Genomic DNA, 285,516 nt, shown 5'->3' on the forward strand with positions numbered 1-285,516 from the left:
CATTGTTCTGAATGCCTTTTATTCAGTCCTGAGGTTTTAAACTTATCCTTTCCAGTTTCATCTTTCTGAGGGATAATGACCACCTGAGCTGATTCCAGGAGGGGCATATGTGTCACTAAAACCAGACAACCCTGAGACCCTCGGAAGGCAGGCTAGAGAATCAAGGCATCAGCCAGCTGAACTTGATGATCACTTCCTGTCAAATTTTCCTTGAGAAGGGCTTGTTCCCAGGATGTGTGACACCTTCAGGACAGAAAGCTCTGGATATTAACTCCGCTCTGTGAGACTGCTGGGCTGTATGATCTCGGGCTAGTCACCCTGACCACTGGTGAGCTCCTTCCCTAATGAGGAAAATGGACTTTGGAAGAAAAATCATGCTTGCAGCCTCTGGTAGGGGATGTAGTGAGTGACATTACGAGGGCATGCCTCCCGACTGGGCAGGCCTGGCAGAACTGGGGGTGGAGGAGAGGGGATATTCTGGAAGAAGTCCTGAGAGGCTGGGAGGCGGAGGCAGAAAGAATTAGATAAACTGGTTCTTTACTCCACATCTTCTTCTCCCACCTTTCTTCACTGTTCCAGATTCCGCTATGGTTATCTAGCCTTAGTTGCCATATTGCCCCTTAATGCACACGTGGTCTGTATAGATGTACTTAAACATTATTGTTGTTGTGTTAGTACTGTTTGGCCATTTCCATTCAGTTCCTGTAAACGGGAGTTCATACCACCTTCCCGCCCCCAATTCCCCCCACCCACCACCACACACACTAGTGAAAACCTCAGAGCCATTTGTCCCACCCTGGAGATTGCTTTGTCTTTGAGAGTCTGAAAAGAAAAACCCATTGAGCCATCAATGATTTTAAGTGATTTATTTTTAATTGCACAAGCAATGCATGGATATATTCAGGTTTGTTTTTTTTTAATTCACATAATATGTATAAATTAAAGTCTACACCAAGAAAAGAATTTTAAGTAGCTCTGGTCCTCAGCGGACAGACCACAGGTCTGCTGTGGACCATCCAGGGAATGTTAGTGAACCTGGCAGGGGCTGAAGTAAGCACAGAGCCCTTGTGACACTGGGAAGAATGAGGGAGCTGCAGCCACTTGTAAAATGGAATGGGGGGGGGTCTCAAGCTGAACTTCCTCATGTGACCCCTGTCCCATCTGACTACCCAAAGGATCTTCTCACACCCTCCTGAGCTCAAGGTGCCTGGGCACCTCTGGCCATAGTAAGTGGGTAGGTGTTTGTCAAATTCATTTCTTCCTCAACAACATTCTATTAGTGGGTATTTCTCTATGACTCAATAAACCCCCATATAAATTTTCTGCTGAACCCCAGGGAGATAAATAAAGGGTTTTGGAGAAGGAGTCAGGAATGCACTGAATGGAAGAAAGATTGAAGTGGAAAAGATCGTAGAGACCATCAATTTAGTCCTTCACTGTTCAGATGAAGACAATGAAGACCAGGGAAGTTTGGTCCAATGCCCCAGTCACATAGCAGAGCTAGATGCAGAGTGAGAACCAGCATCTCACCTGGGATGCAACTCCCCCCCGTGCAGCTCCCAGCTCAGAGCTCCCTCCCTTACACCAGAGTTGACATCCAAGTGTCCACTGTGATCTACCTCTGGGACCGGGGCAGGTCCCAGTAACTCTGGGCCCAAGTTGCCTCATCACTCTGTCTACCTTAGCGTGACAGTGCTAGCAGCATCAGATGAAATAATGACTGTTAAGTGCCATGCAAATTACCAAGCAATTACCAGATACAAAAAGTGAACTGTGTTTCAGTTCTTAGACAGACAAGCATTCTTAATTAATCAGTCATATACAGTAGCATTTCTCAAAGCAGGATCATTACCTAACTGAACAAACATTCTTGGGAATCTGGCCAGAAAGCCCTGCTCTTTTGTTTTCATTTGTCTTTTTAAGTCTCCTAGAAAATTGATTATGGTCTATGAGCTGAGGAAATTATTTTTAATTCAGGTAGGTGTGATAATGGTGTTGTGGTTATGTCCAGGAGGTCATTAGTTTTGAAGAATGTGTGCTGAAGTATTTCTGGGTTACTTAAGGTTATTATTTAGGCGTTATATAACACGATGTCTATAATTTACTTTTTAATGGTTCCATAATTACAGATGCATGCATGTGTGTGCACATATGCAAAATGTTAACAAGTTTTGGATTTAGGTGGTCGGTATATTATATGTGTGGCTGGCTGTTGAGCAGACTCTCATTCTATCTTTCTGAATGCTTGAAATTTTTTATAATACAGTGATTAGGAAAGTAAGTTATCCAGGTGATTCTGATTCTCTAACGGTTTGAGAACCGGTGATCTAGAGCTGTGAGCCACTGACCAGTGACAACGTGTGAGTGGAAAAATCTTTTTAATCCTCTCTTTGAGTCATATAAGAATTGGAGCCATGTTTCATTAGCAATATTTCTCCTTGCTCTGTTTTGCCTATCTCAATTGTGTATAAGACCAAAATATTGAAATAGCAAGCTACCTTTCTCAATTCCGGGCAGGCCTAGAAGTAACACTGACTCAACTTGATTAGACCTATGGTTTCTAAACTTGAGTGCCCAGAAACATCACCTGCAGAATTTCAGTAGGCTTACGGTGAGATACAAGCATCTAATTTAACAGCAGTCTGAGGAACTTCGAATGTACATCTAGGTTTGAGATCTATTGTTTTCAACCATCATGAACACAAAGCCAAGGCAATGGGTTTGATTCCCAACCTAAAAGCTATTTAACATTGCATACAGAAAAGTTTTGTTGTTTGTGTTTTGTTTTTGTTTTAAAATTTTTCATTAACTTAGTGGGGGAGGAGGAGAGAGGGTGAGAAAGGCATCAACTAGTTGTTTCACTGAATTGTATACTCATTGATTGCTTCTTGTATGTGTCCTGACTGGTGGTCGACCCCACGACCCCTGGCACGTGAGTCAATGCTTTATCCATGAAGCCACCTGGCCAGGCCAAAGGTTCTGTTTTTTAATGACATTCTGCACAGCTTACCCTGTTCTACCGTTTTGAAATAGGCATCTCAGTGGGGGAAAAAAAATGAAAAGAAAAATGAACTAGATAAGGAGAAAGAAGGTACATGGATCGGGGCAATTTACTCTCACAAATACATATACAATTTCCCCCCTTTTTGTGAGAACCTGCTACTTTCTATTGCAGAGGTGGCTGCATTTTATTGATGGGTGAAAAGAGGCCTTTATTCGTTGTTCTCTGATTATGAAATGCATCAACTACCTCAGGAATTTTGGATGAAAGGTAAAAATGTTTTGTCAGCATCAGTGATTTATGATCGAAATGAATGATGCTTTTAATGAAAATTGCTTGATGAAGACTTACCCGGCAAGCCTGAAAGGAGAGATTGAAGCTCAGGAAACAGAAAAATTAACCACTCCTGCCTCCCTCAACCGCTGTTATTATCAACACCATTTTGTAGCTTCTTACACAGCCATAAAGCAAGAGAGGGCCAGCCCTCCAATGTACCCCAGTTTCTGCAGCAGGGACCAGCAGGGCCCTTCACGGGCACACCATAAAGTGGCTTGCCTTGTTCTTATGTAATATGTCTTTGCAGCTTAAACCTTTAATTAACCAGAGATGTCATCAGGAAAAAGTTTGCCAAGGGACAGGATGCCTAGTTTAATTAAAAAGATCTTTAATAGTTATTAAGGAAATCAATTTCGAATTCAGGTCTGAGAGCAGTGATAGGGGAAGAAATCAGTGAGAAGAACTTCGCCATCTCTCCAGATAATGGGTGTCAACCCTTTGCTCTGCGTTGCCTCACAGCCTGTGGGGACGTGGCGCAGGGGGACGAGAGCAGGCTTATCACACGTCGCTTTCAAATCTACATCCCAGGTCCCAGAGGCAGGCCTGCCTTTCATCTGAGAAGCCTCACCTTCTGGAATGCAGTGATCCTGGCAATCGTAGGAAATGGTAAACCTTTATAAATTGAAAATCTCCTACCTCATAAGTATAAGCTATTTTTTTTTCAAAGAGATATATTATTTCTCCCCGAGGATTTGTGCTTGGACCGTACATCAGGCTCCTTCCATTACCACACCAACCCACCGTCTTCGGATCCAGCCAGGAGAAGGGATTTGGCTCTCTGGAGCACAAGAGAAGTATTATTTTCACTTGTCTCATGAAAATGATGACCCAAAAGGTGAAATAGCCAGAGGATGGGCAAAATAAACTGTCTGCATGGTGGGGGGGGGGGAGATTGCAAGAGGGAAGGAGCTTTTATTTTACAAAACAGCACGCTGCCAACAGGGGATGGTATTCATGTCACCTCTGCGGCAGCCCACTGAGTTCAAATGCTAAAAGCACCTTTCAAATAATTAATGTTTAATTAATATTACAGCACTTAGGAAAACTGAAGACAGGGGCAGAGTATGGCTGCAATGTAGCCGTTCCGCAGGTACACTGAAGCACCTCCACCTGAGAGTCAGGTCATTACTCAAGGGACACGCCAAAGAGAGGAGGGACCAGATCTTCCAACACTCAATTCTGCATCCTAATCACTGGCTCACACTTTCTTGACCAGCTGGAAACAGGCCTTCTATTTACTTGTAGTCTTCACAAGAAATTGCCCAGAATCTGCGCTCACAGTTTGTTGATTGCTTTGCTGATTACCTGGAAACTTCTGGGCATATCAAAATGTCTCAGCTTCTTGTTTCCTTTGGCCTGTTAAACCTCATAAGGAGCGTCACTTGGAGACTCGGGTAGATGAATTTTAACTCGAGCTTTACTAATGGACTTGTTCTGCTGTAGGTAGATCATGAAGCTTCTCTGGGCTCTCCTCCCCTCAATTACAAAATAAAGAGCATTGAACTGGATGGTCTCCAAGTCTCCTTCTGACCTAATACAGACCGATCCACTGTTTCTCCTCTGTCTTATCTGGGTATATTTGTTCTAAGTTAGTAGAGTGATGGAACACAGGAAATCTCAGTGCTTATTAAAACATTTGTAGTAGAAGTATGAGTTGTAAACTGGCAAGCAGCAGGCTGGATCCAGACTGCGGATGTGTTCGGTTTATTGTTGCATGATTTTGGGGGGTAGGTAGTGGAAATTGAATCAGTTAACAACAGTTAAAATCTCGGAGGTTCCATAGCTATCTGGACTTCTACTTCTGCTGAGAAGTGGGGAAACTCTGCCCCACTTTGTCTACACCGGCTATGATCAGTCGGCACTGTGAGTCCTCCATGGACCCCACTGTTCCCTATTGTGGCCTCAACACGAAGGTTGACTGTCAGTTCCACTACTATCATTGGACTTAACCTGCTGTTTCTCTGACCCCAACTCATTTCACTCATTCATGTGACTTTCATGGCCTGAGTGGGTATGTGAGTGAGAGGAAGAGATGGTTGGAGGGGTAATGTCTGGAGTCTGATGTCAGGAACTCCTTGCCCTCTGAGGAAATATCAGTGCCCGGATCATGGCTGCTCCCTGGGACACGTGAGCTGCTAGCTGGGTCAATGCCTTCAGTTAGGTGGATGGGATCAGATAGCCATTGATGTTGTGGGTAACACAATTGTTTCTTACTTCAAGCTAGCTCTAATGTCCACATGGGCTCTTCATGGAATAAATGTCTTGAACATCATTTACTCAGAATAGTGGCCCACACAAACATGTAGGCTCTCCTAAACTCAGCACACACTCATAAGAACTTTAACAGCAAAGACTTGCATTTTTTGTCACCTAAGAAAACTAGTCTTTCTTTTAGCAACATCATTGGAAGTTGACATCAAATTTATTGTCTAAAGCAGCGATTTTCAACCTTTTTTCATCTCATGGTGCACATAACCTAATGACTGAAATTCTGCAGCACACCAAAAAAAAAATACATTTTTTTTTTGCTGATCTGACAAAAAAAGATAGGTATGACTTTATTTGTTCACACTGGATGGCTATTGTGTTGGCTGTTGTCATTTTTCTTTATTTGACAATCTAAGGGAAAAGAGGTCAGTGTCTTGACTAAATAGTCAGGTATTGCATGTTTTAAAATTTCTTGCAGCACACTAGTGTGCTGTGGCTGTTTTAAAGTAGGAATTTTTTAAAAGTCAAAGAGAGGGCCCTGGCAGTGGCTCAGTGGACAGGGCATCAGCTCAGCATATGGATATCCTGGGTTCAATTAACGGTCAGGGAATACAAGAGAAGCGACCATCTGTTTCTCTCCCCCTCTCCTCCTTCTCTCCCTCTTCCTCTCCTGCAGTCAATAGCTCAATAGAGTCAAGCATGGCCCCAGGTGCTGAAGATAGCTCAGTTGGCCCGAGTGCATCAGCCTCAGGTGCTAAAAATAGCTTGATACTTGAGCATTGGCCCTAGACGAGGTTGCTGGTTGGACCCTGGTTGGGGCGTATGTAGGAGTCTGCCTCACTATCTCCTCTCCTCTCACCTAAAAAAAAAAGTCAAAGAGGTTATTATTAATAATTATGCCAGAAAAATAGGAATAAACCAGCCAGCAAACCGGGGCATGTGGTCACCCTGTTCAATATGCAACACCCACTAATGACTTGATTACAAAATCTGCAATTGGCTACTGGAAATTGTTCTGAGAACCAGATTTGTCCCATTTCCACCCATGGGGCATGCCTGGCTCCTCTCAGTGTTGAAGTTCTTACCAGATAAGAGAGGACCCAGAACAGTTCTGTTCCTTCCAGCATTTGAGCCCTCCTGCCCCCTTCTACCTTTCACCGATGCCTCTGAGCCTGAGCTTACTAAGGATTGCCTTTAATTCTCAGAGATGATGCAGGTGGCTATCAGAGTTGGCTGTCTAAAATTTGGGGATAAATGACATCTGTCTTTGGATCTCTCCATTTCTTCTGCTCTATCAGAGAGCCTTTTAAGTAATTCAGGTTCAAAAAGTTTCCTCTACTTTTCTTTTTTTAAATTCATTTTAGAGAGAGGAGACAGAGGGAGAGAAGGGGGGAGAAGCAGAAAGCATCAACTCCCATATGTGCCTTGACCAGGCAAGCCTGGGGTTTTGAACCAGCGACCTCAGCATTCCAGGTCGATGCTTTACCCATTGTGCCACCACAGGTCAGGCTCCTCTACTTTTCTTTAAGCTAATTGGGTCACCCCTTCATGCTACTAGAAATGTTCATTTTCTATGTGGGGAGGGGGCACGAGTTAGGTCATACTTCAGGACACCCCCATTGAAGATCAAATCACTTTTCATAACCAGCAAAGACCTAGCATTACAGCAATAGTAAAATTTACACTTGACATTTAGGGGAAGAACAAAGAAAGTTTGGAGGCATTTCAAATATTGAAAGAAAGAGGCAGGTTTTTGAGATGCAAAGATATGAGACACTTTCCAGGAGGCAAATGATACAGTAGTACCTAAGATAAAAAAAAAAAAAAAAAAAAAAGGAGGAATAGAGGTAGTGGGATAGTGAAAAAAGTTGTTTAATGGATAGAGAAAAATCCAGAAAGGTGACTCTCAGATCCTTTAGATAAAGCCACCCAGCTACTCACCAAAGATTAGAGGAAAGGCTGGCTGGCTTTATTCTTTTGACAAAGATACACCAATGTGGCAGAGAGAGGAGGTTAGAAGGTTGGTAACAGCTCATTCTCATTTACTATGCATCCTAAACTATCACTCTTTATAAGAAGACCTCGCAGGAGACTCAGACCTGAGGTTTTAACAGAAGCTACAATGGCAAGGTAAAGGGAGAGGAACACAGAGGGAAAGGGGGCTGATGTATTATTATGTATGGCTGGAGAACTTGAACAGGGCAGGCTGCAAGGGCCGGCCCAAAGACCTGCGTCTGCATGACTGTGGAATGGAGATAGACATATCTGAATTCTTGCTGCGGCTCCATTTGCTGCCCAAGACGCCAGGGCGGTGCTGGGCCAGCCTGCGTGTGTCTCATCTCACCACTGTGTTAGAGTCTGCCCTGCTACCAGTTACCTTTTCCTAGGGCCCAGAAGGGTAAAGATTTCAACAGAAGGCTGTTTGGGCCTCTATGGGTGAAATCTCATTAGGTTGGCACGGAGGGCATCTTGCTGGTGGTGACAGGTCTAATAAGCATGCAGATGGCAGGCACACACATGCATGCACTGTTTTACTGAAGTTACCACGCAGCGGGCAGAGAGGAGGGATGTAGGGAATGAGATCCAGAAGGAACAAAAGGCTGCAGCCTCTGCCGTGAGCTGAGCGAGAGTGACAGGAGAGCACAGGAAAACGAGAAGCAAAGTGTGAAAACCCATAGCCAAAGCCTCTGGGAGCATATGCATTGGACTTCACAGCTTCCTCCCATTTCCAGCTTACATTTGCTCCATATGCTGCTTTACACATTTTTCCGGGGCCATAATGGGTTTTATTCCATAGTTTTTATACTAACAGGAATGACTCACATCTGCTCCAATACCCAATTCGCTCTCTAATGTCTTCGGCTGTGAGGAGAGAACAGCTTACGCAGAACTTTGCCAACGACAGGAGTGGCAAAAGGAATCTTAATTCAGGGACAAGGAAGGAAGAACCCTGAGTGAGCTGGAAGGGTCTTTGAGAGGGCATGACATGATGGGTGGGGAAACTGAGGCCCAAAGAAATGTGGAACTTGCTCAAGGATATCAAGACCAGGGAAGTCAATTCATTTTGGGGCACCAAGAATATACCTACATAATTCAGAGGGTACGTTTTTTTCCTCATTTCCTGCCATGTTAAATCTTTTTCTGGGGGATTTTCCTCCCCATATAGGCTGTGATGAGAAAAAAACTAACTTGGGATTAATCGCTAATGATAGCTAATCCCTCACTGGGATCAACTGTGCTCTGCATTACTCAAGCTGATTATTAAAGTTTTAAATATCCACCAGAGCATGAGGTACCCTGGATTGGCTGTGTCCTAAGAGAGACCTACAGGGCGGGGCTTGATATGTAGACTCACCTGGCTTCCAGATGTGTGAAGTCCCATCTGAAATTGATTTCAATCCTAATGACAGTTAATGGTTTGACAACTCAGACTACTAGGCCTTTTGGCTGGGTCAGATGATGCCAGTTGGCAAAACTGGATTCTCTTGATAGCTTACAGAGGCCCAGGAAGTCTCCACTGGTCTGGAGGACAAAACAGTGACTCAAGAAGCCAGCACCTTTGAAGGCACTCCCTGCTCTCCCAGGCATTGTAGGCCTTGCATGGAGCTGCCATGGGAACCCCAGGGCCTCAGTTTCCCCAGATGCTAAACAGTTAGAAGGAGGCACCTAGCACCTCTGCAGCAGGCAGCGTGGTGCTGCACCACCTCGAAAGCTTGGTGGTGGTGTTGTATAACTCGCTGCCATCTGTTCCTCACAAGCAGTCTCACAAAGCGCTGAGCAATGGGCTGTGGTGCTGCAGCTCCTGCCTGGAGCAGACAGTGTCTCAGCGGCTTGCCTGGGGGTCCCCTGCAGAGTCTGCCGCACAACACTTTGTAGGCCGAGCTTGCAGGTCCAGGGTGAGGCTCCTGGAAGAGATCTGGGCAGCTCAAGATGCTATAGGAGTGCATTCTCTTGCTGCAGTTCCACCCCTTCCCCATGGTTTACTTGGATCTTTGCCAGGCCAGACTGATAGCTGGGGAGCCTAGCCCCAACCTTTCGGTGTATAGAGTTCTAATGAAGGTGAATCCTGGATCACCCCAGGGTTCTGTGTGGTGGTCTGATTGCTCAGCCAAATCTTGAGATGGGCTGGCAAGAGGGCTCAGCTTTTCTGGCTGTTTGATTTCCACCTCTGTTCCCAACCGGAAACTTCTTATCTACAGCCTGGCCAAGAACTCTTCAGGGCTGTGAGGCAGGGCTACCCTGTGACTGAAAGATAAGGTTCCAAACACAGTGGCTTTCAGCAGATTCCTCCATTTCTGACTCCACTTTTTTGGGGGGTTTCATCTGATTGAAGAATGAATTCTGGAGCCCCACTTTCCATAGTGTCTGGGGGCTTCCCTCATGCTGAGCTCAGTGGGGTGAGGTGGGGAAATTGGTGGCTGCAGTGGCTACGTCATTCTCACGTCCTTTTGAAAGATAACCCTCTTCATCTAGTGCCCCCCTGCCCAGGGTCACTTTCCAAGTACCCCATGTGGTTGGCCCAACTTCCAAACCCTCCCTTTGTTTCAAGCACAGAGCTCTAATGCTTACAGGGAGAGAAAACCCTTAAGGGAGATAACTGTGCCTTAATTTTTAAAAGGATTTCTTTCAAGTTAAATTTAGACCAACTCAGCATTCCATTAAGCAGAAAAAGTTGCCAGGCACCTGCATGCAGGCAGAGAAACACCCTGGGGGTGGCTGAAATTGGCCTTGCCTCTGAACCGCCAGGAGCACCTCTAGAGTCCCACGCCCCCATTTGCCAGCACCCCGGGGGGGCGGGCGCATTGAGGGCGGAACTCAGTTGGAGCGCCACGTTTAGCCCCGGCTGTGAGTGGAAAAGTCCTCTCAGGCACAGCCCTGCTAGGTGCAGGCTGCCCTTTAGGTCCCAACGTGGAGTTGGGGTTGTGGTCTTGCTGATGCATGGTTCTTGCCCCGCCCTGCCCCAACCTGGGATGAGCCGGGAGCTGCGCCATGCGTTCAGCACCGGTGCCCCAGAACAGCACCGTGCGCCTCGGTTGGCTGGCGGCGGTAGCGCCCCCTCTCAGAGCCCCCTCGCTCGCACTCGGGCTCCCTTCGAGTCGGTCTGTCTGTCGTACCTACCCTCCCCCTTCGCTACCTCCTCCCCTTTCTTCTTCATGTTCCTCTCGGGGTGCCGGGCACAGCCTCGGATTCCTCCCTCCCGCAGCTCGAGTCAGTTTCCCTCGCGGCGGCGGCGGGTGAGGCAGAGGCGGTGGCGCGGGAACCATCTCGGCTGCTACGGCGCTAGTCCGGCTTTATCCAGCGTCTAGCTTGACTACCCCTCCGCCCTTTCCTGCCGCGCCTGAGGGTACGCCGCCCCTCTAGCCCTGTTTGATTCTCTCCGAAGCGGGTGGGGGCGCTTTGCAGGATCCCGCCGCGGCAGCACCGCGATCCCGGGCTAGCGCCGCGCTCCATCGAGCCAGGCGCTTTCCGGCACTCGTGCCGGGCCGACTCTGACCACCACGGGGTTCCCCACGGGCGCAACTCCGCTGAGAGGAGCAGGCAAAGGGGACCATGCGGTGCCTGTCTCGCCGCCTGGTGCTGCCGATATTGGGGGTGCTCCTGATCACCGTGCTGCTATTCTTCTGGGTAACCATGAAGAAGTTGGAGGTGTCGTCGGGACCTGAAGTGCAGACTCCCAAGGTACAGGGTTTGGCGGCGCACCGGGCGCGGGGCAATGGTTTGCAGGAGGGCGCGCAGCTCGCACACGGGGTTTGCAGGCTCCCAGAAAGCCAGGGCGGGGGTCTGGGTGCTGTGAGCAGGTAAGCGGGCTCCGGATGCGGCTACAGTGTGTTATTTCAGTGTGTTATTAAAAAGCGTGGGGCATATACGGACCTGCAGTGTGTGAAAGTGGGAGCGAGTGTGGGTGGTAGGCGCGTGTTCGCGGACAGAGAGGAGCTCTCAACTTGGGTGGCGCTCCGGGGTCCCGGGGCGGGAGGGGCGCTGCAGAAAATGGCCCAGAGGGTGGTTATCTGTGGACTCCTCGAGAGAGTCGCCGGTGTTTGGATCAGGTGGCAGGGCCAGCTGGTGCTGGTGTCTGCGAGAAGTCTAGCGGCTGCGCTGACCTCCTTCATTCCCGTAGCTGCCAGGCCCAACCACAAGAAGCCAGAGGCCCGGGGTGCACCGCGCGCGCGTGCATCTCGGGCGAGCGCCCTACAGCCTCCCAGGGTGGCTGCTGCTGGTGCTCATCCAGCCTGTCGTCACCCCTGCTTTATAACTGTCCCTGAACCCATCAGCAGCATTGGCAATTGAACACTACTTAAGAGTCTGTAAAAACAAACTCCTTGGAATTGGTGGGGAGATGAGGAATGAGAGTCCAAGTGGCTTTTCAAACTCCTGCTCAGTTGGTTCATCTGAGCAGAGGCAGAAGGTTCTCCCCACAGGCTCACTTTTACCTCTAATTCAGAGCCCTCATTCCTCAGTCTCTTTCTCTTCCGCACCTGGCCACACGACACAGAGAGAGACTTCCAGGTTTCCTGACCTGTGAGGCAACATTTATGAACTGGATCCAGAGCAGACCTCCGAGGATTGTAAAAAGCCCTGGGAAGAGCTTAAGGTCCAAAACAGGAGACTGAAAATAGGGGTGGGGGTGAGGAGAGTCTCCCTAGTAAGTATAGTACAGAAGATTCACAGTGTGCCAGGTAACATAGTGGTGCTTCTTCATAAGTAATTGTATGAGTTGGGGGGTACTGTGCTTATTTCACTGGTGAGGAGACAGGTTCAGTCTTTAAGCACCTTACCTTAGGTCACTTGACTGATTTGAACTCAGATCTCAGATATCTAGGATATTTCTACTATATCCAGGTGCCTCTCAGATCGCCTTTTAATGAAATCTTCTGGCACTTGCGTTTTAGAACCTTGTCAGTTCTCAGTAGCGTTCCACACGCATTTTTTGTTGGTCAGCCGTGTGCCATCACTGTGCTGGAAGCTATGGGTACAGAGATGCAGAACACTCTGGGGTGGGATTTGCCTATCGCTGGACCAACCGTACAGTATGCTGAGAGCCAACAGGGTCTCAGTGTCCTTGGTGTCATGGGAGCCTGGGGACTTCCTGGAGGAGGAGGACTTACCCCTTTGAGTAGTGAGTATTTTCATGCTCCCTGACCCCCAGGAGTGAGTTTTGTTTTTTTTTTCTTCAGAAAATGAAATTAGTTCCAGTTACAGCTGTATTAACTTAAAATCATGTTTGTTTGATAACCAATTTATGGAAACAAGAAGAACATACATTTGCCTTTTTTTAATGTTACATTACACATGTACGATCATTCTCTGGATGGTCAGGAGACATGAGGACATACATGAACGTTCGTACTACTCAAAGGGTTAAACTGAGTTGAGAAGGATGAACTGTATGTCTATAAGTGGGTAGGCAGGGCATTGCAGGTAGAGGTTAACTGCACCAAACAGTCTTAGAGGAATGACACAGCATGCTGTGTGAGTTTGGCATAACTGGAGCAAAAGGCAGGTGGCAGACGTCAGGGATGATATGAGTCCTGTTGGGTTGGACGTTGTGGGTGCTAAGGGGAGTGGAGGGGTACTAAGCAAGGAAGTGACAAAGTCAGACTTGTGACTTCAAACAGCCTTTAAAGCACAGGATCAATTTCCTCACTCACCTCAGACCTGTCCATAGATCTAGAGAGCTTTTCTCCTTTTTCCCTGGGTGCTTCTGCTCCTTGAAATGCAGTTAATGATGCCTGTGGGGACATGAACCCTCTCTGTCTGGCGTTGAACCTCATTACCTGAAACTTACTTATTAGTTTTTACCAGGGATCTGGGACAAGAGATGTTTCCTTCTTTGTGCATTTTGTCCTTCTTCCTCACCCATCTCTTCTCATCCTCACATGTGCTGAACACAACTTATAGAACAAATATGGCTCTTGCTAGGTTCTGGGCCAGGTTTGGGGGCTGCAGTGATGAGTACATTGTGTCCCTGCCCTTTGAGGGGGGTTCTCACCAGTTCCTGGCTGAGGAAGAATTACAAACAAATGAGTAGTGTCAGAGGGGTCTACGAGCAGAGCCTGGACATAGTGCTTTGCAGTCATGGAAGAGGGGGCTTCCAGTTTTGACCATTTGTTCCTTGTCTTAACATCCTTTTTTTTTTTCTTTTTCCTTTTCTCTGTGTCTTTTATAACTACGAATCCCATAGGCTTTAAAAATCTTGTTACCTTTTATTAAGTGCCCTTCTTATTTGTTAGTATATTTCTTCTTCCTGTTTTCATCTTTATGTGTGACTACACATCTGCATAGACGTGTTGCGTGTATTTATGGCTGTCTAGAGGAGGAACACCCCTCTGTTTCTTAGTGTATGTGTGTCTGAGAACAGAGGTGGTTGAGACAGAGAGATTTCGTCTTAGCTCCAGAGCGGTTTTATTCCGAGGAGCCATCTACAGTATAGGACATTTGTTTGTCCTGTCCGAAGGAGTGCAGTTGGTCCCCAAATCTGAGTGCCTGTCAGAAGCACCTGGAGAATTGGTTTACCATACACATTTTTTTAAAAATTATTTATTTATTTATTTATTCATTTTTAAAGAGGAGAGAGAGACAGAGAGGGAGAGAGAGGAGAGAGAGACAGAGAGAGAGAGAAGGGGGGAGGAGCTGGAAGCATCAACTCCCATATGTGCCTTAACCAGGCAAGCCCAGGGTTTCGAACCGGCGACCTCAGTGTTCCAGGTCGACACTTTATCCACTGCGCCACCACAGGTCAGGCACCATACACATTTTGGGGTTTATGATTCTGTGGATTTGGGAGAAGGTCCTAGAATCAGTGTCTTTACAAGTGCTCTGTGTGAGTCAGAAGCAGCCTGTTGATTGATGGCATCCTGGAGCTCGATGAAGAATACCAAGTGTGTAGATATTTTTTATAGTTTCATTGGCCCTATATAAATATGCCCGTATGATTTTATTCTTCTTGAGTTCCTGGTGGACCAAGCTTGTGTGAGAGTGTGCACTTGTGTGAAACAACAATAGCTAGCCTTTGTACAATGCTTTCCAAATTCACAAACTCTGTTTTACATATATTAACTACTTTAATTTTCACAACCACCACATAAAGCAGGTAATACTTTTATGCAGATAAGATTGAGTAATGGTGTCATAACAATTGGCCCATGATAACAAGGCTATTATTAAGTGGCAGCACCAGGGACAAAAAAGGAATGGAATCACTCTGGGAACTGCCTACCTACGTGCTCCTTCCATGACACTGTTCTGCGTGGGCCACCTGGGTCTGCACTAGTGGGTGATGGGGTGAGGCTAAGGATGTTTACTGCATGTGCCCCCCAGCCCACTTCTAGCACTTTCATGGCTCATCCCCGGACGCTTGCCTTCGAAGAGCTGTAGAGGCTTACTGTGATTTGTGAGGGAGCCACCTCAGGGAAGTCCCACTCTGCCCTTGGAGGAGGCCATCTGGCGCAGAGGAGGTTTCTTTGGCTGGACAGAGTACCCCCTGGTGGGAAAGGTCACCTGAGAGGTGGCACCCAAAGGCTGCAGACATTTGCAAGGGCAGAGATTGTTTCCTCAACAGTAGGAATTTGGGCATTTCTGGGACATTTGTGTACTGTAGGAGAAAACTCAGTGTCTGAGTGAGTTCAGTAACCTAGGCTTTCCTAGGAAATGCTCACGCACAGTCATGCAGAGAGCTCTCGCCTGGGATGTGTCTAAGCCTCGGGGAACGTCTCATCCAGCCCAGGCTCCTTCCCACTGTGGAGGAGGGGTCAGCTGGTTTTCCAAAGCAAGACCAGTGAGCTCCTTTCCCTTAAAAATATTTAGAGAAGTTGGGAATGATGGTGGGATTGGAGAGGAGAGGGCTGTGGAGGACTCTAGGGCTGGGGACCATCCAGAGTTTAGATTCCAGGCAGCAAACTGCCTTCACTGGGGTCCGCTACAGGCTCTGGTTCTGGGCTTCCAGGCCCTATTCTCCTCTCTTCACAGTGTTTTGAGACATCGTCATTCACCTAGTGATGGGATCTCTAAAGTGGGCCTGACGAAATATAGCCTATGCCTGGTCGTGATCCAAGTGATGGAGAAGGCAAGCTGTACTATTGAAGAAAATTGAGTTTTTTTTCTTAGTTTTGAGAAAGGCTGGTTCTGTTAATAGCTCAAGTAAAGATTTCTTTAAGTTTGACTCTTTAATGTTGATTCTATTCTTTTACTCAGCTCCCTACCCCCAAATTCAGTAAGCTCTAATTCTTAATTGGAAATAATGTAACAAGTTTGACGTTGTAATTCAGACTGCAGTTTAGGGATAAATATGATAATGCTAAAATACAGTGTGTCCGTAAAGTCATGGTGCACTTTTGACTGGTCACAGGAAAGCAACAAAAGATGATAGAAATGTGAAATCTGCACCAAATAAAAGGAAAACTCTCCCAGTTTCATACCTATTCAGTGCAGTTCAATGTGGGCTCACGCACAGATTTTTTAGGGCTCCTTAGGTAGCTATCCCGTATAGCTTCTACAGACTCGTCACTGACTGATGGCCTACCAGAACGGGGTTTCTCCACCAAACTGCTGTTTTTCTTCAACTGCTTATCCAACTGAGTAATGTTATTCCTATGTGGTGGTGCTTCGTTATAAACACGCCGATATTCATGTTGCACTTTGGTCACAGATTCGAATTTAGCGAGCCACAGAACACACTGAACTTTCCTCTGTACCGTCCACATCTCGACTGGCATGGCTGTGGGCTGCTCCTCTGTATACACGGTTTTACGTCATCATCTGCTCATGCGCACATGCTGCCACATCATCCTACAGAAATTGGGAGGGTTTTCCTTTTATTTGGTGCAGATTTCACATTTCTATCGTCTTTTGTTGCTTTCCTGTGACCGGTCAAAAGTGCACCATGACTTTACGGACACACTGTATATATCTGAAAAATGTTTTTATTTCTTCTCTCCTATATGTTTTTTTCCTTTTCTTTTTTTTTTTTTTTTTTTTTTTTTTTTGCCATTTGGAGAATTCTATAATAAGTGACAGAATTTAAGAAGAAGAAGAAAAAAAAGAAACCCAGCAAATTTGTCTCTTATTTCCTAGAACTAAATTTAGTCAGGGGCTTAGGCTTTAGTAAAAGCAAAAAGAATTTGAGGCCTGAGGGTACTTTCTGAGGAAAGTATTGAAACTGTAAAGGCTTTGAACAAAGCGCCTCGGGCCTATATAAATGCATTTGTGCTACACTGAAATACAGCAAACAGGATGAGAAAGAACTTGTCTCTTTGTAGTGTGTGCAGACCACAAATGCCTTCGGTATATGACACTGTTATTTTATTCCCCATTTAGTAGATAATTTCTCCCATTGAAAAAATCATGAATGAATTGTAGAGAGAGAGAGACCCTATTAATCTGATGCTCACTGTGTGCATATTGGACTCTGTCCAGGGAATTTTGACTCTGGCAAGACTAGAAGTAGCCCATTATCAGAAGAATGTTTATCTTGTCATTGGCTCTTGTGATTGGCTGGCCCTGGGCTGTCTTCCCCTCTCGCTTGTTCCTGGAGCTGGTATGGGATGGTGTTGTCTGGAGGCCCAGCAGTTGCTGCTGAGAGAGGCTGGGAGATGGGAAAGCAGGAGGCTAGAACCTCAGGTATTCAAGAAAGAGCAGGTCTTTGCTTTCTGGCTATCAGCAAGCTTTATTTATTTATTTAAAATAAATAAGTAAGTAAGTCTGAGTTGGCCCTGCCCCCTTCTAATCCTATCAAGCTGGGAGATTTCTTTATCCTGGGTCATTTTTGGCAGCCCTGGGTAGTACCCATGTCCTAACTTCCTTTCCTAGCCAATATGTGCCCCCAGGTTCTGGTGGGAGGCCCTGTCCCAGGGATCCACAGATCTGCTTGAAGGAATCTCTTTGAGATAGTCTGGGGAGTTCTCTCCCTCCTTAGACCCTTGTTCCCCTAATTGGTCTGGTGCTTTTGCAAAGAAAGAAAGACCAGGATACCTGTCTCAAATGTTCCTGGGGACATAGAATGATACTGGCTTAAATCAGAGAAGACAAAGGGGCAAAACCAGGTTGGAAAGAGAAATTAATGTCCCTGTCACAAGGCTCCCCAGCCTGACTAGGGACTACCCTTTCTCAAGGTTGCTCATCTGTTTGTATCATTTAAAAGTCTTAATTTCCACTTATCAGAGGTCATTTATAAACTGAACAGGGACAGAATGAGGCGGCGCTGGCTGATGCCTACGGCCCGGGATTTCCACACAGCCTGTTCACACGCCATCTCATCTGCGATGTTTGCCTGCGTCCTCACCCACCCCCTCTCCCATCACAAATTCCCCAAACAGTCTTATCCATTACCAGGCCCCCAGGAGCACATTTGAAAGAAATGTGTTGCTGTGCCCTTGTTTAGTTTCTAACATTCATAGGTTTGTGATCGTTTCAGAGCATCTCAAAGTCCCCCATGCATTTTTTTTTTTTAAAGAATCTGAATGAGAAAAGCAGGGCTAAATTCCCAGCTCCTCTCTTATTGGGGGACTGTGAACCCCGCCACGGCTTTTGCACATCCCACCCCAGAGACCAGCATTCTAGACCTGCCATCTGTTTGGGGAAGTGAGTCTGGCTGTGCCACGTGCCCTGACAGCTGGCTGCTGACTCTCTCCACGGGCCTTCCACGCTCTGAGCTGGGTGGTCCGCCGGCCTCCTTGTAGGGACCTCAGAGACGCTCACTGTTCACTGGAGTTCAGAGCAGGAGAGCCCGACCCTCTCCTGGCAGCTCCATGGCCGTAGTCAAGTGCGCCTCCACCTTCTGGGTTTTCTTATACACGTGGCCACTTGATCTCCTTCTGGCGTGGGGAGTACCAGGGACAGCAGATCCTCTCCTCCGGCTCTGTCTCCTCAGCTGTGGAGTGGGGGCAGCGTGGGGGCAGCGTGAGACAGCAACGCTTGCCACCCACTTGCCCTGACAGCAATCGGAGTGGTTCTGGGTTACTTGTGAGTTAACTCTAAAATGAGACCTCATGGCTATCAATAATTATACCACAGATACTCTGTGTCTAGTACTTATCATTTCATTATTTTTACCAGAAACGCTAGATCAACCAAAAAAAAAAAAAAAAATCAGTCTCTGAGTCCTCAGATGTTGAGCTGATTAAGAAAGAACTCCTTTGGGATACAGGAGCATGTGTGCATGCATGTGCGTACATCGGTGCCCTGGGAATTCTGCAGAAGCTCCTGAAATTTGCTGGCTCTGGTATTCTGGTATTTCAGAATAAATGGCCTGATGTGACCTTCTGGGGCAGCAGTCTGCATTTGGCAGCAGCTACACCCATCTTAGGACCTAATGAACACTGGGAAGCTGATAGGGAGAAAGAGGAAGAGATCTCTACGGTGTGAGAAACTTATGTGCCATCCAAGGAGTCCTCTTTCCTTCTGCTTTTCTTTCCATGTGTCCCTCCTCCCTTTATCACATTCGTCCTCCTTCTCTTATTGACATCTCCTGCCACGCGAGTGGGGTCTAGAGCAGAGAACCCCAGAGCACTTGGTCAGGAGCTCTAGCAAGAAATCTGGAGCCCCGTCCTCCCCTGCAGGCTCCAGCCAAGGTCAGGAGCAGCCTGCCTTGCTGCTGCTCTGGACACAAAGGCAGTTCTTTCTGAAGGAGTAAGGTCGCCTCTGTGAGCCACCCTGAGCCATTCTGCTTCGATGCCCTGAGGAGCCCCGATTGTGAGAAGTAAGGAGCCATTTGACCCACTGCCTCCTGGATGATTCCAATTTCCAAGCACAAAGTCTCTCCTGCATACCATTTCCAGGAGACAAGATTAGGCACTTAAAAAAAAAAAAAACAATTAAATTCTTCTCATGTCACTTGTCTTCTTAACTGGAAGCACTGCAGAGATCTTTCAAGGAAATGCAGGGGAGAGTGGAGCACTCGCATGTTCCTGCCTTGGATTGAATGCCAAGAGGAAGAAAACACCCCCAGATGCCTCCTTTCTAATGATCCTGTTGTTTAAACCCAATCTGCATCTCATTCTAGACCAGAAGAGAATGAGAAACATCTAGGACTGGTATGACCACCCCATCTTGACCAGCTCTCTCCGAAGAGGTGACTCACAGTCCTTTTTCTCTGTCCTCACTAAGATTTAGAAATTAGGATTTCTTTCCCCTAGGGTCCGGTCTGAAGATTTATGTATTTTCGCTTGTTCCTCTGAGAACACTGTAATCATTCATCCTCCTCCCCCCAGCCACAGAGGCTGGTCTAATCAATATTTATGCGCCCATCACTCGCAGCTGCAACATGCAGGAATAATGGACGCCCAATTCCTTGATGGCCATTGTAAAATTAGCTGGCGACTATATTTCAGGCTCATTGTTTTCTAGGATCTCGGGGAGATCGGACCACGTGGCGCACAGATTAATTAAGCCACTCAGATAATTGGCTCTTAATAGATGGCAGTTTGATGGCTGCCAACTTGGGTGCTGGGTTGACGCCGGTCTTTATGGTGGGCTGTGGTCCTCATCCGAAGAGGGACAGGCTGAAAAGGCTAGACTGGTGAACAGGATCGGGACGAGAAGAGGTAGCGTCTTTCCTCCACTACTTCCTGTGATGTTTTTACAGTTTACAAAGCGTTTTTCTTCACAAATGCCTTATTTGATCCTTCTTGCCACCCTGTGAGGTGGGTGTTATTATTCTTCTCATTTTCTGAAGTATGATGAATCAGAGGTGGTCACGGGAGGAGACTAGCAAGCTCACCTATAACTTGTAAGTGGCCTTGAACTCACTGTTTTGACTGTAAAGCACGTGCTATTTGTATTATGGCCATGCACAACTTTTGTTTGGCTTCTTTTCCCAGGGGAAATGAAACTTACTTTATCTATGTATTTATTATATGTATATTTTTATGCGGACAGACAGCTAGTGCTCTTGCTGAGAAATGACTCCCGGCCTATGATTAAACACCAGAATTGCTCTTCTGCACACGGAAGGGGATTGAGGAATGAATGAAGGGAGATAGCCTGTCCCTGGAGGGCCACTGGGGGGCCAGGCGAATATTAGGTTTTCCTCCAGGATAGGCCAAGGTTAACCTACCTGCACTGCAGGCCTTAGAGAAATGTCCCACAGGACACTGCCTTCTGCTGTGGAAAGATGCTGGGCCAAGTGGCGGACTTAGGGTCTCAGAAGTGGAGAGAGACTCTCCCACCCTCCAGGCCTGTGGTTGGCATGGCTCTGTCCTCATGTGGTGAGCCCGAGCTGGGCAGCCACGTCCTGCCTAGCCCCTGGAGTTTGACAGCAGAAAATGAGGCTGTGCTGTCATTCAGGAAGCTGCTCAACTCATAAGTCAACAGGATTGTGCAATTAACACAGAAACTGTTGATTGGAATCCCTTTCTTGATGAATGTGGTCCTTAAAGAATCAGAAGCAATTCCCCTCTAAGAGGAAAAATGTTTGAAAGAACTGAATACAGCCTATTTGAAATGCAAGGCAGGTGTGGGGGGAACGACTCCAGGGAAGCGCCTTGAGAAGACTCACGGCGTCAACGGAGCTCCTCCTCCCTTCTCCGTGGCAGAGGGCAAGCTCTGCCTGGGTCTTGCTGTTTAGCCTTGAATGGTCATTGAGGACTGTTCAATTCTGTGCAGATGGACTGCTGGTCATGCCCGGTACAGTGGCTGCTTTGATGGCTGGGTGTGACGAATGTAGTTGCTGCTCATGGATACGTTTAATCTTATGAAAGCACAAAATCAGGAGGCTGCTAATGTCTTCTGGGACATTCTGTCTGCAATTCAGGTAAAGTACAGGAGGGCTGCTGTCAGATCCCCGGCAGAAACATGACTGTTTCACTCTTGTCCACTTCTATCGATAATGGCAACATTAAGGGGAAGACTATTTTTAAGGAGGGTGCATGGACTAAGAATGAAAGAATATAAACTCAGACCATGTTGATATTTTCCCTAGCTACTTGGAGGCCCTGATGGTATTCTAATCATTTGCTCAATTCTGGATCAGATCAACTCCCTGTAATCACCCTGTTTATTATTAAATGAGATTATTGTTTCTGCTCCAGGGTTTAGCTTTTCTCTCAAAACGGAGCATATTTTGGGGGGGGGAAACTTCTTGCAGGCAGTGTGTACTAACACTAAGCATATATATATATATGACCTTGCAATTCACTCCTAACTCTAAGCCCAACAAAAATGCAGATGTATTCCAGTGACTGTCATGCACTCAAATTGGAGTTGGCAAACTTATTCTATACAGGGTCAGAGAGTAAGTATTTTGGGGTTTTCAGGTTATACCATCTCTGTGGTTAGCAGTCAGCTCTGCTGCTGTGGAGTGGAATTTGACATGTAGCGGGACGAGAGTGGCTGTGCTCCAACAGAGCTTTCTTTATGGACACTGAAATTTGAATTTCATTTATTTTTTATGTCTCATGAAATACTGTTCTTCTTTTGGTATTATTTTCAAATATTTATAAATGTAAAATTTATTCTTAGTTTGCAGGGTGTACTAAAACAGGTGGCTGGCCAGATTTGGCCTGAGGGCTCTGGGATCCCATTTATATAATGTATGAGAAAAAGGCAAAACTAAGCTATGGTGTTGGAAGTCCGTTTCATGGGGGTCCCTGGTTGGGGTCAGTGACTAAGAAGGGGACAGCGAGGGCGGTGGGAAGAAGTGTTACTTGTTCACAGTTTCTTAATCTGGATGCTGGTTACTCGGATGTATTCACTTTGAAAATTCATTAAAGACATGTTCTTTTCTGCTTGTAATGTTTCACTCTAATTAAAAGTTCAAAAAGAAAATAATCTGAACTGCATGTGGTTTCTGACTCCAGGTTTTAGCACCTCATTTGGGGTGAGAGTGTAGTAGTTTTCATTCTTTCTATAGCCACTAGTTTCTGTTTTCTGGTAAGAGAATCTTTAGAGCAAGGTCTCAATATGTCTTTCCAATTTCTCAGATCTTATTCCCTTTTGTAGACAGGAAGACATTTAACAACTGGTGTGGTACAGGCCCACCAAAGTACAAGTGTGGTGGTGATTGTTAACCCTTTAGTTGCGGGATCATAGGAACTAATCGTGGGGGTGGATCCTGGGGTAGAGCAGGGGCAGAGGGAAGACCTTCAGGACAGTGGGAACCATGAGTAAGACTTCAGCTGGTACAGCTGCCCTATAATGAATCTGGGCTGAAAACTACCCATAGGTAAGAGGTGGAGGCTTAATTGCAGAGAGGGGAATTAATTATATGGTACAAGTGCCTGGCTTGTAGAAAACCAGATTCTTTTTTTTTTTTTTTTTTTTTTTGTATCTGGGGGAAGAAAGCAAAACTAGCAATCTGATCCCCTAGTGAGTGTCAGGTGCCTCCTGTGCCTGTCAGGCATCTGTTCTTCGTAACACCCTGGGCTGTAGGTCTTATTCACTCTGTTTTTCAGTTGAGGAACATCAAGGCTTATGGAAGTTAAGTGATTTTCCCAAGGCCAGGGAAGGAGGCTGCACTGTGTGCAGGAGCTGGATTCTAAACCAGACCTGTCTGGCCCCAGAGCCGCCCTCGTTCCGCTTCCCCACGCTCACCCCAGGCTTCCCTCTCTCTCTTCACAGTCACACTGGATCTGGCCCCTTGAAAGTGGTGGCTTGAAGATATTTTCCCCTGAGCCAGCAGCCTTTATAGCCCGCCTGTGTTCTGCTTCCCAAAATTGCTCACGCTTGTTGAGACCAGAGTTGTTGAATAGAAGAGTTTTATATCAGAAGCTATCTCTTCCAGGACAAGTCTTTTTAAAACTGTAGTCAAAGAGAGAACTTTACAGCATTTTCCAAGAGAAATATATTGGTCTTTCAGCACTATTTGACATCCCTTATGAATACTTCTCTCCTTCAGATGACCAGGAAGATTTCTGGCCCCTGGGTTAAATGATTAAAAAGGAAGTCTCCATGGTGTCACATTCTGGGGAGTGGGGAGGTGCCTTAGGCACACCTCAGGACTAATTCAAGAGGGGACAGTGAGAAACATCAACAGATGAAGAAAACGCAAAGGCTGTAGTGGATGGTAAACACTCCCTACATCACCCTTCTGAGAGGAATAGTCTCGTATCTAGCATGATAGCACCAATTACTTGGTTGTTTGTGCTGAGGAGTTGAAAGCTATCATGTGCCGGGGAAATACTCAGCATGGAGCAGTAATTATGGATCAGCTGATGATAAGGATGCATTAGATTGACTGCTAATTAGATTATTAGCAACCAAAACAAATACCTGCTGTTAACCATAAATAAACGGCATTTATGATATTTTTCTACTTTTTAAGGCATATTTCTTTTTATAATGTGCAATTTTCTTCTTTTTCTGTACCAACACTTCCCATTTTCCCCAGTCATGTTAAGTGTATTTGTTTACTGAGCTGTAATCAAGTCATTTTCTTGTTTCCTTCTGATCTCAATGGGGCTGAGACCGCTGAGGTGTATGAGTGCCACATGTCAGGCCCTCTGTCAAGGGTGTTAAGTCTTCTCAGGGAGAAGTGAGGGCTGATCCAGAGCAGGACCCAGGTCTTTCCCATGGGCACAGAGTCTTTGTTAAGTGTGAAGGATGGCAGGGTTTTCCCAGTGAAGTCGATGTTAGAGTTAATTGTCAAAGAAATGACCCGCTTGCTTTCTATTGTGGCACTTTGAGGTTAGATCCTTTTCATTCTAGACCAGGGGTAGTCAACCTTTTTATACCCACCACCCACTTTTGTAACTGTTAGTAGTAAAATTTTCTAACCACCCACCAGTTCCACAGAAATGGTGATTTATAAAGTAGGGAAGTAACTTTACTTTATAAAATTTATAAAGCAGAGTTACAGCAAGTTAAAGCATATAATCATAATTACTTACCAAGCACTTTATGTCAGATTTTCACTAAGTTTGGCAGAATAAATCTTTATAAAACAACTTACTATAGTTAAATCTATCTTCTTATTTATACTTTGGTTGCTTCGCTACCACCCACCAAGAAAGCTGGAATGCCCACTAGTGGGCGGTAGGGACCAGGTTGACTACCACTGGTCTAGATTCAAGGAGGACAGTTTAGGCATTTGGAAGCTTCAGGTGACTTGTACCTCCCTTCCTTTCCCACCAAATACATCGTATTCCTACACGTAGTGACTGTATGTTCCCAGCACTGTGAGATTCCAGCTGTCTTCCTGCCCACAGGGCTATGGTTCTGTGAGCAGGACCATCTGGAGAGCACTTGGAAGCTCCCTGGGTTATCTGGAGAGAGAAGCCAGCATGATGCAGAGACACCTCTGGCTACATCCTTGATAAGTGATGCAAGTGACTGTCAGGTGTCCTGCAGAAGTGCTTGAGAAGAGCTTGTGGTCACCATTATATGCCCTGGAGTATAGGTAGAGAGGAGAGGTTTCCATGGGGAGAGGGACGTTCAACCGACTTGTGGGAGAAATGCTAGGTGCTTTGTGTGTGTTAAGTCATTCACTCTTTTTTTTTTTTTAAGGTTTTTTTTTTTTTAAATATTTTATTATTTATTGACTTTTAGAGAGAGAGGATAAAGAGAGAGAGAGAGAAGGGGGAGGAGCAGGAAGCATCAACTCCCATATGTGCCTTGACCAAGCAAGCCCAAGGTTTCGAACCGGCGACCTCAGTGTTCCAGGTCGACGCTTTATCCCACTGCGCCACCACAGGAAAGGCACAAGTCATTCACTCTTTACAACAACCCCGTGAGGTGGGCTGGCTGAGATTTAGCTAGTGCTTGCCAGTTTAGTCATACTGCATGTTTGATGCTGGTACCTTTCTGATTAAACAGTGCCTGAGCCATACAGGTTATCACAATGTTGCCTGATGAATATTATCTCTAGATGGTGCATTGATTATCCTTATTTTACCAACATGGAACTTGAGGTTCATAGACATCCAATAATTTGCCCAAGTCTGTTGAGCTCACTAGTGGCAGAACTAAGACAAGTTTATGTGATGCTGAAGCCCATGCTGGGGTGCCATTTGAGGTCACTGGCAAGAGAGAAAGATGGTGAGCTCCTTGAAGGAGTTTTTCCCTTTGAGTGTCTATCCAGCGTGGAGAGACAGCGGGGGCACAGGGCCATTGGGTCAAGCTATCAGTTCATCCAGCAAACTGATCTGGGCATCACGGTGTGGTGAGCCCTGTGCAGGAGATGCCTGACCTGCTTCTGCTCTTTTTGCTCAGGGTGCATTGGGGAGTGGTGGAGTGTGGGGCAGCGACTGGCCCCTGGCCACTTCTGTCTCTAGAACTCTCTCCCTCTTGGACTTTAAAAGGTGTTGCTTTATCCCTAGAAAGATATAACTGTGTTGCTAGGATGCCTGCTTAATGGCAAAAGGGACTACAAGACGGATTGAAGTCTTTTCTCTCTTTTGAGTCAAAGTGGAATGTGAGGTCGTGGGGAAGGAGGGAATCTTTATGCAGGTTTGTGGGATAAAAGGTTTGAGACAATTGCTTTTGAATTTCATAGGCGTTGTTCTGCAAGGTTGAATTTCTTCCACTGATCGTGCGACTCTTCTCTTAGCTCAGAAAACTGTGGTTGAAGTTTAATCCCGTCGTGAAAGCTGTTTCACTAAAACAGGAACCTGTTATTCCACAGGGACTCTTATTAGGAGAAGGAGGATTTCAGGCGGTCTTTTAAAGTCATTTCAGTGGGTTTTGAAGAAGTACATTTGCTGGAATCCACTTGTCCCCAAAGTGCCTGCTGTTTGAAAAGCGTGGCGCTAGTGGAAGGGTAAGGGAGAAGGAAGACCGACTTCAGAATAGCAAATTGGCCGACTGAGCAGCCGACTTTAATTTAATGTATTAGTGGGGGAGGCCTGTTGTGGGTTCTGTACTGTTTGGGGCACCCTAGGCTAGGGTAGGCCCATGGGAAACCCAGACCTCCGTCCTCCTGCTGTTTATGTATGGCTTGTGAGCTAAGAATGTTTTTTACCCTTTTTAACGAAAATTATATGAAATTCAAATTTCAGTGTCCACAAATGAAGTTTTATGGGAACACAGTCACGGCCCCTCCTCTATGTATTGTCTGTGGCTGCTTTCACACCACAGTGGCAGAGTTGGATAGTTGCCATGGAGACTAGCTGGCCTACAAAGCCAACATTTTAGCTGGCCCTTCATAGAAAAAGTTTGCTAACTCCTGTCCTAGACCGTTGCTCCTCAAAGCGTGGTTCATGGGCGAGGGGTGCTGGCATCATTTGGAAGTTTGTTAGAAATGCTATAACACGGGCCATTTTATATTCACTGACTCAAAGTCCGCATCTTAACAAGACCCGCGGTGACTCCTGTGCAGTTCCAGACTGAGAAGTGCTGCGTTGGGTGAACGATAACTTGCTCACAAGAAACTCGTGTAAATCATACTTCGCAAACTGAGGTCTGCGGTGGGTGCCACATTTTCCCATTGAATTCAGTTCAATTCTCAGCTCCCATTCTCCTGGTTTGGGGTGGTGATTTCTCTTCTGCTTTCAGTTTCACAAGGATCCAAGAGGCTTCCTTAATGCCCAGGAGCATGGGAAGAGGCCAGAATTTTCCTGGCATTGTGGTCACGACTGTAACATCATCAGCCAAGTCTTTATCATTGTGCTGTTCTCAGGCTAGTAGATTTCATGTGATGCTGGGAGCCCCTGTGCCCTGGGCCCTACCTCCCTGGAGGCATCACACGGCCATTCCTCTCTGACCCTGCTACCCACTGGAGCACCCACCACTCTCAGGACTGGCTGCCTTAGTTGTCTTTCCAGCTGTAGGCATTGCCTCCTTCCTCCGCCTCTAGGCCATGCATTCTTTCTACCACCGCAGTTTGCAGTTTGCGTACCACTACCCTGGAAGAAAGAGAGCTTTGGTTCTGGGTAGGCACTGCGGTTGGCGCAGGGTCGGGATGAGAGGGACTAGGAGGAACACACGAGCACAAGTTCATACGGATATCCCAGCACATCCTTTCACCACGCCCATAGTATGTTACGATGCAGTTGAAAGGACACAACCAACACAGTCGTCTAGACAGTAGCAAATGTAGGATATCTTTCTGTAGAACAAGAGGCAAATTCTGTAGGAGTTTAGAGAAAGGGAGGTTGTGTGGGCAGCAGGGGCCAGGGAGGTTGCAGGACTCAGCAAGAGTGACCATAGGTCCATGGAAACCAGGAGCTGACCAGATGGTGGAAGAGTTTGAAAATAAAGCCACTTGCTTATTTTTGTTCTAAGATGTGAATGTGTTGGAAAGTCAACAGATCTTCCCAGATGGGAGAATATTACAATCTACTCACTGGGAACTTTGCTCAGTAAAGGTTTTGGGTTTAAGAGTTTTAACTGCTCAGAGTAATCTAATTGCTCTTAAAGGGGCAATTCAGTGAAATTTGAACTTGGCATCCCTTTTTCCTTACCTTGCCGGCCTAAATGAGAGTCGTGTATGTTCTGTATTTTCATCTTTAATTCACGTAGCTGCTCTTAGAGAGATGCCCTCTAAGAAGAGGAGAAGTCATCTTGCCTGTCTACATTCCCTTGAGTGAGTCCTTGCCAGGGTTGTGGCTAAAAGTCACCTAGTCACATCCTGTGGGTGCATGTGCTGGGCATCTGAGTTCAGAGGGCCCGAGTCCAGGGGCATTAGTTGGAAGAATTGAGAATGCGGACATCCCAGCTGGTGTTATCAGGAGGCTAGGTCAGGATCAGGACCTGGAAGATTTCCTTCTTATTTTAGATGCCGGGCAGGCCCAAGGCTGATGGGTGGCTCACTGTTGCAAACTGAAATGTGTGGCTGAACCTCTGTGCCTCTCTCCAGATTTCCCTCTGAGGAAACTAGACTAGGAAAGGACCTGACACAGTGGACATGGAAATATACTCCTGATAAAGTTTTTAAAAAGTTAAGTAAGAAAAGGAGGGGAATTCAAAATTGTGCTGTAGTAAGATCCTGTTTTGTTTAAACAAGGTATATATTAAAAAAAAAGGTTTTAGACCATCAAAATGGAGTGATTTACATTAGTGGGTATTGTTTGTGCTGTATTTCTCATTGTTACTTATTAATTGACTGACTTAGGGTTATCATCTCCCGAACTCTCTTCACTCACCCCTCCTTCACTTTTAGATAAATAACATGACAATCTGGATATGTAAATACTTGTATCTTTCTTTGTGCACCCTGTAATTGGTATTAAACATAAATAAATATTTACATTCTGTTTTGATCCATGTTAAAAAGCAGAGAGAAAAATTATCATATATATGTACTTTGCACCTTACTCTTCATTTAACCGTGCATTCTGGAAATCCTCGGGCCAGCTAGCTCTTTATTTATTTATTTATTTGTTTGTTTATTTATTTATTTATTTTTTTCCTGAAGCTGGAAACAGGGAGAGACAGTCAGACTCCCGCATGCACCCGACCGGGATCCACTCAGCCTGCCCACCAGAGGGCGACACTCTGCCCACCAGGGGGCAATGCTCTGCCCCTCCGGGGCATCGCTCTGTTGCGACCAGATCCACTCTAGCGCCTGGGGCAGAGGCCAAGGAGCCATCCCCAGCGCCCGGGCCATCTTTGCTCCAATGGAGCCTCACTGCGGGAGGGGAAGAGAGAGACAGAGAGGAAGGAGAGGGGGAGGGGTGGAGAAGAAGATGGGCGCTTCTCCTGTGTGCCCTGGCCGGGAATTGAACCCGGGACTTCTGCACGCCAGGCCGACGCTCTACCACTGAGCCAACCGGCCAGGGCCCCAACTTGTTTCTTATCACTTGTCACTACACCCAGTGCTGCAGAAAATATCTATGTACACGTATTCTTACACGTTGGTGCTTTTCCTTCTATAGGATAGATTTGAGGAGTAGAAATTCTGAGTCAAAGAGAGTCATACACACACACAAATACACACACATGCATACACTAAAACTGCTTTTAAAACAGTGTAGTAATCCACATTTCCACTAGCAAAGTATGAGAGTACTCTTTCCCAAACATCCCCTTTAGCAAAATCTGTCATTTCCATTTCGCAGATTACAGGGTGTAAAATGCGGCCCTATTGTCATTTTATGTTCCTCTGACTAGCAGAGAGGTTCTCATATGTTTATTGCCCTTAAAGGGTCTGTTCTTCTGTGAAGTGTCTATTCTCAGCCCCTGCCCATTTCCCTCCTGGTCTGTTTCTCTTTTGTTGTCAATTTTAAGAACTCTTTGCATGTTATAGATAGCTCTTTATTGGTCATATATATTGCATATTTTTTCCTAATCAGTTGTTATACTGTTGTTGACTTTGATTAATACATATATTGCCATGTAATATTTTGCTTGTTTTCATATAGTTAAATCTTTTTTAAAATAGTGAAATGAGTGTTCAGCCTTATTTAAAAGATCTTATGTAAAACATTCCAAATTTACTCTTCTTTCTGACTTTCAAAACACTTTCAAATCTTAAGTTCATCTGGATTTTATTTTTATGTCTAGTTTGAGGTAGGGATTTTATTCCAAATGGACAGTTATTTGTGTGAAAACCATTAATTAAATAAACCATCTTTTCCTCTACTAACTGAAATACCATTTTTGTCATATATTTATTTCCCATAAACATTAGGTTTTACTTCTGGAAGCTCCATTCTATTCTCTTGACCTGTGTAATATCTCACTATGCCGATACCATACTTTTTATTAGAATTTTCTTATTAAATCTAGTAGTTACTTCTTAATCAGTCCATCAGATTTATTAGGTACAAAATCATATCATTATCAAAATGAGTTAAATTTCTCTCTGAGTATTTATCTTTATTATTTTATTATCTTGTTCTGCCACATTCATGAGAGCATTCAACACGGAATATGATGACAATATAAGACTATTTCTTGATTTTGATGTGGTGGCTGTAGTGGTTCACTGTTTACTCTTCACTTCTATGAACTATTCTTTATATTTTGGTAGTTTTCTTTATTTTTTTTTCTTGATGCAGTGAATTATTTTGATTTCCACATTTTGAACCAACCTTGTGTTCCTAAAATAAGCCCTATTTAGTTATAGTTCACTTTTATTTATGCTGCCATATTTTATCTGTTGTAATTTATTTGGAATTTTAACATCTATATTCATGAATTAGATTGATTTATAGTTTTATTTTTGTATTCATTAGAGTTTAGATTTAAGCATATACGGCTACCATAATTAGGAAAAATGAATGAATTAGGGAGATACTTTTGTTTCAACATGTGAGAATAATTTAAATAATTTTGGCATATTCTTTAATGTTCACATAAAACTCCACCCTAACATTACTGGTACTATTGACTTCTCCAGTGGTAGCCCTTGACTATCTTCAATATCTATTTTTATTTTTCAATCCAATCTGATCATGTTTGTATTTTAACAAGAATATTGAGCATAGCCTGGCCAGGTAGTGGCGTAGTGGACAGAGTGTTGGACTGGGACGTGGAAGAACCAGGTTTGAAAACCTCAAGGTCACTGGCTTAAGCACGGGCTCATCCGGCTTGAGCATGAGTTCACCAGCTTGAGCGCAGGGTCACTGGCTGGAGTATAAGATCATAGACAAGACCCCATGGTTGCTGGCTTGAGTCCAAGGTCTCTGACTTGAGCAAGGGATCACTCATTCTGCTGTAGCCTCCCGGTCAAAGCATATATAAAGACACAATCACTGACCTGTGGTGGTGCAGTGGATAAAGCGTCGACCTGGAAATGCTGAGGTCGCCGGTTCAAAACCCTGGGCTTGCCTGGTCAAGGCACATATGGGAGTTGATGCTTCCAGCTCCTCTCCCCCTTCTCTCTCTGTCTCCCCCCCCCTCTCTGTCTCTCCCTCTCCTCTCTAAAATGAATAAATAAATAAATAAAAAATTTAAAAAAAAGACACAATCAATGAACAACTAAGGAGCTGCATAGAAGAATTGATGCTTCTCATCTCTCTGCCTTCCTGTCTGTTTCTCTCTCTGATTCTCTCTCTGTCAATGTCAAAAAAAAGAAAAAGAATATTAAGCATATCACAGTTAGTGAAATAATTGATATGTTGAATAGTCACTATTTTTCTTTCTCCTTTTTATTATCTCTACTAGTTTGACTGGCCAATACTATTTCAACTCCCTTTTAAAAAAAAAAATGGATATCTTACTATAACATCAACACAAGATATCAACACTTATTTCTGCCAACATATTTTACTCACGCATTTGTGATTGACCCAGTAAATTGAGCCTCTGGAAGTACTGTTACTTCTTCATTCTTTCTCACACTGGAAGCAGGCAGAACCTTAGAGTCTTCTACTCAATCCACCTTCTACTGCCCCGCATTTCCAGGTTTTACTAAGCTAATTTAACACTTCTAGAGCTAAATGTCAAGTTTTTCTTTGCTAAATGCTTCTTCTTTTTAAGTATTCTTACTTGTCACTTATATTAAATGTTTCCAGCACTATCTATTAAGCATCAACTGTGCAAATTATAAGGTTCATCATGCACCACTGTTTTCTCTTCGTCTCACCCGTCCTGAGATTTCTGTTTGAATTCATTTGAATTCAATTTATTTAAATAAATTTTCAGTTATAGTTGAGATCAGTGGTGGAATTCAAATAATTTCACAACCAGTTCTCTGCCCTAATGACCATTTTAAGTATTAAAAAAAGATACACTGAGCCCTGGCCGGTTGGCTCAGCGGTAGAGCGTCGGCCTAGCATGCGGAGGACCCGGGTTCGATTCCCGGCCAGGGCACACAAGAGAAGCGCCCATTTGCTTCTCCACCCCTCCGCCGTGCTTTCCCTCTCTGTCTCTCTCTTCCCCTCCCGCAGCCGAGGCTCCATTGGAGCAAAGATGGCCCGGGCGCTGGGGATGGCTCTGTGGCCTCTGCCCCAGGCGCTAGAGTGGCTCTGGTCGCAACATGGCGACGCCCAGGATGGGCAGAGCATCGGCCCCTGGTGGGCAGAGCGTCGCCCCTGGTGGGCGTGCCGGGTGGATCCCGGTCGGGCGCATGCGGGAGTCTGTCTGACTGTCTCTCCCTGTTTCCAGCTTCAGAAAAATGAAAAAAAAAAAAAAAAAGATACACTGAAAGGTAGTTTATTATTTCATGCATTTAATACTTAAATAAAAACAATAAAAAGGTACACAAAACTAGATTGTTATAAGAAAGAGTTTTAAAATATTAATGAAAAAATACTAAATAATAACCTGACAAAACCAATTAAACTGTTATTTAAGATATTTCCATAATCCTTCTTGATCGGGGTCCTCACTTGCAATTTTTTTCACCTATGGATAGAATAAACATGACTGTGGGCAGTGAGGAGTCCTGTGCGCCAGTGGGGGGTGGAGCCTGGTGGGGCATCCTGTGTGACTGTGGGGGTGGGGTGGGGCAGAGCCCGGCGAGGTATCCCATGCACCGGAGGGGCAGTCTGAGCTGTGGCTCACAAGCCCTGTGCCTGGTGGTGCCCATGTGCTCGAAGAGGAGGTGGTGGCTGGGGGCCGATGGAAAGACCACACCTCGAGATTATAGAGGCCACACACACTGGCCAAGACTAGATAAAATCCAGTCTAGGAGTGCATCTGATATTAACAATGGCATCAGGGCCCAGAAGAGGCAGCCACAAATTCTAGATCACCTGTAGCTACAAGAAGGTTGCTAAGGGCCAGTCATAAGCAGTGACCCCTACTGGTCTATGCCAGGTTCCAGCCAGGGAGGTCAAGGGCTGGTACACCCAGCAGCCAGATATGGAGAGCATCAGCTCAGGACCTAACAACCATAGTTAAAGTGGTATCCTAATGAAAGGCTCCTCACACCTGACCCAGCTAAGGCATAGAAAATGCTGACACAAATAGCAAAAAGAGCAGTAGCAGCAGACAAGTAGCCCACAGTGGAATACAAACAGCTGAAGCCAACCCAAGAAGATCTAGAAAAAACACAACTGAAAGCTGGAGGCAGACAACACCAACCCTATACTCAGCTAGCTACACAAACAACACATCCAAAGGAGCAGTCGATACAGAAACAAAATGGGAAGACAGAGAAATGCAATTCAAATGAATCAACAATAGAAATCCCCAGTAAAAGAACTGGATGAGATGGAAATAACCAACATACCAGATGCAGAGTTTAGAATAGTGATTGTGGCCTGACCTGTGGTGGCGCAGTGGATAAAGCATCGACCTGGAAATGCTGAGGTCGCCGGTTCGAAACCCTGGGCTTGCCTGGTCAAGGTACATATGGGAGTTGATACTTCCAGCTCCTCCCCCCTTCTCTCTCTCTCTGTCTCTCTCTCCTCTCTCTCCCTCTCTGTCTCTCTCCTCTCTAAAAAAATGAATAAATAATAAAAAAAAAGAATAGTGATTGTTAGGATGCTCAAGGATCTTAGAGCAACAATAGATGGACATAATGAGCACCTAAACAAAGAGATAGCAAACATCAAAAAGGACATTGAAATCATAAAAAAGAATCAGGCAGAAATGCAAACACAGTATCAGAAATGAAGACTACACTAGAAGGAATTAAAAGCAAGCTGGATGAAGCAGAGGATTGAATCGGCAATTTAGAGGACAAGGTAAGTGAAAGCACGGAAGCAGAACAGCAAAAAGAAAAGAGGATCAAAAAGTCTGAGGAAACTCTAAGAGAGCTCTGTGACAACATAAAGAGAAACAACACTTCATCATAGGGGTTCCTGAGTGAGAAAAGAAAGAACAAAGGATAGAGATCTGATTGAAGAAATCATAGCTGAAAATTTTCCTAAATTGATGAAGGAAAAAATCATACAAGTTCAAGAAGCACAGAGAATCCCATTAAAAGGAACCCAAAGAGACCTACACCAGGACATCATAATTAAAATACCAAAGCTAAGAGATAAAGAAAGAATACTAAAAGCTGCAAGAGAAAAAGCAGTCAATCACCTACAAAAGAAGCCCCTATAAAGATGACATTCGACTTTTCAGTGGAAACACTTGAGGCCAGAACGGAATGGCAAGAAATATTCAAAGTAATGCAAAACAAGAGCCTACAACCAAAACTTCTTTATCCAGCAAGGCTATCATTTAAAATTGAAGGTGAAATAAAAAGCTTCCCAGACAAAAAAACAAAAACAAACAAACAAAAAACAAACAAGGAATTCATTATAATCAAACCAGTGCTGCAAGAAATGTTAAGGGGCCTGTTGTAAACAGAACAAAGGGGGAAAAATCTAGAAAAAGAGGAATGTAGATTTAAATAATAAAATGGCAATAAACAACTACATATCAACAATAACCTTAAACGTAAATGGATTAAATGCTCCAATCAAAAGACATAAAGTAGCTGCGTGGATAAGAAAACAGGACCCATACATATGCTGTCTACAAGAGACCCACCTCAAAACAAAAGATACACATAGACTAAAACTAAAGGGTTGGAAAAAATATTTTACGCAAATGGAAATGAAAAAAAGCTGGAGTAGCAAAACTTATATCTGACAAAATAGACTTTAAAACAAAGGCTATAGTAAGGGATAAAGCAGGTCACTACATGATAAAGGGAGCAATCCAACAGGAAGAGATAACCATTATAAATATCTATGCACCTAATATAGGAGCACCTAAATATATAAAGCAGACTTTGATGGATATAAAGGATAAGATCAACAGCAATACTATAATAGTAGGGGATTTCAATACCCCACTAAAATCAATGGATAGATCCTCAAGAAAGAAAATTAACAAAGAAACAGCAGCCTTAAAGGACACACTAGATCAACTGGATTTAATACATATCTTCAGAACCTTTCACCCTAAAGCAGCAGAATATACATTTTTTTCAAGTGCCCTTGGTACATTCTCTAGGATAGACCACATGTTAAGGCACAAGGAGAGTCTCAATAAATTTAAGAAGATTGAAATCATATCAAGCATCTTCTCTGATCATAATGGCATGAAAATAGAAATCAACTACAATTGAAAACCTGAAAAATATTCAAACATTTGGAAACTAAATAGCATATTATTAAGTAACAAATGGGTTAACAATGAGATCAAGGAAGAAATAAAAAATTTCTCTGAAACAAATGAAAATGAACATACAACAACTCAAAATTTATGGGACACAGCAAAAGCAGTCCTGAGAGGGAAGTTTATAGCATTACAAGCATACCTTCAGAAGCAAGAAAAAGCTCAAGTAAACAACTTAACCCTGCATCTAAAAGAACTAGAAAAAGAACAGCAAGTAAAGCCCAGCGGAAGTAGAAGGAAGGAAATAATAAAGATCAGAGCAGAAATAAATGACATAGAGGCTGAAAAAAATAGTACAGATGATCAGTGAAATCAAGATTGGTTCTTTGAAAAGATAAACAAGATTGGTGAATTTTTAACCAGACTCACCAAGAAAAAAAGAGAGAGGACTCAAATAAATAAAATTAGAAATGAGAGTGGAGAAGTAACAACTGACACAGCAGAAATACAAAGGATTGTAAGAAAATACTATGAAGAACTGTATGCCAAAAAATTAGACAACCTAGGTGAAATGGACGAATTCCTTGAAACATATAATCTTTCAAAAATTAATCTGGAAGAATCAGAAAAACTAAACAGACTGATTACAACAAATGAGGTTGAAACAGTTATCAAAAAACTCCCAACAAACAAAAGCCCTGGGCCAGATGGCTTCACGGGCAAATTCTACCAAATATTCAAAGAAGAACTAACTCCTATCCTTCTCAAGCTATTTCAAAATATGCAACAGAAGACTTCCTAGCTCCTTTTATGAGACAAGCATAATCCTCATTCCAAAATCAGGCAAAGACAATACAAAGAAAGAAAACTATAGGCCAATATCCCTGATGAACTTAAATGCTAAAATTCTCAACAAAATATTAGCAAACAGGATCCCACAATACATGAAAAAAATCATACATCATGATCAAATGGGATTCATTCTGGGGAGGCAAGGATGGTACAATATTTGTAAATCAATCAATGTGATTCATCACATAAACAAAAGGAAGGAGGAAAACCACATGATAATTTCAATAGATGCAGAAAAAGCATTTGATAAAATCCAGCACCCATTTATGTCAAAATTCTCATAAAAGTAGGAATACAGGGCACATACCTCAACATGATAAAGGCCATCTATGACAAACACACAGCCAACATCATACTCAATGGGCAAAAACTAAAAGCAATCCCTTTAAGATCAGGAACAAGGTAGAGGTGCCCCCTTTCACCACTCTTATTCAACACAGTCCTGGAAGTCCTAGCCACAGCAATCTGACAAGAAGAAGAAATAAAAGGCATCCAAATTGGAAAAGAAGAAGTAAAACTTTCATTATTTGCTGATGACTTGATACTGTACATAGAAAACCCTAACATCTCAGTCAAAAAACTACTGGACCTGATAAATGAATTCAGCAAGGTGGCAGGATATAAAATTAATATTCAGAAGTCAGAGGCATTTTTATACATCAACAATGAAATGTCTGAAAGAGAAATTAAGAAAACAATCCCTTTCACTATTTCAACAACAAAAAAAATAAAGTACCTAGGAGTAAATTTAACCAAGGAGGTTAATGACTTGTACTCGAAAAATTATAAAACATTGGTAAAAGAAATCAAGGAAGATACAAACAAATGGAAGCATATACTGTGTTGATGGATAGGAAGAATAAACATCATTAAAATGTCTATATTACCCAAAGCAATTTATAAATTCAATGCAATTCCTATTAAAATGCCAATGACATACTTCAAAAATATAGAACAAATATTTCAAAAATTTATATGGAACCAAAAAAGAACACGAATAGTCTCAGCAATCTTGAAAAGGAAGAATAAAGTGGGTGGTATCATACTTCCTGATATCAAGTTATACTACAAGGCTATTGTACTCAAAACAGCTTGGTACTGGCATAAGAACAGGCATATAGATCAATGGAACAGAACAGAGACCCCAGAAATAAACCCACACCTTTATAGACAATTGATATTTGACAAAGGAGGTAAGAGCATACAATGGAGTAAAGACAGCCTCTAACAAATGGTGTTGGGAAAATTGGACTGCTACCTGCGAAAAAATGAAACTAGACCACCAACTTACATCATTCACAAAAATAAACTCAAAATGGATAAAAACTTAAATGTAAATCGAGAAACCATAATCACCTTAGAAGAAAAATAGGCAATAAGCTCTCTGACATCTCTTGCAGCAATATATTTGCTGATTTATCTCCATCAGCAAGTGAAATAAAAGACAGGATGAACAAATGGGACTATATCAAACTAAAAAGCTTTTGCACAGCTAAAGACAATATGAACAAAATAAAAAGACAAACCATACAGTGGGAGAACATATTTGACAATGTGTCTGATAAGGGGTTAATAATCAAAATTTATAAAGAACTTGTAAAACTCAACACCAGGAAGGTAAACAATCCAATAAAAAAAATGGGCAAAAAAAATGAATAGAAACTTCTCCAAAGCTGTCATACAGGTGGCCAATAGGCAGATGAAAAAATGTTCAACATCACTAATCATTAGAGAAATTCAAATTAATAAACCACAATGAGATATCACCTCACACCAGTCAGAATGTCGCTCATTAACAAAACAACACATAGTAAGTGCTGGCAAGGATGTGGAGAAAAGGGAACCCCTCCTGCACTGCTGGTGGAAATGTAGACTGGTACAGCCACTGTGGAAAACAGTATGGAGATTCCTCAAAAAATTAAAAGTGGAACTGCCTTTTGACCCAGCCATCCCACTTTTAGGAATATATCCTATGAACACCAAATCACTGATTCAAAAGAAGAAAAGCACCCCCAACCCATGTTTATTGCAGCATTGTTTACAATAGCCAAGATCTGAATATAGCCCAAGTGTCCGTCAGTGGACGAGTGAATTAAAAAGTTGTGGTACATGTACACAATGGAATACTGTGCAGCCATGAAAAAGAAGGAAATCTTATCTTTTGTGACAACATGGATAGACCTGGAAACTATTATGTTAAGTGAAATAAACCAGGCCAAGAAAGAAAAATTTCATATGACCTCACTCATTTGAGGAATCTAATGAACAGACTGAACTGAGGAGTAGAATAGAGGCAGAGGGGGGATCAAAGGGACCAGAGGGAAAGAGGATGAGAGGATGGGATCAGAGAAGGGAAAGAGATTGGTGAAATTATATATATATATAACACAGCATTATGGAGAACAGGAAAGCAAATCCTGGAGGGAAGGGGGGAGGGCATTGGGGGAAGGGGGGAAAGGGGGATGTTGAGGGGAACACGGAGGTGGGGGAGATGTATTCGGTGGGACTCTTGAATCTATGTAAACACAATAAATTAAAATCAATTTTAAAAAAGGTATTTCCATATTGCTTCTTGATTGGGGTCCTCACTTGCAATTTTTTTCACCTATGGACAGAATAAACATTACTACGGGTGCTTAGAATATGCTGTCGTGCAGATGAACGTTAAAAAAGAGTAAGGAATGTAAATTTGTGGTTTCCACATTGGGCAGCTGCTGAGGGGCCCACCGTAGAGAAAACCCTGATTCCAAGTGGCGTTTTAACAACCGGTTCACCGAACTCAACAAAAAATTAGGTACTAGTTCTATCGAACCGGTGCGAACCAGCTGAATCCCACCACTGGTTGACATATTATATTAGTTTCAGGTGCAAGGGTTATACTTTCTGTGAACCCTTGCATATCCACGAAATGGATAACATGTGGCTTGGATATCTGGTCGTCTGTGGATGGTTTTTTACTGCGTCCTCATCTCCAGTTTTGCAGATGGCAAGTCTACTTGAAGTTACAACTACTTTGTAAGTTACTTATTCTTTCTGTTTGGGGACTTAGGAGATTTTCTCTTTCTCCTTGGAACTTGGGAACACAGCTTGAGCTATGTCCTTTCCCACAACTCCTGCAAGGAGCTCAGGTTCATTTGCAGACAGTAAGTGCCCATGGAGCGTCTTCATGAGCTGAGCAGGAGGCCTGACTCAGATGGGATAGTGTTGTTGAAAAGCATAGGTGTAGGCCCTGGCCGGTTGGCTCAGTGGTAGAGCGTCGGCCTGGCGTGCAGGAGTCCTGGGTTCGATTCGTGGTCAGGGCACACAGGAGAAGCGCCCATCTGCTTCTTCGCCCCTCCCCCTCTCCTTCCTCTCTGTCTCTCTCTTCCCCTCCCGCAGCCAAGGCTTCATTGGAGCAAAGTTTGCCCGGGCGCTGAGGATGGCTCTGTGGCCTCTGCCTCAGGCGCTAGAATGGCTCTGATTGCAGCAGAGTGACCCCCAGATGGGCAGAGCATCGCCCCCTGGTAGGTGTGCCGGGTGGATCCCGGTTGGGCGCATGTGGGAGTCTGTCTGACTGCCTCCCCATTTCCAACTTCAGAAATATACAAAAAAAAGAAAAAAAGAAAAGCATAGGTGTTTGACTAGGATTTGCTCAGACAGTGCTCAGAGTAAGAAAGCAACAGTGGTGTGTTTGGCCCCTGCATCCTGGGGCTGGCTTATTATTGTCTTCTGGGTGGACACCTCTGCTGAATGGGCAGGAGTGTGACTGTTGGCCTTGAGCTCAGATCCTGTGTGGAACAAGGGGAGATACAAAGAAGGAAAAAGAAGTAGTAACTACATGGAGCTGTAGAGAGAAAAGACACCTGGCCCCTTCATTAGAGATCACAGCTATCTGTGGGACTGTCTTGTTGATGCTTCCGGGTGGCTTAATTAAATAATTAAAAACTGAAGAAGAGATGAGATAGTAGCAAAATACATGAATACATGTAGTGAAAGGAGGAGAGGATCAAATTGAAACTTATCTTGCATAGAAAAAGTGACTGAAATCAGAGGACGGCCTTTATCTGAAAACAGCTTATCGGCAAGTATCTATTAACCTGTATCACACTTCATTTTTAAAAGGCAGAAAACGCAATGGTGTGCCTCAGACTCACTGGATTCTGCAGAGGAGCAGGTTCAGGGGTGAGCCCTGTGCAGTTTGTGGTAGTTTGCTATAGTTTAGTTTCAGTTTGAAGTCTTGGTTGAAAGCCACAAAAGGGGGCTTATGGGACAGCTGTTCCAGCCAAATCAGCCTGGGGAACAAGCCAAAAGCAGCTTTCCTGCTGCCAATTTCACGAACAAGTTAAATCCTACAAATGTCTAGTGAGTATCTACTGTGTGTCCAGCCCTGAACCCAGCACTGTGGGAATAAAACTAATAAGCCCTGGCCCTTTGCCCTGGAGACCAGTGAAGTTTTTCAGGGTAGCGACCTGGGAGTCTCTGTCTTGGTGTCCTGGTGTCTTGCTCTTGCAGAACCCTGGGACAACAGGCTGGGCAGCTCAGGGAAGGCATTTCCCTACCCCCAGCTGGGGACTTTCCTGCTGTCCTGGGCTTGCTGTGGCTTGCTGTCTTTGAAGCTCGTATGTTTTAAACCCTCTGCCTCTGTAGGAAGACCACATGGGTTAGGGATGGTTTGTCTAACTCTCTCTTACAAATGGGGCACATCAGTGAGGGAAGACTAAAGTACTTGACCCCGAGTTCTTCAGGGATTTGGAGTTAAAGTCCAAGTTCCTCCCTTTCCTTCAGGTTTAGTCATACCTTTGAAAATCGGGCTTTAAGAAGTTGTTCACTGGAATTTGGTGCCTCTGGGAAAGTTCATATAAGTCTTACAGAGTCAGTTTTTCCCACTCAGAGAAAAAGACCAATCAGCTTGACATGAGTTCCCTGAAATTTTAGAACAGATGGTTTTCTGAGCACTTGGGGAAATAATGTGGTGATTGCCAGGCTCCCCTAAGAACAGAGCATGTCTTCTTTCCTGTGGTTGTTCCACTGGGAGGTCAGGGGGAGGACATAGCAAAGGTAGGCCAGCACCTAGCCCACGAGTTAGCACTCCCTTCCCTGGCACTCCGGGAGAGACGACACTCATTGTTCCCTGTGCCTGCTTACACCCACAGTTTTCATGGAAGCCAGCACCCTGCTTGGTATCTCCTAGTACGCTTTGATTTTGCTTGCCAGAGATTGCCTTCTGGGTAAGAAACTAGGCTTCTTTCTTTATGTGACTTTTAAAATCCTGGACCTGTTCAATTTCTAAGATGCCTAGTATTTGGAAGACGTGTCCCTTAGAGTCACTACAGGTAGGACAACCTTTGAATTGATGAGCCAGGGACTAGAGTGCTCAAAGTGAGGGTCACAAGGAATCTGTGTGCTTCTTGTGTTTATAAGGAATGCAGAGGTCTAGGGGATAAGAAAGAGAGAAAGAAGCATCCAGACCAGCCATTCAGAGACCTGGCATATTGTTTCAAAGAAAGGCAATGCAGAATTTAAACCATTTTCTTTGGAAAGATGGGACTCAAAGACAAGGAAAGAATGGATTTGTTTTTAACGATTTCAAGTAGAATTGAGCCTGTTCCTGTGATTGTTGGGAATAAAATTGGTTAGAAAATGATGTCAGCAGAGAGCGGGGATTGTGAACCAGGAAAATAAATGAGCTCTGAAATCGCCTTCTATTTTATAAATATTGTTTCTGGAGCCGAGAAAATTGAGATAGATTATTCCTTTTTTTCTCTCCCGTGCTATGGGTGGAAGAAGCTCTGAGTATCCCATTTGGACCTTGTGAGGAGCATCTCTTCTTGTCCTGGCGCGCTAAGTAGCTTTGTCTGCATTTAGCCACACTCCATTTCCCTTTCAAGGACCACTATCAGCAGCAGCCAATTACAAACACACCTCATAACACATTATTGAGACACACGGCTCGCAAATAAGCTGGAGAGGTGTTTAATGCTTGTACTGCACCACGTCCGTGGCAATCTGTCCGCACTGCCGTCGGACAAAGGGGCCAGTTCCTGGGTGTGAGTGTGTCTGGGTATGTGTGTTTATGTGGATTTCACTGTCACTGTGTCTTAATTAAACATAATTCGAGCCAAGTCAGTTTACACTTTCAAGGAAGGAAAAAGGGCATTGCTTCACATTCTGTCAGGCTCCTTTTTAAGCCTGAGATCTCGTCTTTGGATTTCTGAAAGGATTGTTGCTATTAGCAGCCTGAATTCATCTGAGAACAAGGGCTGATGCACTTTTCCGACTCAATGGGTGGCTTCCTTCTGTTATCTGTTTCTTGTGGAGTGGCAAAAGGTGGGCACTTTAGGGAAATGTGACTTAGGCTGTCATTTCCTGCACTCTTTCATCTGCACATTTAGTTTTGCAGTAAAAGTCGGCTGAATTTTATTTTTCCGGCCCCTTGCCCCTTGCCATTGGTTTTGAAGTCATGACTGCACTTTGCCACAGTAGTAGCTGCGGTCCAGGTCTGGGTGAAGTTGCAACTCGTTCACAAAGCACGAGGCCTTCCCTGATGAAGCTAGGGGTGCGAGATCCAGGAAGAAGCTAAATCAGAATCTTCGCTTGTTGAGGCAGGAAGCCTTTGAGTTTCTCAGACCCGGTGGCTCTCCCTACACCTGAGGGTGCTGGGGCAAGGGAGAGGAAATTAACCTTCTCAAGAGTACTCAGCTGGTTAGTGGCAGGACACATCTGGAACCTCTTGGCCCCTAGTCCAAGCTCTGCATTCTGCCTCTTCCAAGCTGGCTGTGTTTGCTTCTGTGAAATGCTGAGTTTGGTAGGGAGCTGGGAGCTGCCCGTGGACCCTCCACCATGAAAACCATCACCGAGCATGCAGGCGATTAACACTTATGTCGTGCTCATGCTCCAGGGAAACTCTTTCCATCCTGCGGAGCATCCTGAACGAGGGCATGTGATTGCAAAGGATTACTTTTTTTTTTCTTCTAAGGATTGGTTTTATCTGCATTCTTTTGGAAACACTGAATGCCCAATACACATACTTTCTTGAGTTTTGCTCTTGTACTTCTGGACCTTCCTGGAAGAGGTATCAAAGGAAAGAGGACAAACCTTTAAGTCGTACGGAAACATTTTCAGCCGGATGGAAAACTAGGTTGGGTGTTCTAGAGTCTGTTGGTGTAGTTGAGCAGGTAGCATGTCCAGCCTTCTAAACTTTGAAAAAATTTACTGTTCACATTTGTTTCATATGTTCTTTAGTTCTTGGCATAAGAATCGCTTTAGAAGAATTTATGTTCCATCTGTCACTTCTATTTGTAAGGGTGGTATTTGTGACTGATGTGGTCATGGCGGAGTCCTGGGGCTTTGATGTTGCCTGCCTGCAGCCTGAAACTTCGGGGTTCTCATGGGTCAGAGGCAGCACTGTGGGCTTGGTATTTCCTGAATCACACTGCCTGGCAGAGGGAGACTGTGTTTGCTCACAGCCAGGAGGTTGGTGCCAAGTAGTGGCACATTCCTACTGCTACTTTGCAGCCTACAAGAGAAGCGAGACAGGGTAGCCAGCAAGATGGTATTTTGAAGAATCTGCTCTGTCTCTGCGTGTGAGTGTGGGTGTTGTTGGGGAGGTGCTGAGGCATGGGGTATGATTCTGCCCTAAAGAACCATCTGCTTCCTGCCTGGCTGGTGGTCTCTAGAAGAGTGGGCGCTAAGGGAGAAATATGATGAGAGGTGAAACAGTCAGCTCCATGGAGAGCACCATGTTTCTTGCCATTTAGGAAAATTTTCCTACTAGCAGTGAGACCGGCCGTATGTCTGTGCTTGCCATACTCTCTTTTGATCATCTTCAGAAGGAGCTAAGAGAAGGATAGCAGTTCGTTCTGCCCATTCTGTGGATGGGGAGACTGAGGCTCAAAGGGTGACTGTTTTGAGATTGTGGTGAGCTAGCAGGCTCATAGGCAAACAGGACTTCCAGCATAATTATAGCTGTTTGTGCAAATCAACCTCTTCCACTTCCTGTTCTTCTATATCGTATAAAAGCAACAAGGAGAACAAGTTTACAAATTTAAATGTCATTTTCAGTGAAATCAAAGAATAGATATAATCTGCAGAGTTTGAATCATGTACAAAGGCTGCCTAATCGGCCAAGTTTGGGGGAGGGGATGCAAAGAGGTTTAGAAGAGTGGCGGGAGGGCCTCAGGGCAGCACGTGGCAGAGGGTGCCAGCGAAATGGGCGTCCCAGAGGTGCAGGGGCATCCTGCACAGCCCCCGGCTGTATCCTCTACTTGCAAACACTGGCAGGGACCAGCATGCGCAGAACCGGAGAGAGGTACCTCCTAAGCCTATTTTGCTTCAGAGAAACAGAAGAGAGGGGTTTATACAAAGGATCTTCAAAAGAGACCTATTTGCAGCAAGTAATGTCTGTGGCAGCAGAAAAAAAAGTCCTTTCTCCCTCTCTCTTCCCTTCCTTTGTTCCTTTCTTAACATTTTTCTTGACATATAGCATACATACAGTAAAATACACAAATATTTTTAGCTTGACAAACTTACATGTCTTTACACTTTTGTGTTACCACCCCCCAGATCAAGATGAGCATCTTCAGCACCCAGAAGCCTCCCTGTAACTGCTCCCAGTCATTACCTTTCCCATAAAGAAAGCTTTTTTTTTTTTTTTTTGCAAATGAAGAAAGGCTACCCTGCTTCCTCCTCCTATCTCATGGAAACTTCCTGCAAAGAGCTGGTCCAAGCCAGTCAACCTCATACGACGACAAGTCATAAAAGAGAAATTGACAGTCTTGGTAGAAAAGAAACAAAGATATTATAGTGAAAAATGTCAACAGTCACCACAAAAATTACCCCTTAGTAAGGAACATTCCCAGGAAACTGTTCTGAGGGAGCAGGTGAAGATTTTAATCAAGCATTTCACAGTGAATTTAAAGAGTTCAATGAAGCAATAATTTCTGTGACGATAGAGTGCAATGCAGAAAAAGAATTCTGGAAGGGATGACAAGATGGCAAGAGGTGGTGAAACATGAGCTTTCAGAACTCAAGGAGGAAATTGGAGAAAAAGGTAAATCTTTCTCAGAAATGAAGATAAAGTTTGAAGGATCTCAAGGGAAAATAGGCACTAGAAGGTACAGTGTGGGACACAGACAGTGGGAATGAGGAAGGCAAATAAATGCCATGGAAACAAGGGCAGCATTAATGAAGATTAGAGAGAAAATGATCGATACAGAAAACGTGCAATGGAAATCCAACATAAACATAATTTTAGTCCCTGAAGGAAAACAACAAAATAATTGAACAGAACAGATATTTAAAATTAAGTTAGGAAAGCTTTCATGGCATAATATAGACTTCAATGTAAATGTTGAAAGAACACAATTTGGGTATTGGGAGAAAATTACTCAGAGGAGGTAACACCAAGGTACGGTCTTATAAAGTTTTAGACAAAAGATAAGGTATGATTCTTATCCTCTCCTCTCTGTACCTCCTCTCCTTCCTGTACTCTCCTGCCCTCCCCTCTTCCACCTTCTCACTCCTCTCCTCCCCTCCACTCCCCTTCTCTCTCCAGCAAGGTGGGAGTATGTGTGCTGGTGACAGACACAGAAGGTGGCTAGAATGATTGGGAGATTAGTTACAGAGGGCAGATAAGTTTATTTGTTAAGCATGTAATTAAATATATAGAGGATAACGGGACCCATGTTTTTCACTATTTGAAAAGAGATTTATAAACATGGAAAGAGAGAAGGCTAGAAAGAACCTGGGTGTTAGAGTGGAATTAGAAGTAGTAGCATGTATCTATACATGTGTGTATTTCCTGACTCGTTCCACTTAGATGATCTGGGAGTAGTGGAACTACAGTAGCAATGAGGACACACTGACTATTTAGACCCTGGTTTCTGATTACTGTCTTCCATTAAAAGTTAGTTGGGCTTCTCAGAGAAATAGTTGACTTAAGGGACAGGACCAAGAAAGTGTAAAATGGACCTGAAATATTTTATTTTGCCAGAAAGTTAGGAAAAGGTTGGAATGTGTTAAATGGATACAGATGGCAGCTTGAAGGAGTTTTCATGGGCCAAATTGAGGACAATGTGAGCATCAAAGTAAATAATAAGTATCAAATTGCCACCTAGTGAATAAAATGGGAAGCCAGGAACTCATACTGTTATAAGTGAGTAAATATATGATAGATAGGTAAATGGATAAGTAAATAAATGAGTCAGGGGAGAAGGGAAAACTCTTCCTTACAGTAGAGTGCCAACTGACAAATGTAGAGAGGATGATGGAAATACATATTCACCACTTACCAACCATTATAGTTGATACAGGCAAGAGTTGTCAATGGATGCTCAGTGTTGTGAGTGGAAGTTTCATAAGGATCAGTATATTAGTACTATATTGGAATAGTTCCAAAAATAATTGTAATCAAATACAGTGGGGACATAGTGAATTGTCAGTAGTGAAACCTGGCAGACACCAACTTGTCCATATAATCAAAGTTGACCTCACTAATGGTGGATGGGTTATCCTAGGGTGTCCCTAAATGTGATGCACTGAGACCATAACATCATTTCCATCATAGTCCTCCCTATAATGCATTGCTTGTGTTTGGTCATGAGGAAACATCAGATTGTTTCAGGCCCTACAGAATGCAAAATCTGCAACTCTCTGAGACTTTGTGAAACTTGAAAAAGACTGGAGTACTTTTTCAGATTGAAGCAGACTCATGAGACTTGACAACTAACTGCAGTCCATGTAGGGGGATAGGCTCCTGGACCGAGAAGGGAATGGAGACATTGTTGGGACAATTGGAGAAATTTGAATGGGTCTATGAATCAGGTCTGTGCTGTGTCAGTGTTGATAATTTTTTTTTGTATTTTTCCGAAGTTATAAGTGGAGAGGCAGTCAGACAGACTCCCACGTGTGCCCTACCAGGATCCACTGGCATGCCCACCAGGGAGTGATGCTCTGTCTATCTGGGGCATTGCTCTGTTGCGGCTGGAGCCATTCTAGCGCTTGAGGCGGAGACTATGCAGCCTGTCCTCAGTGCCTGGGCCAACTTTGCTCCAATGGAGCCTTGGCTGCAGGAGGGGGAGAGAGAGACAGAGAGGAAGGAGAAGGGGAAGGGTGGAGAAGCAGATGGGTGCCTCTCCTGAGTGCTCTGACCGGGAATTGAACCTGGGACTTCCACATGCTGGGCCGACCAGCCAAGGCCCAGTGATTTTTTTTTAATAGGAGGGTTGTATGGTGGATATAGGAGAAGGGAGGCATTCACTGGAATAGAGTTGATAAATATGTGAAAAGAAAAATCTCTCTCTCTGAAAATCTCAATAATATATTATCATATGGGGAATTTGTGTGGAAGGAGTATTAAGAGATTGTACTATTCTTGCAATATTTTCTTAGGTTTGAAATTACTTCAAAATTAATAAAAGAATCATGAGAAAGAAAGAATGAAAGAAAGAAAAGGAAAAGAAGAAAGGAAAGAAAACAAGAGAAGAGAAAAGAAAAATATTCACTGGAAATTCAGGCAAAGAAATCAAGTTACTTAGGAGAGAAAAATACCAGGTCAGCTCTGGTTTCCTCTGCAGCAACATTCAGTGCCCAGAAGACAGTGAAATGTCTACAAGATAACCAAGGAATGTGTGAGCCAAAGATTTATATCCATCCTAGCTATCTTTTAAGGAATAACGATAGTTTTGAGCATGCAATAACTCAGGGAATATTGTTCCCAGGAGCCCTTCCTGAGCAAACTAGTAGGGGATGAACTTCAGCCAACAAAGAGAAGACTGAGGGTGAACACTAAATGCTTCCAACTGTCAAACTAAACTAAAACAAATACAAGGATTAGAGCAACAGAGGAGAATGTAAATGCTCTGCGCCCTAATGATGTAGAAAGGACACAACCAACACATATTGGAAAGTGAAGGAGGGAAAAAAAAGAGTTAAGTTCTCTGGATTCCTTATTGTAAATACCAGGAAATCAAAGGATATAATTTAGAGCAGACAAATGGAGTAATATAAGCATAATTATATTTAAGAATAAATGGTAAACATTGAGAAAAATAACATATTGACTACAATCAGGTGGTAGAAGAGAGATGCGGCAGAGCCAGAGTAAGTGGTGCCCAGGGGCTCAGTAATAGGTTTGTCATCTCCCTGCGTGCAGCTGCCGGCGTGTTAATGCCTCCATGCAGTTGTATCTCTTTCTCTCTGCACCCCAACCAAGCCTTTGCTATTCCTCTGCAGAAAGGGAAATAAGGAGTAGAGAAAGTATACTGATTTTACCTTTGCTTGTAGTATATGATTAATAATGATATCTAAAGACATGGATTAAGATTACTATATGTTTTAGGTGTGAATGCAAACACTAGAATAAAAACGTCAACCTTCCCAGAACCACCCATGAGAAACAATCACAGAAAGGCTAAAAAATAATACCAAGAAATCAGAGAGAACAAGACGTAAAATGAGAGCTGAGAACAAATTCATTTGTTATATTGCTGAATATAAATGACTTTAACTCACTTTTTAAAAAGATGTTCAGATGGGCTCACAGATCACAATCCAATCCTTTGTTGTTTATATAAATAAATGCCCCTAAAGGAAGTAATACAGAAATGTTGTGCCCTGGCTGGTTGGCTCAGTAGTAGATAGAGCATTGGCCTGGCATGTGGAAGTCCTAGGTTTGATTCCTGGTCAGGGCACACAGGAAAAGTGATCATCTGCTTCTCCCCACTCCCCCCATCCTGTCCCACAGCCATGGCTTGAATGGTTTGAGCAAAAATGGCCCTGGGTACTGAGAATGGCCCCATGGTCTCGCCTCTGGTGCTAAAATAGCTCATTGCAGAGTAACGAAGCAGTGGTCCAGACAGACAGAACATTGCCTGGTAGGAAGCTTGCCAGGTGGATCCTGGCGGGGGTGCATGCAGGAGTCTGTCTTTGCCTTACTGCCTCTCACTTAAGAAAGCAATAAAGAAAGAGAGAGAGAGAGAGAGAGAGAGAAAGAAAGAAAGAAAGAAAGAAAGAAAGAAAGAAAGAAAGAAAGAAAGAAAGAGGGAGGAAGGGAGGAAGGGAAGGAAAGAAAAGAAAGAAATGTTGAAAATACAGGAAATAATGAATAAAGTAACACCAGGAAAATAAAAGATTAATAAAAAGTAAATATAGAAATAAAAATTAGTAATTATGAGCTTGCATAACACAAAGTAGAATTCACGCCAAAATGCATTAACTAAGATAAAGAAGTTCTTAATGCTGAAGTGTACATTTCAGAATAAGAAAAACATAGCAGCAAGGCCCTGGCCGGTTGGCTTAATGGTAGAGCGTTGGCCTGGTGTGCAGGAGTCCCGGGTTCGATTTTCGGCCAGGGCACACAGGAGAGGCACCCATCTGCTTCTCCGCCCCTCCCCCTCTCTTTCCTCTCTGTCTCTCTCTTCCCCTCCCGCAGCCAGGGCTCCATTGGAGCAAAGCTGGCCTGGGCGCTGAGGGTGGCTCTATGGCCTCTGCCTCAGGCGCTAGAATGGCTCTGGTTGCAACAGAGCAACGCCCCAGATGGGCAGAGCAGCACCGCCTGGTGGGCATGCCAGGTGGATCCTGGTCGGGCTCATGCGGTAGTCTGTCTGACTGCCTTCGTTTCCAACTTCAGAAAAATACAAAAAAAAACCCCAAAAAACCTAGAAAAGAAAAACATAGCAGTAATATGGAAAAAAAAACAGAAATCTCAGGAGATTTAAGGAAAAATAGACCATAATACACTAGTAACAGATCACTTAAATTTACATGTTTCAGATAACTGGACAAGAATAAAAATCAATATTGAAGACCTAATTAAAATAAGTAATAAAGCAGATCCCATTGATAAATTGCAAACCTTGTATTCTAAATGAAAAGAATGCATCTTTCAAGGACCTGTGAAATATTCACAGATACATCTATTATTGGACAAAGATAACTTCAATAAATCCCCAAAGGTAGGAAAAAATATAAAAAGTGTCCTATGATTACTGTCCAATTAAATTAGAAATTAATGCTGAATCAGAAAATCAAGAGACCATTCCACTGAAAATCAAATCAAAATAACAACAACAAAACACTTAACACATGGCTCATAAAAACTAAAACTGCAGATTTTCTGGAAAATCACAAATAACAAAAACACCATCAGAACAGATGTGATATAGCTAAAGCAGTACCCAGAGGAAAAATGATGGACTTAAATATTTACACAAAAGAATAATACATGAATCAGTAATGTAAGTCAAGGAGTTATAGTAATAAAACAGATTATAGTGGAGGGAAAGCAGAAGGAAGAAGTAGATAAAAATAAAAATTAATGAGTAAGAAAACAGAACAGTTGAAATAAATTTCAAAACTGGTTTTGGGAAACAACAACAACAATGAAACCTAATCAAACCTAATCATAGTTAACCTAATCAAGAGAATGAGGAGCAAGCATAGTTACATAGAATAAAAGAATAGTGATATAAACAAGAAATTAAGGGAATTACAAGAGTCTACTTTGCTCAGTTCTATGCAAATACATTTGAAAGTTTGCATGAACTAGATTTTTCAAGAAAATAAAATGTACTCAACTGACACCAGAAAACAAATCCAGATTTTTCAAAGTGAAAATTAAACAACAACAACAATAAAAACTCAAAAAACTTTTCAGACATGTATACTGTGCCCCAAAGAAGAAGGTATCCATCCATATGGTTTTACAGGAAAAATGTTAGCAAACTTTTTGGAGCAATTTTAATATGTTCCAGTGCATAGACAAAGAAGAGAAATAGTTACCAAAATCTGACAAAGAAGGCACAAATAAAAACTCAAAGACCAGTCATAGTTATGACTATAAATTAAAAAATCCTTTAAAAATAAGCAAAAAAATTTTAGCAATACATTTGAAAACAAATACATTATAATCAAGAAGATTTATTCCTGGAATGCACATATGGTTCTACAATAGTGAACATTAGCAAAAAAACAAAACAAAAACAATTATATGGTTATCTTCATAAATGCTGAAAAGGCTTCTGAGAAAATTTGATGATCATATTTTAAAAATGCACACAAGACAACAGAAAACACTAGGTTTTCTTAACATACTAAATACTGCATTTATTTTAAACAGAAAGACAGCATAATGCTTAATGGAGAAACACTTAAAGGAATTCTTACTATTGAATCTGCACTATTGGTACTATATTCATCATTGTACTGGTGATACTTGCCAATGCAATTAGATGTGAGAGAACAATTGGGAGAGAGAAATGGAGAAGAGGTAATTGTTCAGATACTGTGGTTGTGTGGCTGGAGAACATAAGAGAAATCAGTGGGAAACCATTTCAAAAACTAAAATAATATAAACATAACTAAAATAATATAAACAAAATAATATATATAAAATATAAATATAAACATAAAATAACAACATACAAAAACTAGTAAACAAATTGATACCTTTCATGTATACAGAAATCAAATAGGAGGAAAAGCCCTTCATTACAAATAAGAACAAAAGTATAAAACAACTAATAATTAACATAGGAAGAAGATATATAGGATCTATAAGAAAATTTAAAAACACTACTGAAACATATTTCAGGCTGGGACCTACTCCTAATTTAGAGCTCTCTTTCCCCCTTTTGCCAACTTCTATTATGAATCTACCTTTGCCACCCAGCTTAGTGTATCCCAAGGTTCTCTTTACCAAGCCACAGTCGCAGAGCTCCAGGGAAAAGCAACCTGGTCTCATTTCTCCAGGCAGAGGACAACAGAAGCTCCATCTCCACACATGCTGCAGATGGCTTTTCCAGTCTTACCTGAATCATTACCAGCTAGAAGCAGCAGTCATTGGGACTTGGATGTGAGCTGCAAAGTATAGAATTGTGACAACAATTCCAGTGCCATGCGGACTTTTCCTGGATGTGGACTTTTCCTGGACTCCTGCTCCTTGGGACAGCTCCTAACAGACTGAACTGGGGTTGGGTTGCATTTATCAGGGACTTGGCATGGTGTTGGGGCCAACTCGGACTTGGTGAACTTGTTAAGGACACTACTCTTTTATGGATTCTTGCTGTATTGGCCAAGAATTTGCTTAAAGGCTTTAATCACTGTAAAAAAAAAAATAGAAGACTGGATAAAGAAGATGTGGCACATATACACCATGGTATGCTATTCAGCCATAAGAAATGATGACATCGGATCACTTACAACAAAAGGGTGGGATCTTGATAACATTATACAGAGTGAAATAAGTAAATCAGAAAAAAACAAGAACTGCAGGATTCCACACGTTGGTGGGACATAAAAACGAAACTAAGAGACATGGACAAGAGTGTGGTGGTTACGGGAGGTAGGGGGAGGGAAGGAGAGAGAGGGGGAGGGTGAAGAGGAAGGGCACAAAGAAAACTAGATAGAAGGTGATGGAGGACAATCTGACTTTGGGTGATGGGTATGCAACAGAATAGAATGACAAGATAACCTGGACATGTTTTCTTTGAATATATGTACCCTGATTTATTGATGTCACCCCATTAAAATTAATTAAAAAAATTTTTTTTTCAAAAAAAGAAAACACTACTGAAGGATACAAAAGGAGCTTGAGCATATGGATTGATACATCATGCTTATTAAAAAACATCATTCTAAATTATCTATCTAATACAATACAAATAAAAGTTCTACTAGATCCTTTTTAAATTAAGTTTATTTTAAAGTTCTTATAAAATAATACATATCAATAGGGAAATTTTGAGAAATAAAAACAATGTGGCCCTAGAAGAACTGGCCCTAGAAGAACTTATTATAGTGCCTCATTTACTGGAGCTGAGTGTTATAGGAACATGTATAAATAGTTAAAAGAAACAGAAATAGACCCAAATGCGTATGATCATATATGATTTGATAAAGGTAGCATTTCAAATCACTAAAGGTAAAGTTTAAATACGTACTATTGGCATAAGTGATACCCCTATGGGGGGGGATAAACTTGGATCTATACCTCATACCATATATACACCAGGATAAAATTCAAAGTGAAAATAAGATCCAAATGTAAAAACAAAACTATGAAAGTAGCAGAAGAAAACACAAAGAGGCCTTTCTGACCAAGAGTTAAATCCAGAAGCCATCAAGGAAAAACCTGATATATTTGATTAGATACAAATTAGAAAAACAAACAAAATCACCTGACTAGCAAAAAGAATCTACATAAAGTAAACTGAAAAGATAAATGATGAAGGCCTAGTGACCTTAACAGATAAAGAGCTCCAAAGAGTCAATAATATAAAAAAAAAAATAGGTGAAGGACATAATTGGACAAGTCACAGAAAAAGATATATGAACGGTCCTAACTGTGCTAAAAATATGCTCAACTTTGCCCTGGCCAGATGGCTTGGTTGCGTTGTTACACTATGCAGAGCTTTCAGATTCCATCCCCAGGCAGGGTACATACATATCTCTCCCTTCTTGTCTGTCCATCCCTCTCTGTCCCTCTTGTACGGTATTTTTCCCCGCCGAGAAGGAAGGAAGGGGCCAGAGCCACGAAGTGTGGAATAACAAAAGGCTTTATTGAGTACAGCGCATCTCCCGCCCAGCGAGGTTCCCTGGCCCCGAGGAAAGATGGAGGCCAGATGGAGGCCAGGGAAGTCGCAAGGATTAAACCACGTGGGAGATATTTAAAGGGTCCCTCTAGGGAAGTCGAGCTAATATGATGTGGTGAACTCTCACTGGCTGGCAGACGGTCGCTTTTTTCCAAAGGGTTCCTGCGAAACTTCTTGTGGTGCGCTTGGTTGTGGGTGGTCCTAGCCAAAGTTCGCGGGTCTGGGTTCCCCATGTGACCATCCCCCATTATTCACTGACCTTACACCTCTCTCTGTCTCTCTTGGTCTCTATCACAAAACAAAACAAAACAAAACAAAAAAACTACATATAAATACAAGCATATTTCATCAGATTGCTAAATTAAAAAATAAGAATGCAGGGTACATACAGGAACAGATCAATGTTTCTGTCTTTCTCTCTCCTTCCTTCCTCTATCTCTAAAATCAATAAATAAAAATTAAAAAAAATATATCCAATCTTACCTTATAAAAATCAAATTAAAACTATATATAAATAGCCTGACCAGGCAGTGGTGCAGTGGATAGAGCGTCGGACTGGGACACGGGGTCCAGGTTTAAAACCCCGAGGTCGCCACTTGAACGCAGGCTCATCTGGTTTGAGCAAGGCTCACTAGCTTGAGCCCAAGGTCACTGGTCTGCTGTAGCCCCCTATCAGGGCACTTATGAAAAAAAACAATCAATGAACAACTATGGTGCCGCAATGAAGAATTGATGCTTCTCATCTATCTCTCTCCCTTCCTGACTGTCTGTCCCTCTCTGTCGCTCTCTCTGTCTCGCTCAGTCTCTGTCACAAAAAACAAAACAAAAAAACTACATATAAATACAAGCATATTTTATCAGATTGCTAAGTTTAAAAAAAGAATGCAGAACAGTATGTGTACAATACTAATTTTGTATAAAAGGTGGTGGAATGGGGTGGGGATGCAGAATTAGAATGTGTATTTATATTGGCATCTCTATGCTTAAGAAATTCTGGAAGGATACACAACAAATCAACAATGGTTTGCCTTTGTGGGTTGGTGAAGTGAACTAGGGATGGACAGGGTAGAAGGGAAATGTTTCCTTGTATGCTTTTCTTTAACCATGTAAATCCACTTATTTTGTAAAGGCATTATTATAGTAACACTATTCTGACGTATTCACTGACATATTTGTATCACAAGATGATGCACATCCCTTTATCCTCCACCTACAGAAATGGGAACAAATGCTTCTTTAACCAAATATAATTTGCTCAAAGCTTTTCCCCCCTTAGTAAGCCGTGAAGGATAGAGGCAGAGGTTCTTAGTGGCCACGGTGAGTTTTTCAGGTAAAATCAGCATCTTCTTAAATCACTGACTTATTAGGCTCTGGAGTTTTGTTAGCAGAATGCAGTGTGTTTGCTGAATGTGCAGTTTGTATCTCCCCTGACAATTCGGCATGGATCTGGATCAACTGTTAGATGCTTGTTTTGCAGCTTTTTAATAGAGATGTACAATAGTGATTGATACCAGCTTGAAATTACTCAGTTTCCAGTTATAATGGTAGACTGAGCAGCTCCAACCATAGAGTATAGGATACAAATTGTGGAAGTGGAACAGATTCTATTGACTCGTGAAACTCCCCCATTTCATTGGAAAGGAGACCTTCCAACCCAGATGGAGGGTACTTGGCTTGTCAGTGCTGAGCTAGGAACTAGAGAGGGCCTGAACTTCTCAGCTGGAGCCTGCCAGTCATGGGTTCTTTCTCACGGCCCATTTCCCGCGATCACAAAGGTCTTGGCTGGGTCAGTACAATGTGATACTATGAACATTACAGTATTAGGGAGGAAAGTGCCATCTGTGTTAGGGTGCTTGGGTGTGAACAAGCAGAAACCAGACACAAATGAGTGTAAACAAAGAGGAATTAGCTAACAGAACTAGAAAGTAGTCCAGATAAGACCCTCATTCTGTCTCTGTAACAAAACCCCTATATTTTTATTGTAGCCCGTAACACTCTTGGAAAGTATCTTCTTGGATGTTTTTTGCTTTGTTTATTTGGTAGCTCCATGACACCAAGGGGCTCATCTACTCTCATCTTGTCTTCTCTTGTATCTCCCATGCCTCGAGAGTACATATTAGGTTCTCAGTAAATACTGGTGGAAGGCATTAATTTTCCAACCTTGGAGTGGAGGGCAGACGACCGATCAAGCACAGGGTCTGAGAGTAGGGAGAGAGGTTGTCCCAGAAGACACTGATGTGACAATGGATGGTCGGGGCCAAAGAATAGCAAATGTCGACCGCACCTTGGAGACTTTCAGATAATCTTCAGTTCCCTCCTTCTTCCTTGCTTCCTAGAAATTGTCTTCACTGTTTATGTTTTCCCTTGCACTGGATTTGACTGAAGAGGACAGCGACAAGCTTCTGTAATGGTGATTAGTTATCCTGTCTCACCTAAGCAGGAGGGTCCATGTCCCCAGAGAGGATGAGGCTCTCCCCCAACCCCAGCTAGAGGCTCATGACTTCTCCTTGGTTTAGTTAGACCCAGGACTGTGCTGATGGTTTCGCAGCAAGAAGGGAGGAATACAGTTTGAGGAGGACGCTTTCAATGGGACATGACCTGACAGAGAACAGGAATCCAAAGTACAGGTAATCCAGACCCTGGGTTACCTTCCAAGACCACTCCCAGGGATGCTTCTGTGACCTGGTTCTGCTGCTGATTCTCAGCGCCCCATTTGCACTCTTAGTGACAGAGTTGGTTAGGTTCATGGTTCCCACTCCAGACCTGCCATTTGCCTGGTTGTTCCTTTGTATCAGCTCCTGTCCTCTTTCTCGACTGGATCTTTATACTCGTACCTTGTAGCTCAATTTGCTCATTGGACAGATGAGCCACTAAGGCCAGAGAGGAGAAATGACCTGCACGAATTCCAATATCACTGGACAGCAGAGGGGCCAGAGCTCAGTTTCCTGTACTCTATCCCTCTCCTGCCCCCCACCCACCCCCAGTACACTCCCCACAGTGTGTGTACAGAGGCATCATTGCTGGACAAGACAAAGCCAGGGCCAGGTCAAAGCCTGCAGTCGGGATAGACTGCATTGCCCCAGAATGAATGTAAATGACTGGATTCAAAGTGTTTTCTAGGCGGTTAACATGCTAGAGAGGGGCTTCTCAAGGCCTTCCCTGGGCAGTTCAGTCTAGGATGTGGAAGCACCTGGCAGCCGTACTGCTCTGTGCTCAACAGGTGTTTTTCTGGAGATTGCAAGTCTGCAACAATGTTTTTCATTCAGCCCAATTTGCATTCACTACCTGCTGGATGCTACAGAAATAAAGTGATGTGTACATGATAGATAATAATAAGAAATGTAGTACTTGTCATTTGTTAACGGCGCTATTCATTATTCTTCATCGCGGTGTGGTGTGATCGATTCACATTATCCTCTTCCTAAAGAGGAAAGCCACGAGCACGGTGGATGGGCGTCAATCTCCCTGACTGTGTTCCCTGCTTGGGATGTTCGGCGACAGACTCCCTGAGGCACTGCTTCTAGAGGTGGCGTGGCCCCTCCTCAGGGTTGGGTAAAAGGATCTCAGAGCCCCAGAACTAGCAGAGGCTGGCCAGGCTACCAGGATTTGAGTCTCCCTTCCTCCAGAACTATGTTATTTAAAGTTTTTGATGTGTAAGTCAGCGAGAATGCATCTCAAGCCTGCTTCTGAAAAATGAGATTCTTGTAGTGACCTGGAAGTGCGGTCACAGAAACCGGGCCCCACAGAAAGTTTGGTGGCCAGGAGCCCCGGGAGAACTCTAATCTCATCCCTCTCCTCCTCTCTGTACCCCTGCTTTATTTTTATTTCCTAGTAGACCACCTTCTCTGCTCATCAACCCACAGGGTGGACAGAAAGGTTACCCGCCCCGCCACACAAAGCGCCCTTGTCCTCTCTCTCTTTCCTACCCTGACCTGCTCTCAAGTTCTTAGGTAAGGGACCCTGGTGGGCCGCCCAGCCCCAGGCAGGAGCCATTCCTGGGTCAGTAAGTCGTGGTTAAGTCTCACCATACAAACATGGCATCCAGGGACGTCCTGTCCTGTGGATGCTTGTGGTGAAGTTAAGGAGGTCTTTGCAAGTCGTCTTCTACAAGATGAGAAGATAGATGCTAGTCACTGAGCACCACATTTTATATTCATGACATTGTACATCCACTCCTTGGGATGTCTGCAGTGACAGGGAACTTGTCACTGGAGACAGTTCAGACAGCCAGGATGCCTCTTTATATCAAGCTGAAATGGTCCTTCAGTCCTAAGTCTACTTAGTGCAGCCACAGATAATTATTCTTGTCTTCCTTCTTCATGACAGCTCTTTGGATAATTGAAGGCACCCCCCTGAATTATCTCTCTTAACAGTTCTTCTCATGATATGTCTGAGTCCCAGCACATCCCTGATCGGCCCCCCGAACGTGATCATCTTGTCTCTCTCTCTCTTAAAGTGGGATTCTCGGAAGCACATCCTGACTCACTCTCGATCCTTCTCCCGGAGTAGCATTGAGGCAAGAAGAGAGATGGGCTATCTCTGGGCTGGCAAAATTTTTCATGAAAAAAGCCAGTCAGTGACTACTTTGACTTTACAGGGCATAGGGTCTCCACAGCAGCTGCCCAGCTCGCTGGCAGAGCATGAAGTAGCCACAGACGATATGTAAGCCGTGAGCATGGCTGTGTTTCAATAAGCCTTCATTTATGGGCACTAGAATTTGAATTTCATATAATTTTAATGTCACAAAATATTCTTCTTTTGACACCCCCTCTCCAACCACTTAAAAATGTAAAAAGTGTTCTCAGCTCACCAGTCGTATGAAAATAAGTGGTGGGTCAGATTTGGGCAATGGGATGTGGTTTGCTGACCTTTGGACTAGGTTCTGTAATTGAGGACCCTGTGCTTCTTCCTTGGTCAAAACAGATACAGCGCCTTTTGCCAGTGCCTGAAGCTCCGCCAGGAAGAAGACACTGGCCCCACAGAAGTAGGGAAGGGAGGTCTGTTTATAAAGTGAAAATACCTTGTAACTTTAGTATGACTTAGTTCTAATAACTTATCTTGGTAAGACACGTACCAGTTTATAAACCATGTATTATTTGATTCTGTCCTCGCAGCACCTGCGAGGTAGATATTTTAATGTGCCCTTCACGGAGGAGGAGAAAGGTCCTATAGAGATGAAGTCACTGCCCCAAGGTCCACAATGCAGGCAAGGCTGAGGCTTGTCACGGGCGGGCGGGTTCTCTGTCTGCCTGCGCTGTTAAAGTATAACGTACCGCCTACTGGGCGCTCCCTGTGCCCGGCACATGGCCAGAGAAGGAAGTACAGGTGGGCATGATACAGCGCTGGTCCTAGAGAGCTCAGTCTCGAGGGTGGGGGACACCTCCTGATTGTCAGCGCTTCTCTAGAAGGTGACAGTAGGCTGCTTCCAGGAGCCCGGAAGAGGGGGGGACCCTCAGGTCATCTGTGGACTGGGGGCTTTCTCAAGGGCTACTTTGCTCCAGCAGAGGAGAAGGGGGTGGGCTGGCTTGACAGTTGTGGTGGCTGAAAATGATGGGAACTTGGGAGGGTGGGCCGCAGCCTTTGGGGACGGAGGCAAGTGCCCTCGTGAGTTTGTCTGTGGCAAGGCTGTCGCCAAGCAAGTGTTCTCTGGACCAGTCCTGTCGTCACATGTAATTGGCGGGTGCTGGAGATGGCGGTGCAGGACCTCCTGAGACTGAGGTTCTTTGAACTGAGACTTGACGGTGCACTCAGCCATCCGGCTCAGGCTGGGGAGTCCCCCGAGAGCCCTCTGCGCTCTCTTTCAGGTGTACACAAAAGTCACATATTTGAGATGGAGAGAGCATGCCGGCTGCTTGTTATTTCTGGGACCTCTTGCATGAAATATAGGCTCCCTAGCATCACCTGTCAAGAAATGGTGCTTTTTGTTTCATTAAAAATAAAACAGAAAGCCCTCTAAGCAATGGCATTAAAGAACATCTGGAAAATAACTTTCTGCTTTCCCAGGGAAGGTGTCAGTTTGTCCAAGGCAGGATTGATGAAAGTAGTTTTTGAAGCACTCAAGAAAATGGATCAGGCTTCAGGGAAGTTGGCATAAGAAGTAAGAAAAAATAATAACCCCAAACTAGAAAAACATGTCTGTCTCCAAAAGCCATAGTTCTGGTGCCTAACTCTTCACTGCTGGTCTTGCCTGCTGTGTTTTGGTCCAAGTCAGCTCTTCCAGAAGAGGAAACAGTGACAAATACTTTTTCTTCTTCAACTAGTTAACAGGTCACTTTAAAGCCTCTTTAGCATGCCCATCACTGTCATTGGCATTGTGGGGGATTCAGAAGAAGTAGTCGGCATGGCCCCCACGTCTCCTCAAGTTCAAGTCCAGCGTCAGGAAGAGCGACGGAAGTCCTGCCTCTAACAATGAGAAGGCTAATCAAGTTTTGGATTGAGCCGGAGACTTCAGGGGTCACGGTAGGCTGGGCCAGTGAGCAAAGGCTTTCAAGGAGGAAGTGAGACTTACTAGGATTTAATTTAGTGGAGAAAATTAGAAAGACATTGAAGGCAGGGCAAAGAACAGGCATCAGGGCCCTTGTCATCAACACCAACTACACTCTCCTGATGGCCTCCCCTCACCATTTCTTGAGAAGTTCCAGTATGTCCAATCTGAGCTCATCTTTCCTCTAGCAGACTTTCAAATCCTCTGACATCTGGAACCATTTCTTCTATTCAGTTCTCTGGACATTGCCATTTGGATGTGATGGTAACCCCCAAACTTGATACGTGCAGATGCAGATGGAGTCATGTTTTCCTCTCTAGTTTGCCCCGTCCAAATCCCCCCTTAGCCATGTAGGTCCTGAACGGACTATGCTGGCACCTGTCTCAGAGCCTTTGGGAAGGCTGTTTCTTCTGTTTGCAATGCTTTCCGCCCTTCTCCCCACCCCACCTCTCCCGTGACTGGTGACTTGTCATCATCCAGGTCACATGGTCAATGTCACTAACCCAGAGAAGCCTTCCTTCATCATCTCTCGAAAGGAGGCCACATTCCCTCTGCTGTCTCATTTTTTAGACCAGTTCTATGTTTCCTACCATTTTCCATAATTGCTCATTCTTTTATTTGTTCTCTTGGGTGTTTTCTGTCTCCTTAACTAGAATGTACACTTCCTAGCAGGAACTTCGTAAATATTTGTTGAATAAATGACCTTGAAAGGCCCTTAGAAATTGTCTAGTCTACTATTTGCCAGTCTGTAGGCTGTGGACTCTGGGGGAATGTGGAATTATTACCCTGGGGCCAAGAGTCCACTGTGCACTAATCATGGCTTTGCGGCTGGAAAACTCAGTCATAAATCTCACGCATGTGCTTACCACTATTTTTCAAATGATGGTGTTATAATGACTAGAATACAAATTGATTTGAAGGTATTACTAAATTTATAAGGCCTTATTATCTTACCTACTAACGTAATTTGTATAACTTCTATCTTGATAGTGTAAATGCAGCTCCAGGGCTGAAGGTACTTGCTCAAGGTCAGGTTCTTCAATGGCTGGCTGCAAGGCCTGGAGGGGAATGGAAAGGCAAGGCCCCGGGGACAGGGGAGCCATCCGGCCTGGTGAAGAGCACAGCTGTGAGGCAGGCACTCCGAAGGCACCTGCTGCAGCCGGGCGGTCCCACCTGAGCTGACCTGGGGACTAGTAGCAGGTGTGAGGGTGGAAGAGCTAGCAACTCTGTATACCTGAAAACTGAGGTTGAGCCTGGAGACTGTGGCCCAGTACAGACATTTTGAGATGTAGTGAAGGCCTGATGGCCAGGGTTGGGGGTGACAGTGGCAGAGCAAGTGTCACATGTGGGCAGGAACTGAGCATTTCTTTTCTTTTCTTTTTTTTTTTTGGTATTTTTCTGAAGCTGGAAACGGGGAGAGACAGTCAGACAGACTCCCGCATGCGCCAGACCGGGATCCACCCGGCACGCCCACCAGGGGCGACGCTCTGCCCACCAGGGGGCGATGCTCTGCCCCTCCGGGGCGTTGCTTTGCCGTGACCAGAGCCACTCTAGCGCCTGGGGCAGAGGCCAAGGAGCCATCCCCAGCGCCCGGGCCATCCTTGCTCCAATGGAGCCTTGGCTGCGGGAGGGGAAGAGAGAGACAGAGAGGAAGGAGGGGGGGTGGAGAAGCAAATGGGCGCTTCTCCTATGTGCCCTGGCCGGGAATCAAACCCGGGTCCCCTGCACGCCAGGCCGACGCTCTACCGCTGAGCCAACCGGCCAGGGCGAGGAACTGAGCATTTCAATTAGAGCAGCGTGGAGAAAGCACAAGAGAGCTGAGGGGTCACAGCAGTGCACAGACAGGAAATGAATGACAGCTGAGGAGCCCCGTGAAGCGGGGGTTAGGGGAGGAGGATGACAGGGTGACAGAGGTGGCAGAAGTTGGTGTGGGGCTCGGTTTCCCTGTGAGTATAATGCTGCCCTGGCCAGGGAGCTACGGAAGCTGACTTCCCGCCCCACCCAGGGCCCCCTGACCCTCCGGGGGCATAAGGCTCCCTCCCCGTCTCCTGGCCGGGAGTAGTTGAACTCATCTGTGGCTGTTTGGGGGAGCATCTTTTTGAGGCCCTGAAGGTCATGCTTCAGCACTGGCTCCTCCCTCTCTCTGGAAGCCCTTCTCATTGTCCGGATCCTGGCCCTTCTTAATGGATGCCAGGAAGAGCGCAAGCAAGGAATGGATACTCGGAGTCAGGCTCCTACATAGACCAGTCCATTGGCCGGGTTAATTGCCATTAATGGGGAGAAAGGCAGCTTCCATTTGGGTGTGGGCCTGGCACCCTGGCAGTTAGCCAATGTTTGCTTACGATAATGTTCCTCGTGTATGGAGAGCTAAGCCCGTCACCCATGCTATCTCTGATCCACCAGCTATGGGTAAGCCAGGTTATAAATGAAGAGACTGAGGTTTGGGGAGGATAAGTGACTTGCTTAAGTTTGCTTAGCTACCGTGGAGTAGAGCCGTTATTGTCATCCTGATTGGTGGGGTGTCTAAATCCATGCTCCTCCTTCACTGTCCAACTCAGCAGTGTTTTTAAGGAGGAAACCCCCACTACGGTGACCCAGACATCTGAGCATCAGGTCAGGGCACCGAAGCCCTTAATAAATGTGGAGCTAGACACATCAACCTAGGGCTTCAAATGCCGCCCCAGACGGCTTGCCCGAGGAGGGCTCTTCTGGCCCTGAGGTTCCTGGTTTCTTGCATCAGCTGTCATCAGTTCGGTGAACATTTCCCATCTCAACCCACGTCTTCAGGGTTCTAGGATCAACTGTTTCAGTGTCAGCCAACACCACGCCACCAACGATGTAGCTCTGTTATCTTGAACAGCTCACCTCTCTTAACCTCAGAGTTCAGCGCCCTCAGTTTTCTCATAAAAAGGGGGGTATAATAGTGCTTATTTTGCAGTTTTGTGGTGAGGATTACATGAGGACAGACTTTGAGAAAGTGCCTTGCTCAGTGGCTGCTCCCAGTGTCTGCCAGTGGGTGTTAGCGGAAGATGAACTTGGAGGTGCTAAGCATGTGGGTTCTGACTGCGAGTCAGACACCCTTTCTCCCTTGGCTACGCTCCGTACCTGCAGCTTCTAGAAATCGTGTTCCTCAGCCCATCCTCAAATCCCTCCCCATCGAGAGCCTCTCACCAAATATTCTGCAGGCCCTTCTTGCTCCTAGTTTACGATTCACCATCAGCAGGAGAGGATGTAAGAACCCAAGTTAGTGTACTGCTTTTTCCTCGGGTCACATGTGCAGTGTGGTGACAAGGTTATGGGCAAGACCTTGGGCCTGGGCCACCTGGGCAGGGAACAGGGCCTTCCCACGGAACCATGGCTCCCTGATAGTAATTCCAGCCCCACCACCAGCTTCTCACAGGCTGTGCACGTGGGCTGAATGCCCACCACCTTCCAGGCCCGCTAGTGGAGGCACTGGGGGGAGGTTAAAACTCGGTAAAGAGTGGGGAGATCAGCTGAAATGCAGTGACCCCCAGCATGGCCAGGCCTGGCTTCCTCAGCCTCCCCTCCTACGTCCTTGTTCTGTTTTGTTTAACTGGAACTGACTGGGGGAAACGATTAGATTGGACAGCTCGTTAACGATCATCGATTCACTACGTTCCCTTCACCAGGTACCTTGAAGAGAAAAGCCAGACTGTGATCCTTGAATAAGAAACTCAGCTTTCCACCCAAGACATTGTGCCCGACTCCTGGCCTCTATTAACCTCTGATCCCCACAGCTAATGGCTCTTAAGCCCCCCTGCAGCCCGTCCCATGCCCAGGCTCTGTGATCAGTTTGGCCTCAATGCAGAGAGAGAAAGACCCACCATCCCACTTTGCCTGCTTTAGCAGTGAACGTCCTGAAGCCCGGGAAACCCGTCAATCCTGGACAGACGGGAGTGTTGGTTTCACTAGCAGGGAACATCATTTTTGCTTCTTCTTCATCATTGTTGTCCTCCTCATCATCGTCGTTGGTAATAACCAGTATTGAGCACTTCCCATGTGCCAAGTTGACGTGTGCCTTACGCTAGAAATCTTTAGGAAGCTGGTCATCCTCTTTGGGAAGCTGAGGCAGAACTATTGGTCAGCCTTTCTGTGACCCTGTTTCCCTGTACCCCCAACTCATGTTTTCTGCATTAGGTCAGCCTCCTGCAAGGGCTGCTCTAATCCTCTGGCTCTAAAAACTGGTTTCCTCCACACCTCTGCCTTGTCCTGGTCTCTGGCTCTCAGCCTCTCTTTTGGCTGGGACCCGCTGAGTATTGCAGTCCCCGGTGACTGAGGTCAGCCTTGTTCCTGACCTCCATTCCAGAATTCAACAGAAGCCTAGAGTATTGCACTTGAACTTCTGTCACTGAGGCTTGATCTTGACACCTGCGCTCTGGATCCCGCCTGGCTGCCTTGACCTGTGCCTGTTCGGTCACTTAGTAATTAGAGTTGGTGCTTGGTTTGGCCCCGCTGAGATGATCTGCAATTGGTGTAAATTTGCAGAAGCCTCTGCTCCTTGCTCTGGTGGTGTGGCAGTTCTTTTTATATTAGCCTGAACATCCTATAACTAGGAAGACAAATAAACCACTGAAAAGAACATCATGCACTCCAAAGGCACGTATCAGTGACTTCTGGATAGGGTGGGGTCGATTAAAATAAAATGGACTCAGATCATGATTTGAATCACTAGTCAGGAAGAGTCGATTAAGTCAATATTTTCCCTTCAGAAATGCATTTATTTTTGATATAATTTTAATGTACAGTCTCACAACTCTGACAGAGATAGATGTGGTTTTCATTTTTTAGGAGTTACATACTATGCATTTTTACGCTGTGATTTATTTTGACATTTCATTGAATCAATTTTGTAGCCACATCTGAGGCTTGAATGATGACTTGGTTATTTTATTTACCAAAGCTAATCAAACAAATGTGTATAATTTTCCCAACAAAATAAGCATGTGCACTTTTGAATGCTTAACTATTTTTTTGCTGTAAATGTAAAAATGTGTTTTCATTGAGATGAATTAGACCGTTTTGGGCAGATTCAACCGAAAATACTTATAATAATCTATTTTGGAGTTAACAAGACTCTTTACCTTTCATTTCTGCTTATTTATATATTATAAAAGAAAGGTAAGCTTTTCTACTTTTGTAGTTCCCAAATGATTATTTAAATTTAGACTGAATTAGTCTTCTTTGGAGGACACTCTCGTATGCATAGATAGGAAACGGCTGAGACCACACCAACTTAATCATTGCTGAGAATCCATGTGCTTGACTTCTGCCTGCCGTGAACTTTTCGAAGCCTTATCAGCATCTTTCACGATTAATTGAGCTTCACTATATCTGAGACAAATTGTCTTCATAGGGATCAGAGGATTTTATTTTAAGAAAGTATATTCACAACAAGAAAACCTTTTAAAACTCACATTTGGGATCAGTTGGTCTTAGCTATAGCTGTGTTATGGAAGGACAGCTTCTCTTCCCTTCTATCAGCCTCAGAGTGTCTGGGATGGACCCCACACAGTTAAGAGGACGAAGTGATTTACTTAGGATTATGGGTTCACCTTTGTTTTTTCTGAGCCTCTTTCTGGCTTCAACCCATGACATCATCTCCGCATACATTCTCCGCCTGCTGGGAAGTCAAGAATTTGTCTATAGATAAATGGATACAGAAGATGTGGTATAAACACACACACACACACACACACACACACACACACACACACACACACACACACACTGGAATATTATTCAGCTTTTAGGAAAAAGGGAACCCTGCCATTTGTGACAACCTGAATGAAACTGAAGGGCATTAGGCTAAGTGAGATAAGCCAGACTCATAAAGAGAAATACTACATGATCTCACTTGTAAGTGGAATCTTATTTTTTTATTTTTTATTTTTAAAATGTTATTAATTGATTTTAGGGAGAGAGGAAGGGAAAGAGAGAAACATGGATTTGCTGTTCCATGTGTTGATGCATTCATTGGTTGACCCCTCCTGTGTGTGCCCTGGCCAGGGATCAGACCTGCAACCTTGGTATATTGGGTTGACACTCTAACCAACTGAGCTGCTGGGCCAGGGCCTATCAGTGGAATCTAAAACTCATCGGAGCAGAGAGTAGAGTGGTGGTTGCCAGGGACTGGGGGGAGGTGAAAAAGGGGTGATATTGGCCAAGGTTTCAGTTGGAAGGATGAATAAGTTTTGGAAATCTAATGTACAACATGGTGACTGTAGTTGTAATATTATGTTGTTTACTTGATATTTGCTAAGAGAGTAGATCTTAATTGTTCTCGGCTCCACCCCCCAGAAAAAGGTAGCTATGGGAGGTGATGATGTGTTAAAAAAGAGGTGCCTACATCTTTCATGTGTCCTCTAGTTTTGTTTTTGTTTTTCTTCCTTTTTTTGTGACAGAGACAGAGAGAAGGACAAAGAGAGAGACAGATATGGGCAGACAGGAAGGGAGAGAGATGAGAAGCATCAATTCTTCGTTGGGACACCTTAGTTGTTCATTGATTGCTTTCTCATATGTGCCTTGACTGGGGGGCTGCAGCAGACCGAGTAACCCTTGTTCAAGCCAGCGACCTTGGGCTTCAAGCCAGTGACCTTTGGGCACACTCAAGCTAGTGACCCCACGCTCAAGCTGGTGAGTCTGTGCTCAAGCCAGATGAGCCCACATTCACACCGGTGACCTCGGGGTTTCAAACTTGGATCCTCCATGTCCCAGTCCAACACTCTATCCAATGTGCCACTGCCTGATCAGGCTCTAGTTTTGTTTTTCTTGTTTCCCCCTGTTTATATAGTTCAAATAGACAATCCTAACATCAAGATTGGAAAAACGTCGGCCTAGCATGCGGAGGACCCGGGTTCGATTCCCGGCCAGGGCACACAGGAGAAGCGCCCATTTGCTTCTCCACTCCTCCGCCGCACTTTCCTCTCTGTCTCTCTCTTCCCCTCCCGCAGCCAGGGCTCCATTGGAGCAAAGATGGCCCGGGCGCTGGGGATGGCTCTGTGGCCTCTGCCCCAGGCGCTAGAGTGGCTCTGGTCGCAATATGGCGACGCCCAGGATGGGCAGAGCATCGCCCCCTGGTGGGCAGAGCGTTGCCCCATGGTGGGCGTGCCGGGTGGATCCCGGTCGGGCGCATGCGGGAGTCTGTCTGACTGTCTCTCCCCGTTTCCAGCTTCAGAAAAATGAAAAAAAAAAAAAAAAGATTGGAAAAAACACAGTGATTTCTTCATCCTATTCTCAAAGTAACTCCTTTTTTATCATTAATTTTAATTTATTGTGTTAACATGGATTTAAAGTAACTCTTTAATGTAAAAGTAAGTGACTTGCACCGGTCATAAGCCTGGGACAAAAGACCATATACTCTGCATCTCCCAGGACAGGTTGTTTCCTGTAATAAATCATGCCTGGATTTGGGTATTTTCTCCTTAGTCTTTGTCTTCTGGAAAGTAATGTGTTTTTTTTTTTTTCAAACTAGTCTCTTTATACTGTTGTTCACTTACAGCTATCCTTTTCTGGACTTTCACAGAGCTGCACTTAGAGTCTAGGTGTGGAATGGGCATCACATGCTTCTCTAGCAGAGATGCCAGATTTAGCAAATAAAAATAGAGAACACCAGCCCTGACTGGTTAGCTCATTTGGTTAGACTGTAGTCCTGAAACACCAAGGTTGCAGGTTCAATCCCGAGTCTGGGCACATACTAGAAGTGACCAGTGAATGCATAACTAAGTAGAACAACAAATGAATGCTTCTCTCTTGCTTTCTCTGTCTCTCTCCTTTTTTCTCTCTCTCTCTAAAATCAATCAAATGAAAAAATAGAGAACACCTAGTTAAATTTGAATTTCAGATAAACAATTCATTTTTAGTATAAGTGTGTCCCAAATATTGCATGGGATTGACTTACACTACAAACTTACCTGGGTATCCTGTTTTATATCTGGCAGTCCTGTTCTTTCTGTTATTCAGGGTAATGAGTTGTGTTTGATTTCCCATGCTTTTTAAAAGGTGTCAGGCAATGTACATAATTCACCTTACAGGTGGCCAGACATCCCTGAGTTAATACTCTCACTGTATATTCTCTTCTGTGTTCTGTTTCATTTACATACATATCTATTGTTCTGGTCAGCTGTGATTTTGCCCCGTGCACCGTTTTCATTAACATGCACACGGCATCCCCTTCACAAAGGGATCCTGTGCTTACAGAACTCATTCCTGCTAAAGCCAACCTGTGCGGCCCCAGATTGCAAGGGACTGGCCAAACCCAGGACTGCTGGAGGCTGCAGCGGTGTCCTGAGTGCCCAGGTGACCACCAGGGGGAATAGTTGGGATGGAGGCTGAGAGACGTCAACCTCACTGTGCCCAGAATGGGAGATCTAGACCCCGTGTGACTAAGGAAGCCTGCGCAGAGCTCCGGCTGACACAGTCACTTTGCTGATTGGTGGGAGCCTCACCCAGAAGCCAACTAAGCCTAGATGCATGGCTTTCTACGTGGTACAGCAATCCTTCCTGTCCATTGGCGTCCCATCTAACGTGGAGCCAGGGTGTATGGCTCTTGGTTCAGATGAGCTGGTTTCCCAAAGGTGTGGTCACCTGAGCCAAATATTATGGCATTCATTTCCATTTCTTATTTCTTTGTTTTCTCAAAATGAAAATGGTCTGCAGCAGCCGTCAGGGCCCGCCCGTGTCATTGGGAACCCAACCCCAGCCCCGCCAGTGCAGCTCCCCTTCTCCCCCTCCTAGCCCCTGGGATGGGCTTGTGCAGCAGGTCCTGCCGGCCCTGCGCCCTGCTCCAGTGGACCCGAAGGTGCCTCGTTGGCAGCCCTACACCCCTCTGTCTTTGAACCAACTTTGCCCTGCTGTCTCCCTACACCCAGGTCCTCCCAGGCCTGTGCCTTGTCCTGTGTCTGGATCTCATGAGTCATGTCATTCGCTGCTGCTTATCTTGCTGGGCTCACCATGCTGTCCACTAACCTTTGCCATTAGTGAACACTGTGTTGGGTGGGTGACACGGTCCCCAGGAGCCAGGGCCTGCGATCTCCTCGGTCCTAGCTCTCCTGCACGCCCCGGCCCAGGAGGGCTACGGTGGCTAGGCACAGTGCACGGTGAGTGAAACGGATTTGAACAGAGTCCAAGGAGTGGGAAGAGACATCTTTAGTGGGCCAAATCCTCCCAGGATTGCTTTGATGGGAAATTCAGACCTAGCCCTTTTATTCTCAAGTCAGTTAGTTGGTTTTAATTCTGGACACAATTTTCTGGTAACCTTTAAAACAATAAGGTTTTCTTATCAATTTGTGTTCCTTTAATAAGGGACGGGCTGATTAAGATGGCAGTGGGGGGGGGGGGGCAGACCAGGGGAACTGACGATGGTCTAATGTTAGCAAACCTAATTACCATTTTCAGAGCCTTGCTGAAACTCTGAAAGTTGTTGAGTAGGATCATTACCATCGCAGTTCTCTCTTTCTAATGAGCCTGAACTTTGCCTGCCATCTCTTACTCCTGATACTTTTTGGCAGTTGTCCCTGTGGACTGATGGACATAATTGGTCCTGGCCTTTTCTCCAGCCTCCTCATTTCAGAACCAGCGTGGTCTCCCCTGGAGCTGGTCTTTTCTCAGGGTTCCCCTCTCCCTCACTTTTTCTTCACACTGTCACCTCTGGGAGGATGGAGCAATGTCCTCAACTGGCGACTGGAGCTGTTTCCTTCTATGTTGCCCCAGCCTCTTGGCCCACCCTGGTCTCTCCCGTCCCCGGGATTGAGACCCACAACTTTGTGGCCTAGTACACGTTTCCCCGTGGTGAGGTCCCTCGGCCAGTCCGCCACAGCCTATCCACCCAGACTGTACCTGAAATACGATGCGTGCTCAATGGGAATGAGGTGGTGACAAGGCTGCCCTGCTATCTGGGATGAAAACCAACGGTGATACAAATGGATGAGAAGTGTGTATTATGCTGGTACTGGGGGAAAGTTCGCTTAGTTTAAGACAGATAACGAGGTAAATAAATATTTCTGGGGATTGTGAAGGGGACTTCTGGGGCACTTTTCATATCATTATTGAATGATAAAACTGTGTATTTAAATTTCATTTTACAACTTAGGGTTTTATTTGCCTCTGTAAACAAACTCTTAGACTTAGCAAAAAGGATTCCCTAGCAGATCTCTGGAGATTTGAAACAGGAATGGAGACGGGGAAAGAAAAATTTGGAGAGGAGGAAAGGTATTTTCTGAGATAGTGGAAGGGAGAAAAAGACAGATGTTAAAGAGGGAGACGTTAAAATGGAGAGAGAGAAGGCAGGAGCTGAGCTGTGATGGGAAAAGACAGAAAAGACGGGGCTGCATATTGGCTTTCATGGCCTCCTTGGGGAATGTGGGTAAAAGTAAATAATGAGAGCGCCACCCACTTAAAATTAAGATGAGGACCTTTACATTCAGTCCTAGGTGTGAATACTCACTTTTGTGGCCACTGAGCATGTCACTTAACCTAAACTCTTTGTACCCTGTTTTTATTCATCTGTATAATGGGTCTAATAGTGTTCACCTCTTACTATCGTGAGAATGAAATGAGATGCTGCTTTTAATGGTATAGTGAAGTGTCTGGAATAACTAATCAACAGAAGCTGCAGTTATGATAAGAATTGTTACTTTAATAATGCAAATAACACCAGTTATCATTAGCGCTGATGTCACAAGGGATAGGGTGGCACTGGGCAGAAGTCAGCACTTGTATAGGACAAGTGAGAGCTGAGTCTGCATAGTTTGGCTGGGGCTTATGACCATCTGGCTACCTTAAGCGATCTTACGTCCTGGGTCACCTTGGCCAGTCCCATTTAAATCTGTTGTCCCAGGGGAGTGGTGAGCAGTATACCTCCTTTCCTTCTTAAGAGTGCCCCAGTTTGCATGACAAACCATATAGTTACCTGACATATGATTCTTATTGTCTAAATCAGTAAAGACAGTACTATTGCATTATTTATTATTTCCTATTTTCTCAAATAGATGTGAGTTTCTTGAGGCCACTATCTACGTGTGTATGTGTATATCTGTGTATATGTGATTGCAAGTAAACACACATGCACACACACAAACACACGCACCCCCCCCCCCCCAGTACTTTTGCATTTGTGTCAGTCCTTTAACAGCACTCACTACAGAGATGTGGTGACCTCATCCGGTCATCTCGACAGAACCCACTGAGTTCGGTGCTCAGTGGGCCTCTCGCAGAAAGGAGCTCATCAGAGGATGGTGGGCTAAGAGGAACAGTGAGGCAAGGGTATTTATCGGAGCAGAGTTGGTTCTAAAACGTGGAGCTGCGGACAGACCATGAGTCTGTGTCCTTGCCTAGGAGTTCCATGCTCCTGGGCCACTCATTGAACATCTTTGGCTCTCCCTTCACTCATACAGAAAAGTGAGTAAACAAAATAGACTTCGAAGGCCTGTGAGAAGGATTGCATTGCATAGGGCCTGACTGTAGGGGATGCTCAATAAGTGGGCGCCTTGACAGTCCTCTAAACCAGTGGTCCCTAACCTTTTTTGGCCACGGACAGGTTTAATGTCAGAAAATATTTTCACGGACCGTCCTTTAGGGTGGGACGGATAAATGTATCACGTGACCGAGACAAGCGTCAAGAGTGAGTCTTAGACGGATGTAACAGAGGGAATCTGGTCATTTTTTAAAAATAAAACATCGTTCAGACTTAAATATAAATAAAATGGAAATAATGTAAGTTATTTATTCTTTCTCTGTGGACCGGTACCAAATGGCCCATGGACCGATACCAGTCCGCGGCCTGGGGGTTGGGGACCACTGCTCTAAACAGATGTGGGTGGCGCCATGTCCCTGCCAGCCCCTACTCAACTCCTTTCTCTGGTTTTTCAAGCTGTTCTTTATACACTGTGGTTTTCAGGTCTGTTGGTGACCTGGGTATGCTTGAGTTGCATGGCCAGGTGGATGGAATAGGCTAATTCATTCATTTGGTAAGTATTTATTGAATTGCAGGCATTGTGCTAGACACAGGGAATTCCCTGGTGAATGCAAGATACAGCCCCAGGTCTCATGGAACTGGTGGCTGCCACAGCTTTTTGTAGAGTGCATTAGAAAGATTTCTCTCCCCATTGCATGAAAGCCTGTATAGAACCTGCCAGAGTCCAAGAGCCCAGCGTCCCCAGAGAGAGGGCTTTCTACCATGGGCTTTGAACTTCCTGCCTGCTTTGAAGTTAAATCGTGTTATTCAAATGGGGTATTTGTAATTCAATAATCAATTCAACAGTGAAAGGCAAAGGAGCAGCCTGCCAGTCCTGGCGGAGTAAATCATCCCGGAAGCATATGAGGAGCAGCAGCCCTAATAGCTCTTGTAAACATGCTGTCACTCTCGGGGTTGGGCACAGTCCAGCCCAGCCTCTCCCTGATGTTCATCTCTATCTCTCAGAAACCGCGTGAGAGCCAGCTGTGACACATATTCTGCACCAGTCCAGAAGCACTGTTCTGAGATTGTTTCTTAAGTTTGCATATCAATCAACAAGGCTTTTTGGAAAAGCTTCTAGGTGGGTGGTGGCTCCAAGATTCCCGGAGATACATTTGCAAGTGAAAGAGTTGTGGGGACAGTGGGACCCCTATTATGTGCCGAGCTCTGCATATGTGCTGTCATTCATGCTCATAGCAGCTGTCCCTTGTGGCTTCGTTTTACAGATGAGGAAGCTCAGAGCTGGGTGGTCAAGTGACTTCTCCAAGGCCACGGAGCTGAGGGTTGGATCCAGGACTGACTGCAGGCTGTGTTCTCTGCTCAGTGTCCTGGGAGCAGAAAATCTCGGTGAGACCGGTGTCCTCCCCTGCAGTGACCTGGCCCTCTCTTATCTGCTTCCTTCCTCACCCACATTTGCCTCTTCCAAGACCCCAACTCACAAGCAGCTGTTTGCAATATAAACTCCAGTTGATTATTATGTGCAGAAAACTCAAGTAATGCACAGGTGGATACGTTGCTAGGCTAGGGTAAGGCAGAGGGGCCTGTGGGGCAATGGAAAGGGGGTTCCACCCCAGACATTGTTCCTTCCTTGCACTCTAGCCCCTGAACTTGCTTTATTTTTCTTAATAGCAGATAATTTATCTACGGTGTGTCTGTTTCCTCCACGGGAATGCAAGCGCAAAGTGGGCAGAGTGTTGGTTGGTTTTCTTGACCACTATATGCCCTGGGCCTGGGTCGGCGCCTGCACGCAACCGGCACACAGCCCCGGGTTCATTTAAATCCCATCTGTATAAGTAACATGTTCTGAGGGCCTGTGATGTGCCAGGCAGGCCCGGGGCAAAGTTAGTTATGTTATCTAAACTTCGTAAAAACCCCGCGGAGTAAGTCCTAACAGTCCTTTTAACAAATAAGAAGTCTGGGGCATAGAGTGGTTAAATATTTTGTTCAAGATCCTACAGCTGGTTAGTGTTGGGGCTGGGGCTGTGTGACTCCTGGTCAGAAGCCCTTAAACACTATTCTTTAGTGCAAGAGGAAGGGAGAGATTGATTGATTTTTAGAGAGAGAAAAGGGAAAGAGAGAGAGAAACATCGATTTGTTGCTTCACTTAGTCATGCCATCATTGATTGATTCTTGTACGTGCCTGACTAGTGATCGGACCTGCAAATGCAGCATGTCGGGATGACACTCTAACCAGCTGAGTGACCGGCCAGGGCCTAGACACGATTGTGGGAGGGGCTTTCCCAGCGAAAATTGCCTGGCCCCTGCAGTTCCTGGTATTTTCTATGAACTTGACTGTTTTCCCTACCCACATCTTTTTCCATGTTCCCGACATATAGCTGTTTCAGAGCAAAAGACTATTTATTAAAGTTGAGAATTTAAGGCATACTATATAAGACAACTAGCATGCCCAGTGCAGGGCAGAGGCCACATGTGGTCCTGGAAGGAGCACTGGGCTCAAGTCTGGTGGCCTGTGTCACCCTGTCCAGTAGGCACATCTCTGCGTGGTGTCCTAGAGCATAGCCTCCTTCACCCTCTTGCCCCATCTAGAGGGCTGAGAGGGAAGTCCCTTCGTCCCTGTGTGCTGAGGTGAGGGATCCCATTGGGGGGATGTGTGCGTCGGTATGGAGGGGGGCCCTTGTCCCTCTAGGACTTCTTCAGCTCCGGGAGTCTAGTCTGAGAGTCTGGGAGTCCAGTAAGGGGGAAGCAAAGGAAGGCAGACTTTCCCCAGCAAACCGAAGCAGGAGTCGTGTAAGGAGAAGAGAGGAGGAAAGAAACAGGCAGAGAGAGGACAACCAGAGTCCAGCCAGGGGGCTGGAGGAAGGTGAGAATGAAAGAGAGAAGAAAGCAGCGAAGGAACAAAGACAGATAAGAATGGGAGCAGGAAGGAAAAATAGGAATTTGACTCGTGTGTGTGTGTGTGTGTGTGTGTGTGTGAAATAAACAAGGTGGAGGAAGGAGACTGGAAGTGTGGGAAGGGGAGTGAGCTCCTTCTCGCCTGAGCTTCCTTCCTGCTTCCCCTCCCCTCTGCCCCAGCTCTCTGCACGGCACAGGTTGAGGACCTGCCTTCAGTCCTTCCATCCTGACCTGCGCCTGCCTCTCTGCCCGGGGTTCCCCATGTTCTCCTGCATGTCTCTGTGATGCCTCCCCTTCTGACCCCTCCCCGATGCCTTCTCCCTTCTCCCACACATGGTTGTCACCCACTGCAGTCCCGGCTGTCCCCTGGGCACTGTCTCTGCCGGTGGTTGCTGGTCAGCACCCGTAGGCCAGGCCTGTGTGTCAGGGCAGCCCCCAGAGCACGCCGGCTTCCCGGGCAAGTGGCTCTGGCAGTTGCACTGTGCTTGGTCTCGTGCCTGCTGCTGCCGTATTGAAATTATTCAGGGTTTTTGAACAAGGAGCCTGTATTTTCATTTTGCACTGGACCCTCTGTAGCCAGTCCTGATACAGAGTCCAGAAACCCAAGGGGTCAGAAGGGAGAGAGAGATTCCAGAATTCAGAGGAGGGCAGGGGTAAGGGGGAGGGAGACCCAGACAGGTCAGGTCAGGTGAGGAGAAGGCAGGTTGGAGGCTGTGGGGAAGATTCCTGGGAGCAGGTGAACCGGGTTGGCCTGTAAGTCAGGAGGCTAGGGCCCCACAGAGCCGGCCTTCAGGGCCTGGATGGCTAAGGCAGGGCCCCTGTTTGGGTCTGGCTGGGGAAGCCCTCCTTGCCTGGGTGGGCAGGCAGAAGAGCGGCTGTAATGAGGGAGGCGATGTCATTTGACACCAGTTTCTGAAAGAAGCTTCTTTGTCCACCCTTGACATCAGATCCAAGTGGCTGTCTTCAGAGCCATCGACTCTCGTTATGCTCTAGTGTCCTCTGGATTTTTTTTAAAGAAATAGCTGTAGAAGGTCAAGCCCAGGGAGAACTCAGACTCGTGATGGGCCTCCTTGGTTGACCCTGGCTCTTCCTCTCTCCAAGTCCGAGAGGGCCCTGATATCTATCTCTCTGCTAATAAAGGCAGCACATACTGCTCCTGCGAGCACAGTGCCAGCTCCGAGTAGGGCCCGCCTCTCCTCGTCCCTCAAACAGCAAATTACCCACACTTCCAAATCTGCATTTTTTGCATTTGGACAAAGGATCTCAGATTGCCCCAGGAACTCAATGATTTGGGCAGTTGCTAGCTACATACTGGAATTTGGATGCACTTGAAAGAATTCCGACTTCAGGATATAGGATTTCAAATTAAAATTAGACGCGTGGTTCACAGCATCGCCTCCTGTGGCTGCACCGGCTCGTGCCTGGCAGCCGCCGCTCCTCAAGCAACCTGGTAAACGGCTGCTGAGCACTTTCCAGGCTGGTTGGAATGAATGACTCACAGGGCTTTTGGAGCCCAACGGGGAGCCTGTTCAAGTTCAGTGTAAACTGGGCAGGCGGAAGAAGATGGCCTTGGAGTCAGGGGTACATAGATAGCATCTGTTTCTGAGGACAAGACCGTCTGGGCAAGGCCTGCGTGGCATTGCCGCTTCCAGGTTCCTTCTGTCCTCAGAGGTCCGTTGGGACCTACATGGTCCCCTTTATAACACCCAAACTGATCTCCTGGGTTTAAGGGGCTTCTTTCAGGACGCTGGACAATGCTGGGTCCAATCCGAACTTAGGCCAGGTGTTTGGTGACTGAGTGGAAAGGCGGCGCAGGTCCTGGTTAACCTAGGGGGGACAACTTAGGGTTAGATGCTGTCCTGCCATGTGGTGGCAGGGCCTCCGTGGGTCTCACTCAGGTGGCGGCTTACAGTTCATCTCTTTTTTTTTTCCTCAAGGTTCTTGGAGGATGCTTTTTGCAGGATTCTGGGGAGGTGCAGGTGGGTGGAGGAAAAATTGTGGCTTTGCTGTTGTTTGGTTGATTAAGCCGTTTCCTTTTCTTCACTCGGGTTTGGGCCAGCGTTGATGGATTCCTCTCGTCCCTGTCACAGAGCCTGCTTCTCACTGAGCAAGGCAGTTCATCACCCCCTTCGGGGTGGGGAGACAAATGACAGCAGTAACGGGAACTGAGGAGGATTAGATAAAACCAAAGAGCTATCACACACAACAGTGGACAGTCATTTAAAAGGAAATCCATCTCGTCGTTGCCCGAGGCCTCTCGGGGAGAAAAAGACATCTTCCTATTATGAGTTCAGTTTTTATTGCCAGCATCGGCCTCCAGGAAGCTCGGGCCCGGTTCGGCAGGTTGGCACGGCTCTGGGTGGACTCAGAGGGAAGATGCTGGAGAGACTGCCCAAGTCCCCATCCCTGCACCCGCACTCAGGGTCTGCCTGTCCTCAGACGGGGTATCACGTCTAACCTCTCAGGGAGTCCATTTCCTCATTTGTAAAGTGGGGATAATAAAAGCATTTACTTTATCGAGCTCTTGTGCAGAATAAATGAGGAGGTGCAAGCAAAGTGCTTACACCATAACTAGGATGCAATAAACGATAAGTGTGGTGATTAGAGGGCAGAGCAGGCTGTCTAACCCATCCGTAGACAAACACGCGCTAATAAACACAGACCTTCTTGCTGTCCTCATGTGACCTTGCGGTAAAGAACAGAGAATGTTTAACTATTTTTGCGATCGTCACCTTCTCCTTGGCCCTCTCCAGAAAGGAAGATCAAGGTGGTAATCTTAGCATCTTCTTTTTTTTTTCTTCAAAATAGCTTTATTGAGATATTGTTTACATGCCATAAAATCCACCCATATGCAGTGTACAGCTCTGGTTTTGCGTGTTCATAGGGTTGTACTGCCGTCACCAGAACCTAATTTTAGAGCGTCTTTATCCTCCCAGAAGAAACCCTGTACCTATTAGCAGTCACTCCCATGCTGCGGCACCTTAGTTGTTCATTGATTGCTTTATCATATGTGCCTTGACCGGGGGGTCACAGCAGACCAGGTGACCCCATGCTCAAGCCAGTGATCTTAGGTACAAGCTGGTGAGCTTTGCTCAAACCAGATGTGCCTGTGCTCAAGCCGGTGACCTTGGGGTTTTGAACCTGGGTCCTCCGCGTCCCAGTCCGACAACACTATCCACTGTGCCACTGCCTGGTCAGGCTGCACCATTCCTTTTATTCTTTTTTTTTTTTTTTTTTTTGGCAGAGACAGAGAGACAGATAGGGACAGACAAACAGGAAGGGAGAGAGATGAGAAACATCAATTCTTTGTTGCGGTTCCTTAGTTGTTCATTGATTGATTTCACCATTCCTTTTAATTGACAAATAATACTCCCTGGCATGGATCTACTTCATCTTACTTACCAATTCATCAACTGGTTGAATAATCCAGCATCATCCTAAACACCTGCTGTCCTGGGCTCAGGGTCTGGTGGTACTGCTGTGTGCTGAATAGTGACCCCTGCCCGCCTCTAGCGTGGGTTCTCTGGGGTTGGGAGGGCAAAGGGGGTAGCTCTGCACCTTTTCTTACACTTTTAAAGTGAGTTTGCCATTGGTTACGGACCTTGTTTGGAGTACAGCCCTTTGCCTTCTTTCTTAAGTAGCCAGAATGCAGCAGACCAGAGGTTCCAGTTTGAGGAATGACTTGGAACCGTTTTCTGGGAAGAGCTGGAGGCAGGCTGGGAAGTGGAGGCTCCCGACCAGTGTTGCTGGTAGACGGGGAGAATCCACACCCGCAGGAGGGCAGAGCAGACTCAGGGTGGGGGGGCTGCGTCCACAGCCTTTCTGCCTGCCTCTCCCCAGATCGTGGCTCCTGGAACTAGTCCCCCTTATCCTCAGCTTCCTGTTCGCAGTTTCAGTTACCTATGGTCACCTGCCATCTGAGAATATTAAATGGGAAATCCCAGAAAGAGACAATTCTTAAACTTTTAAATCATGCGCCGTTCAGAGTAGTGTGATGAAATCTCACAGGGCGCAGGCCTCTGCCCCGTCTCCGTGGCCCCCGTGGGGAGGCGTGTTCCTGCCTCTGGACTCGCTGTGCGGCTGCAAGGCCTGAGCTGCCCGCTGCTCTTCCTCAGTCTCCCTCCGTGGCCCCCGTGGGGAGGCGTGTTCCTGCCTCTGGACTCGCTGTGCGGCTGCAAGGCCTGAGCTGCCCGCTGCTCTTCCTCAGTCTCCCTCTGTGGCCCCCGTGGGGAGGTGTGTTCCTGCCTCTGGACTCGCTGTGTGGCCGCAAGGCCTGAGCTGCCCGCTGCTCTTCCTCAGTCTCCCTCCTCAGGTCTGGGGTGAATTTCCCACCTTGTTTCTCCTATTCTCTTCCACGTGACAAACGAGGGATCAAGGCCAGGGAGGCCTGGTACCTGGGTGAGGGGACAGGGCACATCTGCCTGCCTGGGGCTGGAGGGAGGTGGTGTCGGAGCAGGTGATGGAGTCCCTGAGGGAGTGGTGATGCCACGCCTGAGGGGGGCAGACTGAGGAGATGGGTGGCTGACCGGGAAGCCAGCCTCATTCCATGGCATCACTGGTGTGGCTGGGGTGGGCGTCCCCTACCCCGAGCGGTCAGGGCTGGTGTCCAAGCTTCCTGGACAGGAATGCGGGCGAGGTGGGTGTGCAGCCAGGGCCCCTCACAGGCTCCCCAATCCTCAGCCAGGCTGGGCCTGGGACTTGGGTTTTCCTAGGTGTGGTGGCTTCCTGCTATGACTTGATTTCTCTTCTGCTGATAGAAAGTGGCCCAGCCTGGGGGTGCTGGCGGCGTGTGGCACCAGCGGCCAGGCCGGCCTGGGACGGGGCAGGCGGCCTCCAGCAGGTGTCTATGGCAACACACAGCCACTCCCTGCCCACCTGCACTGAGCCCTGCAGGCCGCTTCGTGCTCTTCTCATATTTGCAGCCGATTTTATCTTTCCACTGGGATTGCTGGGATGACGGTGTTTTGGCAGAGACGTAGCTCCTGTCCGACCCATATCAGCATTTCTGAGGGGAAGAGCTCTAGTGAAAGGCTTCCCTGCATGGCCCCCTCTCAGCTTGCAAAGTCCCAGTGACATAAATAAGCCCCTTGTTTCTCTTTCACAAGCAAACAGGGACCCGTACTGGTGGCTAGATGATGCCACCTCCCCACCCCCCAACCCCTAGCAGCCATTGGAAGTCCTGGGGCAGAGTGGGTGAATAACAAACAGCTGCTGTCAGCCTCAGTCCTCCAGCCCTGACAGGCTCCTGGCTGCTTTATAGCAGGGGAGGGTGTTATGAATTCTCCCTCCAGCTCCCTTTGACAGTGGTGCTCTGGCCCCTGGGGTCGGCCTAAAAACAGCTTGGCTGAGGAGCCAATGAGAAGCATGCAGCTGGGCTCTCACTGAGTGGAACCTCCAGAGTGATGAAGGAGGGGAACAGGTGACTGGGGAGGGGCACCTGCTATGTGTTATCCTGCTCTGGGCACAGCACCTGCAGCTGCTCCCTCCTCTCTCCTGCATTACAAGCCTGAGTGCAAGGTGAGGAAAGTGAGGCTCAGAGAGGTTGAGCTCTTTGCTCTAGGTCACACAGTGAGAGGGAAGATGGGGCAGGGTTTTAATCCTGAACTGAAGGCCTGTGCCTTGTGGGGATATTTAGGTGCATTACAAGGCATGGATGTGTCAAAGCTGCAACTCAAAACCCACATCAGCCTCCTGCCTCCTGCCTCCTGCCTCCTGCCTTCTGCCTGGCTGTTGTGCTGCCCTGGGCACCGGGGAAGATTGTTTGGACACCCGGGATGTGTTGAACACCCAGGGAAGACTTGTAGGAGGGTTTATTCTAGTCTTTCTCAAAGCAGGAAGCTCCCCAGTGCAATTGGAATGTGATTCTTTTCACACTGCTTTAATTCACACATCATTTTTTTTTAAGTCCCTTATGGTGAGCGGGACCTGTCAATCTGAGACCCTGGAGTGGCTGTTACCAGGTTGGTGGGGTGGAAGGGATGCTGTAGCATCCGCACATCCAGCACCTTCCTCCTGGCCCCATACTGGTCTGACCAACCCACCCAGCATTATGCCAGTTCTTTCCTTGTCTTGTCCCCTAAGGTTTGCCAGGCTCTGGGCTGTGAGGTTTTCAAGAGCACCAATGTTGCCCTAATTCTTACCATTCCCCTAAATAGCATTCTCCCCATTTTTTCCATGCAGGAAACGGAGCTCACAGGGAGTCAGTGACTTGCCAAAAGTCACACAGCTACGAAATAGAAAGGAGGGATTTGGGTTGACTCACAGTGATGCTTTTCCCACGCTCATCTCAGTCTCCTTTGGAGGGGGGGGGCTTGAACACAGACTGTAAAACATCAGATGTACATAGTCTCTGCCCTCAAGGTCCTAGGGACTTCACTGCATCTGTGTCACAGTTAAAATAACAAAAGAGTAGGCAAAGGACCAAGATGGATGCATAGACAGCAAATTCTGTGGGTGCAGAGCTGGGAGGTCTTCAGGGCCCATCTGAAAGGGCGAGGTCAGTGTGGGCCTCGCTTCCAGCCACCCCTCTATCATTCCCACTCTTTGTGTCCCCCCCTTCACCCCCTTCCAGAAGTGCAGCCAGCCAGAAAGTGTGAGCGTTTAAAGTGCCAGTGATGAAGGAGGAAGAGTCTCTTCCACTGTTGTAACAGTTTTTCACTGCTCTCTCCCTCCTCGTCCCTGTGTATCCTGGAGATCGATACAGAGGAAAAGTTATTTCCAGGAGAGGATCGGGCTTTGTTTTTTTAAAAAATATCCTCAGCCCTTCTGCCCTGGTCTTGCTTGCCTTCCCCCATCACATTTATTTAGAGCAGAGCCGTTTCTGAGAAGGGACCCTGAGCGGTGGTGCTGAACTGGAGAGCTCCCCGCTGCAGCCTCGAGCTTGGTAGGGCCGGCGGGGCGGTGGGCGGAGGACCAGCGCAGGACCCCGGAAAGGGCCAAGGCCTTCTCTGCGTGGAGTTTGAGGGGCCCCTGGACCGGGACATTCAAGTGGGATGCTCGGTAGGGGGTCTGGAGCTCAGGACCGAGGCCTGGTGGAGTTGGGGACCCTTGGCCTGTGGACGACGTTGACTGCCTGGGTGTGGACACGTGATGAGGGACCACTTTGAAGGGTGGGAAGAGACCCAACAACACTTACGAAGGACAGGGAATGGAAGATGAGAAGAAATGTCGGAGGGCCAGCCGAGGGAGGCCTGCCTTCTCATAAAAGCCTGGGGGGAAGAAGGTCTACAGTTCCAACAGCAGACACCTGTTTCTCAGAGACCTGCTCGGCTGTGATGGAAGTCCATGATCCTTCTGTGCCCTGGGGCTTCCCCGCAAAGGTCCTGGCTGGGTGGAGTGCAGTCCAGACACGGGAGCCAGGTGTTTCTACAGCACTGGCTGCCTCCCAGGCTTCTCTGACTTCCCTTGGAGAAGGGTGACCTGCTGGGCCCAAAGCACCGAAGCTGATCGAGGGAGCTGTTTAAATTAAACACATCACCCCAGCTGTGCTGCCTGGGCCCCCTGGGTGTCACACTGACAGCCGCTGGCCCATTAAAGGTGCAGCTAACCTGGTGAGGCGCAGTTCTGAGGAGCTGCTATTAACGGCATTTAATAGCAGGACTGTAGTTAATGGTTAGCGAATGTTTTATGAACAGGTTCCTCGTGCTCTGGGAAGGAGGATTCAATTTATGCAGAATGGGTTTGCTTTTTTCTGTTAAGTTCGGGAGTGTATAATCAGTTCCATTCCTCCACTGAGGGCTTTTCTCTTGAGCAGGAGCGGGACCTGCTCAACCCTGGCTGTATTTAGGGTCAGTAAGAGGCTCTGGGTGGTCGGCCCATGTGGACTGTTGGCCAAGTAGGAACCTGAAGGACTGATGTGTGGTGGGCAGAGAAAGGCCATCTGGAAAAGCTGCCTGGTCCTCATCGTGTCTTCTCAGGCTGGGAGGAGGAAGCTGTGACCTGGGAACGTCTTAGGAACTGTTGGCTGGAATGCGGCTTCCCTGTCACCCTTGGACAAGCCATTTAACCTCTCTGCTCCTGACCTCGTCATCTGTGAAGTGCAGCTAATACACCTCTTCCTCCGAGGCGTACTGTAGGAGTTAATGACCCTGAAGCATCTCCAGGTGGGGGATGGGCAAGGGCTCGGAGGGTGTCCACACTAAGCAATCAAGGAGACTCAGGAATCCCTGTTAAGGGGAAGGGAAATAGGAATTGGCATTACCCACATTAAATTGAATTTCTGATAGTGTTTATTCAGGACAAGTAACATTTTAGAATGAAGTGTTGGGCTGTTTCTGTTAAGAAGGGAAGTGGGCTGTGATTTTTGTTTTTAATTCAAAGAAAACGAATCAGTTGTTTTTTTGTTTTTTGTTTTTCCATTAATGCTGGACAGGCAAGGAGGAGGGCAAGGCCGCCAGGCCGGCTTTCCCTTTTAAAACAAAGGTTAAGAAAACCTTGTCCCTTGGGAGATAAAAAGTTCAGCTCCCTAACTTTTATTTAAATCAAGGATGTTTCTTTTATCTCTCTGCTTTTTCCAAATATACTGCTCACAAATATTATGAGATATTTTATAGCTTCATCTCATTTTGAAAACATCCCCTAATTTTTGTGAGCAGTATATTAACTCACTAGATTACACAACTAAACCACAAATGCTCAGTGACCAGTGGACAAATGACTATTTCTTCAATGTCTGTTTCCCATGGAAAGGCCTAAGACTGCTGAAGGGGGAGGGTTCCGTTGTGTCCTTTATATCAATATTTGCTTTCTTAGGTCTTTCTATTGGGTAAGAATTTGAGACATTGGTTAGAAGATTTGAGAACTAAGCCTGTATTTGGTAATTAATAGTTATATAACTCTGGATAAGTCTCTTAATATCACTGAGTTTTGTCTCATCAAAAGCTAAGTAACATAATGTTAGTGTAATAAGGCCCACTTTGTAATATCGTGAAGATCAAATGGAATGTCGTCTTGAAAGCTCTGTGCACCTGTGAGGTGTGCTGATTTACTGCCACAGCAGGAAAGAAAAGGGAAATGAAGAGGAAATCTAGAGGGTATTGTCCCCTAAGCCAGATGGCTCCCCAGGGCCAGCCTGGCCTCCTTCTCCAGCACTGAGTGCTTCTGTTAGGCAAGAGGCCTCTGAGCACTTTGTGCCACCAGAAGACGTCCCCTGAAGTGACTCTGGCCATTCTGGACATACTAGGGCTGTTGATCAAGAACGAGGTACAGACAACCTGTCCGTGGAGCTCATCACCAGCTCTAAAGTCAAAGGTGACTCAACGAGAGCTTCCAGAGGACAGGCACCCCGCTAAACCCTCTGCACACACTGTCCCAGTGAATCCTCACAGCCCCCCATGAGGAGAGGGTGCTGGGGCTCCTCCTCCTGGATTAGGAGGCTCCGATTGGTCACCTTGCTCAAGGGCAAATAGCTGGGGAGTGGCTATATTGGTAGGGCTCTGGCAGGGAAACAGCTGTCACACAGAGTGTAACTGAGGTGACCTTAATGGAGGGGGGTTTAAAGACTTTAATGGGCAGGGATGAAGGAGGCAGCAGGGGACAGAGAGCCCTCTGGGACCAGCGAAAGCAGGAAGCAGTTACCCCCAGGACTGGAGGGGGAGCAGAGGGATGGTGTTACTGGAGCAGAGAGCCACCTTGGAGCCCTGGCAGAGGAGGACTTGGTGTGGTCAGCTCCCAGGGCATGGAGTGGGATGGAAAACGTCAGAGACAATATTTGGGGGCAAATGGAAATAATCAGCATGCAAGCCTGAGTCTCTGACATGAAAATCAATCAGGGCTTGTTAGCATTTCCCTGAGCTGAGCTGGTGTTACAGGCGCCCACATGCAGGGATGTGCCATGTGATGATCTAAGGCTCAATGACAAAAAGTGAAGCAGCTGGTGACGGTTGTTCCCGGTGACTGTAAAGAGGGCTGTTGCCTTTCCTTTGATACCGGAGCCAGGTCCAGGGCCTCAGCGGCTAAGCTGGGCTCCTAGCTCGGCCCTACCTTTACCTTTACACTTGCAGTGGCTCTAGGTATTTTGAAATTTTTCTTTCACCTTGTTACTACCTCAATATTATGCCAGCTATTAGACCACTGCTAGACATTCAGCATCTGTGGACTGCATCTTGACCCTATGCATGCTACTGGATTGTGGCAGGTGATGCCCTGAAGGTCTAGGTCAGAGGGTCTGGCTAGTGCAGGGGTCCCCAAACTTTTTTCACAGGGGGCCAGTTCACTGTCCCTCAGACCGTTGGAGGGCCAGACTATAAAAAAAACTATGAACAAATCCCTATGCACACTGCACATATCTTATTTTAAAGTAAAAAAACAAAACGGGAACAAATAATACAATATTTAAAATAAAGAACAAATAAATTTAAATCAACAAACTGACCAGTATTTCAATGGGAACTATGCTCCTCTCGCTGACCACCAATGAAAGAGGTGCCCCTTCCGGAAGTGCGGTGGGGGCCGGATAAATGGCCTCAGGGGGCCGCATGCGGCCCGCGGGCCGTAGTTTGGGGACCCCTGGGCTAGTGGCTCCCCAGGGTGCAAGGTCGAGGCCCCTGGACCAAGCTCCAGGAGTGTCCCTTGTATAGTTCTGGCTCTCTTTGCCTCTGGACTCAGTGACCTAAACACCGACCCTTTCTGAGGATCACACTGTGAGACTCGTGTCCTGGAAGGCAGAATAGGAATGAGTAAACCCAAACCTACCAAGTGGACCAGGGTAAAGCAGAAAATCATCACCTTCAACTTGGAGCATCTCCAAAGTGTAATATTCATCCCCTGCCAACCTCAGAACCACTCGGGGAATATATTACAATGCAGACTCCCAAGACCCCACCTCAGAGCTACTGAATCAGAATTCTGGGAGCAGGTCCTGGGAATCTGTGCTTTATGAGCTTCTTGGGTGATTTGGGGGCCCACTGATATTTGAGACCCAGGACCACTGCTGTAATTGAATTTCAAGAATACCTCTGATTTCTAAAGCAGCTTACCTCTGGTTTGAGTGAAAGCACGCAGGATAGGGGACTCCTGGCTTTTCACAGTGTACATACAGGTCTCCTCCTCTCGCTCTGTCCAGCAGGACTAGAGGTTGTCAGGCCAGCCTCTCCTCTCTGGCGGGGCCACTTTTCATAAGAGAAATAAAGCAGCCACCAGTCACTGTGCTATCAGGGTCTCGTCCCCTGATGTGCTGGAAGGCAGGAGAAGTAACGGATCCACTGAGCAGTCTGCCAAGTGGCCGCTGTTAGCCATGGCCTGGCCCGTGGGGAGCCTGTCCCCGTGGTCGCAAGCCTGCTCAAAGCCCTCGTGACAGCAGGAGGCCCCTCCCAGGACCCGGTGCACTGCAGATGGGTGGCTCAGATGCTCGGGTGGCAGGCCAGGCCAGGGCTCAGACAGCAGATAATGGCATAATGGCCCCTTTGGCCTCCAGCAGCTGGAAGCCCAGCTGACCTGGGACTGTTCTGTTTCGACCCTGAAGCCGTGCCAGGCAGTTGATCAAGTGAAATGGCGAGTCTGTGGTTCATCCAGCACCTTTAGTCCCAGCATTTAAATTGCTATTCAAAGGTCGGCTTCCAAGGGGGTAAGTGCCCATATCATTTACGCTTTTAAAATATTAGAATAATGAAAAGCAGTGTGTTGGCGCCTTGCTAATGGGCACACACTTTCCAAATTTTCATTAGCCCTTCTGAAGATAGCTAGTGTTATGTGGATGAGCTGTTTGATAGCAGTGAGCCTGGAGATACTGGGTATCTGTGCTGTGAATAATAATTTTTTGCTTTTATTTAAATGACTCCTTTTCCAGAGCATGATTTCTTTTATGAGCAATATTTTCATGGCTGAGTCTCATCCTTTTTTTTTTTTCTTCTTTTTTTGCTCACATAGTTTGTGGGTTTCCTGCTACGGCTGTGTGTGGCCTCAAGCCTGTCTCGCCACCCAGAAAACAGACAGGTGTCCCCAGCCACTCCCCACCATGAGAACCCTCTAGTTCTTTTTCTTTGAAAGATCTTATCCACTAAATAAATGGCTCTGATCTTGTGATACTTTTGTTTTCCCACTTTTAATACCCAATATTTATTTACTAATGAGTGATTCTGGTTAGCACGGGAGGCAGTAATACTGAGTTAATACCATTCTAGTCAAAGGCAAAGAAATGTGACATTTTTATTTCTCCTGTGGGGCTTTATCAAGGGTAAGCAAACAGATGAAGTCTTTTAGGCTTTGGAATATATTAGAATTGCTCGCAGTGCCTGGTTATTACATTCAAGGGCCCCTGGAGGTTAGGAACCAGTGGGTTGTTGGTCTTTCTGTTCGTTCATTTGTGCAGTGAATATCACTGGAGTGGGCTCTGTTCTGGGTGCTGGAGGTGCAGCATCGCACGAGAAAGACAAGAATCTGCTTTAGGCGGAGGACAGATGAACAAATAAAGAGAGGCCAGGCCGAAATAAATGCCACAATTACAATAAAACAGGGTGATGGGAGGGAGCGTGACGGGCCAGTCAGATCAGGCAGATGGGGAAAGCCTCTCAGAGGAGGGGACATTTAAGGTGAGACCAGAATGACAAGAAGGAGCCAGCCATACCAAGATTATCTCAGATCATGTTGACAGAATTGCCAGAGTATGTCCACACTTACGTATAGGACTTCTGTCTTAAACTATGTTTAAAAAAAAAACAGAACAGCCATTAGGAAGACAGTTCACCCCAGGGGATTGGAGGATTTGTCACACTTCCTTGAAGTGTCCCGTATACTTGCCTCTCTCCCTAACTAATGTGTGATCTTCTTGAAGGCTGGGACATTGACTGACTCCCCTGTATCTGCAGAGCTTAAAGCTGTGCCTGACTCAGGGGAGGCCTGCAGTAAACTCAGTGGGTGGATGGATGAATGAAGGGATTATGATGTCGATTGTCACTCCCCTCGGGCTTTGCAGGATGACACTGTGGTGGGGTTCTTGCCAGGCAATGAATGACAAGGCCAGAACTGGTAAGAAGGGCCTTTCCAGCCTCGATCCAATCAGCTATTGCCTAAACACGATGGTCTGAAGACTGCAAGAGACAAAAAGGTTTAGTCCTTAGTAAAATATTAATGCCCTGCTATGTCTCTTGTTAAGAAAGCATGGATGCCAGGATAGACAAGAAGCCAGTCTAATCAGAAGCATAATTGTTTTTGGATTCAGGCCACCAATTGGAACAGGTGCCTCAGGGGAAGCAAAGGGGTTTCTGGTGTGGCCTGGTCCCAGGATGCATTTCTGCGGGTCTTACTTTGAAGGGTGAGGCTGCTCAGAGCTCCGCCTGGCTAAGATCTGATCCATGGCTCTCAGAGTCGGGGACTGGCAGAGCAGGAGGGCATGACAGGGCACACGGGCTGAGAAGATTCTCACTCACCTGGTGGAGAACTCACCTAACTGCAGGTGCTTACCGGCAACCAGTGCAGGGTTTGGGGCTGTAGCTGTGTTCACAGATCCACCAGGGAGGATGGTGGTACATACCCAGGGTGAAGTAGTTGACTATCCTGGAGGTCAGGTCCCTTTGCCCATTATGCTGGGGTTTGGGCTCTGGATCTGAGGATGGACATAGGGCCTGATATCATTAGACAGGTCCCCAGGTCTCCAAGTGGTGCCGGGCAGAACACAGCACAGGCAAGACTAGGACCTGGGGCTCAGAGAGGGCTGGGGCCAGAAGAGGTCTGGGGCCAGGTGAGGGCTGGCTGGGAGCACAGGGCTTGACTTTGATGTTTGTCTGGAGCTGGTTAAACCCCTCTTGCCTCAGGCTAGGGTTGGACCTGAGCTGAGTGCATGGGCTCCGCTGTGAGGAACAGGAACGAGAGGCCCAGAGGCTGGTGACCGAGCAGGCCCTGATGCTGTAGCTCTCACGGACCTCCTTTGTTGGAAGTAGGGATGCCAGTAAGATATAGGATGCCCAGTTATATTAGAGTTTCAGAGAAACAGAGCAATTTTAAATTTCAAGTATGTTCCAAATCTTACATGACAGGTGTTTGTGTTGATCTGGAATTCAAATATAATAGGGCATCCTGTATATTTATTTGCTAAGTCTGGCAAGCCTAATTTGAAGGCAAAAGGCAGAAGTTCCCCAAGAGGCTGCTGAGTTCTCCAGCGTCGGCTCGCCCTCTGCAGCTGAGGCTGACGGAGCGGCTATTTCTCTCCGGCCTCCCCGAGCATGTGTTCCCCTAGGTTGGGCTGAAGGAAGGAGCCTGAGAGGCGGGGCTGATGCTGAGGGCAGGGGTGTCCTGGCAGAATGGAGAGGAAGGATGCCCTGTTGTCTCCCAGGAGGCCAGGCTTCCGTGGAGAGCAGGCTGTTGCTTTTTGCTACTCCTCCCTGAAGAAGTATCCAAAGTAAAAATGCCCAAGTTTCCGCTTTGTTATTGGATACTGACCTAGGATGTGAGCTTAGGCTGTCATCCAGGCAACTCTATGGGTCACCAGTGTTTCGCTGGGTCACAGAGCGGGGACCCGAGGCTCACAGGAGTCCAGGGACATGGGGGTCTCCACGTTGTGTGGGGTGCTCGGGACACACCCAGATCTGTGGACTCCTGGTCAGCTCAGAGCCCACAGGCCCTGAGCTGCTTCACAGATGCTGTATTTGTCTGTGAAGCTGGGAGAACTGCTGGCGGAAGGGCAGCTTGGACTGGCACCCTGTCCTGGTGAGGTGGGTCGTCGTGTGCTGTTGGGTAACTCAGCACTGCGCTGAGCGCATGTCCTTGGCGGGTAGCACGTGTTCTCCTCACCGAGGAATTCTGTCAGCCTGGGACCCACGTGACTGGCGGGGCAGTGGGATGTTGAGTGATATGTTGTTATTTTTGAGTTGAAAATGAGAGGCAGTAGGGGAGGAGGGTGTCCACTAAGCTATTTCTGAAATGTTTGTCACTTACTGTCATTTTTGAGTACAGGGAAAGACATCCTCTTAAGACAATCAATATGAACTCTTTATATCAGTGACTGAACGGTGGAGCTATGGCCGCACCAGGTATGGTGTGTCAGTCTCGACCCACAGAGATGTCAGTGGGACAGTGGAAATCCAGGGAGAGCTTATGTTGCAGTCCTGGGTTTGGAACCCATAGGGTGGGCCAGGCAGGGGGGCAGTCCAGGTAGGCTTTCTATGTTCCAGTTGTGAGGAGAATTCCTTTTCTTCGGAAAACCTCCCTCTTTGCTCTTAAGACCTTCAACTGACTGGATGGGGCCCACTCCCATTATGGAGGGTCATCGGCTTGACTGGAAGTCTGTTGAGTTAAATGTTCATTTTTATTCAAAATCCCTGGTCAGGGCCCTGGCCGGTTGGCTCAGCAGTAGAGCGTCGGCCTGGCGTGCGAGGGACCCGGATTCAATTCCTGGCCAGGGCACACAGGAGAAGCGCCCATTTGCTTCTCCACCCCCGCCCCCTCCTTCCTCTCTGTCTTTCTCTTCCCCTCCCGCAGCCAAGGCTCCACTGGAGCAAAGATGGCCTGGGCGCTGGGGATGGCTCCTTGGGTTCTGCCCAGGCGCTAGAGTGGCTCTGGTCGCGGCAGAGCGACGCCTCGGAGGGGCAGAGCATTGCCCCCTGGTGGGCAGAGCGTCACCCCTGGTGGGTGTGCCGGGTGGATCCCGGTCGGGCGCATGCGGGAGTCTGTCTGACTGTCTCTCCCCGTTTCCAGCTTCAGAAAAATACAAAAAAAAAAAAGAGAGAAAAATCCCTGGTCAGGCAGGTTACGCACCCCTTCCTTGGGCCTGTGATGAGAATGGCAAACACCCCGGGCTGGTAGAGGGTCTCCCACGCCCCATTGGAGGCAGGTTCGAATGGATCCCAGCAACGGCCTGCCCGACGCCAGCCCAAGGTGTCCCCTGTGCTGTGAAGCATGGTGCCCGGTTCATTTCACTGCCTCTCTTCAGTAGAATTTCCTGGCGATGAAAGTGGTTTCTCTGCAGCATCCTCCTGCCTGATTCCTTTGCTTCCGACTCTCTGAAGGCTCTCCCCTCTCCTTACCCCTTTGCCTTTCTCCTTAGTTATAACCTTGCCTGTGACTGGCAGGTGCTCTCTGCGATAGGGCTGCCCCCAAGCCCCACCAGCCATAGTTCAGAACCCCTCACCTGCAAAAGGGCTGCATGTTTCACTTTTAAAATGTGGACTTTTTACTTTAGAATAATTTTAGATTTGCAGAAAAGTTGCAAAGAGTACAGAGAGTTCCTGCCTCCCCTTAACCCAGTTCCCTCAATGTGATCATCTTACATTACCAGGAACATTTGTCACAATTAAGAAACCAGCACGGGTACTATGTTACTGTTAACCCAACTCCAGACTCTGTCTGCCTTTCACAAGCTTTTCTGCCCCAGGATCCAGCCCGCAATGCATTTCACGCTCCTCCACTTTCCAGGCCGGCTAGCTCTGTCCCACCTCCTCCTCCTCCCCGGCTTCCTTCCAGTTCTCCCCTCCCCCTGCCCAGTCCTGTGTCACTAGTTGGTGGTCGCTGACTGGAAGCCCATGGCCATGTCTGTTCATCTTTGTTTGGAGCCCTAACTCAAAGCTTTCTTCCTCTTGCTTGGTGGGAGGAAGGAAGCCACCTGGCTGCTTGGTAAATATTTTACAACATCTAATGGAATCAAGTTGTTTACTCCACAGGAAATAGAAAGGCATTAGTTAAAGAAAGTAACAAGCTGGCTGGTTGCTGACGCTCAGGTTTAGGAGAAGCCCCGGAGCCCAGTTTCCACTCCAGGAGTTCTAGTGCCAGCAGCGGGAGCATCCCGCAGGGACTGGCCTCCACAGCCCCCAGGCTGGGGCCCTGGCCACCCGAGCCCCACAGGGACTGGCCTCCACAGCCCCCAGGCTGGGGCCCTGGCCACCCGAGCCCCGAAGGACCTGGGATGGGAGTCCGAGCCCCAAAGGACCTGGGAGGGGAGTCCGAGCCCCGAAGGACCTGGGATGGGAGTCCGAGCCCCGAAGGACCTGGGATGGGAGTCAGGCTCCCTGCAGCCTCAGGTTCTCCAGGGACCTTGCTGGGCTCCTGCTCGGCTCTGTCCCCATAATGTCCCTCCACCCCTACCCCCTCCTCCCCCGCCAAATCTCATTCCCAAGTAGTTCTCCACTTGGCCTGTTTCTCCTTAGCTCGACTCTCCCAGCCTGTGCCCTTTGGGGGTGGCCATATGGGTGCGTGGACTCCATCCTGAGCCTGTCACCATAGCCCCTCAGCTGAAGGACCTGGCTTTCTTGCCTGGAACGAGAAGGGTGGTGTCTTGGCAGGTCTGAGATGAATGGGACCTGTGCGGTGGAGGCTGAGATGGTGGGGCTGAGTTCGGGAGTTCCCCCAGCGCTGCACGTTGCATTCGTGTCCCACTCCTGCCCCATCTACCCCACCTGTAGGTCCCACCTCTACTTTTTCATACTTTGCCCCCCAAGAGTTTCATTTCACAGAACAGTGAAATAAAAATGTTTATTATTTAAACCAAGGCAGATAAAGGCTGTAGTAAATTGTTTTGATGCTATTTACAAGGTGTGTGTTATAGTAAAGTTTAATGTGGAGTCAGAAGGGATTCGGTGAAGGAGTCTGAGCAGCATCTTAAAGGAAGGGGAAAGCGTTTTACAGACCCACAGGCATGCAGGTTGGCCCCTCCGTGCTGGCACTGTGAGAAGAGTGTGCCCGCCTCGGTTCTCCCTGCCCGGCCCCGTGGCCTCCTCTTCCACCTCGGCCTGTGTGCCACACTGGCCCCTGCCCCCTCACCCCACTCTGTGCCCTCACTCACCCCCCTTCTCTGCCCCTGCACACACACACCACAGTTCTGAGACCCTCCAGGACCCGAGGCCCAGAGAGTGAGCTGCCAGTGAGGTTCCATGGTGCAGGCCGGAAGCTGCCCTGGCCTGGCTGTCCCCAGTAACCCCAGAGCCAGGCAGCGGAGCCAGCTCAGCTCCGGCTTGGATCACTCAGGTTTCTGAGGAACCTTGATATTCCTTTGTCCCCCAGCCAAAAGCCATAGAGCCAGCAGGGCCCCGTGTGAGTGGTCCCTAACAGAAAGCAAGAGAAACAGAACAGTACAGGTTTCCTGACCCCTTTCTGTCACCCCACCCCTACGTGGGCAGCACAGATACCCAGGGGTCCTCCTGGGGAGTGATGGAGTGATGAGGTTCTCCTTACCTCTTGGCATGCCCCTCTGGGCCCAGCACATGTGGTGTCATGACCCCTGAGTCTGGGCTGTTTCTCCCAGAGCCGGGAGCTGGCTCTTGGGTGTTTGGAAACGTCCACATGCTCAGCAGCTTTGGGTTAAAATGTTCTAAATCTGCTTATTATGGGCCTTAAGCTGGAGCCCCACAGGCCTGGTGCCTGGCATTGTGCCAAGATTCCCTAAAATAGGTTGGCTACTGGCATTTGTGACACCCCTGGAGATGGGACAGTGGGGCAGCCTTGGCCCCCGCAGTGTTCTGAGGCCGGCTGTGTCCTCTCAACTGGCTGTGGCTGGTAAGGGGGCTCCATTACAGCTTTGTTTCCTTATGCTACGAGACTGCGCCACAGAGCCGGCTGGCCTGCAGATTCCAGGGCCTGCTTGCCGAGTTTATGATTCAGTGGGTCCGAGGCACAGCCCTGGAACCTGCATTTTTCTCAAACTCTCCTGGGTGATCCTGTGTACAGGCATATTTGGGAACCCTTGCTCAAGCCCCCCCTCTTCCAGGAAGGATCCCTTTGAGGTCAGTAGCCCAAGCCCTTATGGATTTGTATATAGAAGAGAGACTGGAGAACACCTTGGGTCCCCGGCCCTTGTGTTTAGTTATACAAAGGTAAGAGATGCTACCTCTAGTGCCCAGCAGACCTCAGAGCAGAGTCCTCGGGAAGAGCCAATCCTGAAGCGATTCAGGGCCCAGCGAGTGGCCACAAATGGAGTCTGGGCCGCTGGGAATGACACCCTGTCTTACAGTGAAGTGGGAAGGTGAAGAGCAGCAGAGACAGCTGAGGGGCTGTAGGGGGGATGACTTTGGATTCCCCAGCATAACCCCCTTTCCCAGGGAATGATGCCACGGCAGAGAGGCCTGGAAAAAAAGCCCGCGCACTGACTCCGCGTCAGATGTTCCCACTGGCCGCCCCTGCTTGCCGGGTCGGACTGGCGGTGGCAGGTGAGGCGAGGCTGCAAGGGCGGCCCCCTCTCTGCTCCTCTCAGCAGCCCAAGGCCCGCAGCTCGGCCTCCTGGGCCGGCCAGTCAGGCCCTGCTGTTTTCTCCTGGAGAAGGGTTCACTGTTAGAAGTGCTGATGGCTGGCGCCACGTGCCTTGTGTTCTGTGGGTTCCGCTGGGGAGGGTGCTCTGTGCCATGAGGCAGCCCTCATACACACGAGGGAGCAGAGGACCGGGCGTAGTTTATTTCCAGCCACGCCACTTCCCAGCCCCCCAGCCCAGGCGCGGGACTCAACCTCCCTGAGGCTCAGTTTCTCCGTCTGCACAAGGGGATTTTGATTTCTGTCTTACCTCCCTTACGGAAACATTTCAAAGACCCAATGAGCTGAGAGACGGGAGAAATCTTGAAAATTCCACAGCAGGGTCTGTGGACTTGAAATGTGTGACATAAATGAGTGAGCTGGGCAGTGAGGAATGGCGGGAGCTGTGGAGACCTGGAGAGCAAAATTACATTCACCTAGAAAAAAATAAATACTGCAGCCTCCAAATAATTCATGTCGAAGGACCAAGCTAGGCTTGTGGGGCAACCTCGACTGTAAAGTGTTGTTCGGAAGCCAGGTAGCTCTCATCGGCTTCCATACCACATTCATCAACTATGCGATGGCAACTTTCCACACAATGTCCTACAAAGTTTTGTTGTGTTTTTTTTCTCTAGCTGTGTATACACGCAGGGTCTCTATGAATACAGGCTCCAGAGTCATTATGCTTAGACTCAAACCTGGTCTCTGATGCTTGGGCATGTTATTTAAACTTCCTCTGTTCTCATTTTATTTTAATGTTTAAAATGTGGATAATAAGAACAGCAGCCTCATTGGAATCCTGTGAGGATAAAATGAGATAATCCATGAAAAGTGTAGCCCAACGACGGCTTGTAGCTTAACTTTCTCAGTAAGAGTTTATGATTTATTTTTATTATTGTGTTATTATTCTCTTCTTGGTTGCACAGAGAGTTGGAGGATGTAAGCAGTAGTAGTAACATGACGTAATACAGAATATAAGATGGACGTAAAGAAGAGTCAGAATTTAAGAGCAAAGATGAGCACAAAGGTCTCACGTGGTTCCTGTTGGAAAGTCTTACATTTTACCTTGAGCTCCCTGGTAACTACAAGGGCCGGGGAGAAATGACCAGTTAGTGCTTCTTATCAAAAAGGTGGAGGGATCATGGAAGTTTCTCCTCGATTTGTGTTTGTAGTTTGTTCAAGAAAAAAGACTTTCATTCCTGGGTACTTACCTACGGATGAACCTGGATAACTCAGGAGTGTGGTATTTGGAAATGAGCATTTCTCATTGGCATGTCTGAGCTCGGCTTGGCACCTTGGTGGTGGTTAAACCTCAGCCAGTCCCCAGAGTCTGAGACATTGAATGGCCCCCTCATGGCTAGGGCTTCAAAGTTCAATGTTTGGGCCAATTTTTTCCGTCTTCCTGAATGCACCGAGATAGATCATGGATGCTGCTCGGGTATTTCAGAGGTCCCATCCTTGCCTGCACCTTGTGGCTAATCCTCTCCTTTAGCAACCTGGCCATTCTCTTCTTCCCAGCATGTGGAAGGCTGCTGACATCTGCCTCCCCCTCTGCCATCAGAAACCCTTTCTGGAGGTTTTTTAGATCGTGATTTTTGTGAGCATATTGGTTTGAACTTCCAATGCCTTTGATAGGTATCAGATGCCTCATACTTCTGACCAGCCAGAAGCACTAAGGATAGAGTGTAGCCAGTGAGTACTTTCTAGAACAGGCATTCCCAAACTTTTTACACAGGGGGCCAGTTCACTGTCCCTCAGACCATTGGAAGGCCACCACATACAGTGCTCCTCTCACTGACCACCAATGAAAGAGGTGCCCCTTCAGGAAGTGTGGCGGGGGGCCGGATAAATGGCCTCAGGGGGCCGCAGTTTGGGGACACCTGTTCTAGAAGAAGCCTTTCTCATTTGTGCACTGTTAATATGTGGTATCGAAGTTCAAGTTTCTAGAGGGAACTAGCTCTGAATTGCATCATAGGCACAGGACATTTAATAAGTCAAAGTCCTGATGAAGATGGTGGTATAGTCAGTAAATGATAATAATCGGGGATGCAGAAGAGGACAATGTTCCTTGATATGAACATCAACATTGAGCTTTGGGGGAAAACAATCTCTCTGCATTGTGTCTGAGGAGGGCAGTGTTTGAGTTAACAAGCAGAGCACCACTGCAGGAGGAAATGAGCAGAGCATTATTTTACTGCTCAGCCCTTCCAGATATTTCTGGGAACTCTGATGTCTCTTTTCCCAACATTGTGTGGTTTTACACGGTTTATTAATGGGAACATCGAGAAACAAATACAGGAAGAAAAATTGACCGTTGAGTGATGAAAAGGTCTTTAAAAATTGTGAAATGGTCTTATGATAGTTAGCGGTCTTTCTATATGTTGTCATAGATGACAGTGCATGAAGCTGGCAGTCAGGAAGCTTGACAGAATTCACGGAGGGTGGGTCCTTCTAGTTCTCCTTACTGGGATGCAGGCAGGCACCCTATAGCCTGGCAGGCCCATTCCCTGCTCACACCAATACTGACCTCATCCCTGTTGTATCTATGATCCCGTGGCACCTTGCATAGACATCTGATATTGTATTATAATATAATTCTTTGTTTACAGGTTGATCTCTCTGGACCATGGGGAGGGACCAGGACCAGTGTGGTGTGATGTTTTATTCATTTTTATATGCCCAGGACATAACATGTGGTAGGCCCTCAATATGTATTTGTTTAATGAATTAATTTTTCAAAAGCACTAAAAAAAAATCACCTAGTCCATCCCTTCCTGGTATAGTGGAGGATCCCAGAGTTTTAATACCTTTTCTAGAGCCCTGCAGCCAGACCTGTGGACCCCACAGGGACTGGACCCTTTGCCTTACATCTCCAATTGCAGCGGTTTGGGTTGGAGTTGTTGAGTTCTGGGTTTTTTCCCCTCTTACTTTAGTACATTTTTCCTTCCTTCCTTCCTTCCTTCCTTCCTTCCTTCCTTCCTTCCTTCCTTCCTTCCTTCCTTCCTTCCTTCCTTCCTTCTTTCCTTCCCTCCCTCCCTCCCTCCCTCCCTCCCTCCCTCATTCCTATGTTATAGATATAAACAAAACAGAGAGAGAATGCTAATGGAGCTTTTATTTAGCAGGGGAAGATAGCTAATAAATAATAAGCATAATTAATAGGGAAGGTATATAGTATATTCAAAGGAAATAAATGCTGTGTAAAAATCAAAACAGAACAGGAAAGCAAAGGGAGGGGCTGGAAATATTGTGGAGGAGCAGGCAGTAGGTTGCAGCATGTCCTGGACTGAGAGTGAGTTGGAGCAAAAGCTTGAAGGAATGAGGGATTTAGTCTTGCAGATATCTGGGGAAGGATGCTCCAGGCAGAGGAGAGGACTACGGCAAAGGGTCCAAAGTAACCATGTGCTTGGCTCGCTTGAAGGATAGCAAGGGGCCAGTGGAGTGGGCTGGGTGAGGGTAGGGTGGGACAGGTGACCAGAAACATGTCAAGCAGAGCCTTGTAAGCCATCAAAGGGACTTTTGGCCTAGATTTAGAAGGAAATGGAGAGTCATTGGGGGGTTTTGAGAAAAGGAGTGACATGATTTGAGTTGTCTTTTATAAAGACTCATTCTAGCTATTTTACTGAAAACAGACTTTGGGCAGAAGCAGTGAGACCTTGTCTCACTGTGGAGATGGTGAGGAAGGGCAGGCACTAGATGTATTTTAAATCCTCAAGGGCCACCAAGAATCCCTGATGGATTAGATGCAGGGTGTACAAAAGAGGATGGAAGTAAAGGATAACCCAAGGTTTCCACCTTGACAGTTGAATGAATGGAGTTGCCATCAACAGAGATGACAAAGGCTGTGGCGGCAGTGTCCTCTATGACACCCACCCAACCAGCCCCACTGGTTCCTGGGAAGGGAAAGAAATGAGGAGAGTATGTGAGGCTATTCATCCCACTGAGACTACAGGCCCCTCTTTGAGCCCTCAATCTTTTCTCTTCACTAAGTCAAGTGCCACTCTTTTAGTATTCTCTTTAAGACTGATCACCTCCTTCATGACACCTACCTTGATTAATTGTACCTGGCTGAAGTCTCTCAGTTCATTCCACATTCATACATAGATATGCTTTACTTAACACAATAGATGGGTTTTTAAAAAGGGAGGTGTAAGTCACCTTTAAAAAAAAATGTTGAAGCCTATTTTATATTCACCAGGGGAGCTAACTATTTAAAGTACCCTATTATTAATGCTTTTGTAAGGTGAAGAATCCTTTTGTGAGATGACTATGAGCTCCACTAATTTATCAGTTTTGAAAGATCAGGTTATAAACGTATAAAACCGAGTGCACGCTTCTATAATACGTCTCTGTATGTGAGATACCTGCTGAGCATCTCATCAGAGGGCCCACTGGGACCTCAGGCGGTGTGTTCTCACCCAAGCTCATCATTTCCCTCCTAAATCCTCATCTCCTATATTTTCTATACTACCCAGGCCTGAAATCTCAGACTCATCTCTTGATATCTGTCCTTCTCATTCTCCCCTAACCCCTGCTTGTCACTTCTTCACATCCGTGAACCCCTTTGCTTCTCCTGCCTTCTTTCTAAGACCCTCTGCCTCTGTTACAGTTCAAGTGTCCTAAGACTTCCTAACACTTCTCCCTGTAACTACTTAATCCGTGATCTCTAATGTATCATCTCCTACTCAGCTGTTTGAGCAAACTGCCAAAAACATGTTTCTCATCATGACCCTTCTCTGCTCAAAGATCTGTAACCTCCCCATCACCTTGTCTGGTGCTTACAATTGAAACGCCTGAGCACGTGTCCAGAACCCTGTCTGTGACTGAGCTGCGTGCATCTTCCTGGCCTCACCACCCCTTACCCATCCGTGCCCACGCATCGTGAGGGACGTCAGGATGAAGCGTCTACTACACCCCTGCAACCCTGAGCCCGAGCTGGTGTGCACACGCACCTTCCTCACCCCTGGCCTGCAGCGCTCCTCAGGCCACCCTGTTCTGCTCAAATCCCTTCTATTTTTAGAGACCGGCCCAAGCGCCCCTTCCTCTTTGAAGCCTTCTCTTTCTTCAGGCACAGAGGACCTCTCCTTCCATAGCCCTTTATGCAAATCATCTTTATCGCCCGGCTCCCTCTCCTAGTGTCTTGTTATCCTATCTCTCAGAGCTTCCCCGCCAGCCTGTACACTTCCTGTCTGCTGGGTGCCGTCTTCCTCCTCACCTTTCTCTCTTGTGCCTTATGTGTGGTGAGTGCATAAGAAACCTGTCGCATGACTCTATGGCTGTCCTTTTCCTTAGTAATGTTTTCTTGTTGTCATGTGCTGCCCACATGGAATGGTAAGTTTAGTGAAGGCTGGAACTGTCCTTGGATTTTCTACCTCCATCCCTCACCGTCCTGTCCCTGCAGATGGTGTTTATTGTGCTCAGCGCTGAGCTCTCCACTAGCCCTTGTGTTTCAAGGTTTCACGGCCCTAATGGTGGAAACACAGCAAATTGGGAATTGATCCCAGGCACTCTGCCCTCTAGTCTGTTTATTTACTCATTCATTTATTTATGTCCCTTGTGGCATAAATGAGTTTCAGGCCGCAATAGTAGGGTGTGAGATATGTTACATTTATTTGTCTATCTAAAATTTAATCAGTGCTGAGCTTCCACCTGCTGACCTGGCAGGAAATGCAATCTGTCTTTTGAGAATGCCCCACTGCTAACTGCTTCCTGGGGATTGTATGAAAGCCTCAGAGTTCTCACGAGTTCTGAAGGGTTGGGGAAGGGCCCTGTCACATCCGAGGCTGTGCGATCTGCAGGCCATTGGCTCCTGTGCTTCTGTGTTAGGAGAGCGTGAGGGTCCAGGCTGGAGGTCCTTTCTGAGATCCCCCCATAGTCCCAGGACACTGCAAGGAGAAGAACCCCAAGGTCTACCACTCACACTACCTCTAGAAGTCAGGCCCTATCCCAGCTTCAGGGGATGGTCTCAAAACTTCCTCCAGATGAGGAGATATCAGAATGATTTTCCCATCACACATCTTAATAAAGAGATTTATGCTAAGTACACATGTCATAAATTCACGACAGTATAGAAATATGAATTGAAATAGAGAATTTGAGTCAGAGAAAGTACCCAAAGTTGCAGTGACTATAATTGCTATAGTTAAACTTCTTATTTGATTCTAAGATTTCTGGTTGTCACAGTGAAAAGGGAGATGTGGTTTCATAATTCTGTTGTCAGAAAAGGAGAAACAGTCTGTTTTTCAAGAGAAGCAAGGGTATTTTTCTGTTATTTGATTCTAAAATAAATTTTTCATTTGAAGCTTTATAAAGGGGATATATCAAGTTAAGTCTCCCCCCCCCCCTTTTTAAGTGAGAGGAGGGGAAATAGTGAGAGACTCCCACATGCACTCTGGCCAGGATCCACCCAGCAGCCCCAGTATGGAACTGATGCTCAAATCAACCAAGCAATTTCTAGTGCCTGAGGCTGATGCACTCAGACCAACTGAGCCATCCTCAGTGCCTGGGGCAGATGCTTAAACTGATTGAGTCACTGCCTGTGGGAGGGAAAGAGGGAAAGAAGAGGGAGAAGGAGGGGAAGAGAAGCAGATGTTTGCTTCTCATGTGTTCCCTGACCAGGGATCGAACCCAGGATGTCCATATGCTGGACTGACGCTCTATCCAATGAGCCACCAGCCAGGGCCAAGTAACATCTTTTAAGGCAGTGGTCCCCAACCCTTTCTGGGCCACGGACCGATTTAATGTCAGAAAATATTTTCACAGACCAGCCTTTAGGGTGGGGCGGATAAATGCACAAAATAAAATTATGAGACTGGCATAAAAACTGTGGTATTTTAAAATATCATATAATTGTCGAACTTACGAGACAAGCGTCAAGAGTGAGTCTTAGACGGATGTAACAGAGGGAATCTGGTCCTTTTTAAAAAATAAAACATCCTCGGCCTGACCAGGCGGTGGCACAGTGGATAGAGCATTAGACTGGGATGCAGAAAGACCCAGGTTCGAGACCCCGAGGTTGCCAGCTTGAGCACGGGCTCATCTGGTTTGAGCAAGGCTCACCAGCTTGGACCCAAGGTCGCTGGCTCAAGCAAGGGGTTACTCGGTCTGCTAAAGGTCCATGGTCAAGGCACATATGAGAAAGCAATCAATGAACAACTAAGGTGTCTCAACGAAAAACTGATGATTGATGCTTCTCATCTCTCTCCGTTCCTGTCTTTCTATCCCTCTCTCTGACTCTCTCTGTCCCTGTAAAAAATAAAATAAAAAAAATAAAAAATAAATAAAACATTGTTCAGGCTTAAATATAAATAAAATGGAAATAATGTAAATTATTTATTCTTTCTGTGTACCGGTACCGGTCCATGGCCAGGGGGTTGGGGACCACTGTTTTAAGGTATTCCTACAGGTCTCTGTTTCTTGAAGCTTGTGCCACTTGATAACCACTGTGAGGATAGGTATGTCTGAGGGCCTGCACTTAAGAGCATTGACTATAGACACAGGTCTCATCTTTTGATACCTTTATCTCCTGTTAAACTCCTAAATATGACCAAATATGATTGATAGCACTACTATATGATTGCCTACACATAACAGAGCCTGAAATTAATATCTAATAAAGATCATATCCTAAGTGACATAAAAGTATGGCCAGTCTGAGCAAGTAGGTTCTGCTCCTGATGTTGCCTTTGCCTGTTTTTGGCCTTGGCCATTTCTTTCTCCTGTTGAAATGCCTTTGAACACAGGCACTGGGACTCTATTCATTATTGAACCACCAATGCCAAACGTGGTGCCTGGCATTTAACAAGCAAATAAATCATTGTTGAATTAATATGCTTGTTTTTCCTCTCTTTTACATCTGAAACATGATCTTTTAAGTTACCCTCTTGTATTCCAGAAGTAATATGGAGCTAAGTGAGGAAAGAGTCCCTACAAGGTGGACCCTTCTCCTCCTTGTACATGACAGGACTAAGGAAATAGGCCTGAGGATCCATTAGTAAGTTAAGGGACATATGAGAATTAAAGGAGAGTATGAGAAAATGTTTCATTAAATATAGGATATCAATAAAGAGTTAGAAATTATATATATATTTCAGTTGTATTTTTTTATATTTTATATTACATATGAAATAAAATATGTATTTCACATATATGACATAAAATATATGTTATATATATATATATATATATATATATATATATATATATATATATATGAAATAAAAATTCACCGAAGAAGCTCAATAGCATATTTGGTTTGGCAAAATAAGGAATCAGCAAACTTAAAAATAAGCTAATTAATATTACCTGATCTGAGAAATAGGATGAAAAAAGAGTTAAGAAGAATGGAGAAAGCATCTGAGACCTGTAGGACACCAGAAAGCATATCAACATATGCATAATAGGAATTCCAGAAGTAGAGAAGAAAAAATGACAGAGAGAATATTTGAAGAAATAATGTCCACAAACTACTCAAACTTATGAAAAACAATCCACACATCCAGGAAACTCAACAAATTCCAAGTAGAATAAACTCAAAGACATCCTCACCTAGACACATCATAGTAAAAACTATCCAAAGTCAAGGACAAAGAGAGAACCTTCAAGCAGCATGAGAAAAGAAACTTGTCACACACAGGGGTTGCAATAAGATTAACAGCCGACTTCTCACCAGAAAACTTAGAGGCCAGGAATCAGTGATATGAAACATTCAAATGCTGAAAGAAGGAGATTGTCAACCAAGCATTCTATATACAGTAAACCCTAGTTTTCAAAAGCAAAGGAGAAATTAAGACATTCTCAGATAAACAAAAACTATGAGAATTTGTTATTGCAGATTGGCCTTATAAGAAATACTAAAGAGTGTCTTTCAAGCTAAAATGAAAGAACACTAGACTTAACTCAGGTTCACAGGAAGAAGTAAAGAGCAGTAGTAAAAGTTGCTCCAGCATAAATGTATTTTTATTTGTTACTCTTTTCTTATTTAAAAAGCAACTCTACAAAGCAATAGTTATAAAATATAGGCATATAACAAATATATCATTTGTACGGCAACAACAATTGCATGAAATGGGGAGAAAGAATAGAGCTACATTTGATTAAAGTTTTTTTATATACTATTAAAAATAAATTAGAATTCATCTGAACTAGATTCTTATAAATTAAGATGTTAATTGTAATCTCCAGGGAACCCATGAAGAAAATAACTCAAAAAAACAAAAGGAAGGGAGGGAGGGAGGAAATAAGGAGTAGGGAATAAAAAGGGTACACTAGAAAACAAGATGTAAGACATACCGAAAAAAAATAGCGAAGTAGCCGACATAAATTCAACCTTATCATTAATTACACATTATATTTAAATATACTAAATACTCTAATCAAGAGACAGAGATTGGTGAACAGATTTAAAAGAAACATGATTCAACTATATGCTTGCTACAAGAGATACATTTTAGATTCAAAGATACAAATGATTGGAAGTAAAAAAAATGGTTAAAAATATAACATGCAAATAATAACCAAAAGGAGCTTTACTAATACCAGACATAATAGAATTTAAAACAAAATTTTTAGTAGAGGCCAAGAACATTTTATAATAATAAAAGAATCAACTTATTAGGGAGATATATATACATATAATCACATAACAGCAGAGCTCCATAAATATATAAAGCAATAACTAATAGAATTGAAGGAAAAATAGGCATTTTACTATAATAGTTGGAGACTTCAGTGCCCCACTTTCTTTTTTTTTTTTTTTTGAGAGGTGGGAGGCAGCCTGCATGCACCCAACTGGGACCCACCTGGAAAGCCCCCTATCAGGCTATGCTCTGCCCCTCTGGGCCACTGCTCTGTTGCTCAGCAACTGAGCCATTTTAGCGCCTGAAGTGAGGCCATGGAGCCATCCTTAGTGCCTGCGACCAACCATGGCTGTGGGAGAGGAAAAGAGAGATAGAGAGAAAGGAGAGAGGAGGGAAGGAGTGGAGTAGCAAATGGGTGCTTCTCCTGTGTGCCCTGACTGGGAATTGAACTTGGGACTTCCACACGTCGGGTTGAAACTCTACTTCTGAGCCAACTGGCCAGGGCCTCAATGCCTCACTTTCAATAATGGATTGAAAAACTCAGCAGATGACCAACAAGGAAATAGAAAGCTTGAACATTATAAATAAACTAGACTTAACAGACATCTGTAGAACACTGTACTCAACAACAGAAGAACATTCTTCTCAAGTGCACATGGGACATTCTCCAGGATAAACCATATGTCAGCCCATAAAACAACCTCAATAAATTCAAAAGGATTTAAATCATGCAAAGTAGTTTCTCCAGTCACAGTGGAGTAGAATTGGAAATTAATTTCAGAATAAAATTTGGGAAATTAACAAGTAAGTGGAAATTAAACAACAAACTCCTAAATAACCAGCAGATGAAAGAAGAAAATACTTTGAGAAACATGAAAGTGAAGACACAACCAAAACTTACGGCATGCTGATAAATCATTGCTTAGAGGGAAATTTATGGCTGAACATGCCTGGTTTTAAAAAGAAGAAAGACCTAAACAAATCAATAACCTAAACTTCTACCTTAAGAAATTTTAAAAAGCAGATCAAACAGAAGGAAGATAATTAATAAAGATTAGAGCAGAAATAAGTCAAATAGAGAATAGAAGACCATCAAAAGACCAGAAAAAGATCAAAAGTCAGGGAATGGAATAGTCACAGGAGCTCAGGGAACTCGCCAGGCAAGACTGCAGAGGACACTGGGGCCATTTTGTGAAAGGCACGGTGCTGGACTCAATCAACACTCCGTTTTGATGTGTGGGCTCGGAGGAGTCCTTGGAACTTTCTCCTAGAAGAGGAACAGAATGAAATATGTTCTCAAACAGTATTTTTCAACCACGACTCTGTAACCTTCATACAGTATCAGGGTGGTTAACTCTTGCGGACTGGCACAAAATTTCTGGCAGACCGGCACTGCTCTCAGACTGGTGGTGGAAAAACACTGATCTAAAACGATTATTTGGTGTTCGTGTTCAGTGCATTGTAGAGGCTAAAGAAGGAAATCAGGAAGGTGCAGGAGGAGGCCACTGCAATGATTTAGCCAGCCAGGGGCAGAAGTCAAGTCATGGCAATGGAAGGACAGGTTCAGTGTAAAAGGCATTAGGAAGGAAAGAAGACTTCATAGGATTTGATGGCTGTTTGGATCTTTGATCTGGGAAGTAAGAAAACATAGAAACTAACTTGAGTCGTGGCTTCATAATTTACTAGCTTATTTGATCTTAGACAGTTCTGAGCCCCCAGTTCCCTCATTTAAGAAATGAGAATAACGTTGCTTCCCTGGCTTTTATTTCAGGATTTGGGTATGGTTTAAATGGGAAAGATGGGTGTAAAATAGCTGTAAAAGCCACTTGTGAAAGCACAAACTCCTGAGGAGTATGTGGGTTTGTTTGCTATTGTCATAACGAGTTCAGTTTCTGATGCGTTTCAGTGGTGAGAACATCCAAGTGGAGATATTGAGGTCAGACAGTTTGGAAACATGAGAGGGAATTCTGGAGAGAAATTAGTGCCAGACCTAACATTTGAGCATCACCAACCTGTCTCAGGGAGAGGAGTGGAGTAGGGAATGGGATGGGGGTTTCGGTGGGCAAGGGCTCAACCTGGGGAGAAACTGGAATAGTGAGTGGTGAAAGAAGGCCAGGGTGGTTGTCCTGGCTGGATGGCTTGGTTGGTTAGAGCATCATCCTGAAACGTAGAGGTTGCTGGTTCAATCCCCAGTCAGGACACATAGGAACAGCTCAATGTTCCTATCTGTCTCTCTCTCTCTTTCAGTGAAATTAATAAATAAAAATAAAAAATAAAAAAAGGCCACCGTGGGAAGGAATCAGGGACTGAGGACAGTTTCCCAGAGTCATAGCCATTACCCCTGAGATGAGAGAGCAGATAGCAGGACTGTGGATGAGGATGCGTCTGTGAGCTACACACAGGCATTTCCTTAGAAAATGAAGGAAGCCAAGGCAGCATTTTCAGAATTTGAGATTCACAAGTAAGGAAAGAATGGTTGGCAATACTGTTCATTTTCAACAATGGGCTTGGGAAGTGGGAAACAGGACAATTTCAGTCTTGCATTGTGATTCCATGGTTTTTTATTTTGAAATGGAACCTGTTGTGGTTCTGCTGTTAGAAGTGTCAGGGCCGTGGGGGAGGCCACCAGGGAAGGTAAGGGGATGCCATCTTGTCCCTTTCTCTGATTCATTGGGTTTTGCAAGTAGGAGGCATCCACATGTGATGGATAGGTGGGGACCCCTACCCAGGAAGCAGGAGGGAAATGCTCTGCCAATCAGAGATACCCTAAAGCCTCTAGAGTTCATTCGCTTTTCAGTGGCTCAGGCTGAGCACCTGGAGAAGCAACCCTCCTGAGCCAGCAGAATTTATTTTGGAGACCTGATTCTTGGGCTGGCATCTGTCCCCTTCCCCATGTGGCACCAGCCACGATTACACCCAGTCTGTTCCCCAGCCCAAGGATGTTCACTGGTCACACAGTATGGCCCTAACCTTGGGGGAGGGTATGACTCCAGGTCCCTCCCCACTCAGGGCTGCTTGGGAGTTGACTGATGCAGTGGTCCCCTTGGCGTGGTGCAGCCTTTCCGTTTCTCCAGTGTTGAGCAAAGTGCCCCCTGCGGCAGGGCTTCCTGGCTCCCAAGTGCGGGGTGTGTCTTCTGCTCTTCACAGCGGCCCTGTGGGAGGTTGATATGACCTTAATGTCTCAGCAGTGCTGCAGAGGGGCTTCCTGGGCTGGAAAGAGAGAGAATCGGGGGCGCAGGTGGTGGGAATGTTCTTCACAGCTGCCCTGGCAGGCAGATTGCAGAATCAAGTTGTGCACTTGCTTGCACAGACCTCTGGGCTGCCCCAGTCATGTCACAGCTCCAGATGTTTCTTAATATGCTTGACTTTGGAAGGCACTGGAAAAGTAGAGGCAGCAAAAATCAGACCTGGCCACCTGAACTGCCGACTTCATCTGTTTCTTGCAACCTGGAACTGAAAGTTGCCCTTCCTTTGGTGGCTGTTCAGGACATTCTGGAGCCCCGCACTGTGGCCTGCCCACTGTGCGGCCGTCTGCCCCGACCCCCACGTCCACAGCTCTCTCTTTCCCAACCCTGGGCTCAGCTGGGGATGTAAGTTTTGGGATGTCAGTGTCTGGGAGGTATCTTGAGTAGCTGAGTCCTCTAGGGACCATCGGTACAGGGGACTTTCAGAGAAGAATCACTTTCATAGGTTAGGGCTTTGGGCTTGAGCTCGATTGATCACCTACCTTGGGGATCCTGCTTCATCACCATGGGCCACAAGGGCTCCATGGTATCCACAAGTCTGTTCCTGGGTATTCCCCTCAAAATTTCACCAGTGGTTCTAGTGTGGTTTTCCTGAAGGACAACAATGCCCCTTCCAAGTGGAGGAAGGCCCTTGGCAGATTCGTGTGGCAGCTACGAGGAGTACCTCAAGGAGCAGGCAGGGGAACAGGGGACACAGCTCAGTAATGTCAGACACAGATGCTCCAAACAGAAGGACACTTATTAGAGAGAATGCGTTACCCCGGTATTGTATGTGCAACTCATGTGTGACCCACACACGGGGATATGGAGGGTCAGGGGGAAGCCTCTGCCTCTCCTTACAAGTTGGAATGTGTAGCCAAGATTCTGCACCCAAAGCCACATTTATTGATGGGATCCTAAAGGGGGAAGCTATTTCCAAGGCTTAGACAAGACATTTGAAAGACTTTTTTCTCCATATGATCTGGTTTGGATGGATCCTCGTGTGAAGGTGTGACAACCGAGGACTTGGTTTTCTTACCTTGATGAGTTGAGGCTGGGGAGAGGAATGATAATCAAAGTAAAAGGCAGTGGAGGTGGCATTGGTAGATGAGGCTGATCAAAGAATTTGCCATGAAATGCAGAGATGGACTGGATCAAAAGTAGGATTTCAATCACTTCAGTGAGTCTAGATATGACTTCCTCATTACCACTTGTGAAGTTAGTATTGCATCTAATAGTGACTTGAAAATGATAGTCCAGTAACCTGAGAGTGAAAATGTATCCAAGTCTTATGCTTTTTTTTGTAAACATTTCTAGTCATCCACTTGAGGTCATATTAGGCAAGGAACAATAGGGCTTGCTCCCCAACACTGGTGCTATTTGTACCCTGGGGTCACCTGATGGGACTCCTGTGACCATCCAGACATTCACCTGTTAAATGATCTCATGGTGTCAGGACAGGACTTGAGATATCTATGATGTTTTTATTATTATTAAGTGAGAGGCGGGGAGGCAGAGACAGACTCCTGCATGTGCTCTGACCAAGATCCACCCAGTAAGCCCCCTATAGGGCAATGCTCTGCCCACTGGGCTGCTGCTCCATTGCTAGGCAACCAAACTATTTTAGCACCTGAGGTGAGGCCACAGAGCCATCTTCAGTGCCTGGGGCCAACTTGCTCAAACCGTTTGAGCCATGGCTGTGGAAGGGTGAGAGAGAGAGAGAGAGAGAGAGAGAGAAGGGGGAGGGGTAGAGAAGCAGGTGGTCACTGGTCACTTCTCCTATGTGCCCTGACTGGGAATCAAACAACTTCCACACACGAGGCCGACGCTCTACTGCTAAGCCAACCAGCCAGGGCCAAAATATCTACGATTTTGAGAAAGGACTTTTTGTCACTTAAAGATTATGACATAAAGTTCTCTAAACACAGAATAATCTCAATTACAGAAAATTCCATTTTTACATTAGAATTGTACAACTGGGGCTAGCTGGTTTGGTGTGTGTTTGTGTATGTGTGTACGTTGTCTCTCATGATGCTGGAATATTAATGGCTTTTTTTGGCCTGAAAGTCAGAATGTTAAGATCCTTCAGTCCCCAGGGAATCCAAAACACAAGGATAGGCATCTTGAGAGAAAGAGTTGCAGATGGATCCGTATCTGAATCCAGCTGTGATGGATACTGACTGTGGATGCTCAGCACTGTCTCTGTCCTTCTTGGCTCTCATCTGTAGTTGAGGGGCTAGAAGCCTGCAAACTACATTTCTCAGACTCATAGAGATTCCACCAACAAGAAGCATTTGCCTAAAATTTGCAAGGTATGAGAGAGGCAGAAGCTCAGGGGGAAGGCTCATGGACTTCAGCAGATGGTAGACATGAGGTTTTGCCAGCAGTTTGGGGTGTCCTCCTGTGAATGGTGACAGAAGTGTCACCCACCCTGTGCTGTAGGCAGCAGAGACCATTGGTAGCCATCTCCTATAATTCCTGCATTTTCTAATTTCCTGAACACTAATAGTGACTTCTCTAACTTTTACTCTCTCTGCCTTTTCAACAATTTTATAAGCTTCTCGGTTCCTGTTTAATTCCACTAGCTAAAAATACCTGAGTGGTTTCTGATACAGACACCTCCTCTTCTGTCTACACCTGGTGCCCATCTCTAGATTTCTGTGATTTTCTAGGAGGTGAGTGGACAGATGCTGCTGTGTCAGAGAACACATCTTACATTGGCATTAGGAATGGAAGCCACCTCCACAATCATGTTGGCATCATTCCCAGCACACTTTTTAAGCACTGGAGGCTCCATTGCTTCCTCTTGTGCAATTCCTCAAAAGGTCAGGCCATTCCATAAAAAATTGATTCCTGACATAGGACACTTAAAGATATCATGGGAGAGTCTAATAGGGAATTTATTCATTTATTTAATTTTATGAGCATCTACTACAGTAAGTCCTCACTTAACTTCATCAATAGGTTCTGTGACTTTACAAAAAATGGCATATAATGAAACCAGTTTTACCATAGGCTAGTTTATAAAAAGAAGAGTTAAGTTCCTATAGCATTTCATCAGTAGTATAACCAAATGATGTTATTTGAGGACCTGCTATGTCTGGTAAACACCTTTTTAGGCTTTAGTGATATCAGAATGAAGAAGACACAAACCCTGTTCTCCAGCTGTTCACTGTCTAGAAGACACATATGTAATAACCAACTAAGTCTGTATGGTTGACTCTCATAGAGGGTTACCTAGAGATGTTCCGTGGCTGCACCACCCAGAGAAAGTCTCGCTCTTCCAAAAATACAGTGGGAGGTATATTAGTTAGGATATAGACTATGCTGTTATAACAAAGATACCAAAAATTACAGTGGTTTGACCAACATAGAAGCTTCTCTTTTTTTCTCTCTAAACAGTTCAAATGTGGTCCAGGGAAAGGTAGTGTTTTGCAGCAATGAGGTCATGTGGAGAGCCCAGCTCTGTCCTCTTGTGTCTCCATGGCTTAGAGTGTTGTCCTCATCCACATGGCTGAGACTGGCCATCGGCATCACATCTGTGTCCCAGTCCAGAAAGGGGAAGGAGAAGAGTGGGGGACAATTTCCTGTATGCTATACATGTAACTTCTACTCTCCTTCCTTTCGTTGCGTGGTTCCCTCCGGCCGCAAGGCAGTCTGGGAAATGCAGTTGCTGGCCGGATGGTCATGCAGAAAGATTCAAGGAGACAGAGATCAGTCTTTGCCCAGATGGCCTCACGGTTGGGGGGGGGGGCAGGGCGCAAGACATACTGCCACCCATGTGAGGATGGCTGTGTGCAGGGCCAGATGGTCAGATATCAGTGGTGAAGACCAGGCCTTTGGACGTGTTGGTGGCGGAGGCAGCGGGGATGATGGTGGTGGAGGTGGTACAGGGGCCTCAGTGACAGTGAATGTGGAGGTGAAAGTGGCAGAATGAGTGTGAATAGGCAGGCTGGTTATTCCTGACTTTAGTTCTTTGTGTCAGAGTCACTGAGCTTGTCCCACCTTTTATTTTACAAGTGACAGATCTGGAGAACTGAAGTGACATTTGCTCAGGGTCACACTGCTAGAGAACTCTTGAATAGAAACCCAAACCCACGTCTTCATTCTTCTGGGCCAGTGCTCTTCCCTTGACACACATTAGAATCAGGGTGCCAGGCAGTTTGATAAAGGGGAACCCAGTGAGTCCCTGAGAGCTGAAGGTAGTAAGCATTTGAGAATGGCCAATAAGCGCGCTGATTCCTGGCCCTCGCCTTCATCCTGCAAAGCAGCGCTTTTCCTTTGACTTTTTGTTTTCTACCATGGCCAGTCCCTCAACCGTGAGCTCGTCTCAGCCATTGCTACTCAGCTCGAGCCAGCCTTCTCCTCTCCTCACCTTCCCTTCACCGCTGGATGTGGAGGCGATGAAATACCACCTTGGTTGAGTCGGAGAATTTGTCATTTTTACATCTCCACATTCTAGTGTCTTCTGCTCCCGGTGACAGATAAATCCTGGGGCTGATGGCTGGCCCCGGCCATTCATTAAGCAAATAAAGCCCCAGCATGCGAGTGGGAGACTCGTAAATAATTCCTGGTGTTTCATCCCCGTTGCCGGCTGCCTCCCAAGCTTTGCATATTTATAATGCAGGAGCGGTGTTTCTGACACGGACTGTTATGTGTGGGAGGCTCTGGGGAGAAGGACAGACGGAGGCGGCTGTGCCCTGGGTGGAGAGAGCCCATTAACTGGGCCTGGCTGCGGGCAGTTGCCCTGAAACTCTGAATGTGGGCGTCATCACCCACCCCTAATCCAGCAGTGAATTAAGGACTCTGGTTTTCAGCCTAGAGCTAGCTGACTCTGGACAGGCTCAGAGTTCTGATCTGGCTCCAAGTTGAGGTGGGGAGGAGGAGGGTGACCTGGGACAAGTGGCACCTTCCGCCTGGTCTGACCTGGGACAGAGGGCCATCCCTAAGACAGATCGGACTAGAAGGTGCCACTTCTGCAAGGTAAATGCTTGTCAGTAAAAGACACAGTGCCTCCTTAGAGAGGCCAGGTACCCTCACACCTGTCTGCCTCCCTGGACAACCTTGTGGGTGTAGGTGTCAATTTCTGGCACTGAGGAGCAGGAGGAAGGTGAGAAAGAGGCCATGCCATTAGCAATGAGATTGACAAGAATCACTAACAAGAACATTTACCACTAAAGAAGGAGTTCACGTTGACAGTTGTTTCATATGCAGTATGTGCCTCGCTACACAGGCTCGTGACCTATGGACTCAGCAAACCTCGGGCACCTGAGGAAGATGCCGCTGATGCAGCCTCCCACTCCCACTCCCACTCACGCGTCCACTCACACACACCAGGGACCTCTCAGCATGTCATATACCTCAGGCAACAATTGTTGCCTACAGCCTCCCAGAGGCAAGAACTTGTTCGTAGAGGTGTATAGTCTACAGGGGTACACGATGGTGAATGTGAATTTCATTTGATCCCTATTTGTCCACATAGGATGGGAACATGAAATTGTGGTGAAAAACAGAAACACAGATCCTGGGCAACTAATATGATATGTTGGTCCTGAAAGGAACACTTGAGACACTCCTGTTAACCCGCCTATCCGTGTGCCAGGTTTCTTCCAAAAGTTACCCAGTTGGCTGATCTCACACGCAGCCCACGTGGGGGTCTGTGCGCACTATGCTAGGACTCCTGAGGTGGAAGGTTTGATCTCTGATGGGGCCCCATGACCTCTCAGAGTAAGGAAACGCAGAGAGCAGAGCCCGCCTTTAAGCCCTGGTGAGAGCATGTGGATGTCCCAGTTCTTCCCCGTGCCCAGAGAGTGGCAGGTGGACCAGAGTGTCTTTTTAATACACATTATGATGCATCAGTGAATTGTATTCTTTTAAAGGGACAGGACAAGATGAGAAAGCATTACAAGCAGAAAGGGAGCTTCCCATTTATAAAATATTCGTCTCTGTTGTGTTTATAGGTGTCTGTGCCGTGGGTGTGCTGGTTACGGTGTGAAATGCATTTCTTACTTTGGGTTGCACTCAGACACACGGGCAGCATGGGGAAGACTAGGGAGGAAAGGTCTCCGGACCTGGAGTTGGGGGTTCCTGGATTCAGTTCCCAGCTGTGACCCTGAAATCATTAAGTACATGGTTACATATCCAGACTCGGGCCAGACCTCTACTTGGTCTATGAGCATGACAGAGTAACCTGCCATGATGGCCCGGTGGAAACGTTAGAGCTGGAAGGCACCATGGAGATTAGCGAGGTCTGCAGGGAAACTTAAGGACAGGGATTGGGGGAAGCTGGTTCACGGTCACTTGGCAAATTAGTGGCAGAGGCAGGACTGGAACCACTGACTCTTGGTCCCCTTCTGACGAGTGATATGCACAGAGCCTCAGAAATCTTCTGAGAAGCAAACACCTCCATGTAGCAGCCCAGATGAACTGGCTTCACCCCATTCTAGTCCTCATTCATCTCTGAGCCAGGGCAGGGCAGCCACTTACACTGTCCCAGGCCACACTCCAGCATCTGTCTGGGGAGAGAAAACAAGACAGTCTGCATCCAATTAAGAGCAACAGGAGTGTGTAAGAAAACAGAAAGTAATTCTCCTTCTTGGAAGCCAGCCAGGCACCCTCGTGCTGAGATTAAGAAGGATAATAACAGCAGTAATAGTGGGAAGGAAAAGGCTTCTACAAGGCCTCAGGGACCCGGCAGTGTAATAAGAGGAGAAGGGGAAATCAAGATAGACACTCTGACCTTTGCAAAGCTCCTGCAGAAAAGCCAATGGCTCAGCCCCTGACTGCAGAGAAATGGCCTCTTGAAAGTGCCTGACCTTCACATGGGTCTCCCACCAGCTCTACACACTCGGCACATCTGAGGACAAGCTCACCGTGAGGGTTCATGCTACGTCAGCTGCACGGGACTATGGGGCCCAGTTGCTTGGTCAACACCAGACTCGTGTTGCAGTGATGGTATTTTAAGCATGTAATAAGCATGTAAACATTTAATCAGGAGCCTTTAGTAAAGATGAACATTTAGATGAGTAAACTTTGAGTTAAGAAGATTACTCTTCATATTATGGGTGGGCCTCATCCAATCAGTTAAGGCCTTTAGAGCAGTGGTCCCCAACCTTTTTTGGGCCACAGACCGGTTTAATGTCAGAAAATATTTTCACGGACCGGCCTTTAGTGGTGGGATGGATAAATGTATCACGTGACCGAGACAAGCGTCAAGAGTGAGTCTTAGACGGATGTAACAGAGGGAATCTGGTCATTTTTTAAAAATAAAACATCATTCAGACTTAAATATAAATAAAATAGAAATAATGTAAGTTATTTATTCTTTCTCTGTGGACCAGTACCGGTCTGTGGCCCGGGGGTTGGGGACCACTGCTTTAGAGCAAAGAGTGAGGTTTCCTGAAGAAGAAGGAATTTTTCTCAAGACTGCAACGGTCACTGTCACTAGGGCCAATTCCTTAAAGTCAACAGCACGCTCTCTCCCTGGTTGGTTGTGTTTCTCTGGAGAACACTGTCTGCTGCTCTCTCTCAGCACCTCATCTACACTTACTGCCCCCGTTACAGGGGCCTTCAGCCTTGTCCCCAGCCAGCTTAGAGCGCTCCTAGCTGGCCTCAACTTCGGTTTCTTCTTCCTTCCTCTACCCATGGCCAGTTGGCTAATGAGCTTGCATGTTTTCTCAACACTGTATTACTTTACTCCAGGCAAGGTGAACATTTTTACCATTTTTTCAAATGCCTTTTTTCTCTTCCTCCATATATTTGTTCTTCCAGACCCTTGGATATCTTGAAAACTTCCTCCTAGGTTTTAATCTGTTGAAATTGTATATGTTCTTTCAGGCCTACCTCAGATGCACACCCTCCCACCCCCCAGTAGTATTCCCACAGGACCCTTCCTGGAAGTGGTCCCTCTTGGCCATCAGTGTCCTTTGCGTGGTCTCCCCAGAGCACTGCCTCTCAGAGCTGCCCTCCTCCCTGAGCCGACTGGATGCACGGCGAGGGCAGCAGCGTGGCAGGGCCACCCAGGGGTGGGGAGTGAGAGAGTTTCAGCTTCCATGAACTTACCTGGAACTGTGGTATTAGAAAAGCTACAAAGAACCTCCGTCCCTTTTAGTACACTTATAAATACTGTGCTTTAATGTGGCATACCGTTCTTATTTAGAATTATACAATATATGGCAGCAGGCACCATAATTTCTTCTGTGCTTAGATACAAAGATCCCTCAAGATCCTTATCCTTATCCTTACCAGCCCTTCTTCCCCTAGCAGGCATTGTGTCCCACAGTCTTGGGGTCCCTGCAGTACCCCTTTAGCTCCTAAATACACATTTGCTGAGTGTAAATACACTGCTTTGTAGTTAGTTGTGTTACCTGGTTATGTGAGGCCCTGGGTAAGATGGTATTCTAACTTTGAGGAAATTAAGGTGTTGATTAAAAGTGGCCTTAATTCCAAAACTGGGAGGAGAGGGGGACCACAGGGCTGAGTGTGGGGTGATATCCATAATTCTGAGCCCAAAGGGAGGCTGATCCCAAGCCAGGTATTATGTGGGCTCAGCACCCTGCCATTCCCCATTGAGGGATTACATGGCCATATTTTAGGTATGGTAGTGTTCATACTAAATAAAGGAGGCAGGCTTTGATTAGACCACTTATCAGTAGTTCCCCTGGAAAAATCAAGAATAGCTCTCCCTTCTTCCCTCCCCTCTCAGACCCACACCTCTCATCCATACACATATTTGCAAAATACATGCAGGGTCAATGAAAAATGGTCTAGCCCTGGCCGGTTGGCTCAGTGGTAGAGCGTCGGCCTGGCGTGCAGAAGTCCCGGGTTCAATTCCCGGCCAGGGCACACAGGAGAAGCGCCCATCTGCTTCTCCACCCCTCCCCCTCTCCTTCCTCTCTGTCTCTCTCTTCCCTTCCCGCAGCGAGGCTCCATTGGAGCAAAGATGTCCCAGGTGCTGGGGATGGCTCCTTGGCCTCTGCCCCGGGCGCTGGAGTGGATCTGGTCGCAACAGAGCAATGCCCCGGAGGGGCAGAGCATCGCCCCCTGGTGGGCAGAGCGTCGCCCCTGGTGGGCGTGCCGGGTGGATCCCAGTCGGGCGCATGCGGGAGTCTGTCTGACTGTCTCTCCCCGTTTCCAGCTTCAGAAAAATACAAAAAAAAAAGAAAAAAAGAAAAATGGTCTAGCCCATGAGGAGTGGGATGCAGAGATATATTTTAGAACCACCAAGGAAGAAAGAATCTCCTATGTAATCACTTGTTGATGCATCTTCCTTCAACGCCTTCACTGCACAACTCTTACCTCATTTGTACCAATTATGACAACAACCTTTAAAGTAGATCATCTCTCCCCATTGTATAGAGAGGACAACTGACCTCCGGAGAAGTCAAAGCTCCCCAAGGCTGCACAGCTAGAACAGGTCAGAGCACACGTTTCATCTCAAGTCTCCTGACTTCCAGGCTCGGTTCCGGGGCTCCTTCTGCTACATCAGGGTCAGCAAACCCCGCCAAGCAGTGAATACCTTAGGCTTCGTGGCTGTATGGTCTCAACTCTGCTATTGTAATGGGAGAGCAGCCACAGTGTGTAAACGGGTGGATGTGACCCTATTTCTGTAAAACATTTTATCAGGACAGGTGGCCAACTGGATGTGACCCACAGGTGAGAGAGAGGACCCCAGACCTCCTCCAAAGCTACCTGTTACCTCGATGTCCTTTTGTGATCACAGCTTCACATGGCCACCCGTGTCCCTCCCTTACCTGCAAACTGGCCTGTTCATGCAGTGCTTGCTGGTTTTCCCAGCTCTTGTGTGAATCTCTCAGCACCAGGATGGGCCTTTGTGCCCCTGCTTTCCCTCCAGGCCCATTGGCAGGTGATTAAGAGCCCAGCTCTACATTTCTGACAGCAGTGGCTGGCAGAAGGGACACATGGCTGAGATAAGCGAATGTGTGCTGGGGAAGGGGACTGGCCACGTGGGACGTAGGTTTCATTCCTGGAGAGGAGTAATAAGCATGTAATTGGCTTTTCAGAAATGTGCAGGCTGCTGGCAAGCCTATTTCTCCCGCACACCACGCTCCCTAGAGCGGCTGAGCCTGCCTTCCCCTGAGCGGGGATGTGCAGATGAATTCTGGATCAGCAGGTGGGAGCCGCCTGTCCCAAACGACCACTCTAAGCTCTATGATGTGTGGGAGCCAGGAGTCAGATAAGGACAAGACGGAGGTAGGTTGTTCCCACCAACAACACAATTCCCCACCCAAGGGAGCAGAAGAGGTGGGTCTGGGAGGGCCAATCCTAGACCCAGCGTGATTGTTGAGGGGTAGAGAATTGAGTAGGTTCCCAGGGTGCCAGGAGCCGTTGGCCTGGAGATGAATCTGGAGTTTCTTGAACTCCAGGCAGGTGGGAACTTCCTGTCCCCAGCTTTATGCTGCCCAGAGAAGGTGCTCTGACCATCCTTGAGGAGCTGCTGGAAGTCCTCTGTTTCTTTCTAAGCCTTGTCTGTTTCCATTTATAAAGGGGCACCACTGATGCAAATGAAGGTACTAAACCATCGCCATGTTTTTGGTAGAATACTTATAGAAAAATCAGCTTTCACTTTAGGTTCACTCTTGGTTCATTCCCCTTTTAATGAACACAATTAAAATGTACGGTTTTATAGATGGAGTCTATTTTCATGGCCCAGATAATGATCCAACACTGCCTTGCTGTGTCCTAGCAGCAAAACTCATCTATCTAACATTGTGTTCCCACATGCCTTATCAATGAGCACTTGTCTGTTCAGCGAAGATAACTGTTTGTAGGGTAGGCTCTTGGTCCTGCTCTAGTACAATCCTGTACTGAAATTCTGGCACAATAATTACCTCTTAAATTTGTAGAGTGTTTTTTAGGGTGTCAAGGAACTTTTACATGCATATTTTTACTTAATTCCCCGAACAACCCTGTGACCTAGGCAAGCTAGGTATCATGATTCCCATTTATAGAGGGGAAAGTGGAGGCTCCAAAGCAGGCATCCCCAAACTACGGCCCGCGGGCCGCATGCGGCCCCCTGAGGCCATTTATCCAGCCCCCTGCCGCACTTCCGGAAGGGGCACCTCTTTCATTGGTGGTCAGTGAGAAGAGCATTGTATGTGGTGGCCCTCCAACAGTCTGAGGGACAGTGAACTGGCCCCCTGTGTAAAAAGTTTGGGGACCCCTGCTCCAAAGCATGGTCTTTTGAGGTCATATATGGAGTAAGTATGGAGATGGAGCTAGACTCCAGTACTCTTTCCTCTGCTCCACACTGCCATTCTCACAAGGGTCCTGGTTCCAGTCTGTCGCTGGGCGCCAGTCTCTGCAAAGGAAGCAATAGATACATACCTCTGCGTGGGACCCTTGCATCCCCTGAGCCTGCCCCGCCTGAACCCTCATGTCCTTTCAATGTTAACTACAGGGTTCTGCTGCAGGATTGAGTTGCATGGCTGTGTGCTGTGTACCCCATGGCTTGCTGCCTCGACCAGGCCCTGCAGGGCTAGACTCTGTAAGTGAGTGGCCGTTAAACATGTGAATGAATGACTGACCAGGGACTCACACAAATGAGTGTGATGGCCAGTTAGGTGTCAGACACGAGGCTCTGTAATTCCAGAAGGAGGGGTTCCTTACAACTGGAAATTAATGCCAAACCCATGTCTATGCATTCTCAACCCAAGTCAGCTTCTAAATTACGACTACACCATTTAGTGTTGACACAGAGTTGCAGCCTGTCAGAATTGTCCACGTCAGGGTGTGAGAGCATCCACCTTCTCTGAGAGGATCGGGCCGTCGGGCTCTCACCCCGTCCAGTGTGGGTGGAGGCGCTCGGGGCAGTGATGAGGACACCTGTATCTGAGGCGTCTCTGCCTTCTACCAGCCTGTGGCCGTGGGGACACGACTTCATCTCCTCTCCTTCATGGAGTTGTGTCGGGGGTTATATGAGATGATGCCCAATAAAACATTAAGCATGGTATTGCAGCTGCCTGCTCGCTGTCACCAGCCCATGTCACACGGTCATTCACTCATTTAATGGCCACTCGCTGAGGATCTGTCTGCCTCGCAGGGCCTGGGCCAGGCAGTGGGCCTCAGAGCCTGCAGGCCACACTGAGAGCCCATGAGGTCACTAGGGCTCCCCGCTGAGTAAAACTACATGCATTGTCACCATCCCTAGCATCACGCTGGCACATCCCAAATTATCTACACAAGAGTTTCCTTCCTATTTACCCTGTTCATCTTTAGAAGCCCTCACTGTTCCAGATGTCATCTCCCTCAAATATATATATTTTTAAAAAGAGCCCACCCCCCTCTTTTTTTTTTTTATCAAGAATGAACACTATGTGGTTGGTATGTGTGGTAGTTAATTTCTCCCAAGTCCTTCAAAGCGGGCACTCCCTCACCCTGGAGACGGCGGCCTCCTTTCCGACGGCAGAGGCAGGCCTGCTGGAGGTAGAGCTGCGAGCTGCTGGTCCCCCGCCCCCCCCCCCCCCTCTCGCTGCTGGTTCCCCCCTCTCACCACCTGCTCTCCAAGGCTGCCTTCCTTTCAGACATCTCCAGGCCCCCTTTCTTCTCTGGAAAATTGCACCTCCTGCGACTCGGAAGCCGCTGAATGGCTGGCCCTGACCTTCTCGGGAAATGAGTGGAGTGCGGCCCCCAAGGCCAAGGGCCTGCAGGAGGGTAATTTACCCTTGTCATTGTCACTGCAGACGCCCTTATTACTCACACGGACGGCTCACCCTTGTTTAACAACATATTAAACCATTAGTCTCCATGCCAGTGGGTTCACTCAGTTCACAGTGGCAAAAGCTGATCATTAAATTCCCTTTTCCCTGCTTAATCTCTTTTAAATTGGTTGCCTTTTAATTTCATCAAGTGCCCTCTTTCTCAGCCACTCCGTCCTGCCCGTTGCAGCGGCACGGGCATATTCCTAGCCGAGAGGAGCTGGCTTGCGGGGTCCCCCCTGCGCGGTCTCTGTGGGTTGGCAAGGTCATGGGGTCAGAGGCTAAACGGGGTCCTCTCCCTGCAGAGGGGGCCCCTCTGAGCATCATGGAAGGGCCATTGGCTTTGCTCCCGCCTCAGTCACCTCGGACTCAGTACCCACGCTGGGAGATTCCAGTCTCTAAACACTTCGCTTCATCATTCTGCCCAAAAACCAGGGTTCCCTGCAGGTAAAAATTAAAATCCTGTGTTTTCTCAGCAGGAAACGGAAATGTTTATAAAAATGGATGCTGTGTTGTGTGTATTACTTACAGGAAATTCAAATGTCATTAAGTGTGTAGTAGGAGAATTCAGATTGCTAGGGCCGTCAGATTGAGAATTCAGATTGTAGGCCGACTCAGTGGGCAGGGAAGCGAGGTGGGAGGGGATGCTGAGGGCCCGGTGTCACTCCTGGCGGGTGGAGGAGAAGTCCCAGCTTCAAGGTACTAGGGGTCAGGTCTTCCTGGCTGAGCACCATGGGGATGGAGGAAAGATTAGACTCTGCAGGAACACGTGGAGAAGGAATTGATACTTGAAACAGAAACAGCACTAACAGGATGACCGTGGGGCCAGACAGACTGGGGTTCAGGTTAGAAGTCGGTCATAGCTAGCTCTGAGGGTTTGGCTCACCCGTGATATGGTCATCACTTAGTCACATTGCAGGGGTGCCAAGAGGAGTCAGTGAGTGATGAGAACCATGCACCTAGCACCGAGCCTGGCACACGGTAGTGATGACAGTGTCCTGTCCTTCCAGGCTGTGCCTCAGCAATGCTCTGATGGGCTGGTGGCTTTTAGACGTGTAGACTTTTTTAGGACCAGTGGACCAGTAGTCTTATACCCCCCACCTTACCCCCTTTGACATAAACAGTTCCCTTGGTACAAAACAGTGTTATGGGGAGACCTCACTGATAGATCGGATGTTGTGTAAGCCTTCAAATGGCACTAGCTGAGGCTCTGTGGCAGCAGACATGAGCACATACCCGGAATGTGTGTTCACTGGGAAGGATGAATCGCTGCCTTTTCCATTATGGAAAGTCCAGTGTAATCCACTTTCCTCCAGCGGACGGTGCTGTTTGTGGCTCAACTTGGTCTCTGTTGTTGGCAGGTTGGCACATGGCAAAGCGCAAGGGCTGGGCCAGATTTGGTGAAAGTGAGGCCGTGCCCCGGTCATAAATGACAAGGTGGAAGAGGGACCTGGGCCCCTGTTGTGCAGCCTTCTTGTGCTTTCTGGATGTACTCAGCCCAGTTCTGGATGCTCCAGTTCCATTTTGTGATGGCTTGCTCCCAGGCCTGCTCAACCCTAAGACTTGATAGGTCTAACACTTTTCAGTTCATTGTGAATAGTTCTGGCTATATCCTTGCCATGGATGTTAGATTTTTTTTAATGAGAAGTGGGGAGGCAGGGATACAGGCTCCCACATGTACCCCAACCGGGATCCACTCAGCAAGCCCCCTACAGGGAGATACTCTGCCCATCTGGAGTTGCTGCTCTATTGCTTGGCATCTGAGCTCTTTTAGCACCTGAGGTGAAGCCATGGAGCCATCCTCAGCACCCAGGGCTGCACTAACCATTCGAGCCATGGTGGGAGGGGAGGAAGGAGTGAAAGAAAGAGAAAGGAGTGGGGGAAGGGTAGAGAAGCAGATGGGCACCTCTCCTGTGTGCCCTGACTGGGAATCAAACCTGGGACTTCTACATGCTGGGCTGACACTCTACCACTGAGCCAACCAGCCAGGGCCCATTTCTTTTATTTAAATGCTCTTCTTTTACTTGAAATCTCAGGGTTAGGAAGTGTGTGTGTGTGTGTGTGTGTGTGTGTGTGTGTGTGTGTGTGTGTGAATGTGAATGTTCTGTCTCTCCCAGGCCCCAGGAGCATGCCCTGGTATAGAGTTCTCTGCCTCCGATGGCATATGTAACCTTGCTACACAACCCTATACTGCAGCCTACTGTTAGCTAAACTACAGTGTAAAACCCTGCCAGTGTTTCCATAAATGTCCCTTGTCTTTTTGGGGATCCAATTCAGTTGTTATGTCTCCTTCGTCTTTTCCAGTCTGACAGTTTGTCTTTCCTTGTCTTTCATGACCTTGACACTTTGAAGAGTATTAGTCAGTTATTTTGCAGAGTGGCTCTCAATTGGGTTTGTCTGATATTTTCTCCTGATCAGATTGAGGCCATTGGCTTTTGGCAGGAATGCTGTAGGAGTGATGCTGAGCCCTTCGGTACAGCAGTTCAAGGAATACCTGATATCGACATGCCTTATTACTGTGGCGCTTAACCCAATCACTTGGCTTAGGTGGTGCCTACCATGTTTCTCCATTGTAAAATTATCATATTTTTTCCCCCTTTGGGATTAATAAAAATCTTGGAGAAATGTACTTTGAAACTATGCAAATATCCTATTTCTTCTCAACCTCTGGTTTTCCAGTTTTAAGATAGATGAGTATATTTTTTAGGCCCTTTGTAGCCCCTTTTAATGAAGTAGAGTTGACTTCTGTCTGCACAAGAGTGGAATTTGGGGTGCAGGCCTCAGCTCCTAGGCAGCTAACTCTCAGCGCTCACTGAGGGAGGTGACACTCCTTCAAGGCTATTGAACTTGGTCCTGTCACAGGCTGCAGAGCCTTAGCTCTTTCCTGCTTCTTCTCCCGTCCCTTCCCCTGCTGATGCACTGGCAGTCTCGGGGTTCCTCTGCCTTTCTCCCCGTTGCCTTTGGTTTGCTTGTGAAACTGATTGGGGCCACAAAGACTTCCTGTGGGGGCTGAAACCGGCTCAGAACGCTGCACTCCACACGTAGGGTGGACCCACAGCACTCAGGGAGCTCCCACCCTCTGAGTGGGTGCCGGGTCTAGAACTCAGCTTCCTGGCCAATGTGTGCAGTGTTCCCTGTGGTGCTCAGTCCCTCCAGGCCGGTCCTGTAGAGATGCCTCCAGGCTGACAGGAGGAGGTGCCCTCTAGCAAGTAAGCTGGAGCCACACCACTTGTCACCCTGCTTCTCTCTGTGACAAAGTCTTGCTTCCCATTGAGTCTTCAGCTCTTCTACCCCAGGCCTGAGGGAAGGGGGCAGCTCTCTGCTTGGTTAGAAATGGGGGGCCCCATGCCTCTCTGGGGGAACGGCTTCTCCCCGCTCTGATTGAGCACTGGGACAAGGACCTGTGAGAGCCTGGAATCTTTCGTGAGCTATCCAGGCCCAGAGGGGTGGTTGCTCCTTTGCCTTTTTGGGGGGGAGAGGAAGAGGGACTTATTTGGGATGCCCACTTCCATTCTCATTTTCATCCTCATTTTTGGTCCCTGTCACCTGTTAACAAACAGTTACTATGAGCAAGTCACAACTTTTTACATATGTTTTCATTTAATCCTTAAACCCTGTGAGATAGGCAGGATTCTCCCCATTTTACAGGTAAGGGGACTGAGGCTCAAATAGGCTAAATAGCTTACTCCAGGTCACATAAATAGTAAGTTTTATGACTATTGCTATAGCTGTTTAGTTTTGATTTCATAATTAAATATATAAATCCAGTGCTCTACTGGTTCTTATGCTCTATTCCTGGGTTTTCAGGACAAACCATCTCTTCACTGGCTGAATGTTCTCTAGTAGGTGCTTCAGACTGGGCTCAGACATGCAGTAATCCCCAATTCTCCCACGATGAGAATGTCATTCCCTAGCTTTTCACACTTGAACAACAGCCCACAGGTTAGGTGCTCTCGGTTGCACTTGAGTTAGCCTCTGTGAGCTGCTTCCTCATTGTCATTTGACAATGAACATTGCTACGGGGAAGTTTGAGGTCAGCAAACCTTTTCTTCTTTGAGTTGGCTTGGTAGTTCTGCCTGGATGCTTGATGATTTCTGTCTTGATGTTCCAAATTCAGTACCTAAACCAGGAAATGTCTTTGTGTCAATTGTTCTATATCCATTTTTCATGGAGCTCAGCACACGCTTTTTTTTTTTTTTTCATTTTTCCGAAGCTGGAAACGGGGAAGCAGTCAGACAGACTCCAGCATGCGCCCGACCGGGATCCACCCGGCATGCCCACCAGGGGGCGATGCTCTGCCCATCTGGGGCATCGCTCTGTTGTGTCCAGAGCCATTCTAGCGCCTGAGGCAGAGGCCACAGAGCCATCCCCAGCACCCAGGCCATCTTTGCTCCAATGGAGCCTCGCTGCGGGAGGGGAAGAGAGAGACAGAGAGGAAGGAGAGGGGGAGGGGTGGAGAAGCAAATGGGCACCTCTCCTGTGTGCCCTGGCCGGGAATTGAACCCCGGGACTCCTGCACACCAGGCTGACGCTCGACTGCTGAGCCAACCGGCCAGGGCCAGCACACGCTTTTGATGTGCAGATTTAGTTCTTTATTCATTTCAGGAGCTTTTTTTTTTTTAAGGGGAGTAGCGTTTTATGTGTTCCACTTGTGTCTCTGCCTCAGCTTCACCAGTTCTCAGTGTTAGGTCACCTTTGCTGTTCCTACATGTTTTTTTCCTCTCCTCCAGTTGCTCTAATGACTTAAGCCTTTCTCCTCTGCAGTCACAGTAACTGGGCCAAGGACCCACTGCTGCGTGGCAGCCCAGACTGGAACCCTGGAGTCGGTGTCACTAAGTAGCTTTTCTCCCGTGTCTGCTCTGCGTCTTGGAGTGTCGGCATGTGCTCACTGGTTCTGTCAAGGTGTTTTGTGACTCTCAACTTTCTAAACCTTTGTTTCATTTCTTTGCTTTCTTTTCCAGCTGATTTTTTGGCTCTTGTTTTATTAAACTTACGTTCTTCACTTGTTCTATAACAGTCTATATTTTCTTCCAGACTGGGAAGTCTAAGTGTGTGCACGATGGTGCTTTTAATACTTTTTTCATCCTACGCTCCATTTCTTTGTTTTTGTTTTCTTGTTTCTTCCCCCCAGTGACATGTGTACATCACTGCTGTGCGGCTTGTTCTCATCTTGCCTGACCTACTGACCCTGACTAAGGGCAAGTCAGTTCCTGACACCTTTTCCTGCCTGTCTGGGCTTGTTTGTTTCTTCTGGAAGGTGTTGTGTGGGGGCTGTGTTCTGTCCACTGGCTGCAGCCTGAGAGCCTTGGCCAGGGTGCGGGTGGCAGGGAGAGCTGGCCAGGCTTCAGCGGGATAGCCAGCCTCTCTGTGAGAGGGCAGGATTCAGAGGATAATGCGCACACCCACCTCCAAGGTGTACACAGTGTAGGGAAGAAGGCCCAATAGACAGGTCATTACAGTAAGTGCTATGACACAAGAGGAAGGGACACTTTTAGTTTGCAGGGAGCAGGTTTCTTTCACCTCACTTCCAGTACTGATGGTGGCCGTGTGAGGTCCCAGTGTGTGGGGAGCAGAATGGACCCGGATGAGTATACAAGCCCAGTGAAGAAGTTGCAGGCCACAGTAAGGAACTTGGCCTTAATTTTGTCAGTGGGATCTGACTGGATCAACTCACTCACTCCAGCAGCAGAATGAAAAATTAAATACAGACCTAAAGTCTTAAGTCCCCAGAGCGTGTCTGTTGGTCAGCTCTGTCAAGGGGCCAAGGAAATCTCTTTCATGTTTAGAGCTGGGGTACTAGGGGTATAGCAGTTCCTGACAGAGGCTGGCACCCCGCTCTTCTGTATCCCTGCCCCATCTTTAACACCCTCGGCTTCTGGGGGCAGCAGCCGGAGAACACCCAGCCTTTTCTCCCAGCGGTATTTCTTCGTGGGCCTCTGGAGGTGTTTCTGAGGGTCATCCAGAGGGCAGCCATGGCCGGGGACTGTATGTCTGTATTATATATCTCAAGTTGTCTTTTTTCAGCACAGCTCAGAGCAGGAACCAATTATGGGGTCCCTCTCTACGGTATGCCTATTACTTTACTCAGCATGGGATGGCCAGAGGCTGGCAGAGCTGGGGAACCAGCTTTGTCCCCCTAAAGGGCAGCTGGGAGGGGAGGAAGAACAGCATTGATTTCTTCCCTGCCAGACAGGTCTGCCCATGTGAGCTCATCTTTTCTGGGAGGTACCTGCTCCTCTATACCCGAGCTAGCAGTCAGGTGCTTCCTGGGCTTCAGGGTGGCCGTAGGTTTTTGATAGTATAAGCAGAAATTTACATTTATTTCTGTAAAGACATGTCTCTGGGGGAAAGGGCCATGGCTTCCACCACACTGGAAAGGGGGCCCTGTTTCCTCAAAATAGTTGAGAATGCCTGCTCTATCTAACCCCTGCATTTCATAGGTGGGGAAAGTGACCAGAGACCTGGTGAGCAGAAGTGATTTACCCAAAGATACAAGGTGGTGGCAGAGGCAAATCTAAAAGCCAGGTCTCCTGGGTCCTCCAAGGACTCCTCGCTGCCTCACTGTGAGATCATCTCCTGCCTCAGGGATACATGATGTTGTCTTTATTTTACTTGCAGACTTGCAACTGCTCTTTATTGAGTGCTTGGTGTGTGCACAGTATTTAGAGCCTTACTTACATTAGCCCATTAGTTCATAAAACAGTATCATGAGTTTATTTTTTAAATTTTATTTATCGATTTATTTTAGAAAGAGAGGGAGGAAAGGAGAGAGAGAGGGATCAATTTGCTGTTCCATTTATTTATGCATTCACTGAATGATTCTTGCATGTGCCCTGACCGGGGATCAGACCTGCCACCTTGGCATATCGTGATGGTGCTCTCTAACCAACTGAGCTACGCTGCCAGGGCCAACAATATCATGATTTCACAGAATAGGCAGCTGTGAGGTGAAATCACTTGCCCAAGGTCACGGAGACAGTGACGGGAGGAGACAGAGAGCAAACTCGGCTCCTTTGGGCATGCATCCCACCCATCCCATCCTCCCTCTGTTTTGACTCTCGTCTCAGTCTGGTCCGCCTTGAAAGGCCCACATCAAGACTGCTTTGTTCCTGAGCTGTTTCCATCTTCTCTAGTTCGATGGAGCCACTGCAAGTTCTCTGTAGGCAGATGGTCCTGGTTAAACCCACAGCCCTGCTGCCTCCTTGATGGCTGCCTTTCTCCTCCAGCCTCAGCTTGGATGTGACGTGGGGATAGTCATGTCCAGATCCAGGGGCAATTCAGTGCATTAAATGAGATCATTAATGTCCATTGAACCATTTATTCAACAGATGTTGTATTTGAGAATCTACAGTGTGCCAGGTACCGTGCCAGTGATACTGCTGGTGAGTGAAACAGACACAGTCCCTGTTTTCAAGAACAAGGAAGAGGCAGACATGCACTGTTAAGTATTCAAAGTTCCCGGCTTAGGCTGTGACTACCACATTCTACGAAGGAGATGTTCAAAGTTCTAGGAGGGTATAAGGAGGGGCTTGGTTCAGCCTAAAGATTCATGGAAGGCTTCTCTGAAGACAAAACACCCCTTTGTCTGAGGACGGACGGATGCGTAGGAGTTGACCAGAGGAAGAATATTCCAGGAAGACAGCAAAGCAGGCATGGCGCCTGGAAATGGCGTGTTTGTGGGCTGGGCCACCATAACAAAACCCCGCAGACTGGGTGGCGTACATAACAGACATTTATTTTCTTGAAATTCTGGAGGCCTGAAGTCCAAGATCAAAGTGCTGGCAGCCTTGGTTTCTCTGGAGGCCTCTCTCTGTGGCTTGTAGAGGCCAGTCTCCTCGCTGTGCCCTCACGTGGCCTCTTCTCTGTGCAAGGGCACCCTGGGTGTCTCCACCTCTTTTTATAGGGACGCCAGTCATATAGGATTAGGGCTTCACCCTGGTGGCCTCATTTTAACAATCACCTCTTTGAAGGTTTTATCTCCAATACAGTTGCATGGATTAGGGCACACCTGTATGACCTTGTTTAACCTTAATTACCTATTCAAAGTACAGTTACATTCTGAGGTACTAGAAATTTCAACAGATGAATCTTGGGGGCGGGGCACAATGACACAATTCATCCTGTAACAGATGGAAAAGAGCTTTTTTTGTTTTGCAAGCTGAAGAGAGGCCAGGGTGGCTAGAGCATGGTGAACAGAGGGAGAGTGGGATGCGGCCAGAGAGTGGGCAGGGCCTGGAGGGCCGTGGCCCAGTGAGGACAGTGTTCTGAGTCCTCAGAACAGGAGAGCCGCAAGTGGGTTTTTGATCCAGAATGGGAGAGAAAGGACTGGGTGTCATTTTATAAAGATGATTCTGGAAGATGGAGTTTTTGGGCTTATGGCAGTCTGTGTTCCATAAAGGGGTCAGTGGTGGTGGCATGGTTGTAGAGACGGGTGTGGGTGAAAGGGAGGTGATACGTTTTGGAGGTAGAATGGCCAGGATATAGTGATGGTTAGATATGAGTGTGGAGGTTCAGGTGACCAGGGCAGAGATGCTGGTGACAGAGATAGAGTGTCAAGAACGACTCAGCTTCCTGGTTGAGCAGCTGCACGGATGGTGGTGCTACTCCTCACTTGACAAACTGGAGGAGGCACCGTTGTGATGGAGAAAGATCAAGAGTTCCGTCTGGAACCTGCTCGGGGTGAGAGGCTTGTGAGACACCCAAGTGGGATGTCAGGTAGGCATATGTTTAATATAGATGTGGAATACACGGAAAGAGGCCTGGGCTGGAAAGATCTGTCGGGCATCATCCACCTGTAGAGATTTTCAAGACACAGAATTGGAGGATGTCACCGCTGGTGAGCGTGTCATGAGAAGAGAGGAGGGCCGGGGTTAAATCCCACATTCAGAAGCCAAGGAGGAGCCCAGGAGCAAGGAGATGGGAAAAGGGCCAAAGAGTGAGGGAAGGCCCAAGAGAGAAGGCCGGGGGAAGCCAAGCCCAGGAGCACTTGAGGGGCTCCACCACCGGGGGCAGTGTTGCTCAGAAGTCAGGGAGGATGAATGCACCAAATCGAGTGCCCATCAATGTGGGATCCTTTTCGTTGCCACTCTCTCTTTCTGAAATTGTTCTCTTACTTCTGAGGATGGCCTTTTCCCTCCGATTATAGTAAGAAGTCAAGGAATAATGGATTAATGAATGAATGCTGGCAGCAAGTGAATGAAGAAGGCTATGACAAGGGCGGCTGTTAACTGTGGGTCTCCGAGGTGGGCTGTAACTTCCCTTATCTCCCCGCCTGCAGCCTAGGCATTGATTTTGTTCAAGGGCCAGAGTGGGTGCAAGTTTCCTGGGCTGCGTAGACTCCTGTCTGGCAGAGGGCCCTCTGGGGAGCCACTTCTCATGCTTGCCGGGCGTCCTGGCCTGAGAAGGTCCCCTTGGCTGCCCGTGCAGGTTGCAGCCTTTCCCAGCAGGCTGCCCAAGTCCCTGTTGCCTTTCCTCCTGAGCGGAGTTGCCTGCACTGTAATCACACAATTATGATGCCATTAAAATGTCACATTTGGAGAAATCCATATAAACAAAGCATTAACAACTGCTTGAAAATTGTAGTCTTTACCACTAATGACCTACTTTCTCTACACAGCGCCCTCCCGGTGCCCCCCCACTCGGCTGTCTCTTTCTCCAGTCTCGCTTCAGAGACAGACCAGAAGGCGCAGCCGTCTCTGCTGCCCAAATAGCCTCAATGTTTAATATGTTTGGAAAGGTTCCTTGATGGCGCCAAAGACATGAGGCCCCACACTGAGCACTTCGTGAATGAGGTGAGAGGATGCTATACTCAGGCCGATCTGAGACCCTGCTGATGGAAGGGCCCCCAGAGAGAATCTGGTTCTTGGGAAACTGAAGAAAGATGGTGGTGTTGAAAACTCTGAGGGGGTGGATTCACGCCCTTGGCTTTGACTGCCTTCTTTGGGAACGAGATCGAACCTGGTCACTCTTACAGCATAACGCATTGCGGAAGAAAGGGCCCTGCCCAGGGGCTGTGGGCTGGAGAGCTGGGGATCCCCCCTGCGGTGAGTGGAGGGTGAGATTGTAGGTGCACGTCAGTGGGCAGAGAGGCCAGGGGCAATAGTGTTTCCGATCGTTTTCACCTCATTTCCCAGCATAATGCTCTGGAAGAGTTCTTTGTCATCAGAATCTAATGTTAATGCCCTTAAGATAACTGAGTATTGAAAGGAATCTTGCAGTGAATGGTCCTATACAGTAAAACACAAATCAAAACAGCTCTGGCGAAGTGATGAATCTCTTTCCAATGGATCTCATTTGCACATCTGGATTCCTGTACAGTCCTGGCTGGATGATAGGGAGAGCATGTCTAATTGCGAGGTAGCCGAGAGAAGGCCACCATGGATAGAAAGAAATTGAATTGAATTTGAGTGTAGGCGACATGTGAAATATCATTTTGGCACCCTACATGCCTATAACAATTCAGGATTAAGCTAAAGAAGAGATCGTGTCACAGGGGCTTAATGAATGGACAAGAATGGCCAGTGACAAGCATGTCATTTGGGGAGCAACTATTGGTGGTTCCTAAGGTGGGGGAAATGCCCCATGGGTCTTATTCCCATAGTAAGTGCGCTATAAACCCCTTTTATAGAGTTGGGCAAGATGCCCTGGACATTTCCTGCTATGCTGTAAAGATGGTTAGGATTTAGGACAGGATCATAAGGATTTCTCCCAGTTTTTTGGTCCACTGCCATTGTCACTTGTGGTATTGCCCACAGCACTTAATTTGGCATTGGCTGAGGTGGGCATCCCACCCCCCGGCCAGATTCAGCAGGCAGGACATCAGGTATTGTGGGTCTGCTTTTAACATAACAAGAGCCCCTTTCATGAAAAGCCAGCCAGCAGCCCCCACGGAATCCTGTGAGATAAAGTCATTTCAAAGTGACTCGCTCCCACCCACACCTACATGCTCAGCAGCTGACCTAGTTTTGAGGGAACTAGAGGGCATCTGGATGTCACCTTATTTACTGAGCAGATAGAAAATGCACTAAGCTCTGGGCTCTCACTGCACACAGCGTCTGGGGAGATCTCATAGGAGAGTGGGGGATGAATTCTTCTCAGCCAAGAGCTTGAGGCTCCTTACTAATGTGACCTTAGGTGAGGGAACGACAGGGCTCAGGGAACACTTGACTCGGAAACTCTCTTTGTAGCCACATCCAGTTTAGCACCTCTCGCTGTGTGTGGATTTGGGAAGGTGTTTCCAGGCTACCCTTAGCAGAAGGTGTACAACCAGCTTCCGGCCGGCGCCTCCCCTCTCCTCCTCCCTTCGTCCTTCTCTGGGAGGGTGCTGGATTGGGAAATCTCATTTCACAAATGACCCTCTGCCATTGTAGGTCCTAGTCAGGGACATGACAGAGCCCCACTTCCTGGGTTCCATCCCAGCACCTCCACTCACTAGCTATGTGACCTTGTTGAGTCCCTTTAGCTCCTCAGACCTCAGTTTGCCTTTCAGTAAAATAGAGTTCATAAGTAGCACCTGCTACAGGTTTGTTCTCAGGATTGAATGAGTGACGTTTCTAGGACAGAGCCTGGCACAAAGTAAACTCTACAAAACTATTAGCTGTGGTTGTTCTGAGTTGTTGTCCAGTGTGAGAAATGGTCACCCCTTAGCCTCCCACAGCCATCTCCATCTGGACTTCTCCACGGTCATCATTGCCTGAGTAGCACCCAGAGGGAGATTTGGACAAGCCGCAAACCTTGCTAAACACATTCCTTATGAGTGTAGCTGCAAGACTGGCCATTGCAGCCCTTGGAAGCCAAGCCCCAGGAAGCCTCGTAAGGACCTTCCTGGCTGATGTCATTGGAGGAGAAGGGCTAGTGAGACTTGATGTCCAGGCTCCTTGGCTAGATGGGAGGTTTGGGGTCTCAGCAGGTTCAGGCTTCTTGCCCCACTTCTGAGATCTCCAGGTCTCTCCCCTGAATTGCCCAGCGCAGCTTCTGGCCCCACCTCCACATACAGAAAGAGGGGTTAGCACAGAGGCAAAGCTTAATTTCTAGCCTCCTAAGCTGGTGATCATCTTGTGTATTCTGCTTCATAAAGCAGTTTTCTTGTCATATCATTTGCATGGCATTGTGCTCATACCCATGTTGGATATGGAGCTTTTGGATCAAAAAGTCCTGCCAAGTCCCAGGAAACATCGGTGTTGATAATGACTCATTGCTTTCATCGCAGCTGGACACTGGGTGCTGCATCTAGTCGCCCGTGGGTGCTGTCAGAGACCCCATTTCTGTCACCAGGAAGGAAGATGCTAAACAAATTGGCTTGACTGTAAATTGCATTTTCTCTCCGTTAGCATTCAGTCCCCCGAAGACATAACGGTAACCACAGCAGTGTTAACGATAATAATACGTTACATGTGCGTTATGTTTTGCCAAGCAATTTTTCATGTCTTATCACATTTCTGAGATCTCGTGCTGTAAAACTGTGTGGGATGGAGAGGAATGCTGTCCTCAGGACGGAGGAAGAAACCGACCACGCGAAGCTGAAGGGACCTGCGGAGCAGAGCTGGGCTCGGGGCGGGACTGTTAGTCTCCAGTTCTCTTATGGCCTGGATGGGGCTGTGGAGAATGACAGGACCTCCTAGCGGTGTACTTCCCCTTCTCTGCTCATCTCCACCTTCCCCACAGAAGCACTGGTAGCTACATTTCTTCCAGGTGAAATTGGCTTGAAATGTACAAGGGGCTCCTCCACAAGAGGAAAGAAGTCACAAAAGCATAATAACACTCAGGGTGGGCACTTTTCCTTTTATGTCATTTCCCTCTCCTTTGTCTCTCTTTACCTTTGTCCTTTAAATTTATTACTGTACCTGGGGTCCCGATTTGGTGGCCCTGCAGACCAGATTCAGCCCATGGGCATATTTTGTTTCTCCCGAAGGGAGGTTTAAAGCAGTGTAACCAGGCAGCTGCTAGGCAGTACCTACAGGGTACTCGCTTACATTCTGCTTCTCAGTGACCCTGGAGGCATGTTCATTTGTGACCCCTGCTAGATATCTTGGCTCAGCAGGACCCCTGGAAAATTGCTTGCCTCCATAGCAATTCCTGAGGCTAAAGAGCTTTCTGATGATGCCTGAAGATATTTCCCGGCTTTAACCAGGCAAAGGAGGAGAGAGGGAGCCCGCTTCTGTCACTGAGAAATCAAAATCTTGTTTTTAGGGTTTTTTTTCCTGCTCCCTTTAGAAGTGGCTTCTGACTTTGAGGTCCCATCTTGGTCCTGCTGGAGGCCACCCCGGCCATGTTGTTGGGCCACCCCAGAAGGATTAGGCCTCCCTTTCTCTTGCACCCTTGCCCTGGCAGATGCCACAATATCACCCTTATAGGCCCACCGTCAGTCTGATGAGGTGACCCTGCACCCAAGGCAGCTCACCTGTCCACCCCAGGGACCACACGTCTCGGCGTTCAGCTTCGTCCAGCTGGAGGCCTCCCTTCCTGAGACCACTTCTGGTCCTCGTCCTAAGCCCAGGCCCTTTCTTTGGTCTCTCCCAGGCACTGTTGCCATCTCTCGATGCATGCCGTCCTCTAGTGTCAGCAAACCCACCCTCCTGTGCCACCATGCAGTCCGCCACATCCTCTTCCTCCTGAGCCTCATGTGGGTACCTGGCTCCCTCCCTCCTTGAACTCCCGTCCTCTAGGTCCCAGAGCTGGAAGGGCAGATGCTTCTCGTGGTCCAGTGGCCAGCTCCAGGCTTTGAACTCAGAGAAGAGGATGCAAAAATAAGTGGTGTGGGTGGGGCCAGCTCTAAGTCCTCACGCCCACCAGCAACTGGGAGGTGCTCCTCAGGCAAGCAACAAGCGACTTGAGATGCCTGTCTCCTTAGGGAAGCTCTGGGTTTAGCCTTTGGTGGTGGGATTTTTAGGGCTTTGGAGAGGAAGGGAGTGGGCACATTACCGCGAGTGCTCACACACCCTGGCACGTGCGGAGGAGCCAGCCTTCATCCCCCGGCACGCTGACCTACACTTCGCTGGCACCTCCTTCTTGTGCCAGTAAGGAAGCAAATTAATCTCCACATACAGTCCAAATGGTGTGAGTTTCTTTATTTCTATTCCAGAAACAAAGGCTGGGCTTCTGTCCATTTTGTTAATCACATTATATTTCTCAACTGAAATTTTCAGACAGTTATAATCATCAGAACTTTCCTTCTTCCAGAAAGCCTGGAGCACCTTCGAAAGCTGTGTTTGCATGTGGTGTTGGGATAGAGGGGGTGAGCGTGGCTATCAGGGCAGTGGCGGGGAGGCTAGAGCTGGGTGGTGGTGGCTCTTGTCAGAGACTAAACGAGACTGAAACCAGATGGAGAAAGAAGCCGGCAGCCTAGAGGGCTCTCACCGTGGTGTCCAGGGTCCAGGCCGTCAGACCCTCCAGGGACTCAGGAAAGCCACAGTGGGCGTCTCCCAGCAAATCCATTTTCTAGGCACGTGGCTTTTGAGGAGGAGGGGGTGGTGAGATGGGAAGTGGGGAAAAGAGATAGAAGGAGGTAGAACAGAAGTGGAAACTCAGCCCTCCTGATTACGTGCTACCTCATTTGATCTGAGAAATGGCCCCTCCCCCCCCATTATATGTCTATTTCATCTATCAAACTCCTTAAGGAGTGACTTCCATGTAATTAATACTAACCGTTAAACTACAGCATTGAAGAAGCAATTGCCTAATTCTGAGGAAAATTTAAATTTATTAGCAGCACCCGAGATAAAATGAATACTAAAGAGAAGGCGAGAAAACCCTGCAGAAGATAAATAGAAAGCCAAGTGGGATATTGACTTGATCCTTCTCCAGTGCAGGGTAATTTGGCTCCTAAAGTGAGTTAGATCATAATAAATTAAATTTAGATTTCTGCACATCAGTTAAATAACTCCCAAGACAGAATTCCAGTGAGAGGAAGAGGTGATAATACACGGTGAAAATATTAAAATGAAGATCTTATCTAATAATCCGTAATTGATGTGCTGTCCCCGGATGAGGGAAAAAGGATTTTTCCAGCTCTTTCCTTTGTCATGAGCTCAGGTGATGGAAGGGCTGGCTTGCCCCCTCCTTCTTTGTGTTTGTCTCGCATGCTGAGGGCGTCTGTTATCAGCAGTCATTTTCCCAGACCATTCACTCTAGGGGGGGGGGGGCATGGAACAGGGGTTATGCTGTCCTCTTCACTCTTTTGACTGGCCCTGGGAAAAATAAGGCCCAGCATGGGGAAAACCTGGCCCTGTGGATGAGGGAACTGTCTAGTGATTTGGAAGGAGCACAAAGTTTGAAGGCAAAAGTCCTGGGCTAGAGCCTCAGTCGCAGACTCACTACCTATGTGATTTCAAGCAAGCTCCTTGGCTTCCTAGAACCTGTTTTCACAACAGTGAAATGTAAGCTATATAACTGGCCTGCCTCCTTTGTATAATACAAATGAGATATTTCAGTGAGATCCTTTGCAGATTATAAACATTTACCCTTGACCAGTTTGGTATGGACTTTCCACCGCCAATAGACTTTTTTTGTTTCTAAAAGTTACGCTGGTTCTTTTTCACAGAACTTTCGTTCTTTGCTTATTTTCTGTTCTGTATTTTAACCATTTCATCTACAGGTCTGCTTTATTATGTGTCTGTATTTCCTGTATCTGAGGTCCATAAAAGACCAAAATATATTGTTTCTAGTTTCCGCTGACTCTCCCTTCCAGTGACTTGTTTCCTTGTGTGTCTGATCATTTTTATTGTGATTTCATCTTTTGGTGAGCTTTGTAGGAATCCTGGGGGCCTAAATTGGAGATGCTTTTCTCCACATAGGATTTACATACGCTTCTGCTGGGAGCCCTCGAATCAATGACCAGGGACCATTTTGTCCCCTTTTTTGTCCTTAATTATGGAAGACCTCAGGTTCAGTTTTCCCACCTTTTGAGGGCCAAGATTCACCTCCTCAATGACCTTTCCCCTCAGGGCAACCTCACATATCTTGTCTTACCATTCACTGTCACGGCCTTGATTTCATACCCTGTGTGCCTCCCTGGCTTCATCCCTCCTCTTACATTGAAGATTTTCCTTCTAGAAAACCCAGAAATGTATTTAAAACACACACACACATTTGTTGTCATTTATGCAGAATCTGGTTGTAGTTTAGCATGAGTTCCCCAGAGTGTCTGGTCGCCACAGTGCTAGAAGCAGAAGCAGAAGCGCAGCGGGTGAAGAGCAGGGCCGCTTGGAGAGGTTTCGGGGAAGCTGGGGGCTGTGGGCCCACGTGGGTCAGAACGCCAGTTCTGCACAGCTGGCTGAGAAACCGGGTCTGCGGGCTTTGGGACAGATAGTTTATCCTCCTGTGCCTCCGTTTCCTTGTTTGGAAACGGGGAATACAATTTTCTATTGCATGTTAGGTCTGTGAGAGTTAGAAACAGTTTGAAGCCCCCCTGACTCACTGCTTCCCTCCGAGTTCTGACGAGGGGAGGCGTGGTGGTGAATTCTGTGTGCCCCATAAGTGGCAGCCCTTGTCACGGGCACAGCATGTTCACACAACAGCTCCCGTCTAGGAAACCTGGGTATTCCAGTTGGACTCCAAGGCTTCCCAGGGTGGTTGACTTCAGTTGCTCTAGTTCTCCTTGACCCTTTGGTGTCTGTTTTGCACTTTTCTGTGTCGTTTTCCCCAAGTTGTAAGTCTCAGCTGGTGGTTCCAGAGGCCAGAAGGCCCAGGAGACACAATAGTGATCACTAAATATTTGAAAAGTCTGAGAAAGATTAGACTTGTATCAAATAGCCCCAGGGATGAAACCAGGCCCCAAAGGCAGAGATACCAGGAAACAGATTCTGGTTCAGTATTAGAAGGGGACTTCTGGAAGCTGCAGTCCTTTGATGCTTGGAGTGGGCTACTTGGGACCTCTGTGTCCCTGGCTGGACCCAGGAGGCATGTCCACTGGACAATGGACTGTTATGCTGGAGTTTCAAACACTGAATGGATAGGTGAATTATATCATCTTTAAATAATATCTTGTGTAATTTTTTTCCCAATTAAGACCTTCTCCTGAGTGTTAGCCTAGCACATCCCCACCTTCCTGCGGGAATGTGGCTGCAGACTCTTCTTGGCCTGGCTGCCCGGAGAAGCCTGCTGCTGGAGAAAAACTGCCCAGAGAAGGGAGTGAAGATACAGGTGTGGTGAGGGTGATACAGACATCCTTTGAGGGGGGATGATCCCTGAGCAAAGAGGGAACTTGACTAAGAAAAATGATGGGAAACAAATAGACAATCTTTGAAGATGACCCAAGAAAATGGTAGTGAGGCCATGATAAAGCAGTGCCGTGCACCTCATGGTTGAGAGCATGGGAGCTGGAGCCAGGCTCCCTGGGTTCGAATCCTGGCTCTAGTGCAGTGGACCCCAACCTTTTTTGGGCCACGGACCGGTTTAATGTCAGAAAATATTTTCACGGACCAGCCTTTAGGGTGGGATGGATAAATGTATCACGTGACCGAGACAAGCGTCAAGAGTGAGTCTTAGATGGATGTAACAGGGAATCTGGTCATTTTAAAAAAATAAAACATTGTTCATACTTAAATATAAATAAAACAAATAATGTAAGTTATTTATTCTTTCTCTGCAGACCGGTACCAAATGGCCCACGGACCGGTACCGGTCCGCAGCCCAGGGGTTGGGGATCACTGCTCTAGCACATACTTCCTCTGTGACACTGGGCAAGTTACTCCATCTCTCTATGCCTCGGTCAGTTTCCCCATGTATAAAATGGGGATGGTTATCGACATTTATTTTTGTGGGGGTCACATGTAAATATTTATGACACACGATAGGTACCCCCCACCCCCAAGGTGTGAGCTGTTTTGTTATTGGGCAAGTTTGAGAAGGTTTATTCACGATCCACACAGTTCAGAAGAGGTTAGAAGCCTTACGGAGAGATGGAGATGTTCTCATTTTAAAGGTGAAAAAGGAGAGAATTAGGACAATAAGACAGAACTAGTAGTACCAAGCTGGGGAAAGGAGGGAGTGGGAAATAGTGGAAAACAGAGGCAGCTTCAAAACTGAACAGACGGGAAGCCTTACACTCGTGTTTCCTGAGCCAAATATCAGCTTGAAGCCAGAGAGAGAGGAAACGGGCTGGGAAAGGATGGAGGGAAGGGAATTCAAGATTCCTCGTGGAAGCATGGTGGGAGGACAGAATCTAAGCCACTTAACAGATGTGCTTTTTAGCTTTCGTTTTAGCTGCCAAATTATTTAATCACCAGTCTTGGCCAGGGGTTTGGCTGACTTAAGCAGATATTTTCCATTTAAATGATTGTTTTTTTTTGTTTGTGGTGTCATTCTTATCGTTTGACACACTGACACTCCTGATAGAATAAATTCTGGTTGGAAAGTTAAGTGGAGGCTTGCTCGAGGGGTCGTGGGTGGTAGCAAGGGCCGCCCAGGAGAGGGCACCGTCCTGGGGTGGGGCCCTGCAGGGGTGCCCAAGCATGTGTGTTCTTGTTTCCAGAAGGAGTTTCATTCTCGGGCTGGGAAGGTCTGGGAAGGTGTAAGTGCCTGTGCAGTTGCTTTCCTGGAGCGTCACCAGAGCCCGGAAGTGAGTAGTAGGTACAACGTACTGCACTCCGGACCCCCAGATGCTGGTCGTGGGGACTTGAGTTGTGGAGCTTGGAAACCAACCCCCCATGAGTACTGGAAGTATCTGGGAAGTGGGAGTCTGTGACGGTTCAGAAATCCTGAGAGGCTCCCAGCCAGCTGACTTGGGGGACAAGCAAGAAACGAACAGCTAACCCTTCCCTGGGCATGTCCCCACTCCACCCCTCATGCGTGGGGGGTGGGGGAGTGTTCTCTTTCCACTCACCCTCAGCAGAGGGGACGCCCCTTGTTTCTGTCCATGGGAAGACAGAGCAGACCGTGGCCTTGGGAGGCTCTGGGGAGATTCGACCAGCCGTCCCTTCACTTTCTAGCTGTCAAGTTTGGGCAAGCCCCTGTAACCTGACCCCTCCCTGTACAAACGGGGTTGTGTGCGGACTCTGTGACAGTTGTGCAAGCTGCTTTGTAAAACAGAAACTACCATTCAAATGTAGTACTATTATTTAGTCACAGATTCACTATTATTTAATGCGTCCAGATACCGTGAGAGGAAAACCAAGCTCTCAGTGCAGTGTGTCTGTCCCCTTCCGTGGTTGATCTCAGAGCAGAAGAGTGTGGACCAGCTCCGTGCAGGTGACCATCTGCAGGAGCAGTCCCCTCTAAGGACAGTCTCGTCTTTGCTGTTAGGTTATTTCTCTCGCCATACGCCTGCTGCTTCGGCTCTGGGCTCTCTAGCAGCCAGAGTCCCACTGAGTTCTCATGGCACCATCTCCAAGGAGACAGATCCTGCCCAGGATGCTTAACTGCCCCTCGGGTGGTGATTGCCAAGCCGAGCAGATGACCTAGCCTCATGCCCCCTTGGCCCTGCGCCTGGTCTAGTGGGAACAGAGAGTAGGGGACGAGGCCAAGAGGCTGGCTGCCCGCCCTCCCCATGGGGGCCTGCCTCTCCACCTGCTTCTCCGGCTGAGTCTGGAGCCGTCCATCTGGCCCCAGCAGGGCCCCAGTTCCGGCTGCCCTTCCCACCAAGTGAGTTCACCGAGGTCACTAACCTCCTGTGGTAGCTCCCTTCCCCCCACTCCACCCTACAGATGTGGCCAGAGACATTTGCTCTCTGACCTGCTTCATACAGGCCCGGCTGCGTCCCAGAATTTCCTTTCACTCACGTTCTCTTTGCAGCCCCACTCTGGCCTGCCCATTCCTGAGCTGGCCTGGCCCTGTGCAGACTTCCTCTGCCGGGCCTTCCTTCCCTTTATCTGGATTTTCGCTACACATTTGTTCCCCTCCTCACCTCCCCTTAAGCTGATGCCCGCTCAGCCCTCAAGCTCTAACTCACTGGTCAGTTCTTCTGGAAGGCCTTCCCGTTTCCCTGCGCCTGTTAGGGGTGTTAGAGGTGTCTCTCTGCAGCCCTGCAGCCCCTTGAGGGCGGGGCCTCCCCTCTCTGCCTCTCCCCTCCGCAGCACAGGGCACTGTGGGGCTCACAGCGTATTGAGAGGCTCGCAATGACCTAACTTGGGAGCGGGTGTCCAGGGCCCCGAGGCCCACCCTGGAAAGTGGGAGGTCAGGTCGCCAAGCACAGGTGACAGCTGTCAGGCACAGGCTCAGGAGTTTCATAACTGCCCCCCCACCAGCTCCCCCTGTGTAGTAACACTACTGGCACTACTATCTCAGGACATTAATAAAGTCAATTATTGGATAAAAATCACTGGTTCCTAAAGCTTCATCTTGTGCTATTAGCTGGAGAACGCTGTTTTAAAGGAGATAACAAGAGAGAAAGAGGGATCAATTACCAGATAAGATCGAGCGGCGCCCGAGGTGCAGGTGCGCACGGCAAGCGGCCCCTCACCTGCCGCCCGTGGGCCTGCCCTGGCCCTCCCGCCAGGCTCCCCACATGGAGAAGGGCGTCCTGGGCCGCGATGGGCTGGGTGGTCCCCGGGCAGCTTTGGATATTTGCACGGCAAGGAGGATCAGTGGCACGTGTATGAACGTCTCCTCCTCTGGGAGGATGCCAGCCCTGGGGGCCCAGGCCCCTCAATTCCAGGTCAGACCCTGGTCACTAGGATCTTTTCAGAGATGCAGTGTTATTCCAGCTGTGATGAGCCTGAAAAGTGTGAGCGTGGTCGGATATAGACGAGCTCTCACCCCAGGAGACGAGCTCTCACCCCAGGTGACGGTGGTCATCAAGGAAGACATCCAGCTGCCGAGGCCCTGAAGCCCACATCTCCCGCTGGCTGTGCAGGAAGGCCCTGTTGGCTGTGGAGCTGGCGTGGATGGGGCGGGTGAGGCGGCCTGGGCTCTGGTAGGCTTCCCTCCAACCCCTTGTATGAATACCCTCTCCTCCTCCACTGTGCAAACTCACTGGAGGGCATAGGAGAATGAGCTGTGCTTTGGGCTGTGCCACCATCCTTCTGGGCGACCTCAGACAAGCCGGTCACCTTTGCGAAACCTTGATTCCTGACTCAGCGCAGAGGGTTTGGGGGAAGATGAGGTGAGATCACGAAGAAGAAAGCACCTTACAAAGTACTGTCTCCCCAAGTGGCGAGGGTTCTGACTTGCTCCCCCATTGATGCTTCTTAAAAGTAATCACAGGTTCCTGGGTCGGAAGAAGACAGGAACACACGGTGTCCGTCCTGTGGGTAGCACACCATTTTAGATGGACTACGTACTTGTCGTCATTGCCTTCCTAAGGGAATGATGGTCATTATGAACCTACTGTGTGCCAGCGATTTCAGTCACACATTCTCAAACTACCTGGGAGAGGTGGCCTCGAGTCAGGATACTAAAACCCACTTCCTAACTGTGGGATGTTGAGCAAGGTACTTAGCGAGCTGAGCCTGTTTCCTTGTCTGCATAATGAGAATATGGCTCTATGTGAAAAACACACAGAATCGTGTCCCGGGCCTAGCTCAGCGCCTGGCGTAGCATACTCAGTACACGGCCGCTGCTGTGATGGTGGTTCTGCTTATTTTTGTTGCTGATGGTTTTATTCATGTCCTGCCACTGGCCCCGTCCTGGAGCTAAGCCTTGCCAGAACAAGCCTGGTCTCAGTGGTTGGGCCCTGACAGACAGACGGACAGAGGGGCCGGTAGAGGGCCGGGAACCATTCTCACAGCCTTCCCGTTCATGTCGCACAGACTCTGGATGCTGACTGGGACGACCCGTGGGACCAGTTTGATGAGCGGCGGTATCTGAATGCCAAAAAGTGGCGCGTGGGTGACGACCCCTATAAGCTGTACGCTTTCAACCAGCGGGAGAGCGAGCGGATCTCCAGCAATCGGGCCGTCCCGGACACTCGCCACCTGAGGTACTTCCTCCTTCTTTGTTCTCTGTCCTTCTCCCTGCAGTCGTGACTCATCGACAGCAGGCTTGATCTGTGCAGTGCCCAGTGCCAAGGACTGGGGCCAGCCAACCATTTGTTGCCAGTTGGTTGCTAGAGGGTTTACGCTGCAGTAATTCACACTGTCTGTGCTGTTCATTGTTCTGAGCCACCCCGTGGAGAGGGTGGGAGGCCCCTGTCACCAGCAGCAGGGACTGGAAGTCCCCTACAGCCAGTGACCCAGGAGACTGACTATACTTAGAACCCCCTGCTGCTGGCCTGAAAGCTTCTTAAAGTCAATTCCCAGCACTGATCCTTGCCCTCAGCATATGATAGAATTTTATTTAAACATTAAGCTATTTTATTTCCCTGAGCAGAGATTACATAATAGGAGAACAGGGAAGAGAGGAGACAGAATGCCGAGAGGCCTCACCGGGTCTCAGTTTGGTGGTGACTCTCTTGTTCTGAGTCCTGATGCCGGGCCCTCCGGGGGGACAGAGAGATGCCTGCTGGCCAGGAAAGGAGCTGCTGCGTCTGGTGGGGGCTGTCAGGGAGGCGCCCCCCCCCCCGTACTCTCCCCTACAGCAGGGAGGCTTGAGTAATTCGCTGAGTAAGCAGGTACACAGGGCTACGCCAAGCAGGATGAAGTTTTCATCCTATTCTATGATCTGAGAGGCAGAAATGAATGAACTTTACAAAGGTCAGACGTCGGTGGTGGTTGTGGATGAAGAACTGAGCCTGACCCCAAAGATCCGAGTTTCCCTAGTCCAGTCGTGGGCTCTGCAACTAACCCAGTAAGTTCCATCTGTTCAGTAAGTGTGATGTGCTGGGCTCACAGCATGAGGGGAAGAGAGGATTTAGATGAAATCCAGACACCCCTTGGGAAGACAAAAAGAAAAAGTGTACCAGCCATATGTCTGCCTCAGGGAACTAACCTTGCTCTGTGGAAGCCAAGATGGTGTTACTCAGAGTATTTCAGATTGATAGATCGTAATCTGAAAGAGCAGGAAGGAAAGAAGACAGGTGATTGGGGATGAGGGCAAGCACATGGGACCAAGCAGTCATGGCAGGGGTATTGAGCACCTACTGTGTGCAGAGCCCCAAGCTAGCACCGTGAAAGGCCACCAACTGGATCAGCCATCTCCAGGCTGACCTGGTGCCCACATCATTCTTGTGGCGATGGTGGGAGTACCATCGACTGCCAGCAAAGCCTGGTGTTCTACCCTCAGATGGGGCCCATTGTGGAGTAACCTTCTGTCTGTAGGGCCCCCACTTCCAACCCTTGCCTCCCTGGGAACTCATGCAGTTGAAGTTACTAGGTAAGTCCCTTAATCCTTCTGTGAGGCCAGCCTCCTATATTAACTGCAAACTGACTTCATCCTGTGGCAATGCCTGATGCCCACCTGCCTGGTCTGACAGAGCCCTGGGACCTTCTTAGGCCCTGCATGCCCCAGGTCCGATCAGCTGTGACTGCTGGTGAACTACATTGGTAGACTAGGGATTCTCAACGGAGACTGACATTTTGGGCTGGATAGTACTTTTTTGTGGGGCTGTCCTGTGCACTGTAGAATTTTAGAAGCATCTCTGGCCTTTATCCACTAGCATACCCAAGTTGTCCAAACCAAAAATGTCTCTAGATATAGCCAGATGTCTCCTGGGGACAAAGTTGCAATGGAACCACTGCTCTCATGCCAGCCCCACTTGTTACACGAATTCTCAAGAGTGAAATGTAAACTCGCGTTCTCAGTCCCAGCAGCAGGGTGAGGCCTGCCTTCCCTGAAGGGCAGAGTCAAGCAGAGGCAGTACAGCCCAGGGGTTAAGAATACAGACTGGGATCAGATCACCTGTTACCAGGCCCGGCTGTGCTGCGGACTTAGCTCAGTGAACTCACCACTGCCTGGCTTCTCTGGACTGCAATTTCCTCTTTTGAAAAAATAAGGATAAAAATAACAGTAAGGATATGTACCTAATATGATTTTTTTTTTTTTTTGTATTTTTCTGAAGCTGAAAACAGGGAGAGATAGAGAGACTCCCGCATGCGCCCGACCGGGATCCACCCGGCACGCCCACCAGGGGCGACGCTCTGCCCACCAGGGGGCGATGCTCTGCACCTCCGGGGCATCGCTCTGTCAAGACCAGAGCCACTCTAGCGCCTGGGGCAGAGGCCAAGGAGCCATCCCCAGCGCCCGGGCCATCTCTGCTCCAATGGAGCCTCGCTATGGGAGGGGAAGAGAGAGACAGAGAGGAAGGAGAGGGGGAGGGGTGGAGAAGCAGATGGGCGCTTCTCCTGTGTGCCCTGGCCGGGAATTGAACCTGGGACTCCCGCACGCCAGGCTGACACTCTACCACTGAGCCAACCGGCCAGGGCCTAGTATGATTTTTGTAAGGATCACATAAAATATATCTAAAGTACTTACCTACTCCATAGTAAGTAGTTAAAAATTTCCATTGTAGTTACTATTACAGGGTAATGATATGCGCAAGCTGACACCGCAGCCTGGAAGGGAAGGGGAGGGCTCTCCTGAGAAAACTGAAGATGCTCAAGCAAGAGATGCAACCAAACCCCAGGAAGCCACAACATCACTTTTACCAAGAAGCTCCGACTGTAGCCCACTGTGTCTCCTACTGAGGAGCCACTCCTGGACCGGTAGCCATCAGCCTACACTGTACACCTGGTTCCTTTGTGGGACCCAAACCCTTTGATACAGGCTTTCTTCCCACTGGTCCACTCTTGTGTTCCCATCATGCCTTGCAGCTAAGGGTCTTCTAGTTATGACACCAGTTGCCCTCTAGGGGGAGTGATCTTTGATAATATCTACGGCAGTGCCTGTCTGTGATGGGGATTCAGTAAATGTTGAAAGGGGGAGTAAGACAGGAAAGACAGTTGACTACTCCCTCCCTTCTGCCTTATGTGCAAAGAGGAGAAGAGCTAGAAAAAGCCCCTTCCTGTTGCCCTTCCATCCTCAGGGCATGCAGATGAGGGATCTGGAGCACAGATTCAGTTAAAGGAAAAACGCTTTTTTCTTTAAAGAGTTCTCATTACTGAAAAGAGAAGAGGGAAGACACAGCCTGTGGGAGGGGTCTGAACTTATTAAATTTGCTTCCAATTTTCTCACCACAGTAATTGGATTCTGATTTATAGGACATGTTTGGACAGCGCCTGAAACAGAGAACTGTTAGCTGAGCATTAGGACCGAGGAGAAGGGTACCGGGGGGAGCTGCCTGGGGACCCAGCACTCCGCGGTACAGCAGTGGGGTGAGGCGGGCAGGAGGGGGGAGGCGGTGAAACTGGGTGAAAACTGTACTGACGGGAAAGCCTAGTGCGTTGGCAGCATGGAACGCCTGACAAGCAAGTCATGGCATGGTGTGATGGGATGGAAGAGGCCCCGGAGAGGTTGAGGGCTTCATTTCCTTGTATGGAACAGGACAGAGTCACTATTTTTCTCTTGGGCCTTTGTCCCATGGATCCCAGTACTTTGGAGGCAGCTGGTTTAACTGAGGAGGGGGGTAGGAGAGGATAAGACTGGGGCAGGCTTCAAACTCCACTTTCCCAGGGTTTATGGGGTCCATGGGGTAGGCAGTGAGTGGTGCCCATACCCAGGATGGTTTGGAAAGTGAGTGTCCACAGTTTCCAATGGGCCCCCTATTCCATTCATCCTTTGGGGTTAACAACATCCCCCCACCCACCCTACCCCTTCCATAATGTTGGACGTTTCCACAGTCTTGAGATCGAAACTGGGTGTCATCAGTCTTTTGACAGATGTTATCAAAGATCACTCCCCCTAGAGGGCAACTGGTGTCATAACTAGAAGACCCTTAGCTGCAAGGCATGATGGGAACACAAGAGTGGACCAGTGGGAAGAAAGCCTGTATCAAAGGGTTTGGGTCCCACAAAGGAACCAGGTGTACAACAGTGTAGGCTGATGGCTACCGGTCCAGGAGTGGCTCCTCAGTAGGAGACACAGTGGGCTACAGTCGGAGCTTCTTGGTAAAAGTGATGTTGTGGCTTCCTGGGATTTGGCTGCATCTCTTGCTTGAGCATCTTCAGTTTTCTCAGGAGAGCCCTCCCCTTCCCTTCCAGGCCCTGCGGTGTGGCTGGGTGCCCTTCCTCTTCCCTGTTCAAGTCATGGGACAGGAGAGGGGATGAGGTAGCCAGCAATGGCCTTCTGCACATCGCTGCTCCTCTCTTGGCTTTGTTTTCTCATCTGTAGTTGGACTCGAAGCTTTATCATTCTGTGAGTTGCCACACACTTGTAGATCCATTCACCCTCCTGTGGTCAGTCTTTTCCGCCCTGATATTTACCCAGGTATGCACTTTGCTGTTCTCCCTGCCTCAGTGTGAACGAAGCAATTGCATCTACATCACAGCATCCTGACCCTAAAATTTCCCCCTAACCCCACAATTCTGTTAGCACCGATGAAAGCTTCAAGTTCCAGGGCACTGCTTGGGTCCTGTGGGGTCACAAGGGTGAGTAAGTCATGGCCACTTATATCAGGGAGAGGGGGTGGTATGCTGTAAGTAACTGACAAGGTAGGGAAGAGGCAGAGTCTAGCTAGCAGGGGTCTGAGAAGATTTCCCAGAGGGGTTCTGCTGTCTGTAATCATTAACTGGCCCAATAAACAGTCTTTGTTTTCCAGTTGTCCTGCCCCCCACATCCTTGTGGCAACAGCTGCATCGGCCACCATCCAAGTAGCACATTAAACATCTGGCAGTCAAATGGGGTCAACACCTCTCTAGAAAGGGAAATATTTTGACAAAGCAAATGTATATTTTCATTGTCGCCCAGCAAGACTTATTACGGGGTTGCTTTGACGCAGGGGAGCGGGTAGCAGGGCGGACTGGGCCTAGGAGCCGCGGGCTTGAAAGGAATTAGAGCTGGGAAACCCCGTTAGGCGTTAGGTCACCTCCTCCTGGCCCAGCTGGTGTGATCGTCCCCCTCAGCACATTCTCCTGCCTTCGTCCAGTGCTGTGCTAAATGGTTCAGACAGTGGGATGCCTATCGCTGGCCTGGAGGGAAAATTCCACACTTCGCTTCATCTCACCAGGAAGACATTTTTCCTTTGCTCCTTTTCATCCTGGGAAATGAAGGGGCAGAGGCCCAGTCTCCGCTCGCATTTCTCCCTCCTTCTATTTACTTGGTTGGAATGGCTGCCAGAGATCATCATCGTTTCTCTCCTTGTACTCGTCACTTAGCAGAAATAGGATAAAAATCTTTACGGCTGGAGCGGCTAAGCACAAAAAATGTCCGTATTTCCTTGGGGTCAAGGCTATTCCACCAGCTCAGCACAGAGTTGGTGATTCCACATCAAGGCGGCAGGGGGTGGAGGGAAAGCCCATCGCAGACGCTTAGCTTTTACAAACAAGCTCCCCATCTGCTGCATCCCGGTCCCTCCTGTGCACCATTTCTCAGCACAGGAGCTTGTGAGCCTGCTGGCAGCGCCTGTGAGTGCACTTCCCTCCACGGCATCGCAGACTTCCAGGGACCTTTGGGAGAGAGCAGCCGGAGGAGTTTCTGAACATCCTGGAGAACTGTGTCTGCTGTCCCGGGCAGCAGTCTGTTTGGGTGCCACCAGGACCTTGAAGGGGTCCTTACCAGGGGGCGAAGAAAGACCACAAAGGCTGAGTAACAGGTGCCTTTGGGCCGGTGTTCTGTTTACTCCCAGTCCCCTGGGTCCTCACATACTGCCCCTCCCGCCACCACCTGCTCTGTGAGTTTCAGACAGATTTCCCAAAGAGACAGCACCTGACCCTTTAAAAGGGAAGGAGACAAGAAAACCTGCTGATGAGAATGCATCTGGACAGACTGCCTTAGCTAACGTTTTTTCACACCCTGTTTCCTAGTTAATTTCCACCAACTTTGATGTTGCATCGTGCACCTCATTCATTCACTCATTTTACTATTGACGTGCTCATTCACTCGCTCACCACATTTATTGAGCACCGACCACATGCCAAGCTGTATGCCAGGAATCGGTCCCCGTTCCCCAGTAGCTAATGGTCTGGTGAGAGAAATGCACCCAGGATGGATGCCTGATACCCGAATGTAAATTGCCATGAGCCATATCCCTGATTCTGGAGTTAATGCACAGACATCCTGCTCTCGATTTCCAAGCTCTCGTCTCCTACCCTGTTCCTGGTTTAGGTGTAGCTACTTCTGTCTTGGCCGTGGAGCAAACCATAAGAGTTAGGAGCTTTCCTGTTTAAAAAAAAAAAGAGAGAGAGAGAGAGAAAACAATATCAGGGGGCCTATGGAGAAGGAATTTGAACATGGAAGGGAGACAGAGGCCTTTGAAGATGGCATCTGGGCTGGACCTGGGAGAAATAGGATTTTAGTCAGGGGGAAGCGGTGAAACTGGGTGAAAACTGTATGGTGCTCCTTATTGAGAGAGCAGCATACAAAAGACAAGGAGGTGGAAGCCATAGTGTTTCGTAGGAGTCAGCTCAGTTTCCTTGGACTGTGAGGTGATGGATGGGAGGGACTGGTGGAAAATATTTCTGGAAGGCAAACTTGGGGTCATGTTGTGGCAAAGTCTTGAATTCAGGATAAGGAGCTTAGAGTTAATTCAGGAAACATTGGATCGCTTTGACTTTCATACTGTCATCGCCTCATAGAGATGCCCAAAGCAACACACTCCTGGCCAGCACCGCATTCTGGGACTCCTGCCAGGGGATGAGGACAAAGGCAGGACCGAGCAGAGCTGTGCCAGGCAGCAGTGATGGATCCCCTCCCCAGGAGGAGAGTGAGTATCAGGACAGTACTAGCTTGGCTGGAACTAGGGGCCCATCCTGGAGGATAGAGAGTGATATGAGATCTTGGCTTTAAGGCACTGGCATCCTCACAGTGGAGGTGTTGGGTGCTACACTGGATTGTTTGTTCTGAGGTAGAAGGGACGAGAAGCAAAAATTGGTCCTGAAGGAAAAGGAGCTGGTGGGGACCTAGAAAATGGGTCTGTCCCCCACCCCCAAATTAAGTGCTGGGTTTTAGGATTGAGTACCTAGTACTTGCCGTAAAGACCTGGGCAAAAGAGCAAGACTACTAGCAGATGAATCATGTACCTAGATAAGGAGAATCAGGCTCAGAGAGGTTAAGGGACTTGTCTAAGGTCACACAGCTAGTCAATGTTTGGCTGAACCTCAAAATCAAGTTTTCAGATTCTGTGTGTGTGTGTGTGTATTTTTATTCTGTCACAAACATAAAGCCCTTATTATGTCCCAGTTCACTGAGTGTGTGTGTGTGTGACTTGTGCTTGTGGGACAAGGAGAAGAGATGACACATAAGGATTCTGAGTTTCCTAATTTAGGTAGTTCCATATTTCTATTTCAGCTTTGCTTAGAGGGCACAGATATAACATATATCAGTTAGCTAACAGAGTCCATTGTCTTTTCTGGTGTTCTGTCACCAAGACCAGGTTCTGACGGGCAGTTAACCCAAGGAGAACCTAAGTGTCTTTGGAAGGTACTAACTGGCTTAAGTTCTGCGGGCAGATTTCCCTTCCTCCTCCCTGGGTTTGCCTCCTTTATTACACATTGCCTGAGGGAAGAGGCAGCAGAAAGATGTGGAAAGAGATAGAGAAGTATGTTCATTGCCCAGGATGGGAAACTGACTTGGAATTAAATAATTCCCATGAAAAATTCATCCTGAAAATTGGTGAGCATAAGACTATTAGCAATACATCAGCAAACACTCTGAATGCTTATTCTCATGGAGCTTATATTCCCAGTGAGCAAAGCCCCCCGCCTGTGACTGGGGACTGCCTGAGTGCCCTCCACAGGCCACCGGGACCTTCTCACCTGTGGCCCACACTGGGGGAGAATGTTTCTTTAAGCTAGCCTTGAAATTAAGCCCTGGCCTATGCACTCAGGGCCAGTAATGCCAATGGGGAGGTAGTATCATTTTTCCCTTCTCCAAATTTTCTTTAAAAAAAGAGTTGTTTGGGGAGGTGTGCACTTAAAAAGGTGGAAGGTGGCAGAGGAGACCCTCCACCTGCACTCGGAGTGTTCTCTAGTGCTGTGGGGAGGCCAGCGTGGCTGGATTCCCAGGGAAGGAGAAGGCAAAGGCATGGTGGAGGTTGGTTTTGGCCCTTGCCTATGCCATGGATTCTATTGAATTCTTCCAGTTGCATGGCTTTTGTAATATCGTTGCAAGACCAAACTATGCCCCAAGACTAGCATCTCTCTTCATCTTTTCTTAAGTAAGTAAACTTTGTATGAAAGTACCACATTCATATAGAAAAGTTCAAGCCTCATACATGGAGAGCTTGAAGATTTTGCCAAAGAGAGCACAGCCGTGTTCCTGCATTAAGCACCTTGATCAAGGACAAGAAGACTTAGTTTTCCAGAAGCTCCCCATGGGCCCCTGCCTCTATTCCCCACCGTAACTGGGCTACAGAAAGAGTAGCACCACATACCTCGAATGCCACCAGCTGGCGTTGCTTGTTGTTGAACTTCGTATATAAATGCAGTTACACAGGATGCACTCTTGTGTGCCTGGTTTCCCTCAAAATTATATGTATGAAATCCAGCCGGTGTTGCAAGACAGTGCCTTTTTTCTTGTATAATACTCCTCTGAGTGAATATATTGCAATTTCTATACCTCGTCTACTGTTACTGCTCATTTGGGATTTTTCCAGAGTGGGGCGCTTATGAATAGAGTTCCTATGACTAACCTCCTGCTTGTGCTTTGGTGAAGAGGTATACGTGTGTCTCTAGGGCGTATCTCTGGAAGCTTTTGGAGACCCTGTCAGACATCTAAGGAAGTGGTTTTACCCAGCCCCACTCACCTGCCGTGTAGGAGAGTCCCAGCTGCTCCCTTCTTTGTTATCTATCACTTGTGATTGTCTGTATTTTTCCATTTTAACCTTTTTAGAGGCTGAGTAGTGATATCTTATTGTGGCTTAACTTCGCCTTTCATAAGTTTATTGGCCACTTGAATACCCAGTAGAGGGAGTGTTCCGCCCCTTCTCTATACATCTTCCTGTGTCCTCTGCCCAAGTACCAAGCACAAAGCCTGACTGTTAGTCTATTTTCTCTTCTGTCCGTTCTCATTGTTTTGTCCCGTGCCTTGGCAGTGTGACAAAGTGGGGGGAGGGGGACAGCTATCCTGTCCCTGAGAAGACCTGCGTCCTGTCTAGGGCCTTGCCCGAACTCTCAGCAACCTGGTGTCCATTTCCTACCTGTAAGAAGAGGGAAGTCTCTGAGAGATGGTTATTAAGGTCACTTCCAGTTCTGTCTGTTGAAAATACTTCTGCAGAGAAAGAGGTGTGGGAACCGACTTAGTCACTGAATCGGATTGGAGGCTATTTCTAGATGCATGGCGTCTCCGGCTCAGCAGCGGCTCCCCTCCCCTCCCCCACGGCCTGGATTAATCCTTCCCCTCACACACTCCCTTCCCCACAGGAGGCGAGGGCCGGCAGGACCCTCCGCGCTGCCCTTTCCCACTGCTGCCTTGTCCACTTCCTCACAGCCTTCCCCACCGCCTCGTGCCTTCCACTTGGCAGAGGTCACCAGACACCCCTCCCAGCTTAAGTCACAAATGGAAGCTGGTGTGACACTGTCTCTGTGCTTATCTGAAGACCCCAAGATCTGTTCAACACAAAACAGCAGAGCTGTTTGCTCCCGGGGCTGGCATCTCACGTCGATGGCAGCCTGACTGCAGACGGGTGACCTGCCCACGTTTCGCAGCCTAGAGTAAGGAATTGGAACAGACAGGCTTTTCCCCTTTAAAACCCAGAACACTGTCATGTTTGGTTACCATATCCGCCCAGAGCCCTTGGCTTGGTGTGATATACCACCTGGGCCTGTAATGCCGGCAGACCTGGCCTGGGAAAGCCTGAGGCGGCTCCGAGCACCTGGGCTGATTCCTGAGCAAAAGGCTGACCCTTGCAGGAAGTCCTCGGAATAAAAATAGTCCCACCTTATAATTACATGAGACCTGACAAAATGATCTCACATGTCTTTCACACGATGTCCTCAGTAGCCCTGGGGGTGAGGGGGTCATGCTGTTTCACAGGGGAGGAAACTGAGGCCCAGGCAAGGTAACTAGTTAACGGGAGACTGGCTGTGTTTGCTGTGTGTGAGGCATCTCATTACTCAAACTCCCAGAGCCTGTTTCCTCACGGGAACAACGAAGGTGCCCAGGGTGGCTGTGAGGACGAGCAAATCCACAGTCCACGTCAAAGGCTGCGCCAGTCTTTGTCCTCTGGTGACACTCAGTGACTGTGTCAGCTGTGGTGATGAGGAGTAAAAGCAGTACTAGCATTAGCACGCGGGCCCTGTGATCTATTCACGGCTCCGCAGCAGTGGATAAAAGCAGGTCTGAGAGGCAGGGCAGAGAGGGTGACAGCTCCGGAGGAGAAAGGGGTGACGTGAATGAGTTTGGAGAGGTCCTGGTGCAGTGCCCTGCCCCCCACCTCTGAGTTGGGCTGTGCTCCAAGAACAAGGCGGGGCAGCGTTGGAGGGATCGCGGGCACGGAGCTTCCTGCCGCAGCCTCAGCAGTGGCGTAGCGAGGGGGCGGCAAGGGGGTCTGTCAGGCCCCGGGCGCCACACGCAGAGGGGTGCCGTATGGTCTCCACGACAAATAAGAAAAGTGTAGTATAAGCATAGCTAGGGGGGAGGGAGCACCTACAAAGTGTGGTGCCTGGACGCCAGTTATGTCCGCTAGGCCACTGAGCCTCAGCTCCTGACATGGAACGCTTAACTTGCCTGAACGTCACACTTACTTTAGAAACTAGAAGGCAGAGTGAGCAATGAAGCGATTGCGATGCCAGGCCTGTGAGATCCGTACTTTTACAGGGGCTGGGCGCAGAAGCCAAGGCTGGCAGAGGAGTGGTTTCAGGGCCGGGGGCCAGGACGTACAGATGTGTGTGACGGGTGACGGATGAAAAGAGCAGAGAGGAGCTGCCGCCGTGGGCGGGAGAGGCCGTGGGCGGGAGAGGCCGTGGGCGGGAGAGGCCGTGGGCGGGAGAGGCCGTGGGCGGGAGAGGCTGTGGCAGGGAGCGGCCGCCGTGCCAGACAGTGGGACGGAGCCTGCGATCGCAGGCCGAGCCCGAGGGCGGCTGCGGGCTGTGTGATGTGACAGGAGGAGGGCTCTGCTGAGCCAGCCTGGGTCCCAGCTGGGCCAGCAAGGGGCAAGATCAGCAATGCCTCTCGTGGTCATCCTTGGTGTTTCTGATACAACAAGAGGAGGCTCATATATTTGATTGGAGGTTATTGTATCCAGACAGCTCTCGCCTCCTGCCCTCACCTGACCCTCACAATGACCTTGAAGTAGCCAGAGCCACCATCGTTCCATCCTTGTCCTGCTTCCCCGCTCCTCCCTGTCTCTCCCTGATTCTTCATACAGACACATAAGCCTGTCTAGACCACCTGTCGAGACAGCAGGCACCCACCTTGCTCTCACCCCCCTCATCATCACCTCCTCACCTCCTCACCACCTGCCCAGCTGCTCACCTTTGACCTAAGCCCAAACCCTTGGGGTCCTGCTGTCTCTCATCCTCATTTTGTTGAGTCTGCCTTCGAGACAGCTCTTGACCCTTGACCTCGCCACCATGCTCATCTGCTGTCCCCTCTCGCCTGGGTGACTGCAGCAGCCGCCCGACTGCCCTCCTACTTGGCTCTGGCCCCGAACCCGTACTGACCCATCCTTCACACCAGTGGTGGGATTCAAATAATTTAACAACCAGTTCTCTACCCTAATGATCATTTTAAGTATAAAAAATTGATATACCGAGAGGTAGTTTATTATTTCATGCATTTAATACTTAAATAAGAACAATAAAAGAGGTACACAAAACTAGATTATGTTGTAAGAAAGAATTTTAAAATATTAATGAAGAAATGTTAAATAATACTTTAAAAAACAATAAAACTGTTATTTAAGATATGTCCATATTGCTTCTTTTTTTTTTGTGGCAGAGACAGAGAGAGGGACAGATAGGGACAGACAGGAAGGGAGAGAGATGAGAAACATCAGTTCTTTGTTGCAGCTCCTTAGTTGTTCATTGATTGATTTCTTATATGTGCCTTGACTGGGGGGCTACAGCAGACCTAGTGACTCCTTGCTCGAGCCAGTGACCTTGGGCTCAAGCTGGTGAGCCTTGCTCAAATCAGATGAGCCTGTGCTCAAGCTGGCGACCTTGGGGTCTTGAACCTGCGTCCTCCACATCCCAGTCTGATGCTCTATCCACTGCGCCACCACCTGGTCAGGCCATATTGCTTCTTTTTATTTTTTATTTTATTTATTCATTTTTAGAGGGGAGAGAGAGAGGGAGAGAGAGAGAGAGAGAAGAGAGAGATAGAGAGAGAGAAGGGGGGGAGGAGCTGGAAGCATCAACTCCCATATGTGCCTTGACCAGGCAAGCCCAGGGTTTCGAACCGGCGACCTCAGCATTTCCAGGTCAACGCTTTATCCACTGCGCCACCACAGGTCAGACGCCATATTGCTTCTTGATTGGCATCCTCACTTGTAATTTTTTCACCTGTGGACAGAATGAACATTACTACAGGTGCTTAGAATATGCTGTTGTACAGATGAACATTAAAAAAGAGTAAAGAATGAAAATTTGTGATTTCTACATTGGGTGGCTGCCCACGCACCCACCGTAGAGAGCACCCTGATCACCAGTGCCATTTTAACAACTGGTTCGCTGAACTCAACCAAAAATTAGGTATCGGTTCTGCCCAACCAGTGTGAACCGCCTGAACCCCACCACCACTTCACACTTCCTCCACGGAAGCTTCCAGGTGCAGACGCATTGCTCCCCATCTAACTCCAGTACCATCAGCTCACCCCTCCCCCGAGGCATGTCCACCCCCACCAAGCCCGGGGTTCATGCCTCCTCTTCTTGGCTGCTCTCTCAGTGCAGGCCCTTGGTTCTCTCAGGAATCCAGGCGGCAGGGTCCCCTCTCCAGGAAGGCACCTTGCCTGCTCAGGCTGAGTTCAGTCGCTGCTCCTCACTCCCACGCTCACCTCTCAGCAGCACCTGTACCGTGAGCTGCGAGCTTCTGTTTGCTTTCCCTCTCCCCTCTGAGGCCTTGAGCGGTTGGGACAGGGATGCTGGCTTATCCTTGGGTCTCCCTCCCAAGCCCCGCACAGTACCTGGTGCTCAGACTCCTCACCAGTACCAGCTGAGTGAATATGGACCAGCGAGCACCTCTCTGGATTTATTCTCAAACTACCTTCTGAAAACACCAGCGCTTGGGAGTGCAGGCATGGAAATGAATCCTCAGAACAGAGGGAGAAGATCAAATCAAGGGAAATTTAAAGTGCCTTCACTCAGCAGAGAATTCTCTGTGTTAGCACATAAATCCAAGACCATAATCAGCCAACATTTATTGATCAAACTATCCCCCTGATGTGTGGTAGGCACCTTATATATGTTCTGTCAGTTAAGCTCACAGCAGCTGTACTATGATCCTGGTTTTAGAGATGAGGAAATCGACTCCAGGCAGTTGAGGACCTTGCCCAGAGGAACGTCATGTTGAAGAGTGGCCCCCGCCCACAGAGAAGACAGCACAGATGCAGAGAGTGGTATAACCCCAGGCAGTCCCATGAGAAGTGCAATAGAAGAAGCCAACTTGGGCCAAACATTGCACAACAGTTACGATGTCGGCAGCCCGGGGAAGGGAGGTGGCAGGACGGGAGCCAGGTGGAGGCTGTGGCTTGGGGCAGGAACAGGGGGGTGAGGGCCTGCGTGAGCAGGGTCAGAAGACTCGGCCAGGGAGCTCTGCGGCAGGGCTGGAGGCTTAGCCTGATGGGGGGGGGGACCACTGAAGAAAGGGAGGGTTATATGTGTGAAGCGGTGTATTATGAAGTTAATGTCAAAGATGGGGAGGAAGGAAATGGAGGGGAGGGTCTGCAGCCAGGAAGAACAGTCAGAATGTTGTTAAAGTCCGGCAGGCCATGGGCGTTGGCCCGATGGAAGCGAAACTAAAAGGGGGTGATGATGGTGGCCGAGTTTGGTGCCAGACTGACTCGGGGACGGATTGACCAGAAAGGTGCAGGAAGATGTGGGAAGCCATTCCTCTTCACCTCCCCCCCCCCCAAGACCTTCCAGAGGGGCACACCATTGTGATGAAGAGACATGGGGTCTGGCCCTCCGCCAGACCATGTCTGCGCTCAGTGTGCTGGGGCTGGTGACGTCCCTGAAGTCACTAGGCCGCAAGGCTTATCTCAGCTGCTCTCAGGTTGGGGGACTTTCCCCCATTGTGTAAAAAGAGGGAATGACTCTTCTCTAATGCTTTAGTAAAAAGGCCTGAAAAATATCAGGAAACAGCTCAGGGACTATCAACGGGAGAAATCATTCTTTAGCAAGAGATGGATTGTACAGATTCAGGATTTTCCACCTTTCCAGAACCTTCCAGCAGGAAGCCCTTCAGACCAAAGTCAGAGAGAAAGGTCAGTATGAAATAAAGGTTTGCGAGCCAGTGAGTCGTATGATCATCAAAGGTCGTTCTAGTGGAACGCGTGAGGGCACCGAGCTGGGGGCCAGACCGTCTGGTTTTACTCTGAGGCCCTGCTGCTCACTGGCTGTGACGTCACAGTCTTCTCAACGGGAGAGGCGGAATCGCGGCATCGACCCCAGAGAATTTGCGGATTTAAAGCTCTTGAAGACTGCCTGAGGCATGGTGAGGGCTCAATAAATGTTATCTATTATTACTACTGCAGAATGTGACTCGAGCAGGCTAAAATAAGACTTGAAGGAGTGAGTGCTAGTCTCAGACACTGAAGAATCTTCTTCAGGAAACATTTCACAATGAGCCTTGGCCCATCTCCACACTTGGGGCCAGATAGACTCAGCTTTTGCCTTTTGAGAACACTCCCCCCTGCATGTGCACACACGCACTGTACTCGTGCACAGAGGTACACACAGCTGCTACCTGGGTGGTGCTTGGTGCCACCCAACACAGGTCCTGGTGGCATCCCCCAGAGAAGCCTCTTTGCAGCTTCCCGAGGGCAGATGATCTTCGTGGGGAGAAGGCACTACCACCTCCACAGTTTTCACCAAACCTCTCCCGCTTGCCTCGAAGGGGCTAGTCAACATAAAGTTTTGTTGTCAGGAGAAACGGCCCTGGGGTCAGGCTGGCAATGGTCAGTTCTAGGAGGGTCTCCGTGCAGCCAGAGACGTCTGCAGGTCAGAAGAAAGCTCAGGTTGCCGTGATAACGTGGACAGAAGGGCAGGAGAAAATATGGGGCCAGAGATTGGAAAACCATGCCTGCTCGTTAGCACCAGCAGCACCAAGGAGAGAGTTGGGGCTGCTGGTTCCAGAGCAGAGTGGAGGTGGCCTGTCTTTGGGTTCAGCATCCATGCTGTCTGCGGAGCATGGTCAGACCCAGGCTCGTCGTCATTCGTGGCACAAACCCTACAGGCCAGTTAGTGAGTTAGTGCTGAGCTGATCCATGGAGATGGGAAAGAGGACCACAAGAGAGGTTTTCTTAAAGCTAAATTTTATCATTTAATGGATTTTCAGTTACTCAGATTGCGGCCTTTTCTGGTGTTTAAATACCCTTTTTCGAAATAATAATAAAACTAGACAATGGGGTTTTTATAATATGTTCTTTCCTACAGAGTAAAATGCTACAAGCAATAGTCTATGATTTTGAAATTTTATTTTACATATACAGAAGAACCCAACATCTAGAGACCAATGTCTGACATTAATATTCAGATTTTAAGTTGGATTATATACAAGCCAAGGTTCAGGAATGACCTAGGACAACAGTGTCTAAGAGAAATTGATGTAAGCCTCATCTGTAATTTAAAAAATTTTAGTAGTCACATATTTAAAAGTAAAAGAAATAAGTGAAGTTAATTTTAATCATATATTTTATTTAACCCAATATACCCAAATCATTTCAACATGTAAGCACTGTAAAAACAATTGCTGAGCTAGTTTGCATTCTTTTTTGTATGAAGTCTTTGAAATCCTGTGTCTTTCACACTTACTGCATATGTCCATTCCGACTAGACACGTCTCACGTGCGTACATGTGGCTGGTGGCTAGTGGCTACCAGTTTGGACAGAGCAGGTCTGGGAGAAGAGAGTGTTGAACCGTAGTCTGCAGTCCTATCAGATAAGATTCAGTCTCTCCTGTCTTACTGCATCTTTTATCATCCCTAGGAGTTTGGTATATGAGAGGAACACCCTGGCCTTTTAAGCACAGCCAAATAGTTCCAATGCAACAGAGAATGGGTCAGAACTCTTCACAGGTACCCTGTGACTGTGCCAGATATCTTCTGGGACAGCCTTAGCCCCATGCTACCTGTCCTGGCCACCGTGGTTTCATACTCCCAACTTCCGTTTTGGTGACTTGTTTGGCTTCTCTTCTTTGTATGACTGACCTTGGTACCTCGCTCAGCTCACAGCTCTGTTGCTCCTGTGAGCTGGAATCACCCATAACTTAGCAAGGGACATTTTGCCCTGTGGCTTTGCCCCCATGGAAGCCTCCCCTGCTCCCTCCCTCACTCATTCTTCAGACATTTATTATAGGTCTGCTGTGTTTAGTCACTGTGCTGGGTACTCACTGAGGTTACAACAATACAAATGAATCCTTGTCTTCATTACAGCTGGCAGAGGAGAAAGAAAATGAAATTCACAAGACTTGGCAACGGCTTTCACGGATGAGGTGAATGCAGGGTCTTAGGGGAGCCCCTTGGAAAAGCCTTGGGAGATCAAAAAATGCCCCCAGGGGAAATAACGTCCCAGCCAGGTTTAGAAGAGGAGAAAATAGCCCAGCTTGGAAGAGAGGAGAGTGCGTTTCAGACACAGGAGAGGGAGGCAGAGCCCGCACAGGTCCAGTGGGAGAAAGTGGGTGAGGCAGAGCCGGGCTGGAACTTGGAGGATGTGAAGAGAGGAGTGAGAAGTGGTCCCGGGTCACTGGGATGATAAGCCGTGATTAGGAGATTCGACTTTATTTTGTGAGAGATTCGGACGGTGTTGAATGGTGTTAGAGATTTGCAGTTTGGAAATCTGCAATCATTCCAGCGCCAGCGTGCAAGATATAGATGGGAAGGGGATAAAGCCAGCTAGACGTGGCTGCAGTAGTCCATGAAGACATGATGATGGAGAAATAGCCAGGTCGGGAGATAAGGACGAATGATCGACAGGACCAGGTGTAATTAGATTGGGTGTGGACGAGGGAGAGGCAGGATTTGAGACTATCTCTTGGGTTTGGGCACAGGATAGAGGATGAGGTGGGGAACAAGGAAGAGTCAGCAGAATTGGCCTGTGTGTAAGAAGCCAAGTGTGTGGAGAGGTCACCTCAAGGGGACGTGCAAGGGAGGATGCCCATCAGGATTAGGGTTGGGTTATGGTCATTAGCAAACAGAAGGGAAATTGAAGGCTTGGGGACAAGTTAGATAATCCAAAGAGAAGGAAGATTGAGAAGAGGATGGCTTACGAGAGAATCCTTTTTTTGGGAAAAACCAGCATTTCAGATGAGGGAAAGAACAAGAAGACCGTAAGGAAACAGCTTAAGAGGAGAGCCATGCTAGGGAGATTTCACCGGAGCCAAGGGGAAAGCACTAAGCATTTAATAAACTGGATGACCCTCAGTGTCAAGTGCTACAGAGATGACAAGTCAGATAAAGACGGAAACGTTTCCATTGGGTTTAGCAACATAGAGGAGTAATAGGGAACTTGGTGGGTATATATGGGGGGAAGAGGGTACTAACAGGGCCCGGGAAGGCAGAGGTGGCCAGTACTCTGTGTGGAGAGGAGCCTGGGACCTCTCTGTACTGTCTGACAGGGGCCCCCCCAAGCCTGAGTGCTTTAAGGAAACAGCAAGTTCAATTCAAAGAATGAGATCTTAGCTCTGCCACTAACAGGGCGTCCTTGGGCAGACCAATTCACTGCTCTGGGCCTCAGTTTCCCCATACATAGAAAAAGAAGGAAACTAGAACCCCTGTATTCTAAACCTGTGTCCAATGTCATTCTCTTTATTTTATCAGGATGTTAAATGCTAGGTTTAACCTAATCTATATCTGGTAAATACTTGGGTTCCCATTATGTGCAAGGGTGGGAGAGGACAGGTTTTGAGGTCAAAGCTTGGTAAACAGAAGGCCAGCTGACATCTCAGAACCTTGAACAAGTTGATGTGATTGGTAGATCACCAAAAGGGTGACCTGGTATTTTTCCAGTATTTTTCACTTGTGAAGTTATCTGACTCTTATACACGTTATTCACAGAGAGAGCACGGACTTGTCCTGGCGACACTGTCAGCAGCTCACGCGGTAGGGACTGCCTGACCAGATGACCTCTGTGGTCCCTTCTGGGCCAGGGTTGCAGCAACCCAGGATTTGATGCTAAAGAGAAAAGGTCTTCCAGTTGCTGCGGGCTGCAAAATAGAGGCAGAGACCGAGCCTTTAGGGGTCTCCTATATCACAGGGCCCCCCTTCCCTAGTTAGCTTTTCAGTTTGTCACCAAAGACCCCGGGCCATTTTTACATTGCCAGGAACATGGGCTTGCAGAGCTGCCTTCTGGGATCCCCATTCTGATCTACAGCCTGCAGTTAATTCATCTGACGGGGAAGTGCCCTAGAACTGTCATACTGTAAAAATCACAAGCAACTGGAAGTAGGTGTCTAAGAAATCCAGGAGGGTCCTCTGAAGGGTCAGCAGTAAACTGTGAACCCTGACCCAGCCTGACACATTCAACCAAGACTCTGGTGGTGGTCAGTACGGGGAATGCATTTGTTTTTTGTTTGTTTGTGGGGTTTTTTTGTACTTTTCTGAAGCTAGAAACGGGGAGAGACAGTCGGACAGACTCCCGCATACGCCCGACCGGGATCCACCCGGCACGCCCACCAGGGGCGACGCTCTGCCCACCAGGGGGCAATGCTCTGCCCCTCCGGGGCGTCGCTCTGCCACGACCAGAGCCACTCTAGTGCCTGGGGCAGAGGCCAAGGAGCCATCCCCAGCGCCCGGGCCATCTTTGCTCCAATGGAGCCTCGGCTGCCGGAGGGGAAGAGAGAGACAGAGAGGAAGGAGGGGGGGGTGGAGAAGCAGATGGGCGCTTCTCCTGTGTGCCCTGGCTGGGAATCGAACCCGGGACTTCTGCACGCCAGGCCGACGCTCTACCACTGAGCCAACCGGCCAGGGCCGGGGAATGCATTTGTTGATCTAAACAGGCCTGCCCTGAAACCACATCCCCTGTCAGATGGCCTTGTGTTCATGGAAGGGAGGGGTGTCTGTGATACCATTTAGGTCTTTTTCTCTCTCTTTCTTTTTAACTTTTTAGACTGGGTATGTTTTTTTTTGTTTTTGGGGTTTTTTTTTTTGTCTGTTTTTAACATTTTAAAATTAACTTATTTTCCAATTACAGTTGACATACAATATTATATTAGCTTCAGGTGTACAACAGGGATTAGACATATATATTTTATGAAGTAATAGCTCTGATAAGTTTTGTACCCATCTGACACCATACATATTTATTACAACATTATTGTAGGTCAGCCTTTCTTAACTGGACTTCTGCAAGAGAATTAAGCCTTAAAGCCTTAGGATGTCCATTGTCCAAATGAATTAACTTCTCCTTCATGCATGTAGAAAGGTAATAGGTATCTACCATCCATGGGAGAGGTGAGAAGACAGTCACTCAAATAATTCTCTATATAGTGTGGTTCATATTAGGGACCCGTAAGGGAGCTGAATCAGTAAAGACTGGGACAGATCCCAAAGGCACTGCTGAGGAACTTCCCTTTGTATCTAGGGGCTGCAAGGCATCCCATACCTAGCGTCATCTTGTGACATGGGGGCCACCAGGAGTGAATGAAGGGGCCTTTGGGGACTCTGGGAGACCCTGTCGGGAGAGTCACATGTAGTTGCATAGCCCTTCCTCCAAGGGCCCGAGAGAATCTACTTTTGACCCCAGGGGAATGAGAAACCTGGTAGACTTAATTTGTTTGCTTTTTTTTTTTTTTTTTCCTTGTAGCTAAGAGTGCCTGTATGCATTGTCTATCTCTGCATAACAAATTACTCCAAAACTTACTGGCTTAAACCAATGATGATGTTTATCATCTCACAGTTTCTGTGGGTCAGGAATTCAGGAATGGCTCAGGTGGGTCCTTTACTTCAGGGTCTCTCCCAGGCAGCACTCAACGTGTCGGCCAAAGCTGCAGGCGTCTCAGGGCATGGCTGGCGTGGACCCTCTTCCGAGCTCCCTCGTGGCTGCTGGCAGGACTCAGCTCCCACAGGCTGGTGACCAGAGGCCCTGCTCAGGCCCTTGCCATGTGGGGTTCCCCTGCGTGGCAGCTTGCCTCACCCAACCATGCACGCCAACAGGACAGAAACACAGTCTTTGGTAACCTAATTATTAATACAACAGTGGCATCCCATCGTGTGAGCTGTGTCCTGCTCCTCGGAAGCAAGCCACCAGGTTCAGCTCACACTCAAGGGGAGGAGCTCACAGGAGCCGGCGGGGACTAGAGAGATCATCAGCTGCCTGTCACTGTGCCCAACTAACTTCCTGTGCAGTTCACTGCCCTGCCCTGTCCCACTTAAACCTTCCCACGATCCTGGACTTTAATAACATGTTCAGCAATTCAGAATGTGGCAGGGTCGTGGAATAGCTTAGCTCACTATTATTTTTAAGTGTCTTTTATGAGATGGAGGATTTCTGTAATACTAAGGGAGGGCAGCTGTTGAATAGAGAAACAGGGCCCGTATATGTTTCTGAGGATGAGCAAATTAATCTGCATGTGAAATCCCAGAAAAATTGACATAAAATAAAAATTTTATGTCTTACAGTGTGTCAGTGTTGCCCATGAAATGAGATTAAAAGGAATTTCTGATTTTACAGTTATTGTAGGTTTTAGACTGACTGCTTGTGTTGTTTTTCTCTTCTAAAGAGTGGAGTCTGAACCCAGAGGCCAGTCCCAGATGTGGCACTTTATGGTTTGTGGTTATCTTTCTTTTCGTCATAGCCGAGAGCAGGCTTCTTTACGCTGAGCTGAGCTGGGAATGCAGTCGGTGTTCTCAGCTCTACAAACTAAATCCATTCTAAAAGCTGGCAGCAAGCTCACTGTGCCTGACCTCAGGGAACTGACTTTTCCTTTCTCATCCTTTCTTCCCTACCTCAGTTTTGGTGGCAGGGGGGCTGAGGGGAGGAGACGGTTGTCTCCATGAAGCTTCTCCAGGGCTAGAGCAATGGCCTAGGGAGACAGGCGGAAGTGGAGGAAGGAGGGAAGAGGTACCCTGCCCTCCCTGCATCTGGGAAGCCACAGACTGTTGCTTCCCCAGGGACAGTGTTTTCAAGGAAACTACCCCACTTTATGTCTTGTGTCTGTGTTTCCCTTGGCTTTTGTGGCCACAGAGTTTGGGAAGCGGAGCACATGGTAAAGATAACCCATTCATTCCTTCTGCCTGGGTCTGAGCTCTGTGGCATACACCTGAACTCCAGGAACTGGAGGGACGAACCATAGCTTCCTGTTTGGGGACAGATGTTCATTAACAGACCCCAGAGAGAGGCCTCATGGAAATCACACCTCCACTCACCTGTCCCGCCTCCATCTGGGCAGCAAGTAGGGGCTCCTGTTAGCATGTCCCTGGGCCACTCAGCAAGCAGTTTCCCCATCTCCCCATTGCTAGTCAGGGGTGACAGCCTGTCCCTCCCTTCTGGGTAGGTCACTGCAACTGCTGAATTCCAGAGCTCAGTAGAAACCGCTCTTGGTGTGGTGATTCGAGTGTGGCCACATGGTGTGCTTGGAACAGTGCTGGCATGGGGATATTGTGGCATGGCGACAGGATGTCCAGCAGGCCTGGGGTCACTAGCTGCAGTGAGTGACTTAACTTCCTTCTGCCTCAGCCTTGTTATGAGTGAATCCATTAAACAGAAGCACCTCATAGGGCTATTGTGAGCATTAAAAGGTGCTCAGTACAGTTCCCGGGAGTAGGGATCACTAAGAAGTAGTTTAAAAACATTCTGTGCTGTGAGTGTTTTCACCTGTGTAAACCAGAGAGCTCAGGCGACGTTACTGCCAGGCCCCCAGGGATGAAGCTTTGACCCAGTGTGTCCCGCCCCCGCCATGTCGGATTTACGTTATTATATATACTATGCTGTGTGATCTTTGCGTGACCCTTCCTCTTTCTGTAACTGCCCTTGGTCTCCCCTCCGGGACGCCAGAAGCCCTTCCAGAGTCTGTCTTCTCAGACTCGGAGCCATCGTTCGTTCTGGAGGAGCCAGAGCGGCCTCGCTTCACACGCACGTTTCAGCAATAACAGCGACGCTCTCCTCTCTGCTCTGAGGTTGTGGAGGCTGCCTCGCCATCACTCCCTCCTGACTCCATGCTCGAGAATAAAATCCCAAATGTTTATCCTTTATGACCACTCCTTTTCTTCCCTAAGGGCAGCATTCTGTACAAGGAAGACTATGTCCAGGAGTCAGAGGACTTGCGTCCTCGCCCCAGCAGGGTCACTGGGGCCCCTGCTGCTCATTGAGAAAGTAGGCGTGATGATCATCATAACATTCTGTTCACGGGTTGCTGCCAGTTTAATGAGCTTGTGCAATGAAATGAAAGGCATGTGCACAGCATTCCATTTCTGTGATAACTGACGGAGATCCTCGCTTCGTGAGGCTCTGACATGGCCGTGTTTGCACAAGCTCAGGTGCAGGGGCAGGGTGGGGCTGGGCAGGGAGCCGCGATCCACTGGTGGAGAGATGGAAAGAGATGATGAAAGGAGAAGCTCCCACCCTGGGCCCGGGGTTAGCATCTCAGACCTCTCTCGGGAGCAGCCTCTGCCAATAAGTGGCACTGAACACTCAAGAAGTTGGTGGTTCAGGAAGCACTTTGAGACCCAGCTGAACTTAAGGAAATCAAGAGTCTTAGTAGAATCTTTCTTTAAAGGAACACAGGAAACCACACGTGGAAAACCAGCTCAGAGGAGCGTGCATTATTCAGGAGTTTCTGCGGCAACCAGGCGGCAGCGGGGCTGGCATCTGCCTCTCGGCACAGCGGTGCTTCCCGCCCTTCCTCCCAGTTCCACCCCCACGCCTCCCGGCCCTGCTCACTAGCTCTTCTCTCCCGAAAACCTCTGAGTCTTTAATAAATTATAAACATGCTTTCTGGTCCGTCTGCCGGCGCCGGGTCTCGGTGTTGGCAGACTTTTTTATTCCCCTCGAGTCCCTAATAGATCTCGCGGCTTGATTAATCTTTTAGATTGCTCTTGCAGAAAGCCGGCTCCCCTCACTGCGTCCGGTTGTAAGGATTTTTCCCAGCCCTTGGCTTTGTTGCTGCCAGTGGTCAGTGCTCATTCCTAAACGGGACTATCGCCCCTCCCCTCGGTCCTGGGAGGGGCAGGGGGCTCATGCACAGGACTTAAGCAGGTGGTCCCCTGACCCCCAGCACCAACCCCTCTAGCTCCTGTACCTTTCCAGGGTGAGTTCACAGAGGGACTCAATACCAGGTGAGAAGCCACGGGGCCTGGGTTCAGCTCATCTCAGTCACTGCAGGTGTGGGACCTTGAGCGAGCTTCTGAGCCTTGGTTGTCCTCGTCTGTGGTGTATAGGTTCTCAGAGGCTGTCATGATGGTCAGATGAGACAAAGAATAACTCTAGGTACTGTGAGCTGTGAGCAGGGCCAGAAGGCAGATAGTGCTGAGTCCCATGAGCCAGGATGCCTGCACCTTTGAGGTCTGAGGCCCTGGCCTGCTGCCTGACCTCCCAAAGCCTATGCATGCTTAATGTGCTTACAGGATTCCTGCCCAGACTGGAAGAAGAGCCTCCATCCTCTAGGTACAGAAGCCAGAGGGGGCTGAGGTCCAGGACCCAACCCATCCATGCCTGTTATGCCTCAAATTTCTACCCAGTTTAGGAGATTGAACTGGGCCATCTCCAAAACCCCTTCCTTTCCTGAATGATGAGTTTGTGGTTCTAATTCAGAAGTGCCGAACTGGAGGCTGGTTCAGCCCCAGTCATGATAATAATTCTAGCTGCTGTTTACTCAGCAGCTGCAAAACACCAGGTGTTTTGCCTGCAGAATTTGTGGTCTTCAGAACAAAGTTGGAAAGGAGGCATTTGTCCACATTTTATAGGTGACAACATTGAGAAGGTAAATGGAGTGCCCACGGGCACACAGCCAGTGTCCGACAGATCCAGGATTCAAATGGACATCACAGGTCAGGTTCCTTTCTGTGACGTTGATGCTGCCTCCTTTGCTCTCTCCTCCTGCGCTGTCCAACCCCTTCGCCCACTGTTGCATTGGATAGACCACCAAAGAGGCCTTTCCAGCCTGTGCAAGACCTGGCTCCACCAGTGGAGGAGGAGTCTGCAGATTTGAACTAAAAATAATGAGTTACTATTTGTCAAGACTCTATTAATAATTGGTGGGTAAGGGTGGAGATCTACAAGTTAAAAATTGTCTCCACTTTCCAGATGAAGAAACTGAGACTTAGAAAAGTAAATCCCAGCCACACAGTTAAACCTTACCTGCAGAATATCTGTGACATTCCATTCCAATCAGCCTTGCTTACTGAGTGTCAGCTCTAATCAAAGCTTTTGATTGCTGATGCTGTGATACCCTTTACCAGGAGAGCCCCGCCTTACAGCAGCCTGGAGAGGTGAGAGGTCTGCCCACAGTCCCACAGCTGGTCAGTGGTGTCTGGACCCTCAGACCAGTGTAGCATGAGCTGCTTCACTTGTCACTCAGCCTGCGGGTCCAGGGCTGTGCTGTGACTAAGGACACTGTACCCCATTCTCCATCTGTCCATCTCTATCTCAGCCTGTGAGAACCAGCCCCTCCTCAGCCAGGAAGCCTGCTTCACCACCTTGGGCGGAGTCACGCCCACCTCTCTGCTCTCCCAGCCCCATGTGTGTGGGTCTCCTATGTCACCCTGGGCTCATTTACCTGTCTCCCAGCTGCATGCCTCCAAGACAGGAAAAGTGGTCCCTGGTCCCAAAAGTTCTCTAAATGATAACAACCTCCTGCACCAACTTGCCTCTGAATAACTTATGTCACAAAAGCTGGGGTTTAGTGGGGATCCCACTGCCCCCAGGGTATGGAGGAGAAGCCATCTCCAGGGCAGTGCCCTGAGCCTGGCTGGCGTGGACTTCTGAGTCACTCTGTTTGGTCTCTTTTTTCTCCTTGTCTCTGATGTAGACAAGGAGGCTCTGCTCTCAGCTTTATTACATCCCTGTAAAGGCACTGACCATGCAAGCTGCCACCAACCCCCCCCCCCCTCCAGGCCTCTCTGTGTCCTCAGGGACCCTGCAACACACCAGCCACCTGCCCTCTCCCTCCCCACTGTGCCCAACTTAGACCCAGGTCTGCGTCCACAGATAGGTAAGTCCAAGGCCTCGTCTCACTGGGGATCATTTTAAGACATTTTCCCTTCTCTTTCTATAATGGTTATCTAATATACAACAAGTTATCCCCAAAACTTAGTGGCTTGAAATAATAGGAAGCACTGACTATCTTCATAGACTCTGTGGGTCAGGAATTTAGAGCATCCGGGCTGAGTGGCTCTGGCTTGGAGCCACCGGAGCTGCTGTCATCTGGGGCTTGACTAGAGCTGGCGCACTCACTCCAGGCTGGCTCACCCATGCGGTGGGCTACCTGGTGCCGGCTGGGGCCTCAGCTCCTCTGCACGTGGGCATCTCGCCACACGGCTGCTTGAGTGTCTTCATGGCATGGCAGCTGGCTTCCCTCCAAGTGGTCAAGGCAAAGCCTGTAGTGCTTTTATGACTTAGCCTTGGAAGTCACACTCTGTCACTTCCATCCCATTCTATTGGTGTATAAGCTAGCCCTGATTTAGTGAGGGACAGAGCTGCACAAGGCAGGTGAGAATCCCTGGAAGCCATCTAGGAGGCTGGCTACCACACCTTTTAAAACCATAGAAGGCTAGGTCATCAGCTGACCTAGGAATGTATTTCCTGAATTTCCTTCTTCCTTTCTCTGTGAATGGGCATCTGGTATACTTAATCCTTATTCTAGGGATATGGAGATGGACTAGGGTCCTTCCCTAGAGGAACTCATAGTCAGATTGGGGGGACAGTCCCCCTTCAAGAAGTATGAGGAAAGAGATAATGTGCAGAGTTCTGGGAGCACAAAGGATAAGTATTACCCATCTGGGAGAGTATGGAATACCTTCCCAGCAGAGGAGACATTTGCTCTGGGTCTTGAAGGATGAGTAGGAGCTCATCAGGCAGAGAAAGGAGGAAGGATGTGGCTTCATGCAGAAGTACTAGTGTGAGCAGTGGCAGAGAGTTACGGAAGTATATTGAGGGGCAATTATGAAAGGTCTTGAAGGCTATGGTAGGGGGCTTGGATGTTGTACATCAGGAGGTACTGGAGGGCGTCAAGCCAGAGGAAGGCCCAGCCAGAGCTGTGTGGTGGACAGGAGATGACAGGCAGGGGCCAAGGCTGGAGGCAAGAACACTGGTCAGGAGGCTGTGGCAGGGGAGCCGTGGGAAGAGAGGGCAGAGCCGGGGGTGTTTTATTGGGAGGTAGAGTTGGCAGGATGAGGTGAGCACAGAAAGGCCTGCAGGTCATGACTTACCTTTTCCCCTGTCTCTCCCCCTGAAGCCTTTCTTTCCTAATTCTTGGCTCCTCGTGGGTGACCCACGCCCAGCCTGTGCTCAGGTCCTGAGCAGAACAGCCCACCTTTTTCAGAATTAATAGGCCAAAGGGATGTCAGGCCCCCTGGCTTAACAATGAGGTTCTGAAGTATAATATTTTAGGCCATAGACTTCTTTGAGAATCTACATAAAACTGTGAACCATCTTCCCAGAGGCGGGGGAAATACACATTTGCATACACAGCTATGCAAACAATTTCAGAGGGCTCACAGTCCCCTTGAAGTCCATCCTCGGGTTTCTGGACCCCAAATAAAAGTCTAGGAAGAAATTTGAATATGAAGAGAGGAAATGTTTAACTCACCAAATGTCTGTTATTTACTTCCGTGTTCAGTACCCCTCCCTGTAATTGGACAGCCCCTGAGAGAGCAAGAAACAGGAGAAAGTATTTACTCAGGGACAGTCCCTGGTGGAACCAGCCTCCCTCGGCAGGTTTATCTTCATTATTATAGTAATTTTTAGGCTGCGGGCTATAATTTTCACTTGCAGCAAGGTATTAAATTGGAAGTACCCCAGATGTAATTGTCATATGAAATGATCCTGGACGTGTGGAAATGAATCCTTTTCCAAGATGGGGTTTTCTTGTTTATGCCAGGGTTTGGGGTTCTGTCTTTTACTACATCAGGTTTTTATGGGGTAGGGAGGGCAGGAGGTTGGGGGTCAGCATGGTGTGGGGGGGTGGAGCTGCTGGCCCAGAACAGGTGCAGCCTCTGCCAGTTCGTTGAGCACAGAGTGGGGAGCAGAGCCCAACATTTGTGCAGCTACCAGGAACCACTGAGCCCTAACTGGGGCATGCGAGAAATCCCACACGTATGTTCTGTATCTCAGCTTAATTTGGCTCCAAGCCCATGTTCTCCCAAGGTGGTGGGAAATTGAGCTTCAGGCATTTTTTTTTTTTAAGAGGAAGAGATGAGAAGTGTCAACTCGTAGTTGCATCACTTTAGTTGTTCATGGATTTCTTCTCATCTGTCCCGTGACTGGGGGCTCTAGCTGAGCCAGTGACCCCTTGCTCAAGCCAGCAACTACGGGATCATGTCAATGATCATGCACTCAAGCTGGGGAACCTGTGCTCAAGCTGGCGACCTCAAGGTTTTGGACCTTGGACCTCAGCATCCCAGGCCGTTGCTCTGTCCACTGAGCCACCACCAGTCAGGCAGCTTCAGTCATTTGTGGAGCTCCCCAGCCCCTAAGCAGGCCCTGGGGTCTTGCCCAGGACTGTGTGGCCTGGGCAGCCCCCTCACGCACTGAGCATCTGTTTGTGCTAGTTACCACCACCATGCCCTGGGTTCCAGCCCCTGACGCCTGCTTCACCCCGAAGGTCTCAGTTGTCTCCTGCCTTCCTCCCCCAGCTGCACTGTGCTGATGTACTGCAGGGACCTGCCTGCCACCAGCATCATCATCACCTTCCACAACGAGGCCCGCTCTACCCTGCTCAGGACCATCCGCAGGTAGGACAGCCTTCCTGGGCGTCAGTGCTTGTTTGCTTGCTGGGGGCACTGGTCTTGTGAGAAGAATATCAGGCGTTTCTAACCACCTGCCAGACACTGTTCACCACACTCCACGGGCATCTACTCAGTCACTCCTCAGACTCCTGTGAGAGTGGCTATTCTCCCATTTCACAAGGGAAAGACAGAGGCCTGAGGTATTGGGTTACTTGTACAAGGTCACTGAGAGTCATCGAGGACCTATCAGAACCCTTGCCCTTGACCACTATGTAGACTGATTCTAGAACATGAGTCCTAATTTCACAGCTAACGAAGGAGCTGAGGCCCAAAGAGGCTGAGTGTGGCCTCCACCCCCAGCATCAGGCTGGGATCAGAACTCGGGTCTGCCCAGTGCCGCCTAGCCCTGCCACCTGCCTCTCCACAGCCCCCCACACCCGCCGAGGCCTGCAGTGCGGATCAGAGCAGCCCGACAGTAATGGCTACCATTTACTTTCCTGGCCACCGCTGTTTCAGCCCCAGGCCCTCTTGGGCCTCCCCATCCACTCTCAGCGCCCAGTCTGGGACATGCTGCCGCTCTTGTAGATAGGTCCTTGCTTCTATGGCCTGCGGACTGCGTGCATTTTTGATACGCAAAATTTCCAGCATCAGTTCCCTGCAGAACACTCCTTAAAACAGAGACAGGCCCCAGAGACTTGGCTGGCAACATGTTGCCCAGGTTCTCAGAAGGTCCTGGGTATTCAGCTCCCCCTCTCTATGCTCCCCTCTGGAGCCCCTCTGCCCAAAACCCCCTCTTCCCCACAGCCATCTGGCCCACCCCCTTTTGTCATTCACACAGTGGCATCTTAGCTAGTGGTGACGGCAGCTACTGGTCCCTAGGTTCCCTCGTGTGTAGGCATGCCTCGGTTGATGCTCTCAGCTGGGGAGGCAGGTGGCTAGCATTATGTCCACTTGACAGCTGAGGAAACTGAGGCTTGGAGGTACTAAATTCTCCTGTTACTCAGCTAGCTATGGAGAAGGAAGGTTTGGACCCTTGCACTCTGACCTAAGTTCTTCTCAGCAGCCTCAATAGGACCAGGCTAGTTGGCATGGGGACGTGGAGCACCCCTGGGGGAGGTGTTGGGACCAGGGGTGCACCCAGCCATGCCTCCAGCAAGAGAGTGGCTGGCCCTTGTGGGATCTTCACTCCCCTGGGATAGGCCCGTAGAGCCCTCCTGGAACTGCTAGGAGCACATCAGGCGATCTCCTGATCCCACAGAGGAGGAGGTGAGGTTAGAAGTGGATCAAGGAGGGGATAACCAAGCATGGCAACATCTCCTGTCATTTCCATGAACAAGCCACACCTTTCCTCTCTCCTTGCCTCACCTGCACGGCTGTGGGCAGGTGGGGAAGCGCCAAGTCGCAGGCGGGAGTCAGCAGTAGGGTCCCCCAAATGGTAGGTACCAAGTCTTCTGTGACACCTGTCACTCATGATGAATGTGCGCTGGGCGGGGTCAGTGCATCCCTTAGAAATGTCGGGGAGGACCTGCCCAAGGACAGGCCTTGGTCCGGCATTTCCCTCTGTCCCAGGGCAGCTGTTTGCTGTCCAGATGTCCTTAGCAACTGGCTGGCTGGGGCCTTCCACCAGCCGCTTGCCCTGTCTCCCCCGGCTTCTGCGTTCACCCCACAAGCTGCCTGATTTGAATTTGATTTTTCAAAAAGGCTTCAGCTTTGGACAAGAAAATGTGCCAATTCACTTGTCAGGTGTCACTGTGAGTCTCACGGTGGGCTAATAATGGACCTTTCTGATTTGTAAGCAAGTGTGGGGGGACAGGGATAAGGGGGTGGTTCCATTTACATGGGTCTGTTCTGGTGAAGAACAGAGATTGGGGGCCTTGCAGGCAGAGCAGGCACGTGGCGGCAGGGTACGGGTTCCACAGTGTCAGCCACAGCTCCACCTACAAGGGCGTGTCTGGGTGGGTCCACCAGGTGTTTCCACGAGGACACAGTAGCATCCAAGAGAAGCTCCTTGCCTTCCAGGCTGGCCTCTCCTCCTCCAAGGAGTGTCCTGATGCCAGGTACCTCTGTCCCCTCCAATGCGCATGCGCGCGCGCGCACACACACACACACACACACACACACACACACACACACATTTTCTCTCTCTCTCTCTCTCTCTCTCTCTCTCTCTCCTTCTCTTCCTTCTTTCTCTCTCTCACTGTTAGGGGAGTAAGCACTTGACCAACATTAGCTATCCTTATATCTGCACAGCTAGTGAGCATTCAAAAGAAAAGAGGCTTAGGGTAATTAAAGAGTATTACACTTAGAGTCTGAGGACCTGAGGTCAAGTCTCTACCCTGCCACTTCCTAGCCTTATGACTTTCAGCATGTCCCTAACCATCTCTATAAAGATGGTAATAAGGTATATTAGATGTTTCAAGTTCTGTTGCCTTTCCCACAATAAACCTTCCTCTTGGGGACGTCTCAGAAACATTTGGGGGACATTGTAATATGGAAGCCCTGGGCCCCGAGCTTCCCTAACACTAGGTTTATGTTCTTGGGGGCACTTCAGCTGCTGCCCTCAGATACTTCTTTCAGCTCAAAAGAAACATTTCTCCTTCTCTTCCTGCTGCTCCTGCATCCTACATAATAATGATGATACTTTTAAATAATATTAACAAGTTAAATATATGCTGAGCTTTAAGTCTAGAGAACACCTCACTGCAGTTGGGGCCCCATTGGGAGTCTGTGAAGTTCAGGTGCATGTGACAGACAAATGGGGGACAAGAGCCACGATGGGCTAGGAAGTGCAGGAGCCAGGACTCGGGGTTCCAGCTTCCTGTGTGGAAGGGGAGTGCAGCCAGTGCTGCGGCCCCAGCGCCTCTGTCCACCGGCCCGGGGGTCTATCTCCAAAGCCCTGGAGCCCTGCGCTCTGGGAGGAGGCCTGGGGCCCAGCGACATTATACTTTTCAGGAGGTACCCATGAAGTGCCAGACCACACACCCAGTTGCTGGGCATTTTGCTTAGAAAGCCCACGGACCTGTGTCCCGCCTCCCAGGGACTAACGATGTAAGCCAAGCCCCCGGCTCAGACCCAAGTGTAATGCAGAAAAGCAGCAGGACAGGGCCTAGAAGCCATGTGTGAACAAATGTGTGGTTACGTCACCATCAGACCGGATGGAAAGGAATTTTAGGGGTGGGGGAAAGGAAGATTATTTCTAGAAACTTCCATGGCCAGGTGTCATTTGCCTTTGGATTCGGTACCTCCTTCCACTCCCTGTCCTGTCACACAAATACGTCACTAGCTACTGAATGAGAAGCACTTCCTATCACTTCGCCATTCATGAGTTTTCTCCAAGGTGCCTTTTATCTTTTTTTTTTTTTTTTTGTATTTTTCTGAAGCTGGAAATGGGGAGAGACAGTCAGACAGACTCCCGCATGTGCCCGACTGGGATCCACCTGGCACGCCCACCAGGGGCAACGTTCTGCCCACCAGGGGGCGATGCTCTGCCCCTCCGGGGCGTCGCTCTGTCGTGACCAGAGCCACTTTAGCACCTGGGGCAGAGGCCAAGGAGCCATCCCCAGCGCCCGGGCCATCTTTGCTCCAATGGAGCCTCGGCTGCGGGAGGGGAAGAGAGAGACAGAGAGGAAGGAGAGGGGGAGGGGTGGAGAAGCAGATGGGCGCTTCTCCTGTGTGCCCTGGCCGGGAATCGAACCCGGGACTTCTGCACGCCAGGCCAACACTCTACCACTGAGCCAACCGGCCAGGGCCAAGGTGCCTTTTATCTTTGATAGTCTAGAGTTCTGGCGGCCAGGTCCTCAAAAGGGAAATATTTACAAGGAACTTGGAGAGGGGGCTGCTCTTCCTCCCCCCAGCACTTGGCCAGGCCTTCGCCCCTCTGCTCATGCCTGCCCAAACACTGACCCCCTGAGCTCCTGAGTTAGCTGGAGGGCTGTCAGCGGGACAGGCACACATGGCAGAGGGCGAGGGAGGACACTCAGAACCAGGTAGAGGCATGATGGAGTGGGTGATGAGGGGAGGGAGAAAGAATCACGACGCAGGTGAATTAGGGGGCTTTTCTCCATTAAGGAGAGAGAGAAAAAGCCTCAGAAAAGGGTTTATGTTTGGGGTTGCAGCGGGTCCCTGTGTGTATGTGAAACCCAGGGTTGTCTACTTCCTTAGGGGGCATCCTTTGGCTCTACACCCCCCATGGGGAGAGGCAGGTCATAACTACTTTGTATGATTGTGGGGAAGAGCGAATGAACTCAGGTAGGTAAAGGCTTTGATACGATACCTGGTACCAGTTGAGCCTGTACAGGTGACGACAGGTGATGTGCCTCCAGTGGGTAGGCAGCCATGTTCTAATGCAGTCTCACACTTGAGCAGGTGTCGAAACTCCTGGAGGGCTTGTTGGAACATGGTTCTGTGGGCCCCGCCCCCAGATAGTCTAGCTCAGTAACTCTGGTGCGGGGCCTAAGAATACGCTCCCACGTGACACTGATGCTACTGGCTCCTGGATCTCACCTTGAAAACCAATATCGTCATTATCCATACTCCGATTCCAAGAGCGGCTGCCGTGCGCCAGGCCCAACGCTGAGCGCCTGTCGTGCAGCTGAGGGAGCTGTGGTGCTGAGGGTGCAGTACTTGCTGAAGCTCTCTGGCCAGTGAATGGAGGACGGGCAGGTACAGCGCTGCCACCCAGACAGCCTGAGTCCAGAGCGAGTCAACTTCTGAACCAGCCTCGGGTCTTCATTCCACTGTATTTTGGAGTGTTTGATAAACCCTGCCTGCAAATAGCACCGTGGTGTTCACAAAGCAATTTCAAATACATTTCCTCATTTCGTACGCACAAAGGCCTGTGAAGTAGGTCAAGTATTAATATCTCCTGCCTTTACAAGGGAAATGTAATTACAGATGGAAAGGAAGGCGGCCCGGCATCCTGTTCAGGATTGCATAGCTCGCAGGCGGTGGAGGCCGCCGGGCCTCCCACACTGCCCACACCGCCAAGCCCACCGTTTCTCAGGGTGCTCCGTGTGGGCCCCACGGGCAGGGCAACAGGCAGAAAGCAGAAGGTGTAGCTGCCACCTGCACAGCCATCCTCGGCTGCAGAGGTGAGCTGTGTGTCGGAGACTCCATTACAGAATAATTCCCAGGCAGAGTGTGACCTGGATATGCCAGTGAGGTGAGCACTCACCCCCAGGCTGAGGCTGGGTAAGGAATGGGCACGGAGCAGCCCCAGGGGCTGAGGCAGGGAAAACACATGCTCAGCTGCGCCCTCGGGAAGGGAGGGCTGCCCTGCTGCGCAGGGGCTGGTGTTCTGCTGGCCAAGAAGTGATCAGAGCAAGGGAGGAGGACCTGAGCAGCCAGGGTCAGGTGACGGGAGTGGCGGTGGGGATGGAAAAGGAGGGGCCCCTGGGTTGGCTGGGCCTTTCTCCTTCACCAGCCACCCCAGGGGTCCAGAGTGCCAGCCCAGCCCAGGTCCTCCCAACCCAGAGCCACTTCTACGGAGCCCCTGTCCTCACTCCAATTGCTCTGATTAGAGGAGCAAAAACAAGCCAGGTGTTACCAGGAAATGGCCTAATTAGCACTTACTGCTGAAGATTTTTTTTTCTCTCTTATAAACCCTGGACGTTTTTTTATTCACTAATCATCTCTCAGTTCAACCAGCACAGAGCCACACGCGATTTACCTTTTGATGTTCGCAGAAGAGAACTCTTGAATTTCAAAGAGCCGGCAGGGATTTGGGGAATGGCATGCAGAAGCTGCAGCCATAATCAAACCTCATTAGAGGGGTATTCTTCAGGCGGGTTTTTCCCTCTCTTTCCACCTCCCCCCCACACCCTCACCCCCCCCCCCCTTTATCGGGCTGGTTGTTGAGTTTGCTTGTGCTTTCTTTCTTTCTGATGGATCGTGGTGAAGGTCTCCTCCCACCACCTCCTGCCGCTGCCCTGGTTCCTACCGCCCAACAGTGGGCTCAAGGCTTGATGTTGGGGGTCCTCTTTCTGCCTGACACCCATTGCCATGGTGAGAATTAAGGCTTCATAAACAAAAGTAGCTCCAGGCAAGTTTCTGCTCCTGCTTAGAAAGGGGGCTCACCAGAAACAGGGCTAGAACGGTCCTCCTGAGAGGAGGAGTGCACATAGCACCTCTGCCAGCACCTGTCTGAACCCCCTCCCCAACCCACGGGCGGCTCTGGGCATCCCATGGTGGGCGATGTGGCCCAGGAGTGTTTCTGAGGAGCCATGTGGTTTGGAGGCATTCAGGAAGAGCGGGATCTAGCCATCTCAGTCAGGCCTGACACCCAGGGTGAACTCTGAAACCCCAGCCTTGCTCTGGGAAAAAAAGAGCCACAGCATAGGAGGGGAAATGAAGCCAATTCAAGAAATCATTATGATGCACAAAAATAGCAATAATTGCTACAACGTTTCCTCATTTAGTGCCAGACACCCTGCTAAATGCTTTAGCTATGTTTTTGTTCTTTAAATCTTCTAGCAGCCCTGTGAAGTGGCTGCTACTATATTCCCATTTTATAGATGGAGATATTTTACTGCACAGAATAGTTAAGTAACTTACCCCAGATCACACAGCTTATAGTAAATAGCTGCTCAGCCACAAGCTTCTGGAAGGCAGAGCTCACGTCTTCTTTGTTCCTCCTCCCACACACAGTGCTGAGTATGTAGTAGGTATGCACTAAATGTCCCTGGGGGGGATTATTATGGGCCAAGGAGCTGTGCTGGACTGGCAATACCTAGGTAACTTGGCAAGGATATGACCTGTCCCTGGAAATAGGACCATCTCCAGGGGCCAGCAAAACCAACCCGCAGGGTCAGGCAGCAGTGAAAGTGGCAGGAAGCTTCAGATACAAACCGCTGAGGAATCCCAGAGGAGGAAGCAATTAATTCTCACTAAGTGGATTGGATAGCCGTTGGAGAGGAAGTGCCATTTGAACTGGTCCTTGTGGCCGAGGACGGGCATTTCAAGCCCTGGCAGCAGTAGGGAAGCAGGCTGTCAGTTATGAATGAGCAGGGTGGCTCCAGGTAACGGTGTGAGCAGGCTGCAGACGGGGGCAGGCCTTGAAGAACACACCGAGGGGGTGGGGTGCAGCTAGCAGGGGGCCACTGAGGGGCGTTTGTCAAATGATTTATTTGCATCAGCAAGGAAAGTCACACAGTCAGAAACCAGGTCTGTGCTCCAGAAAGCTCACTTGGAAGGCCACAGGACAGCCTGCACGGGTCAAGGTTACTGTAGTAAACTGTACAGTAGAGGTTGGAGCAGATAGAACAGGTGAAAGTGATTTGAGTGCCGTTTCCAAGTCAAACCCAGCCAGTCTTGGTCACTGATTTGGTGTGCGGTTTCAGGGAGGGGGTGGTGCTGGGGATGACTTCTGCAGTTCTGTGTTGGTGCTGGGCGGGTGGTGGTGGCACTCACCAAGACAAAGCAGAGTGCTGTGCCAGGGAGCGGTGGGTCTGAGCACGCCCTTTGGCTGCTCTGAGTTTTCCTTCCGCAAATGCAATGGTGTCTATTTAAACCTCGATTTAATGCATATATTTGCCAGTAGAAGTCATAATGATCTTTCCTCCTTCCATTTCACAGCGTATTAAACCGCACCCCTATGAACCTGATCCAGGAAATCATATTAGTGGATGACTTCAGCAATGACCGTAAGTAACATCGCTCCCTCGCTCTGTGGACACAAATGTCTGTTTCAGCCCCTGACTGACAGGCAGAGGCAAGCCCTGGTTCTCTGGGGAAGGAGGAAAGCCTGGATTTATAGCAGGAGTGGAGACTGTGAGTGTCCATGCAGGGCTCAAGAAGGAGATAAACCCTACCTTTGGAAAACAAGCTCTTGGGTTCTCTGCTATGAGTCCTTGAGGACCTAAGCGGGTAAATTTAGTAGATTCTTGACTGGATTGGTGTCCATATACATTTGTGTCACTCACTGTTCCTTAATCTATATTCCTGGACATGGGAACTGAACCCTCAAAGGTACCCAGAGCCCAGAAGCAATTATACATATCACCGACGATTCCCGTCTGGGACGCTATGATAATCTGCTAGCCTGAGCTGAGGCCAGCATACCCTCCCCTTTCATTCCTGTGGGGGACTGGGTGGGCCCTGCCTTTCAAATCCCCACGGAGGCATCTTGTCACCTGGCCATGACACAATGAGCAGCTGCCTTCCAACCCTGCAAACCCCTGGTCATCACTGTTTTCTAGTTGTGATATTCAAGAACCTGGGTCCCACGCAAATTCACACTCAAAATTTGTTGCTGTGACAATGAACTACTCAGAGTAGCAAACCTGTCATTTGGTTCCCGCTCCTCATATGGGGTACCACTTGTTGCGGTGACAATGACTCCTTGGGACCAGATGAAATGCACTGAGGGGAGGCAACAGTCCTGGACAGAAGATCAAAGGACTGAAGCCCTGTTCCCAGCCTTACTCAGATATTTATTCACAAGTACAAATAACTCAAGGAAGCAGACAGGCAAAGTTTTCAGGGAGAGAAGTAAAGAACAAGAACATGCGGGCTTCTAATCTCTGTTCTGAGAGCCTAAATATTTCTTGTAGCTGAACCTTATCCTGCTGTTTTGCTGTTTCCAGCACACACTGTTTCCAGTATGGGCCAGAGAGGCCCCTCGACTCTTGTTGGCTCAGGGCTTTCATCCTAAGACAGAGCCTCTCTGTCTCTGATTGTTTATCCTAACCCTGCAAGTCTTCACAGCATATTCCTACACAAATCTACTTTCCTCAAGAAAAGTTTGCGTGTGTTTTCAAACAGTACTTATGGAGAAGCCTTGTTAGATTTTAATCAAGTATTAATAGTGCCGACACCTCTTCTGAGAGCCAGGGGTACAGTGCCAGGCAGTGAACCACACCCAGGCAGGATTACGCCTTCCTAGTGACACACCAGGGGAAGCAGACAAAGGCCACTGGGGACATCTCCAACTCTCTCTTGGGAGTTGGAGCTGTCCCCACTAGTGCTGATGCTGGAGGCTGGGTATAGGAGCCATGGCCACGCTGGGGTCTGCTGTAGGAAGGCTGGAAGCCCGCATCTGTGACGGAGTTTCAGAGCCTTGGGAATAATACATGAGTCAGCTCTGCACCAGCTCCACACTGGACCTGAGTGCCGAACTCAGCGATCTGATCTCCTTTCCCCAGTGAGGAAGGGGTTGGAGATAGGGAGGCACTGAGGCTGGAGAAGGCAGTACTGCTAGACTCACTTTAGAAGCAGAACAGCCTGGTGGTTAGAGCATGGACTCCGGAGCCAGACTGCCTGACATCAAATCCTAGACCTGTCACTTACTCTTACTAGGTAAGTGTCTTGGGCAAATTATTAACCTCGATGCATCTCCATTTCCTCGACTATAAAATGAAGATAATAATAATAATAATAGATATGGTTTGTGTAAGGATTTAAATATGTTAACACATTTAACGTGCTTAGAACAGTACCTGGCCCCACGGAATCCTCTGAGTCTTTGCTGTTGCTCAGTGGAGTCCTGAGCCACGCAGAGCGGCTAAGACTGATAAACCAACGAAGCAAAACCAGAATGGTGGGATCAGGATACAGATAGAGCTCAGCACCAAGGGATGGTGAGCCAGAGGGTTGCTGGGGCCGCAGGCAAGCTAGGGGACGACCCCGGCACGTGCCTAAGGTGGGGTCCCTCGCCCATCCCGGCACAGTTTCCTGTGGGAGGGAAAGTTGGACCAGTTCTGTGTGATTGAAGATACTCTGGACAGACCCCTTACCAGTTGGGGTCTCCAGTACGTATTAAGAGTCCATGGTTGGAAAGGAAACTCCCAAATCCATCTCATCCATTCTCTGGCCTCCCAGCAGTTTTTCCCAGACCCCACCAAAGTGAATAGGACTTTTATCTCATGCTTTGAATGAGCTGGAGAAGAAGAGAAATGTCCCCAGGTGACCATGCCAAGAATTCCCATCTGGAAGTGTTTTCCAGCAAGTATGCAGGTGCTACTGTGACCTGCTCCGTAGAGGCCCCCTTGAATTAACTTTGCATGGACCAGGCCACATCATATATTGATAGCCATGGTCAGTGTGCCCCTTCCGAAGGTCACAGGAACCCTGGAGTCAAGGCAGGGCTCTGTAGTCGGCAGTGGGGACAGCAGGCAGGGATGCCTTACCCACACTTCAGGTTCACCTATTTCCCCAGGTGCTCACTTCACATAACCCTCTGTCTTCTCAGCTGGTGACTGTGAAGAGCTCATCAAGCTGCCCAAGGTGAAATGCTTACGTAACAACCAGCGGCAAGGTAGGGCTGCGCAGTGGGCGGGACCCGGGGCTGCGAGGGGAGGGAGTCGTGTGCGCATGCTTGGGGGTGTGTCCTGTGTATGGGGAGAAAACTGAGTGGTTCCTCTGTGGGCCTGCTGGAAGATGGAGCGACAGGGGCGCCACTCGGCCACGTGTCCTCACTGCAGGTCTGGTCCGGTCCCGGATCCGGGGTGCTGACGTTGCCCAGGGCACCATTCTGGCTTTCCTCGACAGCCACTGTGAGGTGAACAGGGACTGGCTGCAGCCCCTGCTGCACAGGGTCAAAGAGGTGAGTGAGGCCACGGGGAGCAGAGGGGCCCACACCCCACGTCTGCAGGCTCCATCACGCTCCGGACTTCAGATATGTCCCCAGACCCCCTGGGAGGTGGATGGGACAGATTGCCGTCCCTGTTTTATAGGTGGGGAAACTGAGGTAGAGCAGCCTGCTCAGGCTCATACAGCAGACAGGTCTTTGTATCATCACATTGTCACCCATGGGCCCGCAGGCAGGGCTGCCAGCAGCCGGCACATGTCACACACAGCTTCCTGGCCTAGAGAACTAACCGCTTAAAACTATTTCTCCCAAATGATAGAAGGTTCCAGAAAGGGAGCCCTAGTGAGTGCCTTTGTGAAAAGGAGGCAGCAGAGTTCCCCAGGCCTCATTTATCCAACGTGTGGTTCTTGCCACCACCCACATGCCACCCTCACCCAATGGCCGAAGCAAGGTGGTCTAGATGCGGAGAATTACATTCCTTGCCTCTCTCTAGTGATGTATTACTCTAGAATTTTGTATTCTTTCTCTCTCTATGCCTCAGGTGTTTTCTTGAAAGTGAAAATATTTTTAGGGATTTTCCCATCATTATTTTATATTCTCAAAAGTCTATCCACCCTGGTCAGGATGTCATAGGTGCTGATGTGGATTAGCATTTGTGCTGTTCATTTCTTTCTGGGTTATGAGTCCTACAGCTGTTGTGTGAAATAGGAGGTTGGGTACTTTTTATATACTCACATCCCAGATGAAGACAGTCCTGGGGGGAATACATAACTTGGGCTGATATTCCCTAGCTGGTCCCGCCGTGTTGCCTGTGCTGTGGCTATTTCCTCCCGCTCTTCCCACTTTCTTATTATATCTTCAGCACTGACCTGCAAAATGACAGTGCTGAGAGGGTTAAAGAATTGGGGTGTCTAAACTGCTTTGAGGGCTGGGAGCTCCTTACCAACTTCCTTCACCCCCCTGAGAGAAGCTCAGTGGGGCCACAAAGTTCTCACACGTGGGCCCACATGTTAAAACCCACCCCGTGACCTCTTTCCCTGAGCTGCTTAGAAAAATCTCCTCACCCCTTTTTTAAACATTATCTTGGCAAAGAGGTCTGGACTGAGAAATAGTAGGATGAACGGACCGTCCAGGAGGGGCTGCGCCTGGCTCTGGAGACCCTTACGAATCCGCCCTCCCTCTGGGCTCAGTCTGCACCCACAGGGCTCCTCCCCGGTCTCACCACGCCTGCTCTCTGAGTGCACCCCAAATCCCTGCTGATCCATCTCTGACCCCACCCTTCTTGTCCCTGGATGCCCTTCCATCCTCTCCGCAGACCCCTTTGTCTTCAGGACATCGTCCATATCGCCCCTCCTCCAGGAGGCCTTTCCTGGCTGGCTGGCCAGTGGGGATCATTCCAGGAAGAATTGCCCACAGGACCCTGCAGTTTGCTTTTCTGGGTCTATTACTCTGTCGCTCCTAACAGACTACAGCCCGTTGGGGGCACCAGTCACCTCCTTATTGTTGCCCTGACTATTGTGGAATCAGTGCTCAGTGGTCAGAGACGATACTAAGGAAGCCAGAAGCAATGGGGAGGTGATGAGTTTGCAGCAGGAGGAAAGCAGGCTCGCTTCCTGCCTCTGAACAGACAGACATTTATTGAGCATCTATTTTGAGTAGAGTTGCAAAGGAGGGAAACTCATCTTAGGCACTTAACCTTTAGTTCATCAACCCGGAAGCACTTAGAACCCTTTGTTTAGGGGGTTTATAGAGGCTTCATTACAGAGGCATGGTTGATTAAATCATTGATCATTGGTGATTGAACTCAATGTCCAGTGTCTGAACCCTCCTTGAGGTGGGACTGGGGGAGCTTGAGGAAGAAATGAGGAGGGCAGCAGTGGGGGTGGAGGTGTAAGTCCTAGCCTTCTAATCACCTGGTTGGTCCTCCAACAACTGGCCCCCATCTGCCAAGAGTCCCTAATTAGCATAAACTCGGGTATTTTGAAAGGGGCTTTTGAAGACAAGATGCTCCTCTTACCCCATTTTCTCAGAAAGTTACAAGGGTTTTAGTAGATCTGTCTGATGATCCAGGAACAAAAGCCAAATATATAAGGTCTACCGAAAAGTTCTGTTCGTTTTTGGAATAAAACAAAATATAAATTTTTCTTACCGTTCAATAAACTTTACTAAATAATATATTTCCACACCAATCCTATCTTCCGAATATGGTCCGAAATGGTTTGCTGAGCTGAATTAAGCCTTTCTGCAATCTCCGATGTTGTCAGAAAAGGATCTTGCTCCAACATGGTCTTAACAACATCGTCATCGATCAAAGATGGTCGCCCAGAACGTGGCTTATCAGAAGGGTCGAAGTCACCTGTTTCGAATTTTTCCAACCATCTTCTGCATGTCCTATCAGAAACTGTACCTTCACCAAACACTTTCAATAAATTTCTACATGCTTCTATAGCATTTCTTCCTTGTTGATATTTGTAAAAATTACAGTGGCGTAAATGAACTTTATCAGTAGCCATGGGTACACTATGGCTTCACACATAAGACTAATGTGAATCAACTTTGTTTTAATTTGCTACGTCAGTATGTATACATTAAGTGATAAAAATAGAGAGGCACACGTGCGCCAAATAAACATGTGCTTACGTGTCGAAACTTGTTGTGATAGAAACGGACAGAACTTTCCGGTAGACCTTATATATTCCTACTATATCACATCATCACAGCATAGACATTTTGTTTATCCATTCATCCACTGATGGACATTTGTGTTGTTCCCCTTCTTACTATTGTGAATAGTGCTACTGCAAACATTGGTGTGCAAGTTTTTATTTGAGTTTCTGTTTTTAATTCTTTGCGGGTATATCCCAAGAATTGGAATTGCTGGGTCATATGGTAGCTCGGTGTTTGCAGGGGTCCCCAAACTTTTTACACAAGGGGCCAGTTCACTGTCCCTCAGACCGTTGGAGGGCCGCCACATACAGTGCTCCTCTCACTGACCACCAATGAAAGAGGTGCCCCTTCCGGAAGTGCGGCGGGGGGCAGATAAATGGCCTCAGGGTGGACGCATGCGGCCCTTGGGCCATAGTTTGGGGATGCCTGATCTATAGGGTCCCCCAGGATGACGCATCCCTGCAGGATGTGTTCAGGGAAGCTTTGCTTTCCTCAGACTGCCTTGATGAACCTGCCAGGCCCTTTTCATTCCTGGGGTCTGAGTCCATCTCAGAAGCCTTCTCTGAAAAATGCTCTCATTTCTGCATCAGTGGCCAGCCTTACCAGTAGGCTGGGGAAGCCTTCATCACCTCCATCTTCCCTGTGAGTGTTGCTTGCCACCCAGGGCTCCTCCTCTGGGAATCGTTTGGCCCCCCAAGACTGAGCTCAGCCTCCCAGCCCAAGATCCCGGTTTCCACCACTCTCTGACCTAAAGCTTTTGTAGCAGAGGGTTGGTCAGAAAATCCCCAGACAGTGGTCCTTGGCCAGACCGTGACAGCTGATGACCAAATGGTCCCACTGAGACATCTCTTTCAGGATAAAGAGTGTGGGTGAGTGTCAGCCCGTGTTTCCACGTGTCTTTGTGTCTTGTCTCAGAGTAAAACGTGATTTGATCTTTTGAGTGAAAGTGAAAATTTTAAGCTATAATTGGGGTTTGGGATTTTCAAAAATAGAAAAGAGATAAGAAAGAGGCTGGGTTTGAGCTGTCAGAAGCTGTCCTCGGCTGGTGTTTTCCACACAGAAAATCTCAACCTCCTTTCTCTCCCCTTCAATTATGCAATGACGCTTGAAACAAGCACCACGTTGAGTGGTTTTCTTTTTTCTTTTTTTTTTTTTAACATAGTCTTCTTTATTTCCTTCCTCATCTACATATTTTTTACTAGAAAAAAATATTTTTAAGAAATTTCAATCCTGTAGCAGTTGGTAAATTGATATAAATAATGGCTTACATATGCTTTTGCATGCTCTCCCCTGTTATTTCTTGCAAAAGCCCTGTTGGGAAGGCAAAACAGTTTTGCAAATACTAATTTGCCCTTGCTTCGTAAGTGAAGAATCAGAGCTCCTCATTATGCGCTGATTTGTTTAAGGTGATGTGTATTTCAGATGGCAGAACCCAAATAGGAACCCAGGTCTCCTGTCTCAGCAGCATCTCCTTGAAGGTCCTCTCCTGCCCCTTACCCCTCCGTCCAGGCTACCTGGGAGACCTCATTGTAAAACTCCTCATCTGGTCACCACCTTCCCTAGGCTGTGAGGTCTTACTCATTGTACCTGCCACAGTCCGAACCCATAGTAGGTGCTCAGTAATGCTTGTTGCAGAAATGAGTGAATGGTAGTCTCCCAAGAGTTTCTTGATTCACAGTGTGGTTTTAATTTTATGAATAGGTGGAGAAATGAGAGGTATGACGGCAGGGGTGATTGATGGCCATTGGCTTCCCAGCAGAGGGGCAGGGCTTAGGCTTGGATTTGAGAGGGGAGAAGATGGGAGCGTAGTTCTGGGTCTGGCAGGGATTCCTGTGGACCTAAGCCTCCTGGGGCATGCAGGCGGGGACCTGTGTGAATATCTTTACAGAAAACGCCTCCATCCCTGAGCTTACAGAGGGAGAGGCTATCTTGCTCAGCTGTAATTGATCCACTGCTTTGCTGCCAGCCATTGACATAGTGCCCTCAGCAGGAATTAATGGATGGCCTCTTTTAGCCAACATCAATTGAACACCTGCTGCCCACAAGGCTCTGGGCTGAGGCTGAGGGATACAGCAGCAGAGCAGCTACTGACCCCCCCTCCCAGGGTCACTCAGAGAGGTGTCCTGGCTTCGATGGGCATTTATAAAGTCTCCTGCAGACCCCTCTTCCCAGGGTCACTCAGAGAGGTGTCCTGGCTTCGATGAGCATTTATAGAGTCTCCTGCAGACCCCCCCTCCCAGGGTCACTCAGAGAGGTGTCGGGGCTTCGATGGGCATTTATAGAGTCTCCTACTGACCCCCCCCTCCCAGGGTCACTCAGAGAGGTGTCCGGGCTTCGATGGGCATTTATAGAGTCTCCTACTGACCCCCCCTCCCAGGGTCACTCAGAGAGATGTCCTGGCTTCGATGGGCATTTATAGAGTCTCCTGCAGACCCCTCTCAAGATCAAGGCTTCGATGGGCATTTATAGAGTCTCCTGCAGACCCCTCTCAAGGTCAAGGCTTCGATGGGCATTTATAGAGTCTCCTGCAGACCCCCCCTCCCAGGGTCACTCAGAGAGGTGTCCTGGCTTCGATGGGCATTTATAGAGTCTCCTGCAGACCCCCCCTCCCAGGGTCACTCAGAGAGGTGTCCTGGCTTCGATGGGCATTTATAGAGTCTCCTGCAGAACCCCCCTCCCAGGGTCACTCAGAGAAGTGTCCGGGTTTCGATGGGCATTTATAGAGTCTCCTGCAGACCCCCCCTCCCAGGGTCTCTCAGAGAGGTGTCTGGGCTTTGATGGGCATTTATAGAGTCTCCTGCAGACCCCCCCTCCCAGGGTCACTCAGAGAGGTGTCCGGGCTTCGATGGGCATTTATAGAGTCTCCTGCAGACCCCCCCTCCCAGGGTCACTCAGAGAGGTGTCCGGGCTTCGATGGGCATTTATAGAGTCTCCTGCAGACCCCCCCTCCCAGGGTCACTCAGAGAGGTGTCCTGGCTTCGATGGGCATTTATAGAGTCTCCTGCAGACCCCCCCTCCCAGGGTCTCTCAGAGAGGTGTCTGGGCTTTGATGGGCATTTATAGAGTCTCCTGCAGACCCCCCCTCCCAGGGTCACTCAGAGAGGTGTCCGGGCTTCGATGGGCATTTATAGAGTCTCCTGCAGACCCCCCCTCCCAGGGTCACTCAGAGAGGTGTCCGGGCTTCGATGGGCATTTATAGAGTCTCCTGCAGACCCCCCCTCCCAGGGTCACTCAGAGAGGTGTCCTGGCTTCGATGGGCATTTATAGAGTCTCCTGCAGACCCCCCCTCCCAGGGTCACTCAGAGAGGTGTCCGGGCTTCGATGGGCATTTATAGAGTCTCCTGCAGACCCCCCCTCCCAGGGTCACTCAGAGAGGTGTCCTGGCTTCGATGGGCATTTATAGAGTCTCCTGCAGACCCCTCTCAAGGTCAAGGTTTCGATGGGCATTTATAGAGTCTCCTGCAGACCCCCCCTCCCAGGGTCACTCAGAGAGGTGTCCTGGCTTCGATGGGCATTTATAGAGTCTCCTGCAGACCCCCCCTCCCAGGGTCACTCAGAGAGGTGTCCGGGCTTCGATGGGCATTTATAGAGTCTCCTGCAGACCCCCCCTCCCAGGGTCACTCAGAGAGGTGTCCTGGCTTCTATGGGCATTTATAGAGTCTCCTGCAGACCCCTCTCAAGATCAAGGCTTCGATGGGCATTTATAGAGTCTCCTGCAGACCCCTCTCAAGGTCAAGGCTTCGATGGGCATTTATAGAGTCTCCTGCAGACCCCTCTCAAGGTCAAGGCTTCGATGGGCATTTATAGAGTCTCCTGCAGACCCCCCCTCCCAGGGTCACTCAGAGAGGTGTCCGGGCTTCGATGGGCATTTATAGAGTCTCCTACTGACCCCCCCTCCCAGGGTCACTCAGAGAGGTGTCCTGGCTTCGATGGGCATTTATAGAGTCTCCTGCAGACCCCCCCTCCAGGGTCACTCAGAGAGGTGTCCTGGCTTCGATGGGCATTTATAGAGTCTCCTGCAGACCCCTCTCAAGATCAAGGCTTCGATGGGCATTTATAGAGTCTCCTGCAGACCCCTCTCAAGGTAAGGCTTCGATGGGCATTTATAGAGTCTCCTGCAGACCCCCCCTCCCAGGGTCACTCAGAGAGGTGTCCTGGCTTCGATGGGCATTTATAGAGTCTCCTACTGACCCCCCCTCCCAGGGTCACTCAGAGAGGTGTCCTGGCTTCGGTGGGCATTTATAGAGTCTCCTGCAGACCCCTCTCAAGATCAAGGCTTCGATGGGCATTTATAGAGTCTCCTGCAGACCCCTCTCAAGGTCAAGGCTTCGATGGGCATTTATAGAGTCTCCTGCAGACCCCCCCCTCCCAGGGTCACTCAGAGAGGTGTCCTGGCTTCGATGGGCATTTATAGAGTCTCCTGCAGACCCCTCTCAAGGTCAAGGCTTCGATGGGCATTTATAGAGTCTCCTGCAGAGCCCTCTCAAGGTCATGGCTTCGATGGGCATTTATAGAGTCTCCTGCAGACCCCCCCTCCCAGGGTCACTCAGAGAGGTGTCCGGGCTTCGATGGGCATTTATAGAGTCTCCTGCAGACCCCTCTCAAGGTCAAGGCTCCACTTGGCACTTAGCCCCAAACATCTCTCATTGCCTATTTGGTCTCCATGACTCCAAGCAGATGCTGTGACTGGATTGTGACAGGAATAATAGACAGAAACCCTCAGGACTTATAGGGAGAATGTGCTAGAGGCCATCACAGTCCCGGAGGCAGAGAGCCCATGTCTGGCCTCTGGGGAAGCCTGTGGATGAGGTAAGCACCAGCATTTTATTTTGCATTTTAATTTTCAATTTTTTTTTCTTTTATGACAGAGAGAGAGAGAGAGAGAGAGACAGAGAGAGACAGATAGGGACAGACAGACAGGAAGAAAGAGAGAAGAGAAGCATCAAGTCTTGGTTGCAGCACCTTAGTTGTTCATTGATTGCTTTTTCATATGTGCCTTGACTGGGGGGCTACAGCAGAGCAAATGACCCCTTGCTCAAGCCAGCAACCTTGGGCTTCAAGCCAGCAACCATTGGGCTCAAGCCAGTGACCATAGGGTCATGTCTATGATCCCACGCTCAAGCCAGTGACCCTGCACTCAAGCTGGTGAACCCGTGCTCCAGCCAGTGACCTTGGGATTTCAAACCTGGGTCCTCTGCATCCCAGTCTGACACTCTACTGTACCACTGCCTGGTCAGGCTAATTTCCAAATATATTGAAAAACAGGGAAACCCACCTGAGTCTTGGTGTCCAGGGTTTTTCTGGAGACCAGTCACATAGACATGGCTGGTCACCCCCAGGGTCTCCATGTACCTCCAGAGATCAAGTTGAGTTGATACCACATGGCCAAGGCCCTCACTATAAATCACACTGTTAGCATAGACTATCTGATGTAGCCCAAGGCTCTCAGCAAATAGAGATATTCTTACAGGCAGGACATTCCATGGGCTTAGAAATTACCTTGGAGGAGCTGGGCAAGAGCCAAAAATATCTTTGGGTAAGGTTAAACCTTTACTGCATCAGGGTCTAGATAGGACTTAGGGAAGCGGCAGAGTCCCCAGAACTTAGCAAGCAAAGGCAAAGCAAGAATTTTTTTATCAGACCCACGGGAGAATGTCAGTCTCTGAACTCTTGAGAACATTGCAGAATTCAAGTCACCAGAATGTCTTTGGGATGGGTCTGTGTGTAGAGATTGGTATGGATGGTTGTGTGTGTGTGAGTGGAGTATGTGTGCACACACAGATGCATGATGACAGTGGCCTGTGAGGAGCCTCAGAGAACTGTGGCAGCTGGGCCGATGCTGTGTTGACCATGAAGGAAACATCTGTGCACATCCCAGAGGTGGAAGCGATGCATTGAAAATGAGCATTTTCTTCCATGTGGGCCAGTTGGCTTCAGAGGTACCTTGTCACTGTCAGGATGAGTCACACATGGAGGCTGAGGGCCAGATTAAATCTGTGAACGTAAAAGCCTGCACTTGGTGAATCTGAGCTTAAAATAAGAAGACAGCCTCATTTGGAGGAGAGAATGAACCAGGAAATTAAATGGCTGCAAAGAGAAACAGAGGTCCCCACCTGTGCCAGCCAGGGGTGGTCGGTGCAGAGGTTTGGAGAAGTAAGTGGTCCTGTCTGGTTCTCCTTGGCTGCTGGATTCTATTTAGCTGTCAGTCTCCATGTTCACAGCTAGTTCACACTGCCCACAGGAGCCTAGCTTCCCCTCCTGCTCACCAGGTACAAAGGTGTTCACTCAGAATATAATATATATATACAAAATGCCTTGGCAGCTCCCAGGAGGTAGTGAATCTGTCTTGCAGATTTTGAAAATGTCCTCTGGATGACTTTGATGCCTATGGGCAGGGCGGCCTGGGGGAAGTGGCAAGCATGCGCAGGGGGCTAGGTCCACAGGAATCCCTGGCAGACCCAGAGCTACGCTCCCATCTTCTCCCCTCTCCACCTCAAATCCAAGCCTAAGCCCTGCCCCGCCACTAGGAAGCCAATGACCATCACTCACCCTTGCAGCCATACTCTCATTTCTTGATGGTCTTGGATGCCAGGCTAAGTAAGGAGTTTGAACCTTATCTTCAGAGCAACTCAAATCTTTAGCTGTTGAGTTACAGAGTGAACTCTGAATGTCAGAAAGACAATGGTGTCAGCTACCTGTGGACTGAAAGGGAAGGGTGAGATGAGGGATGGGGATGGACTGAGAGTCCATTGCTGTACCCGAGTGTGAGGGGATGAAGGAGAGGCAGGATTTGTTCAGCAGAGCAGTTGGGGCTGATGGGCAGAGATGAAGCTTCTAAATTTAGTGCTGGGAGGAGGTGGGGTATGTGATGGTTCTGTGAACAGAAATAGGGAACCGAGAGAGAGGAGCACGTTTGGGGAGATGATGATGAAGCCACCACCGAAAGGCTCTGTGAAAGCCACGTGCAGGTGGCTCCTGGCATGCTGGATCTGAGTCTGGAAGCGAGGAGGGGAGTCAGTGTTGGAGGTGATGTGTGAGTGTCACAGGTGACAACTGAAATTAGGAATCTCTCTCAATTCGCCTAGAAACATAGGCATAGAATGAAAGAAAATTCCAGGAGGTGCCCGCCGAGGGGGTGTGACTTGGCTTCTTGGGGCTGCAGGATTGAGGTCACCTCCCCAGCCGACTGTGTCTTCTGCCTCCCGAGTGCCCCCCCCGATGGCAAGGACTCCTGGAGCCCCGTCCTTCCTGATGTCCCCTTTCTCAGTGTGCCGTCCTCTGCAGCCAGCCTCCACCCGCCTCCACCATGCTTTCGTGGCCACTTTGCCCAGAGTCAGGGAAAGGCTCTTAGAATTTTTGGCATTGGCTGTAGTGAGGTGCATAGTGTCCAGTGTCACATTTGATAGATGAGAAAACTGAGGCACAGGGAGGAGAGTGGTCAAGGCCCCCGAACCTGTCTCTGGCACTACCAGGGCAAGGCCCTACCAAGCTCCCTGATTCCCGGCCTGGTTCTACCGTGCTGCACACGGAACACGGGTTCTGCTGTTTGACAGGACTACACGCGGGTGGTGTGCCCAGTGATCGACATCATCAACCTGGACACCTTCACCTACATCGAGTCTGCCGCGGAGCTCAGAGGGGGTGAGTGGGGCTCATGCGTTTGCCCTGGAGAGACAATCTGCTTCTTCTAGTCATTGCTGTCCAAGGAAAAAGTGGGGAGTACTTTCTCATAGTGGTTGGTCTCGAACATCCAGCCCTGCATCCTGTAATGTCAGTAGCTCCAGTGTGGCCCTTACCACCGGGACTGATTGGAAGGCCAGGGGAGTGAGAGTGGGTCACGCCCAGCCGCCAGAGCTCTGCTCCAGTGTGGGGCGCACTCCCGGGCCTGACTGAGGGGAGCAAGGCCGCCCCCTGGCCATTTGGGGCCTGAATTGTTCTGGTACTGCAGCATTGGGCCTCCGCCTCGAGTCCCACCACAACTCTCTGCCGGACTTAGTGCCGCCCCCACCCCCAGGACTGACTTTAGGTGATTCTGTCCCTCCAAACCGCCTCCTTTCACTTCTCGAAGCCCCTGGCCAAGGGCCACGTTTCAACCTGTCCATCTCATCCCCGGGAACCTGGGTGTATTTGTCAACTTCTAGAATACGGACAGAATGAGTAGGCCCGGCAGGTATATCTGAGAAAGCAAGTCAACCACGTGGGTGCTGTGTTCTAGGGTTTGACTGGAGCCTCCACTTCCAATGGGAGCAGCTTACCCCAGAACAGAAGGCTCAGCGCATAAGCCCCGCTGAGCCCATTAGGTAAGTCAGGGCAATGGTGGGGTGGGCCGGGTCCCACTTGGTCCTGCCCGCTGTCACATGGTATAGGGAGGTATGCAATGTTAGATGCTCAAAAGATTGGGCAGAGACCAAAAGAGCCCTTTGCCAAGCCAGCGCCACTTTTGCCCTCACTTTAGGAGGTTTCTGTCCTCATGGAAACTTATACGAAGGGGATGGGGGCCTGGTGGACATCTTTGCTGGGGAGCTGCCCGGTGGTGTCCACCCACACACATGCTACGAGGTACTTATGCTTCCTGCTAAGTGGGAGCATCCTGAACTATCCTGTTTGAGACTCTGAGAGAAGAAGAGGTCCCTTGTGGCCGGGGCAGAGCCCCCAGGACTTGGCCCAGGAAGGTCGAGTCAGCCATTGCAGTAAGTGGAGGGAGCATCCTGAACTATCCTGTTTGAGACTCTGAGAGGAGAAAAGGTCCCTTGTGGCCGGGGCAGAGCCCCCAGGACTTGGCCCAGGAAGGTCGAGTCAGCCATTGCAGTACGTGGAGGCGGAGAGCAAGGCGTGGCCCTGCTGCTCGTTAGCAAACACGTCTGCTCTCTCTGTGCAGGAACAGGGCAGTGGTTGACTCCGGGCTGCTTTTGCTCTGCTGTAGGTGGCTTTGTCCTGATCGACATTCTCTCCTCCAGGCCCCTTTGTGACCACCCTGATGACTTCATTTTAAGTTGCTTACCTCTATAAAGACCCTATTTCCAAATAAGGTCACATTCTGAGGTGCTGGGGGTTAGGATCCCAATATGTTTTTAGGGGGACATAACCCATAACAGAGGGGTAAAGAGGGAAAAAAAGGAGAGAGCCCAATCTCAAGAAATGGATATGCTGTTAACAGGCGCTGCTTCAGCCCTTCTTCTCTGCCTGGTCAGCGGCCCACTGGCCCTGTTTCCCACTGTGAGCTCCGAAGAGAGCCATGCTGGGCAGAGCCTTGGGGGGAGGCCAGTGCAGGCTCCCCAGGCCCTCAGAGCAACAGGGAGTCCTGCCCCCGCCCCCCCCCCCCGAGAGGTGGCTGATGACTGGTTAGGCTGTCTGCAAGGTCAGGGTCTTTATAATCAAAGGGGAAAATCCCAGGAGAGCGTGTTTGTGTTTCAGGTAAGTGAGAAAATGTATTGGCCTCCCTGAAGAGGAGCAGAAGTGGTACCAATACGGCCTTGTGTTTTGGATGGCTAGGGCAGAAGAGTGTGACAGTGGTCCCCCTTCCATAAATGAGCCTCCCTCTCCTCTGTGCACAGGACTCCAATCATAGCTGGAGGGCTCTTCGTGATGGACAAGTCCTGGTTCGTTTACCTGGGGAAATACGACGTGGACATGGACATCTGGGGTGGGGAGAACTTCGGTGAGTTATTGTGTCTGCGTCCTGGAGTGGGGGGCCGGGGGGGTTCTGTGTGCTGGGACCACGTGTGCCTGGAAGAGGGCTGGGGAAGGGGACTGAGTTACTCCTTTGGAGGAAGGCCGGTGTGGCACCAGAGGAGCAGTTGCTGGGAGGGTGGAGGCAACCGGGGAATTGCTCCATGGGACCAGGCGGATGCCGAGGGCCAGGCACACCCTTAGGGAGAAGTTGAGATGCGAAAGCCAGGAAGACCGAGGAGGAACAGCACGGGCCAGAGGCCGGCGTGAGCCAGGAACACAACTGGAGAATGTGGCGTTGCAGTGAGACGGGATAAAGCGAATGGAGAGCAGAGCTGATAGAGATGCTGGAAACATCTGGATCATGTCTGTCGGCTGCTCTAGGCGTGTAGCACTCAGCACCGGGTTAATGGGGAGGGACTGGGGTGACTGCTGCGGAAACTCTGGGGGCATCCCGTTTTTATTTCAGTGCAGAGAAAGGGGTTGAGATGGAGGGGGCTGGGTTACAGGTTCCAAAACTATGCAAGCAGAAGGCAGTGCAGCCACAGTGGAGCAGGGCTGTGGTCTACAGAAAGGCCAGTCAGAGACCATCCCGTCTGCTGACGACACTGAGTGACCCTCCAGTTGTCTTGTGTGTTTAAAGCAGGACCTGGGGATGGTTCTCAGGGTCATTGTGCACATCCACTGAGGTAAGTCTGTAAACATCCGGGTACCACAGGGGCACAAGAAACACAACTTCCTTCCTGTCCTTCCAGTGGGTGAGACTTGAGAGATGACTGGAAAGTTAGCTGCACACAGGCAGGGAGCTGGATCTGATTTGTTCTCAGCTGTCTCAAGTGCTTAGTGTCTGCCATGGGGGAGGCTTCGGTAACTTTGTTGAATAAACCACAGTAAAGGAAGAGGAAGAGTCCCCGAGTGCTGGGGCCCCATCTCCTCTTTGGGCACGGGGCACGGTGTTTGCACGGGCTTCCCCAGCCGGGGCGCAGGCCAGGAGAATGATCCATGGGGCTCATTCTGGCATTTAGCAGTAAGCCGGCGCATTGTCCTCTGCCATTGTTTTCTCCGTCCCTGCCTCCGGAGTGTTTTATGGCTTTCTTGCTCGGTCACTAAGAGTTATTTCCCAGAAATTTATGGCCTGCTGGCCTGACCCACAGCATCTGTTCTCCCAACTGGGCAGTGTAGGGAAATCCATCAGAAAAGTCTGTCTCCTGCCGAAGGGGGCTGGATCAGAAGCTCGGCAAACAGAGCAGAAAACCCCAACACCCACCAACCAGCCCAGTCCTGTAATGTAACCCCCGTGATGGGGTCTTTGGTGCGGATCTGGGCTCAGGTCTTCCTCCACCATCCTGGGAGGACTTCGAGCCAGGTGTGCCCTTGGCATTCTCAACGGGAATGAGATCTCTCCCTGGGCAGAGCCACTCCGTGTCGTGATGATCACAACACCTCACGATCCTTAGTGACGTGCTCTAGCTTTTCCTTCCGGCCACCAGGTGAATTCTTTCTGCAACACTCTTGATAGACAGTCATCATCCGATCTCTGCTCAGCTGCTACTTATGGTGATGTATTCACTGCTTCACAATTCAGCATGTTCTGTTGGTGAGAGTTTTGTGTTGAAGTATTAGAAATTCTTCTACGTCGAAGCCCATCTCCCTCTTGCTTTTGTCTGTGGAAGCTCATTGTGTCCTTTTGAACCTTATAGAGTCCGTTCCTTCTCCCACGGGGCAGCCACATTCAGACTTAGAGAATATATTATTTTTAATGATGCACATTTGGCTCAACCTACCAGCACCTTCTCTTTATAGCGATGTTGACACTCATCTGCTCAAATCAAGTGGCAGTCTCATCCAGTTGGCTTCCAAGTTGGTTGCATCACCAAGTGCTGATTTGAATAGGGAAGTAGGGAGGGGCTTCTGCCTAGGTAAAGGAGAGACATTTTATAATGCATCACAAAATTTGTATATATTTTTATATTTTTAGCATGTGCAAAAGAAAGAGAGAGAGAAAGAGAGAGAGAGAGGAACAAACAGGGACAGACAGAGATGAGAAGCATCAATTCTTTGTTGTGGCACCTTAGTTGTTCATTGATGGCTTTCTCATATGTGCCTTGACTGGGGTGCTCCAGCAGAGCGAGTAACTCCTTGCTCAAGCCAGCGACCTTGAACTCAAGCCAGCAGCCTTGGCTTAAGCCAGGGTCTCTGCACTCAAGCTGCTGAGCTCGCGCTCAAGCTGGTGACTTGAGGTTTCAAACCTAGACCCTCAGCACCCCAGGTAGACGCTCTATCCACTGTGCCACCACCTGGTCAGTCCACAAGATTCTTTCAACCACAAAAAAAGTGCTACAGACAGCTGTATAGGCAGCACTTGGTTTTCTCCCATCCCGACATCCCACAATGTTATAGCCAGCTCCCAGCACTTGGATTTGTCTTAGCATTTTACATGCTGGAAAATGCAGTGCTTTTCTGATGGTGGATGTATCATGCAGATAGCACCTGTTCTGTGGGTAAGGATACCTAGGCAGTACATGAAGGTGGGAATTTAGATGAATCCGTGCAGGATGGGGTGATAACCAAGGGGTTGATGGGATTGGAGAATGGTGATTTGGCTGCAAAGGAGAAGGACAATTGTCCCAGGGAAGCAGGTCGTATGCCAGTGTGTGGCAAGAAGGGCGTCCCCACGGTCCAGCTTACCAAGGCTGAAGATCTCCCCCTTCACCGTTGCTCACATCCATTGCCTCTCTTCATCCCTGGTGCTCTCCTGAATGGTCCTCCACCTCTAGTCTACTCTTCTCAAAGCCATCCTCCCACATTCCTGCCAAAGAGCTCTCTCTGACACACAGGTCTCTCCAACCTCCCAGGCCTGACAGTCATCGATTGGCTGCTTCTTGTCCTAAGACGAGAGCTGGGTCTCTTGTTGGCCTTTCCCACCGCTCCAGCCTTCAGTCCAGGGGCTCTGCCTTGACATGCCCAGACTCTGATGACCTGTCCCCATTTCTCCAACAAGCTGAGGGACACAACTCTGGAGTTGCCTACCCTAAGACTCGGATGTCCTTTCCTACCCACTCTGTTGCCACCCTTCCCTCAATCTGTGCTCCTAGCACCCAGCTTTCCTCTTCTCCCTGGCACTGCCCTCTCACATATTTGTGTTGATTCATTGGTGCCTGCCGCCCTGCCTTCTACTGAACCTGGAACAAGCCAAAAACATTCATCCAGCTTCTCGGCCTCAAGGCCCGCAACTATAGAAACTGCTCCCTAAAAGAATGAAACTGGACTACAGTTTGTCCCCCTGTACTAAAATTAACTCAAAATGGATCAAAGATCTAAACATAAGACCTGAAACAATAAAGTACATAGAAGAAGACATAGGTACTCAACTCATGGACCTGGGTTTTAAAGAGCATTTTATGAATTTGACTCCAATGGCAAGAGAAGTGAAGGCAAAAATTAATGAATGGGACTACATCAGACTAAGAAGTTTTTGCTCAGCAAGAAAAACTGATAACAAAATAAACAGACAGCCAACTAAATGGGAAATGATATTTTCAAACAACAGCTCAGATAAGGGCCTAATATCCAAAATATACAAAGAACTCATAAAACTCAACAACAAACAAACAAACAATCCAATAAAAAATGGGAAGAGGACATGAATAGACATTTCTCCCAGGAGGAAGTACAAATGGCCAACAGATATATGAAAAGATGCTCATCTTCTTTAGTTATTAGAGAAATGCAAATCAAAACTGCAATGAGATACCACCTCACACCTGTTAGATTAGCTATTATTAACAAGACAGGTAATAGCAAATGTTGGAGAGGCTGTGGAGAAAAAGGAACCCTCATACACTGTTGGTGGGAATGTAAAGTAGTACAACCATTATGGAAGAAAGTATGGTGGTTCCTCAAAAAACTGAAAATAGAACTACCTTATGACCCAGCAATCCCTCTACTGGGTATATACCCCAAAAACTCAGAAACATTGATACGTAAAGACACATGCAGCCCCATGTTCATTGCAGCATTGTTCACAGTGGCCAGGACATGGAAACAACCAAAAAGCCCATCAATAGACGACTGGATAAAGAAGATGTGGCACATATACACTATGGAATACTACTTCAGCCATAAGAAATGATGACATCGGATCATTTACAGCACAATGGTGGGATCTTGATAACATTATACGAAGTGAAATAAGTAAAACAGAAAAAAACAGGAACTGCATTATTCCATACGTAGGTGGGACATAAAAGTGAAACTAAGAGACATTGATAAGAGTGTGGTGGTTACGGGGGGAGGGGGGAAAGGGAGAGGGAAAGGGGGAGGGGGAGGGGCACAAAGAAAACTAGATAGAAGGTGACAGAGGACAATCTGACTTTGGGTGATGGGTATGCAACATAATTGAAAGACAAGATAACCTGGACTTGTTGATCTTTGAATATATGTAACCTGATTTATTGATGTCGCCCCATTAAAAAAATAAAATTATAATTAAAAAAAAATGTAGCTGTAGGAATGAGGTTATCAGAAATGGACTCCATAGATACAGAGAACACACTGATGTTTGCCAGAGTGAAGGGGGGTTTGGGGGGGACAGAGTGAAAAAGGGGAAGCAATTAATAAGTAAATTTGGTAGTTACAAAACAGTCATGGATATCAAGTACAGCATAGGGAATGTGGTTAATAATGCTGTAATAACTATGTATGATGCCACGTGGGCATTGGAAATATTGGCGGAACACTTTATAAAGTATACAACTGTCTAACCACTGTTCTGTACACTTAAAACTGATGTAAAATATATTGGATGTCAACTGTAATTGAAAAATAAAATTAAAAAACAAAACAAAACAACAAAAAAAAAACAAACAAAAAAAAAGAAACTGCTCCCTGTGTGTTCAAAGGCGAGAGACTAGGGAGGGGAGTGTATGGCTAGTAATCGCGGCCATCGTTGTTGTGGCCATGGCCAGGCACATGCAGGTTCCCATTGGATTCGAACAGACGGTAAAGAAACCAGGAGCTGGCCCTGGCCATTTGGCTCAGTGGTAGAGCGTCGGCCTGGTGTGCAGGAGTCCCAGGTTCGATACCCGGCCAGGGCACACAGGAGAAGCGCCCATCTGCTTCTCCCCCTTTTGGCAGATAAAATGTATTATACTCACTTTGTTAAAGATAACACGAGGAGGCCTTGGCCCAGGTGATATTAATGTGCGTTGGGGTGGGCTAAAGGCAGGCAGAATCCTTGTAGCCTGGGGCTTGGTTTTGGGATTAAGCCTTTCCCACCCGTTTTGATGTGGGGTGGTACAATCCAATCATGCCTCAGACAAGTGACTTTGTATTAGAGACTTCCCTATTTGTATATTGGATTAAGGGTTTGGATTTCTACACTGTAAAATGGGGACGGAGCGGGAGCTTGCGCTCTTGGTTCCTGAGGTTAGCATGAGAGAGTGGAGAGAGTAGAGCCAGCAGCAGAAGGAGGCCACGTGGAGGAGGCCAGGAGAAGCAGCCAAGATGGCGGAGTGCTGAGTGAGATGCCAGTTTGTGCAGAGTTTGTATCTGGGATAAGGAAGGAGATGGGGAACTGAGGAGAATAAGTCTGGTGAGCTAGAAACCTTTGATTCTAGGAAACTCGGATAAATCAGTAGCTTTGTGAGCACTGAATGTGATTGGGTTTTGGAGCCCAGTGTGTGTTTTTACTTGCCCGCCGGGTGCAAGCTAGGATTAAAGACTATGGCCCACCAGTTTGTGGCTCCGTTGTTTCTTTACCGACTGTCCGAATCCAATGCGAACCTGCATGGGCCAGAAGGCTGCTGTGATAGTGGCCCTGGCCCTGGCTGCTGGCTTTACACCACCCCTCCCCCTCTCCTTCCTCTCTGTCTCTCTCTTCCCCTCCCGCAGCCAAGGCTCCATTGGAGCAAAGATGGCCCGGGCGCTGGGGATGGCTCCTTGGCCTCTGCCCCAGGCGCTAGAATGGCTCTGGTTGCGACAGAGCGACGCCCCAGATGGGCAGAGCATCGCCCCCTGGTGGGCATGCCGGGTGGATCCCGGTTGGGCGCATGCGGGAGTCTGTCTGTCTGCCTCCCCCCCCCCATTTCCAACTTCAGAAAAATACAATAAATAAATAAATAAAATAACCAGGAGCCAAAAAATGGTGGGCTATTCCTTTATTAAAATCTCGCACCAGCTGACAAGCAAACACACAGGGAAAACACTTCCCTCTTCATTCATTCAGAACTCACAAAGCTACTGACACATTATTCAGTTCCACAGCCAAGAGAATCTTCTCCGGTTTCTCCTAGAATCAAAAGCCCCACCAGTCTCAGCGGAGCTCACAAAGCCCCTCAGCTCTGGTTTCCCATCTGCACACCTTCATCCTCTGTTCTCTCTTGGCAAGCATGGTGGTCCCCCTTCTCCTTCTCCTCTCCTTCTCCTTCTCCTTTCTCTTTTCAATACTTTCTGGTGGGAAAACCTCTCCACCAGTAAACATTAGCAAGACAATGGCCCTACCCAAGCAGGAAGGTAATTTGCAATTTCACAGATCACATACCTGTTGCTGCCCAGTGCCATTTTTTAACACTAAAAATGAGCAAACTAAAAAAATACAAATTTTACAAACTCATTTGCCCAACAGGGAGTCAGGTGGGAAGGTCAACCTACGTCCAGTCTGAGGCTCCACGTAAAACAGGTCTCATTGCATTAAATGGAGCGCATAGAGAAAAATAACAACGGCAGGTACAGGTGGGTTTCCTTTGCAAGAAATGGGATTTCTGTGTGTTCCAGACGTGTTTGCCTTTTTTGCATTGACTGTATTTCACAGCACAAAAATCTATGAGACTATAGGAAAAGGCTCTGGCCAAGGTCACCACCCCAGTTCTCAGTGGCACACTGCCCCCCCCCCCCCTCCACCTGTCTCACTTGCATCTGTTGGAAGCAGCCTCAGCCGCACTGAGAAAGCCGACCCCCCAAGTACTGTACTGACCCAGCCAGTTCCTGGTGCTTTATTCCCACAAAATGTTTTTAACACGGGCTGAATAGTTTTGATAATTACCTCCGCAGTTTAGCATAGGAGCGGGCTTTAGAGAAATGTGGCTTTTAGCCTTTCCCCCCCAGCAGTTGTTTTGCATTAAAATTGCACACTTAAACTACAATTTGCATAACACAGGACATGTAATAGAGCTGATACCTCTACTCACTTCCAGCTGCATCTCACTTTTAGCTTTGGAGAGGTCTGTAGAGATAAAAGGAAGCTGTTGCCCAGTGAGAAGTGTGTGTATGTAGGTGTAGGGGGGCACATTTCTTTAAAAAAATAATAGGAGGCCTTAGCACATATATGAAAGGTGAGCATGGGATTTCTGGATTAAGGTTGGGGGATTTCTAAAGCCGAGCAATACAAAAGACAGTGCTGAGGTTAGAGATGAGGTGAAGGCCAGGGAGGAGCTACTGCCACCCCCACCCCCATCACTAGGACTCAGGCAAGGACATCAGACTGTGTCAGACTTGACACACACCTCTGTGTGTGTATGCACATGGGCTGCAGAATCAGATGGACCTCAGTTTGAACCCTGTACTTGTTACTGGCTGTGTGTCCTTGGATTAGTTACTTTACTTCTCTGAGCCTATTTCCAAGTCTTTAAAAGTGGAGCCCTGGCCGGTTGGCTCAGCGGTAGAGCGTCGGCCTAGCGTGCGGAGGACCCGGGTTCGATTCCCGGCCAGGGCACATAGGAGAAGCGCCCATTTGCTTCTCCACCCCTCCGCCGCGCTTTCCTCTCTGTCTCTCTCTTCCCCTCCCGCAGCCAAGGCTCCATTGGAGCAAAGATGGCCCGGGCGCTGGGGATGGCTCTGTGGCCTCTGCCTCAGGCGCTAGAGTGGCTCTGGTCGCAACATGGCGACGCCCAGGATGGGCAGAGCATCGCCCCCTGGTGGGCAGAGCATCGCCCCCTGGTGGGCGTGCCGGGTGGATCCCGGTCGGGCGCATGCGGGAGTCTGTCTGACTGTCTCTCCCTGTTTCCAGCTTCAGAAAAAAAAAAAAAAAAAAGTGGAGACAGTGTTTTCTGTGGTAGAGTGAATGACCCACCACGAAAGATATCCACCCCCTACTCTCTGTGTTAAAAAAGCATTATCCTGAGTCTTGTTAAAATGTTTAGGAAGACTTTTAATTCAAGACTATCACAATAAGTGTCAAGACTATTGCAATATGGGAGGAAGATGGGGCTCAGCTCTGAATACAGCAAGAGCTAGTGGGGATTTTTAGCCAAGGGGCAGGGCGGGGGGATGTTGGTGGATGGAAATTACCAAGAGGGAGCATCCAGGGTGAGGATGCTCTCTCAACTGGCCTTACAGAATTCTTGCTACAACTGGAAAATGGACGTTAACAAGGACTGGGGCCAGGGTCATGGCCTTGTGGAGAAGAGAACTGACTAAAGGTTGGTCCAGGAGAGCATCTTGTCACCTAGAACCTGTTGGGATTTTGCCTTACACAACCAAAGGGACTTTGTGGGTGTGATTAAAGCTGCTGACCATGAAGTTGGGAGATGATCCTGGATTAGCCAGGGGGGGCCCAGGCTAATCACAGAGAACTTTCTTCAGACAGAGGCAGATGGGATGGAACAGAAAAGATCAGAGGCATTGGCAGCATGAGAGGGACTGACGTGGCCACTGCTGGGTTGAAGATGGAGGGGGCATCATGGATGCAGAGAGGCTCCTGGCCTACAGCCAGCAAGGAAGAGAGACCCTCAGTCCCACAACCATAAGGACCTGAGTTCCCCAAACAACCTGAATGAGCTTGAAAGCAGAGTCTTCTTCAGGGTCCCCAGAAAGGAACAGGCTCCTGCTGATAACTTGATTTTTGTCTTGGGAAGCTCTCAGCAGAGTCCGAAGCAAACCCACTGTAAAGCCAGTAGCCGCGGCCACCATCACAGCCCCTGGCCCGTGCAGGTTCACATTTGATTTGGATAGATGGTAATGAAACAACAGAGCCAAGAACTGGTGGGCCATTAGCTTTAATCCTAGCTTGTACCCGGTGGGCAAGAAATACACACAGTGGGAAAACACTTCCCTTTCCATTCAGGGCTCCCAAAGCCATTGACTTATTCGAGTTTCCTAGAATCACCAGCCTTATTCACCTCTGTTCCCCATCTCCTTCTCTCTGCACAAACTCTGCACAAACTGGCTTCTCCTTCAGCACTCTGCCATCTTGGCTGCTTCTCCTCTCCTCCACATGGCCCCTCTCTGCTCTCCACTAGCATGGGCTCCTCCTAGAACGTGATCTCTCTTCCTTTTAAAACCTTTTGGCGCTAAAGCCCTCCCCCAACACACATTAATATAATCACGCCCATCCCAAGCAAGAAGGGCAACTGATATCACCTGGCTGATGGGCTTCCATGTGGGCGGCGCCATCTTTAACAAAGTGAGCATAATATTTTTAATCTGCCCAACACCCACACAGGAGGTTCGTGTGCTAACTTGTTACAGCAGCAAAGGAAATAATCACGCTGCCACCTCACAGGCTGTTGGGAAGATTCATTAGACCATACGTAGTGCCTTTGCTTCTCCTTCAGGCTCCACGGAGCCGTGTTTGTCAGAGGAGCTCGTCTAGGGCCTGCTCTAGTAGTTTCCTCTCCAGCTTTCTCTTTCAGCCTCACCCTTTCCACGCTTGGTGGCTCAGTGAGGGAAATGGCCTTGTCTGAGAAGAACACCTAAGTCTGATGAAAAGTCACCTTTTCCCAAAGACAGAGAGCAAAGCGAAAGCAGACCTCTGCTGTTTCTTATCTGGGCGGCTCACTACAGCCCCGTGCCCAGATGAGACCCCTAGAGGCCGTTCTCTTCCAGTGGGGATATGGAGATACAAAGGGTGCCACTGTGCACCTGGCAGTTGGATGGCCCTCGGTGGCCGTGGGGTGACTGAGGTTACTGCTTGCTTAGAAGTGGGGGCCCAGGTGCAGTCCTCATTGTCCCAGATGATGTGAAGCAGTTTTGCTCAGAGATTCAAGTCTGTATTCTCTGGGCCAACAAGGTCATCTCTACTTGACTGACCTGTGGTGGCTTAGTGGATAAAGCGTCAACCTAGAATGCTGAGGTTACCAGTTTGAAACCCTAGGCTTGCCCAGTCAAGGCACATATGATAAGGAATGAACAACTGAAGTGAAGCAACTATGAGTTGATACATCTTACCTCTCCCTTCTCTGTAAAATCAACAAATAAAATCTTTAAAAATAAAATAAAAATACTGCCTGGCCAGACAGTGGTGCATTGGATAGAGCAGCAGACTGGGATGCAGAGGACCCAGGTTTGAAACCTCGAGGTTGCTGGCTTGAGCGCAGGCTCACCAGCTTGAACACAGGGTCGCTCGCTTGAGCATGGGATCATAAACACAACCCCATGGTCGCTAGCTTGAGCCCAAAGGTCACTGGCTTGAAGCCCAAAGTAGCTGGCTTGGGCAAGGGGTTACTCAATTTGCTATAGCCCCCTGGTCAAGGCACATATGAGAAAGCAATCAATGAACAACTAAGGAGCCGCAATGAATAGTTGATGCTTCTCATCTCTCTCCCTTCCTGTCTGTCTGTTCCTCTCTCTGTCACAAATAAAAATAAAATAAAATAAAATAGATAAAATAAGATATACTAACAGATTTCTGTTCCAGGAGGCCCTGGGAATGTAAAGATTTTATTGAAAGGTCCTTGTGACCGCATTTATATGTGTGGCCTTATGAGTGAAAATAGCGGGTGATTGTCTCTCTCTGCCCACCACTGTCCACCCTACTCCCTTCGTTCTCAGTAGGTTTCAACCGGACAAGGAAGACTGGACAATGCTACTGTCTATACAATAGATGTGACTTCATTCAAAACAGCCCATTGTATTCAATGGAACCCTCATCTAATGCTCCGTTGCCTTTGCTTAGAAACCAGGCTGTGAAATGAAACTAGAACCTTGACCAGTAGTGGCATATGAATAGCTGTGGCTTAGTTCCTGTGGAGAAAGCTGTTCCCTTTCCCCTGAGTTCCTGTCCACCATCGTGGGCTTCTGAGGTAGACACTGGCTCTGGTGATGAGTATGGGGCCCATGAGCACTGGGAAAACGGGTGATGGGTTAATGAGGAGATAGAAAGGAAAAGGTAAGAATGGAGGGTGGGGAGGGCAATTTGCTCTCAAATATTAATTTAAAGAAAGGGTAAAGAATTAAGTTGTCCTGGCCAGATAGCCCGGTTGGTTAGACTCTAACCGTTAGAGCATCATCCCAAAGCACAGAGGTTGCCAGTTCAGTCCCCAGTCAGGGCACATATAGGAACAGATCTATGTTCCTTTCCCTCCACCCTCCCTCCCTCCTTCTCTTGCTAAAAAATTAATCTTTTTTTTAAAAAAGAATTAAGTTAAAAATAACTTTAAAGAAAATAAGAAAATAACAGTGTTCCCGTTGAGGATGGAATAATTACACATCTCCTGCCTGGAATTCAAAGCGGATTTGAGACACTGTGACATTCATCACCAGGGAGATTATGTGGGTGCTGACTCAGGGAGAACCCCCTACAAACTCCCTACGTTGTCTTTTTTTCTCCCTACATTGTCTCTTTGCTTCATCTTCCTTTGTGTAAGAAGGTGATGACTTTGCAGGACCTGAAGAGGTGGAGAGCCACGCTCTCAGCTTTGCCTACGAGGCCCTCTGCCTCACAGGTGCGGGTGCCCAAGCCCCGAGTGCCGGGGCCGCAGGATTACAAGACTTTCCCAAAGGCTTCAGCAGATATCTGCGGGTCACCGGGCCTGGGAGGACAGACATCGTTATCTTGAAGTTAGTGGATGGAGTAGTTAAAGGAAGGGCAACTCTATGTCCTAGGTTTTAAATATTCCACCCTACAGTATTTGTAAATCAATACGCTAATTGGACCACTCCAAGCTGTGTCACCCAGACTGCCAGGGTGGTAGTGCACGTGTCTCAGACCGTCTCCTGTAGGACAGTCTGGCCACCAGAGGAGAGGAATGGCCGCAGGACTCTTTGGGCAGTATCAACCTGAAGGAGATCTAGGACCGTCATTTGCTAGGACCGGGGGAATGATTGGGCGAGTTAGGAATGTGACCACCAGTGATAAATGTGTCTCCCTTGTTTGTGAGCATGTTGAAGTCAGTATCTTTGTATCCGCAGCTATGTTGGCTGGTGGGGGGTGTTTGGTACTGAGGGTAGGTGGAATCAGGCAAGGGCAGGAGCCTTGGAGTTGGGGGGATGTGCTTCAGTTCCCAGCTGCTCACCATCAATGGCCCTATCAGAACTGCTTCTGTGACATAAAATAAGAGCATGCACAACCATGACCAGGATTGTTGTGGTGACTAATAAGCTGCCCCCCAAGGGAGGACTAAACAAAGCTCAGCCAGAAGAAAATGGAGGGGTCATTTTCCTCCCATTGCTGGTGTTTGCAGAATCGAGATACTCTGAGGTTTTAGACAATGGCACCAGGCACAGAACGGGAGGCCGCAGAGTGGTTTCTGAGGCAGAGGGGAGGGGCAGGCTGGGGTAGGGTGCAGACAGGGGAGGAGACACACTGTGTCTGACGGGGTCCATGCACCAGGGCAGAGGGTCAGTGCTGGAGGCTGGGACTGGAGCCCGGAGCAGAGTGGTTTCTGAGGCAGAGGGGAGGGGCAGGCTGGGGTAGGGTGCAGACAGGGGAGGAGACACACTGTGTCTGACGGGGTCCATGCACCAGGGCAGAGGGTCAGTGCTGGAGGCTGGGACTGGAGCCGGAGCAGAGTGGTTTCTGAGGCAGAGGGGAGGGGCAGGCTGGGGTAGGGTGCAGACGGGGGAGGAGACACACTGTGTCTGACGGGGCCCAGTGCATCAGGGCAGAGGGTCAGTGCTGGAGGCTGGGACTGGAGCCCGGAGCAGAGTGGTTTCTGAGGCAGAGGGGAGGGGGCAGGCTGGGGTAGGGTGCAGACGGGGGAGGAGACACACTGTGTCTGACGGGGCCCAGTGCACCAGGGCAGAGGGTCAGGCAGGTGCTGGAGGCTGGGACTGGAGCCGGAGCAGAGTGGTTTCTGAGGCAGAGGGGAGGGGCAGGCTGGGGTAGGGTGCAGACAGGGGAGGAGACACACCGTGTCTGACGGGGCCCAGTGCATCAGGGCAGAGGGTCAGGCAGGTGCTGGAGGCTGGGACTGGAGCCGGAGCAGAGTGGTTTCTGAGGCAGAGGGGAGGAGGCAGGCTGGGGTAGGGTGCAGACAGGGGAGGAGACACACTGTGTCTGACGGGGCCCAGTGCATCAGGGCAGAGGGTCAGTGCTGGAGGCTGGGACTGGAGCCGGAGCAGAGTGGTTTCTGAGGCAGAGGGGAGGGGCAGGCTGGGGTAGGGTGCAGACGGGGGAGGAGACACACTGTGTCTGACGGGGCCCAGTGCATCAGGGCAGAGGGTCAGGCAGGTGCTGGAGGCTGGGACTGGAGCCGGAGCAGAGTGGTTTCTGAGGCAGAGGGGAGGGGCAGGCTGGGGTAGGGTGCAGACAGGGGAGGAGACACACCGTGTCTGACGGGGCCCAGTGCATCAGGGCAGAGGGTCAGGCAGGTGCTGGAGGCTGGGACTGGAGCCCGGAGCAGAGCTGGGGCTGGCAGGGTGGAGGTGAGCCCTTAGTGTCACGTGAACGTTGGGATCAGATGAGGAAGCAGTGTCAGGAGGACACTCAGAGCACAGCCTTGGAGTAAAGAATGCCAGGAGACCAGGAGTGTGGAGAAGGACCAGGGTCAGGTGACAGTGCTTTCTAAGGTGGGGGGACCTGTGCATGACAGTGGCAGAGAGGGGGGAGGTCAGCAGATTCAGAAAAAATGCCTAGAGCTGGGCCAAGCGAGCACAGGGAAACCCCATCTGCAGGTTTCTGGGCAGGCGAGATGGAGACAGAGATTGGAGGGATTCACTCTGCAAATGAGGAGGGAACATATGTCTCATCTGAATACGTGGAAAGGAAGAGACCATTGCTGAAACATACACATATTTTTAGAAGAAAGCTTGCATGAAATTTGTAGGTTATAGCTAGTAAGCAAGGTTTCTATCCCTAGTTTTGAAGGATTGGAGCATTTTCCTTTTTAGGAACGAGAGCAGACCCTGATTTGAGATCCCGAGGAGGAGCAGATGGGAGCACAGCAGACCTTAGATCCGGAGACTCAGTCACGCATGTGCTAATATGAGTCCCTGGACCAAGCCCTTCAGCCACTCAGCACTAGCTGCAAGGTGGAGAGGGCGATGTAGACAGTCAGCTAAGCTCACTCATTGCTCCTAGTCTGCCGCAAACATCAGCTTGGGGCACATGACTCCAACCGTGCCCCCACCAAATGCCAGATCCCTACGCGTCGTGGACCTTGATGGAGTGTTGAGATCTCGAGTATTAAGTCTATGAATTTTAAATACTTCCTGTGGCAGAAGAAGGAGGTTGGAAATGGGCACATGTGGGCCATGCCATCAGTGTCCATGTTTTAAAGACACTGGCTTCCAGGCTACATCTCTTAGTAACTGTCACCGACCTTTCCTTTGCACTTGGAGTTTTCAGTTATTCTCAAAATTCTGTCTCATTTGATGTCGACAGCAATCCCCTGGAGTATTTTTATGATTTGCTTTTGACATCTGAGGAGGAGCCCCAGCCTCAGCGAGGTCAAGCGGGTTTCCCCACGGACTTGGCTAGTAAGTTCCCGCAGAACAGGGGCTGCCGACCTCGAAGCGAAGCTCTTCCCGTTTCTCCCCTGTCCCATGTTTTTGCCATTATTTGGTAGCAACCTTGAAGGAGTCCTTTCTTCATCCTAATGTACACGTTGCTCCCACTCTGAAGGAAATCTGAGCTTCCTAGGAGTGAGCGGTCGCCCGTCTGGGACAGCAGCACGTGGGCGGGCGTGGAGAAGGTGGCAAAGTAGGATTGGTGTCAAGGAAGTCTTGTCTGCAACCGTGGCTTTTCCAGGGACACGTGGTAGGGGACAGTAGGGGATAGATGGGTAAAGGGTGGCTGAGGACTGGTGAGTGAGAGCCGATGAGGGTCAGGATAAGAAGAGGTCCAGGCACCTGCTTACATGGTTGGAACGAAGGGGGACAGAAAGCAGGACGGGAAAGGGACAGCAGAGAGACCGAAGGAGGTGGGCCCCAAGGTGCTGGAGGGTGCAGGGCACTTGTATGGTGGGAAGGCACTTGAATATTCTCATCCTCATTCCTGCTGCGTCAGGGTTCCTCCCAGGACAGTCACTCAGGGCATGGATTTTCCCTGAGCCAGCCTGTTCTCAACTTAACTGCGGAAACATGAGCCGGGAGGGATTCCCAGATGGGAAGCTGGCTTTTGCCACTCATGGCCTGCCCTGGGGGCAGTCAGTAAGGGGGTGCACTGTCTAGAAAAGTTAAAAGCAATAATAAAACTGCCTAACAGTCATTATGCTTTTTATTGTCACTGTGTGCCTACAATTCTGAGCAATGGCAGTGATAAGATACTCCCCCCAGCACCTTGGGATGCTGCTTCTTCCTTCTGGGGCAGAATCACCGCTCCAGATCTGCTGGGAAGCAGCCCCAGGGAGAAGTGCACAGGCCCGCCCAATCCCAGGGCCTCTGCCAGCCCCACCCCTCCCTCCTCCCTGAGGCCCCTGCAGGGGCTGCAGCCAATCAGGAAGAATGGGCACATGTGCAAAATTCCCACCCAGGGGAGCATGCCCAGCAACAGCTTTGAAAGGCTTCCAGCACATTCTACGGCTGTTCTCAGGTGTCCTGGGAGGGCTGCGATTCTCAGCTGTCCTGGGAGGGCTGCGATGCAGGTGTCCTTGGAGAGCGGTAGAGCTGCAGTCCGGGTGTTGGGAGGTGCCCTCCAGGACAGCTCGTGCAGGTGCCTCCTGGAACTGTCCTTCTGTTGCATCCCGGCCATGTGGTTTGCTAGCCTGTCAATGAAACTCCCTCACTCCATGACAGCCACTTCTATCTGGACCTTGACGGTCAGCAATCCTCTCATATTTTCAAAAGGAAATTCTATCTCATCGGCCCTGGTTCTAAGCCTCCAGGGTCCTGTGAGGGACTTTAATCTGTCTTCCACACTGGAACCGTCCACGTGTCTAAAAGCAGCGCTCTCGTGGCTCCAAAGGCTTCTCTTTTCCAGACCCGGGCTTGGCAGCTGGCCCTGAATGTGTTCCGGAGGCTGATTTAGATGCACGCTCCTCCTCCCTGCGGGCCCCTGTTCCCATATTAACTCATACCACACTCCCAGGTGGGAGTTACTATCATCCCCATTTGTGGATAGGGAAACGGATTGCCCTGCCTGGGGAGCGCACAGTTTGACTGTAAACTCAGCCCTTAAGCCTGCACCCTAGGCTGGGTGTAGTGGGTTCTCACCACTTCCTTGGACCTGGCGTTTCCTGGTGCCTCAAAGCTGCCATCTTCTGTGTGTCCCGGCCCCCACCCCTCCCGCCTGGTCCAGGCTGTAGAGCGTGATGGGAGGCATGGCTGTCTTGCAGAAATCTCCTTCCGAGTATGGATGTGTGGAGGCAGCCTAGAGATCATCCCTTGCAGCCGAGTCGGCCATGTCTTCCGGAAAAAGCACCCATATGTTTTCCCGGATGGAAATGCCAACACATATATAAAGTAAGTGCGTGTCCTAGGGGCTCTGTAGGGGCTTCAGTGGCTGAGGGCTTTCCTGGTGATGGCCATGGCTGCCCCGGGTTCTCTGGTAGGTAGCCTGAGTATTCTGGGTGGTCAGGAGCACACTCCCAGGCCTCTTCCTCTACAGGGAGGTCATGCCTGGCTGCCCAGCATTAGGCACCGGCCCTCAGGCTAACAAAGTCCCACATGTGGCCTTAGGGGCTTTAAGTCACTGGGCAGTGCCATCCCGCAGGGCTCAACATTCTGGGTATTTTGTGTTGTTTGGGGTCAGGGGAATGGAGGCTATTTTTAGCCACTGAGTTCTGGGAGATCTGCTGCTCCCACGTTCAGGCCGATTGCCAGGGAGAAGGTGCTGGGGAAGATTCGGGAATGGCGGCACAGCGGACACCAGGCCTGCGCCTGCCCAGAAAGGGTCCAGGCCAGGCAGGCCCTGCGCCCTGGGCTCCTCCCCTAGTGTGCTGTCATCTCCGCCGGGAAGGACAGGATACCAGGGCCAGTGTCCAGGGTGCCCACCTGTTGTTTCCTGCTCTCACTGCGTACACCTGCTCCTGGGTTTGATTTCTTCTTTCAGCCTCTCTCCTCTCCTTTAGAAATAATTCATGTACAGTCCCTTTTCCTGCTTTTTTTCTTTTATTTTCCCTCTAGCATCTTTTCTCATTTTCCCTACTCCTCTTGTCTTTTCTCCTTGGAAAGTTGCATTCATCCACTTATCCCCCCTTTTCCGATTATTTGGTCCATGTGGGGCAGGGAGGACTAAGCACCTCGTGTGGTGCTTTTCTTCCTTTGGGGTGTCACTCTCCTCCTCTGTGTTCTTCCGTCCTCAGCTGTTCACATGTATGAACAGGTGTGGGGCATATCCTGGCACGGCAGTCTCGGAGGAAGCGTGGGTTTGAGCCATGGGAAAGTTAACACATTTTGTGGAAGTGTGGTGGGCAAGCGTGGGCAATGAGAAGCCCAGCAGGCAGGAGCAGCAGGGAGGAAAGGCAGGGCTGCCTCGCCTGACCAGGCGGTGGCGCAGTGGATAGAGTGTCGGCCTGGGACACTGAGCACCCAGGTTCGAAACCCCGAGGTCGCCGGCTTGAGCGTGGGGTTGCCAACTTGAGTGTGGAATCATAGACAAGACCCCATGGTCGCTAGTCTGAGTCCGAGGTAGCTGGCTTGAGCAAGGGGTCACTGGCTCAGTGGGAGACCGCTGGTCAAGGCACATGTGAGAAAGCAATCAATGAACTACGGTGCTGCAACTACAAGTTAATGCTTCTCATTAGCTCTCAGGATTTTTTTTTTTTTTTTTTTTTAGATTTTATTTATTCATTTTTCAGAGAGAGAAAGGACAGAGAGGGAGAAAGAGAAGGTAGGAGGACCAGGAAGCATCAGATCCCATACATGCCTTGACCAGGCAAGTCCAGGGTTTCGAACCAGCAACCTCAGCATTCCAGGTCAACACTTTATCCACTGCGCCACCACAGGTCAGGCAGCTCTCAGGATTTTTGAAAGGGAAAGGTAAGCTGTGGACACTGGGTAGGAAAGCGATGTGGTGTCAGTGCTGGCAAAATGTCAGAGATGGCTTGATTACTTAATTGTTTACACCTGTGAGAAGCTAGTTGCTGGGACTATGGGAGGACCTTGGAGAGCCAGGACCTCGGCACATCCCCTGTGGAAGGGAGGAGCACCTGGAACAGGCGCCCGTGGACAGCCCAAGGCCAGGTGACCTGCGCAGGTCCTGCTCTGTTCTCCGGCACCATACAGATGTGCTGAGCTCTCCTGGCTCTGTTTTGAGAGTCACAGAAGTTTAATATCTAGATAACTTTCTGGTATGTTCCTTTTGGAGAAGAGTTTATCATTACTACTAAAATCCTGTGTCTTAGGCTAAAGGTCCCATTGGAGGGAGACTGGGTGGGACTTGGCTGAGCTCAGCACCCTGGGAAGAGTAGTGTTATGGGACCATGGTGGGCCCTGCCTGGTTGGTGCTGCCAACTTGCTCACGTGGGCACTTTAACTGGGTACCTCACATGTCCTCTCAGATAGCACCTCCCTGCTACCCCCCGCAGGAATACCAAGCGGACAGCTGAGGTATGGATGGATGAATACAAGCAGTACTATTATGCTGCACGGCCGTTCGCCCTGGAGAAGCCCTTTGGAAAGTAAGTGTCCCTTCCTGTTGATTTGTTGAGATTCAAGAAGAGCCCCAGCTCATAGATCCGAGCAGAGGGGTCCTGACAGGCCTGTCGCTTAGCCGGTCTCCAGAGCTGCTAACCCGTCCAGGCCCCAGGCTGCGCTGCTCTTCCATCGAAGCCCTTTGTTGCTGCCCAGTTCCGGGTGTGCAGGGCTTGGCCCGCTCTTGTGGAGTGACTCTCCGGCAACGCGGATGTAAGGCCAGGGGCCGCCGTCGTCATGGCCATACATGTGCAGGTTCTCATTGAATTCGGGCAGACTGTAAAGAAACAGTGCAGCCAAAAAATGGTGGGTCATTCCCTTATTAAAGTCTCACACTGGCTGATGAGAACACACAGGGAAAACACTTCCCTCCAGTTCCACAACCAGGAGAATCTTCTCCGGTTCCTCCTAGATTCAAAGGCCCCACCAGTCTCAGTGGAGCTGACAAAGCCCCTCACCTCTATTCCCCATCTGCACACCTTCTCTTTCCCTGCCAACGTGGCTTCTTCTTCAGCACTCCGCATTCTCTCCCCTCTCCCTCTGCTAACATGGCTTCTTTCTGCCTCTTCTCCTTCTGCTCTCTCTTTTCAAAACTTTCTGTGAAAACCTCTCCTCCAGCAAACATTAGCAAAACAATGGCCCTTCCCAAGCAGGAAGGTAATTTGCAATTTCACAGACTTGGTGCAGCCCCCAATGCAATGCAAACTATAAGTGAGCAAACATAAAAATCATACAAACTTATTTGACCAATAGCAGACCACCAGCTTCATAGGTGGGGCTGTCCGGTACGGTGGGCTAATACTTCCAGCTTTCTACAGAAAGGTAGGACATGGGACTAAACAGCTTCGTGCCTGAGGTCGGAGTGCCTACCTCCTGGTTCTCAGTCACCTCGGCCTAAACCCTCTGTCCTAGGAGGCTCAGTATGGTATAGATGTCCCCTACAGCAGTAGTCCCCAACCTTTTTTGGGCCATGGACCGGTTTAATGTCAGAAAATATTTTCATGGACCGGCCTTTAGGGTGGGATGGATAAATGTATCACGTGACCGAGACAAGCATCAAGAGTGAGTCTTAGACGGATGTAACAGAGGGAATCTGGTCATTTTTTAAAAATAAAACATTGTTCATACTTAAATATAAATAAAACAAATAATGTAAGTTATTTATTCTTTCTCTGCGGACCGGTACCAAATGGCCCATGGACCGGTACCGGTCCGCGGCCCGGGGGTTGGGGACCACTGCCCTACAGCAGTGCTCCAGCGTCATGGGGATAGCAGAGGACAGGGAAAGGAATTAAGTGCCAGATAACATATAGAAGATATCTCATTAGCACTTCCCAAACTCTAAGATGTGGGTGTATTTGCCCATTGTGCGATGAGATGACTGAAGCTTCTCCAGGTTAAGGTACTTGTCCTAGGTCCCTCCACTTAGAGAGGGGGTAAGGTTCAGACTTGTCTAATTCTAAAACCACACGATGTTGCATGCCCAAACCCAAAGCTGATTTGAGAAGAGGAGAATGGCAACTTCATGTATGTTATCTGTCTTGGCAGGACGGGCAGCCAGTGGCTTTTTGCTGTATGTACTAATGTCACTCATCGGTCGGACTTGAGCTGTGGAGCAGATGGGTGTACACTCCACAGGCTGATCCCATCACTGCTCCAGGGGATTGCATCATGCCCCAGCCATCCACTCCTCTCTCCCAGAGCCTTCCCAGGCATTCATCTTAGTCCGTCCAGGTCACCGCCATGTCCACCCGCCTTTCTTCCCTCCCTTCCTTCCCCAGCTTTGATCCCACTCTCTTGCTTAAAGGGAGGGCTTAAAAGATGTCCTCCAGTCTTTTGCCCTGCTGTGCATCTATCAACACCCTCAGGTAAAGTCGTCTGGATGCTGGGTGAACCCGATTCTACACCTTTTCTGCCCCTGTGCACAGGCTGCCGGATGGCCCCGTGCAATGCCAGTCGGTGCTGTGAACACTGTAGCCATCAGTCTCAGGAGGCCCTCAGTGTGCCTCCTGGTCCTGCCACCTTTCCTGGCCAGCATTCTTCCTCCAGCTCCATTTAAATCTTCTCCAGTCTCCCCAACAGCCGAGTCCACACCCTGCCTGTCCTGCACAGCAGGTGACACCTTCTGTTTTATAGATGAAATAAGTGGCATCAACTTGCCAGGACAGACCAACCTACAAACTTCACTTTGCACCATTTTTCTCTGTCTCTTTCATCTCGAAGGACAAGGTGTGCCTCCTTCCGTGAAGACAAGCCAGCCCTCCACCTGTACTCCAAACGCACCTTTCATTCCTGCATTCATTTATAAATCAGTATTTGTCAGGTTCCCACGGCCTGGATTCATCTCCTCCTGCCTTCTGGCTCAGAGCTATCAAACTTTAACATGCACACGGATCTCCTGGGGATCTTGTTAAAATGTGCGTGCAGGCTCGGTGGGGTAGCATTTCTGATAAGCTCCCAGGTGATACCGTGTTGCTAGTTTTAGGACCTCAACTCAAGGAGCAAGGCCCTAGGGCAATGGTTCCTAAAGTAGCCTGCACCTTGCGATCACCTGGGGAGCTTCCACACCTGCTGATGCCTCCACTCCACTCCCAGAAAGTTGATTTAGTCGGGGGTGTGGCCTGGGCTGTGGAATATTTTAGACACCCCCCCCCCCAGCTGTGATTCTAATGTGTGGTGTGGGAACCAGTGTTCTAGGGGACTTTGCCCTCCAGGTATCTCCACTCTGTCCCCAGTCATTCATCTCTTCTCTACTGCATGGTTCCCATCAAAGTTTGAACTTATTCAGCATCTTAACATCTTCAAAATGGAAAGAAAAGGAAGAGGAAGAACGAAAACACTGCAAAAACTCTCTTTCCACCCACCTTGGCTCACTACCCACACCCAGTCCTGGGCTTTTTCAGAGCCAAGCTTTGTGGAAAAGCTGCCTGCGTTTACTGTCTCCCCCCCCCCCCACCGTGATCTGAGGCCTGGCCCCCACCCCTTGACTGCTCCCTCCTGGCTCACCTGTGACACCCCAGGACCACATCCCATCAGTATGAGCCTCTCCCACCCCAGCCCCCTCTCGGCGCACCTCTGATCACTGGATTTCTATAGCTACTGTCTTGACTTCTGTCCTGCTGCTCAGGCCGCACCTTGGTCTCGTTCACAGCCTCGGTTTCCTCTTGCCACCCTTGTACGTTGGCCTTCCCCGAGGGGCTGTCGTAAGCCTTCTTACTGCACACCAGCCATTCTGTCTGGCACCAGCCATTGCTCTGTGCTGCTGCTACTCAGCTGTCTGTCTCTAACCTTGACCTTTCCGCTGAGCTCAAGTCCCTTATATCCAAGTATCACTGGATGTTTTTGCCTGGATGTCCCGTGGGCTCCTCCAACCTTGCTCCTCGCCCCGTATTCCCCATCTCAGTGAGAGCTATTCCTTGCATCCTGTTGCCCGAGTCAGAAACCTGGGTGTCAGCCTTACTGCCCCCTCTCCCCTCACGTTTCACCAGTCCCCACATCCTGGTAACGCTGCCTCATTCATACACTGAGCACCCTGGTCCCTGCTAACCACTGAACATCCATCATTTAAAAAAAAAAAGCCATTCCTGCCCCCCTGTTGCTTAGAGTCTGGTGAGGACGTGTGTTCAGGCTGTGTAGGAAGCCCTGGTGCTGGAGGAGCTGCTGGTGCAGTCCTAGGTGGCAGGAGGCATGGCTGGGACAGAGCAGGGCCAGGCTGTGTGGGTGCCCTGGAGGGACAGGGTGTAAATGGAACTCGGGCGGATGCTGGTGGTGCAGATGGAGAGAAGGGGAGGGACGTGAACCTGTCACTCCTCTCCATCCCCACCCCCACTTTTCTACCCAACATCATGATCAGTACCCGGGTTTCTACAGCTGCCTCCTAACTGCTCCTCCTGCCTCCAGCTTTGCCCCATTGAAGCTCTTCACCATCAGTAAGATGCTCTCCAAGTGCAGACATCATTACGTCATGCTCTGTTCGGAACCCATCAGTTACACCATTGCCCTTAAAATAAAGTCCCACCTCCTCCACAGAGCCTCGCCACACAAGACCCTATATGGGCTGTGTCTTCCTCTATCATCCCACTCATTCCCCCTTTCCGTCCCCCTGCACACGTATATTCTCACACACATATGTTCACCTCCTACGGAGCTGCTCCTGCCCACAGCACTCACTTCTTCACATGCGTTACTCTCTCGGCGAGTCCTGCCTCCACCAGGGCCCCGCCTCGCCCACTTCTTGGTTTATCTAGATCACGTCCACTTTTCCTTCAGCGTTACCACGTTGCCCACCGCTGATCTGACAAGCAAGGGCACACCCTGGAGGAGCTCCCACAGTCCCCACATTCACGGCGGGTTGTGATTATTTGTTTCATTACCTTTCTCTATTGCTTGGAAGCTTGTCGTTATATCCCACATTGGGCAAAATGCCTGGCACACAGTAGGTGTTCAATAAATATCTGATGAACAAATACATGACTAGGCCTTGGAACCAACCCAAAGAAGAGGACTCTTTGAGGCTGGGGTGGTTGGGGGTGGCATTTCGACTGCAGGATCCTAAGAGGGGTTTGTGAGTGAGTAGACTCAAGAGTCCCGATGGCGAATTATTACAACACGCTGAATGTTCTTAGAACCTTGTTTGCAGTCGAAACACCCCCAAAATTCGTTTTCAAGGTAAAGCACAAGTCCTTGGTGTCATTGCCGCACCACGGTGAGTATTGCTGTTTCCGTAGTTCTGCCTGGAGCTCTAGACGTCCCTCTTGGTTCGTTTTTCAGCATCCTCCCGAGAGATGTGGGCTCAGAGTGTGAGCACAGGTGGTGCTTTGTGCTTCCCAGCCTGGGGCCTGTCTCTGCCATACCTGTGTTCTGTCCTTCTGTCTGCCCCCAGCATCGAGAGCAGATTGGACCTGAGGAGGAATCTGCAATGCCAGAACTTCAAGTGGTACCTGGAGAATGTCTATCCAGAACTCAGGTATCTGCCCTACTGTTTGAGCCTTTAGTGGCTGCAAAGAGAGGCCCTCGGCTGACCTGATCTGGATAAGGACAGCTGTGGTCCACTGGATGAGGGTTTTTAAGTAGATAGAGGTCTGAGAAGTCCAAGTAGCTCCTCCTTATCCCTGAACCAGGAGTTGTATTGATCAGTAGCCTGAGCGACTGAGGTTAGCTAGGAACAGTATTTCTCAACTGCTGGGGTCTGAGCCCATGGGTGTGACCTGAGGACATAGACGTGCAGAAGCTGGCTCCATCCCACCCCGTGTAACCTGTGGCTCTTGAGTTTTCCCTGCTGCCTTGTTCCTGGGGATATCCTACTCCCCAGCAGAACCCAGGGCAGAATGCCCCTGCCATTCTCAAAACACTGCCCCTACCTCTTCAGCTGCTAGTGTTAAAACCCCAAGAGCCTCAGATTCTCATCTCTCCTGTGGCTTTCCTCTAGAGTCCCCAAGGATTCCTCCATCCATAAAGGCAGCATCCGGCAGAGGCACAAGTGCCTGGAGTCTCAAAGACACAAAAACCAAGACACGGCCAACCTCAAGTTAAGCCCGTGTGTCAAGATCGAAGGCGAAGATGCCGAGTCCCAGGTGAGTCCCAGGTGGGGACTTGTGAACATGTGCACAAACTCAGCCTCTGTCACCTGCTTTTATGTGACACCAGGTATCCAGTTATACCCTGAGCTCAGCAGCAGAGTAGGAGAAGCATGACTCCCCCTCCCTCGAGGACTGGGTTCACTGCTAGCTTTCCAAGGGTGTGGATGTTCTCTGAAAGGTGCCTTCCTTACCAGGCAACAGTGTGCCTACAGGAAATTGCCATTAAATTAGCAGTTCATGAGGCCCTGGCCAGTTGGCTCAGTGGTAGAGCATCAGCCTGGTGTGCAGGAGTCCCAGGTTTGATTCCCGGCCAGGGCACACGGGAGAAGCACCCATCTGCTTCTCCACCCCTCCCCCTCTCCTTCCTCTCTGTCTCTCTCTTCCCCTCCCGCAGCCAAGGCTCCATTGGAGCAAAGTTAACCTGGGTGCTGAGGATGGCTCCAAGGCCGCTGCCTCAGGCACTAGAATGGCCCTAGTTGCAGCAGAGCAACGTCCCGGATGGGCAGAGCATTGCCCCCTGGTGGGCATGCCAGGTGGATCCCAGTCGGGCGCATGCGGGAGTCTGACTGCCTCCCCGTTTCCAACTTCAGAAAAATACAAAAAAAAAAAAAATAGCAGTTCATGAGTAGGTCATCAGTGTCCATCCTGCTGGCAGTAACTGTGGACTGGGTCCGGCAGGGCCAGTAGGACAGCTACTCCCAAATATGAAACGCAAAGCAGAAAAGCATGCTGCTGGGTGACGCTACACCAGCACAAAATGCCCGCTCTGAATCTTGTTGCTGATTTCACCCTGACTTTCAGGTGGTGATATCAGATTTGCTAAAGCCATTACCATCCTCTGCCACCCCCATTGCTGCGCAGGGCCCTTGTGTGTCCCCATCCTGCCCTCACCAGGCCTGGGGCTGCCCCTCTGCTGTCCCTGCTTCCCCCAGGTCTAGAGGGCTCATGTTGCCCCTTCTCAGGAAGGCGTCCTGGTGTCTTAGTGGATTCATCAACATAGCACCCCCGTGTTCTGTGGGCCAGTGCTCTCCCCTCTAATGAGAGATCAGCCCTCTTAAAGGTCACTGCCAAATACATGGCCTGCTTTGATCACTGTGACATTTTGCCAGCCGGATGCATGAGAGTACAGCCATCTTATACACTGCCCTCTGGCGCTGGTGGCCGCATGGTCCCAGCTCTCCTGCATTTCCGTTCTCCCTGTCTCTGTTCTTTTTGCGGGCCCCCCTCCCCAACTCTCATGCCCTGACCATACCATGAGTATTCACCAAGGGTCTCAGGTCACTTCTTTTCCCTGTAACTGGTTTCGTGGAGATTTTATCCACGCTTCCAGCTTGGACAACCGCCTGTTTCACTGATTCACAAGTTCTGTACCTTCATCTGTGGATTCATCCATTCATTCTCTGCTAAGTGTGATGATGTTGACATGAAAGGCTAGGTTGCAGGCCTCCAAGGTCCCTCAGAGAATCTAATGCAGAAAGAGGCAAGGAAGCAGACATTCTGCTGTGAACTCTGTCCCGGATAGAGTTTCATCCTGGAGATACTCAACGTATGCATGAGAATCAGGGACATCTACCCAGGGGGCTTGGAAACGAGCTGCATGCTGAGAGATGAGTTGCCTCTGTCATTCCAATCCTGCATATCTCTCGTGGTGGCTCCTTTTCTCTCCCTGTTTCTGCAAGCGCCACCGTCACCTCTTCCCTCAGAATAGGTGTTCCTGGACCCTGCACTTGCATCTTTATGCCTGATCAGCATTCCCCAGTGTTCAGCCCTATTGACATTTTAGCCTTGACCCTTCCTTGTGGTTGGGCTATCTTGTGTTCTGTAGGCTGTCTAGCAGCATCCCTCTCCTCTCTCCACAAAACTGCCCTAGCTGGGAACCATTGTGTTAGATTATGGCCCTCGCCTCCATTCGCTGCCCTCACCCCCTATCTGGCGTGCGATCAGCAAATCATCATTCCCCATCTCAGTGCAGTCTCCAGGGGCTCCCCACTGTTTACCCCAAAAATCCACATTCTTGCCTCAGTGTTGGAAGCATCGCAGCGCCAGCCTCCACTGCCGTGACTTTTCTGAGAACCCTCTCTCTGCTCGGCAGGACACGGGAGGGGGCTGCCTGAGTCAGACAGGGAAAGGGAATGGAGGTGTCGATTTTGCTTTAGGTGTGGCAGCCTGGCTGGGAATGACACAATTTGCTCGAGTGGCATCTTGTAAAACGTTTTGAGTGGGTGACACACATTTCTTTCTTCTGAATCCGTGTGTGGGCGCTGCTCGTGGGAATCCCAGCAGCCAGAATGTTGTCGTCCCCCTTTCCCTGGGATGGGAGTTCTCTTGGTCTGTGTCCAGCACAGTGGAGGCTTTTCTGGGCCTCGATATCGTTGGCTGCCTAAGGAAGTGGGAGGAGAGGAGCCACGGGATCTTCGGGTCTTAGGGAGTGGTCCCCCAGCAGCCTGGCCCCGGGAGAGATCGCCAGGATGTTTATTTGGCCGGAGGGTCGTAGTACGCATCCCAGCTGACCTTCCAGTGGCGTGAGAAAGGGGAGGAAAAGCGGTCACCCGTGGGAAACTGAGCATGACCATAGTGACAGTGTTCGAGGGAGCAAAGGGTTCTTTTCTAGGAGATGGTGTCAAGCTGTCACTCCTCCCTGCCTTGGAGAGAGCGACTGGGCTTGGGGAACAGCCGTGTAAGTTGAGGGGAATGGAAGAACACGCTGACACAGGGAGACATTCAGTCTGTCCCAGTGACAACAGCGAGGGCCCGTGTTGCCCCGGCCACCTGGCTGCGTGCTAGGCTGCAAGGTGGGACCATGCTGGGCTAGACACGCCCCCTTCTAGAGGGTCCCATGGCCAACAGCAGGTCTGGGGCTCATGTCCAAGCCTTCTGAAGGTGGTAAACCCACTTTAGAAATCCACACAACTATTTCAGCTAGTACAGTTCCAACTGTGTGTGCGCGCGCGTGTGCACGTGCGGAATACACACCTTGTGGGGCTGACTTAGTTACCTTTCTCCTCTTTCAGTACTGCTCCTCCTTTCTGCATAAACTCACAGGCCTGTTTGCTTCCCACCCCTTTCTGCTAATGCCCCAGGGCATCAAGGGGTTCTGTCCTCTCCCCACTACTTTGCCTCTTCCTCCTACGTCTCTCTACTCGTCCTGCGCTTGGCGTGTCCAGAGGGAGTCGCATCTGCCCCTCGTAGGACTCGTACCTCCCTCTTTCCTGCTCCTACCTTCCTGTCTCTGAGCGGTCCTCTCAAGGAAGTGACACAAGAACCCTGTAAAGTAGGTACAGTATTCTTATCCACGGTTTCATCTTCCATTGTTTCAGTTACCTGTGGTCTAATTGTATTAAGTAGAAATTATCGGAAATAAGTTTTAAGTTGCGCCCTGCTCTGAGTAGCGTGAGAAAACCTAGGGCTATCCTACCTCGTCCCGGACGTGAGTCATCCCTGTGTCCAGCACACCCACGCTGTCCACACTCCCCTCCCACTAGTCACACAGTGACCCTCTCGCTTATCAGATCAGCTGTATGGTGTTGCAGTACTTGTTTTCAAGTAACCCTTTTACTGAATAATGGCGTCATAGCATAAGATGCTGGCAATTGGGATATGCCAAAGAGAAGCCATAAAGTGCTTCCTTTAAGTGAAAAGGTGTGTGTGTGTGTGTGTGTGTGTGTGTGTGTGTATATATATATATATATATAAACATATTATAGAAGGGTTCGGTACTGTTCAAGGTTTTAGGCATCCACTGGGGGTCTTGGACTGTATCTTCCATGGATAAGAGGGGCTACTGTATTACTATTATCCTAATTTCACAGATGAGGAAACCGAGGCCTGGAGAGATTATCCAACGTTACATACTAGTAAGTGATGGAGGCCCATTTGGAAAACTTGGCCACCGTGCCATATAGCTCTGTTATTGCTACTGTTGCCAGAATCATGGCTAGTTCTAGAACCTTTTTACTCAAATTTAATCACCGAAGGTATCTGTCCCTGAGATCCTCTTCCAGGTTATATTAAAACTATAAATCAGCTCCACTTTGACAGGTGAGATGGCAAGAACTTCTTCTTCTTGGCCAGTTCCCAGTGACAACCCAATGTGGAGGGAAACACAGGTCATACCCATGTCAGGACTGGGGAGGGAATGACCAGAAAGTGAGTCCCTTCCCCAGTACTGATGGGACCCAGGCAATGTAGGAATGGAGGCCACACTCAGGGGACTCCACCTCAGTCCAGGGGACTCTCAGAGCACTGGCTTCCAGCCTGGACTGCCCTCATTTTCTTCCCACCCCTGACTCTGTCCTGTCCCCCAGGATGAACTCCACGCCTGTATATCCATGCTGGGTCACTCCTCTCTAAATGGTCCTCCTTGAGTCTTCATATGTGCTAGGGACACAGTGCCCCTTGGGAGGACAGACCCAGGGGTGAGATCCACACAGGTTCTGAAATAAGTCTTGGGCCATTTGGGTGAGCGATTCCAGGCCCTAGACGCCTGGGGTGAAGGGGCACCAGAGTGTGGGAGCCAAGAGCTCTGAGTTCTGCTCCCGTCTGGCCACTCACTGTCCAGGTGGCATGTCACCAGGTGGCATGAGGTTCCTCGTTATTGAAAGGAGACTCTCAGACCATGTCTGTCCGCTGGCTCTGATGCTGGCTTGGGTCCCTGCATCACTGCCTGCCCCATTCGTCCTTCACCCTGCCTTACCTTCCTGTCTTGGCTGTCTTGTCAACCTTGGAAGCAAATGTTTAATCTGAGTGTGTATTAAAGATGTTGCAAACGGATGCCTTGGGTGGAAGGCAAGAGAAATATATCCTGAGTATGTAAACATGTGAAGCCAAGAAGCCTCCAGGTTAACAACTTTCCTCTTACCTTTACTGGATTCCCTAGAAAAGTATTTATTGGATTCCCTAGAAGGAAGACGGATGCACCAATCTAGTTGTTACCCCAATTTGAGGAAAGGGAAACCACACAAATTCAAAACTTCTAAGTGTGTTCTTCCACCTGGATCCCAGCAGTTCAGGCTCCTGGCTTGTGAAGTATGCATGCATGCACTTGGATACCCCGGGTGGGTGAGATGAACATAAAAGCTCTTCCCCCACACCTGGACTCACACTGGCACCTCCAGTGGAGTCTGCTGGTGGCATTGCCAGCATGTCACCTTTCCTGCCCGATACCATCCTTCCTCCCCGAGTTTTCTCAACACACCCTTGGGAGAGGCCCCATCGCAGCTGCCTCTCTAATGTCTCTGCTGGGAGGCAAAGCAAGGGCAGTTTTCTAAAGGAAAACCTCTCTCCATCATCACAGTCAACGTGTAGACGGTAACCAGCACTCACTCTGTGGCCAGCACCATTCTGGACATGTCTGTGTATTAACCCACTTACTCCTTACAGCGACCTTCTGCATAGGTACTGATTGCATCTTAATTTCTCACATGAGGGAACTGAGGTACAGAATTAAGTAACTCACCTACGTTTACAAGAGTTCATCAGCAGGTGGGCCAGGATTCTGGCCCCAGCAGGCAGTGCTCTTGGGTGACCCGTTAGGGAACCACATGCATCAAGAGGTCGGCTGGACTACAGTTTCGCTTGAACCCACTTGTTCATTCCAGACACCTTATCTGAAGATCTTCAAGGCTATATTCGATGGACTAGTGGGCTGCCCAATGTGGCCTTAGAGGTTCAAGGCCAACTGGTGGCCCTGGTTACTCTCCGCTCAGGTCCCATTTCACCAGGGAGGTTCCATCTCACCAAGAAGGTCCCATGTTCACAGTCTACCCTGGGGTCTGCTCCTGGTGTGACCCAGAGTCACTACTGACTTAGTAAGGAACTGTCTTCCATTAAATTATACCTACCTCCCAGCAGTAAGTATCTATGATGATTACATAAGACAATGTGAAGCACCTTGGACTGAAAAGTGCCTTGTAAGGGAGTCGGTTTGGCCATCTAGCCACAGCATAACGAGCAGTGCTGCCTCGCATTCAGTGTTTCTTCTCCATTGTTTACTATCTCCCATTCAGAAGAATTTTTGAGTGGGAATCTCGCCGCTATCAGTAAACACTGTGTTAATGAAAACACAGCCCCTTGACTCTTCTCTACTGGTGAATTTTTCTCTAGTCTCACTCAGCCACTTCTTCCCACGAGCTGTGAAAACACTCTTCCTCTAGCCTTTGCCAGGGACCAGGTGCTGGGTGAAGTGTTCCACATGCATTGTCTAATTTAATCTTCACACAACCCCATAAACCATGTCCTGTTATTACCTCCATTTCACCGACAGAGTAGGTGAGGCTTAGTTGACAGTGCTATGCAGGTCATTTACAAGTAACAGCAGAGCAGGGTCTGGACATAGACCCGCTGCCTCCAGAGAGCAAGCCCTTAAGGTTAGGTGAGGGTTTCTCAGCCTAAGCACTATTGCTGCTTTGTGCCAGATAAGTCTTTGTTGTGGGGACAGTTCTGTGCATTATAGGATGTTCAGCAGCATCCCTAGCCCTACCCACTAGACACCATTAACCACACATCCCCCCAACTAGTCATAATAATAATAATAATAATAAAGTCTTCAGACAAAGCCAAATGTCTTCAGGAAGTTCGACAGGGGCAAAATCCCCTTGCTGAGACCTGCTGCCCCAGACTGATTGTTTCTGGCCTCCTAGAGGTGACCCTGGACCATTCTAAGGTCAGCATCTGTGCCTGGGACCCCAGCACGTCGTCATGCCTGCCTCTCTCAGAACTTGGCTCCTTCAGTTCAGTTGTTTCCTCTTAGGGAATCTTTCATCTGCTCTTCCTTCCCATGCCAGACACCCCAGGCCTCCATCAGGAGTTCCCCTCTTCTAGGGGAACCCCTGCCCCTCAGCCCCTTATGAGCCTGTCCCAAAGGGGGCAAGACCACCCATACCACCTCCAGGATGGCCTCTGGGCTTTCTTTCCTGGGTATGGCTTTGCCTCTGTGCACTGGAGTGAGGGCTGTAACTTAGTCCCCCAGCTGGAGCCATCAGCAGAGGCCCAGCGCTCATCGATCGAGGCCAACCCAGGCTGATCAACCACGGCTGCCTTCCTGAATCCATTTCTGACTCCGGGATTTGTTTAATAAACCCATTCGTCACTGGCCATTCTGGGAAGTGTGACAGGCTGTAGGGAGGGAATCCGAAAACCCCTTCTTGCTCCCTGCCCCCGTCCCCACGCCCCTGTGTTCTGCTCCCACCCCACCACACCCCCATGTTCTGCTCCCACATCTCTCCTGCAGATGTGCCCCTCGAGCCATGTTCCTCTGGGAAATTGAGAGGCTGAATTATTTCAATGCCAGGAAAGCACCAGCTAATGGAAAGTCCACTTAGTGCAAAGGCTTTGATCCCTCTCTGTGCAAGACCCTTGGGTCCTGAGGTGGTTTCCTCAGACCCCAGCTGCAGGGGTGTGCCCTCTGCACACCTTCCCACAAGGAATCTGTATATGGGCTGTCTCAGCTGTCCAAAGAGCCACCCCTCCCCACGCCATCCTCAGCATTTCCAATGTTTGAAGACACTTAGACAGCAGTTTTCAACCTTTTTCATCTCATAGCACACATAAAATAATTGCTAAAATTCTGCAGCACACCAAAAAATAATAGTTTTTGCCAATCTCATAGAAAAGTAGGTATAATTTTTATTGACTTACAAAAAAATAATAATAATAGTAATCACCTACCATTTTTGCTCCAAAGTGACTTTTTAAAAAATCAGATGCTTAGCCTGACCTGTGGTGGCGCAGTGGATAAAGCATCAACCTGGAAATGCTGAGGTCGCCGGTTCGAAACCCTGGGCTTGCCTGGTCAAGGCAGATATGGGAGTTGATGCTTCCAGCTCCTCCCCACCTTCTCTCTCTGTCTCTCTCTCCTCTCTCTCTCCCTCTCTGTCTCTCTCTCTCCCCTCTAAAATGAATTAAAGAAAATCAGGTGCCTATAATTGAATATAAGGATATTTGGTAACAAGAATTATGCCAGATACAACCTAATTATGCAATGTGTCCAATAAGATGCAACTCTATTATATGACCTCTATATTTATGGTTCAAGGCGCCATTCACACCGACGGCTATCGTTGTGCTGGCTGTTGTCATTTTTTTATTTGGCATTTTTTATTTGGCAATCTAAGGGGGAAAGAGGTCAGTGCTCCTGACTGCATAGTCAGGTATTGTGTGTTTTAAATATTCTCGCAGCACACGCCAGTTGAAAATCGCTGCCCTAGAATATTAAAAAAGAAGAAATGCCAAAATGGGCTTTCAGAAATTATGGTGTATTTGTTGTTGTTGAACCACTTAATGCTTTACACGTTAAAAAATACAAAGCCAGTGTACAGTGGTGATCATAATTGCAGCGTTATTGTTAAAATGCTGTCATGGCTTGCCCAGGTGGTGGTGCAGTGGATAGAGCATCAGACTGAGATGCAGACCCAGGTTTGAAACCCCAAGGTCGCCGGCTTGAGCGTGGGATCACAGACATGACCCCATGGTCACTGGCTTGAGCCTAAAGGTTGCTGGCTTGAGCAAGAGGTCATTCACTCTGCTGTAGCCCCCCAGTCAAGGCACATATGAGAAAGCAATCAATGAACTACTAAGGTGTTGTGATGAGGAATTGATGCTTCTCATCTTTCTCCCTTCCTGGCTGTCTGTCCCTAGCTGTTCCTCTCTCTGACTCTCTCTCTGTTTCTGTAAAAAATAAATAAATAAAATGCTATGGCATGATTCATGGCAAGCTGTGTGGTGGGGTAATGGGACAGGGATGCCCCTCATCTTTCCACATTGGTGACTGTGTGTTTAGCCTCCTTTCTAGACAATGGCAGAAGTCTACAGTTGAGGCCAGCTGTAGGCAGGCCTGGGCAAATGACTCCCCGGCAGCCCTGCCCTTGAAGCTGGGTCCTGGGCCCTTTTCTCTTTTACCAACAAAGCAAGGAATTCTCTGGGCAATACCCAAGACCTACTTCCACCTTCTAGATCAACTCTAGACATCTAGGACACTGAATCCCTCACCCAAGTACCCTGAGTCTGATCTAGGACCTGCATGGATCTCACCTCTGGTCGGTCCTCCCGAGGGCAGGCTGTGTTCCTAGCGCACACTTAAAGGGGAGTGGCCCAGCATGGGTCTGCAGCCATGGAGTTCACCCTGGGGGACAGTGCAGAGCTAGGGGAGGAAGGAAAGGAGGGCATCCCAGACCGGAAGCCAGTGCTGAGTGTCCCCTGGTCTGGTGTGGAGTCCCCCAAGTATGGGCCTCCATTCCTATATCAGTACTGGGGAAGAGACCCACTCTCTGGTCATTCCCTCCCCAGTCCTGACATGGGTGTGACCTGTGTTTCCCTCCATATCAGGTTGTCACTGGGAACTGGCCAAGAAGAAGTTCTTGCCATCTTACCTGTCAAAGTGGAGCTGATTTATAGTTTGAATATAACCTGGAAGAGGGTGTCAGGGACAGATACCTTCAGTGATTAAACTTGAATTAAAGGGCTCCAGACCAGCCATGACTCTGGCAGCAGCAGCAGCAATAGCGGACTCTGGTTAACCTCTCTGAGCCTCACTTTTCCCACCTGTAAAATGGGGATAATGATAGCTAGCTGATCCGATTCTCATGAAGATTAATCTCTGTAAAGCTCCCGGAACAGCCCTGGCACACAGGAAGTGCCCCATGCATGTTAACCGTCACCAGCGGTAACACCCTGGTTTTGCGTCGCCTCTGTGCATGCAGACGTCTCTCCCCTTTCAGCTCGTCCTGGAGGAAGGCAGGGTATGCGAGGAACGGTGCTGTGCACAGGCCAGAGGAGAACTTCTTGATCTGTCTCGAGGAGGACGCTTTGCAACTTTTTACTGTAATAATTTTCAAATATATGTAGATATAAAAATATATAGATGGACGCGTATAAGGAACCCCCATGGACCCATCCCCAGGCTCGGAGAATTCTCAAGTCAGGGCAGCCTCGTTTCATCTGTGTTTCCATCCACTGCTCGTGGGGTACTTTCTGGTCTAGGTCTTCTTCCAACACCAGCAACTTGAAAAGGGACCAAAAAATCCATAGGAAGGACCCAATTCTAGGGGACAGAGGCTCTCACTGGGCTAATGGCCTCATCCAGGCGTGAGGGACAGGGGAGGGTCCCAGATCAGGAGGGGCAGCAGTCAGCATCCATGTAGTCCTAGGGACAGCAGAAGGACCCAAGCCTGTGGGAAAAGAGGAGGAGCAGGTCAAGTCACAGACATTGAAGATATCAGCAGACAGTGGAGGTCAGGGGAGGGCCAGGCCAGGAGGGGGCTGTCATGAGCTAGGGGAGGGCAGAGCAACGGGCAAGTGAGCACTGTGTCGGCTTGTGGGACGGAGGGTGCTAGTGCAGTGGCTGGCCAGCCAAGGATCAGTGGCCAGTGAGTGGCCTGGTCTGGAGGCTGAGGCTCAGCCAGTTAGCAGGGGTGAGGTGGAGGAGAAGGGGACCAGCCCCTAATGGGCACCCAATTCTGCAGCTCCCCCCAGCGCATCCAATTCAAGAATCACTCTCTTGCCCCACGATAGAAGCAAAGGGCAGATCTCCCCATTTCTCAGCCTGGGCAAAAGCTCTTGGAAGTTCACATTTTGACATTATTATGCCAGTACTTTCGCCCCCTGATTTAGGAACTATGGAGTATGTGGGCTTCTTCTTCAGCAGTTAGTTGCTCTCTGATCTCTAGCACTCTGGAGGAAATAGGTGGAGGAGAATTTCCTGGTAATGAACATCTTTTTTTTTTTTTTTTTGTCATCAGAACTCTGCTTTTGTCTGATTTCTCAGCTCCTCTCCCTGCAGAAGCCCAGGGGCCGAGTGATGTAACCTGCGTGAGTGCTGGCGTGCCTGTGCCCCCTGGAACAATTTTATTCCTCATGCTCCTCTGTGCTCCTCTTCCACTACCTCCCTAGGGATGGTTCGTTCCCTTCTTTCCTCCATCTGCCTCTTGTCATAATGCTCATGTTCTCAGAACACTGAGTTAGACTTCTTTTCAAAAAGAAGGGACTTTCTGAAGACAGCTGGGAGACTGACCTGCCAGGAAGCTGCTAGAAATGTCGAGTGTGGGGAACAGACACCTATCCAGATAGAAACGAGACCACGCAGCTTGGCTGGGGTGTTGTTCAGCTCCAGGGGTGGCGTGCGTGCCCCAGGCCCGTCCGCTTCAAGACTGGGATGCAGACGGCAGAGCGGGTGGGACCACAAGTCTCCGGCTCTTCAGTAGCGTTTTCCAAGGTGGCCTTCTTGACAAATGATATCAGCTAGGTCCCCCATTGCTTTTTACCAAGACGTGTTACAGTATCACATGTGGGCACAGCAGTATCCCACCAGCGGTGGCTTCTAAGAATTCTAACGTGACCCTTTCTGGCCTCTTCCCCTTCAGATCTGGGCCTTCACGTACACCCAGCAGATCCTGCAGGAGGAGCTGTGCCTGTCAGTCATCACCTTTTTCCCTGGTGCCCCGGTGGTCCTTGTCCTTTGCAAGAATGGAGATGACAAACAGGTGAGTGTGCAGGGGGCCCACCCTGAGGCGTGGCCACCTTCAGTCATGTGACAGCCTGTGTAAGGCTATGTCTCTTACGCAGGAAGAGGGAGGGACTGTGGAAGAGAAAGTGTTGCAATGAAAGAGGTCCTTATGTTTAGGAGAGGGACCCAGTGCTGCCTCTATGCCCTCGTGGTGCCAGCAGCAGTGGTCAGCTTCGCCACACGAGAGCCTTGACCTTGTAGGACCCCAGCATGCACATGTGTCTTACACTGTCCTGTCTTGCTTCAGTGCCCACCTGGGATCTCAGAGCAGGAGAAGACTGGCACAGAGCCTTCAGGGCACAAGGATAAGCAAGGCTCAGACCTTTGCCTTCGGGGCCTTGGGCCCTGGCAGGATGTCCACCACGTCCTGGCACTCTGGGTGCCCATGCCCATTCCGCCAGCGGCAAGGTGTTGGCTCCACTCAGTTCCCTGCCGGTGGGGTATTGCCATTAGAGAAACTGAGATTCAAATGCCCGTTTTATGTCCCACTGGCTGTGTGACCATGGCAGGTAACTGGATCTCTCTGAGCTTCAGTTCCTTCTAGGAAGTGGAGTTGATGTTGCCCACTACATGGGGTAGCAGTGTAGAGAAATGAACTGAGCTGGCCCATGGCACCTGGTCAGTGGTGATTCCCCTGTATGTGCTCATTCACTCACTGCTTGTCACGCAAGGTGGCACCTGGGAGGCAGCAGCATGAGATCCCCACTCTCCGCCTGGGTCCCCATGTGCCAAAGCACTTTGGAGGGGTTTACATCCTGCCCAGAGTTCCACCCCCCCCCCCCGACCCCTCCTGCATCGCTGTCCGCCTGCTCACGCCCACGTCTCATGACCATGCAGACACCGAGTGAAGCTCATTTCTTTGGTTGTTGCTGTGACTAACTCGCTTCACATTTTCTGGCCTATTGCTTGGAAGGTTATTCCCTTCTAATGAGTTTTCCTAGCAAACATATTGATTTTACTTTTACTTTTTTTTTTAAATCCGATTTAAAAAAAAATAACCAACAACAATACCTGGCAAAGCAATTAGTTGCAGCTTTATTTCTCCATGAGACCATGAAGTCAAGTCTCGAGACGACCCTAGCCCTGTGGTTAAACATTTCTGATTCTGCTGGAGCTCCTCACATTATTGCTAGGACCCGGACCTAGCCACAGAATCCCGGTTCATCCTCTCTCCTCTCCGTCTTCTCAGCGATGGACCAAGGCTGGCTCCCGCATCGAGCACGTGGCATCTCACCTCTGCCTAGACACAGACATGTTTGGTGATGGCACTGAGAATGGCAAGGATGTCGTTGTCAACCCATGTGAGTCCTCACTCATGAGCCAGCACTGGGAGATGGTGAGCTCTTGAGGATCCATGCCGGACCCAGCGGGGGCCGTGGGGGTGGCACTTCCCCCGATGAGAACCAGCTTGGAGATCAGCCCATGACTACTGCAGACGCCCTGAACTGGAAGGTGGAGGCAGAGCCCCCCGGGGCAGAAGCAGCTGTCTCAGGGAAGATGAAGGAAAAGCTTACCAGCCAAAAGGGGCTCTGAGACAGCTCCCACATGTTCTCAACGCCGTGAAGTTCCAGTCCTGGCCGGTTTGCCCCCAGTTGGTGTCTGGAGACAGAGACCTCATGGGAAGTGTTCATGTTGTTCCCTTTCTTACACAAGAGGCCGGAGACAGAAGCCTTGTCACTAGACAGGGTTAAATTGAAAGATGAAGAGTGAAGGTTGTTTTCCAAACAAATAAAGGAACCTTGGAAGTTTTCTGTATGTCTCTTACTTTGTTTTTGTTTATCTTGGGGCTGGGCAGAATTCTCCACTGAGCGGGCACCCGAGGGCTCTGGGGTCTGGGAGCAGGGGCACAAAGCAGAGAAACAGGGAGGGGGAGCCCTGGGCTGCACTGACAGGCCGTGTGACCCTTAGACCTGTAACTTCACTGGCCCTTCATTTCCTGGTATGTCAGGTTGGGGAGTAGGAGCTCATCGGTGGTTCTCACTCAGCGGACACAGTCTGTCTCGTTTGGGGAAATTGTTTCCATTCGGGGCCTCTAGGTTCTGCCTGTGGAGATCCCGCTTCAGTGGGTCCAGGGTGGGGTCCAGGTCTCTCAGCTGATTCCAGTGTCCCTCCCTGGTTAGAGTCACTGCCCAAGATGGCTCTGTGGGCACTTATGGCCTTAGAGTCTGCACTAATGTAAAGGATATCTTACTCTAGCCTGAGCAGGTGGTGGTGACACAGAGGATAGAGTGTCCCAACTGGAACACGGAGGACCCAGATTAAAAAACCTGAGGTCACCAGCTTGAGCGCGGGCTCATCAGGCTTCAGCACAGGCTCACTAGCTTGAGCGTGGGATCATAGACATGACCCCATGGTCACTGGCTTGAGCCCAAAGGTTGCTGGCTTCAAGCCCAAGGTTGCTGGCTTGAGCAAGGGGTCACTCGCTCTGCTGTAGCCCCCCGGTCAAGGCACATATGAGAAAGCAATCAATGAACAACTAAGGTGCTGGAGCGAAGAATGGATGCTTCTCATCTTTCTCCCTTCCTGTCTGTCTGTCTCTGTCTCTGTCAAAAAAAAAAAGAAAAAGACTATATTACTATAATCAGTTCCCGTTGTGCTCTGGGTCAAGTGGTCCATTCTTATTAGCTAGAGTTTAAGAGAAGAACAAATCTGTATTACTTAAAAGTTCCCTAGCCATGCCTGTACCTTCTCTACAAAGGTAAGTTCGCTACATACTAAATAGTGACGATCTTAGTTCTATTGCTAAGTAACAAAGTACCTCAAAGTTTAGCAGCTTACAGCAATACCCATGTATCATCTAATGGTTTCTATGGAACAAGAACTTTTGCAGAGCGTCACTGGGTCCCCTGCTTCAGGGTGACTTAAGAGGCTACGATCGAGTTGGCTGGGGCTGCAGTCATCTCAAGGTCCAACCGGGGAGGGTCTGTCCCAAGCTCACTCAGTGGTTGTTAGCAGACTCGGTTCCTCGCGGGCTGTGGCCAGAAGCTTCCCTCTGTTCCTTGCCACATGGGGCCCTTCAAGGCAGCCTGCTGCACCAAAGCAAGCCAGCCAGGAAGACACATGAGCCAGCAAGGTGGGAGGTCTTTCTCACCTGATTGCACAAGTTACTTCCCACCACTTTGCCCCATTCTGTGTGACAGAAGCAAGTCAGTAGGCCCATCCCACGCTCAAGGGGAGAGGATTACAGAAGAGGGCAGATACTGGGATGTTGGGCTCATTGGGGACCCTTGTAGAATCCGTCTACTACGGTAACTATTACAACCCAAGATAGGTGTCCACCAGCCTTCAGTGATTGGCAGATGTTCAAGGTCATCATTATAAAATGCATGGCTGTCGTCGACTGCAGACGTGGAGAGCAGAGGGCTGAGTGTACAGGCCCCGAATCTCCCCTGGTGGTTGTATTTATGCGATCCTCCTCTTGCCTTTGCTTGTTATACTTTGGCTCTTTTGTGGGACTATTTCGGTCCCCACTGTGAAAAGGAGAGGAGGTCGAGGGATTAAAGACATCTGTAGGGGAAGATGTTCTGATGGCTCCTCGAGCTATGTGTCCATGGCATTTAAGCCAGCCTTGAAGAGAAGAAAGAACAGAAAGGTTCATCCGTGCCCTTTTCCCTAAGTAGCGACACAGGCACTGCACTACAATAACTGAAGGAGCTGGCATTGTCCTCATCTGCTTCCTCGTGTCCCTCTGTGTCTGTGCTGTCCCTGTGTGCCCTGGTGGCGGGAAAGCTGTTTCTTGCCTTGCGTTATTCCCAGTCCTGGGCCAGGCCCATCACTCAATGAATGTTCTCCTAAATGGATGATTGCAATAACTATTCCATCCCCAAGAGGAAGCGACTTGCATTTTACTACCCCCAGAAGTGAAAGTGAAGGTGGCTGCAGGTCTGCCTGGAGCACCCAAGGAAATGGGGAAACAGGAGGGGCTGTCTCTGCCCCAGGGGGGCAAACGTTTGTATCTCAGCTGCTTTCCATGAGGCAGGGGACCTGCCACTCAGGGATCCCGCTGACCTCTTACTAGCAAAGGACCATGGGGTTCAAATGAAGAGGTGCTGTGAGGATGTGGAGGGTGACCTGCTAGTGGAGGTGTGGATGGTGCACACGGGAGCTGCTGGCTGTGCGTCTTCTCTTGTATTTACTGAAATCTAATTGACATGTAACCTTATATTAGTTTCATGTACAGGGGTGTGCATCCTAAGGCCTCCTTAGTGGAAACTACAGGTTAAAAACTCGGATGATGCAAGCAGAAGTCACTAGAATTGTGTCTACTAAGCTTAACTGTCTACTAAGCTTAACTGTCCACTAAGCTGATGGTGGTGAAACTGAAGCAAACCTCAGCCAATCCAAGACAAAGCTGATGATGATGCCTTGATAGGACAAGTGGCTGCTCCAGTGTGGGCTGCCTGTGGCCTGCACACATACAGCAAAGTAAATGTGACCTGGTGGGCAGGTGTTTTGTGTGGATGCTGAATTAGTGTTCTCAGTCAACTCTGGTCATTGAGTTTGCTGAATTTTCATAACCCAGAATAAATAGCTCAGTGGGCCACCAGGACTTGTGGGGAAAGCAGAACTTATTCATATAACATTGATCTATGAAAACAAAAAGAACCTATACCCTTCATATTTTTAGGGCTTTCAAGATTTAGACCCCAAATTGAGCTTGAAGAGTCACCACTGTGGAGCAGTCTCACCACACTGCCAGGTGAGGAGGTGACCAGATGTGGCAGAAACTCCCTTACCCGGGAGCCCATCTGGCTGATGGGAACAGATGTGAACAATATGGGCTCCTATGTATCTTAATTGCATGGTGTGCAAATTAAATGAAAGGGAATTTATCCATATGCATGTGTGTATACACATGCATGTGTGTGTATGTGTGTGTGTGTGTGTGTGTGTGTGTGTGTGTGTGTGTGTGTTTACTGGAAAGAAGAGGGGCAGGGGCCTCAGGTACTCTCTATGTCTGGAGTAGACTTGAAGTGATGATGGTGTTGAACGGAGGAGCAGAAAGGGGACTTTAGGTAATTCTGGGGCCAGCACAGGTGGCCAAGACAGGCGCCATGTTGAATCTGAGACTCCCTTAGTTTGTTTTCTTAAGTACTGTGTAGTTTCTCTGTGTGAGCTCATCTTCTGCTGTAGTTATTTCCTCTGGGCCCTCTAGTCATGGAGGCATGCCTCAGGAAAGGGTCGTGTTTGCCTCTGTGGGGTTCCATTGATTTCAAACCGATGTGTACATTGATTTCTCCATTTGCGGTTTCTGCATGGTGGGGCTGTGATGCGAATTTAGACCCCCACATCTATGCTCCGCACAGGTTTGGAGTTTGATCTTTCACAGATGATCTTTTCCCTACCCAAACTGTCACCCAGCGAGGTGGGGACTATCTAGCCCTCTAGGCACCCAGCTCTGACGTCAGCTCGCACTTCTGGGCCCAGCCACGGTGAGGCTGTGGTCTTCAGCGTCGGTCCTTGCTTGGGTGTTCGAAGCCCAGCCCCGACTACACACACCTGGCTGTGTGTAATCAGCTCTGACTCTCCACAAGAGCTTTTAATTCCCAGTTGCTTTTGGAATCTGGAATTCTTCCTTTCATCCTTTCGAGTGCAGCAGTGATTTCAAGTTGTTTTTATTACATTTTATTCAATATTTATATGTATATGCGGGAGGGGCGCCTCCCTGTCAGCTCAGACCAAAATTCCTTACTGCTGTAATTGGCTGTCACCACTGTCTTTCCCACGGCCTGTGGGACCATACCTTAGTGTAGACACTCCATACGTTTCCATGAATAAGTGAGAGAAGAAGCCTGTGCTGCTTTAGTACCTCTTCCTAATTACCCCCTGGCTACAGCTGTCAGACATTAGAGTTTTAAAAAGACAGCAAAGGCGCAGAAGCAGAGGACCGAGAAGACAAATTTATAACAATGAAACCTCGTTATAACACACATAGATTTAGAGATCACGCATATTTTACTTCATAATGACAGCGTTTCATAGTGAAAGTGCTAACTGGAAAGAGCCGTCAGTAATGGAAATCTTTAATACCGCAGCAGAGCCCAGCGCGGGAGAATCTGTTCTCATCAACTCTGAGGGGTGGTGATGAGAGGGACGGGGAGCACGCACGGCTCATCTGCAAGCTTCTCGGCCATATTCTCGGGCGCCCGGCAACCTGAGTCCCGGCTGGCCTTCCGGGAGAGGGTTCCCTTTTACCTGCGGTCCACAGTAGTTTACCTGCAGCAGAGTAAACCCTTCCCTCCCCCACCCCACACACTGAGCTGCTGTCCCCCATGTCCCGGGAGAGACCCAGTGGTTCCTCTGGCATGTGACAACACCTAGGGCAGCCGCTGGCATGCCGAGGATCACAGAAGAGGTGTGGAGGTGAGAGGGGAGGTTGAACAGCTGTGTCCACGTGGGAGCCTCTGGGACATTGCAAAGCCGTGGGTGGGAACCTCATCTCCCCGACATGCAGAGCCGACCTCCCGAGCTCCCCGGTGGTCTAAGGTCTCAGGCAGCCCGACCCAGATTAACAAAATCCGAACCTCCAGACACTTTCCCCATTTGCCACGGAGCCGCCTAATTTAATGAAGTCGTCACAGCGCGAACCTCGGGGCTGATTGGAAAAGGACTCGGGCACGACATTAGTTCACAGCAGTCGATGGCATCATTTTCCTTTCACAGCTTTCCAATGGGAAATAATAAAACAAAATTACAAACATAATGAAGAAAGAAAGGAGGAGAAAAAAAAACCCCTTGGGTGAGAGACACGTCCTCTGTGCTGTGACAGGGCTGGTTACCTTATTCATTTGAGCCAGTAAATATCACCTGGCTTCTCTCTGCCGGAAGGAGCTCAGGAAGCCTCCACCGGCCGCTGAAGATAACGGGCTGCCATAACTCACTGTCCAGCGCAGGGAGGAGCGGTCAGCGCCCTTGCAGAAGGCCCGCTGGAAGGCCGGAGAAATCCCAGCCTCCGGGAGCACAGCCCCGGCCCCCGGGGCAGCCACGGTGCTGAGGAGAAGGGCTGCCGGTGGTGATGTCAGGGCAAGCTGGCGGAGGTGGGTGGGCACTGCGAGTCCCTTCCTTGGGGAAGACGGAGTGACTTCCCAGCGGGGCTTCACCCACCCCTGGGACGGAGAGAAAGCAGTGGGCTCCTGTCCCCATCTGCTTCTGCAGGGTACTTCTGTGCAACCAGGTGCACCGACAGCCAGAGGTTAAATCGGAGTCAACAGAGAAACAAAGCCCTTTTCCAAAGCTGCTCCCATTCACAGCACTGAGGTGTAAGATCCTGGGCAGCCCACTCGGCGGGGCCTTTTATTCTGTTCTGCAAGCCTGTCCTTCAGCTCAAGGATGCCCGGCTCAGGCTTGTCCCCACTACGAGGGGACTGACCTTCATTCCACCCAGGCCCAAATTCCTCCCCTGCCTTGTACTGAAAATAACCTTTCTCCTCTGTTGGCGTGGAGTTGGAGGCCATCTGGAACGAGCTCGCTCTTTCCCCAGAAGCCTCCTCTGAGGCCAGCCCCTCCACACTAACTGAATAGTATCCCAGTTTCTCCGACCCTGACGTGCAGAAGAAACACCTTCCCTTGAGCCTGGTCCCCCCTTTTCTTTTTCCTGTGACCAACAGACTCCTCTAACAGGAGTCAGTCACATGGACTTCGGTTCAGATCCTGGCTCCTCCAGTTTCTCGCCGTGTGACGGGGGCGAATGACGTCTCGTAGCTCCTCTCCCGATGGGGCTAACAGTCATGCTAGCTCATCATTTTAGTGTGAGATTCAATGTGTGTGTGAGAATAGACAACGGTTTTGGGAGACTGCAGTGGTGGGTGTGGGAGGGGAGGAGAGACGGGAGAGGAGGTGGAGCACGGTGGGAAATGGCCTTCGTGGCAGGTGGTCCTGCTCTGCTTACCGAGCAGGTGTCTTCATGGTCCCACACTGGATTGTTCTTTTTGAGTATCTGATAACCAGGCTTAATTAGTAAAACATTTTAGACACACAAAGAAGAATAGTAACTTAGCAACCACTGACACGGTGCTTACCCTGTGCTCGGCATTGTTCTAAGAGCTTTAAAGAATTTAACTTAGTCAATCTTCATGAAAACAGTAGCTAGATAATGATAACTGCTACTGTCATCCCCATCTTACAAGCGAGTAGCTTGAGGGTAGAGAAGGTTATGTAACTTGCCCAAAGTCACAGAACTGGTAGAAAGAAGTGAGACTCAAATCCAAGAAGTTCACTCCAGAGTTCTGGGTTCATAACCACTAGGCCAGGGGTCGGGAACCTATGGCTCGCAAGCTAGATGTGGCTCTTTTGATGGCTGCATCTGGCTCGCAGACAAATCTTTAATAAAAAAAATAATAACGTTAAAAATATAAAACATTCTCATGTATTACAATCCATTCTTTTCCTACCGCTCATGTTCATGGTTGCGGGTGGCTGGAGCCAATCACAGCTGTCCTCAGGGACAACACCAAATTTTTATTGGATAATGCGTAAGGTACACGGGTTGTTGTATGGCTCTCATGGAATTACATTTTAAAATATGTGGCATTCATGGCTCTCTCAGCCAAAAAGATTCCTGACCACTGCCCTAGACTGCTGCTTCTCACATCAAAGATGGAATAATGAACGTATGTTCTTGCCAGAAAGAAAATGCTGCAAATACAGGGAAGTCCCTGGGGCGAAACTCCCTACTGGGCTGACTTTTCAAATCAAAGTAAATAGTTCTGCACCTTTAACAACTGGTTAGCCACCCCAGTGCTCAGATATATTCGCTCATGAGCCATTTGTTACGTGAGGAACTAGCATTTCGTGAACTACTGTTATATGCCAACTATATGCTCAGGTGGTTTCCAATCACTATTTTACTGAATGCTTACTGCACGCCATGAGGTAGATGTATGTTACCCTGATTATTTTACAGATGAGGAACGTGAATCTCAGAGAAGTTCAATAACTGGTCAAGGTGGCCCAGCTGATAGGTGGCAGAGCCTCTTCTCAGTGACGATGCTGCCTTGCAAAGTACATGGTGATCCAGCCCCCAAATGTATACATAAATCACTAAGCAATGAATATTTATTAGGCACCTGTTACATGACAGGCACGGTGCCCAGAGCTGGCCACCAGTCCTTGCCTTCAAGGACAACAAGCGGAGGAGAGAGCCGGGTTTTATTTTGGAGAGTCTGGCGGGAGGAGGAGAGCAGAGTGGAAGGGAGGACGTGCTGGGTGTGATCACGGCTGTAACAGAGGTCATGAACCCAAGGAAGGGGATGGAAAAGCGTCATACAGGATGAGGTGGCCGAGTTGTAAGGCTGATAGGACAATAGGAAGGAAGAGTGGAGTTCCAGACCCAGAAGCCCACATTTGCTTCTCCACACTGTCTTTGAGAACCTGGCTCAGCCCAGGCAAATATGATGGAGGCGTTATCTTTATGAACTTCCAAAGGTTGTTTTGATGTTGGATAAGAACATGGGACTAGAGGAAGGCTGAACCATCCCCTAGAAAGCTCTTTCCAGACTCCCCAGCAGGAGGGATGCTGGGAGGCTAGGCGTCCCCTCTGGGTCCCTGTGGTACCCTGTGTCCTCATGGAACACTTGTGTCTCCCTTTCCTTCTGTGGGAACAGCACCCTCTGCACCGCTGACCAAGCACTTGGTGACCTGCACGTCCTCTGTTGATGTGTCTGCTTCCACCCACCTTTGTTTGTAAGCGTCTCACAGAATGGGACCCACGCTGCGTCTTGCAGGGGCTGGCTCCCAGGGTGCCTGTTGAACTGAATTGCCACTAAGTGGACCGAACCAGATTTTCCAGACTAAATCGATCCTTCATTTGCTCTCATGTCTCATCAGCCAGGCTGGAATCGTACACATTTTTCTCTCCAGAACAGGCCTTTGCTACTTGAATGGCACAGACAGGCCATAGTTACTGTAACTGCCACAAATTCTTTCTGTTGGATCATAAAGCAATGAAACGCTGTCGGACCTAGCTTCCATTGATGGAAAATCGGGGGCTCTGCCCTGCAGCCCTGGGAAATTGACCATATGGAGTTAACAGAAACTTCAGGGCATTCAGATCTGCCACTGTCCCCAGATTCACTCAGCCATCCTGAGCAGGACTAGCCCTTCTGAGAATAACTGCATAGGTCAAGAACCCAGAGGAATGACCACTGACCTCCCTCCCTGCCACAGTTGACTTTGGGTCATCCAGACAAACTCAGCTTCTGATAAGAGCTGACCTGTGCGGCAGGGCCTGGGGAGGGGAACCCAGAGGAAAGCATGGTGGGCACCAGCAGATGTGTGTCAACCACAGGTCATAGTTCAAATTTGAGAACCAGGAGCTCCAATGCAAGAGCTGGGAATCCAGGGTGGCCCACTATCGAGTCTTTATTATAAAGGAAGCCATTTCTGGGAAATTAGGTTTGATTACCTCTGCCTCTTCTCTGTCCATTCTTTCTAATTGCAAGAGTCCAACTGCATTGCCTTGAATTGTATAGTATTTCTATGGTAGAATGAAAGCAAAGTCTAGAATGCTGAGCACGAACAGAATCTTGAAAGAGCGTTTCAAGTCTGACTTCAGCTTTTTAGTAGGAGTGGACCCACATTATAGCAGTCACTTGCTTCTATTTTAAAATGTCTTTAGAAATCATTCAATGTACTCTCATCAAATCAATCCTTGGTGGGTGCCTTCTCCATGCATGTAGCCGGTCTGCTGAGGCCGCAATCAACAAAACGCCCGGGCCCTGCCAGTAACTGCCCTGGGAGGAGGCGGTGTTGGCCTCCTCGGCAGAGCAGGGAACTGCCTTTCAGAGCAGTGACGTCGCTTGTTCAAGGACACACAGTAAGTGATGGGGACAAGCAGGGCTGGAATCCATTTTTCTGAGCTCCAGACACCAGGCCCTGGTTCTCCTTCCTTTTTTTTAAAAACATTTTAGATTTTTTTTTTAATTTATTCATTTTTAGAGAGGAGAGAGAGAGAGGAGAGAGAGAGGAAAGAGAGACAGGGAGGAGGAGCTGGAAGCATCAACTCCCACATGTGCCCTGACCAGGCAAGCCCAGGGTTTCAAACCGGCGACCTCAGCATTTCCAGGTCGACGCTTTATCCACTGCGCCACCACAGGTCAGGCCTCTCTTTCCTTTTTGACAAGAAAGTTTAACTTAAAAAAAAAAATCTGATGAAGAGGAACATGAAACTGCTATTACCTATAGTGTAACTATACGTTCAAATATAACACTTCTTACATTTTGTAAGAAGTTCAAAATGTAACACGTTTTAAAAGTTGTCTTTGCTTGGTGTGAGGAGCTGAAGTTGGGAGGTGATCATTACTAGCTCAGTTTGGTTGAAAAGAGGGTTCAGCCCACTGAAAGGCTGTGCAAGCTATCGTCATTTCTAAAAATTCAAATAGATATTTATTCGTTATTTTTATCATAGTAATACTCGTCTGAAGTAATGTTTACACACAGAAGTCCCCTATTTTGCATGCACTTCCTCTCCCCAGAGATAACATCCTGTACACTTCTAAGGCTTTCTCCTGGTATTGACCTCCGTAATTTAAAATTCTGCTGTTTCTTTTTCTTGTTTCTTTTTTGCTGTTTCTTGAAATATCAGTTTTAGACGTTATCTATTGACTTTGTGCTATGGTAGATAAGGACTTAGTTTTTCCATACCACTGCCCACATCTCTCTCCTTTTATCCCTGTAACATATTTGTAAAATAATAATTTTGTCAAAATCAACAATCAGCACTTACCCAATGAGCCAATGGTGAATTGTGACCAAACGTCCTTTTTCTTGTACAATCTTTTATTTTTCCTAGTATTATTTATTGCTTCTTTCTTTTTCATTACCAGGTGTTCTGTGGATCTTTCACGCTCTCTTCCAAATTCTTTCGCATGTTATAATAATCCTTGTCACAGTGCGTGCTGCATAGCTGATATCCTGGGACTTTCTTCTCCCACTCTAATTCTGCTTCTCCTCTTTTTTTTTTTTTAAATCATACATCATCTTATTTTTTATTTATTTACTTAATTTTTGTAGACAACATCCTAGAATCTATTCCTAAGAATGGGTATATTGCAGGTACAATTTTGGGGGATTTAAATTTGTCAAGACAAATTTGAACTGTAAAACAGTTTGAACTATAAAACTGTCTCTATTTGACTTCACATTTGTTTTCTGCTTTGGTTGTGTATGAAATTCTAAGGTAAATTAAAAAAAAATCATTTTCCTTCAGAATTCTGATGGCATGGCTGTCGAGAACTGTGAAGAGTGAGGTTTTGCCCTATTTGTGAGCCAGCAAACTGGCCGACCCCCTCCCATGGAGGCTGGTAGAAGATACAAGGCTCCTGGGCCAGGGACAAAGGACAGCTTATTACTCACAGCAACGGGAGAAGCCAGAATGTCAGCATTTTTTGCACCTGTTTCTCTGACCCCAGTTCTCATAGGGCACATAAAGAGAGCCACATGACACCTGCACATATACAATGGGTTGTATTACAAGAGTGGGACCCTGAGCTTAGGGAACCCATATCTTTTATAATGGGCATATCTGCCTTTGGCTCCGGAGGGAAATATATACTAACTCTGTTTTTCAAAGCTGTTCATTATCCAAACACCTGAAAAGGGAGATCTGAACAAAGGGCAGCCAGTGCTTCTCTCACAAGACATTCGGGAATGCAAGACACACGTGACGAACTGTCTGCCCCAAATTGTCTCCTTGTCCTATAGCTTCCACCCATGCTCCTGAGCGCCCACTGATGTCAGTGCTGTCATTTTCTTCAGTTTGCCAGTTTCTTTTGTTTGCCTATTTTCCCCCTTGCTGGAAGCCTATCTCTTTATACATGATCCTCTGATAGTTCCAAACACCAGTTTGGAGACTCTCACATCCTGCACTTCTGGAGACTTCTCTCTCTTATACTATTTCTTTGATTACTAGATGGTTTCCTATGGAGTTTTCTAGTTTGCTTTGGATTTGTTTGTTCTCTGGGTTCTGTCATTCAGTTTGGAAGATTTTCCTCAAATGTCCAATTACCTATGGATGTAAGAGCATATTTATGAATGAGAGACTGAAACAGCTGAAATCCTGTGTGTGGGGGCAGGCCTGTCACTTGGTGAGCCGAACCACAGAGTGATCAAAGGTGACGTGGCCTTTGCATGGGGCCTTTCGCTCAGTAGTCAGCATCGTTAGGGGCTTGTTCTTGGTTCCTCTAGTTTCCCTAGAAAACAGTCTGAAGGATTTGTGCCAGGCGTGGCTTTCTGGACATAATGCAGGGGAAGAGAGCTGGAGCTACCGCATTTCAGCAAGCATGTTTTTATTAAAGAGAATAAAAGAATACATTTGATAAACCAATGCCCCTTGACCTTCATGCTCTCAAGAGGTCCCCTCCCAATTCCCAGCCTCTCGGGGGGGAGGGGGGCTCAGCTTAGAGCCTGAGACTCCTCTTATAATGCTGAGAAAAATACAACTTAATCAAAGTAACAGGATGTATGATTTGAATATTACTATGCTCTCTCAGACTTTGCTGTTCTTTGTGGGTCTGAGGGGGTATAGCTGATGCAAGTCATTCTGAGGAGAGAAGCTGGGGTCCTGGTGACGATGTGTAACTTTCTAAAGAAAATAGCTGCTTTTCTTTTCTTTTTCTTTTCTTTTCTTTTCTTTTCTTTTTTATTTTGCATAATTTGACCTTGGTTTCTTGTTCTTCAAGGTGGTGGTTGCCTTTCTTTCTAAAAACTTTTTTTTCGTGAAGTGTTTGTAAGCTCATCACACTTTTGAAGCCTCCAGTTCACATGCCTTGAAGACCTTCTGCCTCTTGGTAAACCTTCAAGTCTTTAATTAAGTTTCAAGGTCACTGCTATTGTGAGGCCTTTTTAAAAATCATCACCTGGTATACACGCACTTTCAGAGCCGGAGAGCCCGTAATCTCTTCTGACAGTGCCTCCGACTTACTCTGTCAGGATCTTAGTGGCTAGAGCATGAGAACCTGTATTTTGAGAAAATCTCCTAAGTGATTCTAGTGACCTACTTACTAATTGACAGTATACTCTTGCCTAATGCCTCAATGTGGAGCTCTGATGTCTTAGGCCAGTGGTCCCCAACCTTTTTTGGGCCACGGACTGGTTTAATGTCAGAAAATATTTTTACAGACCGGCCTTTAGGGTGGGACAGATAAATGTATCACGTGACCGAGACAAGCGTCAAGAGTGAGTCTTAGACGGATGTAACAGAGGGAATCTGGTCATTTTTAAAAAATAAAACATCGTTCAGACCTAAATATAAATAAAACGGAAATAATGTAAGTTATTTATTCTTTCTCTGCGGACCGGTACCGGTCCGCGGCCCGGGGGTTGGGGACCACCGTCTTAGGCCACATGTCCCTGGTGCAAATTGCCTGCTTGTTTGAACCTCTGCTACCCCGCTGCCCTGGCTGGACAAGTCCTAAACCCCAGATCCTAACTTTGCATCGCACTCAGCTGTGGTCCTCCCACCTGGCTCTTCTCTGCTCTCACACTGGCGTCCTGGTCTCAGGCTGGCTTTGTGGGCTCACTTTCCCTGCCAAGATTCAGATCTTAACCCCTCACCCACTGTCCAGCATCCAAGTCCTAGTGTCTTGCTCCACCCTGCCTGGACCATTCAGATCTGTCTGTGCTGCAGGTCCCATAAATAGAAAGGGTGCTATTGGGGGTTGCAGTATTTGGTCTAATAAGAAATTCATACAGAGAGCACTAAGGAGAAAGGGATGACCTCAGACTGGTATTGCAGGGAGGTCTCACACTGAAATGAATTTCAGCAGGACTTCCAGTGGAAGAGTGCTTTTGTGTATTTACAGAGGAGGGCCAAGTGAAATCTAGGACATACTTAACCAAATAACCAGATACTGTATGCTATCCTCGAATCCCTCCTCTAGGACAAACACTGCATTTTTATGTATGTAGATTCCTGTCATTTTCATACTGTATTTGAGACTGTTCCATCACCCTACAAGGGAGGCATGCTGATCCTCACTTCAGAGGTGTGGGAAATGAGGCAAAGAGGAGAATTGTTTTCTCAAGACCTCAAGACTAGGAAGTGTTGGAAGGAAGACGGTGAGCCAGTCTCCTGGCGGGTCTCTTCTCTCCTGTAGTGGGCTCCCACTGTGTCCTTGTAATTGAAGGAGGTGGTTCTCTCCTCTGGGAGGGGCAGCCTCCTCTCCATCTGCCCAGGGAGACAGGTGCAAATAAAACTCAAGTCTAGCCTGACCTGTGGTGGCGCAGTGGATAAAGCGTCAACCTGGAAACACTGAGGTTGCCAGTTCAAAACCCTGGCTTGCCTGGTCAAGGCACATATGGAAGGTGATGCTTCCTGCTCCTCCCCCTTCTCTCTCTCATTCTCTATCTCTCTCTCTCTCGCCCCCCCCTCCTCTCTAAAATGAATAAATTAAAAAAAAAAAATTAAAGGCCCTGGCCGGTTGGCTCAGCAGTAGAGCGTCAGCCTGTCGTGCGGGGAACCCGGGTTTGATTCCCGGCCAGGGCACATAGGAGAAGTGCCCATTTGCTTCTCCACCCCCCCTCCTTCCTCTCTGTCTCTCTCTTCCCCTCCCTCATGTGGGAGTCTCTCTGACTGTCTCTCCCCATTTCCAGCTTCAGAAAAATACAAAAAAAACCCCCCAAAAAACTCAAGTCAGATCACCCGGGGTCTCCCCCCTCAGCGTGTAGACCATCACGCTCCTCCCCCAGGGTGTTCATTATTCTGGCAGAGAAAGTGCGGCTAATTGTGATGCTGATAATTCAGTGTCCACGAGAGCTGTCTCCACAACAAGGTGGTACTGCAAAGCTGCCAGCCTGCTTCTTTCTACACCCTCCTTTTGCATCCCCCATAGCTTCCTGAGACATTCCCTCTGAGACCAAAAACATTCATGATTCTGTGCAGCCCCAGATCTGAATTACCTTGTAAAACTTACATGCTTTTTAGAATTAGCACGAAGATATTTTTTAAGGTATAGAAAACAACCGTACTTTTGCGTTTGGGGCTCCAGCATTTGCCAGTGTGCTGCAGTACACAGCCCGGTGAGTAAACAATACATGAAAATTCAGGTTTAACGAGAAGTTAAACTAAAGGGGATTATTTGTTTATAAGGATGCCCTTGTACAGGAATTCCACTAATCAAAAACTTGAATCCTGGGTCCTGACCTACCACTTACTGGCATAACCTTCCTGCACTCAGTGTTCATCTGTGTAAATGGGGAGATGTCACAGAAAGCTGTTTCACGTGTCCCACAAGGCTGTCGTAAGAATCTAATGAGATACAGAATGTAAGCTGAGAGATGCTTAGGAAGGTAAGGCACCTTCAGTGAGAAGAGTAGAGGGCTGGGAGAATGGAAAAGGAAGTCCCTGTCTGGAAGTGGTACCCCAGGTTGTTGGGGACAAGCCTAGATTAGCTTGAGAACTGTCTACCCGTGGTTGCCACAGCAGAATATGAGCTCTTCCAGTTCCATTATCCTGCGCTATATCACCCTGCAGCCCTGCCAGTTAAACACCGCAGCTCCTGAGCACATTTTAATTTCTGATCATTAGTTACAAGATTTTCTGGTTAATTCTGAGTCAGCAGATTTTGCTGAGACAGCTCTGTTTTTTTCCATTTTATTTTGGTCGCGCTGCACAAGGCTTATTCAGGCAGACAATAAATTCTAGTGGCTCACCTCCCTCTGGGGATGAAACAGCTGAAACTCTGAAAAGGACACAGCCACAGAGGTGGCAGGGGGGATACTCTTCCCAGACTTCTTTACAGGGGACTCTGGGGGAACCTTCGAGATTCTGGCCTCAGGACATAAACCTGCCGGTGGTAATTACATCAGGGATAACAAGGTTTCCCCAGAGCTCAACGGCAGGCAAATTAGGGGGGAAAAAATAGAACAAGCCAGGACAACTCAGCAAAATCCATTTCTGCTTTCTGCTGCTTTTATTAGATCACAGAGATCATGCATTTACTGTAGATTTATCTAACCTGAAGGCACCAACAGAATTTTGCAACCAGTAAGATTGGTTTTGAGCCCTGTACCCTCCTCCTTGCCTTCCTTCCTGTGTCTGGTGCTCACCATGGCCACTGGCATGAGTAGGTTTATTCTTTTCCTTACGTGGGTAGGTAACCCCCTCCCAATCTTAGACCTAGGAAAACAATGAGCTCATCATGCTAACATGTTCTCGTTGGTTGCTATACCCTTCCCAGGGGCCAGGGGGATTTTCAGACATTAGGAAGAGCTAACACTCAAAGAGGGTTTACTGTGTGTTGGGCATTCTTCTCCTTTTTATGTATTAACCTACTTTATTGCCATATCAACCCGGGAAGGTAGGTGTCATAATTTTCCTCATTTTATAGATGAGAAAACTGAGAGACAAAAAAGTTAAGAAAATCACTTTATAGTCACACATATAGAATGTGGCAGAGCTGGGATTTCAGCCCCAGTTCCAGACTCCATGCTCTTAGCAACTGTACATTATTGATGAAATTTGATTTTGTCACAAGATACTACTGGAATGGCTTGATGCTCTGGCACAGGGGTAGTCAACTACCTACCGCCCACTTTTGTATCTCTGTTAGTAGTAAAACTTTCTAACTGCCCACCAGTTCCACAGTAATGGTGATTTATAAAGTAGGGAAGTAACTTTACTTTATAAAATTTATAAAGCAGGGTTACAGCAAGTTAAAGCATATAATAATAATTACTTACCAAGTACTTTATGTCGGATTTTTGCTATTTGGCAGAATAAATCTTTATAAAACAACTTACTATAGTTAAATCTATCTTTTTATTTATACTTTGGTTGCTCTGCTACTGCCCACCATGAAAGCTGGAACACCCACTAGTGGGCGGTAGGGACCACTGCTCTAGCAGGACAGCTCTGTCTCAGGGGAGGGGGAAGGCCTAGTTTACATCTACAACAGAGAGGAATAGACCCTGCTGTTTGGCTGAAAGGAAGTCCTGTCTGATAGAGGTCAATTCAGGGCAAGAAGCTGCAGTCTAGACAAGCAACCCACGTCATGAAGGCTAGCATAGGATAGAGGGGTGACCCAGACCAGCAGATAATCCAGGGCAAGAAATAGGAGTACAGGCATCAGGGACAACTGCCAACAGGCTAAGGGACCCAGGTTAGACCCCCAAGCCAAAGTGGGCTTGAGAACAGGAGTTAAGATTAATTAAGAATCCCTACCTCACACCATATATAAAAATTAACTCAAAATTAATTAATGGCCTAAATATAAGAGCTAAAATCACTTAGCTCTTAGAAAAAAACATAGGCGTAAATCTTTATGACCTCACCTTTGGCAATGATTTCTTGACTATGACACTAAAAGCACAGACTATACACACACACACACAAAGAATGGGTAAATTGGACTGCCTCGGAATTAAAAACTTCTATGCCTTAAGAGACATTATCAAGTAAGTAAAAAGACAACCTAGAATGAGAGAAAATACTTGCAAATGCTATCTCTAATAAGAGTCTGATATCCAAAATCTATGAAAACACTCTTACAACTCAACAATAAAAGTACAAACAGCCCAACTAAAAAAAAATGGATGAAGGAATTAAATAGACATTTCCCTGAAGAAGACATGCAAATGGCCAATAATCACATGAAAAAATGTTTAATATCATTAGTCATTAGAAAAATGCTAATCAAAACCACAATGAGACACCTCTTAATTCCCACTAGGACGGCTATACTAAGAACAGAAAACAGGCATTGGCAAGGATGTGGAGAAATTGAAACATTCACACATTGCTGGTGGGAATGTTAATGGTTCAACCACTGGGGATAATAGTTTGCTGTTTTCTCCAAAAGTTAAGCATAGAGTTTATCCTGCCATTCCAGTCCTAAGTATATACCCAAAAGAAATAAATACTCAAACATGCATATTCATAGCAGCACTATTCACAGTAGCCAAAATGGAAACAATACAAATGTTCACCAGTGGAAGAATGGATAAACAAATTGTAGTATACACATACAATAGGATATTGTTCCAAAAAGAAATGAAGTACTGATACAAGCTGCAGTGTGGATAAACCTTATGCTAAGTGAGAGAAGCCCACACAAAAGGTCTCATATTGTCTGATTCCAATTATGTGAGATGTCCAGAATAGGTAAAGCCACAGAGACGGCAGATGGGTGGTTACCAGGGTCGGCCAGGAGAAGAAAATAAAAAGTAACTGCTTAGTGGGTATGGGTTTTCCTTTTAGAGTGATAGAAATGTTTTGGAATAAGATAGAAGTACTGGTTGTACCACAGTATGAATGTGCTAAATGCCACTGAATTGCTCAGTTTAAAATGGTGAATTTTAGGTTATGTAAATTTCACTTCGATTAAAAAAAAAGTAAGTTAGGCCCTAGAACAGCGGTTCTCAACCTGTGGGTCGCGACCCCGGCGGGGGTCGAACGACCAAAACACAGGGGTCACCTAATGTATTTCTGATGGTTTTAGGCGACCCCTGTGTTTTGGTCATTCGACCCCCGCCAGGGTCGTGACCCACAGGTTGAGAACCGCTGCCCTAGAACAACCATGGCACCAGGCAGGGACAAAGACAGGCCTGCAGTACCCGAATAGAGGTGTAAATGACGCGGCGACCAAGCACGGTACAGGGCAGTAGCCCAGTTATTAGCCAGAGACCTGGTGCTAAGCCTGGCACACAGGGACGGGCTTCCCCAGCAGGAGCAGTCCTGGAAGAGTGTGGGGACAGAGCCAGCAGGGGAGGTGGACCTGGGAAGCTATCATCAGCGAGGAGAGGCAAAGGTGCGTAGCCCTGGGACACAGGGTGACTTCCTGTGATTTGGGTATTTCCAGACTCCCTCCCTCAAATTGTATAAGCCTGGAGGTTTAGACAAATGCATTTGGCTGACAATAGATCCTCAAACACAAAGGAACAAATGGGAGGGGTGGAGGAGGAGGGAATGTTCTGTTGTTGTTTAGGAAATGAACCAAACAGCTGGAGGTAGAGCTTTTGTTACAGGCTGCCATCTCTGATTCCTGTGTCTGTAATCCTGACTATGGTAAGAGTGAGCCAGGAAGAGTGATTATCACCCCGTGTGCTTGCTGCACCCATCAGCGTGGGGTTTATTAGAGGCGCTCACTCACAATTACACAGCATAGACCACTGCCTATGAATGGAGAGCCACACTCCTCTGCCAATGCCCAAGACCCAACTAAGAAACTCTGGGGCTCCCAGGGGAACCCCAGTTGCTAACATGAAACATGAAACATGCAGGGTGTCCTCAGCCCAGACTGAGCAGAGCCAAGCTTGGGGGTTAGTGAGTTGAGATCCTCCACCCTCCCTCTTCACCATCAGCGTGGAGTAGCAGGAAAGGAGAGGAATTTGTGAAAAGGAGCAAGAGGCCTTTGACATCTTTACCCCCATGTTCCTGCCCTCCCCCACTTCCCTCCTAGCTTTACCTCCTCCTCATCTCCCCTTAGGCTGCCTTTTGCCCACAGAACTCTCCAGACTATTCAACTTCTTCCCCACCCAAACTCCAAGGCCAAGCTCGGCTCCTTCCTGGGGTGAGACTCCTGCTACAGCTTCCTGTGACTGCTGCTGGTCCCTCCGTGTTGGGCCCTACCCTCCAGTCCTACCTGTTGCCGTCTTACTTTGCCTGGAAAGCCAGTTTGTATGGCCTCTGTTCAGAAGTTTTTCTTGATTGCCTACCTTTGATATGCTCTCCTTACCTCTAAACAACCTAGGACCTGTCTGTGCCTCTCTTGAACGCTTATTCTGTTCTGTCTCGCATTATGGATATTTCTGGCCTTGTCTTGACACCACCCCCCTTACTAGGCTGTATGGGTCTACCTCTGAATCATCTCACACAGAGCAGGATACAGCACTTGGGAGACAACATGTGTTTGTGAAAGGAAGGAAGGAGGGAGGGAGGGAGGGAGGGAGGGAGGGAGGGAGGGAGGAAGGAAGGAGGGAGGGAGGGAGGGAAGGAGGGAAGGAGGGAGGGAGGAAGGAAAGAAGGAGGGAGGGAGAGAGGGAGGGAGGGAGAGAGGGAGAGAGGGAGGGAGGGAGAGAGGGAGGGAGAGAGGGAGGAAGGAAGGGAGGAGGGAGGAAGGGAGGGAAGGAGGGAAGGAGGGAGGGAGGAAGGGAGGGAGGAGGGAGGGAGAGAGGGAGGAAGGAAGGGAGGAGGGAGGGAGGAGGGAGGGAGGGAGGGAGAGGAAGGAAGGAAGGAAGGAAGGAAGGAAGGAAGGAAGGAAGGAAGGAAGGAAGGAAGGAAGGAAGGAAGGAAGGAGGGAGGGAGGGAGGGAGGGAGGGAGAGAGGGAGGAGGGAGGGAGGGAGGGAGGGAGGAAGAGAGGAAGGGAGGAAGGAGGGAGGGAGGGAGGGAGAGGGAGGGAGGGAGGGAGGAAGGAAGAAAGGAGGGAGGGAGGGAGAGAGGGAGGAGGGAGGGAGGGAGGGAGAGAGGGAGAGGGAAGTAGAGGTGGGGAGAAATTTTTCCAATCTGAGTCAGGCAGAAGAGTCTTCAGGGCACTGCTGACCATCCAGGAATCCCTGTGTCACCGCCTGTGACTTATCGTGTGGAAAACCTATCTGGAACCCTGTTGGGAAAGTGGAAGGAAGTCAGGCAGAGGCCCCAGGGCCAGGCCCTCTGCCTCTCTGGGGAGTGCCCGGCCTTCTGCTGTCTAGAGGGGCCAGGCCTGGAAAGCAAAAGTAGAGGAAGTGTATGAATCCCTTTTAATCAGAACTGAGACCCACTCAGACCTAGGCACACTGAGACTTCAGGGACATAAGCCAGGGAAGCAGGAGAGAGCCAGACCGGGGGGCAGGGGCAGCAGGAGTGCCAGGCACTGTCACAGTTCCTGTCATCTGCCCCGTTGGCATGGGAATGCCAGCACGGACTGCTAGTCCAGTGGGCAGGGCAAGGCCTTGCAGGATGTCAGGTCCCAGCCAGGTGAGCTGGGCCTCTTGACAGGAGTCCTTTCTGAGCACAGAACGTAGGCCCACAGGACATAAAGACTCATCTTTCTCATGAACTGGGAAGCCCCAGGAGGCAGGGAGGGACAGTCCCTAACAGACAGGTCCCAGACATGGGATGTGCCCTGAGCTCAGGGCAGACACCTGATAAAAGTGGCCAGTTAATTCCTGACCCTGGGGGCAGGTGTGTGTGTGTTACCAAAGCAGGCCTGGCCTGGCCAGGTGTCAGGACTGACCACACCTCAGGACTGGCCACGCCTATGCTTACAGAGGCTTCAGGGGTGGCCTTCAGCACACCCCCCCAACATTTCTCCGCCCTTGAGCCCTTATCTCCCACCTTGAATGTCAAGAAGTAAGGCAGGAAAGGGGAGAAGTGAGCCAGCAAGGGAAGGAGAGGCAGAGGGTGGAGAGGAGCAGGGCCATGCAGGCTTTTAGGGACCTCAGACTTACACAATCTGGAGGGCTCTTCAAAAAGTACACATGCAGTGTTGGGTGTTGGAAGCAGTCATGCCAGAAGGTGGCCCTAAGCCTAAGCTTTATCGTCTGGGAGAGCCAGCCTCTGCCCCGCCTGGAGCAGTGGTCCACATGGGGGACGGGGTGGGGGCAGAATGTCCCGTAGAAGCCCAGGCACACTCTGCTCCTCCTCTCTCTTTCTCTCTGGGTCTCTCTAGCAAGCCCAGCCTGGAGCAGTGGTCCACATGGGGGACGGGGTGGGGGGCAGAATGTCCCGTAGAAGCCCAGGCACACTCTGCTCCTCCTCTCTCTTTCTCTCTCGGTCTCCCTAGCAAGCCTCGCCGGGCTGCCCCAGCTGGCTCCCTCCCTCCTATCCTCCCACCAATCCCAATTAAAAAATCCATTCTCTTATTTCCTGCATGCAGCACCCTTAATATTAGGCCTGAAAACAATTTGCAATCAGTTGCACTAATTAATCTAATTGAATTTAATTTCCCTTTCTTGGTGTTAGGGGTGAGTGAACTCCATATGTTGACTTATGTAAAGCAATATGCAAATTTGTATCTTGAGCCCAGAGCCCTGCAAGTGTTTTTGATTACGAAAAAGCCTCCGCGGAGACCCCAGGGAAACACCAACCACTGCAGTTTCTGCCACCCCTCTCTTCCAGCTGGCTGGATGAGTGTCCCTTACTGTGCCATCTGTGACTTGGTCACCCTTGTTCCTGTCCTCAATTACACTGCTGGGTCCCCCTAAGGGGTCCATACCTTAATTTCAATTTTAACTCCAGAATCTGGGTCCCTTCCCTTTGTTTTGCTGCTGTTTCTTCTCCATGGGCCCCCTCTTAAGCTCAGGAATGGATCTGAACTTTTGCTGGGAAATTTGATGAGCACCCTGTTGGTGAGACATTCCAGCTTGGGGAGGTGGTGGGTAGTGTTCTTCTGGCCATGCGTGCTCCCTCCAGCAGAGGGCAGTGGAGGTCTTGGGTGGAGAGTGGGGAGCTTGGCCAAAGTGCAGGGCTACCAGGCATGTGGCCCCAACTTTTTTTTTTTTTATTCATTTTAGAAAGGAGAGAAAGAGAGGAGAGAAAGGGGGGAGGAGCAGGAAGCATCAACTCCCATATGTGCCTTGACCAGGCAAGCCCAAGGTTTCGAACCGGCGACCTCAGCATTTCTAGGTCGACGCTTTATCTACTGCGCCATCACAGGTCAGGCCCCCAACTACTTCTCTCTACTCCCACGCACAGGGGCAGTGTCATCCATGGATGACAGTAGAACAGAGGGTCATGAGCCATGGTTAGCCATGCCGAGTCCCAGGGTCCCTTGTAGAGCCCTGCCCTCCAGAGCTGCCACGTGGGGAGGAGCTGAGAAGAGGTGAATGTGCACACCACGCTGTCACTCACTGAAGGCTTGTGCCCTGGTGCTTCTGCTCTGTTAAAAGCCAATGTCTTAGTTTGGTATTTATTTCCAAATAATCCAGGGTGGGGAGAGGAGTATTGCACAAAGTAGAGAAGACACAAGATTGGCTGTGAGTTAGAAATTGATGGTTGAAGCTAGGTGATGGCTCACTGGGGTTTATTATACTCTACTCTCTATTTCCATATAAATTTGAAATTTTCTGTAGTAGAAATGATGGTGTAGTTTTTTTTTAAGTCTTAGTCCTGAAGCTGGATCTTAGAACTGACTTTTGCTTCCAGTTGAGTGGGAGCTAAGAGAAGGAATGAGAAAAACTACGGGAGCTTTACGGTCGGCTCCTGCCACGCCGAGACCCGTGTGGATGAAGGCTGCACCCTCCTCCCACCTGCATGGCGGGAGACTTGTCCCAGCCGCCTGCCCATCCTGGGGCTCCCAGGGCCCGCCCACTCGCTTGGCAGGGGAAGACAGTCAAGCAGCAGGTTTCTGAGAGTAAAACCACAATGACATGGACCAGGGTGTGGAGGGCGGACTGGAGAAGGAGGTTGAGGGGTGCACACCTATTTGAAGGCTTCGCAATTCTCTGCAAAAAGGGGAGGGGCTTAAATTAGATCAGGGCTAATGGGTATGGTGAAGAAGGCACAAATGATTAATATTCCCAAGGACAACTTGTTGCATTTAATGTTAATCTCTACAGGAGAGATGAGCAGGTAGGAAGCTTTGAAGATTGCTCCAGCATGCTGAAATTGGTGGAGAAATCGTACATTCAGACGAGGATTCTGGGTTGGGGAGAGGTGAGCAAATGCTTTCCTCAAACAAATTTAATGTCTGGCGCAATAAGAATCCAAGTGAAGTCCCCAGGGAGGTTGGGAATGGAACCTGGAGTCCCAGGATGAGGCAAGAGAGCTGGAGAGAAGAATGTGGAAGATACCGGCATTGAAGTCACAGTCCGCCCACAAGGACAGTGAATCCATCCCAGGAGAGAATCCCAGAGAATGTCAATGCTCAAGGGGCAGGAAGAGGGTGGAGACAGCAAAGATGGTGACAGAAAATTAAAGGAGCACTTCAACTGGATGAAAGAAAATCAGAGAGGTAATCCTGGAAGCCAGGGGAGGCAGGAACTCCGGGAAGAGCGTTTAATGATGCCACAGGCTGCAGGGAAGATGCACGCAATGAGGAGAGCAGCTTCCCCACTAAATTGTAAAAGCTGGATTTCCCACCAGGAGATCACCATCGACTGTGGCGAGAATTTGAGGAGTTTGTGTGAATGCACAGCCTTTGCACTCAAAAATTATACAATACTTAAGAAACATTTTTTTTTTTTTAAGTACAGGTAAAAGCAATTTCCAAGCCTAGGTCTGTTATACATGAAATCCGTATTCTTCCTTAAATCCAGTCTTCCCTCCAGTATATTAAATATACTTCAAATGTTATTAAAAGGTCCTCACGAACAAAGGAGAATTTTCCCATTTAGCTCTGACGAGAGGAAGGTTTGTTAGTAGAATAGATCCAGTTGAGAAGGCAGAGGGCGGATGGCAAGGACTGTTGGGCTAAGGACAGCTTTAGGAGGTCAGGGTGCATCCAGCCCTCCCTCCTTGGCAGAGGACTTCACATTTCTGGCTCTTTTTTAACCTTACACATCATTCATCCAAAATTTATTAAGGATGTACTGTGTGCCAGGCACATATCACATGCTGGAGATAAGATTTTAAAAAACTGATGGAGACAGAGTCCAGCCACGGAGGAGACCATACCATGCCCTGTGGGGAGTTCGGGAGTTCCTCTGGGATTCATCGCAGAGGCCGCCAGGTGTGGGGTAGCCAAGGCTCTTCCCGCAAGACTGGCTGCCTCACAGGGCCTCTCAAATAGACACTCTTATTCCACGTGGGAGGCTCACTTGGCTCAACATCGGGAAGTACACGGGACTTCAGAGGAAGCCAGAGGAAAAAGCATCCAAATCCGTGCCCAGCTCGTGTGCCAGCGGCTACCGTGCTGTGGTTAGAAATTATTAAAATTTGTCCTTGTTCTCTGGCCTTCTCCAGACTCTGTTGGTTCCCTCATTTCTTCTGGGTAGAAAGCAAAGCCTCCCTTTAAGACTGCTGTGCTCTGCATGGGACAAGGGGCATTTCAGCCAGATCGAGGGGGCCACGGAGGTGGGGTTCTGCTACCAAGTGTCTGAGAGTCTGGATTCTTGCTCGGTCTACTTTGGAGATGATTCTGGGGGTGATTGCTGTTACCCAGCTCTTCTGCCTTTGAGAGCAATTGGATGAAGGGGAGGAGCCATGTCTCAGTGCACACATGGTAACATTCCAGAGAAAGGTTCAGGGGCTTGGGAGGACTGTGCTGAAGTTGTTGGCAGGAAGAAAAGCTGCAACATCTCCAAGTCCCTACCCTTTGAGCCACAACTGAAGGAAGAGGGAAGGGCCTAGGAGGAGGCGGTGCTGGAACTGGGGTGAGAAGAGCGAGGTGCTTGTGTCAGGTACAAAATGAAAGCAGGCACCACAAATTCAATAAACAGGGTAAATCATCTTTTAAAACAATATTATTTTAAAACATCAAAGCTAATGCAAAAAATTGATGATGAACAAAACATGAAAATTATAAATAAAGACTCCTAGGATCAGTAGGGTCACTCAGACCGCGAGATGGAAAGTACTGAGGTTGTTTACAGGCCACGCACTTCTTTCTAACCCTAAAATCCAACTGAGTGTCCTTCTCTTCCTTAAAAACCTCCCTGTTTCCAAAAGCAGCAAGACACCTCTTTACCACGAGGGCACAACTCTCCCAGTGCCCAGCAGACACTAGCCACAGCAACCTCCTTCTGTACCCAGGACATGTGATCTCTTTTCCACCCCAGGACCTTTGCACTTGCCTATTCTGCTATCTGGAGCTTTCACCAGCTCTACTTGCAAGAGAGTTACTGTCATCCTTCAAGTCTCTGATCAAAAGCCCCCACCCACAGGGTTTTAAATTGGCCTCCCCCACATATGGACAATCACACCACCCTCTTTACCTCTGCCAGAACACATCTCACAGTCCACAGTTATCTTGTTTACTTACTCATTATCTCCATGGCTAGACTGTAAGCTCCCTGAAGGAAGATCCTTGACTGTCATCTCCGTGGTACTGCAGACCCTAACACAATGCCTGACACATAGGAGGTGCTCACTAAATATTTGTGACCTGAATGAGCGAATGAAACTGCAGTTCAGGTGTTACCTCTTCTGGTAAGTCTCCCAGGACACTTGTCCTCACCATCGCCACTGCAGAAGTCACTGCTCATTCTCTGGCATCTTGGAAGAGACCAAATACCTCAACGTCACGCAGCGGACTGGAGAGGGAACCTCCTCTTTCCCTCCTTCTTTCCCATTTAGCATCTCCTGCCTCCTGGTCTGGGCAGTGGGTGTTAAACTGAAGCTGTTCTCGGTCCCCAGTGGCTCAAGTTCCTGAAGGTGTGTGTGTGCTCCTTAGCGAGGGTAAGTGCTGCAGCAATCCAACAAAGCTACAGTGAGTAATTGTTATTTTCTTCCACAACACCCATCAGGAAACAAGCCCTGACATTTATCTAGCAGCAAGTGATTGTTATCTGGTGGCAATGTTCTTCCCACTGACAATATCTTCTAAATAAGGGTCAGCCATCCAGCGGTCTATCTGCCGCTGATTTCCTCATGTGGGATAAACCACATTCGAACCAAGGCAGCTGGGGGGCTGAGGTGGGGAGGGGAGCAGCAAGAGAGAAGGTTATAGAAGGTGGACGTTCCAAGGTTGAGCCAGAGAAACTGGCCTGAGCTTTGATGGTCACAAATGTTTGATGAATGAATGTTGGGGAGAACACAGAAGACAATCCCAGGGAGAATCTTCATTTTCACTTTGTCAAAACTGCATGCACAAACGCAACAGACCATCTCATAAATTACCAGATGGTGAAGTTCTGGGTCTGAGGGAGGTAAGACAAAAGCTCTTGTGGCTCTTGATCTCTGTTGCAAATCTTCCTCCCATCAGACCAGAATGTGGAATGGGTTTGAGTCTAGGAGCTCAGAATAAACATCTTCAAAGTATAGCCCTGGACCTGGCATCAGAATACCTAGGTTCAAGTCCGACCCCACCGATTCCAGGTTCTGGACCTTTGGTAAGTTAGACTCATCACATATATGTGGTCCAAAAGAATTAAAAGCAGGGGCTAAAACAGATATTTGTATGCTCATGTTGCCAATAGTATAAATATTATTCACAATAGCCAAAAGGCAGAAGCAGCCAGTGCCCATCAATGAATAAATGAATAAACAAAATGTGGTATAGACCTATAATGAAATACCATTCAGCCTCAAAAAGGAAGGAAATTCTGCCACATGATACAACATGAATGAACTTGGAGGACATGATGCTAAGTGAAACAAGGCAGCCACAAAAGGACAAATACTATAGGATTCCACTTATAGGAGGTACTAGGAATAGTCAAATTCAGAGACAGAAAGTAGAAGGGAAGTTACCAGGGACTGAGGAGATGGGGAATGGGAGTTATTGTTTAATGCGCACAGAGATTCTGGGTGGGAAGATGAAAAAATTCTGGACATGGAGAATGATGATGGTTGTACAACATTGTGAATACACTTAATACCATTGATTCGTACACTTAAAATGGTTAAAATGCTAGATTTTATGTTGTGTGTATTTCACTACAGTAAAATAATAAAATAAAAAATAACCCTCAGGCAGAAATTTTTCACTTGAAGAAAAGGAATGTTATGCTACCCGAGTTCCTTGCACTAGGGAGTCAAGATGATTATAATGTTTGTTTAAAAATCATTAACTGCTCTTCAAAGAAGGGGCAACCAGACACTCAAGACGTGACAAGAAGAGAAACAGCTCTGGGATGTTAATGTAAGTCACCAGGAAGTGAGGATTTGATTTACAAAAAAACTCAGTTGTTATGCAACTTCAACTAATTGCCCAACTGCAAACAAACCTGCTTAGAATTCAAAGGAGCTAAAAGAAAATGCGTTGGAATTTGACCACAGGTCCCTTTAAAGTCATTCAATGATGAACATTTATGCCACATGTTTCTTGGGTTTTTAAAAGGCAATGTTCTGTGCTGATGGTCCCCCCGCTGTATAGATAATTGTAAAACAAACTCCATATTCCACTGACACCCTTTCTAATTACATCTCACCTTCATTAGGCTATTAAAGTGATAGATGGTAGCAATTACATTGAACCCCACTGAAAACTATCTGCGACGCGCAGTGACGAGAACATGAGTTATTTACCCAGAAGCCAGGAAGAACGTGGCTGCCTGGGCCAGGCTGAGGAAAGAGAAACCCTGTGTGACCACTAGCCACTAGCAGCTTGTGGATTCCTGGGGCAACATCAGGAGGCAGGGTGGCAGGGTGCACAGTTGGTGCTTGCTTTTCTACTGGCCTCATCGGATGCCCAGGTGTGTTAAACAGAAACTATATTCAGGTGTTATCGAGTTACTGAAAACAGTTTGAATACACTCAGAAGATAGCATGCAGAATAGTGAGTTACTCCTAGCCAGTCTATGTGAAGGTCAGTCAGTTGAAGGAAGCAAACTTGAACCTGAAGAAGAGAAGATAGGGGAGCAGGGGAGCCATTTCTAGACATTTCAAGATGAATTAGACTTGTTTACATCTACAGTGTGTCCGTAAAGTCATGGTGCACTTTTGACCGTCACAAGAAAGCAACAAAAGACGATAGAAATGTGAAATCTGCACCAAATAAAAGGAAAACCCTCCCAGTTTCTGTAGGATGATGTGGCACCATGTGCACATGCGCAGATGATGACGTAACACCGTGTATACAGCAGAGCAGCCCACGGCCATGCCAGTCAAGATGTGGACGGTACAGAGGAAAGTTCAGTGTGTTCTGTGGCTCGCTAAATTCGAATCCGTGACCAAAGTGCAACATGAATATCAGCGCATTTATAACGAAGCGCCGCCACATAGGAATAACATTACTCAGTTGGATAAGCAGTTGAAGGAAACCTGCAGTTTGGTGGAGAAACCCCATTCTGGTAGTCCATCAGTCAGTGACGAGTCTGTAGAGGCTATACAGGATAGCTACCTAAGGAGCCCTAAAAAATCTGTGTGTGAGCCCACATTGAACTGTACTTTTTCACATTTCTATCATCTTCTGTTGCTTTCCTGTGACCGGTCAAAAGTGCACCATAACTTTACAGACACACTGTATATGGCCCAAGGAGGATGGATTAATTAGTGCAGACTCTAACAGGTTTAAATAACCAGGACATTTACTATAATAATCTGTGTAACTGGAGGTTTAGAGGTGGTTGGTCTTCATGGGCTGGTTGATTCATGGGCTCAGTGACAGCATCTAGCTCTCAGGTTCTCTCCATTCCTCCACTCTGCCATCCAGGGTCACTCAGCCTTATCCTAAGTTGGTTACTGCATTGTGCTTATGGTGACTGTCAGTCACAATAAGGGCTGCACACTCTCTTGCTCAAGTTCAGTAGGAATGCAAGACCTGACTCCCCATAACTCTCAGAAAAATGTGGAAAGCTCTTAGTGGCCCAATTTCTCACTGGCTAAAGTTGGGTCTTATGCTCATTTCCAAATGAATCACTGTGATACAGAAGATGGAATTGCTCTGGTTGGTCAAGACAACTCATGACCCAATGGTGAAGCTTCTGCAGGTCAGCGTTTCCTGGGATGTCATGCAGAACAGTGGAAACCTGAGCAATACTGGGCTCTGTTGGGAAGGAAGTAAGGGGATTGGTATTTGGCAAGGCCACTAGCAAGATTCACTAAAGGGGAAAAATAAGGACCAATAAGGTAAAAGTAGAGTTGACTCATAGGAAGAAGAGCTTCTAGCACTGGGAGTTGGCAGGGGGAGGGGGGGCCAGGGTAGATATGCTGCATCTATTCCACAGCTGCCCCTTCCATACCAATGACAAATGTAGTGAACTAGTCACTCTACCACTGAGCCTGGACAGCCTCAGCATCCGCCTTAACTTGGTTACTAACAATAAATTAGACAGCTCTCAAAAAGAACATTTCATCCTGCTGTTCTATCAGTCAGGACTGCCCAAAGATGGAATGGCAGGCTTGACAGGTAGTGAGCTCTTGGTCACTGGCAGTGTGTAAGCATGACCAGAGATGCTGTTGTGGGGATTTGATCACAGGGGAAGGCTGAGGCCCAGTTGTCTCGAGACTCTCTGGTTATAGATGGCTGGGGAAGGAAGCTGGGCACTAGAGCAGGCTTCCATTAGCAATAGAGGAAGAGTTTTGGAGCCTTCTTTGTTTTTTCTCCAGAGTCTTGAAGTTTTAGATTCCTTACATGGGATATCACCCCAGGCATCAGCAGCTCCCAGAGCACCCATCCTAGCCACAAAATATCAATACCTTTGCCTGGGGTTTTGATTTGTGCACATGCTTTCCCTTTAGCTTTCGATGTTGGGTTCTCATTAACACACACACAAGACTTATGGTTGCCTGACCGGGCAGTAGCGCAGTGGATAGAGCATCGGACTGGGATACAGAGGAACCAGGTTCAAGACCCTGAGGTCGCCAGTTTGAGCGCGGGCTCATCTGGTTTGAGCAAAAAAAAAGCTCACCAGCTTGGACCCAAGGTCGCTGGCTTGAGCAAGGGGTTACTCGGTTGGTCAAGGCACATATGAGAAAGCAATCAATGAACAACTAAGGTGTCACAACGAAAAACTGATGATTGATGCTTCTCATCTCTCTCTGTTCCTGCCTGTCTGTCCCTATCTGTTCCTCTCTCTGACTCTCTCTCTCTGTCTCTGAAAAAAAAAAAAAAGACTTATGGTTATTTTTTTTTTTTTTTGATGCATGCACATGAGATGTTGGTTGCTTGCCCATGATCACACAGCTAAAGCGAGACAGAGCCTTTGGGCCTTCTCTCTAGACCAGAACACTGCTCGGGAAGCACCGGGCTATGGGGCTGAGGCGCCCTCGCCTGGGCATACACATGACAAGACACAGACAGAGTGATGTGGGTGGGAGGAGCCAAACAGGTCTCAGCACCTGAAGTGCCCTTTCTGGCCTATTCAGGAGGCCTGAGTACCAGCCGCTGTGAACGTGGCTGGGTCTTCTGTCTTGTCTGGGCTTCGGTTCTTCCATCTACCTCCTCCCCTATACCCTGTAATAGGAGATGCTAAGATGCTGTAGGGCCAAGATGAGCTGTGGAGGCAGTTCCTCCAGCTTCTCCCTCAGGAATACCTACTCCTTTATCTGAGCAGGTGGGAGTCCCTGTGGCTGCTGCTTTCCATTGGTCCTGGAGCCTACAACCTCGCTGGGGGCCCTGGGGTTAAGGCCAGACCTTGTCCAGACACACAGCTTCTGTATCCCTGCTCTTCCTCTTCTCTAAGCCATTTTTCAGGTTGCCAACGCGTGTGAAAGACCAGCAAAACGTGAAGGGAGGACCTGAAAGGAGTTCTCTGTGCCCAGTAGCTTCTGACAGTGCAGTGAGAGCATACTGAGCCCCTGCTGTGTGCAAGCCCAGCGAAAGGCACTCGATGCACCCTCCCTGGGTGGTTCTCACTGGCAGTCCTGTGACACAGTGAGTGGTGTGTTTCCATCAGCCCTCGGGGATGCTGCTAGAAATTCAACAGGACCTGTCCTGGTGTTCACAGTCTATAGCCCAGTGTCTGACTTAGTGGATATTAAAAAGTAATTCACTTACACACTAAGTGAATGATTAAACCCATTTTATAGATGAGAAAACCAAAGCATGTGATCCTTAGTTGGTAAACCAAGGCAACATACAAGTTGGGGCAGAACTGGGACCGGAAATAGGTTTTCTGCCTCCTGTTCTGGTTTGGAGTGAGACTAGACTATCTCTGATACCCCACTGTGCTCTCTAATATATATTTGGAGACTCAGATTCTTGATCAGAAAATTGGTCTCTAGGCCACTGCTGTGCAGCAGAACTTTCTGCAACGATGGAAGTGCTCCATGCCTATGCTAATACACTAGCCATTGGCCACATGGGGCTGCAGGGCACTTGGAGTGTAACAGTGGCCACTACACTGAGCAGCACAGGTCTAGCGTTCTCCCTTCCCCAGGGCCCAGCACCACCACATCTGCGAACATCGGTGCAGTGGAATTTTGCAGGTGGCAGTGACACTTAGGAAAACTTTCCTATATCCCTCGGCCAAACACACCAGTTCCCCCATCACTGCACCAGTCATTCTTCAGTAGCTGTGCTTCGTCCTACAGAAGGGATACTAAATTGAGAGAGTTCAAGCAGAAAGACTATTGATTTTTAATCCTTTTTTATCATCTAAGAATTTCAAGGTATATTTCTCATGTCATTCCAGTCCTCTCCCGGGAACGAGGAGAAACTGACCCGTAAGGTCGGAGAGCACCAAGCAATGTGAATTAAACACACTTTAAAGAAAACCTCTCTAGTCAACATCATTTTTTTTCTTTTCTCAGAGAACTGTTTAGATCTTTACTATTATTTTCCTTGGGGTTTTTGAGAGACTTCTTAAAAACAGATTAAGCCAGGAATTCATTAACCAGTGATTTCATTTCTAGACCTCATTCTTCTAAACTGTTTTCTCATCACATAACGGAAATATGACACAGCTGAGCTAGAAGGCGGTTTAGGGAACCTCCAGTTTGTAAAATTGATGAGGATGAAACAGTTACTGCTTATCCAAGCTTGTGCAGCCATTGGACTGTATTCTCTATATCATAATTGTATCATCACCATAACCCTATGGGGTATGTAAAATTCTCCCCACTTTACAGATTGGTAAGTAGCTGAACTAGAATTTACAGCAAGGTCTGTCTGGCCCAAGACTGGGACTCTTCCTCTGTACTCTAAGCTTTCCAATCATTTCATAGACAAGAAAGTGGAGACGAAGAGTTATAATACCATATTTCCCCATGTATAAGACACATACTTTTTCTAAAATTTTGGGGTCTAAAAACTGGGTGCGTCTTATACAGTGGTTGTAGATTTTTTACTTGCATTCTTGTTTCTTCACGCTTGTTTTGCGCTCATTGTTGAAGACAGTGATTCGTCATCAGACACAGACGAGGACAAGCTAATGGATAGGAGTTTTGACAGTGATGAGTGTATGAATTTTATCATGAATAAAACTTGAGTTCAATAACTTTATGTAATACATTTTTTTTTTCAAATTTCAGGCCCCAAAATTAAGGTGCATCTTATACATGGGATCGTCTTATACATGGGGAAATATGGTAACTACAGCAATCGGGCTGACCTCATGTCTTTCTGTTCCATTCAATTCTATCCTTTGACCTCAGATTTACCGTTCTGCACTCGGCTTGCACATGTCACTCACCCTTTATTCTTTCCCAGAAAAAAGGTCAAAATAGCTGTACTTGCCTTCCAGGCCCCTCCAGTTTGGTGCCGACCCTTCCTGCACCCTCCTCCAGCCCCACTCTGTGAAGGGAGCATTCTGGGCAAAGCCCAGTGTTTGCTTCTGCACTTTCAGAATTGAGCTTTATTTTTTTTTCTTGCTGTGATAAAAAGATACATAAAAACAAATTACATACCTGTACACTGACAGAGATGGTTAGGCATTAAACAAAAGATGTTTATTACAGCAATATACATCACAGTGAAATGTGAAAAATAAAAACAGCATGCATGGTCAACCGTAACAGAAATGTTAAGAATAGACTTGGATAAAGCCACTAAAATGAAGGTGGGGCCCATGATGCGGGAGCACTTAGCTCCCACAAAGCAAAGGCAGAAGGAGAACAGATCGTATGTCCTGGGCACATACAGCACAGAGCAAAGCCACAAATGGCTGAATTGGGCCCCATGATATTAATAACAAAAATAGTGATAATGCAGGTTGATTGAGCTTTGCATTGATTTATAAGTTAAAGTTTTCAGCACTTGCCAGCTCCTCCTTGAAGCGGGCCCCCAGAGTGGCTGGGAGAATAAAATCCACAAGCGACCAGCAGTCACAATCCAGTAAGTCAAAGCCCTGCTGAGTCACTGAGACTTCAGTGTGCCCATCTGTAAATGAGGGCGGATTCTACCCACTGTAGGGAGCTGTGCTGAGCACAGCTGGTAGCTGGTGGCACCCCCACTCCCTGTTCCCCTGCTGCCCCTTTGGTGAGGAAGCATCACCCCTTGGGGCTTTGTCCAAACACAGGGACAGTGAGGGCACCCTGGCAGAAGAGGGGACAGCCACTGCTCTGTTTGGACTTGTGGGCCCGCCAGGCTCTTCTTTAACTCGAATCTAAGTGACGTGCAGCAATCTGTCCACACGGTGGCAGGAGTGGAGAGGCAGGGACCAGCCCTGGCTCCCCCTGGAATCCTGCTGTGTTTGCGGATTCTGTGGAACCAGAATATTAGAACTGGGCCTAACAGCGCTGATGCTAACAGCCACACATGTCTTGGGGGCTTCCCGTGCTTTAGCAACCATTCAGAGGGCTTTTGCAGACTCGCGTCAATGCACAAGGCAATTACTATTTCCATAGAAGGTTATTGTCACCAAATGCTCTTGCAGATTGTTTGGTTCAACCGGATGTGCTAGCGGAAACCACTGTGGAATGATTTCAGCTCTGTGCTGTTACACTTAAACACTCCCTCTGAAATCTGTCCTCCAGGGCCACATAGGTTGATCTGATTTACTTTTTAAGCTCCTAATTCAGAATCGTGTGAGATGACTAACAGCAGCAGCTTTCACGATATTTAAGCAGCAGAACATTTTTCCCCTGAATGATAACTCATCTGGAACTTACATGTTTATTTTATAATTTCTAATTAATAATATTTACTTTTTACAAAGTCAATCAGTGACAACAATGTGATTGTTTTGATTAACAAATAAGATTAAATCAGAAGCCATGGATGACAGTTGTATTTTTTTTATATCAGCTTTTACATCTGATTTATAGCTGTTTCTTATTTTGGTTGTATTATATTAATACTGCATAATAATGAATACATCAGCAGTGCTCTGAGTGCTTCAAAAATTTTAACTCATTTAAGCTTCAGAACAGAGAATATCATCATTCTCAGATGTGGAAATAGCAGCCCAGAAACCTGAATAAGTAGCCCAAGATCACACAGCCAGGGCATGGCCAGAGCCGGGGTTCAAGCCCAGGCAGACTGGCTCCACGGTCCCTGATTGGAATAGTCATTTTCTTCTGCTGCTCCCAACAAAAAGCCTAATATATCTAAATAAATAGTTATACATAATAACTTTTTTAATTGACTGCCCTGCAAGCCCAGCCTATTCTTTAATTAAACTGGGTGGACAAAATAAGTTTTATTCCATGTTCTAATGCTTGAAGTATCTCCATTAGGATTCAGGGAGCCGTTTGAAAATTCCTGACTTAGAGCATAAGGGACATGTTGAAGGGATAATCCATCTGTCAAAACACACGTGCAGAGGACCCTGGGGGTATGGCAGAGACAAAAGACATTGGCTGGCATTTCACCAAGTGGAAATCTCTAATCTCTGGCACTACCAACATTCCCCATTACAAATCTTCCAGGTGGTAAACAGAATGATGCCACTGACATTTAATTGAAATGCCAGCACATTTAGAGAGAGCCCTGATGAAACTGCCAAGTTAAAGTTATCACTGATGACTTAAGCTAAATGGAAACAGAAAATCACCACTAACACCCACCCTTCGAAACACACACACACACACACACACACACACACACACACACACACACACACACTATAACAGCAGAGAGAAAGCCAGAGAGCTTCAGCTGTCCAAGAAAAATTTACAGATAATTTTTAAATGGAGTTTTATTCTAGCTGTGAGAAACTGTGGAGCAACTGGAAAATCTTGTGAAAGTAATCGGGTCTGAGACAGGCCAATGCCCATGTAAATCAACCTAACAAACATACACTGATTAAATTGCTCTTGGGTAGTAACATTACATTTATTTGCATAGCTTACAGTTTATAGAGGCCATGGTAGATAGCAAAGATGGCCCTGATTCTACACAACTCCTTGCATCCTCATCTTAGGCCATTGTAACTTTGCAATGCCTTCCCACTCTGACACTGGGCTTTAACCATGTGATTTGCTTTGGCTAAAGGGCTGTTAGAAGACATGGCATGAGCAGAGGCTTGAAAAGCACTCGGTGTTTTCACTCATTCTTTTTTTTTTTTTTTAATTAAGTGGGAGGTGAGGAGGCAAGGAGGCAAGGAGGCAGAGACAGACTCCTGCATGTGCCCCGACTGGGATCCACCTGACAAGCCCCCTATAGGGTGATGCTCTGCCCATCTGGGGCTGCTGCTTCATTGCTAGGCAACCAAGCTATTTCAGTGCCTGAGGTGAGGCCATGGAGCCATCCTCAGCATCTGGGGCCAACTTGCTCAAACCATTTGAGCCATGGCTATGGGAGAATAAGAGAGAGTGAGAGAAAGAGATGGAGGAGGGGTGGAGAAGTAGATGGTCATCTCTCCTGTGTGCCCTGACCGGGAATTGAACCCGGAACTTCCACTTGCTGGGCCGATCCTCTACTGCTCAGCCAACATGCCAAGGCCAAGTTTTCACTCATTCTTATCCTATGCCATTACCATTAGAGCAATATGACCATAAATAAATCCCAGGCATCCCAGTATTGCCCCACTGCCATCCCAGACCAACACCTGCTATCCAACACCCAGGTATATGAGTGATCCCTGCCCGTATCAGCAGAGCCATTCAGGCAACCTGCAACTGACCACAGTGACATGAACAGGCACAGTCAGGAGCAGCCAAACCCGGGTCAGCTGGCCCCCATAGACTCATGAGCTAATTCGGTGTTTACTGTTGTATGCCACTGTGGTTTTGAAGATTTGGTTAAGCATCACTAGTAGGGCAGCAGATACCTGATAAAGAGACTTCCCTTGCATGTCCTCTTGTGCTCCTCCTTGGGAAGGAATGTGGGACAGGGGTGACGTCCACCATTTTATGGATGAGAACACTGCGATTCACACAGGTTAAGTGGATTGCCTTTATTTCTACAGCTGCCTCTTCTGATGCCTGGCTCTGCTCATGCTTAAGGCATGCAGCCTCTCTGAAATACTTAGCCAACAGCGTTAACCTAGAGGCCGAATCCAATTTTTTTTCTTTAAGATCAAAGAGACAGTTTTTATGAGTTGAAAGCACAGAGGGAGAGCAGATGTTTTAGAAGTTCTTGGGCCTGAAAGGCAGACACTGCTCAAGCATTTGGCTCTGCAGGCCCCTCTCACTCTCTCACGCTGGGATACTGCTCCCCCTCCCTGGGTTCCACTCTGCTTTGAAGAGATATGCGCTTTAGTGTGTCCATGTCAGATGTGTGTTCCTCTCCATGGCTATTCCACTCACAGGCATCCTTCAAATGCTTCACAGAAATCCCTGCCAGGCAGGAAAACCATTGAGGAGTTAGGAAGAAATGATCAAAAGTAATTTGTTTGACCTTGCAACATTGACCTTAAACATCTACTCTAGCTCCCAATTTCCCCAGCTAAAGCCCAAACTCACGTAGGCTTCTTCACAATCTGGATAGACCTACAACTGGAGCATCACCAACACTTCCACCCCCCACCCCCAAATTTCTCTCTGTTTCAGAATCAGAAATGTCCTGCTATTTCTGGAGAAGTGGGAATGGCAGAGCTGGGGTTCCAACCAGGCAATTCACTCTGTAGTCCACGATCTATGACTGTAAGCATTCATGTACACATCCATCTGTTCAAAATTCTCTTCTCTTCTTTTTTTTTAAAATCTGGTAAACCTCTGTATTTTATTCTTTCCTTCTTTTTTAGGTGACAGGAGGAGAGATAGTGAGGCAGACTCCCACATGTGCCCAGGTGGTGATCCACCTGGCAACCCCATCTGGTGCAATGCTCGAGTACCAAGCTATTTTTAGCACCTGAGGCCGGCGCGCTTAGACCATCCAAGCTATCTGCAGTGCCCAGGGCTGACGCTTAGACCAATTGAGCCACTGGCTGCAGGAGGAGAAAAAGGAGAAAAGGGAGAGAGGAAAGGGGGAGAAGCAGATGGTCACTTCTCGTGTGTGCCCTGACCAGGAATCAAACCTGGGATGTTCATACATCAGATCAACACTCTGTCCACTGAGCCACTGGCCAAGGCCAACCTCTGTCTTTTCTATAAAATCACACACGTGTTTTTAAATACTTTAAAGACCCACGTACTTTGTTTTGTCTGCTTGAGGCTGGGAAGTGTGGGAGTCCCTGCTTCCACTACCTTCTGACAGCCTGGTCCATTCAGAGTCCTCAGGAATCGGGGAAATGGTTGACTTTGTTCTACTTTGGGCTGCCCCCAAACGAGAGACAAAACACGATGGACCCCAAGAAGGTAGGCTTTACATGTTCAGAGGAGGGAGGAACAGGATTACTCCCTTTTAGAAACAGGTAAGTCTAAATAAACCCATTTATTTTAAGTGGGTCTTAGACATCTGGTCACTGGAACCTTCCCATGTAGGACAAATCCCCAATTCCTCTGACCCCATTGATTGTACCAGTCACATTAATTATACAGGCCTCTTTTTACTGGTCTGCTCCCCCACTTGCTGTGAGCTCATCAAAAGCAGATACCCTGTTTTGTTCATCTTTATATTTTCATATCTCTCTTTTAACTTCCTCATCCCCAACTCCGAGCACCTACCATAACACCTGGCACATATTAGCTCAATAATTGTTTGCAAGAAAGCAAAAACTAAACCAAACTGCTGGGCATTAGACTGGCATGGTTCCTCTGAGAAGTAAAGGCATCTGCTCAGAGTCTTTGGTAAATTTTCCTAAAAAGCTGGCACTGTGGTACAGAAAGCATGGGCTCTAGAGTCAGAAGATCTCAGGATATCACTTAATGTCATTGCCTTTAGTTTCCTAATCTGCAAAATGAAGATAGTATGGCACCATCTTTTTTTTTTCTTTCTTCTTTTTGTATTTTTCTGAAGTGAGAAGTGGAGAGGCAGAGAGACAGACTCTCGCATGCACCCGACCGGGATCCACCTGGCATGCCCACTAGGGGGCGACGCTCTGCCCATCTGGGGTGTTGCTCCATTACAACTGGAGCCACTCTAGCACCTGAGGTGGAGGCCATGGAGCCATCCTCAGTGCCAGGGCCAACTTTGCTCCAATGGAGCCTTGGCTGCGGGAGGGGAAGAGAGAGATAGAGAGAAAGAAGAGGGGGAAGGATAGAGAAGCAAATGGGAGCTTCTCCTGTGTGCCCTGGCTGGGAATTGAACCTGGGACTTCCACAATCCAGGCCGACACTCTACTACTGAACTAATGGGCCAGGGTTGGCACCATCTTAATACTATTGGTAAACAAACAAACAAAAAACCCTCATTTTCCCAGAACCTATGACACATAAGGGAGAGAACCAGTATATGTATTTGGAAATCTTTCCCCATAAAATTCTTATATATCAACCCACTTCCAAAATGAATTTCTAGGCTAGGTCTGAAGGCAAGAGAGTTGGGTTGGAATGGAGGAGTGCGTGGAGTTCCGGGAGAACTTAGACATCTAGACAATGACAAAAGGAATGGAGTTCACTCTCAGAGGAGGGATAAAGACAGAAAACATGCAGCAGAAAAGACAGAGGTAAGGAAGGTCATAGCTGGGTGTCTTTGTTATCCATTCAGACCAAGGATAAATATAGAGAAGGCCATTAAGAAATCATTGCAACCCTGACCAGGTGGTGGCGCAGTGGATAGATCGTCGGACTAGGATGCGGAAGGACCCAGGTTCAAGACCCCCGAGGTCGCCAGCTTGAGTGCTGGCTCATCTAGTTTGAGCAAAGCTCACCAGCTTGGACCCAGAGTCACTGGCTCCAGCAAGGGGTTACTCCATCTGCTGAAGGTCCCCAGTCAAGGCACATATGAGAAAGCAATCAATGAACAACTAAGGTGTCGCAACAAAAAACTAATGATTGATGCTTCTCATCTCTCTCCGTTCCTGTCTGTCTGTCCCCATCTATCCCTCTCTCTGACTCTCTCTCTGTCTCTGTAAAAAACAAAACAAAACAAACCCCCCCCCCCCAAACAAGAAATCATTGCAAGGCCCTGGCTGGTTGGTTCAGTGGTAGAGTGTTAGCCCAGCATGTGGATGTCCCGGGTTCGATTCCTGGTCAGGGCACACAAGGGAAGTGGCCATCTGTTTTTCCACCCCTCCCCCTCTTCTCTCTCTCTCTCTTCTCCTCCTCTCCTGCCACCATAGCCCAATTAGAGTGAGTTGGCCCCTGGAACTGAGGACGGCTCCATAACCTCTGCCTCAGGTGCTAAAAAATGGCTCTGGTTCCAAAGGAGCAAGGGTGCCCTTTGATGTAAATAGCTTTATTTACTCAAAAGATGGGCAGAGCATCACTCTCTAGTGGGCTTGCAGGGTGGATCCTGGTTGGTGCGCATGTGGGAATCTGTCTTTGCCTCCCCTCCTCTAACTAAAAAAAAAAAAAAAGAAAAAGGAAAAGAAAAATCATTGCAGATGTCTTATCTTATTGACCTTATTGGGGGTTTTTGTTGTTGGTCTTTGATTGTTTTGGAATTTAATGGTCCAAATTAATGTAATATGTCAAAAGGATAGGAGGGCATGCTCATGACAAGGACTGGGGCAAGGATGGGGCTAGGCAGACTATAAATATGCTTTCACTGGGTTCAGGCCTTGTGGGTAAAAGAGAATCCAAAATAGACAAATGAGTGCTGGCCGTCGAACAGGAAACCAGCAGGTCTGTCACCCGTCTGCAGAACAAAAGGCAAGCAAGGACTCTAATGTCTAAAAGACAGGCCTCAGCCTGACTTGTGGTGGCTCAGTGGATAAAGTGTTGACCTGGAATGCTGAGGTCCCCGGTTTGAAACCCTGGACTTGCCCAGTGAAGGCACATATGAGAAGCAACTACTATGAGTTGATGCTTCCTGATCCTATCCCCCTTTCTCTCTCTCTCTAAAAATCAAGAATTAAATCTTTAACAAAATTAAAGAAGGCCCTCAGAGAGGATGTCCCAAGAGAACTTCGAGAGATGCTCACTCCCCTGGGCTCTGACCTTGGTTTAGTCAAGGTCTTCATCATGCCTTTTCTGGACTAATGTGAGAGCCTCCCACCTGATCTCTGTACCATCCACTGTTGCTTCCATTTAAGTATCTTCCCCACTATTACCACCAAAGTGATGTTTCCCCCTATTTTTTATTGGTATATTAAAAGTATAATTATACATAGATTTAAGTATTTGATATATGCATATAGTGTGTGTGTGTGTGTGTGTGTGTGTGTGTATTTACTGCTCACAAAAATTAGGGGATATTTTATAGCTTCTTATTCATTTTGAAATATCCCCTAATTTTTGTGAGCAGTATGTGTAGTTCTTTGTAACTATCTTATTAAAAGGGGATTTGTTATATTATCTATACCTTTCTGTGTCTTTCTTTTCTAATCCAGTGAAACCCATGGAATTTCCTTTAAAATCTTTAGGTAGTTCTCTAATTTATACTTTTTGTAGTCACATAATATTCCACAATATAGATGTACCATGATCTAGTCAGCTTGGGGCCACTATAAACACCAATAACCAATTCAGCAAATGGACAGGGGTGAGCAAGGCTTACAGTTGTTCATATAGAAAAAGACATTCAGGTTATGACTATTACAATTGCTTTATTTACTCAAAAGAATGTCACAATTGCACAGTGCACGTACTTTTGCCCACCCCTGTGTGTGTGTGTGTGTGTGTGTGTGTGTGTGTGTGTGTGTGTAGAGAGAGAGAGAGAAAGGGAGAGATTTTTTTTCCTATCTGTGTCTGTGTCCTTAGAAACTACTCTTTTTATTTAAATAGGATAGATGCACAGAAGTGGAATTGCTAGGTCAAAGTATATATGTACTTTGAATATTAATAATTGTTGCTTGCTAGCTTCCAATTTAGCTGTAACTATATCACTGTCCCAACCTGCAATTTATAAGAACACTCTTTATTTCTGACATCCTTGCCAGCAACAGATATGACAGTTCTTTTTAATTTTTGCCAGTCTTATGTGTGCAAAAACGATAATCTTATTGTTATTTTAACTTAGACTTCTGTGACTATCAGTGAACTGAATATATTTTGTACCATTTGCATATGCCCTTCTATGAATTATATTTTGTTATAATTTGTTCTGTTCATTGTGATTTAGACTTTGAGTCAATTTATAATTTTTCTTTGCATAGTAGAGGAATTAACCCTTTATCTACCTTCTGAATTTCAAACATTTGTATGGATCTATTGCATGTCTATTACCTGCGATATCTTTATTTTCCAAAATGCATAAACTAAATTTTTTTGAGATATACTTTAAATACATCAAATGGACCTTTTTAAGTGTACAATGCATTGGGGTTTTAGTACATTCACAAGGTTTTACAACCATCACCACTACCTAATTTCAGAACTTATTCAGCACTTGGAGAAATCTGTACCATTTACTCATTTCCTTCTGCCCCCAGTTCCTGACAACCACAACTCTTGTTTCTGTCTACAAGGATTTGCCTATTCTTCACATTTTATATAAATGGAATCATATAATATGTGGCCTTCTGCGTCTGCTTTATTCACTTTGTATAAGTTTTTGAAGGTCCACCCATGTTTGAGCATGTATTAAAATTTCATTTCTTGTTATGGATCAATATACCATTATATGGATACAATATTTTGTTTATTCATTTGCTGGACATTCTGGGTGTTGCTGCTATGAACATTCACATACAAGTTCTCATTTCTCTTGGGGGTCTATACTTAGGAGTTTAAATGTGGCATCATATGGCAACTCTGTGTTTAACTTTTGAGACTGTCAAATTACTTGTTTTCCAAAGAAGCTGGGTCATTTTACACTCCCACCAATAATGTGAAGGTTCCAATTTCCCTCCTCTTCTATTTTTTAAAAGACTTTGTAAAAGGATTAGTGCTAATTCTTCTCTAAAAGTTTGGTAGAATTCACCAATGAAGCCATTTGGTCCTGGGCTTTTCCTGGTGGGAAGTTTTTTGATTACTAAGTCAATTTGTTTACTTTTTATAGGTCTATTCAGATTCCCTATTTCTTCTTGAGTCAGTGCACAGCTTTTTGTAAACATGTCTATTTTATGTAGGTGATCGATTTTGTTGACCTTTAATCATTTATAGTATCCTCTTATAATACAGTTTATTATAAAGTCAATAGTAATGTCTCCTAATTTTAGTAATTTAAGTATTTTTCTTTTTTTTACCAATCTGGTTAGGTATTATTAATTTTGATGTTTTAAAAGAACTTTTAGCCTGACCTGTGGTGGCGCAGTGGATAAAGCGTCAACCTGGAAACACTGAGGTTGCCAGTTCAAAACCCTGGCTTGCCTGGTCAAGGCACATATGGGAGTTGATGCTTCCTGCTCCTCCCCCTTCTCTCTCTCTCTTTCTCTCTCTCTCTCTCTCTCCCCCCCTCTAAAATGAATAAATAAATAAATTAATTAAAAAAAGAACTTTTAATTTTGTATATTTTCTCTATTTTAATTCTATATTTCGTTTATTTCCATTCGAATCTTTATTATTTCCTTCCTTCTGCTTGCTTAAGGTTTAGTTTATTCTTATTTATCTAGGTTCTTAATAAGGTAGAAGGTTAGGTTTTCTGTTCTAAATATTTTTTATATCTTTCTTTTTTTTAATTATAAGTTATAAACTTTCCTCTGAGCACTGCTTTTTCTGTATCCTATAAGTCTTTTAAAATATGCCTTCATTTTTATTCTTCTCAAACTATTTTCTAATTTTCTTTATGATTTCTTCCTTGACTTATTGGTTATTTAGGAGTTATGTTTTTTAATTTCCACATAGAGGGGGTCCTCAGGTTACAACAGTCTCAACATATGATGTTTCAAGTTTATGATGATCCCTCCCATAAAACTTTAAAAAATTGAGACATGAGTGTTTCAGCTTCTGCCATTAGCATCATACTTACAGACTACGTGGGTGAACTAGTTTGGTTTAACGCAGCGGGAGAATACGCAGTATAATGTACAGTATAGTATATGTTATTTTCCTTTTGCTGTGGCTTAGTTGTGTTTTTATGTTCTAGACTATGATTTTACAACTGTGTTAAGACAGGTAAGTGACTTAGGCTAGGGTGTGTTTCAACCTACACCAAAATTCAGATTATGTCACTGGCGTAGGAACAGAACTGTGTCATAACCCAAGGACCCCCACCTCCATATTTGTGAATTTCTCACATTTCCTCCTGTTATTTATTTCTAATTTGATCCCATTGTGGATGGAAAATATACTTTGAGTGATTTTAATCTTTTTAAATTTATTGCTACTTGTCTTAAGAACTGACATATGGTTTCTCCTAGAGTCTATCCCCTGTGTTTCTATTCTGCTGTTGTTGGGTAGAATGTTCTATAGATGTCTGTTAGGTCTAGCTGGTTGATAGTGTTGTTCTATACACAGAAGTCTTCTATTTTCTTACTGATCTTCTGTCTAGTTCTACTCATTATTAAAAGTCAAATATTGAGGACTTCAACTATTATTGTTAAATTGTCTATTTTTCCCTTTAATTTGTCATGCATTTAGCTTCACGTATGTGGGGGTTGCGTTGTTAGATGCATATGTGTTTTTACTTATTATATTTTCTTTGTCCCAGTAGTATATTCTTCTTTGTCTCTACTAACAATTTTGCCGTAAAGTCTATTTTCTTATATTAGTACAGCCATTCCAGCTCTCTTCTGGTTACTGTTTGCATGATGTATATTTCTAATCCTTATACTTTCTACCTATTTATATCTTTGAATTTAAAGTGCATCTCTTGTGGGAAGCATATAATGGGATTTTTTTATGCATTCTGTCGATCCCTACCTTTTGATTGAAGTTTAATAATTTACATTTAATGTTTAACCCATTTGCATTTAATGTAATTACTAATGAAGCATTATTTACATCTGCCATTATGCTGTTTGTTTGTGCCTACCCTACGTGATTTGTTGTTACTCTCTTCCTGCATTACTGTGTTCTTGCATGTTAAATAGATATTTCTAGAATACCTTAATTCCCTTGTCATTTCTTTTACCATTTATTCTGTATTTAGTTTTACAGTAGTTGCCCTAGAGGCTGCTGGGCTGCTGCTTTTCACTGTGATTGTGAGCTGCTGATTTTCACAGCTGCTGCAGAGCTGAGGAGAGGGAGATGAGAACAGAACAAGTGAAATGCCACATGCTCGCATCGTTACCAAAGTTCAGCCATTATATAAATGTCTCTTATATAAATGTCCGTTGAATTTCTGCAAGCCATTGGTTAATTTTCAGAGTTCTAAAAAGGTGATTCTGAATAATTTTGCTACTGTTATTATTGTCTTTCTGGAAGAGAGAATTTTTAGAGGTTTTTATTTTGCCATTTTTACTGATGTCTTTATTATGTTTTTTTTTCTCATGTAAAAGTTCATTTTAATTTGTGTTTTTGTATAAAAACTTCTTTGATTTGTATATAGTCAAACATGTCTATGCTTTGTTTTCTTAATTCTGGGCGTCCACTTTTCATTAATAGAGTGTACTCAACTTTTGCTTGTAGTCTCCTAGGTTACTATATATAGCTATAGACTAATATCATATATTATATACATAAATATGTGTATATAATACATACACAGAATATTCATCATATTTGTGAGTATACACATATTCAATTTATTAATATAGTGGTATATGTTGATATAATGATATAATGGGTTATTTTGATAGATCCTCTCATATTGAACTACCCTCAGTATAAAATCTGCTTAAAGATAATATATTATTCTGGTTGGCCTGTTGTGGCACAGTGGATAGAGCATCAACCTGGGACACTATGGTGTTGAGGTTGCTGGTTTGAAACCCTGGGCTTGCCTAGTCAAGGCACATATGACAAGCTATCAAAGAACAAATAAAGTGAAGTAACTATGAGTTGATACTTCTTGCTCCTCCTCCCCTCTCTCTCCTCTCTCTGTAAAAGCAATACATAAAATCTTTTTAAAAAGAAAGATACTATATTATTCTTTAGTTTGTTACCAGATTTTATTTGCTAATATTTCATTTAGAATTTTGTACCTACATTTATATATGATATTGAGATATAGAATTCCTTCTTTATTATCTTTACCAATTTTTTTTTCTATCATCTGGAATAGTTAAATGGGAATTACTCATTCTTAAATTACATAAAATCTCAGCTTATAGGCCTGTTGACATTTTCAATGGTAACTCACTAATCAGTATGTCTATTTCTTCTATAGTAATTGATCAGGTCGAGAATCTTATTTCCTTTCGCCTGACTAGGCAGTGGCGCAGTGGATAGAGCGTCGGACTGGGATGAGGAAGGACCCAGGTTCGAGACCTCGAGGTCTCCAGCTTGAGTGTGGGCTCATCTGGCTTGAGCAAAGAAAAGCTCACCAGCTTGGACCCCTGTAAAAAAAAGCAACAACAACAAAAAATGAATCTTATTTCCTCTTAAATCAATTTTAATTGTTTTTTTTAATTGATTTGAGAAAGAGAGAGAGACATCAATTATTTGTTCTACTTATTTATGCATTTATTGGTTGGTTCTTGCATGTGCCCTGGCCAGGGGTCAAACTCACAACTTTGTTGTATCCAGAAAACACTTTACCAACTGGGCTACCCGGTCAGGTAAATCAATTTTAATAGGATATGATTTTCTTAGAATTAATATTTACTCTAAGTTTTAAGTTTTTCTAGTATACAATTTAAGTATATAACAGTGGGACATATGCCCTGGCTGGATAGCTTGGCTGGTTAGAGCATAGTCCCGATGTGCAAAGGTTGCCAGTTCAATCCCCACTCAAGACACATACAGAAACAGATTAATGTTTCTGCCTCTCTCTCTCTCTCTCTCTCTCTCTGAAATCAATTAAACACACACACACAAACAGTGGTACGTTTTGTTTTTCAATTTTCAATCTTGTCTATTTTTAGGTTTTCTTCTTTTCCCCCTTAATTAGGCTTGCAGGAGATTTATGTGTTTTATTGGTTTTCTCAAAAAATCAGATTTGAACTTATTTATCCTTTTTATTTCTTAAATTTCCATTTCACTGATTTCAGAGAGGAAATTAAAAAAGAAATTACTACTTACATACAAATGAAAAATATAACACCACACAAAAATAATAAGTCACTATAAAAGCAGTACTTAATTATTAAAGAAGGACACTAAAAACTAAGGAATCTAAGTGCTCATTTTAAACTAGAAGAACAGTGAGGTGAGCCAAACAATCAGAAGGAAAGAATCAATTCAGAGAAAAAGTCAAAATCAAAGAGCTCTTTTAAAATCCCAAATCATCCTTGCTTATGTCTTTTATCTTCACCTACAAGATGAAGACCAACTTCTTAGCCTAACGACAGCACCTCAAGCCAGTCTTGATCTAGTTCTTCTCTGCCTTTTAGCCCCACCAGTCGGCACACCCAAACGCACTGCATGCTCCAACAGTACCAGATTTCTTGTAGTTCCCAAAAGACATTGCATTCTTTCACTTGCCTTTATTTTATTGCGTGGACCATTCTCCGGAATGAATTTTCCATCTTTTTCCACCTGGCAAACTTCTTTTAACCTTTCAAAACCCAGCTTTATGGAAGTTCTGAAGGAAGATTCCCTCACTTCACCAAATAGAATGACGTTTTCCTCCTCTGAACTTCACCTGCACCTTTATCTCCATTGTTGCTTTATTGCAACGTTTGCCTCTGCCTCTGTTACAAGACTAGGAGCACCTTAATGGCAGGAATTACATCTTACTGGTCTCCATAATGACTCCCAGCTTAGTATCGAATATATTAGGAGCTCATAAAAATATTGAATAAATGAATGAATGAATGCCATGACTGTTATATCCAATCATGTCAAGTCTTTCTTTGCTGGCATACTCTTTCAGAGGGTTTTCTATGCTTGCTTTGTCTACTTTACAGACTTTTGGCTCCTTAGTCCTTTACATCATGCATTCTTCTCCTGTCACTTCAGCAAAATGGCTTAACCCAAGGTCACCAACTCCAACAGCCTTTTCATTGCTAATTATTAAATGCCCCTCCCCCTTTTCTGGTTTTGGTTGGCCTTCAGGCAGCATTTATCCTATAAATTCCTTTTATCTTTTTATTTATTTTCTTGATACTAGGATGTCATTCTCCCTCAGTGTTTATTCTGAATTTCTTCTCGTATCTTCTTCTGGATGAGTTTTCATTAGTGTGACTTCATCTTCTTCCGCATTCTTTTTCTGAGTGGCCTCATGCATTCTCATGGCTTCAATTTATACATCTCTGTTGAAGATTCTTCAAGCACTAGCGCCAGCCTGGACTTATGAGATCCAAGTGCACACTTCTAACTACCAACTTACTAGCTGTCGCACAGGCACCTCAAATTCAACCACATGGTTTTCCTTTAACTCCTCTTTCTCCTGTATTCCTTATCTTCAAGAATGGTGTTAAGTATTTCCAAAGTCACTCAGTCTGTAAATGGCATCATCTCTGCCTCTTTCTTGTTCACTGCTCACGTCGCCAGTCTTGTTTGTGCCTCTGAAATGCCCTTCAATTCTCTCTCCTGTCTTTATTCCCATAGGTGTGGTCCTACATCCATTCTCATCATCTTTTTCTTCTATTATACTACTCATCATATTTGCTGCTGCAGCAATGTACTCTTTACATGATTTTAGTTCTAATACATACATCTGGTAATATTTTCCCACTAAAATATCTTTGTTAGTTTCCCTCTACCTAAAGGAGAAAGTACAAGGTCCTCACCACTGCAATTATGACCCTCCACAATCTTTTGAGTTAATATCTTTTCAGCTCATGTCCAGGGTTTCCTTATCACACACCCTGCATTTCAGGCACACAGGGTTGGCCCTGTCCTACTGCCACCTTATTCATTGATGTGTGTGACTGTTTATGACTGGTCCCTACTCACTTGTCTGTAAGCTCCTTGAAACCGGAGACTCTATCTTATTTACTATTATATCCCCAGTGTCCCCAAGCCATTCCTGGCATGTTGCAGATGACTGAGTAAACTTCTGTGCTTCTTCATCTCTGCTCTTCCCTTTATCTCAGGTGCCCTTTCCCACTTTTCTCCATGGTGAATGTCTATTCATCCATCTCTAAGGCTTAGCTCAAGTATCAGCTTCTCCATTGAGTCTGACCTAAACACATCCTTCCCCAAGTCAAAATGAATGACTCTCCTTCTCTCTGCCCCTAAAACATTTTCTCTCAAATGCCAATTTAGCATCTACCTCCTTGTACTACCACTATTTAAATATGTGTCTCCTAGTTCTCTAGATTTGAACCCCTAGCAAGGAGGGCAATGAACCTCAGTCATGTACAATTTCAGACACTGAACTGAACTTGACTCTGAATAGGTAGGTGCTTGATAAATATTTGAAGAAATATTGGAAGAACGTGGATTCAGATTTCTGCCTTTTGATGATAGAAAGTCTTGCCTCCAATTCAGACAGGGGTCCTCCTCTGCTAAGCATCTGTTCAGCCTGTCTCTCTAGTTCACCTGCCATTCTCTTTCGTGAAACATGGAACCACAGGATGTCAGAACTGGAAGGGCAATGGAGACTCCTTCTGATTTGTCCAAGGCTGCACAGTAAAGATAAGAGACAAGGCGAGGACTAGATTTGCAATCTTTTAAGCCAGTATCTTTCCCAGTTGACTCTCTCTCTGCTCTCTCTTTGTATCACCTTCAACTGTTGCTTCCTTAGTGGGAGACACTGAAAGGCCAAGGGTCAGGAAGTGAGAGAAAGTCCATGGGTAACTGATACCATTGTGTGTTTGTGGATTTTTTTTGTCTCCTTTCTATTTTATTTATAGCCCTCTGTGTGGCTACGTTGAGTTCCTGGAAATAGGCAGAGAGCAGAGAAGTCCCAGATCTTGACAGGAGCTGTGAGGAGAAAAGTCACGTTTCCTGTCTCTTCCTGAATTACCTACATGATGGCCAAAGCACTCCCCACATGGGCTCTGCCATACTCTACCATATCAGACATGAGCCCTGAGCAAGGATCCAATACTTTGAAATGTCACCATCACCAGAAACCTAGGTCCCGAAATATCCTAGAAAATGATAAGCCTGTGTCCCACACTTCACTCCACTGCCTTGGCAGGCAGCAACCCAGAGACAACCTTTGACCTCTGTCCTGCCCTGGCTCCCTGTGGTCCACACAGAGAGCAGAAAACACCTCAAAGGGATGTCAAGTTCATGCATCCTCCAATGTCAAATTTTTAAAACTGCAATACCCTCAGTAGACATGGTTTTATTGTAATTGTTTGGAATTTGAATAGTATGCCATAACCATCCCCATAACTTGGACTTCTTTAGATTTATTAAGCTATTTATTGAATGATGGGTAATAAACATTCGGGATTAACAGCTCTGCAACAGCTCTGAGCCAGTTACATATAGAGTTGCTAAACTCCCATAAAATAATTACGAATCAGTTACCAGGCTGACAAACCATAATTGTCAAAAGTTCAATGCAGACTCAGGGCCTTATTTAAAAGTTTGTTCTTGCTCATAGCTTTGACTCTCATCTTCCTGTCTCCTTTCCTTCCTTTCTCTTTCTACTTCCCATTCCCCCTGTCTTCTCTTCCACCACTCTTTCTCCTTTCTTTTATTTATAATACATGGAAGTAACATGGTGTGAAGAAAAGAGCAGAGATATGGGGTCAGAGACATCTGAACTCAAGACAGAGGCTGTTCACCTGCCAGCTCCAGGTCCCTGGCCAAGTCATTTCTCTTAGCCTTTATCTCCTTAGCCATAGATATGGAGGTATATGTCTTTTCTTTTTAAGGCTACGTAATATTTCATTGCATATACCACATTTTCTTTATCCATTCATCTCTTGATGGACACGTGGGCTGCTTCTGCTTTCTGACTGTTGTGAATAATGCTGTTATGAACATGGGTGTGCAATGTCTGCTGAGTCCCACCTTTGAACTCTTTTGCAAAAAGCAGAATTGCAGGAGCATGTGATATTTAAATTATAAGAAAATACCATATCATTTTCCAAGCTGAGAAAATATTTTTATTTATTTTGTATTTTTCTGAAGCTGGAAACGGGGAGAGACAGTCAGACAGACTCCCGCATGCGCCCGACCAGGATCCACCCGGCACGCCCACCAGGGGGCGAGGCTCTGCCCACCAGGGGGGGATACTCTGCCCCTCTGGGGTGTCGCTCTGCCGCGACCAGAGCCACTCTAGCGCCTGGGGCAGAGGCCAAGGAGCCATCCCCAGCACCCGGGCCATCTTTGCTCCAATGGAGCCTCGGCTGCGAGAGGGGAAGAGAGAGACAGAGAGGAAGGAGGAGGGGGTTGGAGAAGCAAATGGGCGCTTCTCCTATGTGCTCTGGCCGGGAATCGAACCCGGGTCCCCCACACGCCAGGCCGACGCTCTACCGCTGAGCCAACCGGCCAGGGCCGCTGAGAAAATATTTTTTAAAGGTTTTATTTGTTGATTTTAGAGAGAAGAAAAAGAAAGAAAGAAAGGTGGGGGGCAGGAGAGCGGGAAACATCAACTCGTTGCTTCCCGTACGTGCTTTGACTGGGCAAGCCCGGGGCTGTGAACCAGCAACCTCAGCCTTCCAGGTGGACCCCTCATCCTCTGCGCCACCACAGGTCAGGCAGAAGATATATATTTAAAATAAATTTTCAACACTATTTTTTGATAATATGTATTTATGGAATTTGGAAAATGCAGACATCTGAACAAGAAAATAAGTTGTTCATAAGCCACCATTCAGAGATAGCTAGTGTTTACATTTTGAAATATTTCTGTCTAATCTTCTTCCTCTTCGTAACTTTATATTTATGAGCTTGACCTGATTTTATTTCCTTGTGTTTTTCAAGCAGACTAATTTAGATAGTACCATCTATAAAATTTTTGTCTTTTTTCCCTCCACATCACTGTATTTTCCATTGTTGTTGTTATTGGTGGTGGTGCATGTGGGTGTTTGAATGGCTATACACCTTTTTCCAGTGAATAATGCAAACTTATTAGTAGAACACAGCTAAATCAAATTAATGAAAGTGTCTATTAATATTTATTATTGTATACAATTATATTTTATTCATAGAAGAAGTAATACTATATATAAAATTTTTCAGATACCTAAAATTTTTACAATTTGGGTTGTTTTAAAAAATAAAAAACTCAAAGATTCTTCCCAGCACCTATATCTCCTACTTCTTTAATCTGAAACAAATAAAATAGCTGTTTTTGTCTTTAAGAAATATGTAATCAAATGTAAAAACAAATAAGGAGGAGAAATACTTTATCAGCCCAATGCCTGAGGAAACACTTAAAGGTTTTGTTTTGCATCTCTTAAATTATTTCTTTTTTCCCCCCACAATTGTTACAAAACTGTATGTGTATTTGCCATACTGCAGTCTTAGAAAAATTCATTGTAATGGCTGCCTACTGTTAGTCAGGGGGCATATAATTCATGCCTACCTATCCTCTATGGCTGAATATTTACACTTTTTCTAATTTGTCACAATAAAACTTCATAACACTTATCAAAGTTGATACAAACTATGTGCAGAATTTTTTTATAGGTGGAATGATTTTCTGAGCATAAAGGGCTAGAAGTAAAAATACTGGCTGTGGGTCAAATAAGTTTGCAAATATGATGTATATGTTTACTCGCTTATAGTTTGCATTGGGTGTGGGAGACAGGCTGTAAGCAAGTAAGGTCCTTATAGCCTAAGGCTTAGTTTTCCCATCCTTTTAATACCAAGATCTTCTCAACACTAAGCTTTTCCCCACACCCTTGACTGTTGCGTGATGTGGGGTGGTGTACTCTTCTGAGGAATTCCATTTATTCCTCAGATAAGTGGCTTTGTATCAGAGACTTCTTTATTTGTATACTGGCTTGAAGGCTTTAATTTCTACACTATAAAATGAGGGAGACCAGGGGCTCTTTCTCTCTCGGTTCTTGCTATCAGCATTGTAGAGGAGAAGCAGCCAAGATGGCAGATTGCTGAAGGAGAAACCAGTTTGTGCAGAGTTTGTGCAGAGAGAAGGAGATGGAGAACAGAGGTGAATAAGGCTGGTGAGGTAGAAATCTTTGATTCTAGGAATAAGTCAGTGGCTTTGGGAGCCCTGAATGGAAAGGGAAGTGTTTTTCCACTGTGTGTATTTCTTGCCCGCCGGGTGCGAGCTAGGATTAAAGGTAATGGTCCACCAGTTCTTGGCTCCGCTGTTTCATTACCGTCTGTCTGAATCAAATGTGAACCTGCACGAGCCAGGCGGCTATGATGGTGGCTGTGGCTACTGGCATTACATTGGCCAATTTAGATGAGCATTTTAAGGCTTTCAATGTGTTTTATAAATTGCTTTTATTTGGGGTCAGTGTCTGATGACTTTATATACATGCCAATATGGATGCCATATGCTTATTTTTTCATAGCCTGAAACCATAGCCTCTCAAGACCACTAGAGATTGCTGAAGGTAAGTAATTCACAGGTATTTAGTCAGAAGACCTGAGCCCAAGTCCTAGCAACACACTTTAGTAGGTTTATATAAGCCCTCGGCCAGTGACCTTGTTGTAAATGGCTTCTGAGAAGGGAAGGAAGGAACCCTGATTGTACTGTTTGCCAATTTTCATAGTGTAAATATCTCCTTTCCTGTCTGATTTGAAACTACTATCACTGAGTAGGGACTTGGGAAGAGATGCACAAAATTGGCTCCCAGGAGTTGTAGAAGCAGTGTCTAGCACACCGCTGCCCTGAGATTTAGCTGTTTCATTTAAAATGAAGGTCAAGATGTTTTAGGCAAAATAAAGAATAAACATAATACCTAAGTCAGAACATTTGTGTAAAGGAAGCATAATATGGGAGGACTTGTTCTCTAGTTATTAAAATATAAAACGATGTTTATACATCATCATAATAAATATCAATAATAGGTAATAGCCATTATAGAATAACACAAACCCTATTTTAAAACAAATGTTAGTATTGCTAAGAAAACTAATTCTCCTAGTACCCTCTACTTTTACTTCTTATTGACTATTTGATATTTAAGTAATTGTTTACATAATTGTATTTCTTTCCAAACTGGTGTTTTCTAAAACAATTTCTCCCTGATAGACTCTCCACTTAGGGCATTGTACATGTGAATGGCCCCAAAACACCTGAAGCCATCACAAAAGAGCATAATCTAACATTTAGAGGGGATCACCGCATATTAAACAGTGCTATATTTTACCATCTGCATATTTGTTTCCTGAGGACCCAGCTGAATTAAAAAACACATTTTTAAGACAAGTTTCAGAAACAGAACACTGCCCATTGGGAAATCTGTGTCTGTATCATAATAGTCAGGTTTTCAAGCTGCATCCAAATTCAATCTCGCAAAATCTTACCTAATCTTATAAAATGAAATGAAACAAAATAAAACTAGATAAAATCAAATACAATAAAATAAAAAGTTAGTGAATAAAAAATCAAAGCTTCTCTTGCCTAACCTGTGGTGGTGCAGTGGATAAAGTGTTGACCTGGAATGCTGAGGTCACCGGTTCAAAACCCTGGGCTTGTCCAATCAAGGCATATACGGAGAAGCAACTACTATGAGTTGGTGCTTCCCGCTCCTCCCCCTTCTCTTTCTTTCTCTCCTCTCTCTAAACTCAATCAATAAATAAAATATTTTTTAAATTAAAGCTTCTCTCAAATAGATAGATTTGCATCAATAGATCACGGCTCTTTGAGTCCTCATTCTTAGACTTCACTTCCTCACTCTTTTAAAAAAAATCCTTGATATGGAAACTTCTAGAAGCTTCATTTGCACATAAAAATTTGAAACTAAGAAAAACCTCTTTTATCCCATAGTCCATAGCCAATTTTATCTCAGGACCAACCAGGAAAAAAACACATCTTCAAATTATGCAAGTCCTTGAAGGGTCAAGATCAAATTGTTGGCAGGTGCTGCTGCAGTCAATCTGATAATCTGAGGTGGGAAAATGTTTTTAATCAATAAAATGATGAATCACACTTAAAATCCATCTTTACTACTCACATACGGGTTTCTCAGGAATTGGGTGCACCTGGTCATGATCTTATCCTGTCTGCACAGTAAGGATGTTCTTGTAGTCTTGTGATGACTTTCCACTTCTGAGAGTGTATCTCTTAAGAATAGGGATTTTATTTGCTTATAATTCTTTGTCTTGATTTGTAGCTCAAAAGATAAAACATTGTGTTTACCATCTGGAGAAGGTGTAAGGCAGGGGTCCCCAAACCTTTTACACAGGGGGCCAGTTCACTGTCCCTCAGACCGTTGGAGGGCCGGACTATAAAAAACTATGAACAAATCCCTATGCACACTGCACATATCTTATTTTAAAGTAAAAAAACAAAACAGGAACAAATACAATATTTAAAATAAAGAACAAGTAAATTTAAATCAACAAACTGACCAGTATTTCAATGGGAACTATGGGCCTGCTTTTGGCTAATGAGATGGTCAATGTCTGGTTCCATATTTGTCACTGCTAGTCATAATAAGTGATATGACGCGCTTCCGGAGCTGTGAGGCGTGTGTCCCACATCACCCGAAGTAGTACTGTACGTGAGCAACGCCAATGAAAGAGGTGCTCCTTCCGGAAGTGCGGCGGGGGCCAGATAAATGGCATCAGGGGGCCGCATGCAGGCCGTGGGCCATAGTTTGGGGACCCCTGGTGTAAGGGGACACGGTGGAGGGAAGGTCCTGGTTACAGTTCCTGAGGACATATCCCAGAGGGCAAAATGCTGCCCCAGGGGAAAGCTGTGCTGAGAGTCTTCAATGGTTGTAAAACAAGACTTGAAATGAACTTCTGAATCCAGGGTTTCAGAGCTGTGCTCCTCATTCCCTTCAGGTTCCTCTGAGGTGTTTTAGTGGCCTTGCATTTAGGATGGAGGATAGGGCCGAGGGAAGGGGGTGGGGGCGGATCCTGGCCCACCGGATCAGTTTGCAATTGAGGATCTGAGCTGAGCACACGTACCCTCTTCAGCAAATTGTCTTCGGTTAGTTTTTTCCTTTTAGCAGCTATGGTAAACATCGCTTGTGAATTGTCCCAAACATTCCTTTTTGCATTGAGAATTTTGTGTAATAAAAGGTTAACATGATGAGCAGACAAGGAATGAATAAAGCTTGATTGTTCAGATGAAGAGCTTGCAGTTGAGCACACTACTTATTATCTTTACCCTCAGTCCATTATATAATGATTGTCCTCTCAAGATGTAAGTATGGTTCTAAGATGGTCAAAAATAGATAATAATAGGCTTGTATGTCCCTCTCCAGTAGCATCTTCCTATCAAGGAGGCACAACTATTTCTCTGACCACCCAGCTTGCATTTTGTAAGGATAACGGGCATATCTGAGCTTGACTGAAGCCTGTCGCCATGAGACATTGCAGTGTATTCCTTACACAGTAGTACTTGGCAGTTTTAACTTCCTCACTTAAGTACTTTGTGATGGTGCCAGCTTCCATATAAATGAAATTATTGTCTTTCACCCTGTGTCAGCAGGCAGGAAGCAGCCCTGTAAAGAGCCCCACAGGACCTCTGCTGGTCCCAGCCCCAGATCTCCCCCTCTCTTCTCTAAGGTCCTGGTCTGCTCTCTTCATCTGTTTTGGAGTTTCATTTCTCTGCTTGGTTGTAGTTCTTTTTGTCACCCCAGAACTGTCTTAGATGAACAGGGTCTCCTCAGGACATCCCTTTCTTTCTGTCACCCCACCCCCAATGAGCATAGACATCCTTTTGAATTGGTTTTCTCGTTCATGACCTCGAAGAGCAGACGGGGAAGCCCAGAAATGCATAGAAGGTGCTCTGGCTTCACCAGGCTCTCCCGGGTCATTTTCTTAGAGGGTCTCTCATACGAACGGAGATACTCTTTTCCTGTGACTGAGTCAGAAATTATTGTTCCCACTGTACCCCCATGTGGATTTTGGTCAGCACTGCCCCTGCATCTGGTGGCTTCCCAGGCCCTGTAAGAACCTGCTTGCCAATCACGTGTCCTGAACACACTG

At 47.8% G+C, this 285,516-nt stretch overlaps 1 protein-coding gene and 1 long non-coding RNA gene across 4 annotated transcripts; one reads left to right on the forward strand and one right to left on the reverse strand.

The window, feature by feature from the left end:
* The first annotated feature begins 10,861 nt into the window (after positions 1–10,861).
* Positions 10,862–229,511, forward strand: GALNT14 (polypeptide N-acetylgalactosaminyltransferase 14). 3 transcript variants are annotated; one of them, XM_066378574.1, is made up of 15 exons: positions 10,862–11,224; positions 140,924–141,093; positions 169,024–169,122; positions 176,689–176,756; positions 179,303–179,368; positions 179,535–179,656; positions 189,862–189,949; positions 190,524–190,608; positions 191,863–191,966; positions 208,408–208,534; positions 210,601–210,693; positions 215,589–215,672; positions 216,135–216,279; positions 227,640–227,759; positions 228,972–229,511. In XM_066378574.1, exons 1-15 carry the CDS (start codon positions 11,096–11,098, stop codon positions 229,128–229,130), a joined length of 1,659 nt encoding a protein of 552 aa, XP_066234671.1. In that variant the 5' UTR covers positions 10,862–11,095; the 3' UTR covers positions 229,131–229,511. The 3 variants fall into 3 exon arrangements, with proteins under 3 accessions (XP_066234671.1, XP_066234673.1, XP_066234672.1); XM_066378575.1 differs by lacking the exons at positions 10,862–11,224; positions 140,924–141,093 and adding an exon at positions 147,810–147,846; XM_066378576.1 differs by lacking the exons at positions 215,589–215,672; positions 216,135–216,279.
* Positions 229,512–233,685: 4,174 nt separating this feature from the next.
* Positions 233,686–235,015, reverse strand: LOC136397949 (uncharacterized). Its single transcript, XR_010749948.1, has 3 exons — positions 234,562–235,015; positions 234,307–234,445; positions 233,686–233,977 (listed from the first exon to the last, which is right to left on the reverse strand). It is a non-coding gene; the product is annotated as an uncharacterized lncRNA (long non-coding RNA).
* Between the last annotated feature and the right edge of the window lie 50,501 nt (positions 235,016–285,516).

Source organism: Saccopteryx leptura, chromosome 3 (assembly GCF_036850995.1).
Source record: "Saccopteryx leptura isolate mSacLep1 chromosome 3, mSacLep1_pri_phased_curated, whole genome shotgun sequence".
NCBI lineage: Eukaryota > Metazoa > Chordata > Mammalia > Chiroptera > Emballonuridae > Saccopteryx > Saccopteryx leptura.

What these genes read in the sequence shown, in the direction of transcription:
- GALNT14 (XM_066378574.1), top strand. Translation starts at nt 11,096, where the DNA reads ATGCGGTGCCTGTCTCGCCGCCTGGTGCTGCCGATATTGGGGGTGCTC. An exon ending in CTGGGGTGGGGAGAACTTCG is followed by an intron (nt 191,967 to 208,407) that starts GTGAGTTATTGT and finishes GCTGTCTTGCAG; the next exon opens with AAATCTCCTTCCGAGTATGG. An exon ending in AATGTCTATCCAGAACTCAG is followed by an intron (nt 215,673 to 216,134) that starts GTATCTGCCCTA and finishes GCTTTCCTCTAG; the next exon opens with AGTCCCCAAGGATTCCTCCA.